The sequence below is a fragment of the Nyctereutes procyonoides genome, unplaced genomic scaffold (genome assembly GCF_905146905.1).
Source record: "Nyctereutes procyonoides isolate TBG_1078 unplaced genomic scaffold, NYPRO_anot_genome, whole genome shotgun sequence".
Classification (NCBI taxonomy): Eukaryota; Metazoa; Chordata; class Mammalia; order Carnivora; family Canidae; genus Nyctereutes; species Nyctereutes procyonoides.
Genome location: NW_026575125.1, coordinates 64,454,321 through 64,742,678, shown reverse-complemented (window position 1 = coordinate 64,742,678; position 288,358 = coordinate 64,454,321). Strand labels below are relative to the sequence as shown.

The 288,358-nt window shown below is 37.5% G+C and overlaps 2 protein-coding genes and 1 pseudogene across 7 annotated transcripts; 2 read left to right on the top strand and 1 right to left on the bottom strand.

Moving 5' to 3' along the window:
- Window positions 1-49,408: 49,408 nt before the first annotated feature.
- On the top strand, window positions 49,409-170,139 carry POF1B (POF1B actin binding protein). 3 transcript variants are annotated; one of them, XM_055338919.1, is made up of 17 exons: window positions 49,409-49,451; window positions 49,594-49,917; window positions 59,262-59,336; window positions 62,254-62,334; window positions 86,468-86,569; window positions 92,407-92,589; window positions 127,225-127,355; window positions 138,298-138,325; window positions 141,158-141,232; window positions 145,288-145,380; window positions 146,209-146,322; window positions 147,121-147,273; window positions 147,780-147,899; window positions 149,237-149,365; window positions 150,151-150,233; window positions 166,363-166,477; window positions 169,071-170,139. In XM_055338919.1, the coding sequence occupies exons 2-17, from the start codon at window positions 49,636-49,638 to the stop codon at window positions 169,074-169,076; spliced, it is 1,770 nt and encodes a 589-aa protein (XP_055194894.1). In that variant the 5' UTR covers window positions 49,409-49,451; window positions 49,594-49,635; the 3' UTR covers window positions 169,077-170,139. The 3 variants fall into 3 exon arrangements, with proteins under 3 accessions (XP_055194894.1, XP_055194895.1, XP_055194893.1); XM_055338920.1 differs by lacking the exon at window positions 92,407-92,589; XM_055338918.1 differs by lacking the exon at window positions 169,071-170,139 and having other exon boundaries at window positions 166,363-166,516.
- A 2,943-nt stretch (window positions 170,140-173,082) lies between these two features.
- On the bottom strand, window positions 173,083-200,900 carry ZNF711 (zinc finger protein 711). Of its 4 annotated transcripts, none has more exons than XM_055338914.1 (10): window positions 200,791-200,900; window positions 197,319-197,423; window positions 189,946-190,503; window positions 184,059-184,214; window positions 183,228-183,365; window positions 181,035-181,172; window positions 180,202-180,279; window positions 180,068-180,115; window positions 178,469-178,612; window positions 173,083-177,971 (listed from the first exon to the last, which is right to left on the bottom strand). In XM_055338914.1, the coding sequence occupies exons 2-10, from the start codon at window positions 197,395-197,397 to the stop codon at window positions 176,794-176,796; spliced, it is 2,517 nt and encodes an 838-aa protein (XP_055194889.1). In that variant the 5' UTR covers window positions 197,398-197,423; window positions 200,791-200,900; the 3' UTR covers window positions 173,083-176,793. The 4 variants fall into 4 exon arrangements, with proteins under 4 accessions (XP_055194889.1, XP_055194890.1, XP_055194891.1 ...); XM_055338915.1 differs by lacking the exon at window positions 200,791-200,900 and adding an exon at window positions 197,799-198,825; XM_055338916.1 differs by lacking the exons at window positions 180,202-180,279; window positions 200,791-200,900 and having other exon boundaries at window positions 197,319-198,825.
- Window positions 200,901-266,558: 65,658 nt separating this feature from the next.
- LOC129517970 (neuromodulin-like) lies at window positions 266,559-276,365 on the top strand (annotated as a pseudogene).
- The last annotated feature ends 11,993 nt before the right edge of the window (window positions 276,366-288,358 follow it).

Below are 288,358 nucleotides of genomic sequence, written 5' to 3'. Positions count from 1 at the left end.
ATTATACATGCAAGTTTCGACAATGTGCAATATGCAATCATAAAATTTATTTTTGAATAATAAATTTATTTTTTATTGGTGTTCAATTTGCCAACATACAGAATAACACCCAGTGCTCATAGCATCAAGTGCCCCCCTCAGTGCCAGTCACCCATTCACCCCCAACCCCCGCCCTCCTCCCCTTCCACCACCCCTAGTTCATTTCCCAGAGTTAGGAGTCTTTATGTTCTGTCTCCCTTTCTGATATTCCCTACCCATTTCTTCTTCCTTCCCTTCTATTCCCTTTCACTATTATTTATATTCCTCAAATGAATGAGATCATATAATGTTTGTCCGTCTCAGATTGACTCATTTCACTCAGCATAATACCCTCCAGTTCCATCCACATTGAAGCAAATGGTGGGTATTTGTCATTTCTAATGGCTGAGTAATATTCCATTGTATACATAAACCACATCTTCTTTATCCATTCATCTTTCGATGGACACTGAGGCTCCTTCCACAGTTTGGTTATTGTGGACATTGCTGCCAGAAACATCGGGGTGCAGGTGTCCCGGTGTTTCACTGCATCTGTATCTTTGGGGTAAATCCCCAAAAGTGCAATTGCTGGGTCATAGGGCAGATCTATTTTTAACTCTTTGAGGAACCTCCACACAGTTTTCCAGAGTGGCCGCATCATTTCACATTCCCACCAAAAGTGTAAGAGGGTTCCCTTTTCTCCGCATCCTCTCCAACATTTGTTGTTTCCTGCCTTGTTAATTTTCCCCATTCTCACTGGTGTGAGGTGGTATCTCATTGTGGTTTTGATTTGTATTTCCCTGATGGCAAGTGATGCAAAGCATTTTCTCATGTGCATGTTGACCATGTCTATGTCTTCCTCTGTGAGATTTCTCTTCATGTCCTTTGCCCATTTCATGATTGGATTGTTTGTTTCTTTGCTGTTGAGTTTAAGAAGTTCTTTATAGATCTTGGAAACTAGCCCTTTATCTGATACATCATTTGCAAATATCTTCTCCCATTCTGTAGGTTGTCTTTTATTTTTGTTGACTGTATCCTTTGCTGTGCAAAAGCTTCTTATCTTATGAAATCCCAATAGTTCATTTTTGCTTTTGTTTCTTTTGCCTTCGTGGATGTATCTTGCAAGAAGTTACTGTGGCCGAGTTAAAAAAGGGTGTTGCCTGTGTTCTTCTCTAGGATTTTGATGGAAACTTTTCTCACATTTAGATCTTTCCTCCATTTTGAGTTTATCGTTGTGTATGGTGCAAGGGAGTGATCTAGTTTCATTCTTCTGCATGTGGATGTCCCATTATCCCAGCACCATTTATTGAAGAGACTGTCTTTCTTCCAGTGGATAGTCTTTCCTCCTTTAGTTGAGGGTCCACTTCTGAATTCTCTATTCCTTTCCATTGATCTATGTGTCTGTTTTTGTGCCAGGCCACACTGTCTTGATGATCACAACTTTGTAGTACAACCTGAAATCGGCCATTGTGATGCCCCCAGCTATGGTTTTCTTTTTTAAAATTCCCCTGGCATTCGGGGTCTTTTCTGATTCCACACAAATCTTAAGATGATTGGTTCCAACTCTCTGAAGAAAATCCATAGTATTTTGATAGGGATTACATTAAAGGTGTAAATTGGCTTGGGTAACATTGACATTTTCACAATATTAATTCTTTCAATCCATGAGCATGGAATATTTTTCCATCTCTTTGTGTCTTCCTCAGTTTCTTTCAGAAGAGTTCTATAGTTTTTAGGATATAGATCCTTTACCTCTTTGGTTAGGTTTATTCCTAGGTATCTTCTGCTTTTGGGTGCAATTGTAAATGGGATTGACTCCTTAATTTCTCTTTCTTCAGTCTCATTGTTAGTGTATAGGAATGCCATTGATTTCTGGGCATTGATTTTGTATCCTGCCACGCTACCAAATTGCTGTATCAGTTCTAGCAATCTTGGGGTGGAGTCTTTTGGGTTTTCTATGTAGAGTATCATGTCTTCTGCGAAGAGGGAGAGTTTGACTTCTTCTTGGCCAATTTGAATGCCTTTAATGTCTTTTTGTTGTCTGATTGCTGAGGCTAAGACTTCTAGTACTATGTTGAATAGGAATGGTGAGAGTGAACATCTCTGTCTTGTTCCTGATCTTACGGGAAAGGCTCCCAGTGCTTCCCCATTGAGAATGATATTTCCTGTGGGCTTTTTGTAGATGGCTTTTAAGATACTGAGTAATGTTCCCTCTTCCCCTACACTCTGAAGAGTTTTGATCAGGAATGGATGCTGTATTTTGTCAAATGCTTTCTCTGCATCTATTGAGAGGATCATATGGTTCTTGTTTTTTCTCTTGCTGATATGATCAATCACATTGATTGCTTTTCGAGTGTTTAACCAGCCTTGCATCCCGGGGATAAATCCCACTTGGTCATGATGAATAATCTTCTTAATGTACTATTGGATCCTATTGGCTAGTATCTTGTTGAGAATTTTTGTAGCCGTGTTCATCAGGGATATTGGTCTATAATTCTCTATTTGGTGGAGTCTTTGTCTGTTTTTGGAATTAAGGTGATGCTGGCCTCATAGAACGAGTTTGAAACTACTCCATCTCTTTGTATCTTTCAAAATAGTTTTAGTAGAATAGGTATGGTTTCTTCTTAAACGTTTGATAGGATTCCCCTGGGTAGCCACCTGGCCCTGGACTTTTGTGTTTTGGGAAGTATTTGATGACTGCTTCAATTTCCTCCCTGGTTATTGGCCTGTTCAGGTTTTCTATTTCTTCCAGTTCCAGTTTTGTTAGTTTGCGGTTTTCCGGAAATGTGCCCATTTCTTCTAGATTGTCTAATTTATTGGCGTAAAGCTCCTCATAATATGTTTTTAAGGTCGTTTGTATTTCCCTGGTTTTGCTCGTGATATCTCCTTTCTCATTCATGATTTTATTAATTTGAGTATTTTCTCTCTTCTTTTTAATAAGGCTGGCTAATGGTTTGTCTAATTAATTCTTTCAAAGAGCCAACTCCTGGTTTTGTTAATCTGTTCCACAGTTCTTCTGGTCTCGATTTCATTGAGTTCTGCTCAATTCTTTATTAATTATCTTCTTCTGGGTGATAGGTGTAGGATCTCTTTGCTGTTTTTTTCTCCAGCTCCTTTAGGTGCAAGGTTAGCTTTTGTATTTGGGTACTTTCCAGATTTTGGATGGATGCTTGTTTTGCAATGTATTTCCCCCTCAGGACTGCTTTTGCTCTACCCCAAAGATTTTGAATGGTTGTACCTTCGTTCTCATTAGTTTCCATCAATCTTTTTAATTCTTCCCTATTTTCCTGGTTGACCCTTTCTTCTTTTAGCAGGAGGGTCCTTAACTTCCATGTGTTTGAAATCCTTCCAAACTTTTTCTTGTGATTGAGCTCTAGTTTCAAAGCATTATGGTATGACAATACGCAGGGGATGATCCCAATCTTTTGGTATCAGTTAAGACCTGATTTATGACCCAGTATGTGTTCTATTCTGGAGAAATTTCCATGTGCACTTGAGAAGAATGTGTATTCAGCTGCATTGGATGTAAAGTTCTGTAAATATCTGTGAAATCCATCTTGTCCAGTGTATCATTTAAAGCTCTTGTTTCTTTGGAAATGTTGTTCTTAGAGGACCTGTCGAGTGTAGAAAGTGCTACATTCAAGTCACCAAGTATAAGTGTCTTATTATCTAAGTATGTCTTATCTTTGATTATTGATTGATTGATATACTTGGCGGCTCCCACATTCGGGGCATAAATATTGATGATTGTTAAGTCCTCTTGTTGGATAGATCCTTGAAGTATGATATAGTGTCCCACTTCATCTTTCACTACAGTCTTTGGGATAAACTTTAGTTTATCTGATATAAGGATGGCTACCCCTGCTTTCTTTTGAGGACCATTTGAATGGTACGTGGTTCTCCAACCTTTTATTTTGAGGCTGGAGATATCCTTATGTCTAAAATGAATCTCTTGTAGACAGCAAATAGATGGGTCTTGCTTTTTTATCCAGTCCAAAACCCTGCGCCTTTTGATGGAGTCATTAAGCCCTTTCATGTTCAGAGTTGCTATTGAAAGATATGAATTTAGTGTCATCATGATACCTATTCATTCCCTGTTTTTGTGGATTGTTCCCTAGGACTTCCTCTTTCTTTTACAGAGTCCTCCTTAATATTTCTTGCAAACCCGGCTTAGTGGTCACATATTCTTTCAGTTTCTGCGTATCTTGGAAGCTCTTTCTCTCTCCTTCTCTTCTGAATGAGAGCCTTGCTGGATAAAGTACTCTTGGCTGCATGTTATTCTCATTTAGGACCCTGAATATATCCTGCCAGCCCTTTCTGGCCTGCTAGGTCTCTGTGGATAAGTCTGTTGTTATCCTAATGCTTCTCCCCATAAAAGTTAGGTATTTCCCATCTCTTGCTGCTTTAAGTATCTTCTCTTTATATTTGGAATTTGCAAGTTTCACTATGAAATGTTGAGTTGTTGAGCGGTTTTTATTGATTTTAGCAGGGGATCTCTCTATCTCCTGGATCTGAATGCCTGTTTCCCTTCCCAAGTTAGGGAAGTTCTCAGCTATGATTTGTTCAAATACACTTTCTGGACGTCTCTCCCTTTGGGTGCCCTTGGGAACCGGAATTAATCATAGATTTTTCCTTCTGAGGCTATCATTTATTTCCCTTAACTTATCCTCATGATCTTTTGTTTTTCTTTTTTTCCTCAGTTTCCCACCTTGCCATCAACTTGTCTTCTAAGTCACTCACTTGTTTTTCTACCTTGTTTACCCTCATCGTTAGGACCTCCACTTTGGATTGCATCTCGCTTAATTGATTTTTAATTTTAGCGTTATTAGATCTAAATTCTGCAGTCATGAAGTCTTTTGAATCCTTTATGCTTTTTTCTAGAGCCACCAGTAGATTTATAATAGTGCTTTTGAATTGGCTTTCTGACATTGAATTGTAATTCAAATTTTGTAACTCTGTGGGAGAGAGGACTGTTTCTGATTCTTTATTTTGTGGTGAGTTTTTCCTTCTAGTCATTTTGCTCAGTGCAGAGTGGCCAAAAACAAGTTCTACTGGAAAAAGGAGATAAAGAGAGAAAAAAAAGGAAAAAAAGGTGGGGGGGAACAAACAGAAAACAAAAAAACAAGGGGGAGTATCCATTGATTCTATATACTGTAAATCCCTCGACTTCCTCTGGAATTTTCCAGTGCTGCTTGGTGAATAAGTTGCACAAAGGCTTTTTTACAGGAATATTTATAAAAGCTGTGTTTATGATATCAAAGCAAATGCTTAACAATAAAAGATCTGTTGATTAAAATACGACAAAATTTTATTACATGACTATTAAAATCTTGTAATATGTTTTAGCTTTCAAATATTAATAAAATATGGTGAATTGAAAAGCAATTAATGACACAACATGTTCAGATGATACTATTTTAAAATCTCTATGCATATGCATAAAAAGACTGGGATGACATTTGTATTTAAGAAGGGGATTCAAGATTTATAAAGAACTTATTAAACTCAACAGCAAAGAGACAAAAAATCCAATCATGAAATGGGCAAAAGACATGAACAGAAATTTCACTAACGAAGACATACACATGGCCAAAAGCACATGAGAAAATGCTCTGCATCACTTGCCATCAGGGAAATACAAACCAAACCCACAATGAGACACCACCTCACACCAGTGAGTATGGTGAAAATTAACAAGACAGGAAACAACAAATGTTGGAGAGTTTGTGGAGAAAGGGGAACCCTCTTGCAATGTTGGTGGGACTGTGAACTGGCGCAGCCACTCTGGAAAACTGTGTGGAGGTTCCTCAAAGAGTTAAACATAGACCTGTCCTAGGACCCAGCAATTGTACTGCTGGGGATTTACGCAACGATACCGATGCAGTGAAACGCCAGAACCCCTGCACCCCAATGTTTATAGCAGCAATGTCCACAATAGGCTAACTGTGGAAGGAGCCTCGATGTCCATCGAAAGATGAATGGATAAAGAAGATGTGGTCTGTATATACAGTGGAATATTACTCAGCAATTAGAAACAACAAATACCCACCATTTGCTTCAACATGGATGGAACTGGAAGGTATTATGTTGAGTGAAATAAGTCAATCGTAGGACAAACGTTATTTGGTTTCATTCATATATATCTATATCTATATCGATATAGATATAGATATAAAATAGTGAAAGGCATTATAGGGGAAAGGAGAGAAAATGAGTGGAAAATATCAGTGAGGGTGACAGAACACGAGAGACTCATAACTCTGGGAATTTAACTAGGGGTAGTGGAAGGGGTAGTGGAAGGTGGGTGGGGGACGGGGTGACTGGGTGACAGGCACTGTAGGGGGCACTTGATGGGATGAGCCCTGGGTGTTATACTTTATGTTGGCAAATCGAACTCCAATAAAAAATATACAAAATTTTTTAAAAAAGAAATGCATTTATGCGTGATTTATGTTATTTTTTCATTCTTTTTTTCCAGTTTTCTGCAATAAGCATGTATTATTTTAGAAAGTAAGGCGGAAAATGTAGCAATTCTGTCTAAAGCAATGACACCATTTACCAGTGAAATTATGAGCATGGAAGATGCCTGGAAGAGATTTATGATTCTCCAGCTTCCCTTTCTCACCTTTATAAATACCAAGGATTGGTAGGTAGAATGAAGAGAAGAGGTAGGTTAAAGCTACTTGTCTTCCCATGTGTCTTCTAGAAGGGTGATACCCTTAGTCTGATTCCTTCCTTCATTCAAGCCCAGGCTCCTAACAAATGCCTCATTCCCTTCATGTCTGTCAAATTCAGTCTATTCCTGTATAGAGATTTTTGTTCCAAGCCTTGCCTGTCTTCCTGCCCTGGTTAACTGGGCTGGCCAACAAAATCCCTTCAAGTGCCATTTCTAAAGCTGTTAAAGCTTAAGGAGAACTCTTACAAGAAATCCTTGCTTTCTTTACTTTTGGATTCTCCTCCCCAGACTGGAGAGTTAAAGACACAACTAGGCAGAATAAGCCTCAGGTCACCAAATTAGCCTCTCCCTGTATTATTACTCAAAGAATCAAGAAAGTAGAAAAGTAATAAAGCCTTTTGATAATTCTTACCATAAGAAAAGGGAAGAAAGGTGAGTGCACACATCACATCCCTCAAATTTCCCAGAGCAAAAGTTTTATAACCGTTGGAAATCTGACAAAATTATCAAAGTACCTGAAACCAGAGACTTTATGTAAATTACACTTCTCTTTGTGCTGTGAAAGTATGAAACTCACATTTTCAATAAGATAGCAGATAAAATTGAGTACTCCTACATCTGTGTAATCAGTAAATTTAGCCGTTTTAACTATACCATACGTGTCTCACACCATAAATTCCATACTTACATATCTCATGGTGTACTAACTTGGGGAGGAGGTTGTATGTGAAAATCAGGGCATGTGTGTTACTCTTTATGATCCTCGAAATGGTATTTTTCCACTTCATTTTACTCTTTTCATTACTATGGTGGCTCTTTCAAAGCTGTCTACTTTTAAACTCCTTGATGGATTTGCCAGGGCCCCCAAGGAGATTAGAATAAGGATGGTGAATATGGGGCCAAGAAATAATTCATTCTATATGTTAAAACTCTGGTAAAAAAACAAAACAAAACAAAACAAAACTAGAACTCCATCTTTAAAGTTCCCAGTTCTGGAGTCTGAGGGAAGATGGCAGAGTAGGAGGACCCTGAGCTCTCTCTGTCATACATTTACAACTAGATATCATCCACATCCAAGTCAATAAACTGGAGAGTGAACTGAAGACTGGCAGAACAAACTCTACAACTGAATATAGAGAGGAAACTGCATCTGAAAGGTTAGGAAGGTCATAAAGATGGAGGGGGATACCCACAGAAGGGAGGAAGATGTATGCATAGAGAAGTCAGAAAACCAGGGCCCTTGGCATCAGGGAGCTCATATGGGGAAAACTAATCCCCATAATAATTTGGCTTTGAAACCCCCAGAGCCTGAATTCCATGCGTTTTTGTAACCAGTGGGACTTGGATCCTGGAGCTTTAAAAGTCAACTTACTCAACACTGATAGAGCCAGGAGGGTGAATCATAGCTGGGTTGCTACCCTTAGACAGCAGCCTACACAAAGGGGCAACATAAAAAGGAGAGTTTACATAATGCTGAGGGTAAATGGGAGACAGATCTGTTCATACTGAATTCAGAGTGCTTTGGGGGACTTCACCAAATACAAGAGAGCCGGCAGGCAACATTTTCCTCCCCCACCATGCCCCAGCATAAACACAGAGCCACTGTGGGAGGTGTTGCTGCACAGACACTTGCTACCCAAACTGCCTGCAGTGTGCCATGTCCAGAGATTCTCCTGAAGACTCACCCACTCCAAGTCTGCTAACCTTCTCACTGAACTCAGGGCAAATTTAGTTAGTGCATACACCTTGCCCAGCAACCAGTTACATGTTGTCACTGTGCCCCATGTCCGGCCACAGTCCTGCACCCAGTTGTGTGCCCCCAGCCAAAATCATGCATTGAGGCCATTCGTGCCCAGCCATTGTCATGTGTGGCACCCAGTTTCACACCCCTGGTTAATTAATTCTTAATTAAAGAAGAAATTGAAAAATACATGAAAGCAAATGAAAATGAAAACACTACAGTCCAAAACCTTTGGGATGCAGCAAAGGCAGTCAAAAGAGGGAAGGATGTAGCAATACAGGCCTTCCTCAAGAAGCAAGAAAAGTATCAAATATACAACCTAACATTACAACTAAAGGAGATGGAAAAAGAACAGCAAATAAACTCTAAAATCAGCAGAAGGGAAATAATTAAGATTAGAGCAAAAACAAATTATATAGAAATAAGACAAAAACCACAGAACAGATGAGCTTAACTAGGAGCTGGTTCTGTGAAAGAATGAACAAAATTGATAAATACCTAGCCAGACTTATCAAAAAGTAAAGAGAAAGGACCCAAATAAGTAAAATCATGAATGAGAGAGTAGGAATAATAATCAGCACTACAGAATTATAAACAATAATAAGAAAATATTATGAGCAGTTATATGCCAACAAATTGGGCCATCTGGAAGAAATGAATAAATTCCTAGAAACACATAAACTACCAAAACTGAAACATGAAAAAAAGAATACTTGAACAGACCCATAACCAGCAAAGAAATTGAATCAGTAATCAACAATCTCCCAACAAACAAGAGTCAAGAACCGGGTGGCTTCCTAGGGGAATCCTAGCAAACATTGAAAGAAAAATTTTAATACCTATTCTTCTAAAGCTGTTATAAAAAATAGAAATGGAAGGAAAACTTCCAAACTCATTCTATGAAACCAGCATTACCTTGATTCCAAAACAAGACAAATACCTCATTTAAATGGAGAACTACAGGCAATATCCCTGATGTACATGGATGCCAAAATTCTCAACAAGACACAAGCTAATTGAATCCAACAGTACATTAAAAGGATTATTCACCACAATCAAGTGGGATTTATTCCTAGGCTTCAGGATATTCCAATATCTGCAAATCAATCAATGTGAGACATCACATTAATAAAAGAAAGGATAAGAATCATATGATTCCAGATGCAGGAAAAGAACTTGACAAAATAAAGCATCTTTTCCTAATAAAAACCCTAAATAGAGTAGGGATAGAAGGAACATACCTCAACATCATAAAGGACCCACAGGTAATATCATCTTCAATAGGGAAAAACTGAGACCTTTCCCCATAAGGTCAGGAACATGACACAGATGTCCACTCTCACCACTGTTGTTCAACATAGTAACTGGAATTCCTAGCCTTAGCAATCAGATAACAAAAAGAGATAAAAGACATCCAAATTGGCAAGGAAGAGGTCAAACTTTCACTATTTTCGGATGACATGATATTCTATGTAGAAAACCCAAAAGGCTCCACCAAAAAATTGCCAGAATTGATACATGAATTCAGTAAACTCACATGATACAAAATCAATGTAAAGAAATCTGTTGAATTTCTATACAATAATGAAGCAATGGAAAGAGAAATCAAGGAATCGATCCCATACACAATATCGCAAAAAAACATAAGATAACTAGGAATAAACCTAACCAAAGAGGTAAAAGATCTGCACACTGAATTATAAAACACTCATGAAAAAAATTGAAGAATCCACAAAGAAATGGAAATGGAAAAAATTCCAAGCTTATGAATTGGAAGAACAATATTGCTAAAATGTCTATACTACCAAAGCAATCTATATTCAATGCAATCCCTATCAAAACAACACCGGCATTTTTCATAGAAGTTGAGCAATTATAAAATTTGTATGAACCAGAAAAGACCCTGAATGGCCAAAGAAATGTTGAAAAAGGAAGCAAAGTGGGAGGCATCACAATTCTGGACTTCAAGATCTATTACACAGCTCTAATCATCAAGACAGTATGGTTGAGGCCCAAAAACAGACACAGATAAATGGAACAGAATAGAGAACCCAGAAATGGACTCACAACTGTATGGCTGATTAATCTTTGATTAAGCAGAAAAGAATATCAAAGGAATAAAAAGACAGTCTTTTCAACAAATGATGTTGAGAATACTGGACAGTGACATGCAGAAAAATGAAACTGGACCATTGCTTTACACCATACAAAAAAATAGACTAAAAATTGTTGAAAGACCTAAATGTAAGACAAGAATCCATCAAAATCCTAGGGGATAATACAGGCAGCAACCTCTTTGACCTTGGCCACAGCAACTGCTTACTAGACACATCTCCAGAGGCAAGGGAAACAAAAGCAACAATAAACTCAAGATAAAAAAGCTTCTGCACAGTGAAGGAAACAATCAACAAAACTAAAATGTAACCAAACAAAACAGGAGAAGATATTTGCCAATGACATATCAGATAAAAACTTAGTATCCGAAATTAATAAAGATCTTCTCAAACCTAACATCCAAAAAACAAAGAATCCAGTTAATAATTTGGTAGAAGACAGATGTCTCAGTGGCTCGGTATGTTAAGCGTACTCTTGGTTTCAGATCAGGTTATGATCTCGGGATCATGAGATGAAGCCCTGTGTCAGGCTCCACATTCAGTTCAGAGTCTAATTGAAATTCTTTCTCTACCTCACCTTCTACCCTTCCCCCACTCATGCTCTGTATCTCCCTTTAAAATAAATAAATAATATATTTTAAAAAGAAATGGGCAGAAGACATGAATAGACACTTTTCCAAAGAAGACATACAGATAGCTAACAGACATATGAAAAGATGTTAAACATCACTCATCATCAGGGAAATATGAATCAAAACCACAATGAGATACCACATCACAACTGTCAGAATGGTAAAATTAATAACTCAGGAAACAACAGATGTTGGCAAGGATGCAGAGAAGGGGGAACCTTCTTGCACTGCTGGTGAGAATGCAAAGTGATGCAGCCACTGTGGAAAACAGTATGGAGGTTCCTCAAAATGTTAAAAATAGAACTACCCTATGACCCAGGAATTGCACCACTAGGTATTTCCCAAAGGATATAAAAATACTGATTTGAAGGAGCACATGCCCCCCCAATGTTTATGGCAGGATTATCAACAATAGCCAAATTATGGATAGAGTCCAAACATCCATTGATTGATGAATGGATAAAGATGTGGTGTTCCACACACAATGGAATGGAATATTATTTGGAGATCAAAAAAATAAAATCTTTCCATTTACAGCAACGTGGATGGAGCTAGAGTGTATTCTGCTAAGTGAGGTAAGTCAGAAAAAGAAAAATATCATATGATTTCACTCATATGTGGAAAGAAATAAAACAGATGAATATAGGGTAAGGGGAGGAAAAATAAAATAAGATAAAAATAGAGAGGGAAGCAAACTATAAGAGATTTTTAAATATAGAGAAAGAATAGGGTTGCTGGAGGGGAGGTGGGGGGGCTGGGGTAAATAGATGATGGGCATTGAGGAGAGCACTTGTTGGGATGAGCATCGGGTATTATTTGTAAGTGATTAATCAGTAAATTCTACTCCTGAAACCAATGCTACAGTATAATTTAACTCACTTGAATTTAAATTTTAAAAAGAAGAAAACACACACACTCTTGAAAGACATAATTTCAGGCATATGACAATTATTTGATATTTGCATATATTTCAAAATGATCATCACAATGTCTAGCTAATATCCATCACCACATTATGATTAGAACTATCTTGTGATAAGAACTTTTAAGATCTACTCTTTTAGCAACTTTCCAATATACAATACATTATATAAACTATTGTCATGATGCTGTATATTACATCTTGTGAATAATTTATTTTATAACTGGAAATTTGTACTTTTGACTCCCTTTACCCATTTCACTTATCTCTGTCTTTGGCAACTACCAATTTGTTCTCTGTATCTATCAGCTAGTGAGTTTTTAAAAAATTCCATATATAAATGAGATCATATGGTATTTGTCTTTCTCTGTCCAACTTATTTCTCTCAGCATAATGACCTCAAGATCCATCTCCACCCATGCTATCACAGATGGCAATATTTACTTCTTCTATATGGCTGAATAGTATTCCATTATATATAATGTATACACACACACATACACACACATACAAACGCACAACATTTTCTTTTTCCATTCATTCATTGATGGAAACTTTGTTTGCTTTCTGTGAATACATTTCATAATGATGTCTATATCTCTATAATGCATTCCTAATTCTTCACCACGGTTGTGTCTAATATTTTGGACTTTGAATAATTTTCTTGCCAATTCATTTATTACTCGTCCACAATGAAATTCATTCTTTTCTGTCTGCTCATCCTTGGGAGAATATTCTGACATTCTTGTTATAGGTCTGGCAGTGTACCACCTTGACAGAAGTTAAGTATCTCACAAATATGGAGACACAGAGGCATTGTGAAAGAAAACTTTAGTTATGAGTCAAAATGTCACAGTTCTTAGCACTGGCTTTGCTGCCAACTAGCTAGCTGTATGACATTGAAGAAATCACCTGTGGCCTCTTTCCTCCTATGTTACATAATTTAATCGTCTATGCTCTCTTTTATATTTATTAAATTCTCTAGAAGTAAGAAAAAACATTGTCTCCATCTCTTGAATAATCTCAAGTTTCTCAGGCTTCTAATAAATAAAAAGTATGTCTCCTTGAAAATGCTATAAATGTCTTTGGTTGCAAAATAATACAAGAGTCAACAAAGAATTCAGAAAATGAACCATAATTAAACATAAAATAAGATGCATGGAATAAGTTAAACTTCTGCTTGAATTTACATTATTTTCATGATTTTTTTTGTAAAGAGAATATGAATACAGAGTATGAATGATTAAATCCATCCAAACTTACACAAGAATTATATCTCCTCACTTCAAATACTGAATTGATCAGCCTAGGTAGATTTTTTTTTTTACCCTGATGTGCTATCATCAACTACAGAAGGAAAAAAAATCTGTATCTGAAAAGTTCTTTGTATTTGAAAATGTTTCTGATTGTATATTTTCTTGGACAGACACATAGTATCAGCAAGATTTACACCCAACTTGTTTTTATTGTTGCCATATTGAAAAAACTCAACATAGAACAATGTTGTTCTAAAGCATCCTTATTAGGCAGGTTTTAGAATTAGCAGTGCATCTTCCCCTAGGAATAATGATATAAATGGTGACTACATTTCCCGGCTAGCACAAAAATACCAATTTAATTCATGATGTGGCTGAAGCATATTATCAATAGATTATTTAAAATTGTAACAGAGAATACATTGGGGATGGTTCTGAAAAGATAAGTTGAAAACCAGAAAAGATTTTAGTCAAAGCCAAAATTTGGAGAAACAAGTAGTCTGGACTGGTTTTTATGGTTCAGAGTTACCCAATAGGCACCAGAAAAATAAAGTCTATTAGGTAAAGACAAATTTAAATTTACCTTGGAATATTCAAGAGGAAGAAGTTTCAAAGAATATATGGAAGAGGGAAGAAGGAAAATGAGTCTTACTTATTAACGAGCTAGAAGCTAGACTATCTGCTTGGCCTAAATGAATTGTAGTATAATAAAAGAGCCGTTAGTACTTCAGTTGGCAAACCATATTACTTCAGATGGCATCAGCATAGTAGTAAAATAGGGTGACTTTGTAACAAAAATAGTCTTTAAATTATTCACTAAAAGTTTATTTCTGAAAGTATATTCTTTCAGGAATCTCTCAGGGAAACTGAAGTGTTTTAAATACATTCACAAATCATGAATGTTTACTTTCACAGGTAGATCCCATCACTCTGTCTACCATTCATACCTGGCACTTCAAGCTTCTATAATACCCCATAAAATCATCTTTCCAGGCCATTGATAACTTTCCATTTAGATGGATATCCAGGATTTTATTTAACAATCATGGAACTGAAATGGAGGAGAAAATTTCCTTCTTCATCCCCTACCCATCATCTGTTCTATTACAAAGCGACAAAGCAAAAACACCTGATGCCTTCTATTTATAGTCTATTTTGAGAACATGAATGTAGCTTTTCCATTTTATTTACTCCTTGAGTCCGCTAGAAGCCATCTGGTCCTAGGGATCTGCCACAGTTTCCTAGGACAGGACTAGAAGTAATCACTATCACATGGCCCTCACTGGCACCAACATTATTACAATTACAATAATTCTTTACCTCCTACCCCCACCAGGCTTCTAAACCAAGTATGAATATCTTGACTCTTATTTTTTTCTGAGTCAGTGATTTTACTATTAAGTGGACATTTTGAAAGAGTACTTATTAACAAGCTATTAAGCTAGGTCACTCTTATTACCTTACAATACGTGTGTTCTTAGTTTGAGGAGGCGTCTGTTAGACCCAACTCATCCAGTTATTGTCACACATAGAGATTGTTGGCCTTTTGAACAATTTCAAAAATCCTCAATCCTGTAGCATCAATTATAATAAAAATAGCTGTAACCATAAAATTCAGACTGCCCCCTTCCACCTTTGAGTACCCAAAATAACAGAAGGAATCCCATTATTCTCAGGCTGAATTCTACTAACATGAGAAAAAATAGCACCAAATTTGTCCTATACCAAATCTCACCTTCTATTAACTCAAACTTACTACTAATCTTAGTCATTATATGAATCCTAATCAGAGGATGAGAAGGACTAAATCAAATTCAATTATGAAAAAGCTTATTCATCAATCACCCATATAGGATGAAGAAAAGTTATTATAGTTTATAATCCCATTATAATAATCTTAAACATATTAATCTATATCATATAATACTCACATTTATACTATTTATACATAATCCATTCTATACAACACAACACTATAACTATCATATACATAAAATAAAATACTCTTAATTACTACACTATCCTTACCACAATGGTATTATTGGGAATCTTCCCACCTCTCTCAGGGATCCTACTCAAATGAATGATCATGCAAAAATTAACAAAAATGATTTCATTATGTTGGTGGGAATGCAAATGGGTTGTGGGAAAGCAAATGGGTGCAACCACTCTGAGAAATAGTATGGAGATTCCCCAAAAAGTTAGAATTAGAACTGCTGAACAATCCAGCAATTGCACTAATAGGTATTTACCCAAAGGATACAAAAATAATGATTCAAAGAGGGTATATGGACCGTGATATTAATTAATTAATTTATTTATTTTTTAATAAATTAACTTTTATTGGTGTTCACTTTACCAACATACAGAATAACACCCAGTGCTCATCCCGTCAAGTGTCCCCCTCAGTGCCCGTCACCCATTCACCCCCATCCCCTGCCCTCCTCCCCTTCCACCACCCCTAGTTCATTTCCCAGAGTTAGGAGTCTTTATGTTCTGTGTCCCTTTCTGATATTTCCCACACATTTCTTCTCCCTTCCCTTACATTCCCTTTCACTATTATTCATATTCCCCAAATGAATGAGAACATACACTGTTTCTCCTTCTCTGATTGACTTACTTCACTCAGCATAATACCCTCCAGTTCCATCCACGTTGAAGCAAATGGTGGGTATTTGTCGTTTCTAATGGCTGAGTAATATTCCATTGTATACATAAACCACATCTTCTTTATCCATTCATCTTTGTATGGACACCGAGGCTCCTTCCACAGTTTGGCTACTGTGGACATGGCTGCTAGAAACATCGGGGTGCAGGTGTCCCGGCGTTTCATTGCATCTGAATCTTTGGGGTAAATCCCTAACAGTGCAATTGCTGGGTCGTCGGGCAGGTCTATTTTTAAATCTTTGAGGAACCTCCACACAGTTTTCCAGAGTGGCTGCACCAGTTCACATTCCCACCAAGAGTGTAAGAGGGTTCCCTTTTCTCCGCATCCTCTCCAACATTTGTTGTTTCCTGCCTTGTTAATTTTCCCCATTCTCACTGGTGTGAGGTGGTATCTCAATGTGGTTTTGATTTGTATTTCCCTGATGGCAAGTGATGCAGAGCATTTTCTCGTGCATGTTTGCCATGTCTATGTCTTCCTCTGTGAGATTTCTGTTCATGTTTTTGCCCATTTCATGATTGGATTGTTTGTTTCTTTGCTGTTGAGTTTAATAAGTTCGTTATAGATTTTGGAAACTAGCCCTTTATCTGATATGTTATTTGCAAATATCTTCTCCCATTCTGTAGGTTGTCTTTGAGTTTTGTTGACTGTATCCTTTGCTGTGTAAAAGCTTCTTATCTTGATGAAATCCCAATAGTTCATTTTTGCTTTTGTTTCTTTGCTTTCGTGGATGTATCTTGCAAGAAGTTACTGTGGCCAAGTTCAAAAAGGGTGTTGCCTGTGTTCTCCTCTAGGATTTTGATGGAATCTTGTCTCACATTTAGATCTCTCATCCATTTTGAGTTTATCTTTGTGTATGGTGCAAGAGAATGGTCTAGTTTCATCTTCTGCATGTGGATGTCCAATTTTCCCAGCACCATTTATTGAAGAGACTGTCTTTCTTCCAGTGGATAGTCTTTCCTCCTTTATCGAATATTAGTTGACCATAAAGTTCAGGGTCCACTTCTGGGTTCTCTATTCTGTTTCATTGATCTATGTGTCTGTTTTTGTGCCAGTACCACACTGTCTGGATGACCACAGCTTTGTAGTACAACCTGAAATCTGGCATTGTGATGCCCCCAGCTATGGTTTTCTTTTTTAAAATTCCCCTGGCTATTCGGGGTCTTTTCTGATTCCACACAAATCTTAAAATAATTTGTTCTAAGTCTCTGAAGAAAGTCCATGGTATTTTGATAGGGATTGCATTGAACGTGTAAATTGCCCTGGGTAACATTGACATTTTCACAATATTAATTCTGCCAATCCATGAGCATGGAATATTTTTCCATCTCTTTGTGTCTTCCTCAATTTCTTTCAGAAGTGTTCTATACTTTTTAGGGTATAGATTCTTTACCTCTTTGGTTAGGTTTATTCCTAGGTATCTTATGGTTTTGGGTGCCATTGTAAATGGGATGGACTCCTTAATTTTTCTTTCTTCAGTCTCATTGTTAGTATATAGAAATGCCATCGATTTCTGGGCATTGATTTTGTATCCTGCCATGCTACCAAATTGCTGTATGAGTTCTAGCAATCTTGGGGTGGAGGCTTTTGGGTTTTCTATGTAGAGTATCATGTCATCGGCGAAGAGGGAGAGTTTGACTTCTTCTTTGCCAATTTGAATGCCTTTAATGTCTTTTTGTTGTCTGATTGCTGAGGCTAGGACTTCCAATACTATGTTGAATAGCAGTGGTGAGAGTGGACATCCCTGTCTTGTCCCTGATCTTAGGGGAAAGGCTCCCAGTGCTTCCCCATTGAGAATGATATTTGCTGTGGGCTTTTCGTAGATGGCTTTTAAGATGTCGAGGAAAGTTGCCTCTATCCCTACACTATGAAGAGTTTTGATCAGGAATGGATGCTGTATTTTGTCAAATGCTTTCTCTGCATCTAATGAGAGGATCATATGGTTCTTGGTTTTTCTCTTGCTGATATGATGAATCACATTGATTGTTTTACGAGTGTTGAACCAGCCTTGTGTCCCGGGGATAAATCCTACTGGTCATGGTGAATAATTTTCTTAATGTGTTGTTGGATCCTATTGGCTAGTATCTTGTTGAGAATTTTTGCATCTATGTTCATCAGGGAAATTGGTCTGTAATTCTCCTTTTTGGTGGGGTCTTTGTCTGGTTTTGGAATTAAGGTGATGCTGGCCTCATAGAACGAGTTTGGAAGTACTCCATCTCTTTCTTTCTTTCCAAACAGCTTTAGTACAAAAGGTATGGATTGTTCTTTAAACATTTGATAGAATTCCCCTGGGAAGCCATCTGGCCCTGGACTCTTGTGTCTTGGGAGGTTTTTGATGACTGCTTCAATTTCCTCCCTGGATATTGGCCTGTTCAGGTTTTCTATTTCTTCCTGTTCCAGTTTTGGTAGTTTGTGGCTTTCCAGGAATGCGTCCATTTCTTCTGGATTGCCTAATTTATTGGCGTAGAGCTGTTCATAATATGTTTTTAAAATCGTTTGTATTCCTTGGTGTTGGTAGTGATCTCTCCTTTCTCATTCATGATTTTATTAATTTGAGTCTTCTCTCTCTTCTTTTTAATAAGGTTGGCTAATGGTTTATCTATCTTATTAATTCTTTCAAAGAACCAACTCCTAGTTCTGTTGATCTGTTCCACAGTTCTTCTGGTCTCAATTTCGTTGAGTTCTGCTCGAATTTTAATTAACTCTCTTCTTCTGCTGGGCGTCGGGTCGATTTGCTGCTTCTTCTCTAGCTCCTTTATGTGTAAGGTTAGCTTTTGTATTTGAGTTCTTTCCAGTTTTTGAATGGCTGCTTGTATTGCGATGTATTTCCCCCTTAGTACTGCTTTTGCTGCATCCCAAAGATTTTGAATGGTTGTATCTTCATTCTCATTAGTTTCCATGAATCTTTTTAATTCTTCCTTAATTTCCTGGGTGACCCTTTCATCTTTTAGCAGGATGGTCCTTAACCTCCACATGTTTGAGGTCCTTCCAAACTTCATGTTGTGATTTAGTTCTAATTTCAAGGCATTATGGTCTGAGAATATGCAGGGGACGATCCCAATCTTTTGGTATCGGTTCAGACCCGATTTGTGACCCAGTATGTGGTATTCTGGAGAAAGTTCCATGTGCACTTGAGAAGAATGTGTATTTAGTTGAATTTGGATGTAAAGTTCTGTAGATATCTGTGAAATCTATCTGGTCCAGTGTATCATTTAAAGCTCTCGTTTCTTTGGAAATGTTGTGCTTAGAAGACCTATCGAGGATAGAAAGAGCTAGATTGAAGTCACCAAGTATAAGTGTATTATTATCTAAGTATTTCTTCATTTTGGTTAATAATTGGTCTATGTATTTGGCAGCTCCCACATTCGGGGCATATATATTGAGGATTGTTAAGTCCTCTTTTTGGATAGATCCTTGAAGTATGAGATAGTGTCCCTCTTCGTCTCTCACTACAGTCTTCGGGGTAAATTTTAGTTTATCTGATATAAGGATGGCTACCCCTGCTGTCTTTTGAGAACCATTTGAATGGTAAATGGTTCTCCAACCTTTTATTTTCAGGTTGGAGGTGTCCTTCTGTCTAAAATGAGTCTCTTGTAGACAGCAAAAAGATGGGTCCTGATTTTTTATCCAGTCTGAAACCCTGCGCCTTTTGATGGGGTCATTAAGCCCGTTCACGTTCAGAGTTACTATTGACAGATATGAGTTTAGTGTCATCATGATATGTATTCAGTCCTTGTTTTTGTGGATTGTTCCACTGAACTTCTTCTTAAAGGGGAATTTTAAGAGTCCCTCTTAAAATTTCTTGCAGAGCTGGTTTGGAGGTCACATATTCTTTCAGTTCCTGCCTGTCTTGAAAGCTCTTTATCTCTCCTTCCATTTTGAATGAGAGCCTTGCTGGATAAAGTATTCTTGGTTGCATGTTCTTCTCATTTAGGACTCTGAATATATCCTGCCATCCCTTTCTGGCCTGCCAGGTCTCTGTGGTGAGGTCTGCTGTTACCCTAATACCCCTCCCCATAAAAGTCAGGGATTTCTTGTCTCTTGCTGCTTTAAGGATCTTCTCTTTATCTTTGGAATTTTCAAGCTTCACTATTAAATGTCGAGGTGTTGAACGGTTTTTATTGATTTTAGGGGGGGATCTCTCTATTTCCTGGATCTGAATGCCTGTTTCCCTTCCCAGATTAGGAAAGTTTTCAGCTAGGATTTGTTCAAATACATATTGTGGCCCTCCGTCCCTTTCGGCGCCCTCGGGAACCCCAATTAAACGTGTTTTTCTTCCTTAGGCTGTCATTTATTTCCCTTAATCTGTCTTCATGGTCTTTTAACTGTCTGTCTCTTTTTTCCTCAGTTTCCCTCTTTACCATTAACTTGCCTTCTATGTTACTCACTCGTTCTTCCACCTCGTTAACCCTCGTCGTTAGGACTTCTAGTTTGGATTGCATCTCATTCAATTGATTTTTAATTTCTGCCTGATTGGATCTAAATTCTGCAGTCATGAAGTCTCGTGAGTCCTTAATGCTTTTTTCTAGAGCCACCAGTAGCTGTATAATAGTGCTTCTGAATTGGCTTTCTGACATTGAATTGTAATCCAGTTTTTTAACTCTGTGGGAGAGAGGACTGTTTCTGATTCTTTCTTTTGAGGTGAGGTTTTCCTTCTAGTCATTTTGCTCAGTGCAGAGTGGCCAAAAATAAGTTGTATTGGGAAAAGGAGAAAAAGAGAGCAAAGGAAAGAAAAGAGAAAAAGAAAAAAGAAAAAGAAGAAAAAAAGGAAAAAAGAGAAGAAAAAGAGAAAGAAAAAGAAAGATAGGTGAAAAAAGGGGGGGTGGGGGAAGCAATCAAAAATCAAAAAGAAAAAAAAACAAAAAACACAGGGGAGTATCTTCTGATTATGTATACTTTAAGTCCCTTGACTTCCCCTGGAACTGGTCCATCTAGCTGGTCTTCTGGGGCAGGGGCCTGCTGTGCTGATTTTCAGGTGTTAGCACTTGGGGGAGCTGCTCTGCCCCTGCCTGCTGCAGGGCTCAGCTGGGGTTGTTTACCCCGTGAGGCCCCAGGAGGAACAGCCACAGTGGCTATGGCAGCTCTGGAAACCTGGATTCAGCTCCCGCGGTAACTACCGAGCTCTCAATCTGCAGGGCCTGGAGGCTCCGGGGCGGGGCCGCTGATCTGCTCAGCTTGGGGCACGAGCGTCCTTGCTGTCCTGGGCCCTCCCGGCCTCTGCCTGTCCCGGGGGAGGCCGGATCCTGGGCTGTGTCCCGGCGCCCTGTGCTCCAGAGCCTGCGCTGTTGGATTCGCACTCCTGGCCGCGCAGCCGCCTCTCTGCGGAGCCGCTCGAGCCCCTCGGAGCTGCTCTCGGCCGCGCAGCCCCCTCCGCACGGAGGCTCTTCCTCTGCCGGAGCCGCCACCGCCGCCGCCGCCGCTGCATCTGAGCTGTTCCCGGAGCCCCGCAGCGCCTCCACGCAGAGCCATGCCCGAGCCCCTCCGAACTGCTCCGGCTCCCGCCGTGCGCGCTGCAGCCCTTAGGGAGCTCGGCGCACTCTCCCCGGGGCACAGGTGTCTGTTAGTGTCCCAGGGAGCCCGAGGGCATCCCCGCCCTCCTGGGTCCTGCTCTAACTCCCTGCGAGCCCCTTTCCGCCCGGAAAGGTTGGTGCAGCTCCTGCTTCTCCGGGACGGGGCTCTCCTGTCCTGGGGACACTCGCCCCGGCCTCAGCCCGGCTCCTCGCGGGGCCCCTCCCCCTCGGAGGCCTTTTGTTCCTTTATTTCTTTTTCCCCGTCTTCCTACCTTGATAGAAGCGCGAACTCTTCTCACTGTAGCATTCCAGCTGTTCTCTCTTTAAATCTCAGGCCGAATTCGTAGATTTTCAGGATGATTTGAAGGTTATCTAGGTAATTTGGTGGGGACAGTTGATTTGGGGACCCTACTCTTCCACCATCTTGCCCCTCCTCTCTGGGGAGGGTATTCTCAAATGACATGAGATAAAGGGCTAGTAGTCAAGATCTATAAAGAACCTATCAAACTCAATATCCAAGAAATAAACAATCTAGTCATTAAATGGGCAGAAGATATAAACAGTCATTTCCCTGGGAAGACCTACAAATGGCCAACAAGCACATGAATAAATGCTCCACATCGTTTGCCACCAGATAAATACAAATCAAAGCCATAATGAGATACCACCTCACACAGTGAGAATGGGGAAAATTAACAAGACAGGAAACAACAAATATTGGAGGGGATGTGGAGAAGGGGGAACCCTCTTCCCCTGTTGGTGGGAATGCAAACTGGTATAGCCACTCTGGAAGACAGTGTAGAGGTTCCTCAAGAGTTTAATAATAGAGCTACCCTATGAGCCAGCAATTGCACTACTTGGTATTTACCAAGGATACAAATGTAGTGAAGTGACAGGACACCTGCACCCCAATGTTTATAGTAGCAATGTACACAATAGGCAAACTGTGGAAAGAGCCATGATTTCCATTGAGAGATGAATGGACAAAGAAGAGCAGTATATACATAAAATGGAATATTACTCAGACATCAGAAAGGACTAATACCTTCCATTTGCTTCAACATGGATGGAACTGGGTGGTATTATGTTGAGTGAAATAAGTCAACCAGAAAAAGACAATCATCATACGGTTTCACTCAAATGTGGAATATAAGAAATAGTGAAAGGGTCTATAAGGGAAAAGAGGGAAACTGGGGGAAAATAGAATGGAAGACAAATCATGAGAGTCTCCTAACTCTGGGAAACAAAGGGTTGCAGAAGGTGAGGAAGGTGGGGGGATATGGCGACTGGGTGACAGGCACTAAGGAGGGCATTTGATAGGAAGAGCACTGGGTATTATACTATATATTGGCACATTGAATTTAAAGGAAAAAAATATGACATTGAAAAAAATCAACATATTTTATATAGCTACACAAATGTACATTTGGTGGGAATTGAAGGAAGGTCTATAATGGACTGATAACCAGGGAATATGGTCTCCTAAAAGACTTTTCCATATTCACAGAGCAAGTTATGTCAACTTGCTAATAGCTATGGTTTTCTTTGGGTATAATCTCTTAGTAATTCATAACCTAACAGATAACACTGTCCTTCCCCTTCATTAACTCCCCAAGAAAGTATCCACCAAAGATATTGAAATATTTCTAATTACATGCATACCCACCCTGCCCATCATGATATCAGTGTCCTAGAGCTAATGATTATCAGGATTTTTAAACATTGTTCATTATTGTTCTTAGTTGGCATACATTACAATTAACTTTTCTATTGATGTACTGTTCTGTGAGTTTTAATGCATTCACGAATTCTTGTAATTGTCAGTGCTGGTAGGATAAAGAACAATTGCAACACTATAAAGAATTTTCCCATGTTTCCCCTTTCGTATTTAAATCCTCTTGTTAGTACTAATCCTTGGTATCCATTGTCTGTATAGATTTGTCTTTTCCATAAAATCATATATGAAATAACATAATATGCATGTGTTTGGGTCCATGTTCTTTTACTTAGTAAAATGCACTTAAAATTCATCCATGTTGTTACAAATATAACAGTCACTCTTTCCAACAACAGTTGAAGGGCATCTGGATTCTTTCCAGTTTGGGGTAATTATGAATAAAGGTGCAATAAATACTTGCATGCAGGCTTTTGTGTGAATATAACTTTCAAATTCTCTAGGATAAGTACCAGAAGTGTGATTGATGGGTCTCAAAGTAAGTGTATATTTAACTTTATTTTTTAAGATTTTATTTATCTATTCATTAGAGAGAGAGAGAGAGAGAGAGAGAGAGAGAGAGAGAGAGAGAGTCAGAGACACAGGCAGAAGCAGAAGCAGGCCCCATGCAGGAAGCCCAACATCAGACTTAATTCCCGGTCTCCAGGATCAGGCTCTGGGCTGAAGGTGGCGCTAAACCGCAGAGCCACCAGGGCTGCCCATATATTTAACTTTATAAAAAACTGCCCAACTCTTTTGAAAAGTGGCTCTACAGTATTTCTAACAGCAATGATAAAAGTGTTCCAACTGCTCCTTGTCCTTTTGAGAACTTGGTAGTGTCAGAATTTGATTACTATTTATTTGTAATCCAATAGATATTTAATAGTAGCTCATGGTTTTAATTTGGATTTCCCTGACTCATGATGAGCATTTTTCATGTGCTTACTTTTCACCTATTTATTTTCTTTAGTGAATTGTCTTTCTGTTAAAATGCTTTGTCCATATTTAAGAAGTGGGTTATTTTTTCATTGTTGAGTTTTGGGAGTTCTTTTAATTAAAAAAAATGTATTTGAGAAGGAGAGCACAAGCACAAGTGCAGGAGGAGGGGCAAAGGGAGAGGGACAAGCAGCTTCCCTGCTGAGCAGGGAGCCCCACTCAGGGCTCCATCCCAGTACCCCAGGATCAGGATCTGTGCTGAAGGCCGACACTTATCTGACAGTGCCATTGAGGCATCCCTGGAGGTTCATTTAATGTATTCTAGATACAAGTATTTTGTCAGATATATAATTTACAAATATTTTCGGCCAGACTACAGCTTATCTACTCACTCTATTTATGGTGTCTTTAGCAGAACAAACTTTAATTTTCATGAAATCCAATTTAGTGAGTTTTTTCTTTTATGAATTTTGCTTTTGATGCCAATCTAAAAAGTCTTTGCTTAACAAAAGGGTATTAAAATTTCCTCCTATATATTCTTTCATGAGTTTTATAGCATTACACTTAGGTCAATAATTCACTTTGGGTTAACTTTTGCATACAATGAAAAGTTTAGGCTGAGGTTTATAATTTTTGCATGAGTATATTCAGTTGTTCCAATACCATTTGTTAAAAAGACTCACCTTTCTCCATTAAATTGGCTTTACATCTTTGTCAAAAGTTACCGATAAAAGCAAACAAACAAAAGCCACCTGAAACTAATTTAACATGCGTCAACTGTACTTCAATTTTTAAAAAGTCAATTGATCATATTTGTGTGGGTCTGTATCTGGACTTTCTCTTCAGATTCCATTGAGCTATATGTCTATTGTTTCTCCAATACCATATTGTCTTAGTTATTATAGCTTTATAGAACTTTATCATTTTATTTTATTTTATTTCAATATAAATGTACTCTAATCCCCAACTCCTATTTCCCCCATACTCCCACCTACCTCCCCTCTGGTAAATATCAGTTTATTCTCTTGGTTTCTCTTTCTCTTTCCCTCTCTCTCATTATCTACCTATCTATCTTCTTCATTTATTCATTTGTTTTCTTTCTTAAATTCCACGAGTGAGATCACATGGTATTGTCTTTTTCTGACTGACCTATTTTCCTTAGTGTTATACTCTCTTGCTCCATCCACATTATTGCAAATGGCAAGAATTCATTCCATTTTTTTGTGGTTGAATAATATTCTATTTTTTTATTTTGATGTAGTCCCAATAGTGTATTTTTGCTTTTTCTTTCCTTTGCCTTAGGAGACATATCTAGAAAAAAGTTGCTATCGCCAAATATCACAGATATTACTGCCTATGCTCTCTTCAAGGATTTTTATGGTTTCAAGTCTCACATTTAAGCTTTTAATACATTTTGAGTTTATTTCTGTATATAGTGAAAGAAAGTGATTTAATTTCTTTGTTTTGCATGTTGGTGTCCAGTTTTCACAATACTATTTGTTGAAGAGATTTCCTTTTTCCCATTGTATATTTATTTCTTCTTTGACAAAGACAAACCATATAATTGTGGTTTTATTTCTGGGTTTTCTGTTTTGTTCCACTGACATGTATGTCTTTTTTTATACCAGTACAATACTGTATTAGGTACTACCACTTTGTAATATAGCCTGAAACCTGGAATTGTGATACCTCCAGTTTTGTTTTTCTTTTACAGTATTCTTTTGGCCATTCTGAGTCTTTTGTGATTCCATAAATATTTTAGGATTGTTTCTGTGAAACATGCTTTTGATATTTTCATAGGGATTTCATTAAATGTGTAGATTACTGTTGGGAGCGGTCCCGCAGTGCGAGGCAAGGTTCCAAGTTGAGCCAAAGCTCCCTGTTGTCCCTAGCCAACCCGCAGTCCTGCGGCGCGAGGCAGGGTTCTGGGTTGAGCAAAGGCTCCTTGTCATACCTGGCCAACCTGCTGGGGCTGCACCTAGCTCTTCCCCCTTATGGAAGTAAATGTACATATTTGCTTCTCCTTTAAAATGTTATCGAGACAAGTTCCCATAAAGTAAGCAAGAAGGTGGCCTGACACATGACCACCTTGGCAGACATTACTTAATAAACAAACTTCACTGTTTAGTTTTTATGTGGCCTTCATGCTCTATTGCTTAAACAAATAACAGGTGTTAGTTTCAAAAACAATGTATGTTTGTGCGCGAGATGTACTTTTCCTTAAAGAAATAAGCTGCCTGCTTACAGAGGCTATATAAACTCTACATGCAAAAATAAAGCTTGTCCATTGCAGCCATCAGCTGCATGGAACCTCCTATCCCATGAACTTTTAGTCTCTTGTTTCTTTCTCATCCCCTTGCCCTCGGTTCCTGAATCCGGACCTTCTCGCGCCGGCCGCGACAGATTACTTTGAGTAGTATAGATATTTTAACAATATTTGTTCTTCTAAACCATAAGAATGTAATGTTTTTCCATTTCTTTGTGTCATCTTGAATTTTCTTTCAGCAATGTTTTATAGTTTATAGAGTACAGGTCTTTTACCTCTTTGGTTAACTTTATTCCTAGATATCTTACTGTTTGGGGTACAATTGTAAATGGGATTTAATTTGACTTTCTGCTGCTTCATTAGTTTATAAGAATGTTAATTTCTGTATGTTGATTTTGTATTTGTGACTTTACTGAATTCATCTATTAGTTATAGCAGTTTTTTTGGTGGAGTCTTTAGAGTTTTTTATATATAATATCATGTCATCTGCAAATAGTGACAGTTTTACTTTTTCCTTACCAATTTGGATGTCTTTAATTACTTTATGTATTCTAATTGCTGTGGTTAGGACTTCCAGTATTATGTTGAATAAAAGCGGTAACAGTCAGCATCCTTGTCTTGTTCCTGAACTTAGGTGAAAGCTGTCAGTTTTTCAACAATGAGTATGATGTTTGCTTTGGGTTTTTCACATAAGGTCTTTACTATGTTGAGGTATGGTCCCTCTAAACTTATTTTGCTAAGGATTTTTATCATGAATGGATACTGTACTCTGTCAAGTGATTTTTCTGTATCTATTGAAATGATCATATGTTTTATATCCTTTCTCTTATTTTAATGATTATATAACATTGACATTTCTGCAAATATTGAACCACTTTTACATCCTGGAAATAAATTTCACTCAATTGTGGTGTATGATTATTTTAATGTATTATTGGATTCACTATGCTAATATTTTTTCACTTTGCTAATATTTTGTTGAGGATTTTTACATCTATATTCATGAGAGATATTGGCCTGTGGTTCTCTTTTTTTGTGTGTCTGGTTTTGGTATCAGGATCATACTGGCTTCATAAAATGAATTTAAAAGTTTTCCTTCCTCTTGTATTTTTTGGAATAGTTTGAGGAAAGTAGGTATTAACTATTCTTAATACATTTGGTAGAATTCATGTGTGAGGTCATTTGCTCCTGGATAATTTGCTGACATACAGGTTTTCATAATTTTCTGTTACAATTGTTTGCATTTCTGTGGTGTTGGTTGTTATTTCTCCTCTCTTATTCGTTTGCTTGTTTATATGGGTCTTCTTGCTCTTTTTGTTGAATCTTGCTAAAGACTTATCAATTTTGTTGATCATTTCAAAGAACCAGGTCCTGGTTTCATTGATCTGTTCCATTTTTTTTAAGTTTCTATGTCATTTATTTTTGCTCTAATCTATTATTTCTTACTTTAGCTAAATTTGAGTGTTGTTTTTATTTTCCAACTCTCTTTAGATGTAAGCTTAGGTTATGTTTTTGAGATTTTTCTTACTTCTTGAGGTAGGCCTATATTGTTATAGACTTCTCTCTTTAAACCACAGTTGCTACATCCCAAAGACTTTGGACTGGTTTGTTTTTATGTGATTTTTTAAAATCTCTTCTTTAATATCTTGGTAGATCTGCTCATTGTTTAGTAGCATGTTATTTAACCTCCATGTATTTGTGCTCTTTCCAGATTTTTTTCTTCTGATATATTTCTAGTTTTATAACACTGTGGTTAAAAGTGTTGCATGCTATGACTTTTTTAAAACATTTTTTGATCCTTTATTTGTGACCTAACATGTGCCTTATTTTGTAGAATGTTCCATGTGCACTTGAAAAATAATGTGTATCCTGCTGTTGTAGGATGGAATGGTCTGAATACTTCTGTTAAATCCATCTGGTCCAGTGAGTCATTCAAAACCACACAGTTCGCTGGTGGAAAGGGAGGCGGGGCAAGATGGCGGAAGAGAAGGGTCCCCAAGTCACCTGTCCCCACCAAATTACCTAGATGACTTTCAAATCCATCCTGAAAACCTATGAATTCTGCTTGAGATTTAAAGAGAGAACAACTGGAATGCTATAGTGAGAAGAGTTCGTGCTTCTATCAAGGTAGGAAGATGGGGGAAAAAAGAAACAAAAGGCATCTAAGGGGGAGGGGCCCACGAGGAGCCGGGCTAAGGCCACGGTGAGTGCCCCCAGGACAGGAAAGCCCCATCCTGGAGAAGCTGGAGCTTCAACAATCTTCCCGGGTGGAAAGGACAGCTCAGGGAGTTAGAGCAGGACCCCAGGAGCGGCAGGGATGCCCTCAGGCTCCCAGGGACACTAATAGTGGAACTGTGCCCCAGGGAGAGAGTGCACCGAACTCCCTAAAGGGCTGCAGCGTGCGCCCGGCTAGACCCGGGAGCAGCTCCGAGGCGGTTCCGGCAGAGGCGCTGCGTAGAGGGAGCTGGGCGGGAGGGCGATTCCAGCAGCACGGGCCGAGAGCCCAGGGCGCGGGGGACACAACCCAGGATCCGGCACTCCCTCTGGGACAGGCAGAAGCCAGGAGGGCACAGGACAGCAAGGACACTCCTGCCACCCGGTGGCCCCAAGCTGTGCAGATCAGCGCCCTGGCCCCGGAGCATCCAGGCCCTTGCAGACTGAGAGCTCCCGTAGTTACTGCAAGAGCTGACTCTAGGGCTGGAGAGCTGGCCAGTGCCACTGTTGTTGTTTCTCCAGGGGCCTCACAGGATAAACAACCCCAACTGAGCCTCACAATGGCCTCACAGGATAAACAGGTTAAACAACTTTCACTGAGCCTTGCACCAGGCAGGGGACTGAGCAGCTCCCCCAAGTACAGACACCTGAGAATCGTCACAGCAGGCCCGTCCACCCCCCCGCACCCAAGACCAGTTAGACGGACAGGGGAAAAACAATTTATTGACCAGGCAACACTGGAAAGTTCCACGGGAAGTCGAGGGATTTACAGTGTATAAAATCAGAGGATACTCCCCCCTTATTTTTTGTTTTCTGTTTGCTTCCCCCCTTTCTTTCTTCTCTTCTTGTTTTTCCTTTTTTTTCTTTATCGTTTCTTCTTTCTCTTCTCTCTCTTCTCTCTTTTTCTCCTTTTCCTAATACAACTTGTTTTTGGCCACTCTGCACTGAGCAAAATGAGTAGAAGGAAAACCTCACCTCAAAAGAAAGAATCAGAAACAGTCCTCACTCCCACAGAGTTACAAAATTTGGATTACAATTCAATGTCAGAAAGCCAATTCAAAAGCACTATTATACAGCTACTGGTGGCTCTAGAAAAAAGCATAAAGGACTCAAGAGACTTCATGACTGCAGAATTTAGATCTAATCAGGCAGAAATTAAAAATCAATTGAATGAGATACAATCCAAACTAGAGGTCCTAACGACGAGGGTTAATGAGGTGAAAGAAAGAGTGAGTGACATAGAAGACAAGTTAATGGCAAAGAGGGAAACTGAGGGAAAAAAAGACAAACAATTAAAGAATCATGAAGAAGTGTGTGGGAAATATCAGAAAGGGAGACAGAACATAAAGACTCCTAACTCTGGGAAATGAACTAGGGGCGATAGAAGGGGAGGAGGGCAGGGGGAGGAGGGGAATGGGTGACGGGCACTGAGGGGGGCACTTGACGGGATGAGCACTGGGTGTTATTCTGTAAGTTGGCAAATTCAACACCAATAAAAAAATAAATTTATTATAAAAAAAATAAAGATCATGAAGATAGATTAAGGTAATTAAATGACAGATTGAGGAAGAAAAATCTACATTTAATTGGGGATCCCGAGGGCACTGAAAGGGATACAGGTCCAGAATATGTATTTGAACAAATAATAGTTGAAAACTTTCTTAATCTTGAAGGGAAACACGCATTCAGATCCAGGAAATAGAGAGATACCCCCGTAAAATCAATAAAAACCATTCAACAGCTCGACATTTAATAGTGAAACTTACAAATTCCAAAGATAAAGACAAGATCTTTAAAGCACCAAGAGACCAGACATCTCTAACTTTTATGGGGAGAAATATCAGATTAACAGCAGACCTCTCCAAAGAAACCTGGCAGGCCAGAAAGGGCTGGCAAGATGCATTCAGGGTCCTAAATGAGAAGAACCTGCAGCCAAGAATACTTTATCCAGCAAGGCTCTCATTCAGAATAGGAGAGATAAAGAGCTTCCAAGATAGGCAGAAACTGAAAGAATATGTGACCACCAAACTGGCTCTGCAAGAAATATTAAAGGGGATCCTTTAAAAGAAAGAGGAAGTCCAAGGAAACAATCCACAAAAACAGGGCTGAATAGGTATCATGATGACAAAAAATTCATATCTTTCAATAGTAACTCTGAACGTGAATGGGCTTAATGATCCCATTGAAAGGTGCAGGGTTTCAGACTGGATAAAAAAGCAGGACCCATCTATTTGCTGTCTACAATAGACTCATTTTAGACAAAAGGACACCTCCAGCCTCAAAATAAAAGGCAGAAGAACCATTTACATTCAAATGGTCCTCAAAAGAAAGCAGGGGTAGCCATCCTTATATCAGATAAACTAAAATTTACCCCGAAGACTGTAGTGAGAGATGAAGAGGGACACTATATCATACTTGAAGGATCTATCCAACAAGAGGACTTAACAATCCTCAATATATATGCCCCGAATGTGGGAGCTGCCAAGTATATCAATCAATTAATAACCAAAGTTAAGACATACTTAGATAATAATACACTTATACTTGGTGACTTCAATGTAGTTCTTTCTAGAAACGATAGGTTTTCTAAGCACATCTCCAAAGAAACAAGAGCTTTAAATGATACACTGGACCAGATGGATTTCACAGATATTTATGGAACTTTATATCAAAACGCAGCAGAATACAAATTGTTCTCAAGTGCACATGGAACTTTCTCTAGAATAGACCACATAGGGATCCCTGGGTGGCACAGCGGTTTGGCGCCTGCCTTTGGCCCAGGGCGTGATCCTGGAGACCCAGGATCGAATCCCACGTCAGGCTCCCGGTGATGGGGCCTGCTTCTCCCTCTGCCTATGTCTCTGCCTCTCTCTCTCTCTCTCTCTCTCTGTGACTATCATAAATAAATTAAAAAAATTTAGAATAGACCACATACTGAGTCACTAATCAGGTCTTAACCGATACCAAAAAATTGGGAATGTACCCTGCGTATTGTCAGACCATAATGCTTTGATATTAGAACTAAATCACAAGAAGAAGTTTGGAAAGATTTCAAACACGTGGAGGTTAAGGACCATCTTGGTAAAATATGAAAGGGCCAACCAGGAAATTATAGAAGAATGAAAAAGATTCATGGAAACTAATGAGAATGAAGATACAACCATTCAAAATCTTTGGGAAACAGTAAAAGCAGTCCTAAGGGGGAAATACATCGCAATACAAGCATCCATCCAAAAACTCAAAAGAACTCTAATGCAAAATCTAGCCTTGCACCTAAGGGAGCTAGAAAAAAACAGCAAATAGATCCTACACTCAGCAGAAGAAGAGAGTTAATAAAGATTCGAGTAGAACTCAATGAAATCGAGACCAGAAGAACTGTGGAACAGGTCAACAAAACCAGGAGTTGGTTCTTTGAAAGAATTAATAAGATAGATAAACCATTAGCCAGCCTTATTAAAAAGAAGAGAGGGAAGACTCATATTAATAAAATTATGAAGGAGAAAGGAGAGATCACTACCAACACCAAGGAAATAGAAGCGATTTCAAAAACATATTATAAGCAGCTATACGCCAATAAATTAGGCAATCTAGAAGAAATGGACTCATTTCTGGAAAACCACAAACCACCAAAACTGGAACTGGAAGAAATAGAAAACCTGAACATGCCAATAACCAGGGAGGAAATTGAAGCAGTCATCAAAAACCTCCCAAGACACAAAAGTCCAGGGCTAGATGGCATCCCTGGGGAATTCTATCAAACGTTTAAAGAAGAAACCAATACCTATTCTAGTAAAACTGTTGGGATAGATAGAAAGAGATGGAGTACTCCCAACCTCGTTCTATGAGGCCAGCATCACCTTAATTCCAAAACTAGACAAAGACCCCACCAAAAAGGAGAATTACAGACCAATATCCCTGATGAACATGGATGCAAAAATTCTCAACAAGATACTAGCCAATAGGATCCAACAATACATTAAGAAGATTCTTCACCATGACCAAGTGGATTTATCCCCGAGACACAAGGCTGGTTCAACACTCAAAAAGCAATCAATGTGATTGATCATATCAGCAAGAGAAGAAACAAGAACCATATGATCCTCTCAATAGATTCACAGAAAGCATTTGGCAAAATATGGCATCCATTCTTGATCAAAACTCTTCAGAGTGTAGGGATAGAGGGAACATTCCTCTGCATCTTAAAAGCCATCTACGAAAAGCCCACAGCAAATATAATTCTCAAATAAGATCAGGAACAAGAAAGGGATGTCCACTCTCACCACTGCTATTCAACATAGTACTGGAAGTCCTAGCCTCAGCAATCAGGCAACAAAAAGAAAATAAAAGGCGTTCAAATTGGCAAAGAAGAAGTCAAACACTCCCTCTTCACAGATGACATGATACTGTATATAGAATACCCAAGAGGCTCCACCCCAAGATTGCTAGAACTCATACAGCAATTTGGCAGTGTAGCAGGATAAAAATCAATGCCCAGAAGCCCAGGCATTTCTATACACTAACAATGAGACTGAAGAAAGAGAAATTAAGGAGTCAATCCCGTAGACAATTGCACCCAAGATAGGTATCTGTCTTGCATAAGATACCTAGAAATAAACCTAACCAAAGAGGTAAAGGATCTACACCCTAAAAACTACACAACACTTCTGAAAGAAATTGAAGAAGACACAAAGAGATGGAAAAATATTTCATGCTCATGGATTGGAAGAATTAATATTGTGAAAGGGTCAATGTTACCCAGGGCAATTTACACGTTTAATATAATCCCTATCAAAATACCATGGACTTTCTTCAGAGAGCAGGGAGAAATTATTTTAAGATTTGTGTGGAATCAGGGATCACTGAGTGGCGCAGCGGTTTGGCGCCTGCCTTTGGCCCAGGGCGCGATCCTGGCGACCCGGGATCGAATCCCACGTCGGGCTCCCGGTGCATGGAGCCTGCTTCTCCCTCTGCCTGTGTCTCTGCCTCTCTCTCTCCCTCTCTCTGTGACTATCATAAATAAATAAAAAATTAAAAAAAAGATTTGTGTGGAATCAGAAAAGACCCCGAATAGCGTGGAGAATACTAAAAAAGAAAACCATAGCTGGGGGCATCACAATGCCAGATTTCAGGTTGTACTACAAAGCTGTGGTCATCAAGACAATGTGGTACTGGCACAAAAACAGACACATAGATCAATGGAACAGAATAGAGTATCCAGAAGTGGACCCTCAACTTTATGGCCAACTAATATTCGAGAAAGGACGAAAGACTATTCACTGGAAGAAAGACAGTCTCTTCAATAAATGGTGCTGGGAAAATTGGACATCCACATGCAGAAGAATGAACCTAGACCACTCTCTTGCACCATACACAAAGATAAACTCAAAATAGATGAAGGATATAAATGTGAGACAAGATTCCATCAAAATCCTAGAAGATAACACAGGCAACATCCTTTTTGAACTCGGGCACAGCAACTTCTTGCAAGATACATCCACGAAGGCAAGAGAAACAAAAGCAAAAATGAACTATGGACTTCATCAAGATAAAAATCTTCTGCACAGCAAAAGAAACAGTCTACAAAACTCAAAGACAACGTACAGAATGGGAGAAGATATTTGGAAATAACATATCAGATAAAGGGCTAATATCCAAGATCTATAAAGAACTTATTAAACTCCACAGCAAAGAAACAAACAATCCAATCATGAAATGGGCAAAAGACATGAACTGAAATCTCACAGAGGAAGACAAAGACATGGCCAAGAAGCACATGAGAAAATGCTCTGCATCCCTTGCCATCAGGGAAATACAAATCAAAAGCACAATGAGATACCACCTCACACCAGTGAGAATGGGGAAAATTAACAAGGCAGGAAACCACAAATGTTGGAGAGGATGTGGAGAAAAGGGAACACTCTTACACTGTTGGTGGGAATGTGAACTGGTGCAGCCACTCTGGAAAACTGTGTGGAGGTTCCCCAAAGAGTTAAAAATGGATCTGCCCTACGACCCAGCAATTGCACTGTTGGGGATTGATCCCAAAGATTCAGATGCAATGAAACGCCGGGACACCTGCACCCCGATTTTTATAGCAGCAATGTCCACAATATCCAAACTGTGGAAGGAGCTTCGGTGTTCACCGAAAGATGAATGGATAAAGAAGATGTGGTTTATGTATACAATGGAATATTACTCAGCCATTAGAAACGACAAATACCCACCATTTTCTTTGACGTGGGTGGAACTGGAGGGTATTTTGCTGAGTGAAATAAGTCAATCAGAGAAGGACAAACATTATATGGTCTCATTCATTTGGAGAATAAAAAAATAGTGAAAGGGAATAAAGGGGAAAGGAGAAAACATGAATGGGAAATATCAGAAAGGGAGACAGAACATGAGAGACTCCTAACTCTGGGAAACGAACTAGGGGTGGTAGAAGGGAGGTGGGCAGGGGGTGGTGGTGACTGGGTGATGGGCACTGAGGTGGGCACTTGATGGGATGAGCACTGGGTGTTATTCTATATGTTGGCAAATTAAACACCAATAAAAAATAAAGTTATAAAAAAACAAGATAAGAAGAAAAAAAGAAAACCGCACTGTTTCCTAATTGATTTTCTATTTTTTTGTAACTGATTTCATTAAAATTCAATTAGTTAACGTTTAGTTAATCATTAGTTTTAGATGTGGAGTTCAGTAATTCATTTGTTGCATATAACACTCAGTGCTCATTGCCCCGTGTGCCCTCCTTAATGTCCATAACCCTGTTATTCCATCTCCTACCACCCCCCCTCCAGCAACCCTCAGTTTGTTTCCTATACTTAAGAGTCTTATATGATTTGTCTGCCTCTCTGATTTTTGTCTTATTTTATTTTTCCTTCTCTTCCACTATGATCCTCTGTTTTGTTTCTTAAATTCCACATGAGTGAAATCATATCATAATTGTATTTCTCTGATTTACTTATTTCACTCAGCATAAGACCCTCCAGTTTCAACCACGTCAATGTCAATGGTAAGAGCTCATGTCAATGGTCTTTTTTGGTGGCTGAATAATATTCCATTGTGTGTGTGTATCTATATATCTATATCATCTATATATAACATATTCTTTATCCATTCATCTGTCAGTGGACATCTGGAGTCTTCTCATAGTTTGGCTATTGTGGACATTTCTTATAACCATTGGGGAGAAAAGGCCCCTTCAGTTCACAAAGTGTGTATCCTTTGGGTAAATACCTAATAGTGCAATTGCTGGGTCATGGATGATCTGTCCATTGATGTAAATGATATGTTAAAGTACTTTATTATGATTATATTACTATCAATTAGTTCCTTATATTTGTTATTAAGAGTTGTATGTGTTTGGGTGCTCCCATGTTGGGTGCATAAATATTTACAATTGTTATATCCTTTTGTTGGATTGTCACCTTTATTATCATATAGTATCTTTTTGTGTAATTTGTTACAGTGTTTGTTTTAAAGTCTATTTTGCTTGATATAAGTAATGCTACAACATCCTTTGACATCCCTTTCCATGGTAATTATTTCTCCAGTCCCTCAGTTTCAATCTGCAGGTGTCTTTAGGTCCAAAATGAGTCTCCTGTAGGCAGCATACAGATGGATCTTGTTTTCTTAACCATTATGTCATCCTGTCTTTGATTGGAGAATTTAGTTCATTTTATAGTTAAAGTTATTATTGATAGGTTGTATTTATTGCTCTTATTATTATTTTATGATTATTTCTACAGATTTTCTCTGTTCCTTTCTTTTCTTGTCTCTTTCATGGTTTGCTGGCTTTCTTTAGCATTAGACTTGGATTCTTTTCTCTTTATTTTTTTCATAAGTACTACAGATTTTGATTTGTGGTTAGCACTAGGCTTGTATATAACATCTTCTGCAGATAGCAGTCTATATTAAGTTGATAGTCACTTAAGTTTAAGCCCATTCTTTACTCCTCTCTCCCCACCCCCATTTTAAGTATATGGTGACATATTATTCATCCTTTTATTTTATGAATCCTTTGACTCATTTTTTATAGAAATATTTATTTTTACTGCTTTTGTGTTTTTTTTTTAATTTTCATACTCTCACTTATGATCTTTCCTTTCCACTCAAATAGTCCTCTTTAATGTTTCTTGTAGAACTAATTTAGTGGTCATGAGCTCCTTTAGTTTTTGTTTGTCTCAGCTCCTTTAGTTTTTGTTTGTCTCAGAAATTCTTTATCTCCCTTTCTATTCTGAATGATAGTCTTGTTGAATAGGGTATTCTTGGCTGCAGATTTTTCCCTTTCAGGACTTTGAATATATCATGCTCTATACCCTTCTAACCTGCAATGTATTTGATTAAAAAGCCCACTGTTAGCCTTATGGGGTTTTCCCTGTATGTAGATGTCTTCTTTTCTCTCCCTGCTTTAATTTTTTTCTTTATTACTACTTTTGCCTTTTTAATTACTAGCATCTTGGTGTGGACCTCCTTGGGTTGAATTTGGCGGGGGATCTCTATGCCTCCTGGATCTGGATATCTGTTTCCTTTCTCCAGATTAAGGAAGTTTTAAGCTACTATTTCTACAAATAAGTTTTCTGCCCCTTTCTCTCTCTTCTCCTGAGATCCCTAAATGCAAATGTTATTATGCCTGATGGCATCATTGAGTTACCTAAGACTATTCTCAATTTTCATAATTTTCTTTCCTCTCCTTTTTTTCACCTTGGTTACTTCCATTTATCTGTTACTTTCCATTTATCTGACCGACTATCTGTCGGTCATTAATTCATTTCTCTGCTTTATCTAGCCTGCTATTTATTCTATCAAGTGTATTTTTAATTTCATTTATTGTGCTCTTCATCTCTAATTGGTTCTTTTTTATCTCCTTGTTAAGGGTCTCACTGATGTCCTCCACTCTTCTCTAGTCCAGTGAGTATCTTTATGGTCATTACTTTAAATTCTCTATCAGGCATGTTACTTATATGCATTTTGCTGTGATTTGGTCCTGTTCTTTCATTTGGCAGATATTTCTCCGTCTCATTTTGTCTGACTTTCTCTATTTGTTTTTGTGCATTAGGAAAGTAAGCTGCTTTTCTTGCTATTAATGATAATAGCCTTATGAAGAAGTCCTATAGTGCCCTGTAGGCTGTGTCCCCTATTTCCCAGGGCCTGAGGCTTCAGGGAGTGTTTAGTTTTTTCCTATGTGTGTTGCAAGCCCTCTCCTGATGTTTTGGCCTCTTTTTCATTCAGTCTAGTTGTCTGTGTGCAGATGCTCTTTTTGCCTGTTGTGGGCAATGTTTGGTCTCCAGCAGGAATAAGGTACATTTTAAATAGGTGTGCAGTGGTTTGCTTGTGAAATGAGACCTGCCCCTGCTGCTGCCAGAACTGAGGTTCCACAAAACACACAGTTCAGGAGTTGTGATGTTGACAGATTTTGGGCTGGTCTTCTGGAGGAGGGGCCCACCCTGCTGAGACTGAGGTAAGTGTGACTGGGAAGTGTGAATCCACTGAACTGCAGGGAGTTAGGGTTTGGTGCAAATCAGTCAGCTGGTGAGTGTTGGTACTGCCCTGGTTCTTGCAGGTGGTAACTATTTATGCATGGGGGTGGTGGTGGAGGAAATGGCACCTGCAATCTCCTTTGTTCCTGGAAGGATCACGCCATGATCCCTGTCTCTTCGGATCACACTGAACACATTGAGATGAGCAAATCACTCTCCCTCCCATCTGCCCCTGGCGTTTTTCAGACTCTTGGTTCTAGGCAGTATCTGCACAACCTGTTTCTCATGCTGTCTCTTCATGGGCAAAGACTCTGCTTCCTTTTGTTCTCCAGGCTCTTCTAGAGCCAAGCATGCCGATTTTTAAAATTTCAGGCTTTAAGTTCCTCTGGTTGTAAGAACTCATGAAATTCAGCCTCTCTCATTTTCAAAGGCAAATATGGGGATTCATCTTCATGAAGTCTGTTTTTTTTCTCTTCTCTATACCATCAGCTCCCTCTTTACTGTAGATGGTAATGGTCTGTTTAGCTCCTAGACCACATCTTCACCTTCCTACCTTCTTCAATGTGACCTCTTCTACTTTTACTTGTGGAGTTTGTTCTGCCAGTCTTCAGGTCATTTTTTAGATTTCTTATACTGATGTGTTATCTAGTTGTATCCATGGGATGAGGTGAGCTTAGGGTGCTCCTACTCTGCCGTCTTCACAGCTGGCCACAGTTCAGTAAATCTTAAGTGGTGTACTCCTCCTACTTTGCTCATTAAAAAAATGTATGGCTATTCTAGTACCTTTATCTTTCCATATTTTTAGAATCCACTTGTGTATATCTACAAAGAATCTTGTTGGGATTTTTATTGGGATTGCGCTAAATTTGTAGATCAATTTGGAAAGAACTGTCATTATAACTGTATGGGATCTTTCAATCTATGAATATAGGATCTTTTTCAATTTATTTAGGCCATGTGTGATTTCTCTCATCAGCATTTTGTAATTTTTATTATGCAGTTCATATATTGTTTGTTATGTGCTTTAATATTTCACTAGGAGGTTGTGAATGTTATTGGTTTTTTTTAAATTTCAATTTCCAATTTTTCATGGGTAGTGTATAAGATTCTGATTTTTGTATTTCATTTTGTATCTTGCAGTCTTCCTAAACTCACGTATTAGTTCCAAGAGTGTTTTTTGTAGAGACCCTTAGAGTTGTCTACATAGACTATCATGCCATTTGCAAATAGACGTAGTTTATTTTTTCCTTTCAAATCTGAAATCTTTTTATTTAATTTTCTTCCTTTTTTTCACTATCAAAGACTTCACATATGATTCTGAATAGGAGTGGTAAGAGCAGATATCATTGCTGGTTCCTGATTGTGGAGGAAAACATTCAGTCTTTTGGGAGGAGGGGCAAGATGGCGGAAGAGTAGGGTCCCCAAATCAACTGTCCCCACCAAATTACCTAGATAACCTTCAAATCATCCTGAAAATCTATGAATTCGGCCTGAGATTTAAACAGAGAACAGCTGGAATGCTACAGTGAGAAGAGTACACACTTCTATCAAGGTAGGAAGATGGGGGGGGGGCAGAAATAAAGAAACAAAAGGCATCCAAGGGGGAGGGGCCCCGCGAGGAGCCGGGCTAAGGCCGGGGCGAGTGCCCCCAGGACAGGAGAGCCCCGTCCCAGAGAAGCAGGAGCTGCACCAATCTTCCCGGGCGGAAAGGCGCTCGCAGGGAGTTAGAGCAGGACCCCAGGAGGGCGGGGATGCCCTCAGGCATCCTGGGACACTAACAGGCACCTGCGCCCCAGGGAAAGTGCGCCGAGCTCCCTAAAGGGCTGCAGGGCGCACGCATTGACCTGGGAGCAGCTCCGAGGGGCTCGGGCGGTGGCTCTGCACAGAGGCGGCTGCGCGCCGGGAGCAGCTTGGAGGCAGCTCCGGCAGAGGAAGAGGCTCCGTGCCGAGGGGGCTGCGCGGCTCCAGGAGCAGCTCGGAGGGGTTCGGGTGGCGACTGCACGGAGAGGCGGCTGCACCACCGGGGGCGCGAATCCAACAGCGCAGGCCCCGAAGCACAGGGCGCCGAGGACACAGCCCAGGATCCGGCCTCCTCCCCGGATAGGCAGAGGCCAGGAGGGCCCAGGACAGCAAGGACGCTCCTGCCCCGAGCTGAGCAGAAGAGCGGCCCCACCCCGGAGCCTCCAGGCCTCTGCAGACCGAGAGCTCTGTAGTTACTGCCAGAGCTGAATCCAGGGCTCCAGAGCTGGCCACCGCCACTGGGGCTGTTCCTCCTGGGGCCTCACGGGGTAAACAACCCCCACTGAGCCCTGCACCAGGCAGGGGGAGAGCAGCTCCCCCAAGTGCTAACACCTGAAAATCAGCACAACAGGCCCCTCCCCCAGAAGACCAGCTAGACAGACCAGTTCCAGGGGAAGTCAAGGGACTTAAAGTATACAGAAACAGGAGGGTGGGGGGGGGGGTGAATGGGTGACGGGCACTGAGGGGGGCACTTGACGGGATGAGCACTGGGTGTTATTCTGTAAGTTGGCAAATTGAACACCAATTTGCCAATAAAAAAGAAAACATTCAGCCTTTTATCATTAAGTATGATATTGTAAGTTTTTTTGTAAGTTTTTTTTATAGATGTCTCTTATCTGAGGAGATTTACTTCTTTATCTAGTTTATCAAGACTTCTTTTCAGGCATGGATGTAGGATTTTGTGAAATGCGTTTTTGGCATTTACTAAGATAATTATATATTTTTTTCTTCTTTGGTTTGTTAACAAGGAATTGATTGATTTTCAAACATTGAATCAGTCTTGCATTCCTGGGATAAACTCCATTTGTTCATAATATATTGTTCATTTTACACATTGTGGATTTTTTTTGGATTTGAATTAGTAATATTTTGATGAGGATTTTTAAGTTTATGTTCATGGGACTATTTTTCTGTAGTTTTTTATGTATTGTCTTTGTCTATTTTTAATGTCAGGGTAATGCTGGCCTCATAAAATAAGTTATAAAGTATTCCTTCCTTTCCATTCTGTGGAAGAGGTTGTATAGGGAACTTACTGATTTTTCCTTAAATGTTTGGTGGAAATCAGCATTTTTCTTTAGGAAGTTTTATTATTATGTATTCTCATTATTTTTTTAAAATAGAGTTGATCAGGTTATCTATTTCTTTTGGGTGATCTGTGGTACTGTGTGGTTTTCAAGGAATTGGTCCATTTCATCTAAGTTGGAGAATGTATATGCATAGTGGTTCATAGGGCACTTTGTTATCTATTATTGTATGTGGAGTCAGTAGTGATATCTCCTCTTTCATTCATGATTTTGATTATTGTACTTTCTTTTTTTGTCTGTCTTGTTAGAGAATTATCAATATTATTAATTTTTTTCCAAGAACCATATTTTGGTTTTATGAATCTATTCTTTTTCTTTCTGAATCCTGTAGATTTCAGTTCTTTTTTTATTTGTTGATATTTAAATTCTAGTTAGTTAACATGTAGTGAAATATTAGGTTCAGGAGTAGAATTTAGTGGCTCATCATTTACATATAATACCCAGTACTTATCACAAGTGTCCTCCTTAATACCCATCATTTGTTTAGCTCATCCCCCACTCACCTCCCCTTCAGTAAGCCTGTTTGTTCTCCATAGTTAAGAGTCTGTTCTATGATTTGCCTCTTAGTTTCCCCCTATGTTTTGTTTCTTAAATTCCACATATGAGTGAAATCATATCATACTTGTCTTCCTCTGACTGACTTTTTTAATCTAGCATAATACAGTTCTTACATTTATTATTTCCTTTTTTCTGTTTGATTTGGGCACTTTTGTACAGAATTAGGGGACATGAGGGAAGGAACGAAATAGTTAAAGGAGATTAAGGGTACACTTATCTAGATGATCACTGAGTAATGTATAGGATTGTTGAATCATTATATTGTATACCTGAAACTAATATAACACTCTGTTAATTATACTTCAATAAAAAGAAGAGATGTTGATAATTGAAGATACTCTAATGGATCCCTCTCTAATGAAAATAGCCACTCCTCCCCCAAAATAAAACTCCTTATAATTTCTCTATATTGCACACAGATATCTAGAATAAATATCACAAGACTTTATCTCCTAAATTCTTTCATCCTAGCCAAGCTTTTTAAATTATAAATAACTGCCTTATAATCCATCTTCTTTATACCTTCTCCTTTTTGTTAAGTTGATTGAGCTTTCTCTAATTTAACTTGTATTTCCCCATTTCTGTTGTTTTCTCCTTTTGTAAGTCCAGCCTGCTTCATATATTACTTTCTACTCTAAGCAGATTGCCATCTGCAAACCCATAGCAAGCTCTTTTTCCTTTATCCCAAACCAAATTTAGTGCAGAATGTTTAAGAACTGCTTTTTATTGTGTAGCTACTATGTACCAGACACCATGCTAAACACTTTATATGTGTTTTATCTAATGTATGCAACAAATCCTTTGTTAGGGGCTATTATCTATTTCACTGAGAATAACAGAAGTTCAGAGAAGTAACATGATTTTCCAAGCCATAGAACTAATATACAGTAGAGCTAAAATTTAAATTTAAGTCTGTCTGATTGCAAAGCTACACTCATCGACATGATATAGTCTTTTGGTATACTCCAGTATTCTCCTTTTATTAAAATAAAAATATTTTATGTTCAATACCAGATAACTTAGATAGCTATAACTAATGTATTATGCCATAGTTCATTCTCATTCTAATTTCTCCATATATAAAAAACAGCTTGACTCTTACCAAGGGTTGTAGCTCACCTCTATTATAGAGTTTTAATTACCCGAGCTGTTTGCGAGTTCTTACATAATATTTTGAAAGTCTCATCTTTCTGGCACCATCTTTCTCTTTTATCCAAGCCTGCTTCAAACATACTGGTATAATTCAGGGATTTACAAATTGTAGTGTGTCTCAGAATCACCAGCAGAGCTTATTAAACAGACTTGGGCTCCACCCCAGAGTTTCTGACTCAGTAGATATGGAGTGAGGCCCAAAAATTAGCAGTTGTAAAGCTTTTCCAGGTGAAGCTGATACTTCTGGTTCAGGGACCTCACTTCAAGTGTCACTGGTATAATGATATGGCTTGATCAAATGGTCTTTGGTATGTTTTCATTATATTGATAGAATTATAAATTAATTCACAATTAATTGTGAATTCCCACTTCCTTTATGAGTTTAGAGCAGATGGAGGAAAAAATATAAAGAAGAAAAATCTGAAGAATACAAGTCACTGAAGTTGTTCCACACAAAATATTTTCCATCACCAACAAAACTTGAAAAACTCTACACAACATGTCACCCATTTAGAAGATCATAGTGTACATTAACTTATGAAAAGCTATATTTATGTCAGCAAAGCTACTTCTGAAAGTATATTTAACCAAGTATTTCTTAAACTCAGTTGGATGCAAAGCACTTTTCTAGGTATAACACTATATAGACTGGTTTTATTCAAGACATACCTTGAGAAATGCTGTTGTAAGTTATCTTTTTACAAGAAAGGTCAGATTTCCCTGGGGATCTGCCAGAATCACAGAATCTTGGTCTCTGTTCAACTGCATTAAAATCATACGGAGGAGTGATTTACTTTGTCTAGAATTGGAGTCTGGTTTACTCTAGTGTGGCTCTTGAAACATTGAAATTAATTCTGAGTAAAATTACACCACAGTTAGAATTTACTTAAGGACTGAGATTCAGAAACCAGTATAGGGGATAACCAAAGTTCTCTCAGATATCATTTATCTCTATTCTAAGTATGTGTATCATCAGACACCTGATAATCTGATATAGACTTTTAACTGAATTGATGTCAGATGAAACTGTTAAGTTTGTAAACTTCACCATTCATGTTTTTTAAATCAAAACAATGTTTTTTCATATCTAATATTCTGAGACATTTCCCAGTCTAAAGTTTCCCAACAGCAGTTAAGCAAGATCAACTTTAAGATCTGTCAGAAGGCTGGAATGGAGTTCTGCTAGATCAAGTGACCTGGATCCATTTAGTAAAACACAGGTGCTTTCATACAATGTCTCATTATTCATCTCTCTCTAACCAATGCTTATTGACTTTTTCCATATGAACATACTTGTCTTATCATAGAGAAAGCAGAAATAACGAGAAGGCCTGAGTGTCATTCCCATAAAACAAGAGGTGGAGTACAGAATTAGTTATACACATAAAAACACTACTGCTGATCATATTCATTTGATGTTAAATTTATAATTACTTGTATTGTTTAACATTCTAAGATAGTTCTGTACATCCTTTTGGTAAATTAATTACTGATCTATTTTACCTCAATGGTTTTAGGTAGCTAAGCTTTTCAAAAACCAGGCCCATTCATATTTGCTTTCATACCCTATTATTTAAAAAAAAATCACATACATCATCTGTGAGTAATATAGCTAAAAGCTTATACATGGACAGTGCATTATAATTAGCAGACACTTTCTCATTTGATTCTAAAAACAATTTTATGAGATAGGTAAAATCAAGACTGTTTTAGATGATCTTCAAACATAAGTCAAAATATAATCACTGTTTTTTTAATTACCAATAATGTATACAGCAAAAATTCCTGATTCTTAACCCATCCCTTACTCCCAACATCAATATAGGAAGTTTCATTTCCTGCTTTATTCATCTCTTTATTTAATTTTTAAAAATAAATATTTATTTGAGAAAGAGAGGGAGCATGAGTGGGGGAAGGGGGAATGGGGGAGAGGGACAGAAGCAGACACCTTAATGAGTGCAGAGCCCAACATGGGGCTCAATCTTACGACACTGTGATCATGACCAGGACCAAAACCAAGAGTCAGACACTTAACTGACTGAACGACCCAGGTGTCCCCAACTATTTGTATTTTTAAAGAATGAATTATATCTATAATCAGGAACAAATATTTTTTAAAATTTTGTTAGAACTGAATTAGTTTCTAAGGGGATATCAGTTCTAAGGGGAAATTGAATCTATCATATAAATGAGTTTTTTCAGTACTAAAAATAAAATATCTATAGTACTGAGTAAAATATTATAATTGCCAGAAATATAATTAAGGATTCTCCGAACAAGTCTGGAGCTGAAAAAGGAATCAACTGTTATTATTCTATCCACCAATGTTAGAAGGGTAGCATAATCATGAAACTTGCCGAATGCTTTGAGGTTTTAAGTAGAAAACAGGCAAATCCCATTATTAAACAGCCAAATATATTTATATGCATTTATTAATAAAATAGTTGAGTATTAAAAAATAGTTGAGTATTAATATAATCTGCATTAAGGAGAAATAAAAAAATTGGAGAGCCAGAATATTTAAGGCACAAATGAATTCTCAGAAAAGGAGCAGAAACTTGGGTAAAAAAATTGATAAACCTCTCTGAGGTGAACCAGGGTGGTCAAATTTATTTCATAGTTAGATGTGGTTTGTCTACCAGATAGTGCCTAACCTCATTTCTTATATACCATCCCTGATCTTTAAGCTCTCACTTTCACTGCCTTTCTCTCATACCCAGGGATGGGGAAGAATAATTTATGTGGCTCAAGGATTTCACACCTTAATGTTTGCCCAAGTGCACAACTATGGTTGCCTCAAAATACCATCTATTCAAGAAACATGGACAATAGGAACAGTCCTTATTTTATGGATGAAGGAATTTTTATTTATCTCTACTACTTAATAGGTCATCTCTTGGCTGCAGATATTAACAGTACTATGTTTATGTGTGTGTATGCTTGGGTGTATTTTAAAACCAGATTTCAACAATCAGAGCTGACTGGATGACCTCATTTACCCATTCCCTGTTCACAAGTAAACTTACCCAAAATGATACTGGTAAGGAAATAATAGCTTATTAATCTGTTATTTTGCCAGGCTGTTTGGCAGTTCACATGTTTCTAATTACATTTTCATTGATTCTTGAGAAATAGCATTAAAGTTAACAAAGATTATATTTGAAACACTAAAGGCAAATACATAGTACAATTTTTAAAGAGTTTCCAAGGTTGATTTTCAGCATTTTTCTCACCTCTCCCCCATAAAAATTCCAAAGAAATTAAGGAGTCAATCCCATTGACAATTGCACCCAAAAGCATAAGATACCTAGGAATAAACCTAACCAAAGAGTAAAGGATCTATACCCTAAAAACTACAGAACACTTCTGAAAGAAATTGAGGAAGACACAAAGAGATGGAAAAATATTCCATGCTCATGGATTGGCAGAATTAATATTGTGAAAATGTCAATGTTACCCAGGGCAATTTACACGTTTAATGCAATCCCTATCAAAATACCATGGACTTTCTTCAGAGAGTTGGAACAAATTATTTTAAGATTTGTGTGGAATCAGAAAAGACCCCGAATAGCCAGGGGAATTTTAAAAAAGAAAACCATAGCTTGAGGCATCACAATGCCAGATTTCAGGTTGTACTACAAAGCTGTGGTCATCAAGACAGTGTGGTACTGGCACAAAAAGAGACACATAGGTCAATGGAACAGAATAGAGAATCCAGAAGTGGACCCTCAACTTTATGGTCAACTAATATTCGACAAAGGAGGACAGACTATCCACTTGAAGAAAGACAGTCTCTTCAATAAATGGTGCTGGGAAAATTGGACATCCACATGCAGAAGAATGAAACTAGAACATTCTCTTTCACCATACACAAAGATAAACTCAAAATGGATGAAAGATTCCATCAAAATCCTAGAGGAGAACACAGGCAACAAACACCCTTTTTGAATTTGGCCACAGTAACTTCTTGCAAGATTCATCCATGAAAGCAAGAGAAACAAAAGCAAAAATGAACTCTTGGGACTTCATCAAGATAAGAAGCTTTTGCACAGCAAAGGATACAGTCAACAAAACTCAAAGACAACCTACAGAATGGGAGAAGATATTTGCAAATGATGTATCAGATAAAGAGCTAGTTTCCAAGATCTATAAAGAACTTATTCAACTCAACACCAAAGAAACAAACAATCCAATCATGAAATGGGCAAAAGACATGAACAGAAATCTCACAGAGGAAGACATAGACATGACCAACAAGCTCATGAGAAAATGCTCTGCATCACTTGCCATCAGGGAAATCCAAATCAAAACCACAATGAGATACCACCTCACACCAATGAGAATGGGGAAGATTAACAAGGCAGGAAACCACAAATGTTGGAAAGGATGTGGAGAAAGGGGAACCCTCCTGCACTGTTGGTGTGAATGTGAAATGGTGCAGCCACTCTAGAAAACTGTGTGGAGGTTCCTTAAAGTGTTAAAAATAGACCTGCCCTACGACCCAGCAATTGCACTGTTGGGGATTTACCCCGAAGATTCAGATGCAATGAAACGCCGGGACACCTGCACCCCAATGTTTCTAGCAGCCATGTCCACAATAGCCAAACTGTGGAAGGAGCCTCGGTGTCCATCGAAAGATGAATGGATAAAGAAGATGTGGTTTATGTATACAATGGAATATTACTCAGCCATTAGAAACGACAAATACCCACCATTTGCTTCAACGTGGATGGAACTGGAGGGTATTATGCTGAGTGAAATAAGTCAATCGGAGAAGGACAAACATTATATGTTCTCATTCATTTGGGGAATTTAAAAAATAGTGAAAGGGAATAAAGAGGAAAGGAGAAAAAATGAGTGGGAACTATCGGAAAGGGAGACAGAACATGAAAGACTCCTAACTCTGGGAAACGAACTAGGGGTGGTAGAAGGGGAGGTGGGTGTGGGGTGGGGGTGACTGGGTGACGGGCACTCAGGTGAACACTTGACAGGATGAGCACTGGGTGTTATTCTATATGTTGGCAAATTGAACACCAATAAAAAATAAATTTGTAAAAAAATCCAAAGATTCTTTTTAAAGTCATTTACGAAGCATCAGTTCAAAACTGCTTTTGATTTTCCACCTAGAAGATTTATTAGATGGCCAGATACAGAACACAATTTTAAAATTTATATAGCAAAAAAAATGCAGTAAGCAAGAGCTTAGTCTCAAAAATGAGTTGCTTTATATTAAAATCCTAGATCCATCATTTGCTAGTTGTTTAATTTTGGGAAATGTGTCTCTCTGTGTCTGTGCCTTAGTTCCTTACCTATACACCCTCATAAAGTTGTGAAGATGACAGGTAATCCATGCAAAATTTCTCATACAGTACCTGGTCATAGTAAGTTACCAGTAAATCACTACTTTTTGTTCACGTAGCGGATAAAAGGTTGGGTAGCCAGCTCAATGATATTCTCCTCCTCTCTAAGATGGTGACAATGTGCTAGGTTCTATGGTGTATATTCACACTAGGAAGATACCCCTTTTCTGAAGATACACTGGGTGAGTATTCTCTAGTTCAGTGATGCTGAAGTATACTGCAAGGCAAAATTTGGTGAGTAAGTAGGCATTATGATTATAGTTTCAGACTGCAATAAATATAAGTGCTGAGAATGTTTAAATCTCATTTCATAAAGTAAGGCACCTCTTAGGACTCGCGGCTCCCTTAACTAGATATTAAAAAAGAAATCGAACTCAGTATTTCCTAGGGTACACATAAAGTCAGGGTACATTCCTTTGTAAAAATGCAAAACAATAAATATAAATGCTGAAATGCAAAGCATTTGTGGAATGGTAAGATCTTTCTTGACCGATCTCCCATTTATAGATACAATTAAATCATTTAGACAACTCTACTTCAATATATGTTAGAAAGCCATAGGAGGTCTGGAGCAAGATATACAGGTCCATAAATTAGAGTTGCTAGACAGAGACCCCATAGCAATCTTCCTTAAATGAAATTACCAGCTGGGTTGTGCAAAGAATGCAAATTTATCTTTGAAAATTAGTGTTTCCCTAGGCTAATACCTTGTCTTTTGTTCTGGAACTCTGGAATGATAATACCCATGCCTATAATTCTCTTTGCTAAGTTTAAGAACCATGGGAAGGTCACTTTCATGTGATGTTTGTGACTTTTTTTCTCTAGGAAGTTTAGGCATGAGCGTGTCTTTGTCTGCCTATTTACAGTTAAATTAATTTCCAAGCCTGTGGACTTGGAAGATCTTGTTTCATCCCTAAAATTCTTCATTTCTGTTATTTCCAGACTCTCTTACGTACTTGAATGCAGCCTTATATCTTTGTGGCAAAGCAGGGCCTTTCCTGGCAGGTAATCCTGAGGGGCGTGTCAGTACCATTTCCTGGAGCAATCTTACAGGGTGGTTCTGTTTTTTATTTGCGCTCAAATAACTTTGCTCCCTCCTCTGCAGCTGCCAGACCAGTTCCTGCTGCTGCTCAGGTAACTCTAACCTCTCCTGGGCACCACTATAGGCAGAGGGGGTTGATAAATGACTTCTACGTGTGCCTGCTTGCCTTCCTTCTTACCCTTATTCACGAGCATGCTCTCTCTCTCTCTCTCTCTCTCTCTATTTGTTCCATAGGGAGAGCGTCTGGGAAGTACCTTGCTGACCACTAAGAACATCATGAGCTCAAGCTATTGGAGTGAGATGAGCAGCAGCAGCTGTGGGACTCCACAGCCCCCAGAGGTGCTGCAGTACCAGCCTCAGCATTACCACTGCTACCATCAGTCAAGCCAAACCCAGAACCCTCCGGAAAAAAATGTAGTGTATGAGAGAGTGAGGACCTTCAGTGGGCCAATGAACAAGGTGGTTCAGGCCTTGAACCCCATCACCTCACAGGAAGTGCTCTCTCCTATTAAAACTGTCTCTTCCCACCAAAATTTGGTTTGGAGCAACCATTCTCAGGTACCATAAAGATAACTATGCCAGATTTGTAGAGAGTACCTCATTTCTTTTCTTTCTGCTTTTTCTACTTCTCTGCCTATTCTATAGGATGTTATCTTTTGGTGGACTGCAGCTATATAAGCAATATACGGTCATCCAAATTCCTTCTCTTGTTGTTTTTTCATTTACTAGTGCCTGTGGTTGTTTAACAGCTCCAATGAGTTTCATAATCTAACTAGAGCATAGGATGACTCATTTTTTTGTTGGATTTGATTGAAGTTTCGGAACCGGGGTATTCTTTTGCCCCTGCTGTAAAGCAATCCTCAACTTAAATACAGTATTTTTTGTAGAATAAGTTCACATTGATTCACTTTATTTCAGAAGTAAACAGATTTTTATATTAAATATGGCAGTTCAGAGACAATGGCTTATATGGAGTGAAAAGCAGTTATTTGTGTTCAGCAAATAGTATGCTGCTCCTGGATAAGTGACATGAACAAATATCTGTACAGATTGTCATATGTGTTTCATCTTCTGAAAATGACACACTGGTGTCAGCCAAAGTGAATAATATATGAATATTGATAAGAGGATTGAAAAAGTGGATATAGGATTCAAGAAGGCCAGATATAAGTAATTGTTATACAAAAACTTTAAAAAGCAGAACTCTAAGACACCTTTTAAAATAAAATAATTTTTTAATAAAATAAATTTGCCTTTAAAGGGGTTATTTTAGCATCAGTATATGTGCTAATAATCTTGCCAATGAATGTAAAGGAACACTGCAAGGCTATATAAAATTAAAAGCTCTGTTGTGTTTTCATTCTTTGAATACCCTTACACTAAATTTGCATGACTTTAAGCTTTCTGGAAACATCTGTCCAAACTAAAATTGTTTTCAAGATAAAAATTTATACTGTAAAAATTCAAAAAGCAATAATTGGAATAATATTATCTGATGTTATTTTATTTTACTGATCTAGAATAATACAAGTTATTTTCCCCAAAGCCACAATTTATGGTAGGATATGAAGCAATATTTCTAAAGTATATGTTAAAACTCTTCAAAATATTTTTTAAAGATATAGATAACACAACTACAAAGGCCACAATTTTACTGGTATTTAATGCTTAGCTTAATTTGAGGGAAAAATATGAAGAAAAAATCTAGGATTTACTGTCAGTAATTTCCTAGTTGAAAAAAACTCCACCTGTATTGAAGTCAAAAGGAAGAAAAAAATATGAAGTTAAAAAATACTACTTTGTATAACTGATAATAATGTGAATGAACATGCCAATATTTAGCATTAGGATGTTAATGAACAACATAGTAGGTGTCATGTATGTTCCTTATTAGCCCTAAAACAATACAAAAACAAGTTACCATTTATTATAGAAATGCTAAAATCACCCTATCTGGCATAGTTATTTAAAAACAATAATTTCTTTTCTTGTCAACTTACTAGTAAAGATAGATAAAAACTTAACAGCAAAAATTTAGCAAATCATAAATACTGACTACATATTAACTTTTAGGATCACTTTATTGTATATTCCTTAGTTCAACTTTCATTTTTAATAATCTCAGGACCAAGCTGTTTGAGCTTTTTTACAGGACTTATCATCTCTTTACCTGATAATTACTAAAGAGATTCTTATAAGACTATCTCCATCCTGAAACACATTTCCCTTTAGAGGAGTTTATAAAGAAACCTAGGGACACAAAATATTGCCACAAAAACTGGGATAAGAGATTGGAATGGGGTGTTCTGAAGTCTGAAGTTATTTATAATTGAAACGAAAGAAAACTAAGGGTGTGTAAGGATGAGGTAGGTGAAATTCTGGATATGTAGTAAAGGACAATTTAAAGCATTTAATTTACAATTTTAATTTAGGGACGCTGGGTGGCTCAGTGGTTGAGCGTCTGCTTTTGGCTCAGGTTGTGATCCCAGAGTCCCAGAATTGGGTCCTTCATCAGACTTCCTGCAAGGAGCCTGCTTCTCCCTTTGCCTATGTCACTGCCTCTCTGTGTGTGTGTGTGTGTGTGTGTGTGTCTCATGAATAAATAAATAAGATCTTTACAAAATAAAATAACATTTTAATTTAATTTATTAAAAATTTATACAAATTTAATTTATTAAAAAGGAAAGTTGAATTAAGGAGTATACAATAAAGTGATCCTAAAACTTGTTCTATAGTCAATATTTATAATTTGTTAAATTCCTGCTGTAAAATTTTTATTTCTCTTTAATAGCAAATTGACAAAAGAGATTAATGTTTTTAAATGTTTAATTTAAGGACATTCCCTTAGTGAAATAAGAAGAAAATTTGACTATAAAATTTCAAACTGAGTTAGATATCAAAGGGTATTTACGAGTCTACTAAAAGATAATTTGGCAAGAAAGCTTTTTGATAGCTGTCACAAATAATGTGATGAAGAAATTCTATTTTATTTTTCTTTCTCCCTGTTTTTTGGCAGGATGACATTGTGTAAAGTAGAACCTAGATTTTGAAATTAATCTGAAATTAATTAATGCTAATGTAATGGGTAAGATGTGGCAGCAGCTTTATAACATACAATGCCAAACAAAAGCAAACAATACATATTACTCAAAATCCTTTTTTGTTTGTTTCATGTTTTAATAAAAGTCTCTCTTTAATATGTCATATTTTATTTTATTTTATTTTATATGTCATGTTTTAGAGACATTTTGAGTTGGTATGTAGCAACTATTCTGATGCTAGAGTTTGTGATTCTGGCAGGTAGGAGAATGTGTATTATAATCAATTGCTGGTCATCACAAATTCAGTTAAATTTTTACTTTATCTTTCAACATTTAGGTGTTTTTAGATAATTAAGATAATTTATAAGATTTAAAAAATATATATAATTGGTTTGCCTAGCTGGGTCACTCAGTAAAGCATGTGACTCTGGTTCTCAAGATTGTTAGTTAAAGCCCCATGATAGATGTGGAGCCTACATTAAAATAAATAAAATAAAATAAAATAATTATATATAATTATATACAATAATTATATTTATATAATAAAATATGTTCCCACTGAAAAACTGAAATTGATGTCACTCTTCTTTGTTTCCCTCCAGATCTTAATTTGAGCTTATGTAGTAGATATTTTAGATTTAATTAAATGCTCTTTACAACACTTTAGTATTTTCTATTTGGCTTTTTAGTACTTGTTTTTCCTCTATCACCTTCTGGTGCAATAAAATGGTGTTTATAAGTATAAACATATTTTAAATTTCTCTAGATATACTGTTGCTTTGTTTCCTGTCTATAATTATTAATATATTTTATTATTCTCTCAGTTATTTTTTATCTGGTTGATAGAGCAGAGAAAATTGAATGCAGAAAACAGACAATGTAGAAATTGTCTAAATTGATTCTAGAATTAAAATTACCAGGTTGATCCATATGGACAGGTAAAATCAAACACGGGGTAATCAAGGGCACAGATGCATTTTAAAACTGAATGCAGTCTTGTGAATACATGAAGTTCTAGAAACTACACAAAACAAAATAAAACAACTTACAGCTCAATCTTTTAAAAAGCTTAAGTATTAACCTACCATCGTTAACTCAAAATGAAATACTGCCTTAATGAATGCCACTGATGCAAAATTACTCAACATATATATTTCCCATCCACTAATCTAGCTTTTCATGAAGTTCAAGATATTTTCCATGTATGCAAAAGGAACTCTGTTGTGTGAGAGAGAATTGAATTAAAATAAAATATTTTTAATAACTGTGATTCATTGAATTGAATATTTATTAATTGCCTATTATGGGGGAATCTCTGTGATTATTTGGATGACTACTGTTTGCTTATCTCAGGGAGAGTCCACATTGAAGATAGATACACAGAATTTGGTCTGTAAGTGTTCCATATATCTCTATTTCATTTTTAAATATTATTCTGTGCTTTGGCTGTCAATATTTTATTGAATAAAACAAGTTTTAGTCAAAGAAGGGACCTCTTATTTTTTTTTTAGAAGGGACCTCTTAATGTGTGTCTTCTTAATATGGGTTACCATTATTTTGAAGTTAAAACTTGCAACCAAATTTAACTCTAGAAATTGGTCAGGGAAAATGTGTTTTTATGTGTGTTATTGATAGCTTCTGCTATCAATAATTACTCAGTTTGGGTTTATCTTTGTTCACATGATTTTTCCCCCTTTTCTTTGGTGACAAAAATTGTGGGTAGGTCCCTTGCTGTGCCAGGATTTCTATACAGTATCAGAAAAATTTCCTGTTCTGTGGGGAGGGGTGTGTTGCTTTGATAAATTGTTGTTCAAGGGTGTGTTCACTAAAGTGAATGATTGTTCAGGGAAGTAGGTTGTAGAGAAAGGAATGAGGTCATAAGATAAAGAGGCCCATGTTTTCAGCTTTGGTCAGCCCTTTTATACTTGCAGTTACATAAAGATGTAGAAATTGTAAGTCCAACTAATTGCTGGGTAAAAATGTCCATGCCAACTGTTTCTTGTTTAAGGGAGATGTGATAGATTGCTGGGCCTGTTTTCCGGCCATGAAACCACAAGCTGTCCTTGTGTGTGTTTGTGGCAAGGTGGGGAAGGGAAGCGAGGCAAGGCAAGGGGAAAGGTGAACTGGTCCTTAAACTGCTGTGATCCAAATTTCTTTTCGCGGTAATGGCAATTCATGGTAAAACAACTGGGATATTTGCCATGCTCTTAAATACCATTTATTTTTATTTAAATTTTTTTATTTGACTGTAGCTGAAAAACAATGTTACATTAGTTTCAGGTGTACTACATAGTAATTCAACTTCTGTATATATTATGCTATGCTCACCACAAGTGTAACTACAATCTGCCCCCATGCAACATTAATATAATATCATTGACTGTAGCTCTGACCTATGCTTTTTATTCCAGTGACTTATTCATTCCATATATAGGGAAGCCTATATTTCCCACTCTCCTTCATCCATTTTCTCCATACCCTCACACCCCTTCCTTCTGGCAATCATCAGTTTGTTCTTTGTATTTATAGTCTGATTCTGCTTTTTGTTTATTAAACCCCATTTAAAAGTGAAAACCTTTATAAACAAGTATATTTGAGCTTACTTTTTTTTTACATCAGCAGCCATGGTGTTAGCATCCTTTTTTTGATTTCTAATGGAGCATATATATGTCTAGTTTTTAAAGACAAAAAGCATGTACTTCAAAGAGACTGTATACTTTATTTTTTCTCCTAATTTCCTTCAGGAAAAGGAGAGAAAAAATGAATCTCTTAAATGAGGGATTTCCTTTGGAGGAAAAAGATGAGGGGAAGAAGTTTTATTTCTAGCACAGTCTATTGCTTTCTTAACATGAGAACAGAATTACAGGTTTTATCCTAAATCAAGGAAGTGTTTGTTTCATCTAAAAAAAAGATTGTAATTTATATGTTTCTTCCTGTACAAAGTTCAGAACAACATTGAACAATAACCTGAGGCAGGTTTTTAACCATGTTATTGGCTTTGAAAGGTTTTCACAAAAGCATCTTTTAAACTATTCAGGGAATGTATTCAAATGGCAGTTTGCCTTGGCAAATTCTGTCAGCATAAATATCAGATGGTATTTAAAGATATTGCCTCTTTTGAAACTGTGGTCCTGAAGTGTTCATAAGTCACTACTATTACTTTCAGTGATTCTCATAGTCATTTTTTTATTTAAATTTATTTTTTATTGGTGTTCAATTTGCCAACATATAGAATAACACCCAGTGCTCATTCCATCAAGTGTCCACCTCAGTGCCCGTCACCCAGTCACCCCCACCCCCCGCCCACCTCCCCTTCCCCCTCCCCTTCCACCACCCCTAGTTCATTTCCCAGAGTTAGGAGTCTTTCATGTTCTGTCTCCCTTTCTGATAGTTCCCACTCGTTTTTTCTCCTTTCCCCTTTATTCCCTTTCACTATTTTTTATATTCCCCAGATGAATGAGACCATATAATGTTTGTCCTTCTCCGATTGACTTATTTCATTCAGCATAATAGTCATTTTAAGACCCCTTCTTGGAACACTGTATAATTTATTAGCTTTTCAAAGTTTTAGATTTCAAATTGCACAGTATGAGCATTCCATGTTCATTTCAACAAGCTTCCAAATATTTAAAGAACAAAGGCCTATACTGTGTGTGTAATCTCTATTCTTATTCCCAGCAATCTTGCCATCTCTCCTGTATTTATTGCACCAAAGTTTTGAACTCTTTGATAAGAGTTATCAATAAGAAATGATAGCTAGTAGGTGTTGGCTAAAGAGGTTCATATTTTTCAGAGTATAAAGATGAGTTGCAGAAAACATTGTGTGGAGAAAACGCCCATACAAATGAATCTATGTGGAATGACTCATAGAGGGCTGTAAATAATAAAGGGGCAGAACATATTCATATGTTACCTTAATATATTAGGCTTGCAGTGGTAGTCCTAACATAATACTGAAAGGGAGGATGAAAATGTTACAAGCTGAACCAAAAGAGAAACAAAAGAAAAACCACAGCATGCAAAATATTTGGCAATTTGTTTTAAGAACAGCAACATTTGTTTTAAGAACAGTACTGTAGGTGTACTACAGTATAGATATACTTCCATATGTATTTACCAGTGTTTCCCTTGTTAAGTCTGTGATTCTGATTTTCAATAGCCTCTTTGTTCCAAAAAAAAAAGAAATATTTTTATTGTCGTGGGAATATATCCTGGAGTTTTGTCAATTGGTTGTAAATTATTGTAATATATGAAGAGATTGAGTAACACTATCAACTCTTTGCACACTAATAAAACTACACAATTTTCTGATTTGGGAAAAAATGTAAAGGTCAGCATAATCAGTAAAGTGACTTATCTAATAATTATTAAAAACCATACTCTTACTTTTATAGACCATTTTCTTTTAAAATGAGAGCCTATTCTGGAATTTAACTAGAAGCAGATCAGACAAACCATAATTAAAAGTCAGAAGGAATATCAGGGCAGTAGTCTTTTTTTTAAGTTTTTATTATAATTCTGGTTAGTGGGCACTTGGATGGCTCAATGGTTGAGTGTCTGCATTTGGCTCAGGTCATGATCCTGGGGTCCTGGGATGGAGTTCCACATCAAGCTCCTGGCAGGGAGCCTGCTTCTCCCTCTACCTATGTCTCTGCCTCTCTCTGTGTGTCTCTCATGAATAAATAAAAAAAAAAACTTTAAATCCGGTTAGTTAATATACAGTGTAATATTAGTTTCAGGTGCACAATTTAGTGATTCAACAATTCCATACATCACCCAGTACTCATCACAAGTAACCGCCTTATTCCCCATCACCTATTTCACCCATCCCCTCTGGTAACCAACTGTTTGTTCTCTATAGTTAAGAGCCTGTTTCTTGGTTTGCCTCTCTTTCTCTCTTTATTCCTCTTCGCTCATTTGTTTTGTTTCTTAAAATCCACATATGAGTGAAATCATATGGTATTTGCCTTTCTCTGACTTATTTCACTTAGCATTATATTTTTGTATTCTTTGGATAAATATTCAATAGTGCAATTGATTGTTGAATTATTGGGCAGTTTCTACTTTTAACTATTTGAGGAAGCTCCATACTGTTTTCCAGAGTAGTAAAGGAGTACCAGTTTGCATTACCACCAATAAGCGCAAGAGGGTTTCTCTTTCTCCATATTGTCGCCAAAACGTCATTTTGTGTGTGTGTGTGTGTGTGTGTGTGTGTGTGTGGTTTTTTTTAGCCATTCTGACAGGTGTGAGGAAATATTTCATTGTAGTTTTGATTTGCATTTTCAGGACAGTAGACTTAAATAAGTTTTATTTTTTTAATAAATTTATTTTTTATTTGTGTTAAATTTGTCAACATGCAGAATAACACCCAGTGCTCATCCCGTTAAGTGCCCACCTCATTGCCCGCCACCCAGCCACCCCCCCCCACCTCCCCTTCCACCACCCTTACTTCGTTTCCCAGAGTTAGGAGTCATTCAGGTTCTGTCTCCCTTTCTGATAGTTCCTATCCATTTCTTCTCCCTTCCCCTCTATTTCCTTTCACTATTATTTATATTCCCCAAATGAATAAGACCATATAATGTTTGTCCTTCTCCGATTGACTCATTTCACTCAGCATAATACCCTCCAGTTCCATCCACGTTGAAGCAAATGGTGGTTATTTGTCATTTCTAATGGCTGAGTAATATTCCATTGTATACATAGACCACATCTTCTTTATCCATTCATCTTTCGATGGACACCGAAGCTCCTACCACAGTTTGACTATTGTGGATGATTTAAGTGTTCTTGCCCAGATTACAGAAGTTTTCAGCTATTGTTTTCTGAAATAAATTTTCTCCTCTCTTATCCCTCCCTTCTGTGACTGCAAAATATGAATGCTATTACATTTGATGGACTCACTGAGTTCCCTAAATCTATTATCGTGTTCTCATAAATCTTCCCTGCGGAGCCTCCGCCCAAGCCCCTCTGAGCTGCTCCCGGGTCGAGCCGGGTGCTCACTGCAGCCCTTTAGGGAGCTCAGCCGCGGGGTGTGGCGTGCTCTCCCCGGGGCGCAGGTCCCTGTTAGTGTCCCTGGGAGCCCGAGGGCATTCCCACCCTCCTGGGGTCTTGCTCTAACTCCCTGCGAGCCCCTTTCCGCCCGGGAAGATTGGTGCAGCTCCTGCTTCTCCGAGACTGCGCTTTCTTGTCCTGGGGATACTCGCCCTGGCCTTAGCCCTTCTCCTCGCAGGGCCCCTCCCCCTTGGATGCCTTTTGTTTCTTTATTTCTTTTTCCCCCCGTCTTCCTACCTTGATAGAAGTGTGAACTCTTCTCACTGTAGCATTTCAGCTGTTCTCTCTTTAAATCTCAGGCGGAATTCGTGGATTTTCAGGATGATTTGAAGGTTATCTAGGTAATTTGTTGGGGACAGGTGACTTGGGGCCCCTACTCTTCAGCCATCTTGCCCTGCCCTCTTAACTAAGTTTTCAAAGGTAGTTTCCTACCATGGCTAGAAAATCTTTGCATTGTATGTTTTTGTGTTGACAAATTTTGCATTTTGCTAAATTACAGACATATATCAACATTGGAGTGTGTGTTAGCAGATATTTCCAAAAGAAAAGAAGGATATAAACAATTAGTACAAGAATAAATAAGGTGTTATCAAAATATTCTAGAAATTATTTTATCATTAGTTTTACTAGCAAAGCTAAGAAAGGAATACAGTAATGTGCTCTTTGGATATCATCTAATAAAACACTAAAGTTATTACTCCTGAAAAAGTAGTTTATTATTAAATTAAGGGAAATAATACCTAAAGAAGGTAGTCCATTCAAATGACACTGTTTAGTAACCATTTCTGACACCCCTTTTTTTCTCAACAGGAACTCCATTCTCCAACTCTGAAAATATCTACTTGTTCCCCAAGCAGTCTACATATAACCCCAAATACTGAACAGGTAAAAGAAGTTATGGATTAGACTAGATTCTTTTCTTTTTATGTAAGCCTTGCTCATATGTTTAAGTAATCTTTAAGTCCTCCTAAGGCTCTACACATTTACAAAATGTCAGGAATACAAAACCAGAAAGGAGATTCTCACATATGATGATCAGCTCAGCCCATTAAAAGAATGTGAAACAAGTGCCGAAACAAATGCTGTGAATTGAGATTTTTCAGTTTCATTGTCTATTCAATCTGATTGCTTTCAGTTTGAGTGTAGTTTATTTAAGGGATTCAAGGATCTCCTAATAATTATATATATTTTATGAGTCCTTGATTTTAGCACAAATGAAGTACCTAGATCTTGGAATGATTAAGTACCTGACTTTGTTTTTTTTTTTTTAAGTACCTGACTTTGTGATAGCATTGTAAGTTTACATTCAGAAAGAACATCTTATAGGGTCAGAACTAGCCCTTCTCAAAGGTACATGATCTGAAAGACATGCAAGGATCTAGTTCCCTTAGCCTTCACAACTTAATAATCTCACTTTTAAGATTACCCTCGAGTCTAGGCATTATATCTTCAAAAGGTACCTATAATAATAATTAAATACCATATTGACAAATATGTGTTTAATGAGCTAGTCACCATACATTAAAAAGTGAATCATAAGAAAATAAAAATTAAACATTATAAGTTTGTTACTACATAGGAGGAGAGTATAAAGGATATGGGATTTGGGGGCTAAGAAGGAGAAAGATGGTGCTCTAGGAAAGCAGGCCTGCCCAGATGAGGTGCCAGGGTATGAGCTTGGACAATAAGGGAACAAACAGACAAAAGTTGATCTCCAAACATTAGTACAGTAAGAAAAAGGTGAGATCATGCAAAACAAATAAAATTCTCAAAAGTTTGTCTACCACTTCCCAATTGGCCTAGCCTAGAGCTAAGTTGGTTAGAGTCATGCATTTATTTATTTATTCATTTATTCATTCATTTATTTATTTATAAATATTTCTTTATTATTTTAGAGAGACAGAGAGGAGGAGTGAGAAGGGGGCAGAGGGTGAGGAGGGAGAGAGAAAGAAGCAGACTCCTTGCTGAGCAAGGAGCCCTGTGCTGGGCTCCCAGAACCCTGAGATCATGACCTGAGCCAAAATTAAGAGTGAGTCACTTGAGCAACTGAGCTACCTAGGTGCCCCTAGAGTCATGCATGTATTTAGCAAACATTTGTTAAGTGCTCACTATGTATCAAATATTGTACAAAGATGTAATAGACCCAATTGCTATTCTCAAAAGCTCACAGACTAGCATGGGTCACATACACAACAAAACATAGAACAGTGGGATAAAGGCTGCAACAGAGATAGATATAGAGCCCTACAGGACCACCAAGACAGGATTGCCTCAGAAAAGTAAGTCCACTTAAATCACAGAGCTATTCACTGCATTCAGATCCAGGCCATAAATTGCATTAGCTGCTACTTTTCATAATGAAGGCTTTAAAATTGGGTTTACTGTGTTTTATTTCTGATAATGCAAATATGTTTATCGTAGAGAATTTTGGAACCATAAAAATTGTAGAGTAAAAGAAATAAAAATCACTCATGATCCCTTCTCTTACCCACAGATAGTATTATTAACATTTTGTTTTCTTTCATTCAACTAAATAATTTATATCATACCATATATGCTTATTCATATCTTCATTTATCACTTACCCTTATATGATATTATGAGCTTTTTTCATGTAAATTTGTATTTACTCAAAATCCTTATTTTAATAGCTACATATTTCAGCCTATGGATGATTAATCTTCCCCCTCTCCAGAGGAAAGTGCTCCTCTAACTACACCTTCATCGGTATTATTTTTTTCTAATTAAAATACAGTATTCTGTTGTTATGTTTATTTGATTCTTAGCTTGGTTGAGTACTTCTTGCTGTCTATTAACCATTTGTTTTTCTTCTATTATAAATGTTCATGTTATTTGCTCATTTTTCTACTAGTAGGAATTTTTTTCTTATTGAGGTATAAAAACTCTATATTAACGATATTGATTCTTTTTCCATCAAAAGTTTACAAATGACTTTGTTCTAGTGTTTTGTCTCCCTTTTAATGTTATTTATGGCCTTCTCCCACCAACACCCTGAAGATTTAAATGTTTAAGTACACAAACACACACACACATACAAACACACATTTTTCTCTTTGTGTCTCCTTCTGTTTAAATAATTTTTTATTTCTTTTTTTTAAGATTTCGTGTATTTATTTATTCATGAGAGACACAAACACACACACACACACACAGAGTCAGAGACGTAGGCAGAGGGAGAAGCAGGCTCCCTGCAGGGCCCTGGGATCATGCCTGAGCCAAAGACAGGTGCTCAACCAGGCGTCCCAAAGAATTTTTTTCTTGAAGATTTTATTTATTTATTAATGAAAGAGAGAGAGGCAGAGACATAGGCAGAGTGAGAAGCAGGCTCCCTACTGGGACCCCAATGCAAGACTTGATCCTTGGACCCTGGGATCACTCCCTGAGCCAAAAAGTGGACACTCAGCCGCTGACCCACCCAGGTGTCCTTCCTTCCACTTTTTAAAATAGGAGATAACTAATAAATATTAAGCTATATTTTCTTCTAATACTGTGGGGCATTTACAACGTAATGAAGATTTTGAAACTCTCATCAAAATGCTTGGAATGTGTAATAAATTACCATGAAATGAGTATAATAGAAATAGTTAACAGGGCTAAACACATAAACACATGCATTAATATATGTTTCTAAGGCTGAAATTAACTAAAACCACAAATTCACATGTCATCATTTATGCAAATGACTTAAAATTTCACTCTGAAAATTGCTCCCTATTATTTTTAATGACTTCAAGGTCACTAAGCAACTATAATTATATGCAGCTTTTATCTTTCTTTACAGGAACTCCATTCTCCAACGGTGAAAGTCACTGCATGTCCACAGACTAATATTAAGAGATACATAGTACAAAATCCTGAACAGGTAAACTATATCACCCAAACTCTTATCCCAACCTATAATTCCTTAGAAGTTGATAGCTTAAATGAGAAGGGTGAGTCAATTACCCAATCACTAAAATCAGACTATTGGGAGTCTCCTCCAGTTATAAAGTTAATTTATAATCATTAGTATTAAAAAGTCATTTTTAAAATATTTTTTAAAGATTTAGTTTTTTATTTTATTTTTTTATTCATCAGTTGCATATAACACCCAGTGCTCATTATATCAATTGCCTTCCTTAATTCCCATCATCCAATTATCCCTTCCTCCAATCCACTTCCCCTCCAGCAATCCTCAGTTTGTTTCCTATAGTTAAGAATCTCTTATGGTTTGCCTCTCTCTGTTTTAATCTTATTTTATTTTTCCTTCCCTTCCCCCATATTCATCCATTTTGTTTTTTTAAATTCCACATATGAGTAAAGTCATATGGTATTTATCTTTCTCTGACTGACTTATTTTGCTTAGCATAATACACTCTAGCTCTACTCACATCATTCTTTTTGATGACTAATATTTCATTGTATATATGTACCACATCTTCTTTATCTATTCATCTGTTGATGGACATTTGGGTTCTTTCCATGGTTTGGCTATTGTGAACATTGCTGCTATAAACTTTGGAGTGCTTGTGCCCCTTCAAATCACTATTTTAAAAAGTCATTTTTAATTTCAGACAACTATGTGTCCATATTTTCTGATTTAGTGAGGCAACAGTTCCAAGCAGCATGGAAATTCTTGAATTATAAAATCTTTCTACATCTATAGCCCCACCTTTGTACTACAAAGGATTTTGTACCCTTCGAGCCAAGGGGAAAAAGGACAAAGTTCTTTCTTTAAAAAAAGATTTTATTCATTTTTTTTCAGATTTTATTCATTTATTCATGAGAGACACAGAGATAGAGAGAGGCAGAGACATAGGCAGAGGGAGAAGCAGGCTCCCTGCAGGGCGCCCGATGTAGGACTCGACTCTGGGACTCCTGGATCACACACCCTGAGCTGAAGGCAGATGCTCAACTGCTGAATCTCCCAGGCATCCCAAAAAGGACAAGGTTCTTTCACTGACTTCACATAGCAGCTATCAGCTGTTACATCAGGGACTGGAATCCTTAATTTATTTAGATTTTCCATTGAGATATGGGCTAGGAAGAAAAAAATGAAAAATGAAAAGTTCAAAACTGCCTCCATGCCTTTTTTTGCCTATGCTATGAACTTTGGTGCCTAGCAATGAGCTCTTTTGAAAATTATATTGAAGTTTTCTAAGATATAAAGCTTATATTTTACAAACTAGGATATTATTCTTTATTTCATTTTGAGGGAAAAATTAAGAAAAATTTTTCCCACAGTAAAAATCCTTCCTCAACACACACAAAACCATATATAGCCCTTCTTTAGCTGCAACAGGAGGTTCTTTGTGGTTATAGGGACAAAGTATCACAGATAGAAACTGTACCACAGATAATAATACAGCAATTCTTTGCTTTGATCTCTATTTCTCCACTATTGCAGGAAAGAATACTCCCCTCACTCACAAAATAAGATAATTATTTACCTCAGATGTGAAAGTGTGTGCATGTGTGAACATATGAGCATGCAAGCTCTTGTGGTGGGGGCATGATCATTTTGAACATTTGCTTCAGTTTTCACATATCTTTATAAGTATCAAAGGAGAATGTGATTATATTAAATGAGTTGCTTGTGCCTTCTTTCAGAATTAAATGTTTAAACAACAGACCTGAAAAGTGTGTTGGGGAAGGGAGACATAAAGAAAGCTTGGCAAATGAAAATGTGCATTTTTCTATAACATGACCACTTTCCCCTTCTTCCTCCCTCTTTCTCCTTTTCCTTTCCTTCATACAGAAACTGGGGAATATATATATATTTGGATGCATATTACACTTGATATTCTTAGCTTTCAAAAAATTAGTTCTAGATAGCACTATTTTTTCATAATGTGAGAATTGCTGTGTTTACCTAGGATATATTCACAGAGTAAGTTTTTAGGTAAATTCTTATTCTTAAGTTAATGAAGAAAGGGAAGAATTCATGTTTATTGGACATATGCTCCGTGGTAGAAGATCTACATATTTTATCCTATTTAATCCTAAAAAGGTGAGAAAAAGAAGCCCAAAGAAGTTCAGTTATTTACTCATTGAATATTTATAAATTGTCTGCTATGTACTAAAAATTGCTCCAAGAATTGGGTATAGAGCAGCGAACAAAAACAAAGTCCCAATCTTCTTGAAACTTGAGCTCTTAACTAGACCCGAACCATTCAGTTACAAATAAAAGAATGGGAACAGAAATTGAATAATGATGATCTGGAAAAGATACATTTGCAAATTAAGATGTAGATGAATTAGGATCCAGATACTCATCTACATAACAACTTCCCTCCCATCATCCCAGTGTAATAAAAGGCAGAGAAATTATTTTTTAATAATAAATTTATTTTTATTGGTGTTCAATTTGCCAACATACAGAATAACACCCAGCGCTGATCCCGTCAAGCGCCCCCCTCAGTGCCCGTCACCCATTCACCCCCACCCCCCGCCCTCCTCCCCTTCCACCACCCCTAGTTCGTTTCCCAGAGTTAGGAGTCTTTATGTCCTGTCTCCCTTTCAAGGCAGAGAAATTAGAGGTATGTATGGAAATACATAACATATTTGTACCACTGAGCCTGCCCATGTAAAGGCTTATTATATTGAATGTGTACAACTACCAAAAAGCAAATTGTTTCTCAAAGAAAACATCCAAAAGATGGTAATGATTATTTCAAAGCTTGTAACTCCCTATTGAGAAATAAAACAAATTTCAACCCCTATGCTTTGTAAACAGAAATAATCTAACTGGTTTTGCAGAGCAGCTTGAAAATCCTATTTTGATATATCTCCCATTTTATTTATCTTATGAATATGCCTTTTTGTTTGCTCTTTTAAATCCCCCTAGGAGAAGATTCTGACTTAATTACAATATTTATAATAAGCTGAGGCTCCTAAAAGGCAACTTTATCCTCTTTCATCTCCCAGCTTATCTAATCTTCACTTCTACTCCTTGTAATTAAATTGATCTCAATCTACTTCTCTTATGATGATTTCCTTCTACCTCTGTTCAACCTTCTTTTTTATTTTTGGTTGTTCATGATCTTCATTCTGCATTCATTGTCATTTTAGCCAAAGCATTCACGTATTCGGGTATATAAATAGACCTAGAAGTGAAGAAAATGTTTGTGTTCTATCAGTTGATAGAATCCAATTGATATTAATCAGTTTTATTAATTTTCTAGTTGTAGAGCTCCTGCTATGGGGAGGGCACTGTATAGCCTTCAAATAGGAGGATAGGAAACAAGACATGGTTGCCATACCAAAAGAGCTTATAGTTCCTATTGCAAGGGAAATAGGGTATGTGCACAAATAGCTATATAAAATATATAATGGGATGTAGGATAGCTGCCAGGAAAAAATTACAGATGAGGTCTTATTTTTATAATAAATTTATTTTTATTGGTGTTCAATTTACCAACATACAGAATAACACCCAGTGCTCATCCCAAGTGTCCCCCTCAGTGCCCGTCACCCATTCACCCCCACCCCCCGCCCTCCTCCCCTTCCACCACCCCTAGTTCGTTTCCCAGAGTTAGGAGTCTTCATGTTCTGTCTCCCTTTCTGATACTTCCCACACATTTCTTCTCCCTTCCCTTATATTCACTTTCACTATTATTTATATTTCCCAAATGAATGAGAACATATAATGTTTGTCCTTCTCCAATTGACTTACTTCACTCAGCATAATACCCTCCAGTTCCATCCACGTTGAAGCAAATGGTGGGTATTTGTCATTTCTAATGGCTGAGTAATATTCCATTGTATACATAAACCACATCTTCTTTATCCATTCATATTTCGATGGACACCAAGGCTCCTTCCACAGTTTGGCTATTGTGGACATTGCTGCTATAAATATCGGGGTGCAGGAGTCCTGGCGTATCATTGCATCTGTATCTTTGGGGTAAATCCCCAGCAGTGCAATTGCTGGGTCGTAGGGCAGGTCTATTTTTAATTTTTTTAATTTTTATTTATTAATGATAGTCACATAGAATGAGAGAGAGAGAGGCAGACACACAGGCAGAGGGAGAAGCAGGCTCCATGCACCGGGAGCCCGACGTGGGATTCAATCCCGGGTCTCCAGGATCGCGCCCTGGGCCAAAGGCAGGCGCCAAACCGCTGCGCCACCCAGGGATCCCGGCAGGTCTATTTTTAACTCTTTGAGGAACCTCCACACAGTTTTCCAGAGTGGCTGCACCAGTTCACATTCCCACCAAGAGTGTAAGAGGGTTCCCTTTTCTCCGCATCCTCTCCAACATTTGTGTTTTCCTGCCTTGTTAATTTTCCCCATTCTCACTGGTGTGAGGTGGTATCTCATTGGCAAGTGATGCAGAGCATTTTCTCATGTGCATGTTGGCCATGACTATGTCTTCCTCTGTGAGATTTCTCTTCATGTCTTTTGGCCATTTCATGATTGGATTGTTTGTTTCTTTGCTGTGGAGTTTAATAAGTTCTTTATAGATCTTGGAAACTAGTCCTTTATTTGATATGTCATTTGAAAATATCTTTTCCCATTCTGTAGGTTGTCTTTTAGTTTTGTTGACTGTATCCTTTGCTGTGCAAAAGCTTCTTATCTTGATGAAGTTCCAATAGTTCATTTTTGCTTTTGTTTCTTTTGCCTTCGTGGATGTATCTTGCAAGAAGTTACTGTGGCCGAGTTAAAAAAAGGGTGTTGCCTGTGTTCTCTAGGATTTTGATGGAATCTTATCTCACATTTAGATCTTTCATCCATTTTGAGTTTATCTTTGTGTATGGTGCAAGAGAGTGGTCTAGTTTCATTCTTCTGCATGTGGATGTCCAATTTTCCCAGCACCATTTATTGAAGAGACTGTCTTTCTTCCAGTGGATAGTCTTTCCTCCTTTATTGAGTATTAGTTGACCATAAAGTTGAGGGTCCACTTCTGGATTCTCTATTCTGTTCCATTGATCTATGTGTCTCTTTTTGTGCCAGTACCACACTGTCTTGATGAACACAGCTTTGTAGTACCACCTGAAATCTGGCATGGTGATGCCCCCAGATATGGTTTTCTTTTTTAAAATTCCCCTGGCTATTCGGGGTCTTTTCTGATTCCACACAAATCTTAAAATAATTTGTTCTAACTCTCTGAAGAAAGTCCATGGTATTTTGATAGGGATTGCATTAAGCATGTATATTACCCTGGGTAACATTGACATTTTCATAATATTAATTCTTCCAATTCATGAGCATGGAATGTTTTCCCATCTCTTTGTGTCTTCCTCAATTTCATTCAGAAGAGTTCTATAGTTTTTAGGGTATAGATCATTTACTCTTTGGTTAGGTTTATTCCTAGGTATCTTATGGGTAGCTTTTGGGTGCAATTGTAAATGGGATTGACTCCTTAATTTCTCTTTCTTCAGTCTCATTGTTAGTGTATGTAAATGCCACTGATTTCTGGGCATTGATTTTGTATCCTGCCACGCTACCAAATTGCTATATGAGTTCTAGCAATCTTGGGGTGGAGGCCTTTGGGTTTCTATGTAGAGTATCATGTCATCGGTGAAGAGGGAGAGTTTGACTTCTTCCTTGCCAATTTGAATGCCTTTAATGTCTTTTTGTTGTCTGATTGCCGAGGCTAGGACTTCCAGTGCTATGTTGAATAGCAGTGGTGAGAGTGGACACCCCTGTCTTGTTCCTGATCTTAGGGGAAAGGCTCCCAGTGCTTCCCCATTGAGAGTGATATTTGCTGTGGGCTTTTCGTAGAGGGCTTTTAAGATGTCGAGGAATGTTCCCTCTATCCCTACACTCTGAAGAGTTTGGATCAGAAATGGATGCTGTATTTTATCAAATGCTTTCTCTGCATCTAATGAGAGGATCATATGGTTCTTGGTTTTTCTCTTGCTGATATGATGAATCACACTGATTTTATTATGAGTGTTGAAGTAGCCTTGTGTCCCGGGAATAAATCCTACTTGGTCAGGGTGAATAATTTTCTTAATGTGTTGTTGGATCCTATTGGCTAGTATCTTGCTGAGAATTTTTGCATCCATGTTCATCAGGGATATTGGTCTGTAATTCTCCTTTTTGGTGGGGTCGTTGTCTGGTTTTGGAATTAAGGTGATGCTGGCCTCATAGAACGAGTTTGGAAGTACTCCATCTCTTTCTATCTTTCAATACAGCTTTAGTAGAATAGGTATGGTTTGTTCTTTAAACGTTTGATAGAATTCCCCTGGGAAGCCATCTGGCCCTGGACTCTTGTGTCTTGGGAGGTTTTTGATGACTTCTTCAATTTCCTCCCTTGTTATTGGGCTCTTCAGGTTTTCTATTTCTTCCTGTTCCAGTTTTGTTAGTTTGTGGCTTTCCAGGAATGCGTCCATTTCTTCTAGATTGCCTAATTTATTGGAGTAGAGCTGTTCATAATATGTTTTTAAAATTGTTTGTATTTCCTAGGTGTTGGTAGTGATCTTTCCTTTCTCATTCCTGATTTTATTAATTTGAGTCTTCTCTCTCTTCTTTTTAATAAGGCTGGCTAAAGGTTTATCTATCTTATTAATTCTTTCAAAGAACCAACTCCTGGATCTGTTGATCTGTTCCACAGTTCTTCTGGTCTCGATTTCGTTGAGATCTGCTTGAATCTTTATTAACTCTCTTCTTCTGCTGGGTGTAGGATCTATTTGCTGTTTTTTCTCTAGCCCCTTTAGGTGTAACGTTAGCTTTTGTATTTGAGTTCTTTCCAGTTTTTGAATGGATGCTTGTATTGCGATGTATTTCCCCCTCAGGACTGCTTTTGCTGCATCCCAAAGATTTTGAACGGTTTTATCTTCATTCTCATTAGTTTCCATGAATCTTTTAATTCTTCCTTAATTCCCTGGTTGACCCTTTCATCTTTTAGCAGGATGGTCCTTAACCTCCACGTGTTTGAGTTCCTTCCAAACTTCATGTTGTGATTTAGTTCCAATTTCAAGGTGTTATGGTCTGAGAATATGCAGGGGACGATCCCAATCTTTTGGTATCGGTTCAGACCCGATTTGTGATCCAATATGTTCTATTCTGGAGAAAGTTCCATGTGCACTTGAGAAGAATGTGTATTCAGTTGAGTTTGGATGTAAAGTTCTGTAGATATCTGTGAAATCCACCTGGTCCAGTGTATCATTTAAAGCTCTCGTTTCTTTGGAGATGTTTTGCTTAGAAGACCTATCGAGGGTAGAAAGAGCTAGATTGAAGTCACCAAGTATAAGTGTATTATTATCTAAGTATTTCTCCACTTTGGTTAATAATTGTTTAAGTATTTGGCAGGTCCCACATTCGGGGCATATATATTGAGGATTGTTAAGTCCTCTTGTTGGATAGATCCTTGAAGTATGATATAGTGTCCCCTTCATCTCTCACTACAGTCTTTGGGGTAAATTTTAGTGTAACAGATATAAGGATCGCTACCCCTGCTTTCTTTTGAGGACCATTTGAATGGTAAAAGGTTCTCCAACCTTATTTTCAAGTTGTAGGTGTCCTTCTGTCTAAAATGAGTCTCTTGTAGACAGGAAATAGATCGGTCCTGCTTTTTTATCCAGTCTGAATCCCTGTGCATTATGATGGAGTCATTAAGCCCGTTCACGTTCAGAGTTACTATTGACAGATATGAGTTTAGTGTCATCATGGTATTATTCAGTCCTTGTTTTTGGATTGTTCCACTGAACTTCTTAAAGGGGAATTTTAAGAGTACCCCTTAAAATTTCTTGCAGAGCTGGTTTCGAGGTCACATATTCTTTCAATTCCTGCCTGTCTTGGAAAGTCTTTATCTCTCCTTCCATTTTGAATGAGAGCTTTGCTGGATAAAGTATTTTTGGTTGCATGTTCTTCTCATTTAGGACCCTGAATATATCCTGCCAGCCCTTTCTGGCCTGCCAGGTCTCTGTGGATAGTTCTGCTGTTACCCTAATTCTCCTCCCCATAAAAGTCAGGTATATCTTGTCTCTTGCTGCTTTAAGGATCTTCTCTTTATGTTTGGAATTTGCAAGCTTCACTATTAAATGTCGAGGTGTTGAACGGTTTTTATTGATTTTAGGGGGGAGAATCTCTCTATTTCCTGGATCTGAATGCCTGTTTCCCTTCCCAGATTAGGAAAGTTTTCAGCTAGGATTTGTTCAAATACGTATTCTGGCCCTCTGGCCCTTTTGGCGCCCTCAGGAACCCCAATTAAATGTAGGTTTTTCTTCCTCAGGCTGTCATTTATTTCCTTTAATCTATCTTCATGATTTTTAATTGTTTGTCTCTTTTTTCCTCAGTTTCCCTCTTTGCCATCAACTTGTCTATCTCACTCACTCGTTCTTCCACTTCGTTAACCCTCGTTGTTAGAACTTCTAGTTTGGATTGCATCTCATTCAATTGATTTTTAATTTCTGCCTTATTAGATCTAAATTCTGCATTCATGAAGTCTCTTGAGTCCTTTATGCTTTTTTCTAGAGCCACCAGTAGCTTTATAATAGTGCTTCTGAATTGGTTTTCTGACATTGTATTGTAATCCAGATTTTGTAACTCTGTGGGAGAGAGGACTGTTTCTGATTCTTTCTTTTGAGGTAAGGTTTTCCTTCTAGTCATTTTGCTCAGTGCAGAGTGGCCAAAAACAAGGTTTATTGGGGAAAGGGGAAAAAGAGAGGAGAGAAAGAAGGAAAGAAAAGAGAAAAAGAAAAAAGAAAAAAGGAAGAAAAGAAAGAGAAGAAAAAGACAAAGAAAAGAAAGAAAGGAAAAAATGGGGTGGGGGAAGCAAACAGAAATCAAAAATCAAAAAGCCAAATAAAAAAAGAAACACGGGGGAGTATCTTCTGTTTCTGTATACTTTAAGTCCCTTGACTTCCCCTGGAACTTGTCCATCTAGCTGGTCTTCTGGGGGAGGGGCCTGTTGTGCTGATTTTCAGGTGTTAGCACTTGGGGGAGCTGCTCTGCCCCCTGCCTGGTGCAGGGCTCAGTGGTGGTTGTTTTACCCCATGAGGCCCCAGGAGGAACAACCGCAGTGGCGGCGGCCAGCTCTGGAGCCCTGAATTCAGCTCTGGCAGTAGCTACAGAGCTCTCAGTCTGCAGGGGCCTGGATGCTCCGGGGGTAGGGCCGCTGATCTGCTCAGCTTAGGGACAGGAGCGTCCTTGCTGTCCTGGGCCCTCCTGGCCTCTGCCTGTCCCGGGGGGAGGCCGGATCTTGGGCTGTGTCCCCGGCGCCCAATGCTCCGGGGCCTGCCCTGTTGGATTCGCGATCTCCGCAGCACAGCCACCTCTCTGCGGAGCCTCCACCCGAGCCCCTCCGAGCTGCTCTCGGAGCCGTGCAGCACCCTCGGCACGGAGCGTCTTCCTCTGCCGGAGCCGCCTCCGAGCTGCTCCCAGGGCCCTGCAGCCCCCTCTGCACAGAGCTGCCACCGGAGCCCCCCGAGCTGCTCCCGGGTCCAGCCCTATGCGCGCTGGAGTCCTTTAGGGAGCTCGGCGCACTCTCCCCGGGGCGCAGGTGTCTGTTAGTGTCCCAGGGAGCCTGAGGGTATCCCCGCCCTCCTGGGGTCCTGCTCTAACTCCCTGAGGGTGCCTTTCCACCCAGGAAGATTGGTGAAGCCCCTGCTTCTCCGGGACGGGGCTCTCGTGTCCTGGCGACACTCGCCCCAGTCTTAGCCCGGCTCCTCGCGGGGCCCCTCCCCCTTGGATGCCTTTTGTTTCTTTATTTCTTTTTTCCCCGTCTTCCTACCTTGATAGAAGCGCGACCTCTTCTCACTGTAGCATTCCAGCTGTTCTCTCTTTAAATATCAGGGCGAATTCGTAGATTCTCAAGATGATTTGAAGGTTATCTAGGTAATTTGGTGGGGACAGGTGACTTGGGGACCCTACTCTTCCACCATCTGGCTCCTCCCCTACAGATGAAGTCTTATTGATGTTCCAGGGATTGGAGATAACACTATTTGGGGAATCAGAGAAGGATTTATTGTGGTATATAAGGTATTATTACAGTTAACATTGAAAAGTTAATGAGTGAATGGATCAAGAAGTGGAGGAAATAAATGAGGATCACTCTTCTAAGAAGGATATTGGCAAAAGAAGTAAAGATGGGATTGTAGCAAGAGGATAAAACAGAATCTTGGAGATCTGAGAGATTTATTTCTGTTTTCTTAAATGAGGCATTTCACAAGGTTTTGTACCTCTCCATTACCCATCAGTTTTCTCAGTCATTCTCACAGCTACAATGACAATTTTCAGAGGAATAACTCCCAAGTCTCTATCTCAAATGTGACTTTTCTCCAGGTCATTTTTTTTATTAAGTAGGCACCACACCCAGAGTGGATCCCATTGTGGGGATGAACCCATGACCCTGAGATTAAGACCTGAGCTGAGATCAAAAGTCAGACACTCAGCCAACTAAGCCAACCAGTCACCTCTCTCCAGATCATTTTTAAAAGATTTATTTGTTTATTTATTTATTTGAGAGAGAGAGAGAGAGAATAGAGGGAGGGGCAGAGGGAGAACCAGTAATAAGACTAAAGATGCCACATAGAAAGGGGACAAATGGGACACAATTCTGGAATAGACAAGAGGGGATAGGATTCTCTACAGAAGTGACTTCAGGATAAAAGGAGGAGTATGTCTTTCTTGGTAATGAGATGGAAGTAGCAGAAGTTGAAGAGATTTTTGAGGTGGGGTGGAAAATGAAGGAATCTCATTGGATAGATCTTGGTTCTCTCAAGAAGAAGAAAGAGAATGAGAGAATGTGAGCACAGGGGATTGAAGAAATTGGGAAAAAATTGTAAGCAGAGTTGTAGAAAATTTGAGAAATATGACTACGACCATGAAGGTTAGAAGGGCCCTTAAAGTTAAAAAAACTTGAATTTGTACAGAGCCAAATCAGCAAATATTTTGTAACTTTCTTCAGCAAGTTTTCATGGCCTGGGAACAGCAAAGTAGATGCTGGGGATTATGTACTTGGTTAGATGTGAGAACTACAGCCAGAGGTTCTAAAAGTAACAATTAAAATGATAAGATCAGCCATCTTTGAAGACAACTATTAATTTTTAGGGTGGATCTGGCACCAATTCAAATGTACAGATAAAAAATAAGCTGCCAAAATAGTAAATTTTTCTACCAGCTCATTTATGAAAAATCTGACTTCTAATTAAATTTATTTTGCTGATCTGTTTAACTCAGAATGATTTATTCAAATATAATAAAATTTTGTTTTACTTTCTTACATATTTTGGGAAAATAATAGTCCCCTAAACTTGGAAGTCTTTTTTTTCAGTAAGTCATTTAAAAAAGCGAGAGAATCAACACTGTTAGGACCTAACCCATTTTTCTTAACAACAATAACGGTTCAGCATTTATAGTAAACAAAGAGAAATTTTCTTTTGCTAACTTTGTTTTTCCTTCTAGAAGGTGCTTATATCCTTAAGATAAATATTCATATTATCTCTTTTCATCCAGTTATCACTACGGGATTTTCAAGATGGATATAGTCCCTGCCCTCAATAAGCCTATTTTTTGTATATACTTTACCTTGATATCTTAGAATAGTTCTAACAAGGTTCTTATAAACTTTTTAAATGCAGTGTGGACTTAAAATGTTATATTACTATATTATTAAAAGCCAATATCATTTATACATTAAAATCACAGTTAAAGTTACTTTAAAATACGTTATTTTGGGATCCCTGGGTGGCGCAGCGGTTTGGCGCCTGCCTTTGGCCCAGGGCACGATCCTGGAGACCCGGGATCGAATCCCACATCGGGCTCCCGGTGCATGGAGCCTGCTTCTCCCTCTGCCTGTGTCTCTGCCTCTCTCTCTCTCTCTTTCTCTCTCTCTCTCTCTCTCTGTGACTATCATAAATAAATAAAAAATTAAAAAATTTTTAAAACAATAAAATACGTTATTTTGCTTGATATAAATTATTCCGCATTACTATCACTATGATAAGAAAACAGCCTCAAAGAAGGTAAATGACTTTCCACAGCAAGTAGATGATAGAGGCAGTACTAAATACAGGTTTTATGACTCTAGAACTTTTTCCCATTATTTCTTCTTCCACTAATTTTTATAGTCCGATCCAATGGATCTGAAGTAGTCCAAATCCAATCTGCTTTGGAATTCTCACCTGTTGACCTCTCTGAAGCATATATACTGTCATTCTCCTTTCCACTGATTTATGAAAATTTTTCTTCACTTGACTTTTTCATTTTTCTCTTCTGATTTTCATATCTCTTAAGACTTATGTAGTTATGTCTTTGATATTCACTTGCCTTTTCACCAATTACATGAATTTAATAAGATCATCTAAGCATATGATTCTAGAAATATAGCTATGAAATCCCCCCTCACCTGTGTGTTGGACATTTATAACCTGAATGCCTTCTTACACATTTTGGTAAAAATCTCTGCTAATTTTTTGTAATAATTTAGTACATATTTAAGGGATTACTATGCACTATATATTTACTAAATGTTATGAGGAGTAAAACCATGAATCAGACCTTGGTTTTTACCAGGAGCACATAAAATTCAATGTGTCTCAATTTTTCTCGCTTTTGTTTTTGGCACCATTGGTTATATAGTAGATTTCTCAGATATAAGATCTTACAGTCATCTTTGGAAAGTACTGTCCTTGATGAATTTGGGTAATCTCTTAACTGATCTCCTCACCTGTACTCTTTCCTTTCTCCAATGAATCTTGCTGAAGTAGATGCATGTTCACCTCCCATCCCTGTTTAAAGCATTCAAGAACTTCTCATTGCTTTCAATACCAATCTTCACCTGCCATCTGTTCCCTTATATGTAATTTACACTTTCACAGCCTTGGTTTCATGCCTCATTTTGTTTACTACATTTGGAATACCATTTTCTTTCATGTCCTCATATGCAAAGCCTATCTTAACCTTCTCTCAAATGCCACCTGATCCAAGTAACCTACTTGAGTATTGCCACATGAATTTTAATTTTTCCTCTTCTGAATTCCATCCCATAAGTTATTTCTCTGTACCTCTTCTAGGAACTTCCTGTTTTCTACCTGGTATTATAGGCTTTTTTTTTTAAGAACTTTAGCTTTTTTATTTTTTATTATTTTTTTATATTTTTTATTTTTTAATTTATTGTTTTATTGGTGTTCAATTTGCCAACATATAGAATAACACCCAGCGACAAATACCCACCATTTGCTTTGACATGGATGGAACTGGAGGGTATTATGCTGAGTGAAATAAGTCAATCAGAGAAAGACAAACATTATATGGTCTCATTAATTTGGGGTATATAAAAATATTTTTATTATATTTATATTTAAATTCAATTTGTCAACATATACTATAACACCCAGTGCTCATTCCATCAAGTGCCCTCCTCAGTGCCCGTCACCCAGTTACCCCATTCCCCCACCCACCTCCCCTTCTGCAACTCTTTGTTTCCCGGAGTTAGGAGTCTTTCATGGTTTGTCTCCCTCTCTAATTTTTCCCACTCAATCCCCCTCCTTTCCTTTATAAGCCCTTTCACTATTTCTTGTATTCTACATATGAGTGGAACCATATGATAATTGTCCTTCTCTGATCGACTTATTTCACTCAGCATAATACTCTCCAGTTCCATCCATATCAAAGCAAATGGTGAGTATTCATCTCTTCTGATGGCTAAGTAATATTCCATTGTGTGTGTGTGTGTATATACACACACCACATCTTCTTTATCCATTCTGCCAAGGGACATCATGGATCCTTTCACAGTTTGGCTATTGTGGACACTGCTGCTATAAACATTGGGGTTTAAATGTCCCAGCATTTCACTACATCAGTATCTTTGGGGTCAATATGCAGAAGTGCAATTGCTGGGTAGTAGGGTAGCTCTATTTTTAACTTCTTGAGGAACCTCCATTCTTTTCCAGAGTGGCTGTAACAGTTTGCATTCCCAACAACAGTGCAAGAGGGTTCCCCTTTCTCCACATCCTCTCCAACATTTGTTGTTTCCTCTCTTGTTAATTTTCCCCATTCTCACTGGTGTGAGATGGTATCTCATTGTGGTTTTGATTTGTATTTCCCTGATGAAAAGTGATTGGAGCATTTTTTCATGTGCTTGTTGGCCAATATGTATGTCTTCTTTGGGGAAATTTCTGTTCATGTCTTCTGCCCATTTCATGACTGGATTTTCTGTTTCTTGGGTGTTGAGTTTCATAACTTCTTTATAGATCTTGGATAGTAGCCCTTTAACTGATAAGTCATTTGCAAATATCTTCTCCCATTCTGTAGGTTGTCTTTTAGTTTTGTTGACTGTTTCTTTTGCTGTGCAGAAGCTTCTTATCTTGATGAAGTCCCAATAGTTCATTTTTGCTTTTGTTTCCCTTGCTTTCATAGATGTATCTTGCATGAAGTTGCTGTGGCCAAGTTCATAATGGTTCTGTTCATAATGGCTGTGTTCTTTTTTAGGATTTTGATGGAATCTTGTCTCACATTTAGATCTTTCATCAATTTTGAGTTTATTTTTGTGTATGGTGTAAGAGAATGGTCTAGTTTCATTCTTCTGTATGTGGCTGTCCAATTTTCCCAACACCACTTGTTGAAGATACCATCCTTTTTCCAGTGGATAGTCTTTCCTGCTTTGTTGAATATAGTTGACCATAGAGTTGAGTGCCCATTTCTGGATTCTCTATTCTGTTCCATTGATCTATGTGTCTGTTTTTGTGCCAGACTATACTGTCTTGATTATCGCAGCTTTGTAATACAGCTTGAAATCTGGCATTGTGATGCCCCCAGCATTGGTTTTCTTTTTCAATATTCCTCTGGCTATTATAGGTCTATTCTGATTGCAAAAATATCCATATTTTGATAGGGATTCGCACTGAATGTGTAAATTGCCCTGGGTAGCATAGAGAGTTTCACAGTATTTATTTTTATAATCCATGAGAATGGAATGTTTTTCCAGCTCTTTACATATTTGATTTCTTTCATAAGTGTTCTCTAGTTTTTAGGGTATAGATCCTTTACCTCTTTGGTTAGGTTTATTCCTAAGTATCTTATGGTTTTGGGTGCAATTGTAAATGGTGTTGATTCCTTAATTTCTCTTTCTTCAGTCTCATTGTTAGTGTATAGAAATGCCATTGATTTCTGGGCATTGATTTTGTATTCTGCCACACTGCCAAATTGCTGTATCAGTTCTAGCAATCTTGGGGTGGAGTCTTTTGGGTTTTCTATGTAGAGTATCATGTCATCGGCGAAGAGGGAGAGTTTGACTTCTTCTTTGCCAATTTGAATGCCTTTAATGTCTTTTTGTTGTCTGATTGCTGAGGCTAGGACTTCCAATACTGTGTTGAATAGCAGTGGTGAGAGTGGACATCCCTGTCTTGTTCCTGATCTTAGGGGAAAGGCTCCCAGTGCTTCCCCATTGAGAATGATATTTGCTGTGGGCTTTTCGTAGATGGCTTTTTAAGATGTCAAGGAATGTTCCCTCTATCCCTACACTCTGAAGAGTTTTGATCAGGAATGGATGCTGTATTTTGTCAAATGCTTTCTCTGCATCTAATGAGAGGAACATATGGTTCTTGGTTTTTCTCTTGCTGATATGATGAATCACATTGATTGTTACTTTAATGTCTTTTTGTTTGATTTCTGAGGCTAGGACTTCCAGTACTATGTGGAATGGCAGTGGTGAGAGTGGACATCCCTGTCTTGTTCCTGATCTTAGGGGAAAGGCTCCCGGTGCTTCCCCATTGAGAATGATATTTACTGTGGGATTTTCATAGATGGCTTTTAAGAAGTTGAGGAATGCTCCCTCTATCCCTACACTCTGAAGAGTTTTGATCAGGAATGGATGCTGTGTTTTGTCAAATGCTTTGTTAGTGTATAGAAATGCCACTTAATTCTGGGCATTCATTTTGTATCCTGCCACATTGCTGAATTGCTGTATGAGTTCTAACAATCTTGGGGTGGAGTCTTTTCAGTTTTCTATATACAGTATCATATCATCTGAGAAGAGGGAGAGTTTGACTTCTTTGCCAATTTGAATGCCTTTTTTTTTTCTTTTTGTTGTCTGATTGCTGAGGCTAGGACTTCTAGTACTATATTGAATAACAGTGGTGAGAGTGTATATCCCTGTCATGTTCCTAATCTTAGGGGAAAGGCTCTCAGTTTTTCCCTATTGAAAATCAGTATTATAGATATTTATCTACATATATCGTCTATACTAGAGATCAGTAAACTTTTCCTCTAAAGGTGATTATAGTAAATATTTTAGGCTTTGCTGTCCCCATAGGATTTTGGCCTTCTTTGTATTTATAGTCCTTTAAAAATCTAAATATCGGGGATTCCTGGGTGGCTCAGTGGTTTAACGCCTGCCTTCAGCCCAGGGCGTGATCCTGGGGTCCTGGGATCGAGTTCTGCATCCAACTCCCTGCATGGTGCCTGCTTCTCCCTCTGCCTGTGTCTCTGCCTCTCTCTCTTTCTCTCTGTGTCTCTCATGAATAAATAAATAAAATCTTTTAAAAAATCCAAATATCATTCTTAGCTTGAGGACATTATAAACATAGACAGCTGGATATTGTTTCATGAATACTGATCAATATTCAGTGTTCCTTGTAATAATCTAAGTTTGATTCATGCATTATAAAATTTAGCAAAGTGTACTGTCCATAGCAAGCACTTAAACATATGTTTCATGATTGCAAATAGCTACCAAAAAAGCTTTTTTACAAAGACAAGCAAACACAAAAGAGCTTCTAGGGGAATCTTTCTAAATATATCTACCTTTAGATTTAATAATCAACTAGCCAAATTTAATCACTTGCACAATTGTTTCACCAAAGTATTCCAGGAACACCCTTTATTCAAAATTGAATATAAGACATATATAGCTTTGGATTCAAGGGTCTCTTGCATTCTCAACAACCCATGTTTTCATTCAGTTGTTTTAAGAGTTTTTACAGTAGTAGATGACAAAATGCTGAAATTTTTTTATTTTGAAATGGTCTTATACATATTAACTGGTAGCAGGCTTGGTAAATCCCTTTCTATACTGTTCCTCTATATTACAAAAAAAATGAATGCAATTTTTCTTTGTAACAAAACAACCTCTACCCCCTCCATACAAGTAGACTCATATGAAAACCAAAGTAAGGGAAAGAAATATAGTAATATAGTATATATTTTATACTTGATATTATTCTTATTAGTCCTTCCCTGTTTTTTTTCTAATCTTGGACATGTCACCAGCCTTTATTTCATTGGCTGATATCTTTAAAGCACTTGGATAATCCTATATCAACTTAGTTAATTATATGGGGATACAGTGGCACTTAAAGACTCTATTATGCTTTTAGTATACAAAACATACATTGTACAGAGAGATTTAGCTTTGATTATAATCACAAGTAAGAATTGTATGCTTCAATGGCACCAAAGCTGAATTCCGGGGCAGGGGGCGAGGGGGAATCTTTTATCTACTTTACAGCTCAGCAATGAATTGTTAATTTTGAATTTCTCCAATAATACTTTTGCATAAAAAATAATAATTTTGCATAGAAAGAAACCTGCCAGTGAACTCAATTTATATTTTTTCTTATTTTTTAATAAATTAATTTTATTGGTGTTCAGTTTACCAACATACAGAATAACACCCAGTGCTCATCCCGTCAAGTGTCCCCGTCAGTGCCCGTCACCCATTCACCCCCACCCCCCGCCCTCCTCCCCGTCCACCACCCCTAGTTCATTTCCCAGAGTTAGAAGTGTTTATGCTCTGTCTACCTTTCTGATATTTCCCACACATTTCTTCTCCCTTCCCTTATATTCCCTTTCACTATTATTCATATTCCCCAAATGAATGAGAACATACACTGTTTGTCCTTCTCCGATTGACTTACTTCACTCAGCAAAATACCCTCCAGTTCCATCCACGTTGAAGCAAATGGTGGGTATTTGTCGTTTCTAATGGCTGAGTAATATTCCATTGTATACATAAACCACATCTTCTTTATCCATTCATCTTTCGATGAGCACCGAGGCTCCTTCCACAGTTTGGCTATTGTGGATATGGCTGCTAGAAACATCGGGGTGCAGGTGTCCCGGCGTTTCATTGCATCTGAATCTTTGGGGTAAATCCCTAACAGTGCAATTGCTGGGTCGTCGGGCAGGTCTATTTTTAAATCTTTGAGGAACCTCCACACAGTTTTCCAGAGTGGCTGCACCAGTTCACATTCCCACCAACAGTGTAAGAGGGTTCCCTTTTCTCCGCATCCTCTCCAACATTTGTTGTTTCCTGCCTTGTTAATTTTCCCCATTCTCACTGGTGTGAGGTGGTATCTCATTGTGGTTTTGATTTTTATTTCCCTGATGGCAAGTGATGCAGAGCATTTTCTAATGTGCATGTTGGCCATGTCCATGTCTTCCTCTGTGAGATTTCTGTTCATGTCTTTTGCCCATTTCATGATTGGATTGTTTGTTTCTTTGCTGTGGAGTTTAATAAGTTCTTTATAGATTTTGGAAACTAGCCCTTTATCTGATATGTTATTTGCAAATATCTTCTCCCATTCCGTAGGTTGTCTTTGAGTTTTGTTGACTGTATCCTTTGCTGTGCAAAAGCTTCTTATCTTGATGAAGTCCCAATAGTTCATTTTTGCTTTTGTTTCTTTTGCCTTCGTGGATGTATCTTGCAAGAAGTTACTGTGGCCAAGTTCAAAAAGGGTGTTGCCTGTGTTCTCCTCTAGGATTTTGATGGAATCTTGTCTCACATTTAGATCTTTCATCCATTTTGAGTTTATCTTTGTGTATGGTTCAAGAGAGTGGTCTAGTTTCATTCTTCTGCATGTGGATGTCCAATTTTCCCAGCACCATTTACTGAGGAGACTGTCTTTCTTCCAGTGGATAGTCTTTCCTCCTTTATCGAATATTAGTTGACCATAAAGTTCAGGGTCCATTTCTGGGTTCTCTATTCTGTTCCATTGGTCTATGTGTCTGTTTTTGTGCCAGTACCACACTGTCTTGATGACCACAGCTTTGTAGTACAACCTGAAATCTGGCATGGTGATGCCCCCAGATATGGTTTTCTTTTTTAGAATTCCCCTGGCTATTCGGGGTCTTTTCTGATTCCACACAAATCTTAAAATAATTTGTTCTAACTCTCTGAAGAAAGTCCATGGTATTTTGATAGGGATTGCATTAAACGTGTAAATTGCCCTGGGTAACACTGACATTTTCACAATATTAATTCTGCCAATCCAAGAGCATGGAATATTTTTCCATCTCTTTCTGTCTTCCTCAATTTCTTTCAGAAGTGTTCTATAGTTTTGAGGGTATAGATCCTTTACTTCTTTGGTTAGGTTTATTCCTAGGTATCTTATGCTTTTGGGTGCAATTGTAAATGGGATTGACTCCTTAATTTCTCTTTCTTCAGTCTCATTGTTAGTGTATAGGAATGCCATTGATTTCTGGGCATTGATTTTGTATCCTGCCACGCTACCAAATTGCTGATGAGTTCTAGCAATCTTGGGGTGGAGGCTTTTGGGTTTTCTATGTAGAGTATCATGTCATCGGCGAAGAGGGAGAGTTTGACTTCTTCTTTGCCAATTTGAATGCCTTTAATGTCTTTTTGTTGTCTGATTGCTAAGGCTAGGACTTACAATACTATGTTGAATAGCAGTGGTGAGAATGGACATCCCTGTCTTGTTCCTGATCTTAGGGGAAAGGCTCCCAGTGCTTCCCCATTGAGAATGATATTTGCTGTGGGCTTTTCGTAGATGGCTTTTAAGATATCGAGGAAAGTTGCCTCTATCCCTACACTCTGAAGAGTTTTGATCAGGAATGGATGCTGTATTTTGTCAAATGCTTTCTCCGCATCTAATGAGAGGATCATATGGTTCTTGGTTTTTCTCTTGCTGATATGATGAATCACATTGATTGTTTTACGAGTGTTGAACCAGCCTTGTGTCCCGGGATAAATCCTACTTGGTCATGGTGAATAATTTTCTTAATGTGTTGTTGGATCCTATTGGCTAGTATCTTGTTGAGAATTTTTGCATCCATGTTCATCAGGGATATTGGTCTGTAATTCTCCTTTTTGGTGGGGTCATTGTCTGGTTTTGGAATTAAGGTGATGCTGGCCTCATAGAATGAGTTTGGAAGTACTCCATCTCTTTCTATCTTTCAAACAGCTTTAGTAGAATAGGTATGGTTTGTTCTTTAAACGTTTGATAGAATTCCCCTGGGAAGCCATCTGGCCCTGGACTCTTGTGTCTTGGGAGGTTTTTGATGACTGCTTCAATTTCCTCCCTGGTTATTGGGCTCTTCAGGTTGTCTATTTCTTCCTGATCCAGTTTTGGTAGTTTGTGGCTTTCCAGGAATGCGTCCATTTCTTCTAGATTGCCTAATTTATTGGCATAGAGCTCTTCATAATATGTTTTTAAAATTGTTTGTATTTCCTAGGTGTTGGTAGTGATCTCTCCTTTCTCATTCATGATTTTAGTAATTTGAGTCTTCTCTCTCTTCTTTTTAATAAGGTTGGCTAATGGTTTATCTATCTTATTAATTCTTTCAAAGAACCAACTCCTGGTTCTATTCATCTGTTCCACAGTTCTTCTGGTCTCAATTTCGTTGAGTTCTGCTCGAATTTTAATTAACTCTCTTCTTCTGTCTGGGCGTCGGGTCCATTTGCTGCTTCTTCTCTAGCTCCTTTATGTGTAAGGTTAGCTTTTGTATTTGAGTTCTTTCTAGTTTTTGAATGGATGCTTGTATTGCGATGTTTTTTCCCCTCAGGACTGCTTTTGCTGCATCCCAAAGATTTTGAACAGTTGTATCTTCATTCTCATTAGTTTCCATGAATCTTTTTAAATCTTCCTTAATTCCCTGGTTAACCCTTTTATCTTTTAGCAGGATGGTCCTTATCCTCCACGTGTTTGAGGTCCTTCCAAACTTCTTCTTGTGATTGAGTTTTAATTCCAAGGCGTTATGTTCTGAGAATATGCAGGGGAGAATCCCATTCTTTTGGTATCGGTTCAGACCTGATTTGTGACCCAGTATGTGGTCTATTCTGGAGAAAGTTCCATGTGCACTTGAGAAGAATGTGTATTCAGTTGAGTTTGGATGTAAAGTTCTGTAGATATCTGTGAAAACTATCTGGTCCAGTGTATCATTTAAAGCTCTCGTTTCTTTGGAGATGTTGTGCTTAGAAGACCTATCGAGGGTAGAAAGAGCTAGATTGAAGTCACCAAGTATAAGTGTATTATTATCTAAGTACTTCTTCACTTTGGTTAATAATTCATTTAAGTATTTGGCAGCTCCCACATTCGGGGCATATATATTGAGGATTGTTAAGTCCTCTTGCTGGATAGATCCTTTAATTATGATATAGTGTCCCTCTTCGTCTCTCACTACTGTCTTCGGGTAAATTTTAGTTTATCTGATATAAGGATGGCTACCCCTGCTGTCTTTTGAGAACCATTTGAATGGTAAGTGGTTCTCCAACCTTTTATTTTCAGGTTGGAGGTGTCCTTCTGTCTAAAATGAGTCTCTTGTAGACAGCAAAAAGATGGGTCCTGATTTTTTATCCAGTCTGAAACCCTGCGCCTTTTGATGGGGTCATTAAGCCCGTTCACGTTCAGAGTTACTATTGACAGATATGAGTTTAGTGTCATCATGATATGTATTCAGTCCTTGTTTTTGTGGATTGTTCCACTGAACTTCTTCTTAAAGGGGAATTTTAAGAGTCCCCCTTAAAATTTCTTGCAGAGCTGGTTTCGAGGTCACATATTCTTTCAGTTCTTGCCTGTCTTGGAAGCTCTTTATCTCTCCTTTCATTCTGAATGAGAGCCTTGCTGGATAAAGTATTTTTGGTTGCATGTTCTTCTCATTTAGGACCCTGAATATATCCTGCCAGCCCTTTCTGGCCTGCCACGTCTCTGTGGAGAGGTCTGTTGGTACCCTAATATTCCTCCCCATGAATGTCAGGGATTTCTTGTCTCTTGCTGCTTTAAGGATCTTCTCTTTATCTTTGGAATTTTCAAGCTTCACTATTAAATGTCAAGGTGTTGAACGGTCTTTATCGATTTTAGCGGGGGATCTCTCAATTTCCTGGATCTGAATGCCTGCTTCCCTTCCCAGATTAGGAAAGTTTTCAGCTCGGATTTGTTCAAATACATATTCTTGCCCTCTGTCCCTTTCGGCGCCCTCGGGAACCCAAATTAAACGTAGGTTTTTCTTTCTTAGGATGTCATTTATTTCCCTTAATCTGTCTTCATGGTCTTTTAATTGTCTGTCTCTTTTTTCCTCAGTTTCCCTCTTTGCCATTTTCTTGTCTTCTATGTCACTCACTCGTTCTTCCACCTCGTTAACCCTTGTCGTTAGGACTTCTAGTTTGGATTGCTTCTCATTCAATTGATTTTTAATTTCTGCCTGATTGGATCTAAATTCTGCAGTCATGAAGTCTCGTGAGTCCTTAATGCTTTTTTCTAGAGCCACCAGTAGCTGTATAATAGTGCTTCTGAATTGGCTTTCTGACATTGAATTGTAATCCAGATTTTGTAACTCTGTGGGAGAGAGGGCTGTTTCTGATTCTTTCTTTTGAGGTGAGGTTTTCCTTCTAGTCATTTTGCTCAGTGCAGAGTGGCCAAAAACAAGTTGTATTGGGAAAAGGAGAGAAAGAGAGAGAAGGAAAGAAAAGAGAAAAAAATAGAAAAAGAAAAAAAAGGGAAAAAAAGAAAAAAGAGAAAGAAAAAGAAAGAAAGGTGAAAAAAAGGGTGGGGGAAGCAATCAGAAATCAAAAAGAAAAGAAAAAAGAAAAAAAAAAACAAAAAAACCACGGGGGAGTATCTTCTGAATCTGTAGACTTTAAGTCCCTTGACTTCTCCTGGAACTGGTCTGTCCAGCTGGTCTTCTTGGGGAGGGGCCTGTTGTGCTGATTTTCAGGTGTTAGCACTTGGGGGAACTGCTCTGCCCCTGCCTGCTGCAGGGCTCAGCGGGGGTTGTTTATCCCGTGAGGCCCCAGGAAGAACAGCCGCAGTTGCTATGGCAACTCTGTAAGCCTGGATTCAGCCTCCGCAGGAACTACGGGGCTCTCCGTCTGCAGGGCCTGGAGGCTCCGGGGCCGGGCCGCTGATCTGCTCAGCTTGGGCCAGGAGTGTCCTTGCTGTCCTGGGCCCTCCCGGCCTCTGCCTGTCCCGGGGGAGGCCGGATCCTGGGCTGTGTCCCGGCGCCCTGTGCTCCGGGGCCTGCGCTGGTGGATTCGCGCTCCCGCCCCGCAGTCCCCTCCGTGGAGCCACTCCCGGGTCCCTCGGAGCTGCTCCGGCCCCGCCGTGCGCGCTGTAGCCCTTAGGGAGCTCGGCGCACTCTCCTGCGCGTGCAGGTGTCTGTTAGCGTCCCCGGGAGCCCGAGGGCATCCCCGCCCTCCTGAGTCCTGCTCCAACTCCCTGCGGGCCCCTTTCCACCCGGGAAGGTTGGTGCAGCTCCTGCTTCTCCGGGATGGGGCTCTCCTGTCCTGGGGACACTCACCCCGGCCTCAGCCCGGCTCCTCGCAGGGCCCCTCCCCCTTGGAGGCCTTTTGTTTCTATATTTCTTTTTCCCCGTCTTCCTACCTTGATAGAAGCGCGAACTCTTCTCACTGTAGCATTCCAGCTGGTCTCTCTTTAAATCTCAGGCCGAATTCGTAGATTTTCAGGATGATTTGAAGGTTATCTAGGGAATTTGTTGGGGACAGGTGATTTGGGGACCCTGCTCTTCCGCCATCTTGCCCCTCCTCCCACTCCCAGTGAACTCAATTTAAATGAAGTTGACCTCATGCCAGTCTATTTCAGCGGAAACTCACAATACCATGCCTTTAACGGGAAAACATTTTCTTTCTCACTCCCTTCCAATTCCCCTAAAACATTTTGTTAGACCTAGTAGAATGTAGTAGGGGCGATTCAGATTGCTCTGTTTGAGAAAACAGACCTTTTTTATTACTATTTCCTTATATCTCTGCAAACCTTATTGGGATAGCATTCCATTCTCCTAGTATGCTACTATCTCAGAGTTGATTAGAGACTAGATATTTGCTTAAGTTAAAGTTCCTCAAAACAAAACATAGTTATTATTGTCTTTATAGGAACCACTTTCTCCATTCCTACGAGGAGGCCATTTCTTCCCAGGAAACAATGTTATTTATGAGAAAACAATAAGAAAAGTAGAGAAGCTAAATTCGGATGAGGTATGTAATTTTTGTTTTAAAGCTTATGAAGTGTATACTTTTTAATTATTAGTATTTTAATAGAGTTAAAATGACTTTCAATTGTTAAATGCCAAGCAAGGCCACTATGAGTCATAATAATACCTCATTATGTTTACAACTCTTCAAATCATCCTTAACACTTTCATATTCATTCTCTCATGTGAAATATTATTGTTCCTGTTTTACTGGAAGGGAAACTGAAGTAAAGATATGTCAAGTCACATAGGAAATTAATGGTAGAACCTGAATTTAATACAGATGCTTTGCATGTGTCTTTTAAACTGGTCTCACAAAAATTATAATTTAAAACATTATAACTTTGTCCTAATTGTGGAATTTGAGGAAATAAAGCAGATTAATATAGGGGAAGGAGGGAAAAAGAGAGGGGGGTGAACCATAAGAGACTCTTAACTATAGAGAACAAACTGAAGGTTAATGGAGAGGAGGTGGCAGGAGATGGGCTAAATGGGTGATGGATTTTAAAGAGGCACTTGTGATGAGCATTGGATGTTATATGTAAGTGATTAATTACTAAATTCTACTCCTGAAACCAATATTATATTATAGAATATAAACTAGAAATTGAATAAAAACTTGAAAAATATTAAAAATATAAAATGAATTTTCAAATGAACAGTATATATGAGCATATACGTAAAATACTATACAATGCAAAAGTCTAGAAAACTATAATTCAAGTCACATTTTAAAAATTTCATTAAATTCAGGTGAGAGACCAAGTACAACATTCAAAACTGTAGTAGGGCAATGGTAATTCCATGGCATGTAGAGCTACCAGAACTTCAAACTGAGTTATTACTGTAGACAACTGTAGATTCATATTGATCTGCTCAGTGGATACAAGTATGTCCAGCCCAGACAAAGCCTGAAACTTGTCTTTTGGACATTCTTGAAGTAGGACAGTGTATTAGTTTCTTAGGACTGTAAAGTACCACAATCTGAGTGGCTTAAACAACACAAGTTTATGGCCTCACAGTTCTGGAGGCCAGAAGTATGAAATCTTCATGTTGTCAGGCCCTGCTCCCTTTGAAGCCTTTAGGGAAAGAGCTCTTCAATGCCCATCTCTTAGTTTCTTGTGGTCTCAGGAATTCCTTGGTTTTTAGATCCATATTTAACCCTCTCTCTTTACATGGCATATTTTCTGTATGTCTTTCTATCATCTTCCCTCTGAGTATGTCTGTCTCTATGTCCAAAGTTTCCTTTTATATGAGGACACCAGACATTTGATTAGGACCCATCTTAATGGCCTTATTTTAACTTCTTACTTCTATAAAGACCTTGTTTCAAAAAAAATTAAAAAAAAAACAAGGTCACATTTTGAGGTACTAATAATTAGGACTTTAACATATGATTTTTGTTGGGGGAACACAGTTTTACCTATAACAGGTAGTTAAATAATGTCAAATGAATTAGGGGATCCCTGGATGGCTCAATGGTTTAGCGCCTGCCTTCGGCCCAGGGTGTGACCCTGGAGACCCAGGATCGAGTCCCGCGTCGGGCTCCCTGCATGGACCCTGCTTCTCGCACTGCCTGTCTCTGCCTCTCTCTCTCTCTCTCTCCATGTCTATCATGAATAAATAAATAAATTTTTTAAAAAATGAATTTTTATCACAAAAAATCTTTTTTCTCATATAAAATTAAACATTAAAATATACTAAATTCTTTTTTCTTGTCATGAGAACACATTTTTATGAGCATTTATGGGCAGTTGTTACCAGATTCATAGGAATTAATACATTATTACTTATTTGATGCTCACTAAAACTAAAATAGTGTAAATTCTCAGAATCACAAACATTCAAACCTTTAAGTCTCTGGTCTGCTTAGAAAGTTGGATATGTTTGAGGGTTTGGTATGGTATGTATTGAACATATATCTTTCAGAATAACAGCAAAATATTTCTGGACATTATGGCACCAAATAGAAGCATTTTATAAAATGTCAGTTCTTTAAGGGGGACTTTCCTCAAGCTATCAAATTATAACATCTGCCCTTTATTCAACTGAACTGACAAAACAGTAACTTTGACACCTTTTAAATAGTAAGAAATGTTTGATACACCTCATTTCATTCTCCTTCTAATTTAATGTTTCAAAGGGAGAAATACTTTTCTAAATCTTGGTTCCTAGAGGAAAAGATTGAATATCCTGTACGTTACAATTACTATACATATGGAACAATTAAAGAAAAAGTATTTTAAAAGAACACTACAGTTACTTACTATTAATTTGAATATTTATCTTTTTACATCCACTTTTTTTTATTAGTGACTTAAATGATTTGGGAATTTTAAGACTACCATGGGAGACTGCCCAAGGTAAAAGGAACCATGCACATTAAACAAACTACAACTGCCTTGACCTCAGTGATAGAAATGCAATAGGATAAGCTGGATAAAGCTAGAATCTGGATGAAACACTTAATGTTACATGAGATTAATTCAAATAAGACTAGCTCTTAGGATATAAGACCTGCCCCCCAAAAGAAGTCTTTGTCATGGAAAGGTGGTAAATGGATGCCATTTGCAAGATAATTATGCAGTTCATATGATCTGTACTCTGTATATTTTTTCTCTATCAAAGAAGACAAAATATTTGATAAATCTGAATTTTTTTATCTTTTGTACATTAGAAATTCAGCTTGTGGTACACTTCAAAAGTATGAGTAATATATGAATATCATGATTTAGAACAGTAATTTTAGTAGTTATTAGGTGTGAGAATTGAAACTGAAAATCTATTAAGACTTCAGTGATACTGAGTGGTTAGAGGCCAGAACCATAAGATATCCCAGATAAAGAGACTGTCAGCAATTCTATTCAAGCGTCAACTGATATATTAATAAAGGAAGATGATTGAGAAATGAGCTTTGTTTTGTTTATTGTCCTATATTGGTATGTACTTCAGAGTGTTTCATAACTTGCTTTTTAAGGAGACATTAATTCTTTTCAAGAGGACTTCTATTTCAGTAGTTTAAAAGTTCCCCACTGGGTGAAAGTTTTCTCAGCCTGTCACTGACTTTTTATTCTAATCCAGTGTATGGAGGTATTCTGTAACATAAAAAAACAGATAATACATTCAGCTTTACAATTTGTACAAAAGTTGCTGATAGTACATAGCCTGACTTCTAAATTGTAGTGACCTTACTGCTATCATATTTCTTTTTTTTAATAATAAATTTATTTTTTATTGGTGTTCAATTTACCAACATACAGAATAACACCCAGTGCTCATCCCGTCAAGTGCCCCCCTCAGTGCCCATCACTCATTCACCCCCAACCCCCACCCTCCTCCCCTTCCACTACCCCTAGTTCATTTCCCAGAGTTAGGAGTCTTTATGTTCTGTCTCCCTTTCTGATATTTCCCAAACGTTTCTTCTCCCTTCCCTTATATTCCCTTTCACTATTATTTATATTCCCCAAATGAATGAGAACATACACTGTTTGTCCTTCTCCGATTGACTTATTTCACTCAGCATAATACCTTCCAGTTCCATCCACGTTGAAGCAAATGGTGGGTATTTGTCGTTTCTAATGGCTGAGTAATATTCCATTGTATACATAAACCACATCTTCTTTATCCATTCATCTTTCGATGGACACCGAGGCTCCTTCCACAGTTTGGCTATTGTGGACATGGCTGCTAGAAACATCGGGGTGCAGGTGTCCCGGCGTTTCATTGCATCTGAATCTTTGGGGTAAATCCCCAGCAGTGCAATTGCTGGGTCGTAGGGCAGGTCTATTTTTAACTCTTTGAGGAACCTCCACACAGTTTTCCAGAGTGACTGCACCAGTTCACATTCCCACCAACAGTGTAAGAGTGTTCCCTTTTCTCCGCATCCTCTGCAACATTTGTGGTTTCCTGCCTTGTTAATTTTCCCCATTCTCACTGGTGTGAGGTGGTATCTCATTGTGGTTTTGATTTGTATTTCCCTGATGGCAAGTGATGCAGAGCATTTTCTCATGTGCATGTTGGCTATGTCTATGTCTTCCCTTGTGAGATTTCTGTTCATGTCTTTTGCCCATTTCATGATTGGATTGCTATCATATTTCTAAAGTGAGTCATATTTGAAAAGATCCTGGAAAAGATAGATGAGTCTATGAACAGATTCTATGACCTTTATCATCAGTGACTACCAAGGCAATTTCTATTTATAAAATATTTCTTTTATGTTTTTCTTTCTTTCAAAATAATTTTTGTAGACATAAAAAGATAATTTGTATACATGTTAAAAATTTCAAAGCATAGAAAGTACAAAAATAATACAGAAAGAAAATAAAATATATACAGTGGTTTAAAAAAAGCCTCTCTATCCTAGCCCCCTTATCTCTCAGTTCCTCTTCTCAGGGTCTGTCACTCTTAAGATATTTTTTCTCTATGCATTTAAAAACAGCTGTGTATATTTGTAAATATATACATATTTATATATTTTTAAATGTTATACAAAAGGGAGCATAGTATATTCATACTTATGCATCTTGCTTTATTCACTTAATATAGTTGAAAATTGTTCTACATAAAAAATATAAAATTTGATGTGCTTTATTAATGCAGGTCAGCTTTCCACTACCCAAAGGAAGTAGAGCATTGAATTTATACTTCCAAAGCTAAATGCATGTGCTTGAATGTAGCATTCTGATTCAAAATAGAGTATGTTTTTCTTTGAAAACTGGCTTTTAGATGCCTGTTATCAAACTAGAATAATAACAAACTAATATAGGAAATTCAAGTATACCTGAAATTCTCAAAACTGAAACAACCTGATAGCTTTTCTTATTCTGTCCTCTATACTTTATCATAAGAAAGCCATGACAAATAAATAAGCAGATAGTAAAGACTTAGTTTAAGAACAACAAGTTCCAGACTATTTTGAGGACAGTAAAAATTCATTGTTATGTTCTGAAAGAACTCTGACCTAGAAATCATGAATTCCAATCCAAATTTTTCCAAGAATTAGTCATGTCATTATGAGTAAAGCACTTTACTTCTCTGGACCTCAGGGTTTTTTTTCCACCTGCAAAATTAGTGGGGTGGATGATGATTAAGTTGATGATGACAATGATAATGAAATAATATGATAATAAGTCTTTATTACCCACTTTATACTAGGCACTTTATAAACATTAGTTCATTTATTCCTCACAGCAACCCAATGAGACACATATTATCTCCACTTTTGCAAATGAAGAAACTGAGACTCATAAAGATAAAGTAATTTCCCAAGATCACAGAGTAAGGGGTAGAATCAGTTAGAATCCCTGCTTTCTGTATCTGAAGCTTCAGTTACAGTTTTCCAATATTTTCGCTTAATTGATTTTCACAAGCATAAGTTTTGTCTGTCCCCACTGTGATCCTAATATGCTTCCTGATATTGAAAATCACTGCATTATATTATTTTCTAATTTTATGTCCATTTGCATCTTCGATATGATAGTATTATAAAATTAGATGCTGAAGTGCCTGTTGGATCATCAGAGTAATTAGCATTAATATTCATTATAGTTTTAGTGTTAAGTATAACTGGAATATTAATTTAATAAGAACATGCAATTCTCTAGACGATTCAGGTAAATATTTGGATGGTCACAGCCACCTGATCAAACAAAAATAGAATGCAATACAATTCCCCCAATGAAATAATTTGAAAAAATAACATCTCACATATTAAAACTATAAATCTTAGGGCTTGAATTGTGAAAGAACACATTAAATTTTTTAAAAAATGGATTCAGTTGGTTTTTCTTGATTAGTAATTTTTATTCTCAGTGGCTATTTTGGCATGTATGTGTGTTTTAGGAATGCTATCCACGGGTCCAATGCCATCATCACATTGTCCGACAGCCCCAGATCGTCCACTCTGTGCACTGTCAGCAACCTCATTCTAGCCAACAAATCCAAACCATCACAGGAAGTGACTCAATTTCTACAAACACTGGAAATGAACTGTGCCATAGTGGATCAAGCTATTTACATGATCAGGTAATATCAATCAGCTGATTTTTTATAAAACTGAAATAACACTCTTAAATTCTTCTCATACCACTATATAGGCACCCATATTGAATTTTCTTCAAAATATTGAGCTATTTATGGCATTTTTAAAACAAAATTTTCTATTTCCTCTCAGAAAACAAAATAATTCAGCTCTATTAATGCATTAAATCTATGAGAAAAGTTATAAACTGATTAATGAATACTTAATTTCTAGCTGATCCTCAGTTTTAAAATGGATTCGTTGGTTGTGCCACATTAAATATTTTCATGAGGCATGGTATTTAAATGGACAATGAATTGGAAATTATATTATCTAAGGATTACATTTCACAAGCTGTCAATTAATACCTATATGCATTCTATGAAATATGCTGTATTAAGTCAGAAAATGCATACATTTTATTGTGTATTACATCAACAAAATAGAAACTAAAACTTGGTTGCTAAGGAGAAATCTCTTGGGATACAATCATCAGTGACTAATTTATATTCTGAAGACTTTGGAATCTTGGAAACATCTATTACACAAGTGCTAAAGGAAAAAATATTTTCTTGTATCTCAGTAAAACTAACTGAAACAGTGAGAAATCAGTCACCATTTGTATTTTTTCAGTACTTTTTTTCCCAGTAAGGAATAACTTGCTTAAATTGATCTCTTTCATAGGCAGCTCTTATTAAAAGATAGAAGGAAAAGAATAAAAAATAGGAAGGAGACAGCCCACATAAGAATTTGATTGTTTTATATTAATTATATATGAGATTATTTCTAAGGACTGAAATTTTGAAATATGTACTTTGGCCATATTGCTAAAAAAACATAAAATATTTAAAGTCCATATTTTTACACCCTAAAGAACCTAAAATTATATTTTCTTTGAATATCTTGAATGGAAATATTGTTATCTAAGATACTCTAAAATATAGTTCAGATGGTGTTAACTTCTTACATTAAATGGATTGATTATGGGTGGGGGGAAGGGGTGACTGGGTGACGGGCACTGAGGGGGGCACTTGATGGGATGAGCACTGGATGTTATACTATATGTTGGCAAATCGAACTCCAATAAAAAATATACAAAAAAACACTAACATTACACTAAGAAAAAAATAAATGGATTGATAATAATGATTAGAAACATTTATTAAGTTAAATCATTTAAAATTGTCATTTTTAATAGGTCAATGTTGGTCAAATAGCAACAATTTTATACAGTTTAGTCTAATTCTTTGCTTTGTTTCAGTTTCCTTGCCACAAAATACTTATCGCTCATAAGTTCTTGCAAATATTTGCTCAGCTAGCATATGGTGGAGCCAGGATTCATAAAGAGAGATGTGAGGAGCCCTTTATCAATAGTGTAAACATAAATAGAGCACTGGACTAAGAGCCTGTCAGTGGAGAGGTATTGGTGACATAGCAGAAAGTAGACCAGCTTCAGAGAAGGAAGAACTGGGTTCCAGTCCCAGGCTCTGTGCCTTTCAAGTGTGTGTTTTTAATAAATACTGGCTCTCTCAGAAGTTAGATAGTAATGAGAGAGACAGACCACAAGAGACTCTTAATCATAAGAAACAAACTGAGGGTCGCTGGAGGGAAGGGAGGTAGAGAGATAGGGCAACTGGATGATGGACATTAAGGAGGGCATGTGATGTAACAGCCCTGGGTATTATAAAGACTGAGGAATCACTGACCTCTACTTCTGAAAGCAATAATACATTATATGTTAATTGTTTGAATTTAAATAAAAAATTCTAAGTATTTACATTTGGGTATATACATATGTTTTGAAGACATTTGTTAATTTTAATTCATAATGTAAAGTACACTATGCCACTCAAACTGATTCTTTAGTGAGAAGATGACCATATCTTAGACAGCAACATATGGTTGTAGCAATATCTTGTTCTAAACTTTTATTATTAGTATGGAAATTGAAATTTATTTGAGACTTGGTTAAAATTTTTTATCTCTCAAAAACTTTCTTATGCTCTTCCTTCTCTGAAGCTAGTCTACTTTCTGCTATGTCACCAATACCTCTCTATTGACAGGCTCTTAGCCCAGTGCTCTATTTATGTTTACACTATTGATAAAGGACTACCTTAATACTAAGAAATATTAAACTGTTCTCATTTTTAACTAAAAAAAGGGAAATCTTCTACTACTTCCCTCCAAAAAATTTAAGTAGTAATATCTACCTCACAGGGTTGATGTAATGTCTAAATATAAACCCATGTTGAAAATGCTTTATAAACTATAAAGTCTACAACATAAAAATTCCACAGAGAAAGATTTGTAGAGCTTATTAGAAGCTTTCTCAATTGTACAACTTAAATTAGAATAACAGTAGGAATGAACTGAGGAACAATTACCAGAGATGGAAACAATATCACAGGATTAAGAATCTTGTGTAATGGCAATAATGATGCTATGATATCCTTTCACTAGCTTATTACACTAATAGTATATTTGACCAGGACTAGATATTGTCTATTTAGAAAATGGGAAGAGTTGAATAACTAATATATTACTTTTTATTTTATTATTTATGCCTCAGTTTGAGATTCTGATGTAGCTTTGTTAAATATTGGAGTTTTTTTTGTATAGATTAAATACTTCTGGTTTTTCTGCTGAAAACAAGATAGTTACCTGGGAAGTGTAAAGCTAGTAATTCCACTTACATGGATTACATAGAATTCATTCCGGGTCAGAGGATAGGGTAATCTGGTTGTGCAGATCCATAGATAAGGGAGGGAAGAAAATGAGTTCTCTCAACTAGGCTCCTTGATATTTAAATGTCTCTTCCACATGAGTGGAGAGTCTCTTTAAAGAGTTATAGAGCAGATATAAATCATGCTCTTTTAAAATTACAGGTTGGCCCATTTTTAGTTTGTGTTTAGAGTTAAATTTTAACTAACATAGCATAATAAGGTGAAAACAAATAAGCCTAACAAAAGAGATATAAGATCTGTACTCTGAAAACTATAGAGCACTTATGACAGAAACCGAAGATAATACAAAGAAATTGAAAAACATTCCATGCTCATGGATTGGAAGAACAAATATTGTTAAAATGTCTATACTTCGCCCAAAGCAATGTACACATTTAATACATTCCCTATCAAAATACCAACAGCAAAAAAAAGACCAACAGCATTTTTCACACAGCTAGAACAACCAATCCTAAGTTTTGAGTGGAACCACAAGACTGAATAGCCAAAGCCATCTTTAAAAAGAAAAGTGATGCTAGAAGCATCACAATTCTGAACCTCAAGCTATATTACAAACTGTAGTTATCAAGACAGTATGGTACTGGCACAAAAACAGACACATAGATCAATGGAACAGAATAGAAAACCTAGAAATGGACGCACAGCTATATGGTCAACTAATCTTTGACAAAGCTGGAAAGACTATCCAATGGAAAAAGTCTCTTCAACAAATGGTGTTGGGAAACCTGGACAGCAATATGCAGAGAAATGAAACTGGACCACTTTCTTACACCACTTCCTTACACAGGAATAAATTCAAAATGGATGAAAGACCTAAATATAAGTCAAGAGACCATCAAAATCCTGGGAGAGAACATAAGCAGCAATCTTTTTGACATCGAGCAAAGCAACTCCTTAGTAGATACATCTTCTGAGGTAAGGGAACCAAAAGCAAAAATTAACTATTGGGGTTTCATCAAGATAAAAATCTTCTGCACAACAAAGGAAGCAATCAACAAACAAAAAGGCAACTTACAGAATGGGAGAAAATATTTGCAAGTGACATATCTGATAAAGGTTAGTATCCAAAATCTATAAAGAACTTATCAAACTCCACACCCAAAAAACAAATAATCCAATTTAAAAAATTGGCAGAAGCCATGAATAGACATTTTTCCAAAGAAGACATACAGTTGATTAAGAGACACGTGAAAAGATATTCAACATCACTCATCATCAGGGAAATACAAATCAAAACCACAATGGGATACCACCTCACTCCTGTCAGAATGGCTAAAACAAACAACTCAGGAAATAACAGATGTTAATGAGATGCAGAGAAAAGAAGAAGACTCTTACATTGTTGGTGGGAATGCAAATGGTACAGCCACTCTAGAAAACAATATGGAGATTCCTCAAAAAGTTAAAAATAGAACTACCCTATAACCCAGCAATTGCATTACTAAGTATTTACCCAAAGGATAGAAAGATGTTGATTTGAAGGGGCCTATGCCCCCTGATGTTTATGGTAGCATTATCAACAACAGCCAAATTATGAAAAGAGCCCAAACATCCATTGTCTGATGGGTGGATAGGGGGATCAAATCAAATAGAATTAGATCTTACCATTTGTGGTGACATGGATAGAACCAGACTGTATTATGTTAGGCAAGGTAAGTCAGTCAAAGAAAGGCAAATATATGAGTTCATCATATGTGGAATTTAAGAAACAAAACAGATGAACACGCCGAAAGGGACAGAGGGCAAGAAAATGTATTTGAACAACTCCTTGCTGAAAACTTTCCCAATCTGGGAAGGGAAACAGGCATTCAGATCCAGGAAATAGAGAGATCCCCCCCTAAAATCAATAAAAACCGTTCAACACCTCGACATTTAATAGTGAAGCTTGCAAATTCCAAAGATAAAGAGAAGATCCTTAAAGCAGCAAGAGACAAGAAATCCCTGACTTTCATGGGGAGGAAAATTAGGGTAACAGCAGACCTCTCCACAGAGACGTGGCAGGCCAGAAAGGGCTGGCAGGATATATTCAGGGTCCTAAATGAGAAGAACATGCAACCAAGAATACTTTATCCAGCAAGGCTCTCATTCAAAATGGAAGGAGAGATAAAGAGCTTCCAAGACAGACAGGAACTGAAAGAATATGTGACCTCCAAACCAGCTCTGCAAGAAATTTTAAGGGGGACTCTTAAAATTCCCCTTTAAGAAGAAGTTCAGTGGAACAATCCACAAAAACAAGGACTGAATACATATCATGATGACACTAAACTCATATCTGTCAATAGTAACTCTGAACGTGAACGGGCTCAATGACCCCATCAAAAGGCGCAGGGTTTCAGACTGCATAAAAAAGCAGGACCCATCTATTTCCTGTCTACAAGAGACTCATTTTAGACAGAAGGACACATCCAACCTGAAAATAAAAGGTTGGAGAACCATTTTCCATTCAAATGGTTCTCAAAAGAAAGCAGGGGTAGCCATCCTTATATCAGATAAACTAAAATTTACCCCGAAGACAGTAGTGAGAGACGAAGAGGGACACTATATCATACTTAAAGGATCTATCCAGCAAGAGGACTTAACAATCCTCAATATATATGCCCCGAATGTGGGAGCTGCCAAATACTTAAACCAATTATTAACCAAAGTGAAGAAATACTTAGATAATAATACACTTATACTTGGTGACTTCAATCTAGCTCTTTCTACCCTCGATAGGTCTTCTAAGCACAACATCTCCAAAGAAACAAGAGCTTTAAATGAGACACTGGACCAGATAGATTTCACAGATATCTACAGAACTTTACATCCAAACTCAACTGAATACACATTCTTCTCAAGTGCACATGGAACTTTCTCCAGAATAGACCACATACTGGTCACAAATCGGGTCTGAACCGATACCAAAAGATTGGGATCGTCCCCTGCATATTCTCAGACCATAACGCCTTGAAATTAAAACTCAATCACAAGAAGAAGTTTGGAAGGACCTCAAACACGTGGAGGTTAAGGACCATCCTGCTAAAAGATAAAAGGGTCAACCAGGAAATTAAGGAAGAATTAAAAAGATTCATAGAAACTAATGAGAATGAAGATACAACCGTTCAAAATCTTTGGGATGCAGCAAAAGCAGTCCTGAGGGGGAAATACATCGCAATACAAGCATCCATTCAAAAACTGGAAAGGACTCAAATACAAAAGCTAACCTTACACATAAAGGAGGTAGAGAAGAAGCAGCAAATGGACCCGACGCCCAGACGAAGAAGAGAGTTAATTAAAATTCGAGCAGAACTCAACGAAATTGAGACCAGAAGAACTGTGGAACAGATGAATAGAACCAGGAGTTGGTTCTTTGAAAGAATTAATAAGATAGATAAACCATTAGCCAACCTTATTAAAAAGAAGAGAGAGAAGACTCAAATTACTAAAATCATGAATGAGGGATCCGTGGGTGGCGCAGCGGTTTAGCGCCTGCCTTTGACCCAGGGCGCGATCCGGGAGACCCGGGATCGAATCCCACGTCAGGCTCCCGGTGCATGGAGCCTGCTTCTCCCTCTGCCTGTGTCTCTGCCTCTCTCACTCTCACTGTTGCCTATCATAAATAAATAAAAATTTTTTAAATTAGATCACTACCAACACCAAGGAAATACAAACGATTTTAAAAACATATTATGAACAGCTCTACGCCAATAAATTAGGCAATCTAGAAGAAATGGATGCATTCCTGGAAAGCCACAAACTACCAAAACTGGAACAGGAAGAAATAGAAAACCTGAACAGGCCAACAACCGGGAGGAAATTGAAGCAGTCATCAAAAACCTCCCAAGACACAAGAGTCCAGGGCCAGATGGCTTCCCAGGGGAATTCTATCAAACGTTTAAAGAAGAAATCATACCTATTCTACTAAAGCTGTTTAGAAAGATAGAAAGAGATGGAGTACTTCCAAATTCATTCTATGAGGCCAGCATCACCTTAATTCCAAAACCAAAAGACCCCACCAAAAAGGAGAATTACAGACCAATATCCCTGATGAACATGGATGCAAAAATTCTCAACAAGATACTAGCCAATAGGATCCAACAACACATTAAGAAAATTATTCACCATGACCAAGTAGGATTTATCCCCAGGACACAAGGCTGGTTCAACACTCGTAAAACAATCAATGTGATTCATCATATCAGCAAGAGAAAAACCAAGAACCATATGATCCTCTCATTAGATGCAGAGAAAGCATTTGACAAAATACAGCATCCATTCCTGATCAAAACTCTTCAGAGTGTGGGGATAGAGGCAACTTTCCTCGACATCTTAAAAGCCATCTACGAAAAGCCCACAGCAAATATCATTCTCAATGGGGAAGCAATGGGAGCCTTTCCCCTAAGATCAGGAACAAGACAGGGATGTCCACTCTCACCACTGCTATTCAACATAGTATTGGAAGTCCTAGCCTCAGCAATCAGACAACAAAAAGACATTAAAGGCATTCAATTGGCAAAGAAGAAGTCAAACTCTCCCTCTTCGCCGATGACATGATACTCTACATAGAAAACCCAAAAGCCTCCACCCCAAGATTGCTAGAACTCAAACAGCAATTTGGTAGTGTGGCAGGATACAAAATCATTGCCCAGAAATCAATGGCATTTCTATACACTAACAATGAGACTGAAGAAAGAGAAATTAAGCAGTCAATCCCATTTACAATGGCACCCAAAAGCATAATATACCTAGGAAAAAACCTAACCAAAGAGGTAAAGGATCTATACCCTAAAAACTATAGAACACTTCTGAAAGAAATTGAGGAAGACACAAAGAGATGGAAAAATATTCCATGCTCATGGATTGGCAGAATTAATATTGTGAAAATGTCAGTGTTACCCAGGGCAATCTACACGTTTAATGCAATCCCTATGAAAATACCATGGGCTTTCTTCAGAGAGTTAGAACAAATTATTTTAAGATTTGTGTGGAATCAGAAAAGACCCCGAATAGCCAGGGGAATTTTCAAAAAGAAAAACCATATCTCGGGGCATCACCATGCCAGATTTCAGGTTGTACTACAAAGCTGTGGTCATCGAGACAGTGTGGTACTGGCACAAAAACAGACACATAGGTCAATGGAACAGAATAGAGAACCCAGAAGTGGAACCTGAACTTTATGGTCAACTAATATTCGATAAAGGAGGAAAGACTATCCACTGGAAGAAAGACAGTCTCCTCAGTAAATGGTGCTGGGAAAATTGGACATCCACATGCAGAAGAATGAAACTAGACCACTCTCTTACACCATACACAAAGATAAACTCAAAATGGATGAAAGATTTAAATGTGAGACAAGATTCCATCAAAATCCTAGAGGAGAACACAGGCAACACCCTTTTTGAACTTGGCCACAGTAACTTCTTGCAAGATACATCCACGAAAGCAAAAGAAACAAAAGCAAAAATGAACTATTGGAACTTCATCAAGATAAGAAGCTTTTGCACAGCAAAGGATACAGTCAACAAAACTCAAAGACAACCTACAGAATGGGAGAAGATATTTGCAAATAACATATCAGATAAAGGGCTAGTTTCCAAAATCTATAAAGAACTTATTAAACTCCACAGCAAAGAAACAAACAATCCAATCATGAAATGGGCAAAAGACATGAACAGAAATCTCACAGAGGAAGACATAGACATGGCCAACATGCACATGAGAAAATGCTCTGCATCACTTGCCATCAGGGAAATACAAATCAAAACCACAATGAGATACCACCTCACACCAGTGAGAATGGGGAAAATTAACAAGGCAGGAAACAACAAATGTTGGAGAGGATGCGGAGAAAAGGGAACCCTCTTACACTGTTGGTGGGAATGTGAACTGGTGCAGCCACTCTGGAAAACTGTGTGGAGGTTCCTCAAAGAATTAAAAATAGACCTGCCCTACGACCCAGCAATTGCACTGTTAGGGATTTACCCCAAAGATTCAGATGCAATGAAACGCCGGGACACCTGCACCCCGATGTTTCTAGCAGCCATGTCCACAATAGCCAAACTGTGGAAGGAGCCTCGGTGCCCATCGAAAGATGAATGGATAAAGAAGATGTGGTTTATGTATACAATGGAATATTACTCAGCCATTAGAAACGACAAATACCCACCATTTGCTTCAACGTGGATGGAACTGGAGGGTATTATGCTGAGTGAAGTAAGTCAATCGGAGAAGGACAAACAGTGTATGTTCTCATTCATTTGGGGAATATGAATAATAGTGAAAGGGAATATAAGGGAAGGGAGAAGAAATGTGTGGGAAATATCAGAAAGGGAGACAGAACATAAAGACTTCTAACTCTGGGAAATGAACTAGGGGTGGTGGAAGGGGAGGAGGGCTGGGGGTGGGGGTGAATGGGTGACGGGCACTGAGGGGGACACTTGACGGGATGAGCACTGGGTGTTAGTCTGTATGTTGGTAAATTGAACACCAATAAAAATTAATTTATTAAAACAAAACAAAACAAAACAAAAACAAAAAAACCAAAACAGATGAACATAGGGGAAGGGAAAAAAAAGAGAGGGAGGCAAACCATAAGAGACTCTTAACTATAGAGAACAAACTGAGGGTTGCTGGAGGGGATATGTGTGGGGGATAGGCTAAGTGAGTGATGGTTATTAGAGCACATGTTGTGATGAACACTGGGTATTATATGTCAGTTTTATATATACTAAGTTATATACTAAGTTCTACTCCTGAAACCAATACTACACTATATGTTAAGTAGCTAGAATAAAAACGTAAATGTGATTAAGTAAATAATTAAAATTAATTAAAGGAAAAAAAAGCACAGTGGCCCTTATAGTTTTTTAAATTGAGGTATAATTGACATATCATATTGTTTTTCAGGTGTGTAACATAATAAATTTATGTTCACATATGTTGTGAAATTATCATTATAATCAGTCTCATTAACATATGTCACTTTCCATCATTCAGTTACATTTTTCTAATGATGAGAATTTTTAAGACCTATTCTCTTAGCAACTTTCACATATGTAATATAGTATTGTTAATTGTAGTTCACCATGCTTTATATTCCATCCCTGTGATTTATTTATTTTATAATTGAAAGTCTGTACATTTTGCCCCCTTTATCCATTTCACCCAACCTCGCCCCTACACCTCCACCAATTTCTTCACTCTCCGAATGTAGCTTTTTGGGTTTTGTTGTTATTTCATATTCCACACATGAATGGGATCATATGGTATTTGCCTTTCTCTTTCTGACTTACTTCAACTAGCATCTTGCTCTCAAGGTCAATCTATGTTGTCACAAATGCCAAGATGTCATTCTTTTTATGGCTAAATAATGTGTCATTGTGTGTATGTACCACATCTTCTTATTGATTCATCCATCAGTGGACACTTAGCTTATCTGCAATAAACATGTAGGTGAATATGCAGAAAACGGAGGAGTAATAGTGCAATAAACATGGAGATGAATATGTAAAAATATATATATATATAAGGTGGGGGACACCTGGGTGGTGCAGTCAGTTAAGCACCTGAACTTTGGTTTCAGCTCAGATCATGATCTCAGTGTTGTGGGATCAACCCCATGCATGGAGTCGGCTTGAGTTTCTCTCTCCGTCTCCCTCTGCCCCACCCTGCTGCACTCTCTCTTTCTGTCTCTAAAATAAATAAATAAATCTTTTAAAAAAGTAAGGTGAAAAGAACATAGACTTTCCATTCAATTATTTGGGTTTATAAAAGATTATTCTGCCAAATTGCATGATCTTAGGTAATTGATCTAACTAGACTGAGGTAATTGACTTAACTGAACCTCAGTTTCCCCATCTATTCTATTAAATATAAAAAAATATGTGAAGTATACAGCTTAGAGCCAAATACATAGTAGATGCTCAAATAAATGTTCGATTCTGGCCTTCTTTGTTTTCCAACCCCAGGATCCAAATCCTTCAAAACATCAATAGAAGAAATTAGTTCCCACTATAATGATAATTTTATTTTTTATTTTTTTTACATTTTTAAGATGATTTTTGTTAGTTTCAAGTTTTTATTTAAATTCCAGATAGTTAACATATAATGTAATATTTTTTATTTATTTATGATAGTCACACAGTGAGAGAGAGAGAGAGAGAGAGAGAGAGAGAGAGAGAGAGAGGCAGAGACATAGGCAGAGGGAGAAGCAGGCTCCATGCACCGGAAGCCCGACGTGGGATTCGATCCCGGGTCTCCAGGATCGCGCCCTGGGCCAAAGGCAAGCGCCAAACCGCTGCGCCACCCAGGGATCCCCATATAATGTAATATTATATTAGTTTCAGGAGTAGAATTAAGTGATTCATCACTTATATATAATACTCAGTGCTCATGTAATAATATTTTTAAATGAAACTAAATAACCTTTAAAATTCTTTCCACCAAGCAAAAGTCATTAAAATATTTTTAAAAATCAAGTGTCCAAAAACCTGGCTTCAAAATATTTTTTATAAAACTAATTTCTGTTGTTTTCCATGAAACATCATCATTTTGGTTTCAAATTCAAAACATTGGCAATTACATTTTTTTTTGCAATCACATTTCCTTCCTTGAGACCTTAAGAATAATGTGCTGTGGTCATTTCCTGACATTAGCAAGAAATAGATAATTTTACATATGTTAATGACAAGGAAAAGATCAGCTAAACACATTTTACAAGTTGTCATACAGGTGGAATTTATAAGAAAAACTAAACTAACTACATATATTATATGTGCAACTCTTTTCCACGTGGCTTGATGCTGAGAAAACTTTTGGAGTCATGGGCAGATGTAAAAGGAATAGTTCTGCTCACTTGGATAGGGCTATTACCAGTGAAAAAATACTCCAACTTGTGGTACTTTTCTCCCATCGTTTGAAGATTCAATTTTTCTCAACATCAAAACAGCACAGATCTTAATGTCAGGTGTTTTTTTCTGGTAAGTATACAGGAATCTTGTTACAATGTTTATTTAACATAAGTCATTCACTAATGATGGACTCTCTGGGCTGGTTCGCTCAATAAACTGAGCAGAACTGCCTGTTTCCTCTCTCATTAAAATGTATGTGGTTAAATCCCTTTTCATATTTTTTGCCTTTTCCATCCCCATTTTTGCAAATGGGTTATTTTGCCCAAACCTCTATCCCATGCTTATCCCTTACAAAAATTTAATCCATATCTGTTTTGGGTCCATCTTTTTCAAACTCTACCTTTATCTGTCTCCTGCCACTTCCTACACTGGTGCCCTTTTAAACTGTTTTGTGGCAAACAAGAATTGTTACTTAAAAAAGAACAGTCTTTATTCTTTTAAATCAAAGTAATGCATGTATATAGCTTAAAAATTCAAATAGTACTAAAAGGTATATTTTAGCATCCTCATCCAACTTTTTTCCCAGAGTAGCACACTCATTCCCCAGAGACAACAATTTTCAACTCTTAGCTTTTTCTTCTGGTATTTACCTCCATACAGCTATATAATATGCAAGTTCTTAGGCTACTTCTTGATGTATCAATGTTGTATATTATCTGTTGATAATTTCAGGTACATAAGGATTTAGTTCTATTAATACAACTGTCTTGTTTTTGGTTTTCTTTGCTGGTGTTAATAATTCCTTAATTTTCATTTGTTTTGTTTTTTATATATCTATTGCTAATTATTTTCTCAAAACAATTTTATACACTCAGATGGTCTGGGTTTTTTGATCAACTGTCTCCTCTCTATAAAACCCTGCAAAAAATGCACAGCATAATTTTCAGCTTGAATTGTCACTATCTACTAACCTAGTTGCTCTCCCCATATTTTGACAGTTTCATTGGTAGGTTACAATCTTCCCTCCACTTCCTGCTGATTCCTGCCCTGGAATCAACTAAGGGAACTTCATCATTCGTATCAGTGATATTCCCCCACACTCTGTCCTCATGGCTCTTTATCACCTTCAATTTCTTAATTTCCACTACAGCCCTCACAGACTTTGGCTGCTCCTTGAACTTCATCACTTGAAACTGTTTAATGTCTGTTTCTGTTATCATCACTTCCTTACTTCATCTCCTTCCTCATTCCTACTGAACTTCATCCTCACCAAGCTCTCCAGCCCTCAGTTCCAAGCCAGGCTAAACTCCACTGTCATCCAATTTAACAATGTTTTTACTAGAAACCCTTAAAATTTGTATTGCCTTCTCTGATTGCTATTGTCATTTTGCTGACCCCTTACTTTGGGTAGCTACCATCTACTTTCTCTGCCTCTAGATTTTGATTTCTCTGTGAGCTAAAGAAAGTCCACAAACTAGGCCAATTTAGTCTAGAACAGATTGTCTCTGTCTTGCTGAACTCTCTCTGTTGCTAGACATTCCTTTTAATTAATTCGAATTGACTTGCTACCACAGTCTTCAATATCTAATACTTATCTTAATTGCCATCTTCATTCTCTGGATTCTACTGCAGTTCTTTCCCTCTGTGCAGGTGGTTTTACCTTTTCCTGAGAATGGCCAGTGAAACTCAGATTTTATAGTGTATCAGAATCAGTTGAGGGCTTGTTTAAATACTAGGACTGTATAATTTATATCTCAGAGTACCCTGATTGTTTTAATACTACTGGTTCAAGACCACAATTTGAGTTCATTATGAAAACTCCTTCAATGCCCCACTTCACTGAAAATTTTCTCCCTATTTGCTGCAAACTTCTGATTCTTTTGATTTTCAAGAATTAAGAATTTAACCTTGTCTTTAAAGTGACTCCCTTAGCAACTCTACCATTCATTCTGTTGGCTTATGTTTTCATTCCCTTCAACCTGAAAAATTCCTGAAGGAGGAAAGCATGCTTACTGTGGCCATTTTCTCAGTACCCACACATTCCTTAACACTTTAAAAAGCAGATTCTAGTTTTGACTTGCTCCTAAACTTGTCTTTATTGACCTCCAAGTCGCAAATTTCATTTCCTTTTCTTTGTTCTTCTCTTATTCCAGTTCTGCAGCAAATATTGTTGCAACATTGTTGATCCATTCTGTTCTTGATATTTTTTCTTCCCATTATACTGTCCTGCTGCTTCTAAGTCTTTTTCTCAGGCTTCTCTTTCATCAGGTGGTCTTCCCCAAAGGGCATATCCATGCTTTCCTTCTCCTTTCTCTACTCCCTCTATTGACTATAAGATATAAAATCTCGAATTATGCAACATTTATATGGACACCTTCATATGATTATCTTTACATGAACATCTCCCAAAACTTTTTCTCAGCTCTAATTCATCATTTTTAATGGACTAGTTGACATTTCTACTTGGCTGTTCCACAGTCACCTCCAACTGACTCCATAAGGTTTTCATTCCACGTCCCCTATTTTCATTAATATTTCCACTGCCCTAATCAAAAGAGTTAGAATTTAACGTTACTTTTACTTTCCATCTTCTTTGTCACTCTGAACCTAATCAGTGGTCATAGTCTGAAGATTCTTCCTATGTATAACCTCCTTCATATAACTGAAAGTTAGGTTTCCTTCTTATAACTCCCTTAGTATGTGATCTGTGACTCTCTTTATAGCCCTTACTAATTGGTCAATCTCTTACATTAAAGTTATTTAGATACATATATTTATGGTCTTTTACCATAAACCCTTAAGAGAGAAGATAGTATCTTATGTATATTTTTCAGTAGCACTTAGAAGTGTACTTTAGGATAATGCTTAGTAAGTTCTCAATAAATGTATGCTGAATGAATGAAAAGAATCATGCCACTGAGATCTTTTAAAACCTGCATGTGGTTTGTGGGTATAGATTAGAGCCTTTGGTTTAAGAAAGAAAAATTAGAATAGAAGATAAATAAATTACATTAAAAGAGCTACTGCATATATGTAGTAAATTCCTCCTCCAATGCCTTACCTTACATAAAGATGTGGTTCCATTTCTTGAATAAATTATATACTAAAGAATGGCAGGATATAGAAGTGACAGAGAAGCGGAAAGGAGAAAAAGCTAGCAACAAAGGCGTTACCAAGAAATTATTTATTAAAAAATGCATATTCATTTAATATTGATTTCTTTGATATATATCCCACTTCAATACAAAAAAGGAGAAAAAAAGAATTTTGAGTAGCTTAAGAGAACAAATAAGAGGTAATAAGATAGAAAAAGCTGTCAGGGACAGTGTTAATATAATGGAGTAATAACACCAGAAGTAAAAGAGTACACAGACATGCAGACCATAGCGTTCCACGTCATTAGGAAAACCAGGCTAAAATCATCACTCTGAGCTTTTCTCAAAACCATAGGAAGGAAAAAAGGGAAAACCTGATTAGTGACAAAGTTTCCATTGCCCATGAGAAAAAGCTTCATGAAGTCTTGACAGTTACTTGTACTATAGGAAAATATCATATCATATATTTTATTTTATTTTTTTTCATACATTTTATTTTCTAGTCAGAAAGAATAATGTAAGCTTTCACAAAATGTTACAGATTCAATCACCTGTATTCATTGTAAAATGGCAATCCAAACACCTACGTTTTTTCACATGGTTGGGAGTGAAAAAATCATCTCATTTTATAGCATGTAAAAGTATACACACACACACACACACACACACACACACACACACACGTACACCCCAAAAAGGAGCAAACAAAACCTTGATCAGAGTTTCACTGAAGTCCATGTTCAGTATGCTTTATTAAAACACCTCTTCCAGCTAGTGCTTTTCCATCTATCATACTTAACATTTAGCATCAATTTCATCCTTTATTACAAACAACTTACTACTTACCTTGCAACAAATGTTTACTTAGCATTTACTATATTCAGGTACTATGGTAGATGGTATTTTTTAAACTTTTTTTATTGGAGTTCAATTTGCCAACATATAGCATAACACCCAGTGTGCATCCCGCCAAGTGCCCCCCTCAGTGCCCATCACCCAGGCACCCAACCCCCCGCCCATATCCCTTTTCACTACCCCTTGTTTGTTTCCTAGAGTTAGATGTCTCTCTTGCTTTGTCAAACTCACTGATATTTTCACCCATTTCTCTCCTTTACCTTTAATCCCTTTCAGTAATTTTTATATTCCCCAAATGAATGAGACCATATAATATTTGTCCTTTTCTGATTGACTTATTTCACTCATCATAATACCCTCCAGGTCCCTCCACGTCAAAGCAAATAGTGGGTATTTGTCGTTTCTAATGGTTGAGTAATACTCCATTGTATACATAGACCACATCTTCTTTATCCATTCATCTTTTGATGGACACCGAAGCTCCTTCCACAATTTGGCTATTGTGGACATTGCTGCTATAAATATCAGGGTGTAGGTGCCCCGGCGTTTCACTGCAACATTCACCCTGCCAGCATTTGTTGTTTCCTGTCTTGTTAAATTTCACCATTCTCACTGGTGTGAGGAGGTGTCTCATTGTGGTTTTGATTTGTATTTCCCTGATGACAAGGGATGCGGAGCATTTCTCATGTGCTTGATGGCTATGTCTATATCTTTGGTGACATTTCTGTTCATGTCTTTTCCTATTTCATGATTGGATATTTTCTTTGCTCTTGAGTTTCATAAGTTCTTTATAGATCTTGGATACTAGACCTTTATCTGATAGGTCATTTGCAAATATCTTCTCCCACTCAGTAGGTTGTCTTTTAGTTTTGTTGATTGTTTCTGTTGCCTTCATGGATGTATCTTGCAAGAAGTTGCTGTGGGAAGTTCAAAAGGGGTGTTGCCTGTGTTCTCCTCTAGGATTTTGATGGAATCTTGTCTCACATTTAGATCTTTCATCCATTTTGAGTTTATCTTTGTGTATGGTGAAAGACAGTGATCTAGTTTCATTCTTCTGCATGTGGCTGTCCAATTTTCCCAGCACCATTTATTGAAGAAACTGTCTTTTTTCCAGTGGATAGTCTTTCCTGCTTTGTTGAATATTAGTTGATGATAAAGTTGAGGGTCCACTTCTGGATTCACTATTCTGTTCCATGGACCTATGTGTCGGTTTAGTGCCAGTACCACACTGTCTTGAGGACCACAGCTTTGCAGTACAACCTGAAATATGGCATTGTGATGCCCCCACTTATGGTTTTCTTTTTCAATATTCCCCTGTCTATTCGGGGTCTTTTCTGATTCCACACAAATCTTAAGATTATTTGTTCCAACTCTCTGAAGAAAGTCCATGGTATTTTGACAAGGATTGCATTAAACGTGTAAATGCCCTGGGTAACATTGACATTTTCACAATATTAATTCTGCCAATCCATGAGCATGGAATATTTTTCCATCTCTTTGTGTCTTCCTCAAGTTCTTTCAAAAGTGTTCTGTAGTTTTTAGGGTATAGATCCTTTACCTCTTTGGTTAGGTTTATTCCTAGGTATCTTATGCTTTTCAGAGGAATTGTAAATGGGATTGACTCCTAAATTTCCCTTTCTTCAGTCTCATTGTTAGTGTATAGAAATGCCACTGATTTCTGGGTATTGATTTCATATCCTGCCACACTGCTGAATTGCTGAATGAGTTCTAGCAATCTTGGGGTGGAGGCTTTTGGGTTTTCTAAGTACAATATCATATCATCTACGAAGAGGGAGAGTTTGACTTCTTCTTTGCCAATTTGAATGCCTTTTATTTCTATTTGTTGCCTGATTCCTGAGGGTAGGACTTCTAGTACTATGTTGAATAGCAGTGGTGAGAGTGGACATCCCTGTTTCATTCCTGATCTTAGGGGAAAGGCTCCCAGTGTTTCCCCATTGAGAATGATATTTGCTGTGGGCTTTTTGTAGATGGCTTTTAAGATGCAGAAGAATGTTCCCTTGACCCCCTACACTCTGAAGAGTTTTGATCAGGAATGGATGCTGGATTTTGTCAAATGCTTTCTCTGAATCTATTGAGGATCATATGGTTCTTGTTTTTTCTCTTGCTGATATGATGAATCACATTGATTGTTTTACGAGTGTTGAACCAGCCTTGCATCCCGGGGATAAATCCCACTTGGTCATGGTGAATAATCTTCTTAATGTATTGATGGATCCTATTGGCTAGTATTTTGTTGAGAATGTTTGCATCCATGCTCATCAGGGATATTGGTCTATAATTCTTCTTTTTGGTGGGGTCTTTGTCTGGTTTTGGAATGAAGGTGATGCTGGCCTCATAGAACGAGTTTGGAAATACTCCATCTCTTTCTATCTTTCCCAACAGCTTTAGTAGAATAGGTATCGGTTTCTTTTTTAAACTTTTGATAGAATTCCCCTGGGAAGCCATCTGGCCGGACTTTTGTGCCTTGGGAAGTTTTTGATGACTTTTTCAATTTCCTCCCTGGTTATTGGCCTGTTCATATTTTCTATTTCTTCCTGTTCCAGTTTTGGTAGTTTGTGGTTTTCCAGAAATGCGTCCATTTCTTCGAAATTGCCTAATTTATTGGCATGTAGCTGTTCATAATAAGTTTTTAAGATCGTTTGTATTTCCTTGGTATTGGTGGTGATCTCTCCTTCCTCATTCATGATATTATTAATTTGAGTCTTTTCTCTCTTCTTCTAATAAGGCTGGCTAATGGTTTATCTATCTTTTTAATTCTATCAAAGAACCAACTCCTGGTTTTGTTAATCTGTTCCACAGTTCTTCTGGTCTCGATTTCATTGAGTTCTGCTCGAGTCTTTATTAATTCTATTCTTCTGCTGGGTGTAGGATGTATTTGCTGTTTTTTATCCAGCTCCTTTAGATGCAAGGTTAGCTTTTGTATTTTAGTTCTTTCCAGATTTTGGATGGATGGTTGTATTGCGATGTATTTCCGCCTCAGGACTGCTTTTGCTGCATCCCAAAGATTTTGAATGGTTGTATCTTCATTCTCATTAGTTTCCATGAATCTTTTTAATTCTTCCTTAATTTCCTGGTTGACCCTTTCATCTTTTAGCAGGATGGTCCTTAACCTCCATGTGTTTGAATCCTTCCAAACTTCTTCTTGTCATTTAGTTCTAATTTCAAAGCATTATGGTCTGAAAATATGCAGGGGATGATCCCAATCTTTTGGTATCTGATAAGACCTGCTTTGTGATCCAGTATGTGGTCTATTCTGGAGAAAGTGCCATGTGCACTTGAGAAGAATGTATATTCAGTTGCATTGGGATATGAAGTTCTGTAAATATCTGTGAAATCCCTCAGGTCCAGTGTATCATTTAAAGTTCTTGTTTCTTTGGAGATGTTGTGCTTAGAATATCTGTCAGTTATAGAAAACGATGTGTTCAAGTCACCAAGTATAAGTGTATTATTATCTAAGTATGTCTTAACTTTGGTTATTAATTGATTGATATACTTGGCAGCTCCCACATTCGGGGCATAGATATTCATGTTTGTTAGGTCCTCTTGTTGGATAGATCCTTGAAGTATGATATAGTGTCCCTCTTCTTCTCTTACTACAGTCTTTGGGATATACTTTAATTTATATAGGATGTCTACCCCTGCTTTCTTTTGGGGACCATTTGAATGGTACATGGTTCTCCAACCTTTTTTTTTCAGGCTGTAGGTGTCCTTATGTCTAAAATGAGTCTCTTGTAGACAGCAAATAGATGGGTCTTGCTTTTTATCCAGTCTGAAATCCTGTGTCTTTTGATGGAGTCATTAGCCCATTCACGTTCAGAGTTACTGTCAGAAGATATGAATTTAGTGTCATCATGATACTTATTCAGTCTCTGTTTTTGTGGATTTATTTCCTTGGACTTCTTCTTTTTTTACAGAGTCCCTCTTAATATTTCTTGCAGAGCTGGTTTGGTGGTCACATATTCTTTCAGTTTCTGCCTCTCTTGGAAGCTCTTTATCTCTCCTTCTATTTTGTATGAGAGCCTTGCTGGATAAAGTATTCTTGGTTGCAAGTTCCTCTCATTTAGGACCCTGAATATATCCTGCCAGCCCTTTCTGGCCTGCCATGTCTCTGTGGAGACTTCTGCTGTTACCCTAGTACTTCTCCCCATGAAGTTTAGGGATTTCTTGTTTCTTGCTGCTTTAAGGATCTTCTCTTTATCTTTGGAATTTGCAAGTTTCGCTATTAAATGTCAAGGTGTTGAACGGTTTTTATTGATTTTGGGGGGGGGGATCTCTCTATTTCCTGGATCTGAAAGCCTCTTTCCCTCCCCATGTTAGGGAAGTTCTCAGATATATTTGTTCAAATACACTTTTTAGACGTCTGTCCCTTTCTGCGCCCTTCAGAACCCCAATTAAATGTAGATTTTTCCTTCTAAGCCTGTCATTTATTTCCCTTAATCTATCCTCATGATGTTTTAATAGTTTGTCTCTTTTTTCCTCAGTTTCCTTCCTTGCCATCAACTTGTCTTCTATGTCACTCACCCGTTCTTCTACCTCATTAACCCTCATCGTTAAGACCTCCTGTTTGGATTGCATCTCATTCAATTGATTTTTAATTTCTGCTTGATTAGATCTAAATTCTGCATTCATGAAGTCTCTTGAGTCCTTTATGCTTTTTTTTCTAGAGCCACCAGTAGCTTTATAATTGTGCTTCTGAATTGGCTTTCCGACGTTGAATTGTAATCCAAATTTTGTAACTCTGTGGGAGAGAGGACTGTTTCGCTCTCTTTTGTGGTGAGTTTCTCCTTCTAGTCATTTTGCTCAGTGCACAGTGGTCAAAAATAAGTTGTACTGGAAAAGGGAGAAAAAGAGGAAAAAAGGGGGGGAATCAAACAGAAAACAAAAAACAAGAGGGAGTATCCTCTGATTCTATATACTGTAAATCCCTCAACTTCCCCTGGCACTTTCCAGTGCTGCTTGGTCAATATCATGCTTTTCCCCTGTCCTTATAGCTGATCTTCTGGGACAGGGGCCTGCTGTGCTTACTCTTAGGTGTGTGTACCTGTGCACCTGGGGGTGTTTCCAGCCCCCTGACAGGTGCAGGGCTCAGTTTATCTTGTGAGGCCCCTGCTCAGTCCCAGGTACAAGGTGACACCAGGAGGAACAACAACAGTGGCGGTGGCCAGCTCCCCAGCTCTAGAGTCAGCTCCCACAGTAACTACTATAGCTCCCAGTCCGCAGGGGTCTGGATGCTCCCGGGGCGGGGGTGCCCATCTGCACAAATTGGGGCCGCCTGGGTGGCGGGAGTGTCCTCACTGTCCTGTGTCCTCCCTGCCTCTGCCTGTCCTGGGGGGAGGGTCAGATCTTGGACTGTGTCCCCCAGCGCCCTAGGCTTCGGGGCCTGCCCTGCTGGAATCTCACTCGTGGGGCACGTGTTCCCCTCCACGCGGAGCCACCGCCTGAGTCGTCCCTAGAGCTGCTCCCGGGGCCCCCGCCAGGCGCGCCCTGCAGCCCTTTAGGGATCTCGGCCAGGGGGTGTGGCACGCTCTCCCCCAGGGTGCAGGTCCTCAGTGCCCCTGGGAGCCTGAGGGCATTCCCCCCCCTCCCCCGCCCCTCCTGGGATCCTGCCTGAGCTCCCTGCTAGCGCTTTTCTGTCCGGGAAAATTGGTCAAGCTAATGCTTCTCTGGGCCTGGGCTTTCCTGTCCTGGGGGTACTCGCCGACTGGCCTTGGCTTGGCTTCTCGTGGGGGCCCCTCCGCCTTGGAAGCTTTTTTATTTCTTTTTTTTTTTTCTGTCTTCCTACCATGACAGAAGCGCAAGCTTTTCTCACTGTAGCATTCCAGCTGTTCCCTCTTTAAATCTCAGACCAAATTTATAGGTTTTCAGGATGATTTGAAAGTTATCTAGGTAAGTTGGTGGCGACAGGTGACTTGGGGACCCTACTCTTCCGCCATCTTCAGTTCTTTGGAAATTCTAATGGAAGCTCAGCACTTGAATATTTTTGCCTAAAGAAATATCCTCTTCTACTTCAGAAAGGTACAGTTTGGAAGGGGCACACATAGAGAGGTGAAGCAGGGAGGGGTTATCTATCTGGCCAGCTACAGCAATGAAATAATCTGAAGATCATAGAATTACACTGATATGGCAGCTAGATTTTCCCCATATCCAATTAATCTTTAATTTTAAAATATATTTTAAACTATGTTTTTAAGCCACTCTCAGTTTGTTAAATATATAGATGCTTCATTTGGGAAAAATGCATGTTGTGTAAAACTTGAAATCAAAAGTGCTCATTTGATTATTTTGAATAAAGACTTGCCCAATTTTGATCTTCATTTCCTGATAGGGGCCTACCGCTAAGGAGCTTACTGCCAAGATATAGATATCTAGGTAAAACTCAAATGTCATCTCTTACTTTGCAAGGAATTCAGTTTAGTTGCTATAATTAGACTTAACCTAAACTTATAAAGAGAATGTAAGGGATCATCATGACATTCTTGAGGAAGTGCTATCTATACTCTTTTTGGTTTTAACCATTCTTGGACAGCTTCTGTAAGAGAGAAACCTGTAAAAAAAAACTATTTCCAGAGTCAACTAGCATTTGGGATCACTTCTGACCAGGTATATAGGTGATTTCTTTCAATTCAATAAGTATTTACTGAGCAACTAACCATACGGTGTTCAACCAGAATTGTGCTAGTTACTATAGGATATAACAAGAAGTATAACTCATAGTGATGAGAACTTGGTGATCGCTGCCTTGCAGGTACACAAAAGACTGTTGGGAAGCTGGTGGGGCACAGGTGCTGAGTCCTTCTCTGTCTGAGCTGTGGTTCCTGACTCCAGGTTCCTAGTTCTCCGAACCTTTATATTTGAAATACCCAGAAATGAAAAGAAGACAGCGAATACTGGCATGGTGAGACTGCGTCCTAATAAGGAAGCTTGCATTTTATTTTTTTTATATAAATTAATTTTTATTGGTGTTCAATTTACCAACATACAGAATAACACCCAGTGCTCATCCCGTCAAGTGTCCCCCTCAGTGCCCGTCACCCATTCACGCCCACCCCCCGCCCTCCTCCCCCTCCACCACCCCTAGTTCATTTCCCAGAGTTAGAAGTCTTTATGTTTTGTCTCCCTTTCTGATATTTCTCACACATTTCTTCTCCCTTCCCTTATATTCCCTTTCACTATTATTCATATTCCCCAAATGAATGAGAACATACACTGTTTGTCCTTCTCCGGTTACTGTGGCCAAGTTCAAAAAGGGTGTTGCCTGAGTTCTCCTCTGGGATTTTGATGGAATCTTGTCTCACATTTAGATCTTTCATCTATTTTGAGTTTATCTTTGTGTATGGTGCAAGAGTGGTCCAGTTTCATTCTTCTGCATGTGGATGTCCAATTTTCCCAGCACCATTTATTGAAGAGACTTTCTTCCAGTGGATCGTCTTTCCTCCTTTATCGTATATTAGTTGTCCATAAAGTTCAGGGTCCACTTCTGGGTTCCCTATTCTGTTCCATTGATCTATATGTCTGTTTTTGTGCCAGTACCACACTGTCTTGATGAACACAGCTTTGTAGTACAACCTGAAATCTGGCATTGTGATGCCCCCAGAGATGGTTTTCTTTTTTAAAATTCCCCTGGCTGTTCGGGGTCTTTTCTGATTCCACACAAATCTTAAAATAACTTGTTCTAAGTCTCTGAAGAAAGTCCATGGTATTTGATAGGGATTGCATTATACGTGTAAATTGCCCTGGGTAAATTTGACATTTTCACAATATTAATTCTGCCAATCCATGAGCGTGGACTATTTTTCCATCTCTTTGTGTCTTCCTCAATTTCTTTCAGAAGTGTTCTATAGTTTTTAGGATATATTTTGAGAACCATTTGAATGGTAAATGGTTCTCCAACCTTTTATTTTCAGGTTGTAGGTGTCTTTCTGTCTAAAATGAGTCTCTTGTAGACAGCAAATAGATGGGTCCTGTTTTTTTATCCAGTCTGAAACCCTGCGCCTTTTGATGGGGTCATTAAGCCCATTCACGTTCAGAGTTACTATTGACAGATATGAGTTTAGTGTCATCATGATATCTATTTAGTCCTTGTTTTTGTGGGTTATTCCACTGAACTTCTTCTTAAAGGGGAATTTTAAGAGTCCCCCTTAAAATTTCTTGCAGAGCTGGTTTGGAGGTCACATATTCTTTCAGTTCCTGCCTGTCTTGGAAGCTCTTTATCTCTCCTTCCATTTTGAATGAGAGCCTTGCTGGATAAAGTATTCTTGGTTGCATGTTCTTCTCATTTAGGACCCTGAATATATCCTGCCAGCCCTTTCTGGCCTGCTACCTCTGTGGAGAGGTCTGCTGTTACCCTAATATTCCTCCCCATGAAAGTCAGGGACTTCTTGTCTCTTGCTGCTTTAAGGATCTTCTCTTTATCTTTGGAATTTGCAAGCTTCACTATTAGATGTCGAGGTGTTGAACGGTTTTTATTGATTTTAGGGGGGGATCTCTCTATTTCCTGGATCTGAATGCCTGTTTCCCTTCCCAGATTGGGAAAGTTTTCAGCTAGGATTTGTTCAAATACATATTCTGGCCCTCTGTCCCTTTCGGCGCCCTCGGGAACCCCAATTAAACGTAGGTTTTTCTTCCTTAGAGTGTCATTTATTTCCCTTAATCTGTCTTCATGGTTCTTTAATTGTTTATCTCTTTTTTCCTCAGTTTCCCTCTTTGCCATTAACTTGTCTTCTATGTCACTCACTCGTTCTTCCACCTCGTTAACCCTCGTCGTTAGGACTTCTAGTTTGGATTGCATCTCATTCAATTGATTTTTAATTTCTGCCTGATTGGATCTAAATTCTGCAGTCATGAAGCCTCGTGAGGCCTTAATGCTTTTTTCTAGAGCCACCAGTAGCTGTATAATGGTGCTTCTGAATTGGCTCTCTGACATTGAAGTGTAATCCAGATTTTGTAACTCTGTGGGAAAGAGGGCTGTTTCTGATTCTTTCTTTTGAAGTGAGGTTTTCCTTCTAGTCATTTTGCTCAGTGCAGAGTGGCCAAAAACAAGTTGTATTGGAACACGGGGGAGTATCACTGGTCCGTCCAGCTGGTCTTCTGGGGGAGGGGCCTGTTGCGCTGATTTTCAGGTGTTAGCACTTGGGGGAGCTGCTCTGCCCCTGCCTGCTGCAGGGCTCAGCGGGGGTTGTTTTCCCCGTGAGGCCCCAGGAGGAACAGCCGCAGTTGCTATGGCAACTCTGGAAGCCTGGATTCAGCCTCCGCAGGAACTACGGGGCTCGGGGCTCTCGGCTCTCCGTCCGCAGGGCCTGGAGGCTCCGGGGCGGGGCCGCTGATCTGCTCAGCTCGGGGCAGGAGCGTCCTTGCTGTCCTGGGCCCTCCCGGCCTCTGCCTGTCCCGGGGGAGGCCGGATCCTGGGCTGTGTCCCGGCGCCCTGTGCTCCGGGGCCTGCGCTGTTGGATTCGCGCTCCCGCCCCGCAGCCCCCTCCCTGGAGCCGCTCCCGAGCCCCTCCGAGCTGCTCCGGGTCCCGCCGTGCGCGCTGCAGCCCTTAGGGAGCTCGGCGCACTCTCCCGGGCGCAGGTGTCTGTTAGTGTCCCCGGGAGCCCGAGGGCATCCCCGCCCTCCTGGGTCCTGCTCCAACTCCCTGCGAGCCCCTTTCCGCCCTCCCGGGAAGGTTGGTGCAGCTCCTGCTCCTCCGGGGGGACGGGGCTCTTCTGTCCTGGGGACACTCGCCCCGGCCTCAGCCCGGCTCCTCGCGGGCCCCTCCCCCTCGGAGGCCTTTAGTTTCTTTATTTCTTTTTCCCCGTCTTCCTACCTTGATAGAAGCGCGAACTCTTCTCACTGTAGCATTCCAGCTGTTCTCTCTTTACATCTCAGGCCGAATTTGTAGATTTTCAGGATGGTTTGAAGGTTATCTAGGTAATTTGGTGGGGACAGGCGATTTGGGGACCCTGTTCTTCCGCCATCTTGCCCCTCCTCGGAAGCTTGCATTTTAAAGGAAGATTATGAAAGTTGACAAAAACTAAGATTACTGCAGTTCGAGAACAGGAAAGGAATATTTCTTTACAGATAAAAGAAAATATAAAACAGGAGAAATCAGCAATTAACTCATTCAGCAGAGAAACTAAGGGACAGAATGGAAAGAATCACAAATTCAGAAAATACAGATTTTGGAAAAACTATTTTGCAAGTTTAAGAAGTATGGGGGAAAGACACTAACAGGTGAAAGAATATGAACCTGATTTTAATGCTCTGGCAGAAAGAAGAAGAAAAGCAGAAATGAGGCATAGAGAGGCTCTGAAATTACAGAAAAATAAAAAAACAATAGTGAAAAAAAGTGGCATGTAACAACTTGAAAGGACAAGCTTCTTGTAAAAAAAAAAAAAAAAGAGATCTGCCAAAATTACAAGTCTAACACCACCACCTCCAACTCTTTTTGACATAGAGAACTTCTAATGTGAAAACCAGTAGTTATACCTATCATTATCTTTGCGCTTTTGTGAATAGAGAGATGGACACAAAGCAGATGATTGACTTATTGTTCTTCACAATCCTCACCTTATTTCTCTGTTCATTGAAGTGAATTATACCTGCACATGTTCTTTGTGAAAAATTTGGAACTATACACATAAGCATAAACTTATAGGAAAAACAACTACAGTTCTTTCACCAAAAAGTAATATGATTAATCCATTAATGAATTAATTATAGCCTTTATATATAAACATATACACCACTATTCAAAACATAACTTTTATAAGCACTTAATATGTAATCATAGAAAAACCATTGTTCTTTTGTTCATTTCTTTTTGCCTCTGTAAATAATACAAACATAATAATCTTGTACATTTTTTGTCTATAAATCTGAGGTATGTTTAGACTCCTAGAATAGAAATTACTGATTCCAAACTATTTGGTATTTGATACAGATACTTGACATGGATCATTAAGTTGCCCTTAAAAAGTATCAGCAACATATGAGAATGGCCATCTTATACCCCTATCCATTACCTTGTATGGATTATTTTGATTTAGAAATTATTTTCAGTGTCAAGAGTGATAAATGACAATCCGTGTTATTAAAGTTGCTATTTCTTTGTAATTGGATTTTAATTTATTTTCATGTTGGATGTATTTGGCTACTAGGAAAACAAAATTTCTTAATATAGCTTTCCTGTGGCGTTTAGAATACAGCAAATACACATTATGGTTAGCTGCTTATGGCAGTTGTTAAAATCACTCTTTAGTCAAGACCTAAGATGAGTATTCTCAATATAGAATTGACTTCCAAGAAATAAGAATAAATCTTGATTTGTTTAAAATAAAAAATTATTATTACAATTTCAATATTATTATAACATAGAAACAATAACTTCAGTCTGTGACTAGCTTGTTTTTGTGGTTACCACACTACATTTTACAGTACTAAGTAGATGTTCTCTCTCAAGTAAGATTGATGAAGAAAAACGTGTTTTTATCTAGCTGTAGTATAGGGTACCACCGATGGTTTTATGGTAAGTTATTAAACTTTTCTCTTTAATTGTGATTGAAAGACCTCTCTCCAGTTTTTGAATTGAAGATTGGATCAGTATTTATAATGTAGTTTTATAAAAATAGTCCCACAAACTAAAACATTCTGATATTTTGTTTGCTACTTTATGCCATCGCTTAAAAAACCTGTCACTTACACATTGCATTTAAAATGTAACAGTAGGGATCCCTGGGTGGCGCAGCGGTTTGGCGCCTGCCTTTGGCCCAGGGCACGATCCTGGAGACCCGGGGTCGAGTCCCACGTCGGGCTCCCGGTGCATGGAGCCTGCTTCTCCTTCTGCCTATGTCTCTGCCTCTCTCTCTTTCTCTCTCTGTGACTATCATAAATAAATAAAAAAATTAAAAAAAGAAAAAAATACACTGTTTGTCCTTCTCCGATTGACTTACTTCACTCAGCATAATACCCTCCAGTTCCATCCACGTTGAAGCAAATGGTGGGTATTTGTCGTTTCTAATGGCTGAGTAATATTCCATTGTATACATAAACCACATCTTCTTTATCCATTCATCTTTCGATGGGCACCGAGGCTCCTTCCACAGTTTGGCTATTGTGGACATGGCTGCTAGAAACATCGGGGTGCAGGTGCCCCGGCGTTTCATTGCATCTGAATCTTTGGGGTATGAAGGGGAATATAAGGGAAGGGAGAAGAAATGTGTGGGAGATATCAGAAAGGGACACAGAACATAAAGACTTCTAACTCTGGGAAATGAACTAGGGGTGGTGGAAGGGGAGGAGGGCGGGGGGTGGGGGTGAATGGGTGACGGGCACGGAGGGGGACACTTGACGGGATGAGCACTGGGTGTTATTCTGTATGTTGGTAAATTGAACACCAATAAAAATTAATTTAAAAAAAAAGAAAGAAAAAAAAAAAAGAAAGAAAAAAATAAATAAAAAAAATAAAATGTAACAGTAGAGGGAGGGGCAAGATGGCTGAAGAGTTGGGTGCCCAAGTCACGTGTCCCACAAAATTACCTAGATAACCTTCAAATCATCCTGAAAATCTACGAATTCGGCCTGAGATTTAAAGAGAGACCAGCTGGAATGCTACAGTGAGAAGAGTTCGTGCTTCTATCAAGGTAGGAAGACGGGGAAAAAGAAATAAAGAAACAAAAGGCCTCCGAGGGGGAGGGGCCCCGCGAGGAGCCGGGCTGAGGCCGGGGCGAGTGTCCCCAGGACAGGAGAGCCCCGTCCCGGAGAAGCAGGAGCTGCACCAACCTTCCCGGGCGGAAAGGCGCCGGCAGGGAGTTAGAGCAGGACCCAGGAGGGCGGGGATGCCCTCGGGCTCCCGGGGACACTAACAGACACCTGCGCGCGCAGGAGAGTGCGCCGAGCTCCATAAAGGGCTGTAGCGCGCACGGCGGGACCGGAGCAGCTCGGAGGGGCTCGGGCGTGGCTCCACGGAGGGGGTTGCCGGGCTGGAGCGCGAATCCAACAGCGCAGGCCCCGAGCATAAGGCGCTGGGACACAGCCCAGGATCTGGCCTCCCACCAGGTCAGGCAGAGGCCGGGAGGGCACAGGACCACAAGGACGCTCCTGCCTGGAGCTGAGCAGATCAGCGGCCCCGCCCCGGAGCCTCCAGGCCCTGGGGACAGAGAGCCCTGTAGTTCCTGCGGAGGCTGAATCCAGGCTTCCAGAGTTGCCATAGCCACTGGGGTTGTTCTTCCTGGGGCCTCACGGGGTAAACAACCCCCATTGAGCACTGCACCAGACAGGAAGCAGAGCAGCTCTCCCAACTGCTAACACGTGAAAATCAGCACAACAGACCCCTCCCCCAGAAGACCAGCTACAGGGACAAGTTCCAGGGAAAGTCAAGGGACTTAAAGTATACAGAAACAGAAGATACTTACTCCCCCATGTTTTTTTTTTTTTTTGCTTTTTGATTTCTGTTTGCTTCCCCCACCCTTTTTTATCTTTTTCTTCTCTTTTTTCTTTTTTCTTCCTTTTTTGTTTTTTCTTTTTCTCTTTTCTTTCCTTCTTTCTCTCCTCTCTTTTTCTCCTTTTCGCAATACAACATGTTTTTGGCCACTCTGCACTGAAAAAAATGACTAGAAGGAAAACAGAACCTCAAAAGAAAGAATCAGAAACAGTCCTCTCTTCCAGAGAGTTACAAAATTTGGAATACACTTCAATGTCAGAAAGCCAATTCAGAAGCCCTATTATAAAGCTACTGGTGGCGTTCGAAAAAAGCATAAAGGACTCAAGAGATTTCATGACTGCAGAATTTAGATCTAATCAGGCAGAAATTAAAAATCAATTGAATGAGATGCAATCCAAACTAGAAGTCCTAACGACCAGGGTTAACGAGGTGGAAGAACAAGTGAGTGCCATAGAAGACAAGTTGATGGCAAAGAGGGAAACTGAGGAAAAAAGAGAAAAACAATTAAAAGACCATGAAGATAGATTAAGGGAAATAAATGACAGCCTGAGGAAGAAAAACCTACATTTAATTGGGGTTCCCGAGGGCACCGAAAGGGCCAGAGGACCAGAATATGTATTTGAACAAATCCTAGCTGAAAACTTTCCTAATCTGGGAAGGGAAACAGGCATTCAGATCCAGGAAATAGAGAGATCCCCACCTAAAATCAATAAAAACCGTTCAACACCTCGACACAGCAGACCTCTACACAGAGACCTGGCAGGCCAGAAAGGGCTGGCAGGATATATTCAGGGTCCTAAATGAGAAAAACATGCAACCAAGAATACTTTATCCAGCAAGGCTCTCATTCAGAATGAAAGGAGAGATAAAGAGCTTCTAAGACAGGCAGGAATTGAAAAAATGTGACCTCCACACCAGCTCTGCAAGAAATTTTAAGGGGGGCTCTTAAAATTCCCCTTTAAGAAGAAGTTCAGTGGAACAATCCACAAAATCAAGGACTGAATAGATACCATGATGACACTAAACTCATATCTTTCAATAGTAACTCTGAACGTGAACGGGCTTAATGACCCCATCAAAAAGCACAGGGTTTCAGACTGGATAAAAAAGCAGGGCCCATCTATTTGCTGTCTACAAGAGACTCATTTTAGACAGAAGGACACCTCCAACCTGAAAGTAAAAGGTTGGAGAACCATTTACCATTCAAATGGTCCTCAAAAGAAAGCAGGGGTAGCCATCCTTATATCAGATAAACTAAAATTTACCCCAAAGACTGTAGTGAGAGATAAAGAGGGACACTATATCATACTTAAGGATCTATCCAACAAGAGGACTTAACAATCCTCAATATATATGCCTCGAATGTGGGAGCTGCCAAATATATCAATCAATTAATAACCAAAGTTAAGACATACTTAGATAATAATACACTTATACTTGGTGACTTCAATGTAGTGCTTTCTACAATTGACAGGCAGGATACACAATCAATGCCCAGAAATCAGTGGCATTTCCATACACTAACAATGAGACTGAAGAAAGAGAAATTAAGGAGTCAATCCAATTGATGATTGTACCCAAAAGCATAATATACCTAGGAATAAACCTAACCAAAGTGTTAAAGGATCTATACCCTAAAAACTATAGAACACTTCTGAAAGAAATTGAGGAAGACACAAAGAGATGGAAAAATATTCTATGCTCATGGTTTAGAAGAATTAATATTGTGAAAATGTCAATGTTACCCAGGGCAATTTACACGTTTAATGCAATCCCTATCAAAATACCATGGACTTTCTTCAGAGAGTTAGAACAAATTATTTTAAGATTTGTGTGGAATCAGAAAAGACCCCCGAATAGCCAGGGGAATTTTAAAAAAACAAAACCATAGCTGGGGGCATCACCATGCCAGATTTCAGGTTGTACTACAAAGCTGTGGTCATCAAGACAGTGTGGTACTGGCACAAAAACAGACACATAGATCAATGGAACAGAATAGAGAACCCAGAAGTGGACCCTCAACTTTATAATCAACTAATATTTGATAAAGGAGGAAAGACTATCCACTGGAAGTAAGACAGTCTCTTCAATAAATGGTGCTGGGGGATCCCTGGGTGGCACAGTAGTTTGGCGCCTGCCTTTGGCCCAGGGCACGATCCTGGATACCCGGGATCGAATCCCACATCTGGCTCCGGGTACATGGAGCCTGCTTCTCCCTCTGCCTATGTCTCTGCCTCTCTCTCTCTCTGTGACTATCATAAATAAATAAAATTTAAAAAAAATGGTGCTGGGAAAATTGGACATCCACATGCAGAAGATGAAACTAGACCACTCTCTTTCACCATACACGAAGATAAACTCAAAATGGATGAAAGATCTAAATGTGAGACAAGACTCCATCAAAATCCTAGAGGAGAACACAGGCAACACCCTTTTTGAACTCGGCCACAGTAACTTCTTGCAAGATACATCCACGAAGGCAAAAGAAACAAAAGCAAAAATTAACTATTGGGACTTCATCAAGATAAGAAGCTTTTGCACAGCAAAGAATACAGTCAACAAAACTCAAAGACAACCTACAGAATGGGAGAAGATATTTGCAAATGACGTATCAGTTAAAGGGCTAGTTTCCAAGATATATAAAGAACTTATTAAGCTCAACAGCAAAGAAACAAACAATCCAATCATGAAATGGGCAAAAGACATGAACAGAAATCTCACAGAGGAAGACATAGACATGGCCAACATGCACATGAGAAAATGCTCTGCATCACTTGCCATCAGGGAAATCCAAATCAAAACCACAATGAGATACCACCTCACACCAGTGAGAATGGGGAAAATTAACAAGGCAGGAAACCACAAATGTTGGAGAGGATGCGGAGAAAAGGGAACACTCTTACACTGTTGGTGGGAATGTGAACGGGTGCAGCCACTCTGGAAAACTGTGTGGAGGTTCCTCAAAGAATTAAAAATAGACCTGCCCTATGACCCAGCAATTGCACTGTTGGGAATTTACCCCATAGATACAGATGCAATGAAACGCCGGGACACCTGCACCCCGATGTTTATAGTAGCAATGTCCACAGTAGCCAAACTGTGGAAGGAGCCTCGGTGTCCATCGAAAGATGAATGGATAAAGAAGATGTGGTTTATGCATACAATGGAATATTACTCAGCCTTTAGAAATGACAAATACCCATCATTAGATTCACGATGGATGGAACTGGAGGGTATTATGCTGAGTGAAATAAGTCAATTGGAGAAGGACAAACATTATATGTTCTCATTCATTTGGGGAATATAAATAATAGTGAAAGGGAATATAAGGGAAGGGAGAAGAAATTTGTGGGAAATATCAGAAAGGGAGACAGAACACGACGACTCCTAGCTCTGGGAAATGCACTAGGGGTGGTGAAAGGGGAGGAGGGCGGTGGTGGGGGTGAATGGGTGACTGGCACTGAGGGGGGCACTTGACGAGATGAGCACTGGGTGTTATTCTGTATGTTGGCAAATTGAACACCAATAAAAATAAATTTATTATTAAAAAATAATAGAATAAAATGTAACAGTGGAACAATTTGTTTGGTTTTCTAGATAACAAAATTACCTCTGAATTTCTACTGCATCTAAGCTATATCTCATGCACAATAATTTAGCATCTTTTCTGGAATAGAACAATAGGATCTTTGTAGCAGGTATCAACTAAATAATACTTGCACTCTTGGCATACATAGTTGGTGATTTGTTTATCAGTTTTCTGCAAATAACCAATTTTCATGCATGCAGTCAGTTTTTTTAAAAGATTTTATTTATTTATTCTTGAAAGACACAGAGAGAGGCAGACATATAGAGGGAGAACCATCCTCCTCACAGGGAGCCGAATGTTGTACTCAATCCCCGACCCTGGGATCATACCCTGAGCAGAAGGCAGAGGCTCAATCGCTGAGCTACCCAAGCATCCCCAGTCACCCTTTTTAGCATGTATGAGTGCTATCATATTTTGTTTGAATATCTTAATAAAGTAGTTCCAAAATCTCTTACATGTCATAAAATCTGTCTTTGGCTGAAGGATGACCAGACTATTATATTCCCACTTAAAGACAGTTATTCTCTGAATTATGTTTAGCTATGTTTACTTTTTATGCATGGAACTAATAGAACATACCTGAAATTTCTAAATTACTTATGGCCTTCATTATGTTTCTTCCTTTGTCAATAAGAGTTGCATAGCAGTTGTTAAAGATGGATTTTTTGTTCTAGAAGTATTTTTCCAATCAGATACACTTTATTGTTTTCTGTGAGACCCAGTCAAGTAGGCGAGTAAAGCAGAAAAAGTTAAAATAATCAGTTTACTCTGCTGTCATACTTAAAAAGATTTCTGTTAAAAAATATATATCTTAATGAAAACATGATAATACTATACTGTACTTTGAATATGGCCTTTTCTATTTATCTGTATTTTATTTTTTAAGATTTATTTATTTTAGGGAGAGAGAGAGCACAAGTGGGAGGGGCAGAGGGAGGAGAGAGAATCTCAAGCAGATTCTGTGCTGAGTGCAGAACACAATGTGGGGTTCAATCTCATGACCCTGAGATCATGACGTGAGCTGAAACTAAGATTTGGGTGTTTAACATACTGTGCCACACAAGCACCCCAATTTATCTGTTTTATAAATGACTTAGCACAGACATGGTTATGAAATCTCATCTTTGCTTACTTTGCAATCTTTGTAAATCTTCCGTTTGCCTCAGCATGCATGATTTTTTAGCATCTGCATTCAGAGGACAGGTTGAAAAGGAAGTATGAGTGCTCAAATTTGAAGTCCATTTATTATAATAAATGCATTTATAGGACACCTTTGGTCCCACATGCAATATCAAAGGTAGCATGGAATGCAATCTAAGTTATTAGCCTCTAGGTAGTGTTGTTTTGGAGATAGAAGGCAAGGTGTCAACACTTTTGAAAAGACAGTTACCAAATTATATGAAGGCAATAGAATAGGTCTTATTTAGGACACTGTTCATAGTTATTTGTGTTTAGGATTTCAAATGTCTTTGAAGTCTATGAATTTTCTACATTTCGCCCTTAGCTACTCTTTTCCATGTCAGATTGACTAGATATTCAGTCCGAATAATAACTGGAGGGAATATAAGAAGAAATACATAAAATCGTATTGAATTGAGAAGGCAAATTTAATCTAACTTTAAGATATGCCAATAAATTAAGCTACCTTTCACCGAGAAGATGCAAGTCCAAATAAAATTAATTTTTTAAATTAATTATTTTATAATTCAAATAATTCACATGTTCTTTTCCAACAGGGAACAGAAGAGTAAGCCATGTGGTGATAATAGGCAATTTAGAGATTTGTTTTACTGTTTTATTTAAGCATGTATGTCAAGAATTTTTATATAAATCATTCAAGTTTTGCATTCATTGGGTCACTTAGATTAGTGAAATAAAATTGAAAATGTCATTGCAATGTTGATTTCCCTTTAAATTCATCTCATATTGTAAAATGTGTACCTCACATGTAAAGAAAATTTAGTGGGCTGATTCATGTGATGACTTTGTAATGAGTTAATTGTATTAATGAGTTACATAACTTTCTCAAAATATTTATTAACTTAGAAATACTTAATGTTGTTTATAATTGTGCTTGATGCTTTCTTCAGGTGATAATTCAAGATGATGGCCCTGAAAAGTTGGACCCCAAATATTTTGGAGAGTTGCTTGCTGATCTAAGCCGTAAAAATACAGATCTATATTACTGCTTATTAGAATATTTGCAGAGAATTGGAGGAAGGTACTGTAAATATCATTTTTACCTCAAAGTTGTAGCTACCAAACATTTGATGATATTTTGGTATTTTTAAAATATAGTTTATTTTTAGAGCAGTTTTAGGTTCACAACAAAACTCTAGTAATTTTTTTAGGGTTTTAAGTAGTTTTTACACCCAAAAGGGGGCTCAGACTCATAACCCAAGATCAAGAGTCTCATGCTCCATCAAATTGAGCCTGCCAGGTACCCAAAAACTTTAGCACTTTTAGTGGATAAACAGGTTAACTATATGAACAAATGTCTCATTTTAAGAGTTAATATACTTCATGAAAATCATCAAAAGAGATCACACAAGTCCTTTTAGGATTAGTAAAGAATTCTGTGAACCTTCTTTTCTAACATACTTTGATGGCAAATGCAACCTCTTGGATAAGGAGTTCAAAAAATGCATAGCATACTATGACTTGTAAAATATTATAGTGATGATACAAGATACAATTCCACTGTCAATACACTGCTATTCATCTTCTATTGATTTGTGCTCAATGTACAAAGGCCAGAATTTAATATACATTTAGTGTTATAATAAATGTTACATATTATTTTAATACATATTACAAATGACATATTAAACATAAATTATATAAGCATCTGTAAATTAGTGCAAATGCAAATATGTATATTTTATAATTATGTACTAAGTAATATGTATTTAAATATATACACAGAAATAATTTATCAACTATTCATGCATAGATGAGAGCATATTATGTCATGAAATGAATTCCATAAGCTACATCCCAAAAGTTATGGTCATAACAGCTACTAAGTACTTGAAATGGATTAAACATTTTTGAGTACACTTTTACCTATAAGCTATGACTCAGCTTTTTGACAAAGCCTCCCTTAGATATTTAGTTCGGTCAAGTGTTCCTCTTCTGTGTGTTCATCATGGCCTGTGAATATTTCTATCCAAGTATCACATTGTAAAATCAAGAACATATAGAGACTTAGTCTTAAGTACTCTGATTCAGATCCAGAGTTCATATCCTGGGCTTATGTTTTGGCTTTTGTAACATACTTGATGTGTAATGTCAGGCAATTTGTTTGATTTCTCTGTACCTAAGTTTCTTCATCTGTTAAATAGGAATTATAATAACAATACTTATCTCTTAGGTTTGTTATAAGCCAAAATGATTTAAGACATACATTTACAAACAGCATCAACATCATGTGAGAATTTAGAAATAGCACCACAGAATCAGAAACTCAGGGAGTAGGGGCCAGCAACAAACCCTCCAGAGGATTCTGGTATATGCTCAAGTTTGAGAATCACTTACCTAGGCCACAAAGTAAAAAAATCTGGGATTAGTACCCAAGTTCTGAAAACCTTTTCTCCTTAGGCAGATCACTTGACCTTTTAGTATTAGATATATATCTCCAAATTATTTAAGACATTGCAGGCAAATTGAAGAAATCATCTTTTTTTTTAATCATCAAATTTGAAAAGTTCACAGTATTTAGACTGGTTTGACATTGTTCAAATTTTGTCTTGGAACAATTATTGTTTATATGAAGCAAGATGGTATTTGTGTTTTGTATTGCCCCCAAATGGTTCAGAACACATGGATTTGACAAAGTTGCTACTCAAAAAAGGGTTATAGAATGAGAGCTAAATATGTTCCAAATGTATTAGTTTCATACTAATTAGATGTAGACAAAGTAACTGAGCAAAGGAAGTTATGTTCTTTCATGATGATTATCCTAGGAAAGGTGTAATCAGTGGTTTTGGAACAACTTTTTCATTGAAAGGTTTTGATAAATGTACATGAATGATTTAAATGTGTGTTTAAGCAATACAAAGCCTTGAATTTAATTCCTAGAGTACCTAAAATACCACATACACAAAAGAAATAGAAAAGTTGTATCTCCACATTAGTAAACACTCCACAGTGGAAAAGGTTCTTATAAATTTTGGTGATTAAGACTTTCTGGTAGAAGGTCATCAATTTCCTTCTCTTTATTCCTTCCCTCTTTTCTAAATTTCATTCTTTGTTTTGTTTTTGTTTTTCCTTATTATATTCCTTTCTTCCTAGGGGTTGAGATGACATCCCAGTGTTTTAAATAATTTTTTAAAGTTTTTATTTAGTTAACATACAAAGTAATATTAGTTTCGGGTGTACAATATAATGATTCAACACTTCCATACACTTCCATACAACACTGGTGTTCATCATAACAATTAGACTCATTAATCCCTACCACCTATTTAACCCATTGCCCCACAACCTTCCCTCTGGTAACCATCAGTTTGTTCTCTATAATTAAGAGTCTGTTTCTTGGTTTCTTTCTCTCTCTCTCTCTTTTTTCCTCTATGCTCATTTGTTGTTTCTTAAATTCCACGTATGAATGAAATCATATGGTATTTGTCTTTCTCTGACTGACTTATTCTCTTAGCATAATAACCTCTAGCTCCACCAATGTCATTGCAAAGGGCAAGACTTCATTCTCTTTGGGTCTGAGTAATATTCCATTATATATACATGGAATATATATACCTATGCTTCTTTATCCATTCATCACTTGATGGACACTTGGGCTGTTTCCATAGTTTGGCTATTGTAAATAATGCTTCTGCAAACAAAGGGTGCATGTATGCCTTTGAATTAGTATGTTTGTATTCTTTGGGTAAATACCTAGTCATGCAATTGCTGGATCCTAGAGGAGCTCAATTTTTAACTTTTTAAGGAACATCAGTACTGCTTTCCAGAGTGGCTGCACCAGTTTGCATTCCCAACAATACTAAAAGAGTGTTCCCCTTTCTCCACACTCTTATCAACAAGTGTTGTTTCTTGTGTTGTTGATTTTAGCCATTCTGACAGGAGTGAGGTAATATCTCATTGTTGTTTTGATTTGTATTTCCTCAATGACCAGTGATGCTAAGCATCTTTTCATGTGTCTGTTGGCTGTCTCTGTTTTGGGAAAATGTCTAGTCGTGTGTTCCACCCATTTTTATTTCTTTTTTCATTTTATTAAATCCTAGTTAGTTAACAAACAATGCAATATTGGTTTCAGTAGAATTCAGTGATTCATCACTTACATACAACACACAGTACTCATCACTAAAAGCGCCCTCCTTAATACCCCTCACCTATCTAGCCCATCCCAAACCCACCTCCCTCAATCAACCCTCAGTTAGTTACATCTTTAGGAGCCTTTTATGGTTTGTTTCCCTCTCTCTTTTTGCCCCTCTCCCATATTTTCATCTGTATTGTATCCTAAATTCCACAGATGAGTGAAATCATATGGTATTTTTCTTTATCTGACTTATTTCCCTTAGTATAATATATTCCAGCTTTAATCCATTTTGGATTTCTTTTTGTGTTTGTTGTAAGAAAGTAGTCCAATTTCATTCTTTTGTATGTTGCTGTCCAGTTTGCCCAACACAATTTTTTGAAGAGACTGTCATTTTTTATCATTAGATATTCTTTCCTGCCTTGTCAAATATTAGTTAACCATATAGTTATGGGTTCATATCTGGATTCTCTATTCAGTTATATTGATCTATTTGTATATTTTTGTGCCAGTAACATACTGTTTTCATCACCACAGCTTTGTAACATAACCTGAAGTCCAGAACAGTGATGTCTCCAGCTTTGCTTTTCTTTTTGAAGATGGCTTTGGCTATTAAGGATCTTCTCTGTTTCCATACAAATTTTGGTATTGTTTGTTCCAGCTCTGTAAAAAATGTTGATGGAGTTTTGATAGGTATTGCATTGAATATGTAAATTGCTTAGACAGCTTAATAATATTCATTCTTCCAATGCATGAGAATAGAATTTCTTTCCATTTCTTTATGCCGTCTTCAATTTCTTTCATCAGTGTTTTACAGTTTTCAGAATCTAGGTCTTTAACATCCATCCTTGGTTAGATACTTACTGTTTTCAGTGCAATTATACGTGGGATTGATTCCTTGATTTGTCCTTTTTTTCAATTTTTACTATTTATTTATTTATTTATTTATTTATTTATTTATTTTGTATATTTTTTATTGGAGTTCGATTTGCTTGATTTGTCTTTTGGTTGCTTTGTTATTGGTGTATAGAAATGCAACAGATTTCTGAATGAGACTTTGTGACCTGCAAGTTTACTGAATTCCTGTATCAGTTCTAGGAGATTTTGGTGTGATCTTTTGGGTTTTCTACATATTGTATTATGTCATCTGCAAATAGTAAGTTTGACTTCTTCCATGCTGATTTGGAAGGTTTTATTTCTTTTTCTCGTGTGATTGTGGAGGCTAGGATGTCCAGTACTATGTTAAATAAGAGCAATGAGAGTGGACATCGCTTTCTTGTTCCTGACCTTAGGGAAAATGCTGTTTTTCCCCATTGAGGATTTTAGCTGTGTGGATTTTTCATATATGACCATTATTACATTGGAGGTTATGTTCCCTCTAAACTTTGTTGAAGGTTTTTATCATGAATGCATGTTTTACTTTGTCAGATGCTTTCTTTGCATATATTGGAATAAGCATATGATTCTTATCCTTTCTTTTATTAACATAGCCTATCATGTTGATTGATTTGTGAATATTGAACTACCCTTGCAATCCAGGAATAAATCACACTTGATTATGGTGAATGAGTTTTTAAATGTATTGTTGGATTTGGTTTCCTAGTATTTTATTGAGAATTCTTGTATCCATGCTTATCAGTGATACTGGCCTGTGTTTCTCTTTTTTGTGGAGTCTTTGTCTGGTTTTGGTATCAGGGTACTGCTGGCCTCACAGAGTGAATTTACACGTTTTATTTTCTTTTATATTTCATGTAATATTTTGAGAGGAATAAGTAATAGTTCTTCTTTAAATGGTTGGTAGAATTTTCCTGTGAAGCCATCTGGCCCTGTACTTTTGTTTTTTGGGAGTTTTTTGTTTTTTGATTAAATTTCTTTGCTGGTTATTGGTATACTCAAGTTTTCTATTTATATTTCTATTGCTTCCTGTTTCAGTTTTGGGAATTTATCTTTCTAGGAATTTATTCATTTCTTCCAGGTTGTCCAATTTGTTGGCATATAGCTTTTAATATTCTCTTATAATTGCTTGTGTTACTGTGTTGTCAGTTTTTATTTCTCCTTTCTTACTTAAGATTTTATTTATTAGGGTGCTTTCTTTTTTCTTTTTGATAATTCTGACTAGAAATTTATCAATTTTATTAATTTTTTTGAAGAACCATCTCCAGGTTTCATTGATCTTTTCTATTTTTTGTTTCTATATTATTTATTTCTGCTCTAATCTTTATTATCTCCTTCCTTTTTATATAGCTCCTTTAGGTGTAAGGTTAGGTTTCTTATTTGAGATTGTTCTTGCTTCTTGAAGTAGGCCTGTGTTGATATATATTTCCCTCTTAAGTTCACTTTTGCTACATCCCAAAGGTTTTGGATAATTTTGTTTTCATTTTCATTTGTTTTTTTTGTTTTTTTTTTTTTGGGGTGTGCATGTTTATTTTATTTTTTATTTTTATTTTTTTATAAATTAATTTTTATTGGTGTTCAATTTACCAACATACAGAATAACACCCAGTGCTCATCCCGTCAAGTGTCCCCCTCCGTGCCCGTCACCCATTCACCCCCACCCCCCGCCCTCCTCCCCTTCCACCACCCCTAGTTCATTTCCCAGAGTTAGAAGTCTTTATGTTCTGTGTCCCTTTCTGATATCTCCCACACATTTCTTCTCCCTTCCCTTATATCATTTGTTTTTATATATTTTTATTTCTTATTTGATTTCTTGTTTGTATGATTCATTGTTTAGTAGAATGTTGCTTAAGCTCCATGTATTTGTGGTTTTTCTTGTGGTTGATATCTTTTTCATAGTGCTGTGGTCAGAAAAGTTGCATGGTATAATTTCAGTCTTTATGTGTTTGCTGAGGCCTGTCCTGTGACCTAATATGTAATCTATTCTGGAGAATGTCCTATGTGCACTTGAAAAGAATATGTATTCTCCTGTTTTAGGATGGAATGTTCTGAATATATCTGTTAAGTCCACTGGGTCCAGTGTGTCATTCAAAGCCATTGTTTCTTTGTTGAATTTTTGTTTGGATTATCTGTCCATTGATGTAAGTGGGTTGTTAAAGTTCCCTACTATTATTGTATTATTATCCATTAGCTCCTTTATGTTTGTCATATCTGTTTTACATACTTAGGTGCTCCCATATTGGGTGCATAAATATTTATTATATCTACTTGTTGGATTTTTCCCATTATGATTATATAATGCCCTTCTTTGTCTCTTGTTACAGTCTTTGTTTTAAATTCTGGTCTGTGTGATAGAAGTATTGCTCCTCGGGGTTTCTTTTTTTTATTTTTTTTTAAATTTTTTTTTAATTTTTATTTATTTATGATAGTCAGACAGAGAGAGAGAGAGAGAGGCAGAGACACAGGCAGAGGGAGAAGCAGGCTCCATGCACCAGGAGCCTGATGTGGGATTCGATCCCGGGTCTCCAGGATCGGGCCCTGGGCCAAAGGCAGGCGCCAAACCGCTGCGCCACCCAGGGATCCCCCCTCGGGGTTTCTTTAGACATCCCTTTGCCTGATAAATATTTTTCTATCTCTTCACTTTCAATCGGCAGGTGTCTTTAGGTCTAAAATGCATCTTTTGCAAGCAGCATATAGATAGGTCTTATTTTTTAATCTCTTCTGACACCCTATATCTTCTGGTTGACACATTTAGTCCATTTACATTCAGAATAATTATTGGTTTGTGTGCATTTATTACTTTTTTGGTCATTGTTTCTCAGATTTTCTCTGATTCTTTCTTGTCTTTGTCACTGCTGGTCTCTCTTTTGCACCCAAAGAGTCTCCTTGAATATTTCCTGCAGACCTGGTTTAGTGGATATGAACTCCTTTAGTTTTTGTTTGAGAAAGTATCTCTCCTATTCTGCATGTTAGTTTTGCTGGATAGAGTATTCTTGACTATAGATTTTTCTCATTCAGCACTTTGAATATATCATGCCACTCCTTTCTGGCCTGCCGAGGTTCTGTTGAGAAATCTGCAGTTAGACTTACGAGTCTTCCCTTACAAATTAAGGACTTCTGTTTTGCTACTTTTAAGATTTTTTCTTTTTCACTATACTTTGCAAATTTAATTATAATATGTATTTTTGTTGGCCTGCTTTTCATGATTTTGATAGGAGTTCTCTGCCTCCTGGATCTGAACATCTGTCTCCTTTCCCAGATTAAGAAAGTTTTCAGCTATTATTTCTTCAACTAAATTTTCTGCCCCCTTTTCTCTCTTTTTTGTTTGAAAAAGATGAAATGATGCAGTCATTGAGTTCCCTAAATCTATTCTTATATTCCATTAATTCTTTCTCTCTTTTTTACCAGCGTCATTATTTTCCATTATTTTATCTTCTGGATCACTAAATCATTCCTCTGCTTCTTCAAGCCTGCTGTTGATTGCATCAAGCTTGTTTCCAATCTCATTTATTGTATTATTCATCTCTGACTGACTCTTTTAAACTCTTTTATCTCTGTAGTAAGAGTCTCACTAATGTCCTGTATTATTTTCTGAGGCCTAGTGAGTATTCTTATGATTATTCCTTTAAATTCTCCATCAGGCATGTTATTTATGTTTCTCTTAGATCTATGGCTGTGGCCTTCTCTTGTTCTTTCATTTGGGATAAATTCCCCTGTCTTGACATTTTGTCTTAGTGTCTGTCTTCTTCTTTGTGTTGGAATGGCCAGTTATGTCTCCTGCTCTGAAAGTAATGGTCTTATGAAGAAGAGGTCATATAGTGCAGGGCCTGGCACTTCAGGGAGTGTTTCTGGTATGTGCTTTGTACACTCTGCTGTAATATTTTGGCTGCAGATCCTTCAGGCCAATCATCTGCATAGGCTCTCCTTGTCTGCTATGTTCAGTGTTTTGTACCCGGCATGAATGTGGTGAGTTTTTACTCACTGTGCTCTGGTCTGCTTGTGAAATGAGACCTGACACCAACTCCATCAGGACCGAGGCCCTACAGAACTCTCATCAGGAGATGTGGTGTGAGCAAGGATTTATGCTGGTCTTCTGGAGGAAGGGCTCAATTTGCTGGTACTGAGGTAAGCTTGACTTAGAAGGACAACCCCATCAAAGTGCAAGCAGGTAGGCTTGGTATAAGCAAGTTAGGCACTCAATGTCCCTGCTGAGCTGCTTACTACAGGTGGCTCTCTGTTTATGTTGAGTGGTAGGGGTAGGAAATTGTGTCAGCCAGGTCCCTTCTTCCCAGAAGCCTTTCTGTAAAAGCTGCCTCTCAGGGATGTGCTCTGAGAAGAATGTATAAACTCCCCACTGTGTGCTCCTGGGCATACTTCAGATCTTTGTTGCCATGCCTTCTGTCCCCAGGTTCTTTGCCTGCCTTCTCTCTAGAAGTGGAGCAGTGCTCTCAGGGCTCTAGCTTGGCCAAACCAGATGTCCTTTAAAACTAAGCTTTAGGGCAGCCCGGGTGGCTCAGTAGTTTAGCACCTACCTTCAGCCTGGGGTGTGATCCTGGAACCCCGGGATCGAGTCCCATGTCAGGCTCCCAGGATGGAGCCTGCTTCTCCCTCTGCCTGTGTCTCTGACTCTCTCTCTTTCTCTCTCAAGAATAAATAAATAAAAATCTTTAAAAAAATAAAACTAAGCTTTAAGCCCTGTTGGTTGCAAGGTCTGACTAAATTCAGTCCTTCTCATTTTCCAAGCCAATGGCTTTGGGAAAATATTCTCCATGTGGGTTTCCCTGTGTGCTCCTCTCTCTCTCACTCTTCTCAGTGACCATGGCTCTCCCCTCCACAGCACCCAGAATCTGTTTCTCCCCTAAATCACATCTCCACATTTCCTGCCTTTAATGTGGCCACTTGTCTCCCTTTAGTTGTGGAGTTTGTTCTTTCAGTCTTCAGGTTGATTTCTGGGATATATAGGATGATTTGATAGTAATCTAGTTGTGTTCACTAGAATAGAGGAACCTGGAGTCCTCCCACTCTGCTGCCATATTCCTCTTCTCTACTGCCACTGTTTTTTATTTCTGCCCATTGTATTTCTATCCACCACCTCCTGGTGAGGATGGAGATGTAATCCGCGTTGACCTCTCCCCCTCTTTGCACTGTTATCATTGTGTTCACTCACTCTATTCCTCTTTCCTTTCATTTCCACTTCTCATCTTTTTCCATGTTACAATTTAGCAATGAGTGGGTGCAGGGTCAAAATTAAGGAAGATTGTCTCACGAAACCATTCTGATTACTTTAAAGCATTGCAGTATTAAGTGATGTTGATTGTTACTTATTTTATTTCTTTGTTTGGTTTTCTTATATGTAGAAAGAAATGACTAGGAACATGGGTATTAGGTTGGATTCTGAAGTGAAATTTTTAACATAAAAATCTCTTAATACCATGATAATTCCAGTTTATAGTAATGGAAGATGACTAAAATTGTATTGATTCATATTTTTAACTTGTTGTAACTCCCAATTTATGCATGCTGTTACTATAGTAAAGCATTCAAAAAGTACATGATATTTTATTTATTTATTTTTCTAGGGCCTCCCCACAATTTCTGTTTTGGTCAACACAGGAAATATCTACCACGGACATACATACAAATGACTATAAATGTGTAGTCATATATCAGGAAATTGAATCTTCAGTTATCTTCCTCCACATTAGTTTGTCTTTATAAAAAAATTTATGCAAGGTGCTTTGTACAGTGAGTGACCCTCCTATCTCTGTAAGCAATATATTACTCATAAACACTTACTTAGAAAGTGAATATAGGAGGTGAGGTCCTAACATATCTCTTAATGTACTTTCCTCTTATACTGAAGATATGGCACTCATATACCTTTGATTTTATACAACCATCTTTAATATATTCTCTCTTGCTGTCAGAACACATGTACTGTGTTTTTTTTGAGAAGTATGTTCACCATATATTTTGCTCCTAGTTCTTTAATTAAGCACAGATGGAGCAAGTAGGCAGAAATAAAGGCCTGTATCTTGCCACTGACACCAGAACTGTATCCTTTTCCACTCATCATTCCCCAAAGGAGCAAGTACCAGACTGGTATAATCACTAACAATTCTTTTGCAGCATTTACCTACCTAACATGACTTCACAAAGGGTCTTCCAACCCTGGGACCTAAACATTCATTTTGATGCTGGAAGTTCTATTACCCCACTGGAATTTTGGTCACATTGCTTAAGGCTCTGTCCCTACAACATTACAACATTCAAATATTTTTTAAGTTTTGTCATTGCCATATATACTATAGTGTAGATTGAATGAGTGGGCTTGTCTTGGAAGTTTTGATTTGATTAAAAGGCTATGAATAACTTTAAGACTCTATAGAGAGAAGCTGGGCTCAACACTGAAAGTGAGCAATACAGGAGAAAAGGGAGGTAGAAATAGAGAACAATTATTATTGTTCATTCACTCAGGTAGCATTTATTGTCAGTGCCAAGGACTTGTGCATCTAGTCACATATGGACAAGTGCTAATGGATGGCAGTAACTGACTCTATATATTCTTTTGGTTTATTATTTTGATATTGTTAATTTTTAAGAGATTATCTAGTTCCAGGAAAATTATTTTTGTCAAGTGTCATTTTAGTTAGTTTATAATTTCTTTTTTTTAATTTTTATTTATTTATGATAGTCGCAGAGAGAGAGAGAGAGAGGCAGAGACACAGGCAGAGTGAGAAGCAGGCTCCATGCACCGGGAGCCCGATGTGGGATTTGATCCCGGGTCTCCAGGATCGCGCCCTGGGCCAAAGGCAGGCGCCAAACTGCTGCGCCACCCAGGGATCCATAGTTTATAATTTCTTATTTGAATTATAAATTGAAATGTTGCTATTATGATATATCAAAAAGTAAGATAAAATAATTTGAACACTAGCATTTATATATGATTTATTATATACATTTTCTTAAGGTTTTCTATATTTTTTCATTCTTACAGCAAAGAGAATTTTGAGTCTTCATATGAGGTAAGTGCAAAAATAGTTGACAATTAAATATAGTTGATAACAAAGCAGATTCATATTTTTGCTCATGATATTGTTTTAGTTTGGTACCTTTATTAGACTGGAAACACAGATTAGTGTGCCTTTAAAATGATAGAACTATTTATATATTTGTAATGGCTATAAAAAGTAACAATAATTGGGGTGCCGAAATGGCTCAGTTGGTTGAGCTTCAAACTCTTGATTTCAGCTCAGATCATAACCTTAGGGTTGTGTAGTTGAGTGCCACATTGGGCTCTGTGCTCAGTGTGGCATCTACTTGAGCTTCTTTCTCTCCCACTCCCTCTCCCTCTGTCCCTTCCCCCACTGTCTTTCTCTCTCTCTTTAAAATAAATAGATAAAATCTTTAAAGTAATAATAATAAAAGTAATTATTCATGCAAAAATATTTTATCAGCTGTCAAAAAGTATATTTTATCAGCTGTCATTTATGATTTAATTTGTCTTTGCTTATCAAAACATATAAAATTTCATTGACCACATATTCCCTGCTTTAGAAAATTGAAATCTACATTAATTAATTAAATAGCAAATTTAGTTTTAATGTATTTTGAAACCTTATGTGACTTATGCCAAATAGATAGCAACCTAAAGTAAATTTTTTCCAAGTATTAATTCTATTATATATGCATATTTTGTTAATAATTACTTTTAATTGAATGAGTCATCAAATGAAAGAACTGATTTCAATGTAATAAAAAAGCACACTGGCTTCTTTTGTGTTTTTTCTTTATTTCCAATGTATTCATATACTGCATTCATTACAGTAATTCAGTAAGCCCTAGATTGCATTAAGTACTGACTTCAATTCAGCTTCTCACTTAAAATTAGTTGAAGCTTCTCACCAGAGGGGAGGTCAATGGAGGGATGTATAAAACAGATATAAATGGCTTAAGAATACACTTAATTTGATAAGCACTGAGAAATGTATACAGTTGTTGAATAATTATATTGTACACTTGAAACTAATATAACACCACATGTTAATTATACTTGAATTAGAAAAAAGAAAACAATGATGCTTGGTGAGCTGGGCATGGGATTTGGGGAGATAAGTGTCTGGCTGTGATACCTTAGCTTCAGTCCTTGGCTCTCTGTGTTTTTTTAAAGATGTATTAATTTATTTGAGAGAGAGAGAGAGAGATAGAGAAAATGTGTGTGAGCTTGGGTAGAAGCAGAGGGAGAGGGAGAGAGAGAATCTTAAGCAGGCTCCACACTTGGCACCAAGACCAAGGTGGAACTTGAACCCAGGACCCTGAGATCATGACTTAAACCAAAATCAAGAGTCAGACATCAGGGGATCCCTGGGTGGCGCAGCGGTTTGGCGCCTGCCTTTGGCCCAGGGTGCGATCCTGGAGACCCGGGATCGAATCCCACATTGGGCTTCCGGTGCATGGAGCCTGCTTCTCCCTCTGCCTGTGTCTCTGCCTCTCTCTCTCTCTCTCTCTCTGTGACTATCATAAATAAATAAAAAATTTAAAAAAAAAGAGTCAGACATCAAACTGACAGAGCCACCCAGGCACTCAGCTTTCTGTGTTTTTGTAAGGACATCATTCTTCTATGGGTTTGGAGGAGGGGTACTGAAGTCAGGAGTACTGGATGGTATTCTAATAACTTATCTTGTAGCAGCCATAGAGATAGGTCACCCCCTGAGGAAGAGGACAAGATATGCTCTGAGGAAGTGGATTCTTGGTCAGTCATCCAAGGAGGAGGGTCTTGGGCATGTGGAGGGGGAGACTCTACCTCTATTAGAATCTCCCTCTCTTGGATCTAGACCTTAAAAAGGGAACTGTATGGATATGAGCTTCAGAATGGGGACAATAAGATAATGTGGAAGACAGAATAATGGCACCCCCAAAGATGTCCATATCCTAATCCCTGAAACCTTTGAATATGTTACCTTAACATGGCAAAACAGACTTTGCAGATGTAACTAAGTTAAGGATCTTAAAGTAAGGAGATTACCCTGGATTATGTGGGTGGACCCAATGTAATTACTAAGGGTCCGTAAAAGAGGGAAGGAGGAGATCAGAGTCATATCTGCCAATAGAAGCAGAGTTTGGAGTGATGAGGCCACCAGCCAAGGAATTCAGGAAGCTGGTAAAAACAAAAAGGCAATAAAATAGGTTCTCCCCCAGAGCCCACCAAAAGAATACAGTCTTGCTGACACGTCAATTTTAGCCCACTAACTTCCAACCTCTAGAACTAGGAGTTAATAAATTTGTGTTTCTTCAAGCCAAAAAGACAAAAAACAAAAACAAACAAAAACCTTAATTAACTTCTCAATGTTGGTGTGGCAATATCTTAATTCTTCAGAAGTTATCATAACTCAATGTAAATCCTCAACAAGCCCTAATTTTATTTTATTTCCCCAAATTTTTGTTATTTGAAAAAATCAGCATTTAGAATGTCGTATCTACCACCTAACAAGCTTTCAGTTGTTGAAAGATACACTGAAATAAAGTGTTTAATGGGATTTGATAACCATCTTCTTGTTTTTTAAATTACTTTTTTTTAAAAAGTAGAAATGGAACATCCAGTTGGCAGCTAAAAGCTTTTCCCTAAAATTCCTAGAATCAAGGTTCTTTCCATAGTGTATATGGTATAATCAATTTTTTAAAAGTAAGAACTGATAAGGCTAGAAATGAAGTTGGTAGCAACTATTGCCAAGAAAGTGAATAAGTTTTTGATGTTCCCAAGAATATGCTCTGCTGCACAGAAGTCTGTGAACTACTGACCCTAAGATTAAAATACTAATATGCATCTGTTAAATGGATAAGCTTCTCTTTTCTTACAGTCAGAAGACATTGAATCCTTGATTCCTAAAGGATTGTCAGAGTTTACAAAACAGCAAATTCGCTATATTCTGAAGGTGAGATGGGGTCAAGAGTGGGTATGAGATCAACAATGACAACTAGCCAAGGATGCTTCCATTAATTAAGAACAGAAAGTTCTAAATAAAAATCTTGTTTCACAAGAGTTGATTATACTTTGATTAAACAAGTGTTGCATTATAGTTTGTTTAGACTGTTACTCATATCAAATACCTTAGCATTTAGTTAAGCTTTCTAGAAGTACTGTTCTCTGCCATAGAATGGCCCTATTCTCTCCTCCCTGCTATAGCACAACTTGACTCTAATTTATAGCTTTGCCCTTATCTTCTCCATTTTCCTCTACCCCTCCCCATCCCAGCCCTTGTTGGTGAGAGTTGGGAAAGACCAGTGCCTTGCTTTTTCTGATTTGTGGAATGACAGAGACTACTGGAGCAGTGAATTTCCTTACAATAAAGGAAGAAACAGAATATAGGTGCTAAAGGAATATGGCTCAAGAGTACATCTTTTTGCAAGAAAAGATTGCAAAGATAAATGGATCAAGTTTTTTTCTCACTCTGTAGATCTCTGTTTTTAATTGGTATATTTAGACCAAGTTGTAATTATTGATGTTAAGACTAGCTGTGCTATTTTTATTTTTTGTTTTCTGTTTGAGGTTTCTTTGTTTTTGGGGTTTTTTTGGGGGGGTTGTGTTTTTTGGTTGTGTTTTTTGTTTATTTCCTGTTTTCTTGTCTTGCTTTCTTATGGATTAATTGAAAATGTTTTAGAGTTCCATTTTTATTTATCTCTGGTACTTTTGAGTGATCTCACTATAACCTTTTTTTATATAATAAATTTATTTTTTATTGGTGTTCAATTTGCCAACATACACAATAACACCCAGTGCTCATCCTGTCAAGTGCCCCCCTCAGTGCCCGTCACCCATTCACCCCCACCCCCCGCCCTCCTCCCCTTCCACCACTCCTAGTGCATTTCACAGAGTTAGGAGTCTTTATGTTCTGTCTCCCTTTCTGATATTTCCTACCCATTTCTTCTACCTTCCCTTCTATTCCCTTTCACTATTATTTATATTCCCCAAATGAATGACACCATATCATGTTTGTCCTTCTCTGATTGACTTATTTCACTCAGCATAATACCCTCCAGTTCCATCCACGTTGAAGCAAATGGTGGGTATTTGTCATTTCTAATGGCTGAGTAATATTTCATTGTATACATAAACCACATCTTCTTTATCCATTCATCTTTCGATGGACACCGAGGCTCCTTCCACAGTTTGGCTATTGTGGACATTGCTGCTATAACCTTTTTATTGGTTGCTCTAAGAATTACATTATATATCCACAATTTATCCCAGTGTATTGGTGTCAACATGTTGTCAGTTTCAGTGACTGTAGAGAATTTTGCTTCCTTTATCACCCTTTACTCTCCACATTTATAACATAATTATCTTAAATATTTCCTCTTTGTGAATTGAGTTCCACTGTAGAATTTATGCTTCAACCATCAAATATAATTTAGAAAATGCAAGAGAAGGAAAGCCTGCTTTGTTTACTGATATTATTACTTCTGATGCTATTTCTTTTTGATGTTCTAAATTCCTTTCTTTATCATTTTATTTCTCTTCAGAAACCTCCCTTCACTCTTTTTTTTAGGGTGGGTCTGTTAGTGACAATGTTTTTTTCAGTTTTCACCATCTGATAATGTTGTGATTTCCCCTTCATTCCTAAAGGATATTTTCATTAGATACAGAATTTGTAGCTGACAGTTCTTTTCTTTCAGCACTTAAAAATGGTTTGCTATGTCCCTCTGGCCATTAAGATTTCTGATTAAAAACATGCTGTCATTTAAATTGTTATTACCAATAGTTAAGATTTCTCTTGCTGTTTTCAAGGTTTAAAATTTTAAAATTATCTTTAGTTTTAAGAAGTTTGACTGATTTGTCTGGGGGTTGATTTCTTTGGGTTTATTCTGTTCCAGATTTGCTCAACTTCTTGAATCTATATTTATGCTTTTTGCTAGCTTGGGGAATTTACAGCCATCATTTCCTAAAATACTTTTTCAGCTCCACCCTCTTGCTTATTTTTTTCTAGGATTTGTATGATATGTATGTTAGCTATGTCTTATACTCTTACAGGTCTATGAGGCTCTGTTCAATTATTTTCCAGTCGATTTTCTCTCTGATGTTCTGATAAAGTACTTACTAGTCCATCCGTTGAGGTTTTTGGTTTTTTAGCTATTGAGTTTTACAATTCTAGCATTTCTATTTAGTTATTCTTTACATCTTCTATTTCTTTTCTGAGATTTTCTGTTTTGTGGCTTAGACTTTCGATTTTTAAATCTGTTTGTAATTTTTTACTGGATTATGTTTATGATGGGTGCTTAAAATCCTTATCAGACAATTCTAATATTTGTTACCTTGATGTTGGCATTTGTTAATTCTTTTTCTTATCAAGGTAAGATTTTCCTGGTTCTTAGAATGACTAGTGATTTTTTTAAAGATTTTATTTATTTATTCATAAGAGACACAGAGAGAGGCAGAGACATAGGCAGAAGGAGAAGCAGGCTCCATGCAGGGAGTGCGATGTGGGACTCCAGGATCACGCCCTGAGCTGAAGGCAGATGCTCAACCACTGAGCCACTCAGGTGTCCTGATTAGCGATTTTTTTTTGATTAGCGATTTTTTAAATGAAACCTGGATATTTTGAGTGTTATAATTCTGAATCTATTCAAATCTTCTGTTTTAGTAGGCCTCCTTTGGTACTGAAATAACAGAGGATATGGGGGCACTGTTTGTTACTGCCAGCTGGGTGTGGAAGTCCACCCCACTTAGCCTTTGTTGACATTGATCAAGGGCGGACCTCCTTGTTTCTCTTGGGCAAGGATAGAAATTTTGATTTCCTATGAGGGCCCCACTGATTTCACCATGGTTTGGATGTAGAAAGGTGCCTCATTACTGTTTTCAAGTTGGCCTCCACTGACACTGCAAGGTTAGTGACCTCATTTCTGTTGAGCAGTGATGAAAGTCTGGATTCATCATTGAGAAACCTCTGACATCACCCCAGCAGGAAGATGAAACCATATAATATTACTACTGGATAGCATGAAAATCTAGGCTCCTTTCATACTCTCAACTGAACAACAGTGCTTGGGGTTCTCATTTTTTCCACGGTGGGGTGAAGGTTCCCTATCTCTACCCTGCCTTCTCTAACACCAACCTGGCAAGTAGTGTTGGTGGACCTTTTTAGAGCCTGGTGAGGGAGAAAGTCTAGGTTCCCTTCTTGGCCTTTGATGGTTTGGGTCGAAATAAAGTTGAAGGTTATTCTATGTGGTGTTTGGCTGGAATAGAGTGGTTATTATCTAAAAGTTCTCTGCCTTGCTAGGTTGCTCTTTTATTGGTCCCTTGGCTAGAGAAAGCAAACTTTTCTAAAGACTTCTGCTGTCTGTACCCAGTGGGGTTTCTGAGTTACTGACTTCTCCAATACTGGCTTCTGTGATACATGAATTAAAAAGAAAGCCCAGGAACTCACTTCTGTGTTATTTTGGGGGTCACAATGTTCCTAACCAGACTTCCTTCTTTCCACCTTACTGTGTCTTTTTATGTTTGGTTTATACATAGTAATGTCCAGAGCTTTTAGTTATACTTAGAAGGAATAAGGAAAATATTTCTACTCCATCTTGCCAGAAATGAAGTTGCTTGTTTTTAAAACCATTTTTTAAAAGAAATGAGTTTAATCTATTGAAAGGGATTTTCTTTCACCTCTTTAAATTTGAGATGTTTCTATACTTCAAGGTTAAACTTAATTAGTATCATCTTCTCACCTCAGGAAAAATCCTGGCATTTGGCGGCATACTTAAGGATATGCATTTTATTACTTATCATAGCTATGATATCTTCAGGAATACTGATTGTAACATACTTGTAATAACATATTTGTGCATGTTAAAATGCCTTGTATCACTATTCTGATATTGTTATATAAAAAATAAATCTGTTAATAAGTTTGCCTATGGGAACAGAAAAATAACACTACTATCACTTATATTGCCTGTAACTGCTAGTAAATACAAACCATCAATCCTTTTCTTCCTCCAGATGAGGGGTATGTCTGATAAATCACTCCGGCTAGTGCTGTCCACATTCAGCAACTTACGGGAGGAGCTTGGACATCTTCAAAATGACTTGACAGTAACACTTATTTTGATTTTTCTTTACAAAGCCTTCCTAGTTCCTAATTTCCTAACATAGAAATTAAGTCATTCAGTCTAACCTTTCAAAATTTAATACAATGCAGCAATATTATGCTCACCCAGACATAGTTATTGTCTTGAAAAGATTAATTGAGGTTCAAAGAGGAGATAAGAGCTCTCCAATGTCAAAATGAAAGTTGGGTATGCACTTATTATTTAGTTTACCACTAAGGTAATTTAATACCTATAGCCAGGAAGTATCTTGAAAAATTAGAATAATATAACTCATTGAATGGGAATTTCCCCTTTTTTCTGTAATAATAAAGCATACTCTGAATTTCTCTGAATACTTGAAAACTTCTTTCTCAAGGAAGTTAACCTTTTCTATTTTCCATTTTAGTTGGTGTTCTTGGTGTCATCAGCTATATACATTCAGAATACCTTCCATATAATGAATAACTCCCTGAAAACTGCAGTGTGTTATTTCATTTCTGGGTTCTGATGAACATATTTAGACTCTAAAAAAGTAACCACCTGCTAGGGTTAACAAGGAAGCTTTGTAGATTGAGACAAAACATTAAAATAATTTGAAGATTCTGCTTCATTGAACTTAGAATTAGTTCATCAAAAGGTCTCTTAGAATGCAGTTTTTTAAGTTTCATCCATTTGTATCCTATATTTTGCTTGACTTTTTAGAATTCTGTTTTATCGGGCAACTGCAAATGAAACAAGTGCTTATTTAAGCCTTCCAATGTAAATGAGTCTTTGTATTATGTGTTGACAAGTTTCTGTAATTCTGAATCTTAAGAAGTAATTTTGCTTTTAGTCACTGGAAAATGACAAGATAAGACTTGAGAAAGACTTGGCATTCAAAGAAACTCAAATAAAAGAGTATGAAGAACTCTTGGCATCGGTGAGAGCAAATAATCGCCAACAACAGGTAAGTTGATATCTTCATTGATGATAAACTAAATTGATAGCTTTTCATATCCAGAATAACTGACACCTTATAGTTATGACATAGAATCCAAAAGGAATTAAAGTATGATGGAAAAATTTATTCATATGAGAATTGAGTGGCTTTATCTCCAATGACTGAAAGCCTTCTCATAAAAACAGATAACCTTGTATACTTTAGATATAAAGTATGTACAATCCACAATTATCTGTGCTGTTGGGTAACAAGAATTGTATAAATATTTAAAAGCTAAGTCCACTCATTTAATCTACTAATGTGTTGATTAAAAAAAAAAGGTTTTGTAGGTCTTAACACACATTTGTGCAGTGAATAAGTGAATTAACTCTAGAAATACTTTCCAGATGTCTGAGCTGAGATAATTTCTAAGAAATTGTAATGAGTCTCTAAGGCTTATCCTTTCCTAATCTTCATTTCCATGACAATCCCAATTTTTTTTCTGTTTCCACACAAATAATCAGTCATTTTGGCACCTACTAAAAGGCAAAATAAAGTATTGTCAAAGAGCATTAAGAGTCAGATTACAAAATTGAAACACTGAAAATTCATCCAGTCTTGATTCCTTCTCAAAATAAGCGTATCAGACTAGGGGCAAGAATCTTTTTTCATGACTGATTTAACTTACCATTTGAGGATAACTAAGAAAACTGGGCATAGAAAAATATTTGCTTTATTCCATTGAATTAACCAATTAAGAGAGCACTCTCCTGCAAAAAAAAAATGTGGAATCCTTTTGTCTTATTTACTTTGTCTTCTTTATAGCAAGGATTTCAAGACTCAACCTCAAAATGCCAAGCATTGGAAGAAAACAATCTCTCTCTTCGACATACACTATCAGACATGGAATATAGACTAAAAGAACTGGAATACTCTAAGTGTAATTTAGAACAAGAGAATAAAAATCTTAGAATACAGGTATTAAAATTTTATTTTAAATATATGTTATTGCCTTATTTATACCATTGTATAGTATATATCCTTTTCCTTTTTTAAAAAAAGACTTTTTATTTGAGAGAGAGAAAGCCAGAGACAGAGCATGAACAGAGGGGAAGAAGCAGGGGGAGAAGCAGAGAGAGAAGCAGACTCTCCACTGAGCAGGGACCCCAACAGTGGGCTTGATCCCAGCATCTTAGGATCATGACCTGAGCCAAAGGCAGACGCTTAAACAACTGAGCCACCCAGGCACCTTTATATATCCTATTTCTCTTGAGAAAATAAATGGACTGCTTTCTGACGATTTCATGTAGTTATGTCTCATCTCTCTACCATTTGAGCTATATAGCACAATTCCTAAAAATAGCTCTTATTATTTCAATGCCCTTACTTAATCATGTAATTTTTATCTAATAATAAGTCTTATAATATAATATGTATTTCCTTTATAACAATCCAATTACAGAACATTATTTTGCCTTGTGTAGGTTTCTGAGACTTGCACAGGCTCAATGCTGCAGATGAAAATGGATGAGATTGGCAACCATTACATGGAGATGGTAAAAAACTTAAGAAAGGAGAAAGATAGAGAGATCTGCAAGCTAAGGGTATGTTGATCCTATAATGCATAAATACACAGGTCAGCACAAACTTTCTAATAAAATAATGATGGTTTCAAGTGTAAAGCTACAAGGAAAAAGCAACTGAAGGTAGAGTCAGGAATATGACATAGAACCTTTTGTTTAAATACATATTACTTTGTGTAGAATATTGCAAGTTGTTTTCTAATTTAGGTTAATCTTTTCTAAAAAAGCAAAAGACATAAAGTTCAGTGTTTTGGTTTATTTATTTTTATTTATTTAATTATTTATTAGTGGTTGAGAGGAACCCTTCATGATTTTACTTAAAGTGTGCTTGTGCAGTCAAGAGCAACATTTGAGATTATCTAGCAAAGCTACTGTTTGATTTATTAAAAATCCTCACTTGATCTTGAAGGATGATATAAATAGTAAGAACTTTGTCATGCACAAGGATAAGAACAGTGTTGAATTATGTAAGTGTAATTCACATCAAAATTAGTGTGATATTTGTGAGAATAAGTATACATTGCCTTATCTTGTAATTCTAGATCAAATTGACTAACTCTTAATTTACTGATTCCTACATATAGTTAAATATACTTAAGTATTAAATGGGAAAAAACAATCATAGTTTTTTCTCTCCAAATATCATGGTAGAATTTCTTCCAAAAAAACAAAATAAAACAAAATATATTTTGTGCAAGACTGCCAATTTTTCTAGCAGATTTCCTTCACTTGTTTCTTTTTCATCCCAACATTACTAATAACACTTTAACTGAACAGCCATTTATGCACGCATAATGTAGCAAAGAGGAAAATGGACAGAATTTGGAGTCAGAATAACTATCTTGGAGTTGCAGCTATGTTGCTTACTAGTTGTGGGACTGTATGTCATGTAACCTTTCCCTTAATCTCATTTACCTGTTTTGTAAATAAGGATTTTAATAATACTTATTTCACAGGGCTTCTGTAAGAATCGAGATAAATCATGCAAGAGGAATATTTTGTGAACTGCAAATCACAATATAAAATTGGTTATTATTAGTGAGTTTTCCTTAATTTGTATTTGAAGGAATCTAAAGTACCTATTTTCTTAGCTTTATTTTAATTCTTGTTGCTTAGGACTGTTACTTAAGTACTGCCTAGCCCTAAATAGTAAAAGCTATCTTTAAAAAATTGAGAAATTCCTAATTAGCATTTTAATTTGTATTTTCCATTCCTCAAACTCTACAAATGTTCACAACTATTGGTACTTTGATCTTCATTTCATAACTTTCTGTATGACTTTGTAACTGAACCTCTTAGAACTCAATTACCTATTTCACAAATCAGATTTAGAATTCTTCTTTATTTCAAATCACTAGACTCAGTTAAATCAGTACCAAAAAGATGTTTCAAGAAGAGAAGGAAGTTACAGTGAATTTCAATTCAAGCTTCATGAACTGACAAGCTTGCTGGAAGAGAAGGATTCCCTTATAAAGCATCAATCAGAGGTAAGAAGGGAAGTGGTAGAGGTACAGAGGAACTCAGTTAAGTATGATAAATATTTTCCATGAACTAGAGAAGGGCACATTTCCAAAACACACTTTATTCATGAAGTAGAATGTAACTGACTGTGAAGAAGTAGAAGATTCATATTTTGGGAGATATAATTCAAATGAAAGCAAGAAATGAAACCAAAAAAGAGTGTTATTGTGCATTTAATATTTTTAATATTATATCTTATTAGCAATGAAACTCCCAGTATGACTATGAGCTCTTTACTCTTTATTAGCTGCTTTAGCAAAGGACTGTTTTATATTCTTTGTATCTGTAGCATGTGGCCCAGGATCTGTTATAAAATGGTGGCTAATGTTACATTGCTGTTATTGAACTAATGTTGCTTGCAGTAATGATCAGTGATAGACCTTCTGCTAGGAAACAATACCTACTTCCACACTGAAGTTTCAGTACTTGTAAAACATACATTTTCAAGATTCTTATGAAAAAAATTTTCTCATCTTTGTCTTGAGAACCATGCCCATTCAATATCATGTTATCCTTTAAATATAGAAATTCTATGCCAGTTATTGAATTCCTGCACAGGCATATTATGTAACTTATTAGGTACCATGAAGCAATAATATATGGTATTCAACAGGTGGAATTGGAACATTCTATGTCCAAGCTAAAAGGGAAGGAGAAAATTATTCTTAGTAACCTTGTAAAATGATGAAACATACACCTTACCTCATGTTTCTACAGTTTTGAAATAATTATATTTTCTTTTATTTGTAAGGAACTTTCAAAGTTGAGACAAGAAATTTATTCATCTCATAACCAAATCTCCAGTGGTGGAAGGACTACTATCACCACTAAAAAGTAATGTATTTTTAAATGAAATTTGAATATGACTTTGGCTATTATTTAATCCCAGTTATAGCATGTTTAATTTATATATATATTTCTAGTTAGTTAACAATAGTGTAATATTAGTTTCAGAGGTAGAATTTAGTGATTCATTACTTACATATAACACCAAGTGCTTTTATTTAAGTACAGATGACACCCAAAGGTACATTAATTTCAGGTGTACAATGCAGTGATTCGATTTCTGTCTATGTTATGCTTTGCTCACCACAAGTATAGCTACCATCAGTCACCATGAAACATTATTACAATATCATTGACTAAATCACTATGCTGTGCCTTTTATTCCTGTGACTTATTCATTTCATAACTAGAGGCCTGTATCTCTCATACCCCTTCACCCATTTTGCCCATGCCCCAGCCACCTGCTTTCTGGCAATCATCAGTTTGTTCTCTGTATTTATAGGTTTGATTCTGCATTTTGTTTAGTTGCTGTTTTTAGCTTCCATATATGAATGAAATGATATTTTTCTTTCTTTATCTGACTTATTCCACTTTACATAATACCCTTTAGTTCCATCCAGTTGTTCCAAATGGCAAGATCTAATCCTATTTTTTGGCTGAGTAATATTCTATTATATATCACTGCTTCCTTATCTAGTTCCCTTATAAATGGACACATATTGCTTCCATATCTTGCTTAAATAATGCTGCAATAAGCATAGGGGTGCATATATCATGTCAAATTAGTACTTTTGTTTTGTTGGGTAAGTACTCAGTAGTGGAATTACTGGATCATATGGTATTTCTATTTTTAATTTTTTTATGGAAACTAAGCTGATTTCCGTGGTGGCTGTACTAGTTTATATCCGCATCAACACTGCATGAGGGCTCCTTTTTCTCCACATCCTTGACAACACTTGTTATATCTTGACTTTTTTATTTTATTTTATTTTATTTTTTTAATAAATTAATTTTTATTGGTGTTCAATTTACCAACATACAGAATAACACCAGTGCTCATTCCGTAAAGTATCCCCCTTAGTGCTCGCCACCCATTCACCCCCACCCCCAGCCCTCCTCCCCTTCCACCACCCCTAGTTCATTTCCCAGAGTTAGAAGTCTTTATGTTCTGTCTCCCTTTCTGATATTTCCCACATTTCTTCTCCCTTTCCTTATATTCACTTTCACTATTATTCATATTCCCCAAAATGAATGAGAACATACACTGTTTGTCCTTCTGAGATTGACTTACTTCACTCAGCATAATACCCTCCAGTTCCATCCACGTTGAAGCAAATGGTGGGTATTTGTCGTTTCTAATGGCTGAGTAATATTCCATTGTATACATAAACCACATCTTCTTTATCCATTCATCTTTCGATGGACACCGAGGCTCCTTCCACAATTTGGCTATTGTGGACATGGCTGCTAGAAACATCGGGGTGCAGGTGTCCCGGCGTTTCATTGCATCTGAACCTTTGGGGTAAATCCCTAACAGTGCAATTGCTGGGTTGTAGGGCAGGTCTATTTTTAACTCTTTGAGGAACTTCCACACAGTTATCCAGAGTGGCTGCACCAGTTCACATTCCCACCAACAGTGTAAGAGTGTTCCCATTTCTCCGCATCCTCTGCAACATTTGTGGTTTCCTGCCTTGTTAATTTTCCCCATTCTCATTGGTGTGAGGTGGTATCTCATTGTGGTTTTGATTTGTATTTACCTGATGGCAAGTGATGCATAGCATTTTCTCATGTGCATGTTGGCCATGTATATGTCTTCCCTTGTGAGATTTCTGTTCATGTCTTTTGCCCATTTCATGATTGGATTGTTTGTTTCTTTGCTGTAGAGTTTATAATAAGTTCTTTATAGATTTTGGAAACTAGCCCTTTATCTGATATGTTATTTGCAAATATCTTCTCCCATTCTGTAGGTTGTCTTTGAGTTTTGTTGACTGTTTCCTTTGCTGTGCAAATGCTTCTTATCTTGATGAAGTCCCGATAGTTCATTTTTGCTTTTGTTTCTTTTGCTATCGTGGATGTATCTTGCAAGAAGTTACTGTGGCCAAGTTCAAAAAGGGTGTTGCCTGTGTTCTCCTCTAGGATTTTGATGGAATCTTGTCTCACATTTAGATCTTTCATCCATTTTGAGTTTATCTTTGTGTATGGTGAAAGGGAGTGGTCTAGTTTCATTCTTCTGCATGTGGATGTCCAATTTTCCCAGCACCATTTATTGAACAGACTGTCTTTCTTCCAGTAGATAGTCTTTCCTCCTTTATCGAATATTAGTTGACCATAAAGTTGAGGGTCCACTTCTGGGATTTCTATTCTGTTCCATTGATCTATGTGCCTGTTTTTGTGCCAGTACCACACTGTCTTGATGACCACAGCTTTGTAGTACAACCTGAAATCTGGCATTGTGATGCCCCCAGATATGGTTTTTTTTTTTTAAATTCCCCTGGCTATTCGGGGGTCTTTTCTGATTCCACACAAATCTTAAAATAATTTGTTCTAACTCTCTGAAGAAAGTCCATGGTATTTTGATAGGGATTGCATTAAACGTGTAAATTGCCCTGGGTAACATTGACATTTTCACAATATTAATTCTTCTAAACCATGAGCATAGAATATTTTTCCATCTCTTTGTGTCGTCCTCAATTTCTTTCAGAAGTGTTCTATAGTTTTTAGGGTATAGATCCTTTAACACTTTGGTTAGGTTTATTCCTAGGTATCTTATGCTTTTGGGTACAATCATCAATTGGATTGACTGCTTAATTTCTCTTTCTTCAGTCTCATTGTTAGTGTATGGAAATGCCACTGATTTCTGGGCATTGATTTTGTATCCTGCCATGCTACCAAATTGCTGTATGAGTTCTAGCAATCTTGGGGTGGAGGCTTTTGGGTTTTCTATGTAGAGTATCATGTCATCGGCGAAGAGGGAGAGTTTGACTTCTTTGCCAATTGAATGCCTTTAATGTCTTTTTGTTGTCTGATTGCTGAGGCTAGGACTTCCAATACTATGTTGAATAGCAGTGGTGAGAGTGGACATCCCTGTCTTGTTCCTGATCTTAGGGGAAAGGCTCCCAGTGCTTCCCCATTGAGAATGATATTTGCTGTGGGCTTTTCGTAGATGGCTTTTAAGATGTCGAGGAAAGTTGCCTCTATCCCCACACTCTGAAGAGTTTTGATCAGGAATGGATGCTGTATTTTGTCAAATGCTTTCTCTGCATCTAATGAGAGGATCATGTGGTTCTTGGTTTTTCTCTTGCTGATATGATGAATCACATTGATTGTTTTACGAGTGTTGAACCAGCCTTGTGTCCCGGGGATAAATCCTACTTGGTCATGGTGAATAATTTTCTTAATGTGTTGTTGGATCCTATTGGCTAGTATCTTGTTGAGAATTTTTGCATCCATGTTCATCAGGGATATTGGTCTGTAATTCTCCTTTTTGGTGGGGTCTTTGTCTGGTTTTGGAATAAGGTGATGCTGGCCTCATAGAACGAGTTTGGAAGTACTCCATCTCTTTCTATCTTTCTAAACAGCTTTAGTAGAATAGGTATGATTTCTTCTTTAAACGTTTGATAGAATTCCCCTGGGAAGCCATCTGGCCCTGGACTCTTGTGTCTTGGGAGGTTTTTGATGACTGCTTCAATTTCCTCCCTGGTTATTGGCCTGTTCAGGTTTTCTATTTCTTCCTGTTCCAGTTTTGGTAGTTTGTGGCTTTCCAGGAATGCATCCATTTCTTCTAGATTGCCTAATTTATTGGCGTAGAGCTGTTCATTATATGTTTTTAAAATCGTTTGTATTTCCTTGGTGTTGGTAGTGATCTCTCCTTTCTCATTCATGATTTTATTAATTTGAGTCTTCTCTCTCTTCTTTTTAATAAGGCTGGCTAATGGTTTATCTATATTATTAATTCTTTCAAAGAACAAACTCCTGTTCTATTGATCTGTTCCACAGTTCTTCTGGTCTCAATTTCGTTGAGTTCTGCTCGAATTTTAATTAACTCTCTTCTTCTGCTGCTGGGCGTCGGGTCGATTTGCTGCTTCTTCTCTAGCTCCTTTATGTGTAAGGTTAGCTTTTGTATTTGAGTTCTTTCCAGTTTTTGAATGGATGCTTGTATTGCGATGTATTTCCCCCTCAGGACTGCTTTTGCTGCATCCCAAGGATTTTGAACAGTTGTTTCTTCATTCTCATTAGTTTCCATGAATTTTTTAATTCTTCCTTAATTTCCTGGTTGACCCTTTTATCTTTTAGCAGGATGGTCCTTAACCTCCACGTGTTTGATGTCCTTCCAAACTTCTTCTTGTGATTGAGTTTTAATTTCAAGGCGTTATGGTCTGAGAATATGCAGGGGACGATCCCAATCTTTTGGTATCAGTTCAGACCCGATTTGTGGCCCAGTATGTGGTCTATTCTGGAGAAAGTTCCATGTGCACTTGAGAAGAATGTGTATTCAGTTGAGTTTGGATGTAAAGTTCTGTAGATATCTGTGAAATCTATCTGGTCCAGTGTATCATTTAAAGCTCTCGTTTCTTTGGAGATGTTGTGCTTAGAAGACCTATCGAGGGTAGAAAGAGCTAGATTGAAGTCACCAAGTATAAGTGTATTATTATCTAAGTATTTCTTCACTTTGGTTAATAATTCGTTTAAGTATTTGGCAGCTCCCACATTCGGGGCATATATATTGAGGATTGTTAAGTCCTCTTGCTGGATAGATCCTTTAAGTATGATATAGTGTCCCTCTTCGTCTCTCACTACAGTCTTCGGGGTAAATTTTAGTTTATCTGATATAAGGATGGCTACCCCTGCTTTCTTTTGAGAACTATTTGAATGGTAAATGGTTCTCCAACCTTTTATTTTCAAGTTGTAGGTGTCCTTCTGTCTAAAATGAGTCTGTTGTAGACAGCAAATAGATGGGTCCTGCTTTTTTATTCAGTCTGACACCCTGCGCCTTTTGATGGGGTCATTAAGCCTGTTCACGTTCAGAGTTTCTATTGACAGATATAAGTTTAGTGTCATCATGATATCTATTTAGTCCTTGTTTTTGTGGATTGTTCCACTGAACTTCTTCTTAAAGGGGAATTTTAGGATTCCCCCTTAAAATTTCTTGCAGAGCTGGTTTGGAGGTCACATATTCTTTCAGTTCCTGCCTGTCTTGGAAGCTCTTTATCTCTCCTTCCATTTTGAATGAGAGCCTTGCTGGATAAAGTATTCTTGGTTGCATGTTCTTCTCATTTAGGACCCTGAATATATCCTGGCAGCCCTTTCTGGCCTGCCAGGTCTCTGTAGAGAGGTCTGCTGTTACCATGATATTCCTCCCCATGAAAGTCAGGGACTTCTTGTCTCTTGCTGCTTTAAGGATCTTCTCTTTATCTTTTTTTTTAATTTTATAAATTAATTTTTATTGGTGTTCAATTTACCAACATACAGAATAACACCCAGTGCTCATCCCGTTAAGTGTACCCCTCAGTGCCCGTCACCCATTCACCCCCACCCCCCGCCCTCCTCCCCCTCCACCACCCCTAGTTCATTTCCCAGAGTTAGAAGTCTTTATGTTCTGTCTCCCTTTCTGATATTTCTCACACATTTCTTCTCCCTTCCCTTATATTCCCTTTCACTATTATTCATATTCCCCAAATGAATGAGAACATACACTGTTTGTCCTTCTCCGGTTACTGTGGCCAAGTTCAAAAAGGGTGTTGCCTGAGTTCTCCTCTGGGATTTTGATGGAATCTCTTCTCTTTATCTTTGTAATTTGCAAGCTTCACTATTAGATGTCGAGGTGTTGAACGGTTTTTATTGATTTTAGGAGGGGATCTCTCTATTTCCTGGATCTGAATGCCTGTTTCCCTTCCCGGATTGGGAACGTTTTCAGCTAGGATTTGTTCAAATACATATTCTGGCCCTCTGTCCCTTTCGGCGCCCTCGGGAACCCCAATTAAACGTAGGTTTTTCTTCCTTAGGCTGTCATTTATTTCCCTTAATCTGTCTTCATGGTCTTTTAATTGTCTCTTTTTTCCTCAGTTTCCCTCTTTGCCATTAACTTGTCTTCTATGTCACTCACTCGTTCTTCCACCTCGTTAACCCTCGTCGTTAGGACTTCTAGTTTGGATTGCATCTCATTCAATTGATTTTTAATTTCTGCCTGATTGGATCTAAATTCTGCAGTCATGAAGCCTCGTGAGGCCTTAATGCTTTTTTCTAGAGCCACCAGTAGCTGTATAATAGTGCTTCTGAATTGGCTTTCTGACATTGAATTGTAATCCAGATTTTGTAACTCTGTGGGAGAGAGGGCTGTTTCTGATTCTTTCTTTTGAGATGAGGTTTTCCTTCTAGTCATTTTTCTCAGTGCAGAGTGGCCAAAAACAAGTTGTATTGGGAGAAGGAGAGAAACTGAGAGAAGGAAAGAAAAGAGAAAGAGAAAAAAGAAAAAGAAGGAAAAAAAGGGAAAAAGCAAAAGAGAAAGAAAAAGAAAGAAAGGTGAAAAAAAGGGAGGGTGGGGGAAGCAATCAGAGATCAAAAAGAAAAGAAAAAAGAAAAAAAAAAAACAAAAAACATGGGGGAGTATCTTCTGAATCTGTAGACTTTAAGTCCTTTGACTTCCCCTGGAACTTGTCCGTCTAGTTGGTCTTCTGGGGGAGCGGCCTGCTGTGCTGATTTTCAGGTGTTAGCACTTGGGGGAGCTGCTCTGCCCCTGCCTGCTGCAGGGCTCAGCGGGGGTTTGTTTACCCCGTGAGGCCCCAGGAGAAACAGCCACAGTGGCTATGGCAGCTCTGGAAGCCTGGATTCAGCCTCCGCAGGAACTACGGGGCTCTCCTTCCGGTCCTCAGGGCCTGGAGGCTCCGGGGTGGGGTCTCTGATCTGCTCATCTCGGGGCAGGAGCGTCCTTGCTGTCCTGGGCACTCCCGGCCTCTGCCTGTCCCAGGGGGCGGCCGGATCCTGGGCTGTTTCCCTGCGCCCTGTGCTCCGGGGCCTGCGCTGTGGGATTCGCGCTCTCGGTCGCACAGCCGCCGCTCTGCGGAGCTGCCCGAGCCCCTCCGAGCTGCTCTCGGCCGCGCAGCACCCTCCGCATGGAGCCTCTTCCTCTGCGGTAGCTCCCGCCGCCGCCTGAGTTCCTCCCGGAGCCGCGCAGCCCCCTCCACGGAGCCGCCGTCCGAGCCCCTCCGAGCTGCTCCCGGCCGTGCAGCCCCCTCCGCATGAAGCCTCTTCCTCTGCCCGAGCCGCCGCCGCCGAGCTGCTCCCGGAGCCGCGCAGTCCCCTCCACGGAGCCACCGCCCGAGTCCCTCCGAGCCTCTCGGGGTCCCGCCGTGCGCCCTGTGCTCCGGAGCCTGCACTGTTGGATTTGCGCTCCCGCCCTGCAGCTCCCTCCCTGGAGCCGCTCCCTAGTCCCTCCGAGCTGCTCTGGGTCCCGCCGTGTGCGCTGCACCTCTTAGGGAGCTCGGCGCACTCTCCCCCGGCCGCAGGTGTCTGTTAGTGTCCCAGGGAGCCCGAGGGCATCCCCGCCCTCCTGGGTCCTGCTCTAACTCCCTGCGGGCGCCTTTCCGCCCACCCGGGAAGGTTGGTGCAGCTCCTGCTTCTCCGGGACGGGGCTCTCCTGTCCTGGGGACACTCGCCCCGGCCTCAGCCCGGCTCCTCGCGGGGCCCCTCCCCCTCGGAGGCCTTTTGTTTCTTTATTTCTTTTTCCCCGTCTTCCTACCTTGATAGAAGCGCGAACTCTTCTCACTGTAGCATTCCAGCTGGTCTCTTTAAATCTCAGGCCGAATTCGTAGATTTTCAGGGTGATTTGAAGGTTATCTAGGTAATTTGGTGGGGACAGGTGATTTGGGGACCCTACTCTTCCGCCATCTTGCCCCTCCTGACTTTTTTATTTTAGCCATTCTGATAGGTGTAAAGTGATATCTTACTGTGGCTTTGATTTGCATTTCTCTGATGATCATTTCTGGTGAGCATTTTTCTTGTGCCTGTTGGTCATCTATCTGTCTTTGGAAAAAGAAGTTCCTCTGACCATGTTTTAAACAAATTGTTGGTTTTTGGGTATTGATTTGTATAAGTTCTTTATATATTTTGGATATTACCCCCTTTTAAAAAAGATTTTATTTATTCATGAAAGACACACAGAGAGAGGCAGAGACATAGGCAGAGGGAGAAGCAGACTCCCCGTGGGGAGCCTGATGTGGGACTCATTCCCAGGACCCTGGGATCACGACCTGATCCAAAGGCAGGCGCTCAACCACTGAGCCACACAGGTGCCCCTGGATATTAACAACTTATCAGATATATAATTTGCAAATATATTTTCCCATTCAGTAGGTTGCCTTTTTGTTTTTGTTGATGGTTTCCTTTCCTGTGCAACAGCTTTTTATAGCTTATTTTTGCTTTTCTTTCCCTTGCTTTAGGAGACATATCTAGAGAAAGTTTGCTATGACCAATGTCAGAGAAATTAGTGCTGTGTTTTCTTTCTCTTTTTTTTAAAGAGATTCATATCTGTATGTAATGGTAAAAATGCCTAGAAATGGCAATATTTTTTGTATATTTTTTATGGGAGTTGGATTTGCCAACACATAGTATAACACCCAGTGCTCATCCCATCAAGTGCCCTCCTCAGTGCCCATCCCCCAGGCACCCCAATACCCCGCCCACCTCCATACCAGTACCCCTTGTTCATTTCCCAGAGTTAGGAGTCTCTCATGTTCTGTCAACATCACTGATATTTCCCACTCATTTTCTCTCCTTCCCCCTTTAATCTCTTTTACTATTTTTTATATTCCCCGTATGAATGAAACCATATGTTTGTCCTTCTCCAATTGACTTACTTCACTCAGCTTAATACCCTCCAGTTCCATCCACGTTGAAGCAAATGGTGGATATTCGTCGTTTCTAATGGCTGAGTAATATTCCATTGTATGCATATACCACACCTTCCTTATGCTTGTGTTTTCTTCTAGGATTTCTATGGTTTTAGGTCTCACATTTAGGTCTTTGATGCATCTTGAGTTTATTTTTGTGTATGGTGTAAGAATGTGGTTACATTCTGTGTGTTGCTGTCCAGTTTTCCCAATACTATTTGTGGAAGACTGTCTTTTCCCCTTTTGCCTCCTTTGTCATAGACTAATTGACCATATAAGTGTGGGTATCTTTCTGGCCTTTCTATTTTCTTCCTTGGCATATGTATCTGTTTTGTGCTAGTACCATCATGTATTGATTATGTACTTTCTAATATATCTTGAAATTTGGAATTATGACATCTACAACTTTGTTTTTCTTTCTCAAGATTGCTTCGGCTATTTGAGGGTCTTCTATGGTTCCATAAGTATTTTAGGATTATTTGTTCTAGTTCTGTGAAAAATGCTGTTGTGTTTTTAAAAGGGATCCCATTATATCTGTAGATTGCTTTGGGTAGTATAAGTATTTTAAAAATATTAAGGCTCTCAATCCATAAGCATGGTATATGCTTCCATTTGTGTTGTCTTCAATTTCTTTCTTCAGTGCTTTACAGCTTTCAGAGTACAGGTCTTTTACCTCCTTGCTTAAGTTTATTTGTAGGAATTTTGTTCTTTTTGGCACAATGAAAATGGAATTGTTTTCTTAATTTCACTTTCTGCTGCTTCCTTACTAGTTTATAGGAATCCAGCAGATTTCTGTACTTTGATTTTGTATCCTGTGGCTTTATTGAATTCATTTATTACTTCCAATTGTTTTTTATGGAGTCTATAGAGTTTTCTATGTATAGTATCATGTAATCTACAAATACGGAAAGCTTTACTTTTTCTTACCAATATGGATGCTTTTTATTTCTTTTTCTTGTCATGTGGCTAAGACTTTCAGTACTAGGTTAAATAAAAATGGTAACAGTGGACATCCCTGTCTAATTCCTGATTTTAATGGAAAAGCTCTGTTTTTCAGCATTGAGTATGATGTTGGCTGCAAGTTTTTCTTATGTGGCCTTTATTATGTTAAGATTTGATTCTTCTGAACTAATTTTGTTGAATTTTTTAAAAATCATGAACAGATGTTGAATTTTGTCAAATGCATTTTATGCATCTATTGAGATGATTATATAATTTTTATCCTTCCTTTGTTGATGTGATGTATCATGTTGATTGATTTGGGAATATTGAACCATCCTTCCATCCCTAGAATAAATCCCAACTGATCATAGCAAACAATCCTTTAAATATATTATTGATATATTATTGAGCTTCCTAACGTTTTGTTGACAACATTTGTATTTATGTTCATCACAGACATTGACCTGTAGTTTTCTTTTCCTGTGGTGCCATATCTGGTTTTGGTGTCAGGGTGATACTTGCCCCATAGAATGTATTTGGAAGCTTTTATTCCTCTTTTCTGAGAATAATTAGAGGTGAATAGGTATTAATAATTTTTATAATTAAAATTCAATTTAGTTAACAATGTGCATTATTAGTTTTAACAGTAGAATTTACTGATTCATCAGTTGCATATAACACTCAGGACTTACTACATCAAGTGCCCTCCTTAATGCTCATCACTCAATTACCACATCCCACCACCCTCCTCTCCTTCAGCAACCCTCAGTTTGTACCCTATAGTTAAAAGTCTCTTATGTGTTCCCTCCATCTGTTTTGTTTTCCGTCTCTGTTTTCATCTTATTTTTCCTTCCTTTCCCCTGTGTTCACCTGTTTGTGTCTTAAATTCCACAATAAGTGAAATCATGGTATTTGTCTTTTTCCGCCTTTTTTCAATTTACATAATACACTATAGTTCTATCCACATGGTTGCAAATGGCAAGATTTCATTCTTTTTGATGGCTGAGTAATATTCCATTATCTATATCTATACCTATACTTATACCTATACCTGTGTATATCACATCTTTTGATCCATTCATCTGTCAATGGATGTATGGGCTCATTCCATATTTTGGATATTGTGGATATTGCTATTATAAATAAACATTGGGGTGCATGTGCCACTTCAGATCACTATGTTTTTATCCTTTGGGTAAATACCTAGTACTGCAATTTCTGAGTCATAGGGTAGCTCTATTTTAACTTTTTGAGGAACCTCCAAACTGTTTTCCAAAGTGGCTGCACCACTTATCATTCCCACCAACAGTATGAGAGTGTTCCCTGTTCTCTACATCCTTGCCAACATCTATTGTTTCCTGATTTGTTAATTTTAGCCATCCTGACTGGTGTGACATGGTATCTCACCGTGATTTTGATTTGTATTTCTCTGATACTGAGTGATGTTGAGCATTTTTTCATGTATTTGTTAGTCATTTGCATGTCTTCGTTGGATAAATGAATGTTCATGTATTCTGCCCAGTTCTTGACTGGATTATTTCATTTTTGGGTGTTGAGTTTGAAATGTTCTCTACAGATTTTTGGGTACTAGCTCTTTATCTGATATGTTATTTGTGAATATCTTCTCCCATTCAGTAGGTTGCCTTTTAGTTTTGTTGATTGTTTTCTTTACTCTGCAAAAGATTTTTATCCTGACGAAGTCCCAATAACTCATTTTTGCTTTTCTTTTGCTTGATTCTGGAGATGTGTTTAGCAAGAAGTGGCTGTTACTGAGGTCAAACAGGTTGCTGCTTGTATTCTTCTTTAGGATTTTGAAAGATTCCTGTCTCACATTTATGCCTCTCAACCGTTTTGAGTTTATTTTTGTGTATAGTGTAAGAAAGTGGTTGAGTTTTATTCTTCTGCATGTGGCTATTCAATTTTCCCAACATAATTATTGAAGAGACTCTTTTTCCCATTGGATATTCTTTTCTTCTTTGTTGAAGATTAGTTGACCATACAGTTGAGGGTCCATTTTTGTGATCTTTATTCTGTTCTATTGATCTGTCTGTTTTTGTGCCAGTACCATACTGTCTTCATGATTACAGCTTCGTGATACAGCTTAAGGTCTGGATTGTGATGCTTCCAGCTTTGATTTTCTTTTTCTACATTTCTTCAGCTATTCGGTTTTTTTCCTGGTTTCACACAATTTTAAAATTGTTTGTTACAACTCTGCAAAAAATTCTGGTGGTATTTTGATACGGATTGCTTTGAATGTTTAGATGGGTTTGAGTACCATAGACATTTTAACAATATTTGTTCTTCCAATCAATGAACATGGAATGTTTTTCCATTTCTTTGTGTCTTCTTCAATTTCTTTCATAAGTGCTTTATAGTTTTCAGAGTACAGATCTTTTACCTCTTTGGTTAGGTTATTCCTAGGTATCATGATTTTTGGTGCAATTGTAAATGGGATCAATTCCTTGATTTCTCTTTCTTCTGCTTCATTGTTAGTATATAGAAATGCAACAGACTTCTGTGTCTTAATTTTATATCCTGTGACTTTGCTGAATTCCTGTATCAGTTCTAGCAATTTTATGATGGAATCTTTTGGGTTTTCTACATAGAGTATCATGTCATCTGCAAAAATTGAGTTTGACTTCTTCTTTACTGATTTGGATGGCTTTTCTTTTCTTTCTTCTTCTTTTTTTTTGTCTGATTGCTGAGGCTAGGATTTCCAGTATTATGTTAAACAACAGTGGTGAGAGTGGATATCCCTGCCATGTTCTTGACCTAAGGGGGAAAGCTCTGTTTTTTCCTATTGAGAATGATATTCACCGTGGGTCATTTATTTATACTCTTTATGATGTTGTGGTATGTTCCCTTTATCACTACATTTGGGAAGGTTCATTATTAAGAATGGATGCAGTATTTTGTCATATACTTTTTGTACATCTATTGAAATGGTCATATGGTTCTTGCCTTTTCTTTTATTAATGTGGTTTATCACACTGATTGATTTGCAGATGTGCAATCACCCCTGCAGCCCAGGAATAAATCCTGCTTGTTCATGGTAAATAATCCTTTTAATGTACTGCTGGTACCTCTTAGCTAGTATCTTGGTGAGAATTTTGCATCCATGTTCATCAGGGATATTGGTCTATAATTGTCCTTTTCAGTAGGGACTTTGGTATGGGGATGAAATTAATGCTACTCTCACAGAATGAGTTTGGAAGTTTTCCTTCCACTTTCTTTTTTGGAACAGCTTCAAAAGAATGGGTATTAATTGTTCTTTCAATGTTTGGTAGAATTCCTCTGGGAAGCCATCTGGCCCTGGACTCTTGTTTGTTGGGAGATTTCTGATTACTGCTTCAATTTCTTTGCTGGTTATGAGTCTGTTCAGGTTTTTTATTTCTTACAGTTTTGGCAGTTTATATATTTCTAGGAATTTATCCATTTCTTCCAGACTGCCTAAATTTTTGGCATATAATTTTTCATAATATTCTCTTATAATTGAATTTCTTCTGTGTTGTTTGTGGTCTTTCTTCTTTCTTTCATGATTTTATTTATTTGGGTCTTTTCTTTTTGATAAGACTGCCTAGAGGTTTATTGACCTTCTTGATTCTTTCAAAGAATCACCTCCTAGTTTCGTTGATCTATTCTACTGGTTTTTTGATGTCTATGTCACCGATTTCTGCTCTAATCTTTATTATTTCTCTTCTCCTGCTGAATTTTGGCTTTATTTGCTGTTCGTTTCCAAGCTCCTTTAAGTGTAATGTTAGGTTGTGTATTTGAGACTTTTCTGGCTTCTTGAGGCAGGCCTGTACTGCTATATACTTCTTTCTTAGAACTGCTTTTTGTTGCATCCCAAATGCTTTGAACTGTCATGTTTTCATTTTCATTTGCTTCCATGTGTTTTTTTAATTCTACTTTCATTTCCTGGATGTCCCATTCATTCTTTAGTAGGATGTTCTTTTGTTCTTTAATTGTCATGTATTTGTTCTTTAACCTTCATGTATTCAGTAGGATGTTCTTTAACCTTCATGGTCCTTCCAAAATTTTTCTTGTGGTTGACCTCAAGTTTCATAGCACAGCGGTCTATGCTATGATCAACAGGATGAATATTGATGCACCTTGCTTTCCAGCATTAGCTGAAAATTCTCGCCCCCTACTCTTCAGTGAGCCCTCACAGAAGAGCAATCACTCTTGTTTGTCTCCCCAGTCTCCATCAGAGCTCTGTGTTCATCCTACCTGTTACAAAACTCCAAATTTTAGGGACTACCATGGTGCAGACCAGAACTACTCCTCCCAGGGAGTGTCTGGCCATATTTCTGCCTTTTATTGGAGCTCTCCCAGGAAAGTGGTGGCACAACTATATGGTTCAAAGTTTATGGCAACACAGAGCAGAAAGCAGGCACCTAGATTTGTTGTTCTCAGCCAGGTTCCATGCTCCTTTGCCTGGCAACAGTGCCACACTTAGGTGCCACCAATTCTTCTTGTGACCCAGGAGATCTTCAAACCATGATGTCACATCTGGGATTCTACTCTGCTTCCCCACCATTAAGCCAGGCATGTACCCCACTGTATCAGACTTCTGAAAGTTCCAATTCTGTAGTCCATTGCTTATAATGATTTGTGGTAGCCTCCTTAATCAACCTTCCTCCCTTCTGTCTTAACCTCAGCTATATCCACATGATTCAAGTCTCTGCACCTCCTACCTTCCAAATAGTGGTTCCTTTTCTACTTATAGACTTGCAGTATTTGTTTTCTTGTGCCTCCAATTGATTTCTCCTATATTTAGAATTATTTGATATCTATCTAGTTGTACTCAAGGGATGAGGCCAACTTAGAGTCCTACTACTCCTCTGCCATTGTAACTCATCTCCATAATTCTTTAACTGGTAGAATTCACCTTTTTAATTTTTTATTTATTTTCTTTGATTTTTTTTTTTAGAGAGGGAGACAGAGAGTTAGGGATAGAGAGAGGGAGAGTGAATCAGGGAGTAGCAGAGGGAGAGAGAATCTTTAAGCAGGCTCCATACCAATGTAGAACCCAATGTGGGTCTTGATCTCACAACCCTGAGATGAAATCAAAAGTCAGATGCTTAACTGACTGAGCCACCAGGCACCCACTAGACATTTTTTTGAAAATTAATTCAATTTTGTTACTAGTAATCAATCTGTTCAGATTTTCTATTTCTTCTTCATTCAGTTTTGGAATATTGTATGTTTCTTGGTATTTATTTATCCTTTTCTTCCAGGTTGTCCAATACTTTGGCCTAGATTTTTTATAGTATTCTATATAATGCTTTCTATTTTTGTGGTGTCAGTTGTTACTTATTTCTTTCCTGATTTTATTTACTTGAAGTCCAATGTAGATCTTTATATCCTCCATTGTTCTCATCACATTCATGCTTTCCTCTAACTTCTTGAATATACATTAAAAATATTTTTAATAGATGCAACCATGACTACTTATTTCTTGTATCTGTCATTCCTTGTTCTGTTTCTACTAATTTTTTCTCATTATTAACCATATCTTCCTGCTTCATTGCTTTTCTACCAATTTTTTATTGAATGCCATATATTATAATTTTACAACTTGAGTTCTGAATATTTTTGCTTCACTGCAAATATTCTGTGGTTTTATTCTGAGGTGAAATTACTTGGATACAGTTTAATACTTGCAGATCTTGCACTTAAACTGTTAAAACCTGCAGTCTAGGACTAATGTCATTCCAATACTAATACAATATTCTTTTGTAGTTTCTTCCTGACACTCCCTGCATTAGGAGGTCTTTCCATTCTGGTTAGTGGATTTCCAGGCTGCTCTTTCCAATGGTTCTTTCCCCAGCTTTAGTAGCTTTCCCACATGCCTACACTAATCAGTACTCATCTAAAGACTTGTGGAGAACACTCTACAAGTCTCTTTTCTGTTATCTGTGTAGCTCTCTCCTGTCTGGTGTTCTGCCCCACACTGGCTGTTTTGGCATACCTTTACTTGAAATCCTGTCACTTCAACTTTGTGAGACTGAAGGGATTTATGTGGCTCTTTCCCTATCCTGTGACCAAAAAAATTCCTAAGTATTGAGCTAGGTACTTATAGGGCTCATGTCATTTGGTTCTCTTCTCCAGGATCATTGTCTTATGCTCCCAGTGGTCCATAATTGCAAAAGCAGACATACTTTTTGCTCATGCTTTTGAAAATAATAGTAGTAAAGCTTCATACATTAAGAGGTATTTTCTTTTTAGAGCTAAAAGTCATTCAAAGCCAATTTAACTTAATATGGAGAATCAAACTAGGAGTCACTAAAAAGGAATGAGAGTCATTTTTTTTGTGCAGCTGGTAAACTAACTTTTTTTCTGTATAGGTATAGGACACAATATCCAATCCTAGGCCTCCTTTATGATGACTATGAATATATACCACCAGGTAGAGACACACAGACTATTGTGATTGAGAAAACAGAAGACAAATGGACTTGTGTAAGTTCTTTTGTGTATTTCTAGTTCTATTAAGAATAGAAATTTGCATATATTCTATATATAACAACCTTCAAAAATGTGATAAACTATCAAAGTGAACTCCAATCTTCCAGTTCATTTTTTCTCTTAAAGATTTCTCCAGGTTTTCCTTACTGATATTAGTATGAATTAAGAAACTTTAGAATGATTCATATACAGGTAATATAATATTTTTTGAACTGATTCTACTCAATTAAAAAAAACCTTCATTTTTTCTAAAGCAGGTAGAAAATATTATAGACAATTATGAAGGATAGTGTATGGAGAATAGGCATGTTTTAATAGAATTTGTCTTTCAGTCTTGAATGTGGTACTTATTACTATAGATAGAAAATTTTCAGTATTTTGAAAGCAAGGAGGTGTGTCTTTCTCAATTGACTGTAAGATCCTCCAGCTTTAAATCCCACAGTTATAGTGAAGCTGGTGAAGAATACTTTGTCATGTACTCTAATATCTCCCTTCTATAACATCCTCCAAAATGACCAAGTGACATGGACCTTAGCATCTTTGTAAGTAGGCCAATACATTGCTAAGTGATGCTGGTTACTAAAACCCTCTTCCTAAAAAGGAATCAATGTTACTAAAACTTCTACTTATTGTCTAATTATGGTCCTGCTAACCTTTAATCATCAAATAGGATATATTCATCTTAGTGCAGTGGCTCTCTATTGGGGCAGATTTGCCCCCGAGGGGACATTTAGCAATGTTTGGAGCCATTTTTGGTTTTCACAACTGGGGAATGGGTACTATTGGCATCTGGTGGATAAAAACCAGGAATGCTGCTAAAGATCATACAACAAATAGGACAGTCTCTCACAACAAAGAATTGTCTAGGCCAAAATATTAATACTGCTGAGGGCTGGGAAATCTTAACATGACAAAATCACCTTGGAGTCTTTTCTTCTTAATTGTATACTCCTACACTACTGCCAAAGGATTTTTAACAGTAAACCATTGATAATGATGGGAATATATGATATCCCTCAAGTGTAATGAACATAAAAAACTTTGAGAATCACAGGTCTAAAACAACACAGAATCTGACTTTAACATTGAAAATGACAGACTTCATTATGTTAAAAACTGCTTAAATACTAAAAGCAGGTAAAACTAATTAATTTATGGTTATTAAAATCAAAAGATGGTTATCTTTGAGGGCAGGTACTGATTGGAAGGAAGTGCTAGGAGGGCTACTAGGGTGCTAATGTGTTGTTACTTGATCTGGGTAATGGTTGCATATGTATGTTCAGTTTGGAAAAATTCATATTGTTGTATACTTACATGTATACTTTTTCTATAGGTTTATTACATGTGAATAAGTTTTAAAATGTCTATACTCTGAGGAGCACTAGATAAATATGCAGATGTCAATTATTCTGCAAAACCTTTTTTTCAAAAAATTATTTATCCATGAGAGACACAGAGAGGAGAGAGATAGAGATAGAGATAGAGAGAGATAGAGAGAGAGAGAGAGGCAGGCAGAGATACAGGCAGAGGGAGAAGCAGGCTCCATGCAGGGAGCCTGACGTGGGACTCGATCCCTGGTCTCCAGGATCAGGCCCTGGGCTGAAGGTGGCGCTAAACCGCTGAGCCACCCGGCCTGCCCTCTGCAAAACCTTTTGAAGAAATTTTAAAATTGCAGATTTATAGTTAATAAAACACTGCAGACATTGTTAATAAATTACTGCAGATGTATAGTTAATAAAATTAAGTCTGTTAAATAACTCACTCTAAAAATGATATTTTAGTTGAATAAGCTGAAATATTTGCATAAACAAAAAATTTAAAAAGTTTTTATCTCTGAAGACCTTCTCTACTTACAATCAAGCCATCAATCTTGATTATATGGTTACCTGTTTTCAATGAAAGCAACCAACATTTGGAAACTTTCCCCCCCAAATAATTTGAGCTTTGACATATGTTGTGTTTCTTAGGCCATTAACAGATAATTATGTCAATCAAATGATAAAGGGTACTTGATGGCCTAAGAGGCAGATGACAGCAAGGGAAAGTCAGCATAGGATTTAAAATTTGTCACTCAGAGATTTGATACTGAAATTTAAGACTGGGAAGCAACAACTGCTACTAACCACATGTGCATCAATGTGAGAACTTGCCAAATAAAGGGGCTACAGAATAGTAGTCATTATTTCTCTCTCTGTTAAAAATGTGCAGCAATAAACATCAAACTTGATATCTGAAGGGGACTAGATACTGAAAGGAAATTCAAAATATATTTATTTTAGTAAGTTCACAGATGATAAATCTATATTTGTTAACAGATATGTTTGGACATATTTAGCCTCTAAATAAGACACCAAGTAAGAAGTCTACCCAATCTTCCCTTCAGTAATTGAAACATATACTTTGACTAAAGTCAGATAAACCATTGTTTCACTGAATATACATGTAAAAGTTACCACAAAATACAGTACATTTCCTTTGGTTTTATATATATATATTTAAATCATTTTATATAATTGTATACATACAATAAGAATATCTTAAATGAATTATGAACCAGTTGTAAACTAACTTTCTTTTTCTTTTCTAGCCATGAATGGACCTCCAAATCAAAGGAGCTTTTGTGTCTACATTAGTACTTTATTTTCCATTACTAAAGGCCAATCAATATTTTGAACCATGCTACTACTCAGTGAATCTAATGAAATGAATTAGTTCTGCAGATGACAGTTTCTCCAGCCACTACCAGGCCTTTCTATTACATTTTTGTATTCAATATAGCAACACATTGTTTAAACTCCAATTCCAGACACTGTAGAACATAATCCACTGTTTTTCAATAGGGTGCTTCCTAGACACTGAACTAATTTGTTGGAGTAGAGATTTTACAAATTATTCCATTGGAAGATTTTCTCTGATATTAAATGTGCAATTCAGCTACAAACATAAATACTGTTTTTTAACCCCCCAAAAAGAGGCAAGAATTATTGAGTTTTTAAAAAGTTCACTACATTGTATATATAGCATATATTTGCTTTTCTTACATTAAACTTCATGACTAAAAGAGATGCTCTATTACATGCTATTTAAACCTTTCAGAGATATAACTAAATCACAGGTGATGGGTAATTTCATTTATCGGGGAAGTAGGATAATATTTTTTAAAATAACTAAGTCCACTAAATTACATAGTATACTATTATGGTTCTAAGAACATATCAGTGGCTTGGCTTGGCAAATCTATTCTTTTGAAGTATATCATCTTCAAATGAGCCCACTCACTTCCTTAAAAATATGTAATACTATATTGTAGGAATGGATAGAAGGAAGGTGGACTTTTTTATAGAAGTATACAACATGTTACATTGAATTTTTGCGTAAGGTTTAGAGAATAAGAACAAGAACAAATACTTGACACTTGTATCCTATTTGGGAGAAAAAGATTTTATAGTATGCAATGCACTTAGAAGTTGGTTGATTAACTGGGTTCTAATGACTCTGCAAAGTGAACAAAACTATTTTCCAAATACATGAGTAGATAAGAATGAAATTTCTTAATTTCAAATCCTATGGTTAAAATTAAGAATTGGTGAAAATTAAAATGTTTCCATTTGACAAAGTACAGATTAAAACAATAAATATATTTGGTTTACATGTGATTGAGGCTTTGCATGAAATATCTCTAGATATCTATATAGTATTGTCATGCCTTACAATTATATTTTAATAATTATTCATTATACTAAGAAACTATTAAGATAGGAATGGATGAGGCATTACACTAAATCAAGCTATAAATGAGGAGATATATGCTTTTAATACTTTTATACAAATATTCAAATAGGTCTTGATATGAAGCTAAGAGCTTTATTTTATTATCTTAATATTTTGACTAAAATGTTAAGCTCCATAATTGGATTAAAACAATTCCAATTTTATCAATATTTTGTGATAGAAAATGTTAATATTCTTCCTGAGCTATATAGTCCTTACATTTTCCCCCTTGGTATAGGAACAACATGGCAGTTTTTCTTCTGCTAACTACACATGCATGTAACTGTAACAAAATTATACCAAATTATCTACTCATTACATATGATATATAAATGGAAGTTTTTAGTAGCCTGATAGAAAACTGTTGTCATAACTGTTTGAAAATGAAAACAAATGTGATTTTCCAAAATTTTCTTAAATAAAAATAACAATGTCCAAAATTTGGGGCAATTAAGAAATTAACAGCTCAGTGATTCACTTGATCCATGCATAATTGAATGGGTATTGTAACAAGGTGCTCATTATACTTAACAAACTTAAATGTATGTATTCCTTTTCCAATTTGTGGTTAAGCTCAATAAAAATAGCGGTGGTTTTTTCCTCTCACAAGTTTCACATAGCTTATCTTTGAAAATTGCAAAGATATTGTCAAGTGAGAAATATCTGTTTATCTAATTTCTATTCCAGTATGTTTTGCTTTAGATATCAAATGAAATGGAGACTGTGCAATTACATGCAAGGTAATTTGTTTAAGTTTCTAAATAAAATATATGAAGTATCTGTATGGTCTTTATGGAAGTCCTAGTAAGAAACATTTTTAGCTTTGCTGTATATTTTCATCAGGAAGTTATTATCATGTTAATGTTTATGTTAGAACTAAGAAGCACCACTCCAATATTTTTAAAAAATGTCTGATGAGGACTACTAGAGCTAACACTGTATGTAACATAGATGGACATCTGGCTGATGCAGGTTTCTGCTTTATTTATTTTCACAAAATTAATTAATTGTATTTGACAGAGCAAACACAAACAGGGGGAACGGTAGGCAGGAGAGGGAGAAGCAGGCTACCTGCTAAGCAGGGAGCTTGATGTGGGGCTCGATCCCAAAGCCCTGGGATCATGATCTAAGCTGAAAGCTGAAAGCAGATGCTTAACCCACTGAACCACCCAGGCACCCCAGGTCTGCTTTAAATGAGAATTTCTTTGCTTATAAACCTAATCTTCCAAGTTCCGTAACTCATTGTTTCAAATAGGATTCCGTAAATCATTCTTCCCATCCTTATAATGAATGATGCTTTAACTGTAATATGGTTTCTTAACACAAACAGTACAAAAGGAAAAAAATAAGCCTTCATCTCACAACTTAATTTAGATCACCCTAACAAAAAGCCCTTTTCGCTTCTTCCATTACTGTAATCTACAGAGATGACCTGTAGACATAATTCTTTTGAAAGTAAATAAGCTGTGAAAAGACTTCTCAACAAGTTACCTCTACCCCACCACACACCATTATTAAATTTATTGAATTCCCATAGTACCTTTTGTTCAATAAAAAATATAATAAAGTATTTCATGCTCATCCTAGGATAGTAAATACTAATCTTTTTATTCTTAAAGATTTTATTTATTCACGAGAGGTAGAGACATAGGCAGAGGGAGAAGCAGACTCCCTGGGGGAGCCTGATGTGGGACTCAGTCCCAGGACCCTGTGATCATGATGTGAACCAAAGGTAGGCGCTCAACCACTGAGCCACCCAGGTGCCCCAATACTATTTTTTTAAATAAAGAATGCAATAAATAATTACATGTCTTAATAAAACCTTTAACATTTAGTGGCAAAATAACACATACTTCCTTTGAGTCGACAAAGAATTGTTATATAACATAATTATGTGATAAACAGGCAGTCTTGATAATCTTCTTTAATTGGTCTCCTGTAGATGAGATTTTGTTAAGTCCAGGGTTTTTATATTTGGTTTCCCATCTTATTACATTAAAATAATTTCATTATTAAAGTTTATGTTCCATACATCCTTTATGTTAAAGATACTTTGCAATATGCTTTGATTCAGTAACTGGTATGCTAACACAATCAGTTTTAAACACTCCTACCTAGCTCACATGTGCTGAGATATAACAAAAGAGACCAATTTCTTAAAATGGAGGAATATATAAGCTTTTGTAGATGGTTCCCTAAAGTGTTTTCATGAGCCAGTCATGTTATGATGGGTAGATGGTACTGAGATCTAGGATGACAGGGTTTGCGGCTCAGATGGGAGGTGACTGGGACATAACATGAGCTAAATGGGATAGTTTCAATATTGCCAATTGGTCCAGATTTTAAAATGGAGCAGAGTTTCCTTTGGAATAGTTACTTGGACAATGCTCAAGAGAAAGGCATAGCAACTGGAGCAAGACATACGAAAATATGTTTAATTTGGGATATCTAGTACTAGAGCCTTAACCCTAGTAATTATAGAATTTCTTCTGTGAGGCCTCCAAGTTTGAATTAACAATACCCACTTCTTATTATAGATCCAAGGATTTAAGAGGCCTTTCTTAAACAGTATCAAATTTACAAAGCTAATTCTTTTGGAAGGACAGGATGGAGCTGAACAAAGTTGGGAAGATTCTCTAATCCAATAATATCCTAGGGTTCTAGTTTAGTTCTGCATTTTCTCTAAGCAAAGCTGTATTAGTCCTAAGAAACTTATTGAATGTAATTCCAAGTCTAGTCAGTTTTTTCTTGATTTTCACAAGGGGAAATAGGAAGATCTGAAGAAGAGGATTCTTGTGTTCCTCTACCTTCATGGAAGGTGAGTAATTTTTTTCCTGGAAGTAGGCATATTTAAGAATTGTGCTGTATCTTCCTTAAAAACTTTTTTAAAAAGTTTCAGGGATTTACTTCAAATTAAACCACTGGGAGAAGGGGAATCTTCGGATTAAACCAATCAGAGGTAGGTGGGTGAAGGGAAGAGTGAGGAAGAATGTAAATGAGTCAAAATTTGCCATGATTATTGAAGGTGGGTGATAGCTATATAGGGCTTCACTATATTTTATTTTTTTATATGGTTGAAATTTTTCTGCAATAAAAGTTACCTATCATATCACATATATGCCATACATATCTTTAAGGGCAATTCAAGGTTCAACTGGTAGTTGTCCTCTATGAGACATGAATTGGAGAGCCCTATCTGAGTAACAATTCCAGTACTTTCCTCTATATCATGGCATAGGCCATTTAGAAGTGACAATCAGACAAATACATCTCCACATAATGATTGTGAACTGTTTAGGAAAAATGATTTTTTTAGCAATTCCTAAATTGTTTCTCCTCCTTGTGAAGGCACTTTGACCTGCTGGTAAAATCTGTATTTTTTAAGACAATCTATTGTTTGTAACATGGGCTGAATTCTTACCTGTTTTATCTTAGCTGAGGTTTTCTAGACCCAATTTATTTTTTTAAAGATTTATTTGAGAGAGAGAGAGAGAGAGAGAGAGAAATACCATGTGCATGTCCAAGTTGGGGAAGGGGCAGAGGGGAGAATCTTTAAGCAGACTCTGCACTGAGCACAGAGCCCTATGGGCAGGCTAGTCTCAAAACCCATGAGATCATGACCTGAGCCAAAACCTAAGAATCAGATGCTCAGCTGACTGAGCCATCCACGTGCCCCTCTAGATCCAATATAAATAAAAGAAAATCCATCTGTTTTTCTCCAGGTACACTATAACTATGAATAACTGGAATAATCTCTTCACATGGCTCTCTGCTTCTCTCAGCTTCTCTACAATGCATTCCTCATGTAACCTCCAGAATGATCTTCAAAATGTAAATCATATCATATTATTCCCTTCCTTAAACTCCTCTGATTTCCCATTTCAAATTCTCATCTATCAGTCAGTCTCTTTCACCATGGTCCTGCCAAAGCTTGTTCCATCTGAGGTTATTTGTATTTGTATTTGCATGCTTTTCTGCTCTTCCACATATGACTGGTTCCTTCTTGTCACTAATGTTACCCATGTCTTCAGTACAGATTGCCCCATCCACTTAGGTATAGATATCTGTTTAAGCGAAGTTGCCAAAGCATACCAGAATTACACTGGGGTATTTCTGTCTAACACGTTAACCCTATGGTAGTAACACGTGGGAGCTTACTAGAAATGCAGAATTGTAGGCCCCATCTCACACATACTAAATCAGAAAATGTATTTTAACAAGATCCCTAGGTGAACTCCACAGACCTTAAAGCTTAAAAAGCACTGGTCTAGGGATCCCTGGGTGGCGCAGCGGTTTGGCGCCTGCCTTTGGCCCAGGGCGCGATCCTGGAGACCCGGGATCGAATCCCACATCGGGCTCCCAGTGCATGGAGCCTGCTTCTCCCTCTGCCTGTGTCTCTGCCTCTCTCTCTCTCTATCTCTCTCTCTCTCTGTGACTATCATAAATAAATAAATTAAAAATTTTTTTTTTAAAAAAAGCATTGGTCTGACATACAAAGGCTAAAAGACTTCTTTTACTGTTAGCGATCATTAAAGAATAATTAACCCAACTGACAATTTTAAGCAACAGGGCTATATATCTAGGTACATGAATTCTATTGAATGTTGACTGGTATGAATATAGCAGGTTATTTTTACACTCACTTACAGAAATCTTTCCCAAATACTTGATTTAATGCTTCTCCTTTTGAATGTATATTGGTCTATTTGGAACATAATTAGATTCCTTTTCTCAGGACTGTGTTACTTAGGTTAGGATTTTTTAGTTTTCTCTATAATACTAAATCCCAAATCTTAAGATGAGCACCTTTACAGTATTTCATCATGGTTTTAGCAGAAATATACATTTTGAGGAATAATCATGCCATAGTCATCATAATTGTTTAAGTTCCTAGCTCATGTTGTTAATGCACAAAATCTACAAGACATTAAATTGTGGACCAAATTACTTACAAGCAATTTTAAGTAAAAAGTCTTTTAACAAAGAGTGAACATTACAACAAACTTTAAATAAATTCATAAAACCTTGAAGTGCAATAAATGCTTTTTATTGTATGCTCATTTCAATGAGTAACATTTAGAAATAATAATCCCACATAACAATGACAATCTTATTTTACAGCGTGTACATCATTTACAGCCACATAACACACTATTTAAAATTTTCCAAATTTAATATTCTGAAGTTAAGAAAGATAAAAAATTTATTCTCAAGAACAGATTCTTATCTGGTGCAAAAACAGAAAGGTGAACATTACTTCAAACACAAAACCACAATATAGTATAAAGTAAAATTACATTTTAATTATGTTGAACAGCTGATTGTAAACATGAAGCAACTATAACTTAAAAGTACACATCATATGCATTACAATTATGAACAGGATTTTCATTAAATTTCCCTAAACCAGCTTTTTATATTAAGCGCCATTTTGAGTTGCAGCATGCTAACACAAAGCGTTGTTAAAAGGATGCATATTTTAAATTTATACACTGTAAACTGAATATCCACCTCCAAACTCTATTGGCAACACAGTTTTGTTAAATACTGCATTTATGCTGCCTCACATTGAAAATGCATGTTAATAATATGGCATATAGATTTTAAAAATAAAAATTTTCAATAATGGCATAAAATTGCACCTTTAACCATTAAAGCAAGTAAGACTATCTAATCATACTTGCTGAGACTGCCCTAAAAAGAAACTTCTAAACATCATATTTAAGAAAACTGTGTTCTCTCAATTTAATCTTTAGATCGTAAAGAAATAGTGCTAACTTTATTTGCAACACTACTGTTGCATCTGTTTTAGAAAGCCACATCTGACTCAAATATACTTTTGTCATATATGCCATACTGAAAAATCAACTTGAACATCAGAAAAAAGGGAACTTTAATCTTAGATTTCATTTTAGACTTCCAAAGAATGCTGTATTTTAAATATCCCATCTTGTAATAAAATCTTAGCAGCTCTGAAAATCTCTTTAATAGTATTGAATTAGTATAAGCTGTTTTCCAGCGAAATTTCTTTTAATGAATACACAAAACTTTTGTCATTTCTGGAAATCAATTTTCAGTTGCCATAAAAAAGGCTCAATGACTAAGTGACTGATGGATGACTGTATTTTCTTGCCCCACCTCATTTCTAAAATCACATAAAAGTGAGACTTGCTTGCCACAGCAAAACATTGCTAAACTCAACTAAATATGATCTTTTCAGAAACATTTATCTCTAGTATGATCAGCCAAATAAAGTTATTGTCTTTGCTTTGCCCTTCTGTAGTTTAATTATGCATATAATACTATTAAATAGACACTTAAGAGTTTTTCTGCAACCATTCTATGGTGCTTTTTAAATTCTTTAAGTAATTTTCAAAGGGCAATGAAATCCCCTGTCAATTGAAATATTTCAAGATCTCTAATACAAAGAATGTAAAGTTATGATTTACTATCAAGCTTTGGAACTAGATGAAACAGTTCATGAAATTTTCCTCCCATGTAGCATATCCTATTTTTGAAATAGCTTTATATTGATCTTATTACATAAGAGCCTCCTTGTGGTGCCTCATAATATGCTGATTTTTTTCTGATGGTCTTCGGAATCCCTTCTTGCAGAATTCACACCTGTGTGGGTAGTCTTTTGTATGTATTGATATCACATGTCGTTTAAAGCCAGATGCATCTGTAGTGCTATATTCACAATACTCGCATTGGTAGATCTTTCTTCCAGTGTGGGTCTTCATATGTTTTTTGAGCTCATTTTGTTGTCTGAACCCTCTCTTGCACCTTTTACACTTCAATGACTGATCCTTAGTATGAACTGAAAGAATATGACCACTAAGGATAAATGGATCTGATGTTTTAAAGTCACAGTGCCTACACTGATGAATCTTCCTACCCTTATGTATATCACTATGCTTTTTGAGCTCAGAAGGACGATGGAAACCTTTTTCACAGACCTCACATTTGTGAGGAAAATCCTTAGTATGGACAGATATGATGTGCCGCTTAAGGTCACTTGAGTTGGTACTCTTATGGTCACAATGAGGACACTGGTGTGTCTTATGTCCTTGAAACAAATCCAGATGGCGTTGAAGCTCCCTCTCATCACCAAATGCTTGAGGACAATGCTCACATTTATATGGTAAATTGTTACCATGCTTAGACTTAATGTGAGTTTTCAGATTTGACTGATCTGCACACCTGAAGACACAATACTGACATTGATATGGCTTCTCACCAGTATGGGTTCTCATATGTTTCTTGAGTTCAGAAGGATGTCGAAAGCCCTTCCCACACTCAACACAAACATGAGGAAAATTCTTGCTGTGAACAGCCAGTAAATGTCTGTTTAACAGTCCTTGTTCTGCTGTTTCATAGTCACAGTATTTGCACTTGTGCATCTTCGGCTCCTTGTCTCTTAATATAAGTTTATTTGAACTCAGTGGACTAGCCTCTCTGTATCTTCGTGTGTATTCTGTAAATTCATGGGTTTTGTCAACTTTGTTTATAAGCTTATGGCTTTCCAAGTGGTTATGGAAACTCACTTTCTTGTTAGTTGTAAAGTCACAATCTGTACATTGGTATTTTTTTCTCATCAAATGATCAGGATGATTCTTCATGTGTCTTTTCAAGAATCCCCTGGATTTAAACTTTTTTGTGCAAATATGGCAAGGGTATACTGTCAGGGGCTGTCCATCAGGGCCTATTATAACAGCTAGATAAAAAAAAAGGAAGTTGTGACATTTGGCCAGATGTTTTAAAGGGTTTTACAACAAAGGTACCAAAATTAGCTGACATTTATAGTGTGAGAACTATACTAGTAGAATAAAATCCTGTAGGATAAAATGCACATTAAAAGTAACTTATTATAAAATAGCTCATTAAAAAGTAATAAGCATCACTGTGCTATAGAATACTCACCTGCTAAAATGCTATATACATTTTGTAAACCAGAAACAGGCACCTTTTATTGTGAAACCAACCTGAAAATTCTCTTTGTAAACATCATTTGGGGAAAGAGAAAACAAGCATAGTTTTATTAGGGACCAGTAAAATACTTTTTAAAAAACTCAACTATTAAATCAAACACAGACAAGTATATGGAAGTGGGAATACACTCTAACAACTGATTTTTTCCTTTGCTTACAAAAAAAATGACTTCCACATTTCAAATCATGATCATAATCATAAAGCAAAGTATTAGTATTTTACCTGTTTGCCACTGCCTGGTTTCTCCCCTTCTCCTCTTCTTAGCTTTTTGTTTAAGTACTTTATTTGTATTAATGGTATCACAAATTTGAAGGTACTGTGCTGCTGTACTACTTCTGCTTTCTAATGTTGAGTCCAAGGTATTTCCTGGAAAAAAATGATACACTATTAAATTACATAACATTTATACTTTTTGGTTTTGGTTAGATGAATTACTAGAGATGACATGGCATTAAGTTGCCATCATGGTGCTAAGTTTCACAAAGTATATCGTATTCTCTTTTATGCCCTTATACACACACACACACACACACACACACACACAACTGTAAACACTTTAATTAGGATATCATGTGAAATTAGCTTTAAAATATCTCAATTTATTTATCCTAAAGCAATAAATTAATAGGGTGAATGTGACATGAGAGATTTCTATGGCCCAAACAAAATACTGGCATCATTTAATTTCTCACCAATGAAAGCTGATGAAGTTAAAGAAACTCAGCAAAGAAATATACATGTGTCAGTGAACCAATATGGTTATGGTGACTATGTGTAATATGGAACAAACAATATGTCTCTTATATAGATGCTTTAGAATAATTCAATTAATGTAAAAAGTTAAGACTGATTGTAAAGACTAAGATAGATGTGGCAGGCAATTTACCACAGTCAGTGGCATTAGCATATAGAGAATAAAGTACTTAATAAAATTTCAGTTCTCACAAATCTGTTTTGTCATGCAATTTAGCTTAAAAATGTAGACCTGTCCTGGGCAACACAGTCCGTTAAGCATCTGACTCTTGATTTCAGCCCAGGTCATGACCTCAGGGTTGTGAGATTGAGCCCTGCACCAAGCCTCATGTTGGGCTCCACATCCAGTGCAGAGTCAGCTTGTCCCTCTCCCTCTGTACCTCCTCCCTCTGCACTCTCTAAATAAATAAATAAATAAATAAATAAATAAATAAATAAATAAATAAATAAATACCAGTGAAGCCATTTAGCCTATATGCTGTGCTGATGTATGACTCTAATCAATTCCTCTGATATCTACGTTTAAATTTAGAGTCAAGTATCTCCTAAAGGTAGGAACAGAAGAGTCCGACATTTTACCATGATAAAAAAAACTATCAACCATGGAATAATGCTATATGGAGTATGTATTATAGCTCAAAAGAAAAACGAAGCTGACACATGGGTTTTATTTAACAGTTATATATGTCTATTGGTTGCCACAGAAATTAAGATAACAGTTCTGCCCAATGAATACATTACAAGTAGTTGTAAATTTTTACTTTTTTATCTAAACAACTTCTATTTTATATTTTTCTCCACAGCATCCTTTAAGATTCATGTTGTAAGTTGCCCAACATTTTTATCTTGAGATAAATCTAAAATGAATTACATTCGCAGAATAACACACGTTATATCTGTATATAAATTAATTGATTCCCAAAAGAGGCAAACTCCTATATAACTAGATAAGATATGACCAGGTAGAAGTCTAACATATGTGTCTGTACACACAAATAACTGTTTCTTTTCCATGCAGTATATGAAACTGGCTATTTAACTTACATCTCACATATAATGCTTTCTCACCTGATGCTTGACAATCTTCATACCTCCGGGAAACTCTTCTTTCATCTCCTAGAAAAAAAAAAGACTAATTAAAAACTGAATTGTTAAGTATAATGATTACTAGTGGATCACATCTTAATCTACAAAAATCTTACTTTGACCACTGTTCCTTGGGTTATTATTTTTTTTTGTTGAGTTCTTCCACTCCCATAGATTAGATATTATTTCACGCACTGAAAATAAGGGCTACTGTTAGCATCCTTGGAATTGTTAACATCCAGAACAATCTTACATTTTAAATAAAAACCGAATAGATATTTCTGCAGAATACACTCAAAACGGAAGATGCTCAATAAATGACTGTTGAATGAATGAACCTTTGGAGAAACCAAGATAAGATAATGCATTTGAACACGAAAATTTTTCAAAGTAAAGAGTATACCTGGGCCATAAACCAAGATAAGATAATGCATCTGAACACCAAAAATTTTCAAAGTAAAGAGTATACCTGGACCATCTTGTAAATTAAGTAAGAATGAGGTAAAAGTGAAAGAAAAAAAAACTTGATAAATTTACCTTCCATTAGGTATTTTGTAGAAGAGCATACCTGGATTTCTGTTTCTTTTCAAACCCCCCAAATTTTTTTGTGGTGTTAATACATGAAATAAGTTTTTGAAAAAAGGGAAGGATCAATTTTCAAAGGATATTCCTATTTTATAAAAATAAAACTTTTTGGTACTCATTTATACAGGTAGGATTTTAAATAAATCCTACTGAAAAACAACAATGCATTAAGCAAGGCTCATTTTAAGTAACATAAGATATATGGTAGGAAAATCATGTAAGTACCTAGAGATTAATCAGTCCACAGCAAAACATTTTATAATATTAGTCAACTCATAGGGGGCACTAGCACAGCATATTTAATGATCTAAAGGCTGATCAAATAGATATGTACTTATCAGGTGAAAAAATGCCAGTGTCCTACCATATGCCGCAGCCCAGACAACAGGGACAATTGTTTTATTAACATCAGAGTCCTCAAGCTGAGTCTCAGGGAGAGAAGTTCCTTCCTCTTCCCCTACAATGACTTCCATGTAAACTTCATCTGCTATTTCAGCGCAACCTAAATTTTAGAAATAATTGCTTGTTTATAACCCCAAATATTTAATAAATGGGTAAAAAATTCCAAACAGTTTATATCTTTCAAATGTCAAGATTTCAATTTGGTTAATTTAAAAATTATGTTAGGCACTTTGGAGACTAGTGCCACTAGGAGACAATCATTTATCAAAACTCTTATTCTCCTCTTAGAACCTATCCTATGAAAATGACTTTTAGATTATATATAATATATATGTAATAACATAATATATATATAATATATAAGCATGTGCGCCTGAAATATGCTGACTGATTTTACAGTCCATTGGGCATTACAAATTTGTAAAATAGGTTTCGGTCCATAATTCTGCCTGATTGTTCTTTGGAACTCAGAAAGCGTTTCCCACAGAATCAATACTAGAAAGTGGTCCTTGCTATCCCACATACTGTAATGTAAATTCAGTACTGTACATGCAAAGAAAGTAGTCAAAAACACTAGTAATTGAAGAAAATATTAAATAAAATAATTAGATTGAATTAATTAAAATCACACATAAGCTGGTGCTCACAAATAGGTGGACACCCTTTAAGAGGCAGGATTTTCAGAAAAAAAAAGCATTAAATGAGGCTTATTTTTAAAAAAATATAATATTGGTATAAAAAATTTAAACCTAGAGGGTCATTTAGCATATTTTATATGATTTAACGCATTTAGATTTAAGCTGTTAAGTAAAAAATTGGCTTGAATTTATGCTTTTCCTTTGATTCACATACCGGGATCTTCTAGTCACCACGGAAGAAATGTGGAAAAAATGTGGGGAAAAAGTGTCCCTCTTCTCCCAAGTTTCCCTTCTTTCAACTGACAAGAAAGAGACACTGATCTAAGTTTTCCACATCCCCAAGGAATTCTGGCATCATCTAACCTAAGCTTCAGTCTCCCACCTTCTATTGTGCCCCTCTCATTGTGACCAATGAGTAAAAAAAAAAATAAACAATTTAGAGACCAACTAGAAATTATTTTCCTCTTCAATGAAATCCTCTAGATTTACTTGTTTTTATGTTTTCAACTGTGGTGTATTATTCATGTTTGGGATTGGAATTCAGCTTCCCATGGCTTCTAGGGAAGGAAATCTGAGGAGTGGAGATCAGAGTGCAGTATAGGAAAAGCTGAGTATCATCAAGGTAATGTACTCAAGTGGAGGCTCTTGCCCTTCTAGAGGAAAACAAAATAGATAGTTTTTATCTCAGCATGTCATAAAGATAGAAGAAGCCTTAGGGAAGGGCTGCATTGTTACACTGAGATGAGAAGAAAGTAGGCAGAAAGGAACATGTCTTCATAAGGAAAAGGGCAGCATGGCTGGATAGGAAATCTGAGTAGTTATTTTTACCCTATGGTACTCAGCCCCAAGAAACCTTAAGCAGCAACTACTTGAAGACCATCAAAGGCATAATAAGTAAAGATCCTGGCAGCTTAACTTATTAGGAAGAATACTTACTTATCTAATCCTTAGGTGACAGAAGGAAAACAACCAGTTGGCCTGTTCACTGCTAAATCCAGAGAGAGGCCAACAGCGTTCACTGCCGTGTGGAAAGAACACTGGCAGTAGAGTTAGACAGATATAATTTGAAACCGCACATTCCTCACTTAATATTGAAATGATCTTGGGCAATTTTTTAACATCCCTGAGCATTTTTTCCTTTCATAAAACAAAGATAATACCACCTACCTCAGAGAGGAGGTATATACAACATATCCAATAACATACAAAATAGATTCCCACTAATTCCATATATATTTGTGGGCTCTAATAAAGTCAGGAACCATTTGTTGTTTATCTCTATATCCTTAGTATCTGAGACACATAGCATTTCATGTTTGCTGATTTGAACAATACACGTATGCATGAATGGTCAAAAGGACATTTTCCTTTTAAATTAATTACAGCAAAATTCAGACTTAATTTTATTGAACTTTGTTCCTATATAGTGTTTGTAGCTTTGAGACTGCTTAATTTTTTTAAAGAATGCATGATGGCTACTGACAAGTCACCACAGTGCCCTTGTACTGATATCTTACTAATATCATCTTCTTCTTGAGAAGAATCTTTAACTGCCATGTAAACCATCTTCTCCCGCTGCATTCGGCTCTGGTCAAGCACTCCAGCTACAGAATGTCCATTGGTGTACTCACTCTCTGTGACAATTTCTGTTCCACCTTAAAAATTAAATCACATATCAAAATAGAAAAGTATCATGGAATAATTCCCTGAATTAAGAAGGATATAAGAAATATTTTCCTTTAGAAAAATGTCCTCAAAATATTCCAATATAAATTTCTAAGTGTCAGGACAATTTTCTTATAAATTACACTAGAAATTTGCAATAACCACTGAGAACAGCAAATGTTAACATTTACATTACACACTTGCCAAGCACTATACAGGTTTTTAACATGTATTTTGCCCATTTAATCCTCACAATAGCCCTATGAGTACTTACTATCATTATGGCCATTTCACAGATGAGGAAACTGAGACAGAGGTGGTTAAGTAACTCACCAATAGCCGTTCAGTTAAATGGCAGAACTAGGATTAAAATCTAAGCAGTCTGGTTCTAGCCTCTAGCTTGCCCTTAAATACTCAATATAACTTCCTATTCTAAATCAAATTCTCTCCGCTCATTTGTTTTGATAGTTCCAAATGTAATATTCTACTTATGTTGGAAGAATCTAAGAATGACACATGCTGCATTCCTGCTTTTTATTCAGATACAATTTTTTAATATTCCATCTCCAAAGAAACCTATAAAAAAATCTGCACTTTAAAGACAATTTCAGAATAGTTGCCAGAAAAGATAAGAAGTAGTTTTAATTCCTATCATAGCAATAAATTAAGATTAGTCTTTGTACCTATTTCAACATCATCTTCAGCCTCAGCTTTAAATATATACACTTTTATTACTTCTGAACCAAATGCATCTTCTTTAACATCTTCCTGTGAACCATCACTGCCGATTTTTAATGGTGTGTTCCCCATATGTTCTAATTTTTCCCCAACATCATCCACTGTAAAATATAAAGAAGAAAATATTTTAGTCAAAAAGTACAATTGACATTTAATGGATGTTAAGCATAAGTGCAACATGAATGTGTTAATCACCTATCCACTATATTGACTTAATGACTTATTATGCAACCACCAAAAGTGGTACATTTCATGAAAAAAACACTATATGAGATCAGATATATTACATGATCATAACTATATAAAAACTTATTCAGAGATTTTAATTTATATATGAAATACTTAATAATCATAGAGCTTTAATTAAAATGGTTTGGGAAATGATTAAATTATCTTCCGTTACATTAAACATTTTAAGTTAAATTCTAACATCAAAATTAATATCAGAAAAATCAGAACATAAAACACATAGTACTCATAAAATAAGTTCATATAAACAGTAATTCCCAAATTAATATCAGTATTTCTAAAACCAATTAGCATATGAAATCTAGAATTGAAAAAGAGGAAACAGAAAACAGCTGAATTATTTTATAAAAAAGGCTTTTCAGAAATTATAAAAATAAAATCATAATACTTTTAATTTCTGTTGAGTCAATGGAAGACAACTTGAAACCAGTAATTTTGCATACTTCTATATTTACTTACATATGCTAGACTCCAAAATCATAAAGGTAAAGCAACAATATTTGAAAATATTGCTTACGTTTTAAGTATATACTTAAAATTTTTATTCTCTGCTCTACAGTCTTTAAGAATAACATTTATTTTCACATGAATACAATGCACAATCTATGGAATAAATATATATTAATAAACTTTGTTCTTTGACCATAAATGTTAAACAATATATTCCCCCAAATATTATATGCCTACCATTTTTTATTTCAATGCTTGTACATATGAAAACTGAAATGTAATATAATTGAAAATTTGCTCCTTCTTATTATGTATATCATGGTATCATACATGAAACATAAAATCTTAAAGCTTCTGACTATATCTAAACAATTCTAGATCCTCTGAAAAATGAATAAAGTGACATTAAAAAGGTATTAATTCAGTACTCTTAGAAAATGAGATCTAAATAAGTCAAAGTCTAGATTTCCCTTACCTCAGTTTCTTTTTTTTTCTTTTTTTTCCTTACCTCAGTTTCAAATCTGATATATACAAATTCAAAAACATTCTTTTAGCCTTTCAAAATGGTGAAAGACAGAAAGTTTCAGCTATTCTTTTTACAATGCAAAGCTACTTTAACTTTTTGATAAAATATAAGTGATTCTATACTATTTAATAGTTCAAATAGACTATGAAAGGACCTAAATGATCAAAATAAATAGATTAAATATTTTAATTCCATCATAGCCCCTAATTCTATTACTATGATTTTTGGAAAAATTCCTTTTGACAATGGGACAGATTAAAATGAAAGAAAAAAAGATGAAGTATCTGATAGTGTTGATTTAATAGCTTCCCTTTTAAAATATGTTGAATTAATGACATCACAGAAAGTATTAAAAGATGAAAGCTAGGCTTTCAGAAAGTGTTTTCCCATTCTTGAAAATAAAGACATAGGATATACAAAAACCTCAAAAAGTGTCCAAAACACGAATTTAAGTTGGAATAACTTACAGTAAATTAATAAAATACTGAAAATACTCTCATTGGATAAATACTGCTTTATTATAATTGAAAGGTTTAAAGTGATCATAGTTCCTTCTGTAGCAAACTGAATTAAAGCTATAATTCATAAAATTAAAGCTCATGAAATGAAATACACATTTTTGGTCACTTCTCAATAATTTGGTATCATAGCTTTTACTTTAAGTACTGAAATAACTGTTGCTATCCCGATTCCATTTATACCATGCCTTAACGCCCATAGTTTAAGGTATCCATTATTTTCTACTTAGATTCTTCAGAATGAACATTTTTGAGATGTATTAAGTAACCAAACTGGTTTTGCATTTTAATTCATGGAAGATGATAACGTTATTAAGGGTGTTAGTGTGCAGTTTTAAGAGATAAATCATCAACTTAACCAAGATTTTTTCTATATTCCTTGTTATAGAAAGTATAAAGTTAACAAAGACTTAATAGGCAACTAAGTAATTTTAGAAATAGATCCTCAAAGATCTTCTTAATGCATATAATACTCAAAATACTCTAAATTAAGGCTTAACTTTTTAGCTTGTTGTAAGGTTTGCAATATCCAAGTCCCACAGTGTGGTTTCTAAACTCACATGACATTCCAGACAGTAACAGCAGGCAATGGTATACACATCACAGAGTTTACTGGTGCTAAATGTAACATAAAACAGTAAGATGCATTGTTGGCAAGTTTGCCAATGTACAATATTCTTTTATATAGCTCAATAGCACAATCTGATTACAAATTCAATATTCCTTTTAAAAGCTGAGTAGGCTTTTTACTGTACCACTTTTATGTTACATCTACCAAAATTATATGGTAGATATGTTATCATCAGTATAGAGTATATTGATGAATCACAGAGATGGGGTCAGGCAATATGTAAAGGATCTGTATTTCACAGCACTGAAACAAACAGAAGTTAGTAATATTTAGATTGCAAAGATGCTCTACTCCCAGGTGTATACCCAAGAGATCTGAAAATATTTGCACAAAATCTTGTACATGAATCTTCATAGCATTATTCATAATAGCCAAAAAGTAGAAACAACCCAAATGCCCATCAACCGATGAATGGATAAATAAAATGTATATCCTTATAATGAAATATTAGTAATGAAAAGGAATGAAGTACTGACACATGACACATGCTACAATATGGATAATCCTTGAAAGCATTATGCTAAGTGAAACAAGCCAAACACAAAGGGCCACGAATTATATGATTCCATTTATATGAAATGTTAAGAATAGGCAAATCTATAGAGACAGAAATTGGATTAGTGGTTGTCAGGAAGGGGAAGTGGTATGTGGGGAGGTGACTGCTAAAGGGCATGGGGTTTCTTTTTGGAGTGAAGAAAACATTCTAAAATGGATTGTGGTGATCGTTATACAATGCTGTGAATATATTAAAAATCACTGCATGCTTTAAACAGTGTATTTTATGGCATGTGAATCATACTTCAATAAAGCCATTATATTAAAAAAAATACAGATATTAACTTTTCTTTTTTTACCCTTGAAATTGGTAAGGTTTGATGAGATCTCCCATAATGACCCTACCAAGACATTTTGCTTTCTATAAGATTATGTTCCCAAAAGAAATATAAACTGATTTTATAGGTAAAAAACAATTTGAATGCATTATATTGGTTCATTATTTAATGGAACTTCCCTCTTCCAGTGCAGCTTTTATAAAGGAAATCATCACCCATAAATGTCTTAGAGATGTTAGATATTTTTAAAGAAGAGCACACCTACGATAATTTTAGACAGATACAGTTATTCTATATTAATTTCCAAGTTACTTAAGCACAAGTGGGAAAGTTTAACCAACTGCTAAGATAAATAATTTGTGACATTTAGCCTGAAAGGAGAGAAACCTCAGACACCCCTTAGATATGAGAGAAGACAAAACTCCCTAGTTCTAAAACTCAGCTACTGATAAGATTTCCTTATAGGAATACTTAGGGACTCAGGAACAAGACAATGGCCTGTTTTAAGTCCTCAACTTTATTTCTTAGATACTCTGAAAATCTCTATCCTGAGAAAAATAAACAGAAAAGAGGCTTTTTAAATTAACATTGAGGCCTTGAAGGCAATTTATTCTCTTAACTCCTGTAAGATTCAATGGCCAAGATAAACCAAGAGGTAAAGAAAATGAAGTGCAAATTATGAAGGAAAAAAAGGGGAAGACTAAATCAAAAAAGAATAAAATAAAATAAATGAAAATGGTAAAAAGTAACTAATTACACTGGTAAAAAGTAACTAATTCAGGGATGCCTGGGTGGCCCAATGGTTGAACATCTGCCTTTGGCTCAGGGCATGATCCCAGGGTCTGGGGATGGAGTCCAGTATAAGCCTCACTGCAGGGAGCCTGCTTCTCCCTCTGCCTATGTCTCTGCCTCTCTCTCTGTATCTCTCATGAATGAATAAATAACTTTTTTTAAAAAGAGTAATTCCAATTTGGGTATAATAAATATTACAAAAATGGTCAAGGAAGGATATGGGTGGTGGGAATATGGGTGATATAAAAAAATATTTAGTTTTTGTATATTCCACTTTCCACAATAAAAAACTGCTTAAGTTTTAAATAGATTTTTAAAAAAATATATTGCTGTTTCTTTACTAATGATTAAGGAGTTAATTCCCAGTCTAAATTTATCCTAAAATGATCCCACAGCAGTCCCAGTATTATTCAAGCAATACATGTTCTTTATAATCTTCAGTTTACTCCTATTACAGTAGGACAGAAGTCTTTGCATTTGACACATATGGCAATATAAATATCGTAAATTAAAATATTCTAGAAATTCTTTTTTTAAAAAATCTTTTGCAGAATCAAATCATAGAAGATATTTTAAGGTTTGACAATTCTCAAAACACATAATGTCAAATTTTAAACTAATATCAAACAGTTTGATTCAACAGGTACTTTTTTAAAGGCACAATGTTATTTTGATACACAGAAAGGCTACCAACTATTGTCATATTATTTTATATAATAATAACCACAGTTTTTTTAACATCAGGTTAAGATCTAAATATGGAATTGCTTTAGTAATGGACATCAATTTTAAAAAAAGGTAATAACATCTGCAGCCAGTATTTTAGTGGCTTAACTCATTCCCTTAGAAGAAATGTAAATATTCAAAAGTGGTTACAGAGGGAAAAAAGTTAACATGCTAGACTTCAGAATCATATTTACAAATTAATCTTATTTTTTAGTTTTAAATTCACTGATAACATATATAACAATCACTTTATATACATATACATATACTCTACCTGTTGATGTACTTCCCAATCAATCCTTTTTTATTTTAAAAAGAAAAGAACAAAAATGCACCATGAAAAAGTGGAGTTTTTATCTGATCTTTATTACTTCCAGCATGATCCCTTCAAATTTTATAAAGAATAGACCCACTTCTTCCTCAAGCTCCATCAATAACTCATCATGAGAATTTTATTATCGTTGCTGTTCAGGCAAACCCACCACTTAAAATGAGAACAAGATACTTCTATCTTCCTCCTTCAGATAGAATGTCTTATAGACATCATCATAAAGCAATCTGAAATAAACACATTAAAGTGTTTTTGCTCAGAATATACACACGCTGTTTAGACAAACAGAAAATAAACACAGGGAGAACTGCAGAGCACAATCTGAGTTTAAGATTTCCTTTTCAAGTATTTAATAAAAATTAATTACACATTTCCTAATATATTATGCTTAAATTCCTAAGCAAAACTGAACTGACAACTCCAGTACCTGCTATATTAAGAAGAAAGCAGTGGCTACATAAACTTCCCACTCTGAAATATATATATTTATCATTAAAAGTATTGTCAGTTAATGTTCTTGTTGAACCTTCCTTTCTGCTCTAAGGTATTAATTACATTACATTATTTTGTTTAATTTTGGGTATGAATTTTCATTGAGTAAATTAAAAATATGAGCAATGTCAAAAAAGCATCTCAACAATACAGCTTTGAAAAAAAATATTTTTCAAAAGATTATCCCCATGATTTTTATTGAATAGTTCCCCTATCCCAGAAAACCTTTTAAGTTTACATATAAGTCAATCTCCCAAGTAATTTTGTACTTTTGTTTCACTTACAAGATATCATTAAGTAGTCTTCAGAAGTGCTCTTGACATCATCATCATCATCATCATCATCATCATCATCTTCGGTTTTAATAGTAACTGAAGAACCAGGAACACCACCAGCTGCTTGAATCACAGTTTCTGTATCTGAATTAGTTACAAGAACCTCCTCTGATACCATTGTGGGAGAGTCAACTCCTGAAACACAATCTTGGACCACATGTTCTAAGTGTCCATCAGGACCAGTAACAAGGTCAGCCACAAACACCTGCTCAGGTACTCTAACAGTTTCTGTAATTAGCTCAGAAGTCAATATATGATCACTATCATCTTCCTCTAAATCGTCTTCAATAGCAACATCAGCTTCAAGTACAGCTTCAGGAACAATTACACCTTCTGTTACTACATCAGTCTCAGTGATGATATCGGGTCCATGAACAACTTCAGCTGCAAGGCCATGATCAAGGGTTATCCCATCATCTGTGACAACATCGGAAACTAATACAGCCTCAGGAACTGAAACAACAATATGGTCTCCATCGATATGTGCAGTACCAGCCATTCCAGCCACTATAATACAAACAATTATCCAAAAAAAGTAAAGTTATTTTATTAAATTAACAGTAATATATTTAATGTACCAGATGACATAAAATATTTTAAAAATATGAAATAGTTCTTGCCACACTATCATTTTTAAAAAACCACTGACAACTTACTGCAATAAAAATCACCACCTGGGACGCCTGGGTGTCTCAGCGGTTGAGTATCTGCCTTAGGTTCAGGGTGTGATCTGGGTGTTCCGGGATCCAGTCCCACATCGGGCTCCCTGCATGGAGCCTGCTTCTCCCTCTGCCTATGTCTCTGCCTCACTCTCTGTGTGTCTCTCATGAATAAATAAATAAAATATTTTTTTTTTAAAAAAGCAAAAACCATCACCAGGGGCACCTGGTTGGCTCTGTCGGTAGAGCACGTGACTCTTAATCCTGGGGTTGTGAACTCAAGCCCCACGTTGGGCATAGAGCTTACATAAAAGTGAAAAATAAACAAACAGGGGATCCCTGGGTGATGCAGCGGTTTAGCGCCTGCCTTTGGCCCAGGGCACGATCCTGGAGGCCTGGGATCGAGTCCCACGTCGGGCTCCTGGTGCATGGAGCCTGCTTCTCCCTCTGCCTGTGTCTCTGCCTCTCTCTCTCTCTCTCTCTCTGTGTGTGTGTGTGTATGTGTGACTATCATAAATAAATAAAAAAATAAAAATTAAAAAAAACAAACAAAATAGCACCAACCGGGCACTGGGGTGGAGGTGGGTGAAAACAGTGTTAGTAAAATCTAAATTAAGACCTTAAAAATAATGCACTTTATTTTCAAGTAAAACATAAATGCCACAATGAGATATTACTGTATCAGAAGAACTAAAATTAAAAAAAAACACCATAGGTTGGTGAAGATACAAAGACAATCTCTCATACATTGCTAGCAGGAATGTAAAATGGTATCAGCCACCCCAGTGCCACGGGAAAATATATGGCACTTTCTTACAAAACTAAACATGTATTTACCATACAACCCAACCATAACACTCTGGGGTATTTTCCCAGAGATATTAAAACATGTTTACACACAAAAAATGTAGGGGTGTGTGTGTGTGTGTGTGTGTGTGTGTGTGTGTGTGTGTAAAGATGTTGGCATAGCATACATAGGGTAATGGAATAATTTTAGATTTTTATTGTGATGGGTGTTTACAAAAATCTGTATCAGGATAAAATTGCACAGAACTATATATACTCACAGAATATATGTAAAAACAATGGTGAAAACTTAAGGAGGTCTTTAGTCTAGTTAACAGTAATATAACAATGTTAACTTCCTAGTTTTTATATTGTACTACAGTTATAGAAGATGTCACCATTGGAAGAAGAGCAGTACAGGCGACATGGGACTCTATGTACTATTTTTTTCTACTTCCTATGAGTCTTGTATTTCAAAAAATTAAAATTAAAAAAACACAAATATAAATGGGTACTAATATGTTTAATTAAGTTAGTAAAATATGACAGGTGGATACATTATAAAATATGCATTTATAAACATGAAAGTCCCTAAACTTCTTTATTTTATAAGAATTATTATATTCTTATAAAAGTGGAAAGCATCTTTTAACACCTGATTTTTGGGGGGAAAAACACCTGATTTTAGACAAAGATTTGGTTTGATAAAATTCATATCTCTAAATTGCACTAAATTCTAAACTAGTAAATCTGCAGGAACAAAGCTTTAAACAATGTTGTTTTTTTTTCTTTGAGTAGCATGGTAAACACTAACTCCTATTCCCTTTATAAATGTAAAAGTGCAAAAATCCTTTCATGAGGAATTCAAATTCTGCCTCACTGAAGTGTACAAGAAACAAGTGATAAGAGTTTATGGAACAGATTATAACAAAATTATCTCTTATCTATATTAAATAATCTAATACAAAGCCTTCTCCACATAAGGATCACTTTCTATAAAATCATACCCGAAAGAGTGCCATTTGTTACACAGTGTTCATTGTTATTAACCAATTCATTACAAAAGTTAGTTAACAAGTTAGAGTGGAGACCAGTGGACACTACTAATATTCTTATCCATTAAAAGATAAGGCAAGAAGGGAAAGCTACCTTTCAGAATTATCTTCTTTTCAATCCTTTCGTATTGTTCTCAGTATTCTCAAACTCTTACCTAACCCATCATATTACCCCAAAAGGACATAGCCTCAATCTTGAAAATCTTGTAGATAAAGGGAATATATATAGAATAAGTCCTTCCTATTCACTTGTTTCTCCACTGACCATTTTGGAGATGGGGAGTTGGTGAAGATTCAAATTAAGCATTCAGCCAGACAAGAAATGCAAATTTTAGCAAGGACAAATTAAAGATTAAATCTATAAAACTCACAGTATTGGAATTCTATGTATATAAACAATAAAATTAATAGTTTATAAAATCCTTCTACAAGTCAGACTTAAAATATGGAAAATTCTGGAGGTTAGTGTGGTTCTTGAGAATAGACATTATGGAATGATGGAAGGATAGAATAACACTTGGTGCTGGCCTAAATTCAGATTAACCTGGCTAGGAGGATTCTGCCTCTACTCTAGTAGAAACTTACAGGTCAAAATAAATCAAATCTAAACTAAAATAAATCCAAATATGCTTGTTTATGCTGAATTAAATAATAATATCAAGTATCCTAGACCAAGAATTGACAGGTTCTCCATAGGGTGCTGGCAGTTCACTAAGACCAAGATCTAAGACGTCTCATTAAATTTTGCTTTTTCCTCTTATCAGCTCATCTACTAGATCCACTGAATTTCCAGTCACTTATTTAACAACACACTAGCTATATTTATTGAGCACTATCTATGCACCAAGCAACCTACTAATATTTTTACATATATTATCTCATTTAAGCCTCAGAACAGCTGTATAATGTGTTATTATCTCCTTTTTTAAATATGAAGGAACTATAAAAAATATGTAGGAACTGTGGTTTAAGGAAGTTAAATAAGCTTGCCCAAGGTTCAAGCTGAGGGCTGAACTTACTGCTTAACTCTAGGCTGGCTTTTTTCTACCAGTATAAAGGAGGAGAATAGAATTTACTTACTATAGAGACTATTTTTTAAAGAAATTTATAAGGTTAACCAAGTGAATCACCATTAAAGGAATAGTTTGAGAAACAAAGGGTAAAAAATCTGGAGTGTCTGGGAGGCTCAGTTGGCTAAGCAACTGACTTGATTTTGGCTCAGGTCATGATCTCAGGGTTTTGAGACGGGGCCCCACATTGGGTTCCACACTGGGCATGGAGCCTCCTTAAGATTCTTTCTCCTTCTCCCTCTCCCTACCCTAACTTGTGTGCACTTTCTCTCTCTCTTTAAAAAAATGAGTAAGAAGATCTATCACATAATCACTCAATTAAATTTTATTTTTTTCTTTTTTTTTTACTCAATTAAATTTTAAAGCATTTAATAAGCAGCATTAAATGGCATTAACAATTTATCTGACTAGGTAACAAATTATAAATGGTGAGAAATCATCTTTAAAAAGTGTGAAAGCAATTACATAACCAAATAACAGTAAGAAATAAGTCATCATTTCAAGCATTTCTCATTTTACTAGAGTTATTTCATTTAAATGTAAATACCTGGAATTTCACAGGAGGTATAGGATAAAATTTGGTATTTGTTGGGTCTATTTTGGGCCACTATCTAAGGCTGTTTTGCTATTTAAGTCACAGAACAACATAGACTTTTTGCATCAATTAAGTCTTAACTATTAAATTCAATGCCACAAATTCCAAGGATAACCATTTTACTGAGACACAAGCAAAGTCAGTACATAAATCATGTAAATTTTTAAATCTCAGGGGTGCTTGAGTGGCTCAGTCACTTAAGCGTCTGCCTTCTGCTCAATCCTGAGATCCAGTCAGGTGGCCTGGCTCCCTGCTCAGCAGGGGGAATCTGCTTCTCCCTCTCCCCCTGCCTCTCCCCCTGCTCATGCTCACTCTCTTGCACTATCTCTCAAATGAATAAAATCTTTAATTTTTTTTAAAATCTCAATTATCTTTCAAAAGAAACTGGTCTAATGAATTTTTATATTAAATTAACATTTCAAATTCTTAACATAGTAGCCATCCTATCCCCACCAAGAACATTATAGAATTTAGAGATCCTGTAATGCATAGTATACTTACTTGGCTAGCTCTACCTGTGTATGCCAGACTCTGTTTCACAAATATCATTAGTTTATGGGATTGCAAATATATAACTTTTGATGTTTGCAGAAATTTAAAGAGAAACTGATACAGGCTACAATATTGATGAAACTTGAAAACGATGCTAAGTGAAAGAAGCTAGACACAAAAGGTCACATATGGTATAGTTCTATTTATATGAAATGTCTGGGATAGGTATATCCATAGATAGAAATATTAGAGGTTGCCTAGGTCTGGAGTAGGGGTGGGGGTGACTGCTAATGAGTATTAGGTTTTATTTTTCCAATGACAAGATGTTCTAAAATTAGGTAGCAGTGATGTTTGCACAACTCTGTGAGTATACTAAAACTACTGAATTGTATTCTTTAAAATGGGTAAATTGTATGATATGAATTATTATCTCTGGGGCCTCACTTCCCCTCTACCCCCCTCCCCTGGTCCTCTATCCCTGGGGCCGTTTGTTAAAAAAGAGTAATAAAAGAATTTTTAAAAATTATTATCTCAATAAAAAATTAGAAAAAAGAATGTGCATAATATATTTCAATATGCATGTTCTACTTCCCTAGGAACTAAAAGGAAGTAAAGTATTAGATGTAATAAGGGATTGATTAAACCTTAAGACATCAAGGAGGAACAATGAAAAGGAAGGTAAGAGGAATACCAAGTAAACATTCACCAGCACTAAAGGGACATTTTTTTTTTAATCTTAGAAAGGAATCAGGTTTTACTTGCTAATAGTCAACTTCTTCAGGAGTGAAGGAAGTCTGTCACTTCACCAAATGCTACAGGTTAGATTAAATTTTGTATCATATGGAGAAAATGCTGTATTTCTTCCATTTCTAAAACCTTTTTAAAACGCAAAAAATTAAAGGTGACATTTCAACCAAAACTTATTTTACTATACTGAAGTTCAAGTGTTCCAGTATTTTAAAAACTATCTCTAGCAAAGAATTCACAAAATTCTTTGTGAAATCTTTACTCTTCAGTTCTTTGTCCTTCTTCTAGAATTTATTCACGTACTTTTTTCACTCAAAATCACTTCTAAGTTATCCATAATCAACACAATGGACTTCTGACTCATTTAGCAGAATGAATCAATGCTTCCTTTCAGTTTAATCAATTAACTACATAGTCATCTCAACCTCCACCACATTTAATCTTGATTTATGCACCACATCTTTATTCATCAGATAGAAGTGTCAAGAAATCATAGAACTGGAGAGGACAGTTATCTAGGGTATCTAGGGTTATCTAGTCCAATCCCCTCACAGAAGTGAATAAAGTAATTTGCCCAAGTTTAATATGACTGCCAAGACTAGAATCCAGTTCTTCTGACTCTCAATACTGTAGCCTTTACAACAAGGGACAAAATAATATATTAACATTAATGTGAAAACAGTAATACCATTTTCTTAATTCTAATAATTTTCTTAATTATTAGCTTTGATCATCCATTCCTAATATCATCTTTGACAATTCCATAATACCTTATTTTCTGTTTACTTTTTATTCCAGTTTACTATTCATTTTTTCTACTCTTACTCCACTTTTCTTCAATTCTTACCACCTTATTCCTGCCTCTTATACTTCAGATACCTCAATCTCTTCTATAATTCAGATTGACCCTGACCAAATTCAGTTTCTTTGTTGGCTGTGATAGAGTCTTAACATCTTCAGCAAAACAACTACTGTTAAGAGGCTACTGAAAAACTTAGCCACAAAAGTAGGGAATCTTTTCTTTAAAAAAAAAGAAAGATGTAATGTTATTAGAAACAACTTTCTAAAGATATTTCATCAGAATATAATTAATCACCTAATGCATGGTTTTCCAATATCTCACTACATAAGCATCTAACTTCTTTGTAATGACTGAAGTAGGTCCTTTTCCAGTTTTATCAAAAATACAATTTAAAATGTATTTGAGAAAGACAATTTAATATTTCCTACATTCAAGAATTGATGTTGTTATTTATCTAAGCTGAGTTTTTTTTCATTTTCAATGCCACATTACCACTATATTCCAAGTTTCCTTTCTTCAACATTTCCACAAATTTTTTTAAAGATTTGATTTATTTATTTGACAGAAAGAGCAAGAGTACACAAGCAGGGGAAATGGCAGAGAGAGAGGGAGAAGCAGGCTCCCCACTGAACAGGGAGCCTGATTCAGGGCTAAATTCCAAAGTTCTGGGATCATGATTTGAGCTGAAGGTAGACACTGGCTGAGCCACCCAGGTGCCCTGCACAAAATTTTAAGAATGATTTTAAGTAGACTACTGTCACATAGCTTTAATCTTTTTTTTTAATTTTTTTAAATTTATTTATGATAGTCACACACAGAGAGAGAGAGGCAGAGACATAGGCAGAGGGAGAAGCAGGTTCCATGCACCGGGAGCCGGACGTGGGATTCGATCCCGGGTCTCCAGGATCGTGCCCTGGGCTAAAGTCAGGCGCTAAACTGCTGCGCCACCCAGGGATCCCACATAGCTTTAATCTTTAAGAAAATGAGCTCTACAAATAATTTCCTAGCAAAAGAACAAATTTCATAAATTCTCCCCTTCTTCAATATAGTTTTGATATTTAGTATGCTCTGACTTTTAAAAAAGAAAGAAAAAATACAACAAAGAAAATGCTTTACCAAAATCCTGCATAATCATGGTATGGGCCATTCTACAGTCTGATGTGTGCAATCCAAGACTTCCACCACCTGATTCCATACTTAGCAAAGTTCATTCACAGATATCTGTAAAAAAAATGGTTTTAAAAGAGTTTAAATATGTTTAAGCGAAAGTCAGTTGTTGTGAGAAAAAAAATGCAATGGAAAATAGGCCTTAGAACTAGGTGTGCAAATCTCATCACAAAGGAAAATAAAAACCTTGATTAGATGCTTTATGTGAGAAGAATAAGTAAAGGAAGGGCTACGTGAAAGGAAATAAATCAAAGATAATGGAGAATAAGACACAGTAAGGGTGACAAGCCACAGGGGAAGTGATAGAAGCGAGCAAAAGAACAAAACTGTAGCACTAATGTTCCAATTAAAATGTAGGTTATAAAAGAAGAAAAAGGAAAAAAAAGAACATGATGACAACAGACAATAGTTGGGATATTTATACATTACTAGAAGACTCAGGTGTCTAGTATTAGTGAATTTCATCCAGTGGCTCTCATCCATTTCTTCCAGACCCAGCTCAGCCCTGCAGCGGAGCTCTGCAGATAAACTTGTGTTTCACCTCTGGCTCCCGGGGTTCTACTTATAATGTAAAATGTTTTATCCCAGTTTCCCTCGAGTTCTTTGAGCCAGTAAGGACTTCTGGCCTCACTCTACTACAGTCTCTTGTCTCATAGTTTTGAGGACTCAAGAAACATGACTGCTTCCTAAATATGGTAGAGATAAGATCAATCACATACAAACATTTAGCAAATTGTTCCTTTCAGAATATCATTTACTTATAAATGTACAATTGATTTTCTTCCTTAATGATTAATAAAGTCACACTAGCTTTAAGCTAGTTCTGAAAGCAAGGATTCCATTTCATTTCAAGTGATGTATCCTATATTTAAGATAATCAGACTTGGAACCTAATGGCAAATACTATCACTAAGCATATTCCTTATAATTACATATGTGTATTTCCCTTTCAAACATAAAATTCTAAGTATCACCAAAAAGTATCAATTCTATAAAAAATTTGTCTCATTTTTATTTCGGAGTGTTTAATAAATTGGGTTATATTGCACAAAGATGAGGTTATATCGTTAAAGTTTTAGAAAGCTGCCATGTAAAACACCTTAATTTATCCTTAAGTAAGGAGATCACTAAGATTTTTTTCCTTGCCTTAAAGTTCTACAGGTGTACAAGAGGCAGGAGAGTATAACATTTGAATCATGTATATAAAAATCCTACAGCAATAGGTGTATTTTCTGTGTATACAATGATTAAATAAAATTATTTTATGTATGAGCAAAATTACAAATTTTTAGAAATTCTTGGCTGTATTTTTTTTTTCAAATACCACATTGTTCCCTGCCTCCAAAATGAAACCATCAGAGGTCAAGACAGTTCAAAATAGACTACCCCTATGTTCACAGAGATAAATCAAAATGCCATAAGGACTTATTTTCAACATTTAAAACAGTGTACTATTTCAACTTTAATTAGAATAATTGCTTGCTTTACATAAGTAATCAAATTACAAATGCCTTAAAATGTTTTAAGCACTTAATTCTGTTTAATTATTAAATAAAACAGTAATTTGTTAATCACCTTAATATGACTGTCTTGAAGAAATTGTAGATTTTCTTACATATTGTAAAGTAAAATCTGCAGCAATTTGTTTTTGTTATTTTTCCTTCTGACCTATGTTATTTTCTTTGGAAAAAAGTTCTCTTTACCTATTGTAAAAATACATTCAAAATTAGACATTTTAAAACATTTTAAACAAAATCTCTTACACACTTAAGGATTTTCTTTACACTTTAACGTGCAGGGTGAGGTTGAGAAGAGCTTAAGTGCTCAAATCCATTCATCTAAAAAGCATCCGAAGGGATTCCAACAGAAACAACTACCTACTACGATATAAGCAACATTATTACACTTAGAATTCCACCACTCCGTTAAACAAAATCTTCTCTAAAGCACATTTAAAAATCACTAGCTAAATCTCATTTTGGAAAGTGAAAGAGAACCAACCAAGGGCAAGCTTTATCCTTGCCAAATCAATAGAGAAAAATCTGCACTAGCGCTCAATGAAGTGTAAAAATTTTAACACATAGTGCAACTACTATAAGGGAGTATCACACTGTATGAATAAATAAATAAATATATTGGCGCACTTTTCTCCTTATATGAAGTTTAAATAAGATCAATAATAAATGAGGTATGAGAACAGCAGTGTGTTAAGTATTGAATAGCCAATAGATAGCTGGGCTTCTCAGTATTCTCAAGAGTATATCTCACATCCTTACTGAATGGAGATAACCACTAAGTACGCTTCAAGTAAACATCTTTCTATCAATGTACGGGGTACAGAAATCACAAAGCAAACAACAACAAAAAAACATTTTACTTTCATCTGTCTTCTCCAAACAGCTCATTCAGGACCTAGCTTCTTCATGATGTAAATAGGGTGGGAGGTAGATGAGAAATATTAAGGCAACAGAGCAAGAGAATGCGAAAGTAGTATTTGCAGAGATAGGAGACAAAGGAGCCCTGACAAGTAGCAGTATTGCAGCTTTGGACGCAACCCGCTTCCCGCATAAGTCTCCCTTTCCCACAACCATGCCAAGTTTCAATCATTTCGAGCAGAACGCACACACGTGCCTTCATATATTACCCATATGACTGGATCTTAAGCCAAACAAGAGAACCTTCTCCGTGGAAAGGCAGAAAGCGAAGCAACAAGAATACCCTTTCCCCTCCTCCCTCCTCTCACTTGGTGCAGCGGTCGCCACCGCTGCTACCCACGCTGTGCTGCCCAACGCCTCATCCTCCTCCCGCTCTCCCAGCCCCGCTACATGGGAGACAGCTGGGAACCAAAATGGTGGTGTTTTAGTGGAGGCGACAACTGCCGCACACACCCGCCCCCCCCCCGGGCTCTGACTGCTCCCTACCCCCTAAAACGCCGATTAGATGCCACCTCCTCCCAAATGCCGCCATCCCTCATGCATTCCAAGGTTACCATAAGCAGCAGGCGGGGGATAGAGAAGTAGGGGCGAATGAAAGGAATATTAGGGGGGTGTCGCCAAGAGAAAATGCTAGGGCGACGCCGCATTCTTCAATTCACCGTTTTGTTTTCCGCCATTTTCCCGTCACCCTAAACCACCGACGGTCTCAACGACGGCTCTTGCCCCTAGGGGTTCTGGCCTAGGGGAAGGAGAGGTTGCCTGAGGGGGGAAAACACTCCACTTCCCTCAATTCCTCCAGTCACCAGCTGCGGCTAGGAAGAAAAACTGTCAGACCAAGGAGGAGGCAAAGCTTAGGGACTAGACGCCACTTCCATTGTTCCCTACGCCCTATACTACAGGCTGGGTGTGAGCCTCTCCTCTCACACTGGCGACACTAAGCGCAGCACACCCAAATCCCTCCACTTTCTCTCCAGGAGTCTCCTTACCTGCAGCCACTGCTGCCACTGCCGCCGCCAGTTGGATTCTGACCGCGCTCCAGATTTCTGCGGGGGTCGGCAGCCGTGGATCTGTAAGGTCCTCACATTCGGGTTTCCGAGGTTCCGCAGCCCGAGCCAATCACAAGCTACTCTGCGTCTGGGAGGCGCGCCGCCTTGTCCTTTATATCGCGGCCGACATGCTGAGGTTGCATTACGTCACGCTGCCCTTGCTGCAGGGTAGGGGGCCAAATGGAGAGAGCGCGCGCGCGGGCGCGCGCCCCGGAGATCAAGAAGCCCGCGCTGGGTTTGTGCTTGGAGACGCCACGGACTTGCAGTGGGTGGTGGGTGGCGGGGAGGGATGCAGCGCGGGCGAGTCCCTGTAAGGAAGCTTGGATCTTGGGGCGCCCCTGAGGAGTTTCCGTGGGAAGATTTTCTGTTTTCCAGGTCGCAAGGGAGAGGAAGAGGGGGAAGGGGAAAAATCAATGACTTAAAGGCAATTCACTGAACCTCTAATACAAGTTGAACGACCAAACAAACAAACAAATTCGGCCCTACTCTCTAGGATTTGACCAACTAGGCCGTCCACAGTGGTAAGAGGCATGTCTCCCCACCAAAAAAACCTGGTTATGTTTTGCAGTTTCCCTCCCTCCTTCCCTTAAATTCCTTTTATATTTCATAATGGTAGACAATCCGATGAAGAAAGTAAAGAAGAATGAAGAAAGGCATAGAAGGGAAAGGTAGGCTAGGGACCTAAATGAAATGAACATGAAATATCTCTTGAGTGTGTCACTTTCAGCTTGTGTCTGCACAAAATGGGAGAACAGTGAGAAATTCAGTGGTGATGGGTGGGGGAAAGAGATGTGACTAAAAGGTTATATTTGCAAAGGGTTTTATATTCTGAAAATTATCTTTAGTACTGTAAGCATGTGAATTGAATAGCAGTGTTTAAGCAGGGAAAGGATACGATCCTAAAGAATAAATGAAGGTGATACATCACCTTTGCCTAAAAATTGGAATATTTTACAAATAAAACCTGTTACTGTTCTCAATTAGCTAATTTCTCCAGTTCTTTATAACCTAATACACCACTAAATGATTTGACAAAATTAAAGGAGACATGCTGTGAAAGCCCTAGCACAGTACCTGGCTCATAGTAGACCAAGAGTCAGCGACTTTCTCTACACAGGACAGGTAGTAGATATTTTAGGCTCTGAGGGCTATAAGGCCTCTGATACAAATATTTAAGTCTGAACTTGTAGCCTCAAAGCAGCCATAAAATGTCTGTATACACTGTATGTACACAAATGAGCATGGATGTGTTCCAGTAGAACTTTTATTTGTAGTCATTGATATTTGAATTTTATATCATTTAATGTATCATTAAAATTATTTTTCTTTAAATTATTTTTCACTATTAAAAATGCCAACACCATTCTTAGTTATAGGCCATTAAAAATATAGGCAATGCTCCACATTTGGCCTATGGGCCATACATAGTTTGCCAACCCCTATGGGGGTTATACTATTATTTTCCCTCCTAAATGAAGAAAGTATTTTTATGAGTGTAGCCCCATATGTGATGTGTTTCTATGTTGTCTACTCTGGCAAATACTACTTGAAATGTCTTCACCCAGTGACAATTCCAATGGGATGCTTATGGAAAAAAAGCTAAGAAAGATATAGGGTTTTTAATGTCAATCACCTTTGTGAAAAATTGTGGTAATTTTTAAAACCTGAGGATCGTTCTTGCTCCTCTCTCTCTTGAATCATCTGAACCACCAAAACATCCTAAGTCTTCTACTTTCTTAATATCTATGGAATTCATTCTTTTTTTTTCATTCTTAATATCATTACCTTGCTCAGGTTCACATCCCTTCTTACCTGGATTACTGCAATACCTACCTAACTAGTTACTGTGTATTCATTTTCTCATCAAATCATTAATTCAGAAATCACCAAATGTGAAAAATATCTCAAATCAAGCCTCCATACTCCATTTTCACTTTAGTTGAGGTTCCCAACAAATAGGACTGTACAACAGCCTCCTGACTCATTGCTCTGCTGCAAGTATCTCTTTACTCCACTTGATAACTTTTACAGTATAGTGTACACCACCACACAGTCACTTGTATAACAAAACAAATAAAATTGATTATTTCTACTCTCTTGTTTAAACATTGCTGTCAACTCCCACTAGAAGTCAAGGATGGCACCCAAACAAGAACAGAAAGGGAATCCTAGCTGGGCAACAATGTGAAAGACCATCCAGCATATGTCTTTTAGATATTTGGTCAGTATTTATTTAGAGGAGTAAACTTCTATGTTAAGGATGGCTGTGCTATCATTTTAAATAGTGTTTTTATATCCATGCTTCAGTATTTTTAGTTTCATATTAGCACCAAGACCAATAATATTAATTAGGTGCTATAAACTCTTTTTAATTTGTAGCTTGCTCATTTCATTCCTTCTACTTGACACAGTAGTCTTGGCCAACTTAATAGTGTTTTACTGTGGTACACTTAGATACCACATATTACTGTCTCTTCTTGCTCATATATCTCTGGAATGACAATTTCTTATCCACTATATTCCCTTTAATTTCAATGTCTTCTATGAAGACTCAGCCTTCTTTCTCTAACTGTAACTTGACTATCTCCCAAGGAAATAACCTAAAATAAATTAACATGAACATATTCTGGGTCATCTAGAAGACCACCTTATAACTGAACCCTGGCATACAACATCAGTGCTCCCATTTGTATTTGTATTTATAAACACGTTGATACCAGACAGTACCACTTTATTTGTTTGGGGTTGATGGGTTGATTTGAAATGAAGGAGCCAGGCTTTGTAAATTATATGCTTTTATACCAGGTATGCTGTACATAATACAATTTTTTTGTAGTTAGAATAAAGTGATGAGAAGTGAGTCATCCCATAGCATACCAGACAAGCCTCACTCAATATGCCATTGTGGAGTCATATTCATGTTGTGAACTGCAATTTAGTTTCAGCAAAACAATATAATGGTTGATTTTAATGCTGTTAATTTATTAGTTTTATTGTTTATTGTTTAGGTTTTATCATTATATAAATACCATAAGCCCAAGGCATTATTTATACATAGTTCCACTATTGTTAAGTAACATTATATTAAAACTAATGTAAATCAATATTGAAAGTACAAATTTTCTTCCATAATAAAAAAAATACAAAGTGATGCACAAAAGGTCTCTAAATGCTATTCTACATAAAAAGTATCAGGACTTCTTTGGGGAGAGGGGAGAATAGCTAACTCCATTTTTAAGATAGGAAATAAGATAAATTGTGTTAAATTGTGTCAGTGAGCAAAAACCAGCAGAGACTAATGGAAACATGTTAAAAGTACAAAAAAGCAATAAAAAATACTAACTAGAAGTAATTGAAACACATGGAATTATTAGGAATGCAGAAAGAGAAATAGAGAGATCCCTCTCACTCCCAAAGAAAACCTCCCTGGATACCCTATGAAGTAAATATCAACTTCTTACTCTGACAATGAACAATTAAAGGAAAAAGAACTCAGTATTTTAATTCTGCTTTTCTTGTACAAACTATTTCAGGACAACCAAATAGCCTAGCTTGAAGAAAGAAAGTTCTTCTTTTCATAAGAAATATAACTAATAACTGTAGAATAAATGTAGAAAATCACCATTTTATGACCTCTAATGAAGTAACAGATCCAGACAATGATCATAGGTGGGTGAAACATAAAATGAAAGACTGTTAGAAAAAATGTAAAGGGATTTGAGCTGTCATCATCCGAACCCTCTAATCAGTTTCTCTGTCTCCTCACCAACACTTAGTATTATAATTATTTTCTACTTCAGCTGGTCTAATAAATGTGTACTGATATCACAGTGTGGTGTTAATTTGCATTTGTCTGATAGCTAATGATATTGAACATCCTTTTGCATGCTTATTTGCTACAATCTATTTGGTAAAGTGTCCAGGTTCTTTGCCCATCTTTTAATTTGATTGTTTCCTTATTATTGAGTTTCAGAGCTTTAAAAATATGTGTTGTGGAGCAAGTTATTTATCAGGCATGTTATTTGTAGGTATTTTCTACACGTTGTCACCTGGTATTTTCTTTTTCTTTATAGTATATATACTATATAGTATACTATATATACAGCAGAGCAAAAGCTTTTAATTCTGATAAAGTCTAATTTATTGATTTTTTTTCTTAAATAGATTGTGATTTGGTATAGATTTTGAAAATTCTTTTTTTTTAAATTTTTTTTATTTATTTATGATAGCCACAGAGAGAGAGGCGCAGAGACATAGGCAGAGGGAGAAGCAGGCTCCAGGCACCGGGAGCCCGACGTGGGATTCGATCCCGGGTCTCCAGGATCGCGCCCTGGGCCAAAGGCAGGCGCCAAACCGCTGCGCCACCCAGGGATCCCAGATTTTGAAAATTCTTTGCCTACTTTCAGCTCACAAAAGTCCTATTTTTTGCTAAAAGTTTTATTCTTAGGCTTTACATTTACATTTATTATCAATTTTGAGTCAGGCTTTGTATAAAGTATGAGATTTAGGTTATGGTTTAATTTTATGCATATCAATGACTAGGGGTTCTAACAACATTGGTTAAAAAGACTATCCTTTCTTCAATGAGAGTTTGAACCTTTGTAAAAAAATCAAATGGCCATATTTGTGTAGGTCTATATATGTCCTATTTATAGGTCTAGATCTGTTCCATAGATCTGTACCTATCCCTTGACCTATATAGCACACTGACTTGATAACTTTAGCTTTTTAATAGGTCCTAAAATTGGGTAGTGTACTTCTTCTAGTTTTTTTTTTCAAAATTGTACTAGCTATTCTTGTTCCCTTTAGTTAGTATCACCTTGTCTATATCTATAAAAAATTCTGCTGGCATTTTGATTGACATTGTCGGAACCCATTGATCTATAACACAGTATGTCCATTTATTTGGGTCTTCGTGGGTGATTTCATGAGCATTTTATAGTTCTTAGCATTCAGATTCTGTACAGGTTTTGTTATATTCATACCTAAGTATTTCATTTTTTGAAAATACTGAAATATATTTTTGTTTAATTTTGGTTTAATCATTGTTGTCCTTAGTATTAAGCAGTTTGATTATTAATGTATCTGGGCTTGGGTTTCTTTGGATTTATTTTGGAGTTTCTTTTTTATTTGTATATTTATATCAGATAATTTGCCAAATCTAGGACATTTTCAACCATTATTTCTTTGAATACTCTTTCAGCATCATAATCTTTTTCCAGTCCTTCTGAGACTTTGATTATATAAAGTTGAGACATTTTGTTGTGCCCTAGTCTCCTGAGTCTTTGTTCATTTTTTCAATCTTCTTTCTTTTTGCTATTCAGATTGGATGATTTATACTGGTCTAACATAAATCTCACCAACTTCTTCTACCATCTCTATTTTCCTGTTGAATTCAAAAAGTGAGATCTTATGGGTTTTAGATTATTTGGTTATCATATTTTTAGATTCTAAAATTTCCATTTGGTTCTGCTTTATATATTCTGTTTCTTTGCTCATACTTTATTTTAATATTTGATTCAATAGTGTCCATGATTGCTTATTTTTTATTTTAATTCCCAATATAGTTAACATACATTTTATATTAGTTTTAGGTGTACAACATAGTGATTTAACAATCCCAGACATCACCGAGTGCTCACCACAAGTGCACTCCTTAATCCCCATCACTTATTTCACCCATTCCCCACCTTCCCTCTGGTAACCACTTGTTTGTTATCTATAGTTAAGAGTCGGTTTCTCTCTCTTTCTTTTCTCCCTTGCTCATTTGTTTTGTTTCTTAAATTCCACACATGTGAGAGACGGTCAACTGATACATGAAAAGATTCTCAGTATCACTCAACATCAGGGAATTGAAAATCAAAGCTATAATGAGATATCACCTCACCTCTGTCAGAATGGTTAAAATGAAAAATACATGAAACAACAAGTGTTGAGGATGTGGAGAAAAAGGAACCCTCTTGTACTGTTTGTGGGAATGCAAACCGGTGTAACCCCTGTAGAAAAAAGAGTATGGAAGTTCCTCAAAAAGTTAAAAATAAAACTACCCTACCATCTAGTGATCACACTACTAGGTGTTCACCCAAAAACTACAAAAACACTAGTTCAGAGGGATACATAGACCCCTGTGTTTATAGCAGCATCATTTATAATAGCCAAATTATGGAAGTAGTCCAAGTGTCCATCGATTGATGAATGGATAAAGAAGATCTGGTGTATATGTAATGGAACATTATTTAGCCAAAAAAAAAAAAAAGACTGAAATCTTGCCATTTGAAATGGAATGGTTGGAGTTAGAGAGTATAATGCTAAGTAAAATAAGCCAGTCAGAGAAAAACAAATACTCTAAGATTTCATTCATATGTGGAATTTAAGAAACAAAACAGATCAGCATGATTACTTATTTGGACATGTTTTGTCATAGCTACTTGAAATTCCTTGTTAGATAATTCCAACATCTTTGTCATATCATCATTAGCATCTGTTCATTATTTTTCCCATGTAAATTGAGATTTTGCATGGATCTTCATGTCCTGAATAACTTGGATTGTTCCTGTACATTTTGAGTAATACCTTGATACTTTGGATCTTGTTATATCCTATGAAGTATATTGATATTTTTGTTTTAAAAGACACTTGAGTTGGTTAGTTCAACTGAATGGAAAAGAATGAGAGAAAAAAAACAAATGGTGTTTTCCCTTACTCTGTTGAGCTTCAGAAAATCTATTTTTCTCTCTTCCAGACAGAATTAGTGGATTTATTGTGTTTCTCTATCCTTGGAGCCCCAATACTCATTTTTGGGTTTCACGTTATATCCAGTTCAGGCCAGGGAATAATGAAGGAGGGAAAAGGGGATAAATTAGCCACTGGTTTAGTGGTACTTTGAATTTTGTTTATTTTCCCTGACCCTCTTGCTGATGTTTACTTTCACAGTTCATGGCTTTCCATGAAGTCTATCCAGATTTTATACTTGAGTTCAGTAGGAGATAAAAGGAAACATGTATTTACTCCATCTTACCTAGAAGAATAAGTGTCAAACATTTTCAACTGGTTTAAATTTATTCAAAAATCATTTAAAAAATATTTTACCAAAAATGCACGGAATGCTCAACTGTAACAAATGCTCGTGACAGACAGTTTGAGTGTAATAACAGCTAATAATTGATAATTGGATTTGGCAATTTGAAAATTATTTGTGATCTTGACCAAAAATCTTTTGGGAGAGTGGTGGGTACAAAAGCCTGGTTAGGATGAGTTGAAGACAGAATTGGTTGAGAAAAATAAATATAATGACTAGAGACAACTCAAATTAATATTAATTGTCTTTGTGTTTTATAATAGTCCAGTTGTATGCTGGTAAACAGTGTGGGGGAAGATGTGAACCTTGATTTGTTGTGTTTCCTGATTTCCATTGTGTAAATACTCCCACAAGGGGCAATTTTGAGCTACTAATGTGACATCATTGAATGCAGATTTTGAAAGAAATGAAAACAATTTGCTATAGTGATTCAGTACAATTGATCCTTGAACAACACAGGTCTGAACTTCTCAGGTCCACTTATATGTGGATTTTTTACAATACAGTACCATAAATATATTTATCTTCCTTGTGATTTTCTTAATAACATTTTCTTTTCTTTAGCTTACAGTATATTAAGGATACAGTATATAAAACATACAACTTACAAAATATGTATTAATCAACTGGTTATTTGTAAGGCTTCTGGTCAACATAAGCCTATTAAGTTGGGGGGAGTCAAAAGTTATATGTGGATTTTTGAGTCCATGTGTATTGGTGCCCCTAAACCATGTTGTTCAAGAGTCAACTGTATATATGTCTCTAACACACCATTGAAATACTCCTATTATTTCCTGAATTCCTATAATAGAAATTGATCTCACTTCAAACCAAGTAAATTTAGGCAACTTGTGGCATTGAAGTGCTATTTTCTGTAATGTTACAACCACTTTTGAAAACACTTTGACAGCATCTTATAAAGCTGAGCATATGTATACCTGATAATTAGAAATTCCTTTCCTCGGTATATACTCATCAGAAATGCATGCATAAGCACAAAAACAATAACAGCAACAGCAAACATATACAATAACATTTGTAGCAGCATTATTTGTTTCTAGGAATTTACCCAATTCTTCCAGGTTTTCCAATTTGTTGGTATATCATTTTTTTATAATATTCTCTTATAATTATTTGCATTTCTGTGGTATTGGTTGTTATTTATCCTCTCTTGGTTGTGACTTTAAAAAAAAAGATTTATTCATCTATTTTAGAGAGAGAGAGAGAGTGCACCTGAGCAGGAGGGAGGGGCAGAGGGAGAATCTCAAGCAGACTCCCTGCTGAGTGTGGAGCCCAATGCAGGTCTTGATCTCATAACCCTGAGATTTTGGCCTGAGCTAAAATCAAGAGTTGGACTCCCAACTGACTCCAAGGTAGCGCTTTTATTTGTAATTTTATTTATTTGGGCCATTTCTCATTTCTTTTTAATAAACCTGGCCATAGTTATATCAATTTTATTAATTTTGCCAAAGAATCCACTCCTGGTTTCATTGATCTGTTGTATTGGGGTATATTATTTAGATTCTATATCATTTATTTCCACTCTAATCTTTATTATTTTCCTCCTTCTGCTGGCTATAGGCTTCATTAGATATAAAGTTAGGTAGTTTATTTGAGATTTTTCTTGCTGCTTGAGGTAGGCCCATATTTGCTACATACTTCTCTCTTATGACCACTTTTGCCAAATCACAAAAATTTTGGAGCATCATGTTTTCATTTTCATTTGTTTCCATGTATTTTTAAAACTTCTTCTTTAATTTCCTGCCTAACCCATCCATTGTCTAGGAGCACGTTTTTAAACTTCCATATATTTGTGTCTTTCCAAATTTTTTATTGTGGTTGATTTCAAGTTTCATAGCATTGTAGCCAGAATATGCATGGCATGATTTCAACCTTTTTGTACTTGTTGAAGCCTGATTTGTGACCTAGTATGTCATCTTTTCAGGAAGATGTCCCATCTGCACTTGAAAAGAATGTGTATTCTTCTGTTTTAGGTTGGAATGTTCTGAATATATCTGTTAAATCCATCTAGTCCAGTGTGTCATTCAAAGCCATTGTTTCCTTGTTGATTTTCTGTTTTAATAATCTATCCATTGATGTGAATGGGTGTTAAAGTCCTCTACTCTCATTGTATTATTATTAATGAGTTTCCTTATAGTTGTTATTAATTATTTTATGTATTTGGGTGCTCCCAAGTTGGGTGTAAAAATATTTACAATTGTTAGATTTTCTTATTGGATTTCCCCCTTTATTATGATATAGTGCCCTTCTTCATCTCTTGTTACAGTGTTTGGTTTAAAATCTATTGTCTCATAGAAGTATTGCTACTCTGGCATTATTTTGACATTCATTTTCATGAGAAATGTTCTCCATCCCTCACTTTCAATCTGCAGGTGTCTGTAGGTCTAAAATGAGTCTCTGATAGGCAGCATATACATGGGTCTTGTTTTTTTAACCATTCTGATCCGCTATGTCTTTTGATTGGAGCATTTAGTTTATTTACATTCAGAGTAATTATTGATAGATATGCATTTTGTGACATTTTATTCCTAGTTTTATCATTGTTTCTGGAAATTTTCCTTATTCCTTTCTTTTTTGTCACTTTTAATCTCTCCTTTACACTCAAAGAGTCATTATTTGAAATAGGCAAAAACTGGAAACAAACCAAATGTCATCAAGTCATTCATTCATTCAAATTCTTCAAGTGCCTACCATATACCAGACATTTTTCTAGTGTGTCTCTACTTCTTGGAACTTACATTCTAGTCAAGGTATATAGATAATAAAAAAACAAACAGGCAAACTATGGGAAGTGCTATGAAGGAAAAAGTATGAGTGCTTAGATAAAGCCTCTCTGAGGAAAGGATAAACTGAGACTGAAAGTTTGACAAAATTTCAGTCAGAAGAAGAGCAACACACAGAGAACAAGCATCAGCAAAGGTCATGAAGCCAGAAAAATATTTATGCATTTAAGAAGTTAAAAGAAGACAAATGTGGCTGAATTCAAGGAATGCAAAGCCCAGATCATTCAGGATCTTATAATGAGTTTTGATTTTATTTTATTCACAATGAGAAGTCATTGTGAGATCCTATTGATTCTCCTTTCTAAAATTTTTTGTATTCTTTTTTTTTAAGATTTATTTATTTATGATAGACACAGATAGAGAGAGGCAGAGACACAGGCAGAGGGAGAAGCAGGCTCCATGCTGGGAGCCCGATGCGGGACTCGATCCCAGGACTCCAGGATTGGGCCCTGGGCCAAAGGCAGGCGCCGAACCACTGAGCCACCCAGGGATCCCCAATTTTTTGTATTCTTTATCCCCAGAGCCTATACTATATTTCAGTGTGGTATCATCTCTTATCTTGATCACTACTTTAGTTTTCTAACAGGTCTCTTAACTGGTTCTGCTCCTTCCTTTTGTCTATCCTTTTCATGTCCACAAAGATATCTTTTAAAAATAAAAAGCCAATCATTCTGCTATTTTCTTATATCCTTTGCTAATTCCTCTTTATTCTACAAGAAAAAGTTCAATTCCTTAACTAAGCCTGTCTAACCTAGTATGTAAGAGCACATCATGAGTTTCATGGGCCCTAGGCATCTTTGCCTTCCTATATAAGAATATGCAAAAAATTACATCTTGTGACTTAATTAGTATAAAGACTAATATTATATATACATTATTATTTTTTAAATATTTTATTTATGTATCTATTTAGAGAGAGTGCAAACAAGAGGAAAGACAGAGGGAGATAGAGAATCTCAAGCAGACTCCATGTTGAGCACGGAGCCAGATGTGAAGCTTGATCCCACAAGCCTGGGATCATGACTTGAGGCCAAATCAAGAATATGACACTTAACCAACTGAGCCATCCAGGTGCCCCTATTATTATTATATTCCTTTTTTCTCCTGATTTTAGAATAAAGTTAAAACATTTTCAAATGATCTTTAAAGGTATCATGGGGTCCTAGGAATGGTGACTCTTGTATTTAATGAATATGTCAACCTTGCTAGTGTGATTTAACTTCGGCCTAACTCTCTAGATTCATTCTAGGATTAATTTTAAAATGTCTATTGAGTATCTTCTATATGTCAAACACTGTTCTAGGAACTGAGAGTACATCACTGAACAAAAGAAGAAGAAAAACATGACTTCATATTACTTTCATTGAGGAAGGAGGGGGACAAAAGTTAAGCAAATGACTAAGTAAAATGAGTAGTATGATAGACAGTGATGAAGTACAGAAGAACGATGAGTGTGGGATGGCTTACAATTTGAAATATGGTGTGCAGGGAAACATCTTCCTGAGCATATATTATCTAAGCAAACACCTGAAGGAGATGAGAGTGAACTAGGTGGATAGCTGGGAGAAAAACATTCTAGGTTAGGCAAAAGCAAATATAAAGGCCCTGAGACAGGAATTTGGCTAGTTTATCTCTGAATAGCAAGAAAGCCAGTGTGGTTGGAATCAGAGAGATAAACATTGTTCAAATCATGGGCTTTTTATCATTATAATTTTGACTTTTTGTCTGAAGGAAATGGAAACTTAATGGAGGATTTTGACTATGGAACTGACATGATTTGACATGTATTTTTTAAAGGCATCCTGTCTGCTGTATTGAGAGTAGACTACAGTAGTGCAAAGGGTGAAGTAAGTAAACCATTTAGGAAGTAATGACAATAATTCAGATGAGAAATAATGATGGCTTTGACCATGATGGTAGCAGTGGGTGGTGATAAATAGTCAAATTCTAGATATATATTTTTAGGTAGAGCTAATATATTTCACTGATATATTGGATGTGAGGCAGAGACAAAGAGAGAAGTCAAGAATGAAGAAAAAAAAGAATTACCCCCAAGTTTTTAGCCTGAACAACTGGAAGGATTGAGTTCCTATCAACTGAAATGGGGGAAATCTATAGAAAGGAAGAATGTTTTTAGGGAGTTTGGTTGTGGACCTGTCAAGTCCATGGTGCCTGTTAAATAGCCAAGTGTGGATTTTAGGGGGAAAGTTCAGGATAGAAATATAAACTTTAGACATCAAGAAAGAGCATAGATACAAAAGAGGAGGACTAAGCTCTAGGAAAGTGAATTGTTTAGAAACCAGAAAAGTGAGAATAAACTAGCAAAGGAAACTGAGAAGGAGAGAACAGCAAGAAAGGGTGAATCAGCAGAGTATATCATTTTGGAAGCCAAGTGAAGAAAGATTTTTTTAGAAGGGAGTGATCAACTGCCTCAAATGCTAATGATAGTTCAAGTAACATGGTGTCTGAGAATTGATCAGTGGATTTATCAACATTGAGGTCATTGATGACCTTTACAAAAACAGTTCCAGTGGAGTGATAGAAGTAAAAGCCTGGTTGGAATGGATTCTATAGATAAAGAGATGGGAGAAATTGGAATCTATAAATGTAGAAAATTCTTTTGAGTTTTACTCTAAAAGGGGCAAAAAAAATGGGGCAACATTTGGAAGGGGATACAAGTGTCTAAAGAGAATTTTTTTCTTTAATATTAGAAACTATAACAGTATTAATATGATTATTGGGGTTGATCCAGTAGAAAAGGGACAATTAATAATGCAGGTGAGAAAAAGGAGAATTATTGGAATATCTTTGAATTGGTGAAAGGGGATGGATCCTAATGCACAAATGCCTAATGCCTTACCATGGAGCATGGATAATGGCAAGAGGGAAGCAGAATATGTGTGCACTGTTACAGGTGGGTCAGTAGGAAGCTCTCATCTGATTGCTTGTGGAAAATCTCTTTTAAAATGTGTTTTATTATGGAAAAGTTCAAGCATATGCAAAAGTAAAGAGAACAAGGTAATGAACCTCCATGTTGCCATCATCAAGCTTTAGCATTATCTGTTCATGACCTAATATTTTTCTTATAGCCCCACCTACACTTTCTTCTTTCCCCAGATTATTTTGAAGGAAATACCAAATGTCATATTATTACAATCATAAACACTTCATTATAAGTCTCTAAAAGATGACTCTTTAAAAAGTATAACAACATTACCACACTTCAGAGATTAATAATAATTCCTTAATATCACCAAGTATCCATTCACAATTCCCCAATTGCCTTTTAGCAGTGTTTTCTTTTTGAAATAAAATATCCAAATAAGGCCTATGCTTTGCAATTGGTCAATATGTATGTTAGGTCACTTTTAATTTATAGATTCTCTTTCCATGTATTTTTTCCATTCTACTTGTTGAAAAAACTGAATTATTTGTCTGATAGAATCTCCTACAGTCTAGATGTTTCTGTTTGCATCCTCGTGGGGATTTATCACATATTCTTCTGTTTTCTGTAATTTCCCTTCTAGATGCTTAATAAGTTTGGGTTCAAGTTTTTGCAAGAATACTTCATAAATGGTATTGTATACTTCTACCAGGAGGCACATAATGTCCAATTATCTCTCTTGTTAAGATGTTAGCAACATTGATGGTTTTTGTTTAGATCAATTAATTTATTAAAGGTTGCTAGAATTAGTTGGAATATTTCTAAAATGAGAAACTACCCCTCATTTCTGATAAGGTTACACTAGTGTACAATTGGAAGTTTTATTTTGATTGCTTCAATCTTCTCAGTGAAATAAGAAGGAAAGTCATCAGTGAGAGTGAGAAAGGAGAAGATATATTGGAGATTTGTGGAAAAGAAATTATGAAATAGACATCTAAGAGAGTGGAAAAATTATTGGACTAAGGAAACTACTTAGTATGTTTGCCAGGTGGTATTATGAGTACAGATGAATTCCATGGTCATGAACTTGAAGTAATATCAATATATGTATTTGCATGCTTTTCTCAAGCAATCTTAGGCTGCATGGATGCAGATAAAACTAGACGAAGAACTGGATTTAGGGCAGCCTAGGTGGCTCAGTGGTTTAGTGCCACCTTCAGCCTAGGGTGTGATCCTAGAGACCCAGGATCAGGTCCTGCGATAGGCTCCCTGCATGGGGCCTGCTTCTCCCTCTGCCTGTGTCTCTGCCTCTCTCTCTCTCTCTCTCTCTCTCTCTGTGTGTGTGTGTGTGTGTGTGTGTCATGAATAAATAGATAAAATCTTTTAAAAAAAAAAGATCTGGATTTAACCAGGCTTGGACCTTGGCAGATGAGTATAAGCAACAAAAGAGCAAAAATATTAAGGGTATATGCAAGAGAGTGATTATAAAGATGAAGCATGGAATTTGAATTAGGTCATGGAGGAAGTTAGATCATGAGAATGATGAGGAACAGTGAAAATCTAATAGGGTCAAGGAGTGCACATTCTGTAGAGGTTGTTAAGTGCTAAAAAGAAGCGTGCTGGAGAGACAGGAGGTGTTGATCAAATAATGGAAAGTTTAAAAATTAAGATTATAGAGAAGGTCATGACTAGGCCTGGAGAATGACTAGAGGAGTAAGTAGCTAAAGTGGAGTGAGGGACAAGATCCCTGGAAGAGAGATCAAGGAAATTACAGGCCAAGGAATTAGAAATTGCATTAATATAAATATTGAAACCATTAAAATTATATGACAGTTAGTGAGCCAGAAACTAAGCTGCTCAAGGAATGAGTGGTATAATTTCAATAAGGATAGGTAATAAAATATAAACTCAATGTGGGCAGAGATTTTTTCTGTTTTTTTTCACTGTATCCCTAGCTCTTAGAATCATACTTGAAATATAGTAGGGTGCTCAAGAAATGGTTTAATATGAATGATGAGTAAATAATGTGAAATTCAAAGCTAGAGAGTGTTTAGGGAAGAGACAGAGCAAATGTTCTGGAAGTGGCAATGAGATGTAAATAAAACATTTCACCCACAACCAGGACCACTGATTTGAGGAGTATGAAAAAGAAAACAGCCACTTGATAGGACTTCAGGTGAAACATTTAGAGTCTCTAGATCAAGAAAGTGAAAGAAACTTTCAGAAAAGAGGTTGTGGGTATGGATTTTTTCTGGTGATGAACTATAAGTTCCACTAAACTGTAGAAGAAATCCAGGAGATTGGGAGGGGTTGGGGAAAGGGTAAAAAGGAGAATGTGCATAGTTACAAGCATATCAGGGGCTGGGGATTTGGTATTTCTAGACCACTTGTGTAACTGAAAAAAACAGAACATACTGATATGGCCCTAATGATCTCAAAGCAGATTAATAGTTGTGAGGCTATGAGTGTTGTGGGTGAGGGAGAGAGAGATAAGGATACTACAAGGAGCACAGAGAGATATTAGGCCAATTCTTCATTTATGTAATGAAAAGGTGGAGAGCAGGGGAAGGAAGGGTGGCTTCCTCCTAACCCCTAGAGAACAAGGAATTCTGGAGTTCCCTTTTGATTCTCATTATTACAGTGTTGAATACCAGTTATCCTTGTTGACTACTACCAAAAGTGAAGAGGTATCTTCTACAAAAGCTCTTTATATTTCAGCCATATTTGAATTACTTGTAGTTCCATTAATCCAGCGTACTCCCTCAGATTTCTTTGCTTGCTAGTCCCTCTTCCTGGAATATCCCCTATATCTGTTACTCACCCACTCCTATTCATTCTTCAAGGTATCTTTATCAATATAACATCTTCTTCCTTCCTTACATCCAAGGCAGATTAAGGTGCTTTCTCCTGTTATCCCTTAGCATTTTATAAATACATCCTAATGATACTGAATTTTTAATTGAAAATTTAATTGCGATAGTGCAGATATACATGCAGTTATAAGACATTATACAGGAATATCCCATATACCCTTTACCCACTTTCTCCCAGTGGTAAAAATCTTGCAAAACTAGTACAATATAGCAACCGAGATATTGACATTAATACATTTCACCAATCTTATTCAGATTTCCCCAGTTTTATTTGTACTTGTGTGTATGATATGTGTGTGAATTTAGTTCTATGCCACATTATCATATGTGTAAGTTCTTGAATCCACTACTATAGTCAAGATACTGAACAATTCCGTCACCACATGGATTCCTCTTTGTTTCCTCTTGTTTTTTTTTTTAAATTTTTTTTAATTTTTATTTATTTATGATAGTCACACAGAGAGAGAGAGAGAGAGGCAGAGACACAGGCAGAGGGAGAAGCAGGCTCCATGCACCGGGAGCCCGACGTGGGATTCGATCCAGGGTCTCCAGGATCGCGCCCTGGGCCAAAGGCAGGCGCCAAACCGCTGCGCCACCCAGGGATCCCTTGTTTTTTTTTTATAACCACAGTAAACTCTCTCCCACCTCCTGCAACTCAACTCGTGACAATCACTAATCTTCCCTCTATTTCTAAAATGTATGCATTTCAAGAATGTTATAAAAATGGAATCATACAGTATGGAACCTACTGGGATTGGCCTTTTTCACTCATCATAATTCTTCAGAGATCTTTCCAGGTTGTTGCATGAATCAGTAGCTCTTTCCTTTGTATTGCTGAACAGTATTACATCATATAGATGTATCCCAGTTAATTCACTTACCAGTTAAAGGAGATTTGACTTTTTTTCCTAGATTTTGGCTACTACAGATAAAGTTTCTACTCATTTACAGGATTTTGTGTGAACATGTTTTCCTTTCTTTTGGATGAATACAAGTGGAATGGCTGGGTACAGTAGAAGGATCAGAGAAATCCATCCCCTCTTATTAGGAATGCAAAAAATTTCCCAGAACCCTATTCCCATCACAGTTCTCCTTTAATCTTATTGGCTGGAAGGGAAGCTGGAAAAAAAAACAGAGAAACTTAGACGTCCCCAACAAGATTGGAATGCTTGTAGCAAAGATGAAGAGAATACTGCTTGTGAAATTAACAATACCTGCTAAAATGTCAATGTCTGAGAACAAAAGAAACTAAATAAGAGAAAGTATATTATAGCAGTTGTGGGTGGGCTGAACGGTGGCCTCTGAAAAGATATATTCACAACCTAATCCTTAGAATATATAAGCTTATTTACATGGCAAAAGATGTGATTAAGTTAATGGTCTTGCTTGTCTGTTAAGGTAGATACATAAGAGGAGATGCACGCACGCATGCACACACACACACACACACACATACAGAGGGGGTAATGTGAATATGGAGGCAAAGATTACAGTGATGTGGCTACAAGCCAAGGAATACCAAAGCTATCAGAAGCTGAAAGAGGCAAAGAATGAATTCTCCTCTAGAACCTCTGAAGGGAGAGAAACCATGCCAACACTTTGAATTCAGGGTTTTGTATTCCAGACCTGTGAGAGAATAAATATCTATTGTTTTAAGTCACCCAGTTTGTGGTAATTTGTTATGGCAGCCAGGAAACTAACACAGTAGTTAAGAGCACTGACATTGGAGTCAGATCTGAATTCAAAAACATGCTCAGCTATTTAGAACTATGACATTCAAGAAGTGACTTAACTTTTCTATGTTCAAGTTCCCTCATCTGTGAGATGGCAGCCCAACACAAAAACACTTAACACTGTGCCTGGCACATCGTAAGGACTTACTAGCTGTTAGTGTTATTAGAGAGGTGAAGCTACAAAGGAAGGCAAGAAAAACACTGACATTAGTATAATAATGTGTCTGTATGTCTTGGTCTCTGTCTCTCTAGTAGTATTATCATTTCCATAAAGAATACTTTGTATCACTTTGTAACCTGAAAGCCTTAGGAAGTATATTTCCAACTCTGATTTGTGCCTCCATTTATCCTTTACTTTCAGGAACATAAAAGTGTACAATGCCTTCTTCATTCCTTTTTTTAAGATTTTATTCATTTATTCATAGAGACAGAGAGAGAGAGAGAGAGAGAGAGAGAGGAGAGAGCAGAGACACAGGCAGAGGGAGAAGCAGGCATCATACGAGAGCCTGACGTGGGACTCGATCCAGGGTCTCCAGGATCACGCCCTGGGCTGCAGGCGGCACTAAACTGCTGCGCCACTGGGGCTGCCCCCTTCTTCATTCCTATACATAAGAATATACTCTTTTCTTCTAAATCTAAATACCTGGGTTTTCAATGTTGACAGGGAAAAATATCATAAGGTTAATATAGAGACCCATCTGATTGTATCTACTAAGCTAAGGCTCTGGGCATTAAAATACTAGACTACTATAGCTACCACAAGAGTTCCAGAATATCAGTAATGAGTTCATTAGAATTAGTGTTGCTTCAAGGAGCCTTGGTCAGGAAAGAAAATTTAATATATAACATAATACTTTATTTTAATTATGTTATAAAAAACAGGTAATAGCTTTGTGTTAAAGCTGATGTTAAATGGATCCACCTAATCAGATACTGAACTGTTAAAACTTGGAATTGCCATCAGAAATCTTCATATATTCACCATTCCTATGTTTGAAAGTAGGCATGCAATTACTAAATGTTACTTTTCTTAAAAGAAAAATGGTTCATGAATTGTTGGCTTCTGACTAACACAGAGATTTTTGTCTCTCATTTGGGGATCATAACTGGACCCTTGTCTGGTTTAATATAGAAGAGAAGTAAGTTTATCAGGACTTCAGAGTTTTAAGAACTTTCTGAAAAGATGAAAATATGCTAGCAGATTGAATTTAAATTAAAAAATTAAAAGATGAAACATACTCTGATTTCTTTACAAATGTTAAAATATTCAGACTTTCAAAATCCATTCACAATGGCTAACTACAAAATTGGATACAGTTTTGTTTTAAGATCATGATAATGTAAAACATCTTGTAATATATCTCAATATCTTTTAGCAATAAAAGAAAGGAAACTGCTTTCTTTCTAGAAATAAAATCTAGTATTTTTTCAGGCTTTTTATATCTCACTCAGAAACAATTTTTAAGTAGGAACTTTCCTTTTGAACTCCTCTTTAATCCAGGACAAAGATAATTACTGTGATGGTCATTATCTAGAACTATATTTTCCCTCTCCTCCAGTCCAGTACTTCAGTCACTCCTACTTTTGTCGATAGATTTAAACTTACACCTATGTTGGAAACTATTCTGAGTGACCCTGGGAAGGAGGGATGTAGGGAGTTCCTTTCTAAGGTTTTATTTATTTATTCATGAGAGACACACAGAGAGAGAGAGGCAGAGACACAGGCAGAGACACAGGCAGAGGGAGAAGCAGGCTCCATGCAGGGAACCTGACATAGGACTCGATCCTGGGTTTCCAGGATCAGGCCCTGGGCTGAAGGCAGCACTAAACCCCTGAGCCACCTGGGCTGCCCGGGAGTTCCTTTCTATTTTTTTAAAATATTTTATTTATTTATTCATGAGAGACATACAGAGAGAGAGAGAAGCAGAGGCACAGGCACAGGCACAGGAGATGCAGGGAGCCTGATGTGGGACTCGATCTCAGGACTCCAGGATCAGGCCCTGGGCTGGAGGTGGCGCTAAACCGCTGAGCCACCCAAGGACCCCTTAACCAGGAGTTACTTTCTAAAAAGGTGTTTGGTTCAGTATCAAGCATCTCTGCTGGTATCTTGCTGATGCCCTATGTGTAGCTCACAGATCCCATATATAGATAGCAACATTTTGTGGCCCTGATTCTTTGATATAAGATTTTTATTTCCCAGGCAACAAGCTTGGGTTTCTGATGTCTGCTAATTGTCTTCCTCAATCTGACCCACTTTCTGGACCAGAATCCTATCTTGGCTCATCCTCCAGGATTTGAATGATGCCACATAATGGCTGACAAGGAACTGAAAAGTCATCTAGCATAAACTTGTCATTTTACAGTGGAGGAAACCAAAAACTTGACCCTCTTTTCTCTCTGGTTTTAACATATCTGCCTTTTCATAGTCTTAGCTGGCCTCCCTGAAATTCTGTTTTCTGCCTTACTGAAAATATTATCAATTTAACAGTCTAATAAAACTCCCAGCCAAGCACTTACCTAATCCCATTAAGTCTCTAAGTTATAAGTGTCATAACACAAACTTTGTGGGCAAGGACATAGGGTAATTTGTAAGATAAAATATTTTTTACTGTGGCAGTATCTCAACTAGATTATATGAAGGCACAAACTTTGAACATGTATTACTTAGACCACTCATAGCTAAATATACAATGTGTTAGAACACACCTAGATAGCTAAAACAAGAACTACTGTGTATAAACTTAAAAATAGGGATCCCTGGGTGGTGCAGTGGTTTGGCGCCTGCCTTTGGCCCAGGGCGCGATCCTGGAGACCCAGGATCGAGTCCCATGTCGGGCTCCCGGTGCATGGAGCCTGCTTCTCCCTCTGCTTGTGTGTCTGCCTCTCTCTCTCTCTCTCTGTGACTATCATAAATAAATAATAACAAAATTAAACTTAAAAATAATCTTAGCTAGATATTTCTAATTAGAAAAGTAATGTAAGGGTAGGGTAAGATGGCAGAAGATTAGGGGTCATCAACTCACCTGGTCCCACCAACTTACCTAGGTAACATTCAAAACATCCTGAACACCTACGAATTTGACTTGAGATTTAAAGAGAGAACAGCTGGAACACTACAGAGAGAAAAGTTTTCGCTTCTAACATGGTAGGAAGGTGGAAAAAAAGTAAATAAATGAAAAAGAATAAAGTGGGGGAGGGGCACCACGAAGAGCCGGGCTAAAGCAGAGAAACGAAAACCTCTGGGACTGGAAAGCCCAGCCCTGGAGAAGTGGGAACTTTAAAAATCCACAATGGATTTTCCCCGGATGGAAAGGCATTTAGCAGGGAAATTGGGCAGAATCTTAGGAGGGACAGTGAAGCCTCCAGATTCCCGGAGTCACTATTAGAAGAAGTGCACCTGAGGGAACGCTCCCCACTAACCGTGGACCAATCTCTGTAAAGATCTGAAGCATTGCAGCCCTCGGGGCATTTGGAAGAAGCCAGTTGGTTAGGCGGGCCGGGCTCTGGATGGAGGTGGCTGTGCCCCGTTCCCTTCTGGAGTGCACAGTTCCAGCAGCACAGGGCCCCAGATCCCAGGGCACCCGAACTGACAAAGCTAACAATCCTGCATTTTTCCTGGGACAGGCAGAAGTGGGGAGGGCACAGGACAGCGAGAACTCTCCTTCTGCTGGGTGCCCCCAAGCTGTGCAAGGCAGCTCACCCCCGCTGGCCCCGGGAGTATCTAGGCCAGTGCAGACTGAGAGGCTGCATTAATTACTAGTGGGGAGCTGACTTCAGAGCTAGTAATCCGGCCACCGCCATTGTCATTGTTCCTCTGTTTTTCACCTTGTGCCTAGGAGGGGCGGGGCCACCAGGGAACAAAGACCTCATGATATACAGTACACAATGAGCCCGACACCTGGCAGGGGACAGGGCATCTTCATCCAGGTGCACACACCTGAGCATCAGCACAGCAGACCCCTCCCCCAGAAGACCAGCTGGAAGGACAGGGGAAGAGTGAGTTCTTGACCAAGCAGCACTGGAAAGCTCCAGGACCAAGGGAAAATCGAGGGAATATAGTATATAGAACTAAAGGGTTCCCCCTCTTTTTAAATTTTTTTCCATTACAATTCGTTTTTATATCAGAATAAAAATTCCCAATATTTTGTCTCTTTTCTCACCTCAACTGCAATATTTTACCATCTCTTCATTTTTAAGTTTCTCCCTTTTTGACTTTCATATTTCTACAGTTACAGGTCTTAGATATATTTTTCAAATCTGGATTTCCTTCAACATATCAATTTGACTTTGGGAGATATATGAGATATGGGTTTTTCTTTTGTGTTTTTTAGAACTCAATCACAAGAAGAAATTTGGAAGAAACTCAAACAAATGGAGGTTAACAAGCATTCTACTAAAAGAGGAGAAATATTATTTTAACACTAGACCTCTCCACAGAGATCTGGCAGTCTAGAAAGGAATGGCATGATATATTCACAGTACTAAATAAGAAGAAGATGCAGCCAAGAATACTTTATCCAGCAAGGCTGTCATTCAGAATAGAAGGACAGATAAAGAGCTTCCAAGAACAGCAAAAACTAAAAGAATATGTGACCACCAAACCAGCACTGCAAGAAATATTAAGGGAGACTCTGTAAAACAAATAGGAAACCCAAAGAAATAATCCAAAAACCAGGGACTGAATAGGTAATATGATGAAACTAAATTCATATATTTCAATAGTAAATCTGAACGTGAATGGACTTAGTGATCCCATCAAAAGATGCAGGTTTTCAGACTGGATAAAAAACCATGGCCCACCTATTTTTGCTGTCTACAAGAGACTCATTTGAGACTTAAGGACACCTCCAGCTTGAAAATGAAAGGTCGGAGAACCATTTTCCATTCAAATAGTCCTCAAAAGAAAGCTGGGGTAGCAATCCTCATATCAGATAAATTAAAGTTTATCTCAAAGACTGTAGTAAGAGAAGAGGAGGGACACTATATCATACTTAAAGGGTCTATCTAACAAGAAGACCTAACAATCATGAATATTTATACCCCTACTTTGGGAGCTGCCATGTATATCAATCAATTCATAACCAAAGTAAAGACATACTTAGATAATAATACACTCATAGTAGGAGACTTCAACATGGCACTTTTTGCAAATGACAGATATTCTAAGCACAACACAACCAAAGAAACAAGGGCCTTAAATGATACACTAGACCAGAAGGATTTCACAGATATAAATCATTTTTCCATTCAAAGTAAATTGAATGCACATTCTTCTCAAGGGCACATGGAACTTTCTCCAGAGTAGACTACATACAGGGTTCCAAATCAGGTCTCAACCAATACCAAAATATTGAGATTGTCTCCTGCATATTCTCAGATCGCAATGCTTTCAAACTAGAACACAATCACAAGAAGAAATTTGGAAGAAACTCAAACAAATAGAGGTTAACAAGCATCCTACTAAAAGATGAATGGGTCAACCAGGAAATTAGAGAAGAATTAAAAAGATTCATGGAAACTTAGAAAAATGAATATACAACTGTTCAAAATCTTTGGGATACAGCAAAAGCGGTCCTAAGATGGAAACACATCACAATACCAGCCTCACTCAAAAAATTGGAAAAAAACTCAAATACACAAGCTGACCTCCCACCTGAAGGAACTGGAGAAAGGACAGCATGTGAAACCTACACCAAGCATAAGAAGAGAGATAATAAAGATTTGAGCAGAACTCAATGAAATAGAGACCAGAAGAACTGTAGAACAGATCAACAAAACCAGGAGTTGGTTCTTTGAAAAAATTAATAAGATAGATAAACCATTAACCAACCTTATTAAAAACAAAAGAAAAAAGACCCAAAATAACAAAATCATGAATGAAAGATTAGAGATCACAATCAATACCAAGGAAATACAAATGATTTTAAAAATGTATTATTCCACCCAAAAGCATCCGATACCTGGGAGTAAACCTAACCAAAGAGGAAAAGAATCTATATGCTAAAAACTACAGAACACCTCTGAAAGCAATTGAGGAAGACTCAAAGAGATGGAAAAACATTCCATGCTCATGAGTTGGAAGAATTAATATTGTGAAAATGTCTGTGCTACCCAGGGCAATTTACGCATTCAATGCAATCCCTATCAAAATACCTTGGATTTTCTTCAGAGAGTTGGAACAAATAATCTTAAGATTTTATGTGGAATCAGAAAAGACCCTTAATAACCAGGGGAATATTGAAAAAGAAAACCAGAGCCAGGGGCACCACAATGCCAGATTTCAAGCTGTACTACAAGCTGTGATCATCAAGACAATGTGGTACTAGCACAAAAACAGACACATAGATCAATGGAATAAAATAGAGAACCCAGAAATGGGCCCTCAACTCTACAGTCAACTAATATTCGACAAAGCAGGAAAGACTATCCACTGGGAAAAGGACAGTCTCTTCAATAAATGGTGCTGGGAAAATTGGACAGCCACATACAGAAGAATGAAACTAGACCATTCTCTTACACCATACGCAAAGATAAACTCAAAATGGATGAATGGTCTAAATGTGAGACAGAATCCATCAAAATCCTAGAGGAGAACACAGGCAACACCCTTTTTGAACTTGGCCACAGCAGCTTCTTGCAAGATACATCTATGAAGGCAAGAGAAACAAAAGCAAAAATGAACTATTGGGACTTCACCAGGATAAAAAGCCTCTGCACAGCAAAATAAACAGTCAACAAAACTAAAAGGCAACTTACAGAATGGGAGAAGATATTTGCAAATGACATCAGATTAAGGGGTAGTATTCAAGATCTATAAAGAACTTATGAAACTCAACAGCAAAGAAACAAACAATTCAATCATGAAATGGGCAAAGGACATGAATAGAAATATCACCAAAGAAGACATACACATTGGCCAGCAAGCACATGAGAAAATGCTCCATGTCACTGACCATCAGGGAAATACAAATCAAAACTACAATGAGATACAATGAGATACCACCTCACACCAGTGAGAATGGGGAAAATTAACAAGATAGGAAACAACAACTGTTGGAGAGGATGTGAAGAAAGGGGAACCCTCTTGCACTGTTGGTGGCAATGTGAACTGGTACAGCCACTCTGGAAAACTGTGTGGAGGTTCCTCAAAGAGTTAAAATTAGAGCTCAGCAATTTTACTACTGGGTATTTACCCCAAAGATACAGATGCATTGAAACACCAGGACACCTTCACCCTGATGTTTATAGCACCAATGTCCACAATATTCACACTATGGAAGGAGCCTCAATGTCCATTAACAGATGAATGGATAAAGAATATATATATATATATATATATATATATATATATATATATATAATCTATATTACTTGTCTGCGATCAGAAAGGATGAATACTCAACTTTTGCTTCTATATGGATTGACCTGGAGGGTATTATGCTGAGTGAAGTAAGCCAATTGGAGAAGGACAATCATCATATGGATTCACTCATATGTGGAATATAATAAGTAGTGAAAGGGATTATAGGGGAAAGGAGGGAAAATGAGTGGGAAAAAATTAGAGAGGGTGACAAAACGCGAGAGACTCCTAACTCTGGGAAATGAACAAGAGGTATTGGAAAGGGAGGTGGGCAGGGGAATGGGGTGACTGGGTTATGGGCACTGAGGAGGGCACCTGACAGGATGTGCACTCAGTGTTATACTATATTTTGGCAAATAAAACTTCAATAAATATATATTAATGTAAAGTGGGTTATTTTATTCCTTGTGAATTTATTAAAAAAATTCTCTCTGGCTGAAGTGAACATATTCATGGAGATACTTACCTTCTTAAACTGTTATCTATGTTATTTTTTTGTCCTTTTTAGTCATGAAGGGCAAAGGCTTTAAGGACTTATTTGTATTGCTTGGCAGTGTCAGGAAGGTAAACAAAAATCATACTTGTGCCTAGTCAGAAGCAATTAAAACACAAATTTCCTTTGTCACAGTGAGGTACAGTAGTCAACAAAACAGATCTTATCATAATTTCACAATTAGGGAGTTATATCAGGAAGTCCAATGGCATACACCAGAGGAATAGTTAGGATTGGAAAGAGTCAGCTAAGGAAGGTATAATCAAGCATATTGTAAGTTCAAATGTGTTATTTGTTCCTGGGGGGGGGGTCAAAAACATAAAGGATAAACCACTCACTCAATATCGTATAACTAATAAGTGAAGAAGCTAGGATTTTAATGTAGCAAGGTGACTACAGAGCTGTCTAGGCTCTTAACCACTATGCTATATCATCTCTTGTGTATAGACTATACCTTTAACCATCCTGGGTCTTTCCTGCTCTAACTCTAGCACTTACAGTAGAAACTTCCAACAACTTGGGAACTCCACACTACATATAGACAAAATCTTTAACTACCTAGACTAGTTCTTATTTTGGCCTCATCATGAAGAGACCAATACTGAACACTCAATATATATTCCTATTTAGACCCCTAAAAGCCAGATAAAGCCTGCTCTTTTTTTTAAGCCTGCTCTTATGTTATATTAAATACCTACAGAAGCTCTACCACCCAGGGTTTGGTCCTACACAACAATATGAAGCATTCAACAACCTGAAGCCTGTTCCTGTTCAGGACTATGTGGCATTTCATACAAAACTTTCAACTTTTCAGGGACTCTTTCAGGGTCAGCTTAACTTAAAGGCTTCTTTCTGGAATGGCCACATTTTCCACAGAATAAGTATCTGAATGCCAGGGACTTATTTATGATTAGGTTATGGATGTATAGGGAACTAAATGTATAAAGGTCCTAAAAGAGAAACTGAAAGTCCAGTATGATTACAGCAGAGAGCAAGATGGATAGTGATGTATAAAGAAACTGAAAAAGGAAAAGAATATACTGTGGTAGTCAAATACTTTGGAGTCAAGCTGGTTGTGTTTGAATCTTGGCTCTGATACTAATTGTGGGGACTTGAAGAAGTTACTGAACTACTTGAAGCCTCAATTTCCTTGTTTGTAAATCAGGAAAAATAATATCTATTTCATAGAAACTTTGTGAGGACATTATAAAATAATGTGTATAAAACATCTTAGTGCTTGCATCATATTAAGTATTTTATAAATATTATACGCTAACACAGTTGATAGATACAGATGGATAGATGATAGTTGATAGATACATACATACATACATATATACATACACAGTAGAGAAATAGAGACTCTAGGTCTTGAGGTTTTGGAGGGCCTTGTAAATCATAGTAAGGTTTGAAGCTTTATTTTAGGATAATTGGAAGATACTGAAGGGTTTTTAAGAGAGAAACAACAAGATTAGCATTTAAAAATATTATTCTGGCTGTACTGTGGCAAAAGGATTGGATAGAGAGAAGTATAGGCATAGAGAGTCTAATTAGGAATTTGTTATGATAGTCCATGGGAAAGATAGTTCTGTCTTAAACTAGGACAGAGTGCATAGAGATAAAGGTGGAAAAAGGAACATATAAGAGATACACTTAGAAAGTAGTAAGGGTCAGGGTTTGGTAGCAAGTGAAATGAGATGTGCCCCTACTTCTTCACCTCCCTCACATTTTCCCCAGAGGATTGAAGAGAGATGGCTGAATAGCAAGGACAAGTATTGAAAAGTTAGTATAGGACATTTTGTGATGTATCTTAAATCTATGAGAGGGCAATTGCTCTCTTACTATAATAGTTTTGGTAGATAAATGTGTGTGGTTTTAGATACTCTAAAAAACAGCTAGCCTTACTGAAACTTACACTTTAAGCATCCCCACTCCATCCATGAAATCTGAACAGATACTACATTCAACACTGGAGACCATGGAATCTGGAAAACCCAAAGGAGTCTTAGGACATAATCATTTCTGTAAGGCTTTCTGTAGGAAAGTCTGACATACAACGTTGGCCAGGTAGAGAAGGGGCAAAAAGGAAAAGAATTGCTGGAATAGTAGGGAGAACAAGAGAATAATGGAGATAGACAGACTGAGATAGACTGAGTAATTAGGGAATGAGGGAGGTCCACTTCATTTACTCTTCAAAAGCTTAAGGAGTAACTATATGATCCCATCACCTCTACAAAAGAGGCCTAATCAGATCTTACTCCCTTATACAAGAGAGTGGAGTAATTGCCAGAAGCAGTATGCTGGATTCTTCCTCCCCCAATATTGGAACTTCTCCCTCTGCCTGTGTCTCTGCCTCTCTCTCTGTGTCTCTCTCATGCCATGAGAGAAGCAGGCCTCGTGCAGGAAGACCGATGTGGGACTCAATCCCAGGACTCTGGGATCACGCCCTGTGCCAAAGGCAGAGGCTCAAACATCGAGCCCTCCAGGCGTCCCAAATAAATAAAATATTTTTAAAAAGAAGTGTGGACTAGAAAGATGATATTCTTGAAATATTCTGCACCAGAACTAGGCTGCTGAGCTCAGGACTTCATGTTATAAGAGATAAACTCATTTGTTGAAGCTACTGGATTCAGGTGTTTTTATTGCACTCATATGGGACCCTAAAAGACACAGAATACTAAAGAGATTAAGAAGTAAATATGATTCTCAAGTTTCTGGCTTAACGCAATAAGTAGAATAATGCCTTTTCCCCAAGAATGTCCATGTCAATCCCTGGAATCTGTGAATGTTATCTTAAATAGTAAAGGAGAATTAAGGTTGCAGATGGAATGAAGATTGTTAATCAACTGATTTCAAGTTAGGGATATTACCCTGGATTTATATGGGTGGGCCCAATGTAATTCTTAAAAGAGGGAGGCAGAAAAGGAGTTTGGAGTGATGCAATATGAAGATTCAAGCACCACTGCTGGCTTTGTTGAGGGCCATGAGCCAAGGGATGTGGATAGCCTCTAGAAGATGGAAAAGGAAAAGAAAAGGATTCTCCTCTAATGAAGAAGGCATAAAACCATGTCATACCTTTATTTTAACACAGTGAGACTCATGCTAGATTTATGACCTATAGAATTGCAATATAAAAAATATACGTTATAAGCCAACTGTGTTCCTGGTAATTTGTTACCATAACCATAGGAAACTAATACAAGCAACTTGACAGATGAGTTCACTTTTAGAAATATTGAATTTTCAATCCTTTTGAGATATCCAAGGGAAGAGGTCCAATAGGCAAATGGCTACATGGGAAGATCAGGAAGATGTCTAAACTGCAGATATAGAATTGAGAATTATTGTAGATAATTAAAACAATAGAGTCAAATCAAATGCTTATGGAGAATGAACAGGGTTAGAAGAAAAAAAAAGGCCTAACTCTAATAGTGAATGGAGTAAGGGGAGAAGGCAGCACAAGAAGCTGAGAAGGAGCAAAGAGTTAGGTATAAAACGAGAAGAACATAGTTTTACAAAATCAAAAGAAGAAAATGTTTCAAGGAGGGTCCTTTTTTTTATAAATTAATTTTTATTGGTGTTCAATTTACCAACATACAGAATAACACCCAGTGCTCATCCCGTCAAGTGTCCCCCTCAGTGCCCATCACCCATTCACCCCCAACCCCCACCCTCCTCCCCCTCCACCACCCCTAGTTCATTTCCCAGAGTTAGAAGTCTCTATGTTCTGTCTCCCTTTCTGATATTTCTCACACATTTCTTCTCCCTTCCCTTATATTCCCTTTCACTATTATTCATATTCCCCAAATGAATGAGAACATACACTGTTTGTCCTTCTCCGATTGACTTACTTCACTCAGCATAATACCCTCCAGTTCCATCCACCTTGAAGCAAATGGTGGGTATTTGTCGTTTCTAATGGCTGAGTAATATTCCATTGTATACATAAACCACATCTTCTTTATCCATTCATCTTTCGATGGACACCGAGGCTCCCTCCACAGTTTGGCTCTTGTGGACATGGCTGCTAGAAACATCGGGGTGCAGGTGTCCCGGCGTTTCATTGCATCTGAATCTTTGGGGTAAATCCCTAACAGTGCAATTGCTGGGTCGTAGGGCAGGTCTATTTTTAATTCTTTGAGGAACCTCCACACAGTTTTCCAGAGTGGCTGTACCACCTCACATTGCCACCAACAGTGTAAGAGGGTTCCCTTTTCTCCACATCCTCTCCAACATTTGTTGTTTCCTGCCTTGTTAATTTTCCCCATTCTCACTGGTGTGAGGTGGTATCTCATTGTGGTTTTGATATGTATTTCCCTAATGGCAAGTGATGCAGAGCATTTTCTAATGTGCATGTTGGCCATGTCTATGTCTTCCTCTGTGAGATTTCTCGTCATGTCTTTTGCCCATTTCATGATTGGATTGTTTGTTTCTTTGCTGTTGAGTTTAATAAGTTCTTTATAGATTTTGGAAACTAGCCCTTTATCTGATATGTTATTTGCAAATATCTTCTCCCATTCTGTAGGTTGTCTTTGAGTTTTGTTGACTGTATCCTTTGCTGTGCAAAAGCTTCTTATCTTGATGAAGTCCCAATAGTTCATTTTTGCTTTTGTTTCTTTTGCTTTTGTGGATGTATCTTGCAAGAAGTTACTGTCTCACATTTATATCTTTCATCCATTTTGAGTTTATCTTTGTGTATGGTGCAAGAGAGTGGTCTAGTTTCATTCTTCTGCATGTGGATGTCCAATTTTCCCAGCACCATTTATTGAAGAGACTGTCTTTCTTCCAGTGGATTGTCTTTCCTCCTTTATCGAATATTAGTTGACCATAAAGGTCAGGGTCCACTTCTGGATTCTCTATTCTGTTCCATTGATCTATGTGTCTGTTTTTGTGCCAGGACCACACTGTCTTGATGACCACAGCTTTGTAGTACAACCTGAAATCTGGCATTGTGATGCCCCCAGATATGGTTTTCTTTTTTTAAAATTCCCCTGGCTGTTCGGGGTCTTTTCTGATTCCACACAAATCTTAAAATAATTTGTTCTAAGTCTCTGAAGAAAGTCCATGCTATTCTGATAGGGATTGCATTATACGTGTAAATTGCCCTGGGTAACATTGACACCCTCACAATATTAATTCTGCCAATCCATGAGCATGGAATATTTTTCCATCTCTTTGTGTCTTCCTCAATTTCTTTCAGAAGTGTTCTATAGTTTTTAGGGTATATTTTGAGAACCATTTGAATGGTAAATGGTTCTCCAACCTTTATTTTCAGGTTGTAGGTGTGCTTTTGTCTAAAGTGAGTCTCTTGTAGACAGCAAATAGATGGGTCCTGCTTTTTTATCCAGTCTGACACCCTGCGCCTTTTGATGGGGTCATTAAGCCCGTTCACGTTCAGAGTTACTATTGACAGATATGAGTTTAGTGTCATCATGATATCTATTTAGTCCTTGTTTTTGTGGAATGTTCCACTGAACTTCTTCTTAAAGGGGAATTTTAAGAGTCCCCCTTAAAATTTCTTGCAGAGCTGGTTTGGAGGTCACATATTCTTTCAGTTCCTGCCTGTCTTGGAAGCTCTTTATCTCTCCTTCCATTTTGAATGAGAGCCTTGCTGGATAAAGTATTCTTGGTTGCATGTTCTTCTCATTTAGGACCCTGAATATATCCTGCCAGTCCTTTCTGGCCTGCCACGTCTCTGTGGAGAGGTCTGCTCTTACCTTCATATTCCTCCCCATGAAAGTCAGGGACTTCTTGTCTCTTGCTGCTTTAAGGATCTTCTCTTTATCTTTGGAATTTGCAAGCTTCACTATTAGATGTCGAGGTGTTGAACGGTTTTTATTGATTTTAGGGGGGGATCTCTCTATTTCCTGGATCTGAATGCCTGTTTCCCTTCCCAGATTGGGAAAGTTTTCAGTTAGGATTCGTTCAAATACATATTCTGGCCCTCTGTCCCTTTTGGCGCCCTCGGGAACCCCAATTAAACGTAGGTTTTTCTTCCTTAGGCTGTCATTTATTTCCCTTAATCTGTCTTCATGGTCCTTTAATTGTCTGTATCTTTTTTCCTCAGTTTCCCTCTTTACCATTAACTTGTCTTCTATATCACTCACTCGTTCTTCCACCTCGTTAACCCTCATTGTTAGGACTTCTAGTTTGGATTGCATCTCATTCAATTGATTTTTAATTTCTGCCTGATTGGATCTAAATTCTGCAGTCATGAAGTCTCGTGAGGCCTTAATGCTTTTTTCTAGAGCCACTAGTAGCTGTATAATAGTGCTTCTGAATTGGCTTTCTGACATTGAATTGTAATCCAGATTTTGTAACTCTGTGGGAGAGAGGGCTGTTTCTGATTCTTTCTTTTGAGGTGAGGTTTTCCTTCTAGTCATTTTTCTCAGTGCAGAGTGGCCAAAAACAAGTTGTATTGGACACGGGGGAGTATCTTCTGAATCTGTAGACTTTAAGTCCCTTGACTTCCCCTGGAACTGGTCTGTCCAGCTGGTCTTCTGGGGGTGGGGCCTGCTGTGCTGATTTTCAGGTGTTAGCACTTGGGGGAGCTGCTCTGTCCCTGCCTGCTGCAGGGCTCAGTGGGGGTTGTTTACCCCGTGAGGTCCCAGGAGGAACAGCTGCAGTTGCTATGGCAACTCTGGAAGCCTGGATTCAGCCCCCCGCAGGAACTACGGGGCTCTCCGTCCGCAGGGCCTGGAGGCTCCGGGGCGGGGCCGCTGATCTGCTCAGCTCGTGGCAGGAGCGTCCTTGCTGTCCTGGGCCCTCCCGGCCTCTGCCTGTCCCGGGGGAGGCCGGATCCTGGGCTGTGTCCCGGCGCCCTGTGCTCCGGGGCCTGCGCTGTTGGATTCGCGCTCCCGCCTAGCAGCCCCCTCCGCGGAGCCGCTGCCCAAGCCCCTTCCGATCTGCTCCGGGTCTCGCTATGCGCGCTGCAGCCCTTAGGGAGCTCGGCGCAGTCTCCTGCACGCGCAGGTGTCTGTTAGTGTCCCTGGGAGCCCGAGGGCATCCCCGCCCTCCTGGGTCCTGCTCTAACTCCCTGCGGGCCCCTTTCCCCTGGGAAGGTTGGTGCAGCTCCTGCTTCTCCGGGACGGGGCTCTCCTGTCCTGGGGACACTCGCCCCGGCCTCAGCCCGGCTCCTCGCGGGGCCCCTCCCCCTCGGAGGCCTTTTGTTTCTTTATTTCTTTTTTCCGTCTTCCTACCTTGATAGAAGCGCGAACTCTTCTCACTGTAGCGTTCCAGCTGGTCTCTCTTTAAATCTCAGGCCGAATTCGTAGATTTTCAGGATGGTTTAAAGGTTATCTAGGTAATTTTTGGGGGACAGGTGGTTTGGGGACCCTAGTCTTCCGCCATCTTGCCCCTCAAGGAGGGTCCTTAGTGATGAATGCTGATGGCCAGTAAAATAAAAGATTAGAAATCATGGATTTTGTGACACGGAGGTAATTTACAACCTTAGTAAGAGCAGTTTGGATAGGATGGTAGGTATTGAATCCAAATTGATGTGAATTGAAGGATGAGGCAGAGAGAGAGAAATGAAAGGAGTAAAGACAACCAATTCCAGAATCTTAACTGTGAAGGTGAACAGAGAAGTTGCTAGAGAAAATGGCGTTGAAGAAATGTTTAACCAGGCCCTCCCAGAAGCAAACATCAGGATGAGATTAGACTCTGCATATTTTTTATTAGAGTAAACAACTGTTGAGACACAGTGGAAAGGGATTTGGGAAAGTCTGAGAGTCTTACCCTGAGTGAAGGAGAGAAGGAAGAAAATTTGGGAAGAAGTGTCCTAGACTCCTGTGCAGTCTAACGAAGGTTCAGAAAGTCATTAGGGAGTCCTCAAACCAAAATCAGCCACCAGAGGAATCCCATAACTCTTAGAAATGTGCTCACATTAATGTTCCTCTTTCTCTATGGCATAAGCTGGGAGCAGCCTGAGGAAGTATAGTCTCCAGGCAAATGCAGGGATGAATTTCAAAGGACAGTAGCCTGGGCACTTGGATAGAGGTCTGAGGCACAGTGTCAGTTTCTATGGAGGGATTTTCATTTTCTTTTTCTACAGTTTAGCATGTTTCAACTGAAGATATTGAACCAGTAGAGGGACGGGTTGAGGATACCTTGGAGAAAAGGAAGATAATTGATGCAGCAAGGTCCAGGTAAAATCTGGGGAGGATGGGATTCAGAGAGCAGGTAATAGTGTTGCCCTTAGATGGGGTGTGAGACATTTTGAAATAAGAGAGTGAATGCAGGACCATTTGTAGATCTGGAAGTTCCCATCTCTGTCTTGATTTACTTTTTAAGTTATAAACTGAGGTTATCTCCTGAGAATGGGGGTGCAAGAGTGGAGAGCTGATCAATGCTCAAGGAAAGGCATACAATAATCACTGTGGGAGTTGCAGAGTGACCTCTCTCATGGGCAGATGGCTGGGCAGTGTTAATGGTCAAGGTTATGGGTTAGTGGAGGTTATGAGTTTATAGTGGCATTAACTTTCCCGTATTCTTCCAGCCCCCACCCTGGCTTCTCATTGGCCTGTTGATCTATTAGAAACCTACCTCCATGAATAGTGCCAACGTCTTTTCAATGCTAATAGCATCTTCCTCTCATCTGTGACTTCTAATGAGGCTTCAGGTCCTATCAATTTACTTCCTAGAAGTTGCTTCAATCTGTCTTTCTTCTCAGTCTTTTTTCTCACTGTTCCAGTTATAGTACTCATTTATCTTTGCTTTCTAAATTATTCCCTGTCTCTCATTTCTGTCTCCTTCAAATCCATCCTTCATACAGCCAATCAAAGTGATCAGTGTAAAACATAAAATCTGATTAGGATTTTTTAAAACCCTTCAATGAATCCCCGTAACTAGTAAGATCTAGTCTAAACTCCTTAACAATGAATATGAAAGTCTCCATGGACTAGTTGTTAGCTACATCTTCAATCTTACCTCTTATTCTATTATCTTCCTCACTTTTACACTTCAGCAGTACTTGAAAGCCCCTGCATATTCCATGTTGTTTTTTACTTCCTTGATTTTTGTTTTTCCTCATATCATAAAACTGACTCTCATTTACCTTTTATGAAAGCTTGGGCATCATCTTTTTAAAATTTCTTTATTTATTTGAGAGAGAGAAAGAGTACAAGTGGGGGGTTGGAACAGAGGGAGAGGGAGAAGCAGACTCCCCACTGAGCACAGAGCCTGACGCAGCACTTAAGGCAGGGCTGGGCACGGAGCTCTATCTCAGGACTCTAAGATTAAGACCTGAGCTGAAGTCAGATGCTTAACCAATTGAACCACCCTGGCACCCCAGGCATCATCTTTCTTTATGGTCTTATTTTCCACCATTAATAGCACAATTAGCCCCTAGGTTAAGTTAATTTTTCTTTGATTTCCTACTTCCTTGTATATATTTTTATCATTGAATTGACCACATTGAATAATAAGTGATTTTCAGCTTTATCTTTGCACCTTAGCAACTAACCAGTACTTGGCACATGGTTGGTATGAAATAAGTGCCTTTTAGAGAAAGGAGGGATTAAAGGGAGAAGAAAGAATAAGGGAAGAAAGGAAAGGAGGGAAGGAGGAATGTAGACCTTGGAATCATTCCACTCAGTTTACAGAAATCATTTAGCAATTCTTAGTTTATTTTAAGGTATTAGTTTATAATCAAATTGCATATTTCAAATAAAATTCATTATTTGTTTGCTGATGTATTGGTGCAATTCTCTAGATTTATCCAGTAACTAAAAAATATTTAGTATTATCTATAAGCAATTTGAAACCAACCTTCTATGCATTTAATTGAACATTTTATAAAGATATATGTCATAAATCAGTAAGCAAGTGTTATGCTTAATTTTGGAGATAAATATTTGCCATCTCTGCTGAGTTAATGAAGTTGTTATTGGAAATGAAAGTTTTGCTCTGTAGTCATGGGGTAGGAGGAACAAAAAGCTAAAGGCATAAAGAGATAATAATTGATGGCATAAATACAGAAAGAGAAATGAAGTATAATTTACAGCATGGATCATACTCATAATGTTTTCTTAAAGTTTTCAGAATATGCTTTTGAGATGGTCATATGCATGTGTGTAATACACACGTACATATATTTTTTCTGCAGGAAATTTTTAATAATTGGATTTATCTGCACATGTCCTATGCTATAAGGGATAACTGGCTCTTCAGAACTTGGGTGTCCAATTTGTTGCTTCTTTTTGAATGTAGCTTGACTTTGGAACTTCTGGTGTAGAAAAACTCTGCAAGGAGGTTAAAAATATCAAACATAATTAAAAGGTATTTAATAAAATTTCTATTCTTGTTTAGATATGCTTATGTACTAGAAAATTAATTATATATACCTGAGTCATTTTAAAACCCTGTTTAATCACCTATATAAATTTTACTGATTTAAAACAACACACATAAACATTTTCTTTTAGGAAATGAATTATTGACTGCTTTTAAACAACCACTAAATAATATACTTGTAATAAAATTGCTCCAGATAATTTTAAATAGTATGCAATCCAGAATCTCTGTACTAAAGTAAGAAATAAACATTACAGAAGCAGATTTACATAAAAACCCAAATATCTCTTTTTTAAAAAATTATACTACCAACGTTCACACTCCAGTCTTGCACAGTGATGAATGTTAATACTGTATAACTGCAAAATTAAATTTATTGCTTTTACAAAGTATTCCAGTTTCATTGTATGATTATTGCATAAATGTTAAATTAAATGACTAGTGTCACATTATATGTTATTATAGCAACATAATTTATATCATACTAACCAGACTTTTGTCACTGCTAGAGAATTGTTATATGATAGGAGTTCATGACAAAACTTCATTTTCTCGGCATAACATGTTACTTTAAAAAGAAATTTTATTTGAGTACTGTTGACATGTTACTTCTGGAAGATCAAAATTCTCCACTCACAGATGTACTTTTCTATTGCAGGGAGCCAGAGAAAACATGTTCATGAGTATTTTAAAATGTCATTTAAAAATAGATTTGAGAAATGCCTGGATGGCTCATTCAGTTGAGTGACCCATTCTTGACTTTGGCTTATGATCTCATGGGTCATGAGAAAGAGGCACACATTGGGCTCCACACTCAGTGGGACGTCTACTAGGGGATTCTATCCCTCGCGTTGTCAATGTTCACAAACATATCCAGCACTCTATATTTCTCAAATAAACAAATAAATCTTTAAAAAATAGATTTGAGAATGTATAAATACTGTAGGACTTTATTATAACAGTTCTCTATTTTAATTGAAAAACATTATACTGATCACCTTCTCCATTTTTAATAATAATATAATAATATATAGTCCCTTTCACTATTTCTTATATTCCCTGAATGAATATCCAGGGACCATATACTGTTTGTCCTTCTCCGATTGACTTACTTCACTCAGCATAATATCCTCCAGTTCCATCCACGTTGAAGTAAATGGTGGGTATTTGTCGTTTCTAATGGCTGAGTAATATTCCATTGTATACATAAACCACATCTTCTTTATCCATTCATCTTTGGTTGGACATCAAGACTCCTTCAACAGTTTGGGTATTGTGGACGTTGCTGCTATAAACATTGGGTTGCAGGTGTCTCGGTCTTTAACTGCATCTGTATCTTTGGGGTAAATCCCCAGAAGTGCAATTTCTGGGTTGTAGGGCAGTTCTATTTTTAACTCTTTGAAGAACCTCCACACAGTTTTCCAGAATGGCTGTACCACCTCACATTCCCACCAACAGTGCAAGAGGGTTTCCCTTTCTCCACATCCTCTCCAAAATTTGTTGTTTCCTGTATTGTTAATTTTCACCATTCTCACTGATGCGAGGTGGTATCTCATTGTGGTTTTGATCTGTATTTCCCTGATGGCAAGTGATGCGGAGCATTTTCTCATGTGCTTGTTGGCCATGTCTATGTCTTTCTCTGTGAGATTTCTCTTCATGTCTTTTGCCCATTTCATGATTGGATTGTTTGTTTGTTTGCTGTTGAGTTGAATAAGTTCTTTATAGATATTGGATACTAGCCCTTTATCTGATACGTCATTTGCAAATATCTTCTCCCATTTTGTAGATTGTCTTTTAGTTTTGTTGACTGTATCCTTTGCTGTGCAAAAACTTCATATCTTGATGAAGATATGAAGATATGCAGGAGCCTGATGTGGGACTCAATGCCAGGACTCCGGGATCATGATCTGATCACAATGCACACACTCAACCGCTGAGCCACCCAGGCACCCCACCATGCCTTCTCTCTACCAATTTTCCACTATTTTCAATTTATGAAGAGCCTCAAAAAACAGAAGTGGCCTTATTAAGGAAGGAATGTCAAGGGGTCAAGGGAAATTTGGTAGTTGCTAGTAGAGTGTGGCCAGCATCCTGCCCCAGTTTCCCTCCCAATACGCCCCACCCCCCACTTCCATCTAGTGTCTTTGAATGTCTGTGGTATGAGGGGAGCTCTGGGGCTAAGCTGTGGCCCTCGAGGTGCTTCCGCAGCATGACAGTCTGAGCCAGCCTGGACACCTGAGTTCCTCTGTGGCTGGTCAGCATGTTGCCCCAACTGGTGACTCAGGCAGGAGGGACTTGGCTCCCTAATGACTTAGTTCATTTTTGCTTTTGTTTCTCTTGCCTTCATGGATGTATCTTCCAAGAAGTTACTGTGGCCAAGTTCAAAAAGGGTGTTGCCTATGTTCTTCTCTAGGATTTTGATGGAATCTTGTCTCACATTTAGATCTTTCATCCATTTTGAGTTTAACTTTGTGTATGGTGCAAGAGAGTGCTCTAGTTTCATTCTTCTGCATGTGGATGTCCAATTTTCCCAGCACCATTTATTGAAGAGACTGTCTTTTTTTTCCAGTGGATAGTCTTTCCTCCTTTGTCGAATATTAGTTGACCATAAAGGTCAGGGTCCACTTCTGGATTCTCTATTCTGTTCTATTGATCTATGTGTCTGTTTTTGTGCCAGTACCACACTGTCTTGATGACCACAGCTTTGTGGTACAACCTGAAATCTGGCATTTTGATGCCCCCAGCTATGGTTTTCTTTTTTAAAATTCCCCTGGCTATTCGGGGGTCTTTTCTGATTCCACACAAATCTTAAAATAATTTTTTCTAACTCTCTGAAGAAAGTCCATGGTATTTTGAAAAGGATTGCATTAAACGTGTAAATTTCCCTTGGTAACATGGACATTTTCACAATATTAATTCTTCCAATCCATGAGTATGGAATGTTTTTCCATCTCTTTGTGTCTTCCTCAATTTCTTTCAGAAGTCTTCTATAGTTTTTAGGGTATATATCCTTTACCTCTTTGGTTAGGCTTATTCCTCGGTATCTTATGCTTTTGGGTGCCATTGTAAATGGGATTGACTCCTTAATTTCTCTTTCTTCAGTCTCATTGTTAGTGTATAGAAATGCCACTGACTTCTGGGCATTGATTTCATATCCTGCCACACTGCCAAATTGCTGTATGAGTTCTAGAAATCCTGGGGTGGAATCTTTTGGATTTTCTATGTAGAGTATCATGTCATCGGCAAAGAGGGAGAGTTTGACTTCTTTGCCAATTTGAATGCCTTTTATTTGTTTTTGTTGTCTGATTACTGAGGCTAGGACTTCTAGTACTATGTTGAATAGCAGTGGTGAGAGTGGACATCTCTGTCTCATTCCTGATCTTAGGGGAAGGGCTCCCAGTGTTTCCCCATTGAGAATGATATTTGCTGTGGGCTTTTCGTAGATGGTTTTTAAGATGCTGAGGAATGTTCCCTCTATCCCTACACTCTGAAGAGTTTTGATCAGGAATGGATGCTCTATTTTGTCAAATGCTTTCTATGCATCTATTGAGAGGATCATATGGTTCTTGTTTTTTCTCTTCTGATATGATCCGTAACATTGATTGCTTTACGAGTGTTGAACCAGCCTTGCATCCTGGGGATAAATCCCACTTGTATTTCTGTTAATTTCTCCTTTTAGCTCTGTTAGTTTTAACTTTATATATTTAGGTGCTCCAATGTTTGGCAAATAAATATTTACAATTGTTATATTTTTGATGGGTTGACTCTTTCATCATTGTGTGATAACAGTCTTTTTCTCTTTTTATCACTTTTTACTTAAAGCCTATTTTGTGGATATAACTACCACTGATTTTTTTTCATTATGGTATGCTTGAAATGTCTTCTTCTATCCCATCATTCTCAGTCTATGTGTGTTTTGAAGGCTAATGTGAGTCTCTTGTAGGAAACTTATTGTTGGATCTTGATTTTTATCCATTTATCCATTCTATGTCTTTTGTTTGGAGAATTTAATTTATATTTAAAGTATTGTTTACGGGTAAGGACTTACTGTTGTCATTCTGTTAATTCTTTTCTGGTATTTTGTAGATTCATTGTTTTTTGTTTCTTATCCTGCTGTCATTTTTTGTGTATGTTTTGATGCATTTTGTATCAGTATGATTTGACTTCTTTATCACGTTATTTTGTGTAATTGCTGTAGTTTTTTCTCTTATGGTACTATGAGGCTTACATAAACTATCTTAAATTATAACATCATATTTTTAAGCCAATAGTAACTTAACTTCAATATCATTCCTAAACTTTACACTTTTACTTTTCCTCTCATTCACATTTTAGGTTATTGCTATTATACTTTACTTATTTTTTAATGCATAAGTAATAATGGATTATTGTAGTAACAGTTTTACTACATTCATTTGCTTTAATTTTAAACTAGAAGTGTAAGTGAATTATGGACCACTATTACCAAGTTACAGAATCTAATTTTGACTAAATGTTTACCACTGAGTGAGTGTTACACTAAGTTGTAGTTCATGATTTTAATTAGCATCATTTTACTTTCACTCAAATAACTACTTTGAGCATTTCTTGTTAGGAGGATCTATTCGTGATGAAATTCTTCACCTTCTGTAAGTTTGGGAAAATCTTTATCTGTCCTTCATTTCTGAGGACAGCTTTGCCAGGTATAGTATGATTGGTTGATAGGTTTTTTTCTTTGAATATTTTAAATGTGTAATTCCATTGTTTCATGGCCTGAAATGTCTCTTTTGAGGAATCTATCCAGAGTCTTATGGAAATATTCTTTTATGTAGCTTCTCCCCTTCTTGCTTTTAAAATTCTTTTTGTCTTTGACTTTTGATGATTTAATTATAATGTGTTTCAATGTAGCTCTATTCACGTTTAATCTGTTTGGGATCTTTTGGGCCTCACGGATCTGGATGTCTGTTCCTTTCTCCAAGTTCAGAAAGTTTTCAGTGATTATTGCTTTAAATATGCTCTCTGTTCTTTTCTTTTTTTGTCTTATCCTTCTGTAATTCCCATAATGTGAATATTGTATGTTTCTATTGTGTTGTATAAGTCCTGTAGGCTTTTTTCCACTCTGTCATTATTTTAAAAAATTCTTGCTCCTCTGATGAAATGATTTCTAATGTCCTATCTTTTGTTGTTGTTATTGATGCTTTTGTTTTAATATCGTGTTTAAACTCAATTTGCCAATATTATTGTCCTATCCTTAAGTCAGTGATTCTTTCTTCTGCATGGTTGAGCCTGCTTTTGAAGTTCTCTATTGAATTAATTTCAGTTATTATATATATATTTTAATTTTAGAGAGATAGAGCACTACTGGGGGGTGGGAGGAGAGAGAGGGAGGGGAAAGAATGTCAAGCAGACTCTGTGATGAGCATGGAGCATGAGGTGGGGCTCAATCTAATGACACTAAGGTCATAACCTGAGCCAAAACTATGAGTCAGATACTCAACTGACTGAGCCACCCAGGGACCCCTTAGTAATTGTATATTTCTACTATGGGATTTTTGGTTTTTTTATGGTTTCTATTTGTTGAATTTCTTATTTTGCTCATTTCTTGTTTTCCTAATTTTTTTCATTGTCTCTATGTTTTTAGTTGCTAATCTTCTTTAAGATAATTATTCTGAATTCTTTAACAGTTCATAAATATTTATTTCTTTAGGGTAAATTATTGGAACCTTGTTAGTTTCTTCTAGTGGTGACATATTTACCTGAGTTTTCATTGTCTTTGATTCCTTACATTGGTATCTGTACATTTGAGTAATTGAGCTTTTCTTCCAGGCTTTATAAGTTTGCTTTGGTGGAGACAGATTTTCACCATTCAGTGCAGTTTGGATTTCTAGGTTGTCTTCTGGTAGTGTTCTTGGGCAGGTGGGACCTGCTATTAGAGTATATTTTGGGTGAGGCAATCATTCAAGGTTTGAGGTCAGATATAGAGGGGATGTGATACTGATAACAGATAGGGTTTCTGGCTTGGTTCCCTGCTCATATGAAGCTGTAGCACGGGCTCTGGGGGTGCCCTGAACCTCTGGTCAGGCTTACTGGATGGTTGAGCCTGGGTACAATATTTAGTAGTAAATGAGACTATGGATTAGCTTCCCTGCCTTTGCAGGGCAGCATATTGGAACCCAGGGCCTGGGCTCATTGTTTGGGGACCCTAATCATGCAAATGTGTGACTGAATTCCCTGACCAGGTGAAGCCACTAGTTTTGCTCTACAGATGGGGAAAGCTATAGGCTGTGCTCACTGTTCAAGTGCCACTGTGAGCAAGATATTGGAGAGGCTACACAGCTTCCCATATGTTCTGGTTAGGCCTTGTTAGGAAGACTGAAGGCTATATTTATAAATGAGAAGGGCTATGAATTAGTTTCTTTTTCCAGGTGCGGGTGGGACCTACCACTAGGGTATATAAAGAAGCAGTTCTCAAGTTTATAAAGCTCTTTGTTGTCTTACCTCAAGGCAAGACATGCCCCAAGTTCCCTGGCCACACAAGGCCACTGGTTTTGTTCTGCTCTCTGTTGGCTCTGCCTGCCTATCTCTCAGCCTGAGCATTGCTGGGTTACACAGCTTCAGGATCTTATTGCCAGCCATTCTGTTGAAATGGGGTCAGGAAATACTCTCTACAGTGGGTGGAACAATGTCTCAGTTTCTTTGTTTGGGCAGAATAAACAGGGGCCCTCCAGGCATGTCACCCTTTTCACAAACAGGCTTTCCAGTTTGGAGGAGCTGGGAGATATAAATTAATCCCACTGTGTAGGCAAAGTGGGGGAATACTCCATGCCTGGTACTGGTTTTGCTCTGGGGGAGATCGGCTCCATGTGCATCTCAGCAAGAGCATTGTTGGTCTATATAGCTTCCATATGCTCTTGCCAGACCCTATGGCCAGATGTAGCCAAAAAACACTCTCCCCATTTGGGGGTTTGACTGGCAATGGGCAAACCAGACACTAATGTCTGCAAAACTCTATTGAGGACCCAAATCAGGCAGATCTTCATCTCAACAAGGTCTCTAATCAAAGGATACCTCCAACTAGTAGAATTGCTAGTTGGTATTACTATTGGGGCACTGCAGATATGAACTCTGTTTTTCAACATTTGTGTACCAGTTGTTGCAAGCCCCCTACCTTCTCTCTAAAAGATCGCCAGTAGTTGATATGTGCAGATTCCACTGTAGTTTCCATGGGGTGAGACCACATCAGAAGGCCCCAGAATTCTGGAAAAACTAATTGTCCCCTTGGCATCTTATTTTCCACTGGAGAAACTGGAGACTCAGGGAAGACCTCTTTGTGTTGTGCTGTGCTGGCCTGGAGGAGGGTCAATGTGGTCCCTGTGTAGCTACTTCTCTTACCTTTCTAATGCAGGCTGTTTTAGTGTCCATGGTGCAGGAGGGTGCTTAAACCTCATTCCTATGTTATAGGATTCTCTCAATGGTGTCTTGTTTATGAATAATCATTAGTTGTTCTTCTTGTGAGGGGGATTGAAGTCAGGAAAGACCTATATTACTCTCTTGGTGATGTCACTCCCCCCAGTCGGATTTTTGAGGAAGGTTATTTTGTCATGTGGTCAATGTAACTAAAAATGCCTCCTCAAAAAACATCAATATGTGAACAAACACAGTTATTAAGTTTTGGTGAATTAGTTCCATTTTTTCTATAATTTATTGCATTTCAAGAAAATTTATAAAGATAACTTTTAGGTGATGATCCATTTCACTATTTTTTTCTGATTGCTGTTTCTACTTGTACAGAGAAACACAGTTTGCACTCATTTTAAATTTTTTAAAGATTTTATTCATGAGAGATACAGAGAGATAGAGAGAGAGAGGCAGAGACAGAGGCAGAGGGAGAAACAGGCCCCATGCAGGGAGCCTGACAGGGGACTCAATCCTGGGTCTCCAGGATCACACCCTGGGTTCTAAACCACTGAGCCACCCGGGCTGCCCTTAATTTCAATTTTTAATATGTTTTGTAACTAAAGATCAGAAATTACCTAGTGTTCAGCATTAGCTTGAGTAATGTACCATTTAATGTATTAAAGTATGCTAAAACATGAAATAGCAATTGCCTTGTTAAATTATGATAAGTTAATGATTGTAATAACATAAGACCATTCTGACCTCTGAATTAGTCTCATGGCATTTAACCAGTCTTCCTTTGATATCAAATCTCCTTTCTAAAAATTGCAACTTTAAATAAAATATACATGCATATATAGTACCTTAACACTTATAAAGTATTACACAGACTATATTTTTACTTATATTTCTTATATGACTCATAGATAGTTTATGTATATAATACTTCAAATACTTTATAAACAAAGTATATTCATGCATATGGAGTATTCAATATACTATACCTTTGACTCATATATCCTAATGTCATTTTACAAATGAAATAATAGTAGTAGCAGGTCGTGTAAGATGTTTTCCATCTTCATCTCAACTGATATCTTCATATCATTTTGCTATAGCAAAGTATTAGTGTTTATTGTGTTACTTTTACATGAATTATGGTGATGATAACCACATATAGAACTGAAATGTATGGTACATACCAAGAATGGCTTCAAACATGTGAAGAATAGTTGTTCCCATAATTTGCTTTAGGTTTAGCTGTTCCCAGAGAGCCATCGCAGTTATAAGATGGATAAATGTAAGGATTGTCCTCTTTGGTTTCATGAATCATAAAGCTATTTTAAATGAAAAAATCAATATGAAATATTTCAGGATAATTTAAAAATAAAATACATAGTGTTAAGTGTTACAGTAAAATGGATTGTTACTATATTCTACAGGAAGCAAATAAATGAAATCATCCAGAATTCACATTGATATAACAGATATAATAAAAAAATGGCATCCTCATAAAACAAAGAAAACCATTCTCCTTTTATTCAATTTCTCACTAAAACTAGGGTCTTTGTTAGGAAATATTTTCTATTCTTCCTTAGAACGTTTGAAAAATTACTTTGATATTTAGATAAATGAAGGAAATACAATTTAAAAAATGTTACAGATTAATTTGGTTAGTGCTGACTTTTTCTCAGGAAATGTGTCAAAGAGTTATCTGGCATAAATACATTTAGCTATGTAGATATTTATGGTTAGAAACATTGTTATTTCTGACTATGCTTCTTCTTATCTGCAACCCCACCTCCTACTGAAAAATAAATACAATAAACTGTCTACTAAAATTCCTTCTAAATAAGATTGAGCTTGGTTTGTTTTTTAGTATTTACAAGCTTTAACTGTCCTTTTAAGAGAACTTACATGTAATTTTCTTTCAAAGAACTTTGGTGGTGGAGATACAGGACTTCTAGGAAGGATACTCTGATGGGATGAGCTCCAGCTGTTCTGCACATAGATTTTTTTTAAGGGAGTAAGGAAAGGTTTAGCCATGAGTTTAAGGAAATTTGAAACACCATAGCCCACATTGATTCTACATTGCTAAATATTTAAATTTCAAGATAAATTAGAGAGGGTGACAAAACATGAGAGACTCCTAACTCTGGGAAACGAACAAAGGGTAGTGGAAGGGGAGGCTAGTGGGGGAATGGGGTCACTGGGTGACAGGCACTGAAGAGAGCACTTGATGGGATAAGCAGTGGGTGTTATACTATATATTGGCAAATCAAAATTTAATGACAATAATAATAAAATAATAATAATAAAAATCTCCAGGCTTGATTCTTAAAAATGGCAAAGTATTGCTAAAAGGCAAATGCTTACTTATAGTGATAACTTAGAAAATCTGTCTCACATTTCTATCTATCTATCATCTATCTATCTATCATCTATCTATCTATCTACCTATCATCTATCTATCAGTGATGGAGAATGACTTACTGAAGGGAAAATGCAAATGGAAGATTCTTTTTAGCTGCCATTCTAAGTATTAAGGGACCTTTTTAGCCAAAAGCACTAAATATAAATCCCCCTTCCAATTGTCTTAGTTGGAAAAAATACACAGAGAAAACACAGTTGACAAAAGTAACTCAGACACATAATACTTAGACTGAATATAGAGAGTTGCAGCATCAAATAGTCATGGTATACTGCAGAACGTTTTGGAGGTAAGCTAATACATACAAATCAATTGGTAAATACTTGATACTTAAAGTATACTTTGAGTGAGGGCATTAGTAAAAAAGTAAGTTGTAGTAATTATGGACACTGAAACAAGAAATTGGCATTTTATCACTTTAACAGTGGATCCACACCATATCTACACAGAGCTTATTCTTATAGCCACACTGGTTATGGGTGGGCATATAACATTGAGACATGGCCATTTTGATTGGGCCATATTGAAATCAAGGATATTTTTTACATTGCTACTTTGATAGAGATATTTTGACATGGGGCAATTTGTTGCAGACTATAAAACTGCACTTTCTGATTTAAAAAAATAATAAAGATTAAGTGATATGTGAAATATACACCATGACTCATTCCTAAGTTTCAGCTTATGTCCACAACTACCTCTGGAGAGTGGGGGATCCTGGATCGATTATGTTAGAGATGAGACAAGATTAGGTATTTGGAAAGACAGATTGATACAATTAGGAAAAATTACACAGACCCAGTATTTCTCCTCTGTTGTTTAAATATCTTTCTTTTGTCTTTGGGCTCTCCTTTTCTGCTTTGTTTTTGAAATCTTCTTTAAAATAAAACAAAAAACCACAACAAAACAAAAAAAGAAAATCATGACTCTTGAAAGTGTGATTTCCGTGAAGCTTGAAAAGAAAGATTTACTTGTGTCTATAGCTAGTCCCTGTGATATTTGATCCCTGATGTCATAGTAGTTAGAATCAGGGGTTTCTGACCATTCCATACAACAGACCTTAAAGGGGCTACCTTTCCTTCCATAGTGGACTTAACTTCATTGGTCCAGGTCTCTTTATCTGGCAGGCAAACAAGTATTATATAACTGATGTGATGAAAAGAGGCCTATCTAAAATTTGGACATAGGGATCATAAACCAGATTCTCTAGCTTCAAAAATATGGTTATACTTGGGAGAACAATACCATAGAAAACAGTAGGGGAGATCTCAACATGTAGAGGGACTGGCATGTATCTCGCATTTGTTCAGGTTGGGCTTAATTTAAATTCATTAATCCAAACTCAGCCCTTGATTCAACTAGGTAAATGCAAAAAAGTGTTTTAGGAAGAATGTAAGGTAGAAAATTACAGAGAAGAACGCAGGCCAGGCTGACATGGTGAGATTATTTTTTGAGATCAAGCACTATAGGTAGTGGTAAAAGTAGTGTGGCACTCTGTTCTTATGAGCACATGGGGGTACAGAAAGAATAGTAGCTAGTTACTGATGACAATTTTCTCCAGAGTCAGTGACTATATCAGATCCTTGAAGCAGGTTAACAATACAAACCAGAACACTGAGGAGAGTAATGAACTGTTAGTGTTTATATTGGAACAACCATTAGAAGGTGGGACTATCTTGGTCATCCTACTTTGAAGTCACTGTTTTTAGACCCAAAGCTGAGCCTATTCATGTTTTTCAGAAACACAGTCAATGTGGATTTCATTTTATCCATCAAAAGTAATTCATTTTCCATATTTTATTTTAGAAAAATATGAAATATCCTATTTAGTATTACACAGCCACAATCATTGTTCAGTAAGGTTGATGATGTGGCAGTGTGAGACAGATGGGTTCAGTAAAGCATTAAGCCATGGTCTAGCTTGATAATTTCAAAGGACAAAGAAAAGCCATATGGAGGGGTCCATTAGGACATGATAAGGAAAGTCAGAAGATTCCCATTTGAATTCATGATCAAAGAACAAGACATCATCTGAGGATTGGGAAAGGTAAAGAAATCAAGAGAAGTTTCTGAACTCTCTAATGACATTCCAAGGAATAAAAAAAATTGTGTACAGGAATATACACAAAAGGTCCATATAATCTAGCTCTACCTGACTAGGTGCCCTATGTATTGGAAGTCACGGGAAAAGCAGTTCTTCTCTCCAACGTCAATAAAATCTTTCCAAATGTTATAGATTAAGGCTTTATCTAGAGTGACAATATCCAGAACAAGGAGTAGACCGCACCATGGAGGGCTGGATTTTCTCAGATGAACTTCTGGCTTGAAAATGTATGATAAAATTTTTGTAATGGACCTACCAGCACTATCTGGGCATACTACAGTTCCTTAATTTATTAATACTCCTACTCTCTGAAACCAGCACACACTGTCTCCACAAACCTCCCATTTCTCTTCCATCTTCTTTATTCTCAGTTGATGACCTTGCCTCTTATTTCACTAAGAAAATAGAAATGATCAGAAAAGAACTATTTTTATCTTCCCACCACCTACCTATATCCATAAACTATTTGGATAAAGTGTCTCTGCTTGTATCAAAGACCAACTCTTCCAAATGTGCTCAGGATCCTTCTTCTTGCCCTCTCAAGGACTTTATTCATGTAATTATTTCCATCCTATCTTGTAGTACAACTTTTATCCTTCTCTACTGGATCATTCCTTTAAATTACAAAAACAACTCCACATTATCTCCCAGGCACTGTCTCATTTTTCTGTTTCCTATCACTATAAAACATTTAAAAAAAAAAAGGTGTCCACCCTTATTGTCACTGCTCCTTAACCTCTCATTAATTGTCAATCCATGCCAGGTCTGCTTCTATCCCCACTATTCTGTTAAAACTGCTCTTGTCAAGGTTGCCAATCACCTCATGTTGCCAAATCCAATGTTATTTCTCTCTTCATCTGACTTTTCTCTCAGTAGCATTTAATGTAGTGAGCTATTCCCTAATTCCAAAAATACATTCTTTTTGATCTTTGCTTCCATGACATCGCATGCTCCTGCATTTTCTCCTATTGCTGTATGTACTAATGTGTGTTTTTTTAAAAATATTTTATTTATTTATGCATGAGAGACACAGAGAGAGGCAGAGACATAAGGCAGAGGGAGAAGTAGGCTTCGTGCAGGGAGCTTGATGTGGGACTCAATCCAGGACTTCAGGATCAGGACCTGAGCCAAAGGCAGATGCCCAACTGCTGAACCACCCAGGCATCCCTATGCGCTATGTGATCATTCCAGTTCCTTTTGCTGGCCCAGCTTCTCCTTTATTACCTGATCTCTAAATATTGGAACACCTGAGGTCTTGTTACTAACCTCTTTTTTTTCTTTATATCTACACTCTGTTCATAAATCCAATAATGACTCTATGGCACCCATATCCTGATGATTATCACATTTATATTTCTACTTTAAAACTTGTCTTCTGGGATCCAAATTAATATATCCAACTGCCTACTCAAGACATCCATTTGGATGTCTAGTAGGTGTCCCCAGCTAACCATGTCAAAACCAAATATTTTATCCATTAACCCCCCCACACAAAACACTCCTGTTACTCCTCTAGGGTTCCTCATTCATCCAGTTGATTAAACTAAAATCTTCTGTTATCCTTAGTTTCTCTTTTTCCCTTATGACCTATGTCCAATCTATCAATAAGCTTTGTTCCAATTCTAAAATAGATTACTTATTTTTCTCTTCACTGTCAATTTCTAGTTCAAGATATCAATAGCTCTCTCTTAGACTTCTGTCAGATTCTGAACTCTTCTTTCTCCTTCCAGGTATGGAATGATGAAAACCATTCTCTGCATAGCATCCAGAAGCACTCCCATGAAAAAAAGCCTTCAGTGTGACTTTCCACTGAGCTGACAATAAAATTAAATGTCTTAACAACATCCAACAAGCCATAGCATGATCTGTCTACTTTATTGACTTTCCTGCCATGTTGATTTTCTTTCTTTGAACATATCAAGCCTATTTTTCTCTTAGGATTATTGTAGTTGCTCTTCTCTCTGCTTAGTTCTTTCCATGACTTTTTTTAGAGAGGGAGGGGGAGGGACAGAAAGAGAGAGAGAGAAAGAGAGAAGCTTAAACCTAGTGTGGAGCCCAACATGGGGCTCAATATCACAACTCTGAGATCATGACCTGAGCTGAAATCAAGTCAGATGCTTATACAACTGAGCCCCCAAGGTGCTTCTCTCCTTGACTTTCTGTATGAAAGGGTTTTTTTTTCCCTCAGCTTTCAGTATCAATTCAAATATCATCTCTCCAGAGTCTTTCCATCTAACATTGCCCCACTTCCAAGTCACTGCTACATCACCCTGTTTCCCAGACTTATAGAATTTATCACAATCTGAAATTATCTTATTTTTTCCTTATTTGTTCACTGGCTGCCTCCTCTCCCCTCCCCAAAGGAAGTTCCATGAGGATAAGAATCTCAGATACCACTGTATTCTCCGAGTATACAAAAGTTCCAAGCATATAGTAGGCAATCAATATTTTTTGCTAGATGGATAAATGAATGATGATGTCTAATGAACACTACTGAGTGTGTTTCTATGATAAAGACCAAAGTGAACAACATTGTTTTCTTCTCATATGGAGTCTACAGTCCTTTTGCTGTGACTCTGTACTTTAATGGCCTCTTGATGTATATATATTAAAAGAACACTAATCTCAGATGAGGAATAGTCTGAAAAATAAATAGGGCATAATAAGTTTTCAATCAGAACCAGTCTACTGATTATGCAGTATTCTTTATTTCTCTATCCTTCTGACTACCTACCCTTTGGTATTTTTGTTTCCTCATAAGAATAGGAATGAGAAATAAAATTTGATACTCAAATCCATCAATTTGGCTTACATTAGCAATTACATTAATTACATTTATCTGTATGTTGGCAAATTGAACACCAATAAAAAATAAATTTATTATTAAAAAAAGATTGTAGAAGGAAAATATTGTGAGGGGAAATTTTATTAATTTTTTTGTCTAGGGATTAAATATATCCATATTTCCTCTTGCCTCACTTCATAATCAGGACTAAAGATAATTAGGTATTGAGTATTTAAGATCTGGTTAACAGTGATTATCTATCTAGGGACTAAATGAATCAAATAAGTGGAATAAAGGGAAAGAAACAGGTAAGTCCTGTCAGTAAGGAACAGTAAGTCCTTTACTCTAGGATTACTACAATAATCAGAAAGGAGCTGTTTATTTTCCTGCTTCTGCCCCTAATAATAGTTTTGTCAACAAAATAGTGACTCTAGGCCCTCTTTGAACTCTTTTGGGTCATCTGTGAAGTGCATATTTACTTTCTTAATGTTCTTTAAGTCATGCTAGACTGGCCTGGGAACTTGGAGAAAAGTTTCACATCCATGACTGAAAAAAAATCCATAAATATATAGAAAGTGCATATATGGAGTAAAAAGAACTCATAGAAAGCACAGCTTAAAACATACCAGGTATGTCTCTGTGAAATTCTCCTTAACTCCAACTCTAAATTGGTGATTTTCTTTTCTTTATTTCCCTGTTCTTTTCCTTTGCATCACAGTTTATTTTCATCACTTGTCACGATTGTGATGTTATCTTTAATTTTGTTTTACTTCTTTAATATTTTCTTTCCCAGTAGATTCTAAATGAATAGGGTGGGCACATATTTTGATCACCTATTAATTTGCAGCATCTTGAACTAAAGTTGAATGACTGAATCAGCTTGTTAACCAGCTACTATTAGCAGGTAAGGTACTATGTGAGCATAAAAAATGAACGTGGTAATACTTGTCATCAAGGAGCTCACAAACTAGTGGGGAGAAAAGTACTTTTAAAAAGCCAACAACAGTAGATTGTTATACTTGAGACTTGAATTTATGCTAAATTAGCATAGAGGAAGGTCATTTTAAACTTTATACTGTAAAGTCAGGAACGATTTATGAAAATAAATGCTTAAGCCAAGATATGAAGATTGAGTTTACATGGACTGAAAAGGAGAAAATTACATGCAAAATGGAACAAAATATAAATAGAATTTGTAAAGAGGAAGAAAGCAAGAGAGAACTTAATACTTTAAAGATACTGTTTGGTTGTCTTTGAACCTCCATTCCTCTTTTTTCCTCTGGCCACTTTCAAATTTTTCCCTTAATTTTTGGTTTTCAGCAGTTTAACTGTGATGTGCCTAGCTGTAGTTTTCCTCATGTTTTTATTGCTTCGAGTTTGCCGAGTTATTGGCAACCGTAAGTGTATGTTTGCAACAATTCAGTGAAATTTTCATCCTTTATTTCTCCAAATATTTTTTCTGACTCAATTTCTCTGGTATTCCAACTTATTCGTAAGCTACACTGTTTCCTTATAGTCATCTTTATTTCTCTGTCTTTAGATGATACAATATCTTTTGACCTATCATCAGGTTCACTGGCACTTTCTTTTGTGACCTGCATTTTGCTATTGAGACTATCAAGTTCTATTTACAATAGCCAAGACATGGAAGCAACCTAAGTATCCATTGATAGATGAATGGATATTATATATTATATATTATGTATTATATATATAATGGAATATTACATGCCATGAAAAATAATGAATCTTGCCATTTGTAAAAACATGGATGAATCTAGAAAGTACTATTCTGAGTGAAATAATTCAGAAAAAGACAAATATATGATTTCGCTTATATGAGTTATGTAAAAAACAATACAAATGAACAAGCAATGGAGCAAAACCAGACCCATAAATACAGAGAACAAACTTATAGTTGTCAGAATGGAGGAGATAAGGTGGTAGACAAAATGGGTGAAGGAGAGTCGGAAGTACAGGCTCCTAGTAATGGAATGAATAAATCACAGGAATGAAAGGGACAGCATAGAGAATATGGTCATGGTACTGTAAGAGCATTGTATGGTGACAGATGGTAGCTACTCTTGTAGTAAGCACAGAATAATGTATAGAGAAGTTGAATCACTATACTGTATATCTGAAACTAATGTAAAATTGTGTGTCAGCTAACTTCAATAAAAAAATGAAAAAGTGAAAAAAGTATGTATTAACACACAATACAATCTTTAAAATTATCCTTTAACAGAAGACATGAACAGACATTTCCCCGAAGAAGGCATGTAAATAGCAGACACATGTAAAGATGCTCACCATCACTCATCATCAAGAAAATGAAAATCTAAACTATGATGAAATATGACCTTACACCTTCCAGAATGGCTAAAATAAAAAATACAAGAAACAACAAGCATTTGTGAGGATGTGGAGAAAAAGGAACACTTGTGTACTGTTGGTGGGAATGCAACCTGGTGTGGCCACTGTGGAGGACAGTATGGAATATCCTCGAAAGGTAAAAATATCACTACTCTAACATCCAATAATCACACTACAGAACACTAATAAAAAGTATAAAACGCTAATTCAAAGGGATACATACACCTTCATTTTACAGCAGGATTATTATATCTTTATTTAAATTAAATTAATTAACCTATAGTGTATTATTACTATTCTAAGGGTAGAATTCAGTGATTCATCAGTCTTATATAATACCCAGTGCTGATTAATTCACATGCTCTCCTTAGTGTCCATCATCCAGTTACAGAATCCCCCCACCCCTTCCCCTCCAGCAACCCTCAGTTTGTTTCCTATGATTGTCTCTTATGATTTGTCTCCCTCTCTGATTTGCTCTTGTTTCACTTTTCCCTTCCTTGACATATGATCTTTGGTTTTCTTTCTTAAATTTCACATATGAGTGAGATCATATGATAATTGTCTTTCTCATATTGACTTATTTCGCTTACCATAATATCCTCTACATTCTTTTTTCTTAAAGATTTATTTATTTATTTATGATAGACAGAGAGAGAGAGAGAGAGAGAGAGAGAGAGAGAGAGAGAGAGGCAGACACACAGGAGGAGGGAGAAGCAGGCTCCATGCCGGGAGCCTGACGTGGGACTCGATTCCGGGACTCCAGGATCGCGCCCTGGGCAAAAGGCAGGCGCCAAACCCCTGAGCCACCCAGGGATCCCTAATATCCTCTACTTTCATCTATGTCCTTGCAAATGGCAAAAAAAAAATTTGATGACTGAGTTGTATTCCATTGTGTGTATATGGTACGTATATATATGTAAATATATACACTATACATTATAAATACATACCATATCTTCTTTAACCATTCATCTGTCTATGGACATCTGGGCTCTTTCCAAAGTTTGGCTATTGTGGATATTTCTGCTATAAACATTGAGATGCAGGTGCTCCTTTTTTTTTTCTTTGTCTTTCTTTTTTATTGGTGTTCAATTTGCCAACATACAGAATAACACCCAGTGCTCATCCCGTCAAGTACCCACCTCAATGAGCGCCACCCAGTGACCCTCACCCCCCACCATCTTCCCGTTCCACCACCCCTAGTTCGTTGCCCAGAGTTAGTCTTCCATGTTCTGTCTCCCGTTCTGATATTTCCTATCCATTTCTTCTCCCTTCCCTCTATTCCCTTTCATTATTATTTATATTCCTCCAAATGAACGAGACCATATAATGTTTGTCCCTCTCCGATTGACTTATTTCACTCACAATAATACTCTCCAATTCCATCCAAACAGAAGCAAATGGTGGGTATTTGTCCTTTCTAATGGCTGAGTAATATTCCATTGTACACATAAACCACATCTTCTTTATCCATTCATCTTTCGATGGACCCCAAGGCTCCTTCCACAGTTTGGCTATTGTGGACATTGCTGCTAGAAACATTGGGGTGCACATGTCCCGGCGTTACACTGCATCTGTATCATTGGGATAGATCCCCAGGAGCGCAATTGCTGGGTCATAGGGCAGGTCTATTTTTATCTCTTTGAAGAACCTCCACACAGTTTTCCATAGGGTCTGAACCAGTTCACATTCCCACCAACAGTGTAAGAGGGTTCCCCTTTCTCCCCATCCTCTCCAAAATTTGTTGTTTCCTGCCATGTTAATTTTCCCCATTCTCACTGGTGTGAGGTGGTATCTCATTGTGGTTTTGATTTGTATTTCCCTGATGGCAAGGGATGCAGAGCATTTCCTCATGTGCATGTTGGCCATGTCTATGTCTTCCTCTGTGAGATTTCTCTTCATGTCTTTTGCCCATTTCATGATTGGATTGTTTGTTTCTTTGCTGTTGAGTTTAAGAAGTTCTTTATAGATTTTGGAAACTATCCCTTTATCTGATACGTCATTTGCAAAAATCTTCTCCCATTCTGTAGGTTGTCTTTGAGTTTTGTTGACTGTATCCTTTGCTGTGCAAAAGCTTCTTATCTTGATGAAGTCCCAATAGTTCATTTTTGCTTTTGTTTCTTTTGCTTTCGTGGATGTATCTTGCAAGAAGTTACTGTGGCCGAGTTAAAAAGGGTGTTGCCTGTGTTCTCCTCTAGGATTTTGATGGAATCTTGTCTCACATTTAGATCTTTCATCCATTTTGAGTTTATCTTTGTGTATGGTGTAAGAGAGTGGTCTAGTTTCATTCTTCTGCATGTGGATGTCCAATTTTCCCAGCACCATTTATTGAAGAGACTGTCTTTCTTCCAGTGGATAGTCTTACCTCCTTTATTGAACAGTAGTTGACCATAAAGATGAGGGTCCACTTCTGGATTCTCTATTCTGTTCCATTGATCTAGGAGTCTGTTTTTGTGCCAGTACCACACTGTCTTGATGACCACAGCTTTGCAATACAACCTGAAATCTGGCATTGTGATGCCGCCAGATATGGTTTTCTTTTTTTAAAATTCCCCTGGCTATTCGGGGTCTTTTCTGATTCCACACAAATCTTAAAATAATTTGTTCTAACTCTCTGAAGAAAGTCCATGGTATTTTGGTAGGGAATGCATTAAACATGTAAATTGCCCTGGGTAACACTGACATTTTCAGAATATTAATTCTTCCAATCCATGAGCATGGAATGTTTTTCCATCTCTTTGTGTCTTCCTCAATTTCTTTCAGAAGTCCTCTATAGTTTTTAGGGTATAGATCCTTTACCTCTTTGGTTAGGTTTATTCCTAGTTGTCTTATGCTTTTGGGTGCAATTGTCAATGGGATTGATTCCTTAATTTCTCTTTCTTCAGTCTCATTGTTAGTGTATAGAAATGCCACTGCCTTTTGAGCATTGATTTTGTATGCTGCCACACTGCCAAATTGCTGTATGAGTTCTAGCAATCTTGGGGTGGAGTCTTTTGGGTTTTCTATGTAGAGTATCATGTCATCGGCGAAGAGGGAGAGTTTGACTTCTTCTTTGCCAATTTGAATGCCTTTAATGTCTTTTTGTTGTCTGATTGCTGAGGCTAGGACTTCCAGTACTATGTGGAATGGCAGTGGTGAGAGTGGACATCCCTGTCTTGTTCCTGATCTTAGGGGAAAGGCTCCCAGTGCTTCCCCATTGAGAATGATATTTACTGTGGGATTTCCATAGATGACTTTTAAGAAGTTGAGGAATGCTCCCTCTATCCCTACATTCTGAGGAGTTTTGATCAGGAATGGATGCTGTATTTTGTCAAATGCTTTCTCTGCATCTATTGAGAGGATCATATGGTTCTTGTTTTTTCTCTTACTGATATGATGAATCACATTGATTGTTTTATGAGTCTGAACCAGCCTTGTATCCCGGGAATAAATTCTACTTGGTCATGGCAAATAATTTTCTTAATGTACTGTTGGATCCTATTGGCTAGAATCTTGTTTAGAATTTTTGCATCCATGTTCATCGGGGATATTGGTCTATAATTCTCCTTTTAGGTGGGGTCTTTGTCTGGTTTTGTAATTAAGGTGATGCTGGCCTCATAGAACAAATTTGGAAGTACTCCATCTCTTTCTATCTTTCCAAACAGCTTTAGTAAAATAGGTATGGTTTTTTCTTTAAACGTTTGATAGAATTCCCCAGGAAAGCCATCTCTTGGAATTTTGTGTCTTAGGAGGTTTTTGATGACTGCTTCAATTTCCTCCCTGGTTATTGGCCTGTTCGGGTTTCTTATTTCTTCCTGTTCCAGATTTGGTAGTTTGTGGCTTTTCCAGAAATGCGTCCATTTCTTCTAGATTGCCTAACTTATTGGCATATAGCTGTTCATAATATGTTTTTAAAATCATTTGTATTTCCTTGGTTTTGGTAGTGATCTCTCCTTTCTCATTCATGGTTTTATTAATTTGAGTCTTCTCTCTCTTCTTTTTAATAAAGCTGGCTAAAGGTTTATCTTATTAATTCGTTCAAAGAACCAACTCCTGGTTTTGTTGATGTGTTCCACAGTTCTGGTCTCGATTTCATGGTGTTCTGCTCGCCTCTTTATTCACTCTCTTCTTCTGCTGGGTGTAGAATGTATTTGCTGTTTTTTCTCTAGCTCCTTTAGGTGCAAGGTTAGCTTTTGTATTTGAGATCTATCCAGTTTGTGGATGTATGCTTTATTGTGATGTATTAGCTCCTCAGGACTGCTTTTGATGTATCCCACAGATTTTGAGTTGTTGTATCTTCATTCGCATTAGTTTCCTTGAATTTTTTTATTTCTTCTCTAATTTCCTGGTTGACGATTTCACCTTTTCGCAGGATGGTCCTTAACCTCCACGTGTTTGAAGTCCTTCCAAACTTCTTGTTGTGATTTAGTTCTAATTTCAAGGCATTATGGTCTGAAAATACGCAAAGGATGATCCCAATCTTTTGGTATCGGTTCAGACCTGATTTGTGACCCAGTATGTGGTCTATTCTGGAGAAAGTTCCATGTGCACTTGAGAAGAATGTGTATTCAGTTGCGTTTGGATGTAAAGTTCTGTAGATATCTGTGAAATCCATCTGCTCCAGTGTATCATTTAAAGCTCTCGTTTCTTTGGAGATGTTGTGTTTAGAAGACCTATAGAATGTAGAAAATGCTAGATTGAAGTCATCAAGTATAAGTGTATTATTATCTAAGTGTGTCTTAATTTTGGTTATTAACTGATATATTTGCAGCTCCCACATTCGGGGCCATATATTGAGGATTGTTAAGTCCTCTTGTTGGATAGATCCTTGAAGTATGATATAGTGTCCCTCTTCATTTCTCACTACAGTCTTAGGGGTAAATTTTAGTTTATCTGATATAAGGATGGCTATCCCTGCTTTCTTTTGAGGACCATTTGAATGGTAAAACGTTCTCCAACCTTATTTTCATGATGTAGGTGTCCTTCTGTCTAAAATGAGTCTCTTGTAGACAGCAAGTAGATGGGTCCTACTTTTTTATCCAGTCTGACACCCTGTGCCTTTTGATGGGCTCATTAAGCCCATTCACGTTCAGAGTTACTATTGAAAAATATGTGTTTAGTGTCAGCATGATATCTATCCAATCCCTGTTTTTGTGGATTGTTCCATTGGACTTCTTAAACGGGAATTTTAAGAGTCCCCCTTAAAATTTCTTGCAGAGCTGGTTTGGAGGTCACATATTCTTTCAGTTCCTGCCTGTCTTGGAAGCTCTTTATCTCTCCTTCCATTCTGAATGAGAGCCTTGCTAGATAAAGTAATCTTGGTTGCATGTTCTTCTCATTTAGGACCCTGAATATATCCTGCCAGGCCTTTCTGGCCTGCCAGGGCTCTGTGGAGAGGTCTGCTGTTACCCTAATACTCCTCCCCATAAAGGTCAGGGATTTCTTGTCTCTTGCTGCTTTAAGGATCTTCTCTTTATCTTTGGAATTTGCAAGCTTCACTATTAAATGTCGAGGTGTTGAACGGCTTTTATTGATTTTAGGGGGGGGGTCTCTCTATTTCCTGGATCTGAATGCCTGTTTCTCTTCCCAGATTAGGAAAGTTTTCAGCTAGGATTTGTTCAAATACATATTCTGGCCCTCTGGCCCTTTCGGCGCCCTTCGGAACCCCAATTAAAGGTAGGTTTTTCTTCCTCAGGCTGTCACTTATTTCCCTTAACCTATCCTCATGATCTTTTAATTGTTTTTCTCTTTTTTCCTCAGTTTCCCTCTTTGCCATCAACTTGTCTTCTATGTCACTCACTCATTCTTCCACCTCGTTAACCCTCGTCGTTAGGACTTCTAGTTTGGATTGCATCTTATTCATTTGATTTTTAATTTCTGCCTGATTAGATCTAAATTCTGCAGTCATGAAATCTCTTGAGTCCTTTATGCTTTTTTCAAGAGCCACCAGTACCTTTATAATAGTGCTTCTGAATTTGCTTTCTGACATTGAATTGTAATCCAAATTTTGTAACTCTGTGGGAGAGAGGACTGTTTCTGATTCTTTCTTTGAGGTGAGGTTTTCCTTCTAGTCATTTTGGTCAGTTCAGAGTGGCCAAAAACAAGTTGTATTGGGAAAAGGGGAAAAAGAGAGAAGAGAAATCTGAAAAGAAAAAGAAAAAAGAAAAATGGAAGAAAAAAAAGGAAAAAAATGGAGGGGAAGCAAACAGAAATCTAAAAGCAAAAAAAAAAAAAAAAAAACCAGAAAAAAAAGCAAAAAAAAAAAAAAAACAAGGGCCAGTATCCTTTGATTCTGTATACTGTAAGTCCCTTGACTTCCCCTGGAACTTTCCAGTGCTGCTTGGTCAATAATTTGTTTTTCCCATGTCCATCTAGTTGGTATTCTAGGGGAGGAGCCTGTTGTGCTGATTTTCAGGTGTTACTACTTGGGAGAGCTACTCAGTCCCCTGCCTGGTGCAGGGTTCAGTGAGTGATATTTAAGCTGCTTATCTGGTGAGGCCACTGTGAGGCTCAGTGGGGGTTGTTTATTCTGTGAGGCCCCTGGAGGAACAACAGCAGTGGTAGTGGCCAGTTCTGGAGCCCTGGATTCAGTTCCTGCAGTAACTATGGAGCTCTCAGTCTTCAGGGGCCTGGATGCTCTGGGGGCGGGGCCGCTGATGTGCTCAGCTTGGGGAAGGAGCCTCCTTGCTGTCCTGTGCCTTTCTGGCTTCTGCCTGTCCCGGGGGGAAGGCCAGATCCTGGGCTGTGTCCCTGGCGCCCTGTGGTCCCGGGCCTGTGCTGTTGGATTCGCGCTCCTGGCCCACAGCCCCCTCTCTGCAGAGCCGCTGCCTGAGCCCCTCAGAGCTGCTCCCGGGTCCAGTCGTGTGCGTGCTGCAAACCTTTAGGGAGCTCTGCGCACTCTCCTCGGGGTGCAGGTGTCTGTTACTGTCCCTGAGAGCCTGAGGGCATCCCTACCCCTCCTGGGGTCCTGCTCTAACTACCTGCGAGCCCGTTTCCGCCGGAGAAGATTGGTGAAGCTCCTGCTTCTCCCGGACAGGGCTTTTCTGTCCTGAGGACACTCGCCCTGGCCTTAGCCCGGCCTCTTGTGGGCCCCCCACCCCCGCTTGGATGCCTTTTGTTTCTGTATTTCTTTTTTCCCCCATCTTCCAACCTTGATAGAAGCGTGAACTCTTCTCACTGTAGCATTCCAGCTGTTTTCTCTTTAAATCTCAGGCCGAATTCATAGATTTTCAGGGAGTTTTGAAGGTTATCTAGGTAATTTGGTGGGGACAGGTGACTTGGGGACCCTACTCTTCTGCCATCTTGCCCCTCCTCTGCAGGTGCCCCTTTGGATCACAATATTTGTATCCTTTGGATAAATATCTAGTAATGCAATTGCTGGGTTTTAGGGTACCTCTATTTTGAACTTTCTGAGGAACCTACATACTGTTTTCCAGAGTGGCTGTACCAGCTTGTATTCCCACCAAAGGTGTAAGAGGGATCCCACTTTCTCTGCATACTTGCCAAAATTAGTTGTTTCCTGTCTTGCTAATTTCCGTCTTTCTGACTGGTGTGAGGTGTAATTATTGTGATTTTGATTTGTATTTCCTAGATGCGAAGTGCTGTGGGGCATTTTGTCATGTGCCTGTTAGCCATTGTATATCCTCTTCGGATAAATATCTGCTCGTGTCTTACGTCCATTTCTTGACTGGATAATTTGTTCTTTGGATGCTGAGTTTCATAAGTTCTTTTTTTTTGGAGGGGGGTTATTTTTTAAAAATTTTTTTTATTGGAGTTCAATTTGTCAACATATAGCATAACACCCAGTGCTCATCCCGCCAAGTGCCCCCTCAGTGCCCATCACCCAGGAACCTCAACACCCCACCCGCCTCCCCTTCCACTACCCCATGTTCATTTCCCAGAGTTAGGCGGCTTTCATGTTTTGTCGCCTTCACTGATATTTTCACTTATTTTCTTTCCTTGCTCTTTATTCCCTTTTGCTAATTTTTATATGCCCCAAATGAATGAGACCATATAATGTTTGTCCTTCTCCGATTGACTTATTTCACTCAGCAAAATACCCTCCAAGTCCCTCCATGTCAAAGCAAATGGTGGGTATTTGTCCTTTCTAATGGCTGAGTAATATTCCATTGTATACATAGATGACAGCTTCCTTATCCATTCATCTTTTAATGGACACCGAGGCTCCTTCCACAGTTTGGCTATTGGGGATATTGATTGCTGCTATAAACATCGGGGTGCAGGTGTCCCGGTGTTTCATTGCATCTGTATCTTTGGGGTAGATCCCCAGCAGTGCAATTGCTGGGTCTTAGAGCAGATCTATTTTTATCTCTTTGAGGAACCTCCACACAGTTTTCCAGAGTGGCTGTAACACCTTACATTCCCACCAACAGTGTAAGAGGGTTCCCCTTTCTCCACATCCTCTCCAACATTTGTGGTTTCCTGTCTAGTTAATTTTACCCATTTTCACTGGTGTGAAGTGGTATTTCATTGTGGTTTTGATTTGTATTTCCCTGATGGCAAGTGATGCGGAGCATTTTCCTGTGCTGTTGGCCATGTCTATGTCTTCCTCTGTGAGATTTCTGTTCATGTCTTTTGCCCATTTCATGATTGGATTGTTTGTTTATTTGCTGTTGAGTTTCAGAAGTTCTTTATAGATCTTGGATACTACCCCTTTATCTGATATGTCATTTGCAAATAACTTCTCCCATTCTGTAGGTTGTCTTTCAGTTTTGTTGACTGTTTCTTTTGCTGTGCAGAAGCTTTTTATCTTGATGAAGTCCCAATAGTTCATTTTTGCTTTTGTTTCTCTTGCTTTCATGGATGTATCTTGCAAGAAATTGCTGTGAACAAATACAAAAAGGGTATCTCCTGTGTTCTCCTCTAGGATTTTGATGGAATCTTGTCTCACATTAAATCTTTCATCCCTTTTGAGTTTAACTTTGTGTATGGTGAAACAGAATGGTCTAGTTTCATTCTTCTGCATGTGGCTGTCCAGTTTTCCCAGCACCATTTACTGAAGAGACTGCCTTTTTTCCAGCGGATACTCTTTCCTGCTTTGTCGAGTATTAGTTGACGATAAAGTTGAGGGTCCACTTCTGGATTCTCTATTCTGTTCCATTGATCTATGTGTCTATTTTTGTGCCAGTACCACACTGTCTTGATGACCACAGCTTTGCAGTACAACCTGAATTCCGGCATAGTGATGCCCCTGTCTGGTTTTCTTTTTCAATATTCCCCTGGCTATTCAGGGTCTTTTCTGATTCCACACAAATCTTAAAATAATTTGTTCTAAGTCTCTGAAGAAAGTCCATGGTATTTTGATAGGGATTGCATTAAATGTGTACATTGCCCAGGGTAACATTGACATTTTCACAATATTATTTCTTCCAATCCACAAGCATGGAATATTTTTCCATCTCTTTGTGTCTTCCTCAATTTCTTTCAAAAGTGTTGTGTAGTTTTTAGGGTCTAGATTGGTAATGTTTATTCCTAGGTATCTTATGCTTTTGGGTGGAATTATAAATGGGTTTGATGCCTTAATTTCTCTTTCTTCAGTCTCATTGTTATTATATAGAAATGCTACTGATTTCTGGGCATTGATTTTGTATACTGCCACACTGCTGAATTGCTGAATGAGTTTAGCAATCTTGGGGTGGAGGCTTTTGGGTTTTCTATGTACAGTATCATGTCATCTGCGAAGAGGGAGTGTTTGACTTCTGCTTTGCCAATTTGAATTCCTTTTATTTATTTTTGTTGCCTGACTGCTGAGGTTAGGACTTCTAGTACTATGTTGAATAGCAGTGGTGAGAGTGGTCATACCTGTCTTGTTCCTGCTCTTAGGGGAAAGGCTCCCAGTGTTTCCCCATTGAGAATGATATTTGCTGTGGGCTTTTTGTAGATGGATTTTAAGATGCTGAGGAATGTTCCCTGTATCCCTATACTCCAAAGAGTTTTGATCAGGAATGGATGCTGTATTTTTTCAAATGCTTTCTCTGCATTTATTGAGAAGACCATGTGCTTCTTGTTTTTTCTTTTGTTGATGTGATCTATCACGTTGGTTGTTTTATGAGTGATGAAGCAGCCTTGCATCCCAGGGATAATTCCCACTTGATCATGGTGAATAATCTTCTTAATATATTGTTGGATCCTGTTTGCTAGTACCTTGTTGAGAGTTTTTGCATCCATGTTCATCAGGGATATTGGTCTATAATTCTCCTTTTTGGTGGGATCTTTGTCTGGTTTTGGAATTAAGGTGATGCTGGCCTCATAAAACACGTTTGGAAGTACTCCATCTCTTTCTATCTTTCCGAACAGCGTTAGTAGAATAGGTATGCTTTCTTCTTTAAACATTTGATAGAATTCACCTGGGAAGCCATCTGGCCCTGGACTTTTGTGTCTTGGGAGGTTTTTGATGACTGCTTTGATTTCCTTCTTGGTTATTGGCCTGTTCAGGTTTCCTATTTCTTCCAGTTCCAGTTTTGGTAGTTTGTGGTTTTCCATAAATGCATCCATTTCTTCTAGAGTGCCTAATTTATTGGCGTATAGGGGTTCTTAATAAGTTTTTTAAATCATTCGTATTCCCTTGATACTGATGGTGGTCTCTCCTTTATCATTCATGATTTTATTAATTTGAGTCTTCTCTCTCTCTCTTTTTTTTAATAAGGCTGGCTAATGGTTTACCTACCTTATTAATTCTTTCAAAGAACAAACTTCTGGTTATGTTGATCTGGTCTATTTCATTGGTTTCTGCTTGAATCATTATTAATTCTCTTCCTCTGCTGGGCATAGGATCTGTGCTGTTTTTTTCTCCAGCTCCTTTAGGTGCAAAGTTAGCTTTAGTATTTGAGTTCTTTCCAGTTTTTGGAGGGATGCTTGTATTACGATATATTTCCCCCTCAGGACTGGTTTTGCTGTATCCCACAGATTTTGAATGGTTGTATCTTCATTCTCATTAGTTTCCTTGAATCTTTTTAATTCTTCTCTAATTTCCTGGTTGACCCGTTATCTTTTAGCAGGATGGTCTTTAATCTCCACATGTTTGAAATCCTTCCAAACTTCTTCTTGTGATTTAGTTCTAATTTCAAAGCATTATGGTATGAAAATATGCAGGGAATGATCCAAATCTTTTGGTATCAGTTAAGACCTGATTTGTGACCCAGTATATTCTCTATTCTGGAGAAATTTCCATGTGCCCTTGAGAAGAATATATATTCAGTTGTGTTTGGATGTCAAGTTCTGTAAATATCTGTGAAATCCTTCTGGTCCAGTGTATCATTTAAAGCTCTTGTTTCTTTGGAGGTGTTGTGCTTAGAATATCTGTCGATTATAAAAAGCGATGTGTTTAAGACACCAAGTATAAGTGTATTATTATCTAAGTATGTTTTAACTTGGTTTTTAATTGATTGATATACTTGGCAGCTCCCACAGTCGGGGCATAAATATTCATGATTGTTAGGTCCTCTTGTTGGATATATCCTTGGAGTATGATATAATGTCCCTCTTCATCTCTTACTACAGTCTTTGGGATAAGCTGTAATTTATCTGATATAAGGATGGCTACCCCTGCTTTCTTTTGAGGACCATTTGAATGGTAAATGGTTCTCCAACCTTTTATTTTCAGGCTGTAGGTGTCATTATTTCTAATATGAGTTTCTTGTAGACAGCAAATAAATGGGTCTTGCCTTTTTATCCAGCCTGAAACCCTGCGCCTTTTGATGGGGTCTTTAAGCCCATTCATTTTCAGAGTTACTATTGAAAGATATGAGTTTAGTGTCATCATAATACTTATTCAGTCCCTGTTTTTGTGGATTGTTTCCTTGTACTTCCTCTCTCTTTTACAGAGTCCCTCTTAGTATTTCTTGCAGAGCTGGTTTGGTGGTCACATATTCTTTCAGTTTCTGTCTATCTTGGAAGCTCTTTATCTCTCCTTCTATTCTGAATGAGAGCCTTGCTGGATAAAGTATTCTTGGTTGCAGGTTCTTCTCATTTAGGACCCTGAATATATCCTGCCAGCCCTTTCTGGCCTGTCAGGTCTCTGTGGAGAGGTCTGCTGTTAACCTAGTACTTCTCCCCATAAAGGTTAGGGATTCCTTGTCTCTTGACGCTTTAAGGATATTCTCTTTGTCTTTGGAATTTGCAAGTTTCACTATTTAATGTTGAGGTGTTGAGTGATTTTTATTGATTTTAGGGGGGGATCTATCTCCTGGATCTGAATGCTTATTTCCCTTCCCAAATTAGGGAAGTTCTCAGCTATGATTGGTTCAAGTACACTTTCTGGCCCTCTGGCCCTTTCAGCACCCTCAAGAATCCCAATGGAATGTAGATGTTTTCTTCTGAGTCTGTCTTTTATTTCCCTTAACCTATCCTCATGATCTTTTAATTGTTTTTCTTTTTTTCCTCAGCTTCCTTCTTTGCCATCAACCTGTCTTCTTTGTCACTCACTCATTCTTCCACATCGTTAACCCTCTTTAGGACCTCCAGTTTGGATTGCATCTCATTCAATTGATTTTTAATTTCTGCCTGACTAGATCTAAATTCTGCAGTCATGGAGTCTCTTGAGTCCTTTATGCTTTTTTCTAGAGCCACCATTAGCTTTATAATAGTGCTTCTGAATTGGCTTTCTGACATTGAATTGTAATCCAAATTTCGTAACTCTGTGGGAGAGAGGACTGTTTCTGAATCTTTTGTGGTGTGGTTTTCCTTCCAGTCATTTTTCTCTGTGCAGAGTGGCTATAAACAGGTTTACTGGAAAAGGGGGAAAATAGAGGGAAAAAAGGGTGGGGGAAACAAACAGAACCCAAAAATAAGGGGGAGTATCCTCCCATTCTATATACTGTAAATCCCTCGACTTTCCTTGGAAGTTTCAAGTGCTGCTTTGTCAATAACTTGCTATTCTCCTGTCCTTCCACATGGTCTTTTGGGGGGAGGGGCCTGCTGTGCTGATTCTCAGGTGTGTGCACCTGGCACCCCCTGCCAGGTGCACGGCTCTTTGGGAACTGTGTATCCTGTGAGGCCCCTGCTCAGTCCCAGGTACAAGGTGACACCAGGAGGAACAACCACAGTGGAGGCGTCCAACTCTCCAACTCTGGAATCAGCTTCTGCTTTAACTACCACATCTCCCAGTTGGCAGGGAACCTCGATGCTCTGGGGATGGGGGGGCGCCGATCTGCACAGCTCAGGGCCGCCCGGTGGCCGGAGTGTCCTCACTATCCTGGGCCCTCTCGGCCTCCGCCTGTCCCAGGGGAAGTGCCGGATCTTGGACTGTGTCCCCCAATTGCCCTTGGCCCTGGGGCCTGCACCACTGGAATCATGCTCCCAGAGCCGCACAGCCCCCTCCACGTGCAGAGCAGCTGCCTCATTGGTCGTGCAAGCTGCTCCTGGAAATGCGCTGGCCGTGGGCTCCAGCCCTTTAGGAAGCTTGGCCTGCAGTGTGTGGGGCGCTCTCCCTGGGGCGCAAGTCCCTGTTAGTGTCCCTGGGAGCCTGAGGGCATCCCCGCCCCTCCTGGGATCCTGCCCGAGCTCCCTGGGAGCGCCTTTCCATCTAGGAAGATTGGAAAAGCTCCTCCTTCTCCGGGACTGGGCTTCCTGTCCTGGGGGCACTCACCTGGTAGGCCTTAGTGGGCTCCTCTCGGGGCCCCTCCTCCTTGGATGCTTTTTTATTTCTTTATTTTTTTCCGTCTTCCTACCTTGATAGAACCCGAACTCTTCTCACTGTAGCATTCCAGCTGTTCTCTCTTTAAATCTCAGGCCAGGTGATCCCTGGGTGGTGCAGTGGTTTAGCGCCTGCCTTTGGCCCAGGGCGTGATCCTGTATTCCCGGGACAGAGTCCTGTGTTGGGCTCCCTGCATGGAGCCTGCTTCTCTCTCTCTCTCTCTCTCTCTCTCTCTCTCTCTCTCTCTGCCTATCATGAATAAATAAATAAATTTTTTTAAAAAAGAAAGAAATATTTAAAAAAATAAATCTCAAGCCAAATTCATAGTTTTTCAGGATGATTTGAAAGTTATTTAGGTAAGTTGGTGGGGACAGGTGACTTGGGGACCCTACTCTTCCGCCATCTTGCCCCGCCTCTGATAAGTTCTTTATAGACTTGGGATACTAACCCTTTATCTGATAAGTCATTTGCAAATATTTCCTTTCATTCTTTAGGTTATCTTTTGGTTTTGTCTATGTTTTCCTTTGCTGTGCAAAAGCTTTTTATCTTGATGAAGGCCCAATAGTTCAATTTTGCCTTTGTTTCCCTTGCCTTTGGAGACGTTTCTAGCAAGAAATAGCTGCAGAAGGTCAAAGAGGTTGTTGCCCGTGTTTTTCTCTAAGTGTTTGATGGATTTGGTCTCGCATTTAGATCTTTCATCCATTTTGAGTGTATTTTTGTGTATGATGTAAGAAAATGGTCCAGTTTCATTCTTCTGCATGTGGCTGTCCAATTTTCTCAATACCATTTGCTGAAGAGGTTGTTCTTTTTTCCATTGAATATTCTTTCCTGCTTTATCAAAGATTAGTTGACCATAGAGTTGAGGGCCCATTTCTGGGTTCTCTATTCTGTTCCATTGATCCATATGTGTCTTTTTTTTGTGCCAGTGCGATGCTCTCTTGATGATTACCACTTTGTAATACAGCTTGAAGTCCAAGATTGTGATGCCGCCAGCTTTGGTATTCTTTTTCAAATTTCCTTTGCCTATTCATAATGTTTTCTAGTTCCATACAAATTTTAGAATTATTTGTCCCAGCTCTGTGAAAAAAATGTTGATGGTATTTTGATAAGGATTGCACTGAATATATGTATTACTCTGACATTTTATCAGCATTTGTTCTTCCAATCCATGAGTATGAACATTTTTCCATTTTTTTTGTGTCTTTCTCAATTACTTTCATGAGTGTTGTATAATTTTCTGAGTACAGATACTTTACCTCTTTGGTTAGGTTTATTCCTAGTTATCTTACAAATTTTGATGCAATTGTAAATGGGATTTATTCTTTAATCTCTATTTCTTCTGTCTCATTGTTATTGTATAGAAATGCCACTGATTTCTATGCATTGATTTTGTATCCTGCCACATTGCTGAATTCCTGTATGACTTCTAGCAAATTTGGGGTGGAATCTTTGGGTTTTTCACTTTTTTAAAGATTTTATTTATTTGTTCATGAGAGACACACAGAGAGAGGCAGAGACACAGGCTGAGGGAGAAACAGGCTCCTTGCAAGAAACCTGATGTGGGACTCGAAACTGGATCTTGCCCTGGACCAAAGGCAGACACTCAACCGTTGAGCTACCCAGGCATCCCTTTGGGTTTTTCACATAGTGTGTCATGTTATCTGTGAGGAGTGAGAGTTTGACTTCTTTCTGATTTAGATGGCTTCTTTTTTTTCTGTTTAAGTCTTTTTTTCTTGTTTGATAATCTTTTTTTCCTTTTATAATTTATTTTTGTGTATATTTTATTGGAGTTCAATTTGCCAACATACAGTATAACACCCAGTGCTCAACCCGTCAAGTGCCCCCCTCAGTGTTGTCTGACTGCTGAGGCTAGGACTTCTAGTACTATGTTGAACAACAGTGGTGAGATTCTGCAATCACAGTTAGCAGCTTGAAGAACTGGAGACTTGGAAATGCACTGACAGGCTTAGAACACACAGGGACATCCCTGTTGTATTTCTGACCTTAGGGGAAAAGTTCTCAGTTTTTCCCCATTGAGAATGATATTTGCTGTCGGCTTTTTGTATATGGGTTTTATGATATTGAGGTATGTTCTCTCTGTTGCTACAATGTGAAGAGTTTTAATCAAGAAAGGATGCTGTACTTTGCCAAATGTTTGTCCTGCATCTATTGAGAAGATCATATGGTTCTTGACCTTCTTTTATTAATGCAGTGTATCATACTGATTGATTTGAAGATGTTGAGCCATGCTTGTAGACAAGGAATAAACTCCATTATTCATGATGAATAATCCTTTTAATGTACTGTTGGATCCTATTGGCTAGTATCTTGGTGAGAGTTTTGCCATCCATGTTCATCACGGATACTGGTTTATAATTCTCCTTTTTGGTGGGATCTTTGTCTGGTTTGGGAATTAAGGTGATGCTGGCCTCATAAGAAGAGTTTGGATGATGTCCTTCCATTTCTGTTTTTTGAAACAGCTTCAGAAGATAAGTATTATTGTTCTTTCAATGTTTGGTACAATTCCCCTGAGAAGTCATACAATCATGGATTCTTGTTTGCTGGGATTTTCTGATTACTGCTTCAATTTGCTTGCTGATTATGAATCTGTTCAGGTTTTCAGTTTCTTCCTGTTTCAGTTTTGGTAGTTTATATGTTTCCAGGAATGCTTCCATTTCTTCTAGATTACCTAATTTGTTTCCATATTATTGTTCATAATATGTTCTTTTTTAAAAGAAAGATTTTATTTATTTATTTATTTGAGAGAGAAAGAGGGAGAGTGCAAGCATGAGTGGGGAGGGAATGAGAAGCAGGCTCCCCACTAAGCAAGAAGCTCAATTTGGGGCTTGATCCCAGATCCCAAGACCATAACCTGAGCTGAACGCTGATGCATAACTGAGTGAGCCATGCAGGTGCCCTGCTAAAAACATGTTCTTATAATTGTTTGTACTTCTTCAGTGTTGATTGTGATATCTCCTCTTTAATTCATGATTTTATTAATTTGAGTGCTTTCTCTTTTCTTTTTGATAAGTCTGCCCAGGAGATTATCAGTCTTATTCTTTCAAAGAACTAGTTCCTAGTTTCTTTGTTCTGTTCTACTTTTCTTTGGGTTTCTATTTCATTGATTTCGCTCTAATATTTATTAATTCTCTTCTCCTGCTGGGTTTATGCTTTATTTGCTCTTTTTTCTCCAGCTGCTTTAGGTGTAAGGTTAGGTTGTGTATTTGAGAGCTTTCTTATTTCTTTTTTTTTTTAAAGATTGTATTTATTTATTCATGAGAGAGAGCAAGAGAGAGGCAGAAACACAGGCAGAGGGAGGAGCAGGCTCCCCACAAGGATCCCAATGCAGGGCTTGATCTGGGACCCTGGGATTATGCCCTGAGCCAAAGGCAGATGCTCAACCACTGAGGTGCCCAGGCATCCTGAGGCCTTTCTTATTTCTTGAGAATAGTTGACATTGTTCTATACTTCCCTCTTAGGATTGCCTTTGCTGCATCACAAAGGTTTTGAACTGTTAGTTGTGTCTTCATTTTCATTTTTTCCATGAATTTTTAAAATTATTCTTTAATTTCCTGTTCATTTATTCTATAGTAGGATGAGCTTTAACCTCCAAGTATTTGAGTTCCTTCCAAATTTCCTCTTGTGACTGAGTTCAAGGTTCAAAGCATTGAAGTCTGAAAATAGGCAGTGGATAATCCCAATCTTTTGGTACTGATGGAGACCTGATTTGTGACCCAGTATGTGATTTATTCTGGAGGATGTTCCATGTGCACTTGAGAAGAATGTTTATTCTGTTACTTTAGGATGAAATGCTCTGTATATACCTTTGAAATCCATCTGGTTCAGTGTGTCATTCAAAGCCCATGTTGCCTTGTTGATCTTTTGTGTAGATGAGTTGACCACTGCAGTGGGCAGGGTGTTAAAGTTCCCTATTATTTTTATATTATTATCAATGTATTTCTTTAATTTTGTTATACATTGGTTCATATAATTGGCTGCTTCCATGTTAGGGGCATAATTTTTTGTATATTTTTTATTGGAATTCAATTTGCCAACAATAAATATTTACAATTGTTAGATCTTCTTGTTGGATAGACCCATTAATTATGATATAGTGACCTTCTTTATTTCTTATTAGTCTTTGGTTTAAAATCTAGTTTGTCTGATATAAGGATTACTACCCCAGCTTTCTTTGATGCCCGTTAGCATGATAAATGGTTCTCCACCTCCTCACTGTCAATCTGGAGGTGCCTTTGGGTCTAACTTGAGTCTCTTGTGAAGAACATATGGTAAGTCTTAGTTTTTTATCCATTCTGATTCCTTATGTCTTTTTATTGGATCATTTTGCCCATTTACATTCAGAGTACCTATGGAAAGATATGCATTTAGTGCCATTGTATTTCCTATAAAGTCACTGTTTCTGTATATTGTCTTTGTTCCTTTCTGGCCTATGTTACTTTTGGGCTCTCTCTTCTCTTTGAGGATCCCCTTTAATATTTCTTGTAGGACTGGTTTAGTGATCACAAATTCTTTTAGTTTCTGTTTGTCCTGGAAACTCTTTATATTTCCTTCTATTCTGAGTATCAGTCTTGTTGTATAAAGTATTCTCGGCTGCATGATTTTCTCATTTAGTACCCTGAATATATCATGCTTGTCCTTTGTGGCCGGCCAGGTCTCTGTGGATAGATCTGCTGCCTGCCTTATGTTTCTACCTCTGTGGATTATGGACCTCTTGTCCTGAGCTGCTTTTAGGATTTTCTCTTTGTCTCTAAGTTTTGCAAGCTTCACTCTTATATGTTGGTGTGTTGACCTATTTTTATTGATTTTGAGGGGGGTTCTCTGTTTCTTCTGGAATTGAATATTGCAGCATTTTTTTACAGGAGCCAAATTATGGAAGCAGCCTGAATCTCAATTGTTAGAGAAATGGATAAAAAATGAGAGGTATATATCTATAGACAGATAGATAAGAGTCCAGTTATTATCATGTGCACTGAGTAATGTATAGAAGTTTTGAATCATTAAATTGTACATCTGAAACTAATATAACACTGTATGTTAACTGTAATGTAATTAATATTGAAAAAATTAATACAAATATAAATAAAATACAAAGAACCATTTAAAACTAGTATAATAGAGCCTTAATCCCTTTTAAAAATTCATTTAAAAATCTCCTTTAAAAATACACTTTGGGGATCCCTGGGTGGTGCATCGGTTTGGCGCCTGCCTTTGGCCCAGGGCGCGATCCTGGAGACCCGGGATCGAATCCCACGTCGGGCTCCCGGTGCATGGAGCCTGCTTCTCCCTCTGCCTGTGTCTCTGCCTCTCTCTCTCTCTCTCTCTCTCTCTCTCTGTGTGTGTGTGTGTGTGTGTGTGACTATCATAAATAAATAAAAATTTAAAAAAAGATTAAAAAAAATAATAAAAAAATAAAAATACACTTTGCTATTCTGTTTAAATTATTCCTAGCCAGAAGCGTCAAATCTAATGAAATTTAGTGGTTGGTTTTTAGAATTTTTTATGTTCAGAAACACTTTTATGTTTTCTAAAGTTTTTATTTAAATTCCAGTCAACAGGGACACCTGGGTGGCTCAGTGGTTGAGCGCCTGCCTTCAGCCCAGGGCGTGATCCTGGAGTTCCAGGATCGAATCTCACATTGGGCTCCCTGCATGGAGCCTGCTTCTCTCTCTGTCTGTGTCTCTGCCTCTCTCTCTATGTCTCTCATGAAAAAAATAAATAAAATCTTTAAAAATAAATAAGTAAAAAATAAATAAAATAAAAAACATAAATTAAATTAAATAATAAATAAATAAATAAATAAATAAATAAATAATAAATAAAATTCCAGTTAACATACAGTGTAATATTAGTTTCAGGTATACAATATGGTTACTCAACACTTCCATACAAAACGGGTTGCTTGTCACAACAAGTGCACTCCTTAATCCCCATCATCTATTTAACCAGTCCCCTCATCCACCTCCCCTCTGGTAACCATTAGTTTGTTCTCTATAGTTAAGAGTTTGTTTCTTTGTTTGCCTCTCTCTCTCTTTTCTTCTATATGCTTCTTTGTTTTGTTTCTTAAATTCCACATATGAGTGAAATCATATGATATTTGTCTTTCTCTGTGTATCAGATCTAGCAATTTTTGTGTTGGAGTCTTTCAGGTTTTCTGAATAGAATATCATGCCTCTGCAAATAGTGAAAGTTTCACTTTGTCTTTGCCAATTTGTATAACTTTTATTTTTTTGTGTTCTCTGATTGCTGTGGCTAGGACTTCTAGTACTATGTTAAACAATGGTGGTGAAAGTGAATATCCTTGTCTTATTACTGTCTGAAGAAGAAAAGCTCTGATTTCCCCATTGAACATGATATTAGCTGTGTATTTTTCACATATCATGTTTATGATGTTGAGCTATGTTCACTTTAACCCTACATTGTTGAGAGTTTTTAATCATGAATGGATGGTGTACTTTGTCAAATGCTTTTTCTACATCTATTGAAAAGATCATGTTTCTTTTTTTTTTAGATTTTATTTATTTATTCATGAGAGACATAGAGAGAGAGGCCAGAGACACAGGCAGAGAGAGAAGCAGGCTCCATACAGGGAGCCCAACGTGGGACTCGATCCCATGACTCCGGGATCATGCCCTGGGCCAAAGGCAGGTGCTAAACCGCTGAGCCATCCAGGGATCCCTTGAAAAGATCATGTTTCTTATCCTTTCTTTTATTTATGTAGTGTGTCACATTGATTGATTTGTGAATACTGAACCACTTGCAGCCCAGGAATAAATCCCACTTGAATGTGGTGACTGATTCTTTTAATGTACTGTTGGATTCATTTTGCTTGTATTTTATTGAGAATTTTATTGATCCATGGTCATCAGGGATATTGGCCTATAGTTCTCTTTTTCTGTAGTGTCTTTATCTGGATTTGGTATCAGGGTAATGCTCACCTCATAGAATGAATTTTGAAGTTTTCTTTCTGTTTCTCTTTTTTGGAAGAGTTTAAGAAGAGTACATATTAACTCCTCTTTATATGTTTGCTAGAATTCACCTGTGAAGTGATCTGGCCCTGGAGTGTTGTTTATTGGGAGATTTAATGACTGATTCCATTTCTTTGCTGCCTATTAATCTGTTCAAGTTTCCTATTTCTTCCTGATTCACTTCTGGTAGTTTATGTGTTTCTGGGAATTTACCCATGTTTTCCAGGTTTTCCAATTCATTGGCATATTGTTTTTCATAATAATCTCTTATAATTGTATTTCTGTGGTGTTGGTTATTTCTCCGCTCTCACTTTTCACTATGAACTTGAATCTTTCTCTTTGATAAATCTAGCTAGGATTTTATTGATTTTATTAATTTTTTCAATGAACCCGCTCCTGGTTTCATTGATCTGTTCTCCTGTTTGGGAGGTTTTGTTTTGTTTTTAAGGGTCTATATCATTTATTTCTGTTCTAAACTTTATTATTTCCCTACTTCTGCTCACTTTAGGCTTCATTTTCTATTCTTTTTCTAGCTCCTTCTTTGTATAAGGTTTGGTTTATTTATTTGAGATTTTTCTTGCTTCTTGAGGTAGGTCTGAATTACTATATACTTCCTTCCTAGGACTGCTTTTGCTGCATCCAAGAGTCATTGGACCATAATGTTTTCATTTTCATTTGTTTCCATGTATTTTTTTATGTCTTCTTTAATTTCCTGGTTGACCTATTCATTCTTTAGTAGCATGTTCTTTAACCTCCATATATTTGTGATCTTTCTAAATATTTTCTTGTGATTGACTGTAAGTTTCATAGCATTGTGGTCAGAATATATCCATGGTATGATCTCAGTTGTTTTGTACTTTTTGAGGCCTGATTTTTGACCTACTATGTGATCTATTCTGGAGAATGTCCCAACTGCACTTGAAAAGAAAGTGTAGGGCAGCCCCGGTGGCTCAGCAGTTTAGCGCCACCTGCAGCCAAGGGTGTGATCCTGGAGACTCTGGATCCAGTCCCACATTAGGCTCCCTGCATGGAGCCTGCTTCTCCTTCTGCCTGTGTCTCTGCTTCTCTCTCTCTCCTCTCTGTGTATTCTCATGAATAAATAAATAAAATCTTTAAAAAAAAGAAAAGAAAGTGTATTCTGCTGCTTTAGGATGAAATGTTCTGAATATATCTGTTAAGTTCATCTGGTCCAGTGTGTCATTCAAAACCATTTTTTCCTTGTTGACTTTCTGCCTAGATGATCTGTTCATTGATGTAATTGGGGTGTTGAAGTCCCCTATTCTTATATTATTTTCAATGAATTCCTTTATTTTTATTATTGTTTTACATATGTTGGTGCTTCAAAGTTGGGTGCAAAAATATTTACAATTGTTAGATCTTCCTGTTGTATAGACCCCTTTATTATGATATAGTGCCCTTCTTCATCCCTTGCTAGTCCTTGGTCTAAAATCTATTTTGTCTGATATAAGTATCACTACTCAGGCTTTATTTTCATGTCCATTTGCATAATAAATATTTCCCCATCCCCTCACTTTCAATCTTCAGGGATCTTTAGGTCTAAAATAAATCTCTTGATGGAGAGAAGGTGGGCAGAACCCAAAGGATGATACAACCGTGTTGTGCTGTATGAGAAGAACCAAACTGGTAAAAAAAAGAAAAATCATGAGAACCAAAAGATCGAACAAGATGACATCAAACCAGAAGATAAAGCTCATAAAGCCTCGGCCAAAATTCAGGCTAACTTCCATGGACACATAATAAGGAAAAAGCTCAAAGGAGAGAAGAAGGGTGATGCTCAAGCTGCTGAGTCAGAGGCGAACAGAAGGATGAAGCTCCTGTTCCTGACGGCATGGAGAAGGAGGGAGAAAGTCCTACTCCCACAGATGCAGCCCCTACCTCCAGCCCCAAGCCTGAGGAAACTGGCTTCCGAGGAGGAGGGAGAGTTCCCCTGATGCTGCCAAAGAGCAGGCAGTCCCCCAGGCTCTGTCCCCTCAGAGGAGGAGCCCAGCTCTGCTGAGACAGAAAGTGCCACTAAAGCTTCCACTAACAACTGGTGGTCCTCTGAAGACACCCCAGCCACGGAGGTGCTTAAACAAACCAATGTGCCTGCTACTCTCACTGTTACTGCCACTACCCCACTGCAGAAGATGCTGCTGATAAGGCAACAGCCCAGCCTCCAGTGGATGCTGTGGAGAGCAGCCAAGCTGAGGAAAAGGTAGAAACTGTAGGTGAAATTAAACTTAAGGAAAGTGCCTGGCAGGATGAAGGTAAAGGAGAAGAAAATGAGATGGAATAAGAACATGCCTAATCTTTAAGAAATGGCTTTCCGTGTCCCTCCCCTCCCCTCTCCCGAATCCTGTCTCTCCCCACCCTCTTCTCAACTCCACTCTGAAATTTCCCTTCCTGTCTTGCTCACATTCATGAGTCTGTCCTCTCCTACCCACTACCTCACTTTCTGTCAGTGTGGCAATTTTTTTTTTTTAAAAAGCAGTAAAGATCCCAAGTCACACAGTGTGGTTTAAACATTTTTTTGTTTCTTGATGCTGTTATGGTGAATTTTTGGTAATGATGATCCAACCATTTTGGGAAATTCTTGAACTATATCAAAAATTTTTAATCTGGTGCATGTCGCCCTGTGGGAATCCATTTTCCTCCCTATCTCTGTTCCAATTGTGTGTGCAATGATTTTTTCATTTGAGGAGTCTAAAATATAGAGTGAATTCAAAACCAGTTTTTTATTCTTCCTTTTAATATGATGGAATAAACAAAAAAATTAAGAACCCAGGTTTTTTTTAAATAAAAAAATAAAAAAAGCAAATGTGAAATTAGAGTGAAAAATAAAATAAATTTCTTGTAGGCAGCATGTATTCGGGTCTTTTTAAAAATTTATTCTGAAATTCTATGTATTTTGGCTGGAATGTTTAGTCAATTTACATTCAGACTAATTATTGATAAATATGCATTTAATGCCATCTTAATACTTTTTTTGTCATTTTTTCTGGACATTTTTCCACTCAGAGTCTCCTTTAATATTTGTAGCAGTGTTGGTTTAGTACTTATGAACTCCTTTAGTTTTTGTTTGTCTGGGTAGCTCTTTATATTTCCTTCTATTTTGAACCATGGCCTTGCTAGATAGAGTATTCTTGATTTTAGAGTTTTCCCATTCAGCACATTGAATATATAATGCCACCCTCTTCTGGCTTGCCCAGTTTCTATGGGGGGATCTTCATCTAGCCTCATGGGTCTTCCCTTGTAAGTTAGGGACTTGTTTTGTCTTGATGCTTTTATGATTTTTTATCACTATATTTTACAAATGTAATTACAATATGTCATGATATGGGCCTGGTTTTGTTGATTTTGATGGAAGCTCTCTGTACTTTCTGGATCTGTCTGTTTCCTTTACCAGATTAGGGAAACTTTTAGCTATTATTCCCTCAAGTAAATTTTCTTCCTCCTTTCTCTCTTCTTCTTCTTCCGGGATTCCTATAATACAAACGTTATTATATTTGATGGAGTCACTGAGATCCCTAAGTCTATTCTCCTATTCCATAATTATTTTTTCTTTCTTTTGTTCAGCTTCATTATTTTCCATTATTTTGCTTTCTATATCATGTATTCACTTCTCTGCTTTTTCCAGCCTTGTGTTCATTTATTGCATCAAGCCTGTGTCCAAGCTCAGTTATTGTATTTTCTTTTCTGGTGGAATATTTTTAACTCTGTTATGTCTGTAGTAAGGGCCTCCCTGAAGTATTCCATTCATTTCTCAACCCCAGCAAGTATCCTTATGATTGTTGCCCTAATTTCTCCATCAGGCATGTTACTTACATTGATCTGCTTAGATTTCTGGTCATGACCTTATTTTGTTGTTTCATTTGGGATGAATTCCTCTGTCTTGGCATTTTGTCTGAATCTCTGCCTTCTGTGTTTTAATTAGTTCATTAAGTTTCTTTCTCCTGAGAGTAATGATTTTATGAAGAATATATTATATAGTGCCCTGGGCCTCCCGCTTCAGGGTGTCTCTGGTGTGTGCTGTGTGTGCTGTACTATTGTGTTTTGGCTGCTCTGTCCTTAGTGTCCAGTCATCTGCAGAGGCTATCTTTGCCTGTAGTAGGCAGAGTTTTGTCCTTGGCCGGAATGTGGTAAGATTTAACCAGGTGTACTCCAATATGCTCTTTATTTTTTAAATATTTTATTTATTTATTCATTAGAGACACAGAGAGAGAGGCAGATACATGGACAGAGGGAGAAGCAGACTCCCCACAGGATCAGGACTCGATCCCAGGACCCTGGGATCACAACCTGAGGCAAAGGCAGGTAGATACTCAACCACTGAGCCATCTAGGTGCCCCTCCAATATGCTCTTTAAATGAGACCTGATACTACTTCCACTAGAACAGAAGCCCTGCAGAACTCTCTGCTTGGGAGAGGTCGTGTGGGCAGGTGTTTCTGCTGGCCTTCTGAGGAAGGAGTCTGCCATACTGAGTTGACTGAGAATGGCAGTACAGCCAGAATGCAATGGTGTGGGACTTGATATAAGCAGGTTGGACAGTCAGTGTCAGCACTGTGGTGCTTATTGTAGGTGGCTCTGTGTTTATCCCAAGGGTTGGGGTGGGAGGGAAATGGCATCAGCCAGCTCCTTTATCCCTGGAGAGGCATCTCCATGTATGCTGCCTCTCAGGGAAGCACTGGGAGAAAAGAACACAATATATCCCACTGTATATCCTAGGCATTTTTCATTTCACTGTTTCCACACTGTCTACTTCTAGGTTGTTTGTTTGCTTTCTGTTTAAGAGCAGTGTGGTGCCCTCCAGGCTGTATTCAAGATAAGTCTGCTGAGTTTTAAAACTCCAGGCTTTATCTACATAGTGTCGGCAGGGGCCTGTACTGGTCTTCTGAGGGAGGGTCCTGCTACAGTGGTACACAGGGAAGATTGACCAAGAAGTGAAGTTATGCCAGAGCACAGGGGTGTGTGACTTGGTGTAAGCAAGTAAGGCAGCGAGTGTCAGGGCTGAGCTGCTTTTTGTAGGTGGCTCTGTTTTTATGCTGAGAGTTGGGGTAGGGAAATGGTGCTAGCTGGCTCCTTTGTCCTGGGAGAGGCCTCTCTGTGAATGCTGCCTCAGAGGGACAAGCTCCAAGAAGACTGAATAATCTCCCCTCTGTGTGCCCGAGGCATTCTTCAGATTACTGTTTCCATGCCATCTGTCCTCAGGTTGTTTGCCTGACTTCTATTCATGAGTAGGGCAGAGCACTCAAGGTTCTATTCCAGCCAAGTCCAAAAACTCCAGTGTTTAAGACCTGCTTGTTGCAAGAACTCATGAAAATCAGCCCCTCTTGTTTTCCCAGCCAATAGCTTCAGGGAAATATTCTCCTAGTGTGTTCGTCTATGTGCTCCTCTCTCTCACCTTCTACAATGATCATGGCTACCTCCACTCTGCAGTACCCATGATCCATTTATCCCCTAAACCATGTCTCTGTATCTCCTACCTTCTTTGATGTGGCTTCTTTTCTCCCTTTAGTTGTGGAGTTTGTTCTTTCAGTCTTCAGGTTAATTTCTGTGGTATTTAGAATGATTTGATAGGTATCTAGCTGTGTTCATACGATGAGACAAGCCTAGGGCCCTCCTGCTCCTCCACTATCTTATCTCCCTCCTACAAAATTAAATAATGAAAAGTTATTAGTAAAGCCTGTTCATAGTTTTGATCAAAATTACACATATACATATGCACACTTGCATAAACACACACACAATTTTAGGTGAATTTGTTGAAAGCTGCATTAAAAATGTAGCAATCTCCATTGGGTTCTATTTAATACTATAAAACAATACCCTGAATTATTGTAGACCAGAAAGAGTGAGTGAATTTGCCAAAGGTACACATTTTACAACTGTTGAGTAATTTAAATCCTGAGGGAATCTGACTCATGTTACCCACAGTTCCTTCCAATGACACTACACTTAATAGAAACACCATATATCTTCAATCTTTATATGAACAACACTGACTTCATGTAAATTATATTAAAAATGGAAATCTGCCTTATGTATTACCTATATATGATGCCATATCTGTGCAAAAAATACACAAAATAAACACACAGATTCTTTTAAAAAACTTTTTTAGACAAGTCCTCATGTTCAGATCAATAAATATCATTACTATTCATGTATTACCTTTCATGTTAAGGAAATTCCTCTATGAGTCAGCAATGAATAAGAGAACACAAAATTTAGGGCAAGATGGCGGAAGAGCAGGGTCCCCAAATCACCTGTCCCCAAAAAATTACCTAGATAACCTTCAAATCATCCTGAAAATCTATGAATTCGGCCTGAGATTTAAAGAGAGAACAGCTGGAATGCTACAGTGAGAAGAGTTCGCGCTTCTATCAAGGTAGGAAGACGGGGAAAAAGAAATAAAGAAACAAAAGGCCTCCGAGGGGGAGGGGCCCCGCGAGGAGCCGGGCTGAGGCCGGGATGAGTGTCCCCAGGACAGAAGAGCCCCGTCCCGGAGGAGCAGGAGCTGCACCAACCTTCCCGGGCGGCAAGGGGCTCGCAGGGAGTTGGAGCAGGACCCAGGAGGGCGGGGATGCCCTCGGGCTCCCGGGGACAATAACAGACACCTGTGACCCTGGAGAGTGCGCCGAGCTCCCTAAAGGGCTGCAGCGCGCACGGCGGGACCCGGAGCAGCTCGGAGGGGCTCGCGGCGGCTCCGCGGAGGGGGCTGCGGGGCGGGAGCGCGAATCCAAGAGCGCAGGCCCAGGAGCACAGGGCACCGGGACACAGCCCAGGATCCGGCCTCCCACGGGACAGGCAGAGGCCAGGAGGGCTCAGGACAGCAAGGACGCTCCTGCCTGGAGCTGAGCAGATCAGCGGCCCCGCCCCGGAGCCTCCAGGCCCTGCGGACGAAGAGCCCCGTAGTTCCTGCGGGGGCTGAATCCAGGCTTCCAGAGTTGCCATAGCAACTGCAGCTGTTCCTCCTGGGGCCTCACGGGGTAAACAACCCCCGCTGAGCCCTGCAGCAGGCAGGGGCAGAGCAGCTCCCCCAAGTGCTAACACCTGAAAATCAGCACAACAGGCCCCTCCCCCAGAAGACCAGCTAGACAGACCAGTTCCGGGGGAAGTCAAGAGGCTTAAAGTCTACAGATTCAGAAGATACTCCCCCGTGTTCCAATACAACTTGTTTTTGGCCACTCTGCACTGAGAAAAATGACTAGAAGGAAAACCTCACCTCAAAAGAAAGAATCAGAAACAGCCCTCTCTCCCACAGAGTTACAAAATCTGGATTACAATTCAATGTCAGAAAGCCAATTCAGAAGCACTATTCTACAGCTACTGGTGGCTCTAGAAAAAAGCATTAAGGCCTCACGAGACTTCATGACTGCAGAATTTAGATCCAATCAGGCAGAAATTAAAAATCAATTGAATGAGATGCAATCCAAACTAGAAGTCCTAACCACGAGGGTTAATGAGGTGGAAGAACGAGTGAGTGACATAGAAGACAAGTTAATGGCAAAGAGGGAAACTGAGGAAAAAAGAGACAGACAATTAAGGGACCATGAAGACAGATTAAGGGAAATAAATGACGGCCTAAGGAAGAAAAACCTACGTTTAATTGGGTTTCCCGAGGGCACCGAAAGGGACAGAGGGCCAGAATATGTATTTGAACAAATCCTAGCTGAAAACTTTCCCAATCTGGGAAGGGAAACAGGCATTCAGATCCAGGAAATAGAGAGATTCCCCCCCCTAAAATCAATAAAAACCGTTCAACACCTCGACATCTAATAGTGAAGCTTGCAAATTCCAAAGATAAACAGAAGATCCTTAAAGCAGCAAGAGACAACCCCTGACTTTCATGGGGAGGAATATTAGGGTAACAGCAGACCTCTCCACAGAGACGTGGCAGGCCAGAAAGGGCTGGCAGGATATATTCAGGGTCCTAAATGAGAAGAACATGCAACCAAGAATACTTTATCCAGCAAGGCTCTCATTCAAAATGGAAGGAGAGATAAAGAGCTTCCAAGACAGGCAGGAACTGAAAGAATATGTGACCTCCAAACCAGCTCTGCAAGAAATTTTAAGGGGGACTCTTAAAATTCCCCTTTAAGAAGAAGTTCAGTGGAACATTCCACAAAAACAAGGACTAAATAGATATCATGATGACACTAAACTCATCTCTGTCAATAGTAACTCTGAACGTGAACGGGCTTAATGACCCCATCAAAAGGCGCAGGGTTTCAGACTGGATAAAAAAGCAGGACCCATCTATTTGCTGTCTACAAGAGACTCATTTTAGACAGAAGGACACCTACAACCTGAAAATAAAAGGTTGGAGAACCATTTACCATTCAAATGGTTCTCAAAATATACCCTAAAAACTACAGAACACTTCTGAAAGAAATTGAGGAAGACACAAAGAGATGGAAAAATATTCCATGCTCATGGATTGGCAGAATTAATATTGTGAGGGTGTCAATGTTACCCAGGGCAATTTACACGTATAATGCAATCCCTATCAGAATAGCATGAACTTTCTTCAGAGACTTAGAACAAATTATTTTAAGATTTGTGTGGAATCAGAAGAGACCCCGAATAGCCAGGGGAATTTTAAAAAAGAAAACCATCTCTGGGGGCATCACAATGCCAGATTTCAGGTTGTACTACAAAGCTGTGGTCATCAAGACAGTGTGGTACTGGCACAAAAACAGACACATAGATCAATGGAACAGAATAGAGAACCCAGAAGTGGACCCTGAACTTTATGGTCAACTAATATTCGATAAAGGAGGAAAGACGATCCATTGGAAGAAAGACAGTCTCTTCAATAAATGGTGCTGGGAAAATTGGTCATCCACATGCAGAAGAATGAAACTAGACCACTCTCTTGCACCATACACAAAGATAAACTCAAAATGGATGAAAGATCTAAATGTGAGACAGGATTCCATCAAAATCCTAGAGGAGAACACAGGCAACACCCTTTTTGAACTTGGCCACAGTAACTTCTTGCAAGATACATCCACGAAAGCAAAAGAAACAAAAGCAAAAATGAACTATTGGGACTTCATCAAGATAAGAAGCATTTGCACAGCAAAGGATACAGTCAACAAAACTCAAAGACAACCTACAGAATGGGAGAAGATATTTGCAAATAACATATCAGATAAAGGGCTAGTTTCCAAAATCTATAAAGAACTTATTAAACTCAACAGCAAAGAAACAAACAATCCAATCATGAAATGGGCAAAAGACATGAAGAGAAGTCTCACAGAGGAAGACATAGACATGGCCAACATGCACATGAGAAAATGCTCTGCATCCCTTGCCATTAGGGAAATACAGATCAAAACCACAATGAGATACCATCTCACACCAATGAGAATGGGGAAAATTAACAAGGCAGGAAACAACAAATGTTGGAGAGGATGTGGAGAAAAGGGAACCCTCTTACACTGTTGGTGGGAATGTGAACTGGTGCAGTCACTCTGGAAAACAGTGTGGAGGTTCCTCAAAGAATTAAAAATAGACCTGCCCTACGACCCAGCAATTGCACGTTAGGGATTTACCCCAAAGATTCAGATGCAATGAAACGCCGGGACACCTGCACCCCGATGTTTCTAGCAGCCATGTCCACAATAGCCAAACTGTGGAAGGAGCCTCGGTGCCTATCGAAAGATGAATGGATAAAGAAGATGTGGTTTATGTATACAATGGAATATTACTCAGCCATTAGAAACAACAAATACCCACCATTTGCTTCAACGTGGATGGAACTGGAGGGTATTATGCTGAGTGAAGTAAGTCAATCGGAGAGGGACAAACAGTGTATGTTCTCATTCATTTGGGGAATATGAATAATAGTGAAAGGGAATATAAGGGAAGGGAGAAGAAATGTGTGGGAAATATCAGAAAGGGAGACAGAACATAAAGACTCCTAACTCTGGGAAATGAACTAGGGGTGGTGGAGGGGGAGGAGGGCGGGGGGTGTGGGTGAATGGGTGACGGGCACTGAGGGGGACACTTGACGGGATAAGCACTGGGTGTTATTCTGTATGTTGGTAAATTGAACACCAATACAAATTAATTTATATAAAAAAAAGAGAACACAAAATTTAGTGAGATGAGCCTAATTATCAAAGGTAAGTGTTTTTTCATTACTTCTTTTTAAAAAGATTTTATTTATTTATTTAGTCATGAGAGACACAAAAAGAGGGAGGCAGAGACATAGGCAGAGAGAGTAGCAAACTCCATGCAGAGAGCCCAATGTGGGATTCAATCCCGGGACTCCGGGATCATTCCCTGAGCTGAAGGCAGATGCTCAACCACTGAGCCACCCAGGCGTCTCTACTTCTTTTTTAAAAAAACTGAAGGATAGTTGACATACAACTATGTTATATTAGTTAATATAACTAATAATGTTATAATAACTAATGTTATATTAGTTTCAGGCATACATCATAGTATTTCAACGATTCTATATTCTGCCACTACAAGTGTAGTTACCACATCACTATATTCCAATATTTTTAACTATATTCCCTATGTTGTACTTTTCATCACCATGACTTATTTATTTTATAACTGGAAGTTTGTACGTCTTAATCCTATTCAGTTATTTTAACCACCCTTCTCACATTTGTTCATTGTATTTATGATTCTGTCTCCGTTTTTGTTTGCTCTTCATTTGTTTACTTTTTAAGATACTACATATAAGTGAAAGAATATGGCATTTGTCTTTGTCTGACTTATTTCACTTGGCATAATGTCTTCCAGGTCCAACCGTGTTGTTGCAAATGATGATATCTCATTCTTTTTTATGGCTGATAGTCCAGTGTGTGTGTCTGTGCGTGTGTGTGTGTGTGTGTGTGTGTAATATGTCATATCTTATTTATCCATTTACCTATCAATGGATACAGGCTGCTTCCATAAGGTAAATAATAATTGTAAATAATGCTAAAATAAGCATAAGGGTGCATATATCATTTGAATTAATGCTTTCATTTCATTTGGGTAAATACTCAGTGGTAGAATTGTTGGATCACATGGTGCTTCTATTTTTAATTTTTGAGAAAACTCCATGCTATTTTCCACAATATTTTAAAACATTTATTTATTCATTCATGAGAGAAACAGAGAGGCAGAGGGAGAAGCAGGCTCCACACAGGGAGCCTGACGTGGGACTCGATCCCAGGTCTCCAGGATCATGCCCTGGGCTGAAGGCAGACGCTAAACCACTGAGCCATCCAGGGATCCCTTCCACAATTGCTTCAATTCATACTCCCACCATAATTGCCGGAGGTTTAAGGGAAAAGTGCTATTATTACTTCTTTTTTAAAATCTGTATGCTGTGACACCTGGGTAGCTCAGCAATTGAGCAACTTACTTTGGCTCAGGGGGTGATCCCAGGGTCCCAGGATTGAGCCCTACATCAGGCTCTTTGCATGGAGTCTGCTTCTCCCTCTGCCCATGTCTCTCTCTCTCTCTCTCTCTCTCTCTGTCATGAATAAATAAAATCTTTTAAAAAATAACATAAAATCCATATGCTTTCTTTGATTGATCAAATCTACTTCCAGAGTTTGATTACCAGCTCTACATTATGTACCCTCTTAGAGCCTCAGCTGCCTCATTTTAAAATGGGAATAATAAGAAAGGAAGAGGATGGCTGAGGAGTAGGGGACCCTAGTTCCTCTGGTCCTGGAATTCAGCTAGATAGCTTTCAAGTCATTATGAACACTTGTGAACTCATCTGGAGCTCTAAGAGATTTGCTGCAATACTACAAATAGAAAAGTGGACCACTTTTTGCAAGGTAAGAGGTACAGGATTGTTAGGTCCCCCATCCTTTAAGTATGATATAGTGTCCCTCTTTTTCTCTTACTACAGTCATTGGAATAAACTTTATCTTTTTTTAACTTTATCTTATATGAGGATTGCTACCCCTGCTTTCTTTTGAGGACCTTTTGAATGGTAAATGGCTTTCCACCCTTTCATTTTCAGGCTGGAGGTGTCCTTAAGTCTAAAATGAGTCTCTTGTAGACAGCAAATAGATGGGTCTTGCTTTTTTATCTAATCTGAAAACCTGCATCTTGATGGGATCATTAAGCTCATTCACGTTCAGAGTAACTATTGAAAAATATGAATTTAGTGTCTTCATAATACCTACTCAGTCCCTGTTTTTGTGGATTATTTCTTTGGGTTTCCTCTTTCTTTTACAGAGTCCCCCTTAATATTTCTTTCAGAGCTGGTTTGGTAGTCACATATTCTTTCAGTTTCTGCCTATCTTGGAAGCTCTTTATCTCTCCTTTTATTCTGAATGACAGCCTTGCTGGATAAAGTATTCTTGGCTGCATGTTCTTCTCTTTTAAGATCCTGAATATATACTGCCAGCCCTTTCTGGCCTTCCAGGTCTCTGTGGGGAGGTCTGCTGTTAATCTAATATTTCTCCTCATATAAGTTCAGGATATCTTTTTTTTTAAAGATTTTATTTTTTCATGATAGACATAGAGAGGGAGAGAGAGGCAGAGACCCAGGCAGAGAGAGAAACAGGCTCCATGCCAGGAGCCCTACGTGGGACTTGATATCAGGACCCCAGGATCGCGCCCTGGCCAAAGGTAGGTGCTAAACCGCTGAGCCACCCAGGGATCCCCAAGTTCAGGATATCTTGTCTCTTGCTGCCTTAAGGGTTTTCTCTTTATCTTTGGAATTTGCAAGTTTCACTATGAAATGTCAAGGTGTTGAATGGTTTTTATTGGTTTCAGGGTGGGATCTCTCTATCCCCTGGATCCTAATGCCTATTTCCCTCCCCAAGTTAGGGAAGTTCTCAGCCATGATTTGTTCACATACGTTTTCTGGTCCTCGGTCCCTTTCAGCACCCTCAGGAACACCAATTAAATGTAAATGTTGTCTTCTGAGTCTGTCATTTATTTCCCTTAACTTATCCTCATGGTCTTCTGATTGTTTTTCTCTTTTATCTTCAGCTTACTTTCTTGCCATCAACTTGTCTTCAATGTCACTCACTCACTTTTTAATTTTGGCCTGATTAGATCTAAATTTTGCAGTCATGAAGTCTCTTGAATCATTTGTGCAATTTTCCAGGGCCAGCAATAGCTTTATAATTGTGTTTCTGAATTGGCTTTCTGACATCAAATTGTAATCCAAATTCTGTAACTCTGTGGCAGAGAGTACTGTTTCTGATTCTGTTTTGTAGTGAGTTCTTCTTTCTAGTTATTTTGCTCAGTGCAAGTGGCTGTATGAGTGTCCTGTGTCAAGGATATCAACCATGACCTAAGTCAATTATACCCTAGATGATTCTGCCAAGGTAGAGACCAGAAATTGAAAACAAAGATCAAGACAAAATAAAACAAAAGGATCACTAAGGTGAAAAGCAAATTTTAAAACAAAGTAGTAAAAAATAGAAGGCCATGAATCCTAAAGATGAAGAAGAAGAAAAGAAAGAAAAGATAAAGAAAAGAAGAAAAGAAAAGAAAAGAAAAAGGCAAGGCGAGGAAAGGAAAGGAAAAGAAAGGAAAGGAAAAAAGAAAAAAGGAGAAAAAACAGGGGGCGGGGGGACTGGGAGATGATGGTTGTGAAAAGTTGTAGTGGAGAGAGAATGTAGTCTACCTGAGGGGTTCTAGAGGGTGATCCTCTTGTTTCTGTGTATTTTAAGTTCTGTATATTAGAATATGCCCAGTCCCAAATTTATATAAACCAGAAATACTTGTAGATAGCCCCAACACTGACCACCAAAACATAAAGGAGGTAAAAGTTGGGGGCCAAACTGGAATGAGGAATCTCACAGAATCAACCAGCACAGTATACCACTTGGTTCTGGGTGCATACTGGTCATGTTTTAGAAGGTATTAACTTCCGCCAATATAGAACAAAATGAGGCAGAGAAAACAAAAAAATACAGAACAACAACAAAAACATATCTTGTATATCTCCCAAAATTAAGTTGAGTATGTTGAAGGGAATCTAGAAGTGGAAAATACATCTAGGACGTATAATTGTAGAAATATGTAAGTCAAAAAGGAAGAATCTTAAAAATGAAGAGGTGGTAAAATATTGTAGTTAAAGTGGGAGAAGAGAAAAAAATTGAAAATTTACAGTCTCGAGGGGCAAGATGGCGGAAGAGTAGGGTCCCCAAATCACCTGTCCCCAACAAATTACCTAGATAACCTTCAAATCATCCTGAAAATCTACGAATTCAGCCTGAAATTTAAAGAGAGACTAGCGGGAATGCTACAGTGAGAAGAGTTCGTGCTTCTATCAAGGTAGGAAGACAGGGAAAAAGAAATAAAGAAACAAA

Excerpts from the sequence above, each read along its gene's own strand:
- POF1B (XM_055338918.1), top strand. The coding sequence starts at position 49,636 with ATGAGCTCAAGCTATTGGAGTGAGATGAGCAGCAGCAGCTGTGGGACT. Across the intron at positions 49,918-59,261 it reads TTTGGAGCAACCATTCTCAG|GAACTCCATTCTCCAACTCT; the intron begins GTACCATAAAGA and ends TTTTCTCAACAG. Across the intron at positions 146,323-147,120 it reads CAAATAATCGCCAACAACAG|CAAGGATTTCAAGACTCAAC; the intron begins GTAAGTTGATAT and ends TCTTCTTTATAG.
- ZNF711 (XM_055338914.1), bottom strand. The coding sequence starts at position 197,397 with ATGGAATCAGGTGGTGGAAGTCTTGGATTGCACACATCAGACTGTAGA. Across the intron at positions 184,215-189,945 it reads AGACTACTTAATGATATCTT|TGGATGATGTTGGGGAAAAA; the intron begins GTAAGTGAAACA and ends TATATTTTACAG. Across the intron at positions 180,280-181,034 it reads TGTCTGGGCTGCGGCATATG|TGCGTGAAATAATATCTAAT; the intron begins GTAGGACACTGG and ends CCTTATTTTCAG.